The sequence below is a fragment of the Haemorhous mexicanus genome, chromosome Z (assembly GCF_027477595.1).
Source record: "Haemorhous mexicanus isolate bHaeMex1 chromosome Z, bHaeMex1.pri, whole genome shotgun sequence".
Classification (NCBI taxonomy): domain Eukaryota; kingdom Metazoa; phylum Chordata; class Aves; order Passeriformes; family Fringillidae; genus Haemorhous; species Haemorhous mexicanus.
The window spans coordinates 53,153,674-53,442,031 of record NC_082381.1 but is presented as its reverse complement, the minus strand read 5'-3'; positions in this window follow the sequence as shown (position 1 = coordinate 53,442,031).

The following is a 288,358-nucleotide window of genomic DNA, read 5'->3' as shown; positions in this document are numbered from 1 at the left end:
TTTTTTTTTGGCTCTTTTTTTGCCTTTATCTTGTCTTCTGACTACTGCTGTCAGATTGTTTTGCTACACAGAACAGGGCTCTTCCCATAGAACCGTCTGAAATGTCATTCTTCAGCCATTTGGAAAGTCTAGGGACACACAGGTGTTGGTTCAGTCAGCTGAACTTACCTAATGAACCTAGAGCTAACCCATTGCCTTTCACAACATTAAGCCATACATTTTTATGTGATCCGACTTTCAAGTTGAACCTAAAATGTGTTTTTAACACTAAAGGCTATGCTAAGTCCTATAGCCCTGTCTTCCCTGGCCTTTTCTCACTTTTTCTTTTTTTTTCTTGCCCAGAAGAAACCATTTCAGTTAAATGAAGAAAGCTATATCCTGGGATTTAACACCTGGCAGTGGCTCATAAGTGTGCAGGTTTTTTTGGGCTTTTTCCACTCTGCTTCATGTGCTGGCTTTTTTTGTGTTGCCTATCTCTGACAAATATTGCAGTGAATTTTCTGGCCCTTGGGTAGGTTATGGAAGTGCCCAGTCAGAGACAAAGCCTACTAACTTTGTGCCAAGAAACTGACTCAGAATGTCAAAGGATTTTGAGGAAAAGTAGCTGAAGTATTAACTATCTAAATAAAAATTAATCAAACTATGAGGAAACTTTCTTTTGTTAGTAACAAAAAAAAAAAAAAAAGGAAATAATTTTCTTTTAGAGTGATCGTGTTTCCATATGTTGATAAAATTTAAGGGGAGAGAGAAAATCGCTGGGAGACATCTAGACAATAAATTTTATTGATAGTTGGACTTCAGTAACTTGAAGGAGGCTGTTGCTTATTGCATGTGTGATTAGCAAGTCTCCAGTCTAAAACTTTGTTGAGCAAATCTGAACTGAGCAGCAAGTTTATTTAGAAGGCACTCTCTTCCTTTCACTGTCCTGAGCTGACCCCTGCATTTCTAAAGGCTTTTGTATCGTCTGTCCCTCTTTTGCATGAATTTACTGGCATCTGAAAAGAAACTCAATGATAAATAGATAATCAAATTCCTATCTGAGTAATTTTTAGTCTAAAGGCTAATTGAGACACTTAGCTGATCCAGCTATTTCAAGAACCAAAAGGAAGATATAAAAAATAAGAAGGAGAGAAGAAACCCTCTTGAATATCTTGAATAAAGCGTCCAATCATCAGGTGTCATCTCTGCCATGAACATTTAGTAACTGATAATTGCTGCAACCAGTGAGCCTTAAAAATATTATCCAGTAAATTTTAATTAACACTCTGGGGACTGAAGAATAGCAGAACAAGCTCATGGGAGACTTTCCCTGAACCAGTGGCAAAGTGTGCTGAGTAATTTTAGATCTGCCTGCCTGTCAAAGTGGATCAGAATCATCTCACCACTTATGCTGAAGAAAATGCACCTGCTTCTACATGGAAATAAGGTACATTATCTGCCAATTTGTGCTGCTTATTTTCACTGTTGCCTGAGTTTGACAAGTGGAAAATATGAATGCATGGATTATTAATTCATAATCCAAGGGTAAAGGAAAAGGTGAAAGAGGTCTGTGGGTAAAAAAAATTAAGTACTTGGTATTGCAGGACCTACCAGAAGCCTTCTAAATAAACATACCATGGAATTCTACTAAAAATATAGAGAGACAAATATCCTTGCAATGTACTTTTAATATCAAAAGAAAATCTAATCACATAGAAAATTCAGCAGCATAAAATGACATGGCTTAAAACAGCACAGACATTGTTTTAATAGACATAATTTTCTTTAAAGCTCCATGATAATGGGATAGGCATTCCATTTTAGTATTCTGAGTCCAATCCTCTGAATATTCAAGCTACAATAAATATTAATTTGCTAGATATGCTCAATAGATATGACAAAATCTAGCTTTGGCTCTGCTTTCACTGCTACCAAGTAATGCAATGGAAATCAGTGAAATCAGAGTACATGATTATAAATTAATCTCCAGGCAGCAAATAACATCATTAGAGTAAAATCATTAACTTCAGTTAATATCCATAAGTCTGTGAAGGATAAAATCCACACACCATGGTTTCAGGACATACTTGCAGCCACTCCTTTTATTTGGAGTATCACTTATTTTGCTTAGAAACTGTGTTTTATCATTTTAGTGATAATGAAAAAATCTTTTTTTGAAGTACCTTAGTTCAAGAGGCTCTGATATTAGCCAGAGCAATATGTCCACTGTCCTCTAAATGGTTCTTTCGGATAGGTCAGTTAGTGAACTTTAATTATTGTACACATTAAAGGCATTAATTTATTGTCGTTAGGTCTCAGAACAAAATGAACAGTAGAAAAATCTGTGCAGTAAATTGTAAACTAACATTACTTACATAATATCTATACTACAGATAACTAGGAAGATTCTTTCTCAAGTCTCTTAACGTATCACCACTTATAATGAATGCTAGAGCCACAATATGGATAAAGCTACCCAAGCACCAGTAACTTGAATGGTCACTTATCTGAATGTAAGCATCTTTTGAAGCTACTTTATGGCACAAAGGCATTTAAAAATATTTCATTAATTATGAAATATACATGAAAAAGATATAGAACAACACATGGTTAAAATTGCTCGCTAACTTCTATGTCATCATGAATCTTTAGTAGATTTAAAATGTTGTATACCCCCCTTAGAACACTGTTTTCTAATGATTTGGAGGTAACTATAAAAAGGCAATGAGCTGGCATCACTATTCTCTAGGAACAAATCATAATTCCAAATTGATGAGCTTCTCCATACAAATGTACTAGAAATAAAAGCACTGCATACAAAATTAAAGGCATGAGGTTTTTGACATTTTGTCAAACTCTAGCAAAAATAGAATACTAATTCTTCATCCTGCATGATTTTAACAAAAATTTAATAGCAGAATTACGTGATCATGTATAAAAATTGCAAGTCTCAGCTCCATTAAAAGGGAAGTAGGTTTTTAATAAATTGGAAAACTAATTTTTTTTATAATATTTAAGGTATATATTTTTTTAAATCCAGCATATAAGACTTGCTTTTGAATAGGAATATTTCCTGTGGCACACTTTCTTCTTATACATTGTGTAAGCTCAGTTAAAAAAAGAAGCTTTCCAAAAAGGCTGTCTAGGCTGGAACATTAGGACAAGAGCTTACAAATTAACACTTAATTAATTTGTTGATAGATTGTTGTATTTGTGGCTAAACGGCATTGATTTTTCTATTACTTTCTGCGGTGTGGACTTGGGACAAAAGTGAATAAGCAGTTCTTTAAATAATTATAACGTCTTGATGGATAATAACATATCAATTAACTGTCACTTAGAAGTTCAAACATAATTGTTTTACATCTATCTTCTCTCTATCATCAATCATTGTAGTATCTGATCTTAAAGATATTTTCTATGGCTCTTCTTAGGAAATGAGAATAAAATTAATGTTCTTGGAAGTTTAAAGACTGGCCCGAGGCTATGCAGCAACTCAGCAGTAATACAACCACTTTGATTAGCCAGGTATTCTGACTACCTCTCCATTTAGCCATAGCTGTACCTAAACTAGCCCAGTAAAGAAAAACATGGTAGCAATAAGGGGATCTTCAAATTTACTTTATCTGTAGAACAACACCTGTAAAAAGATACAGAAAACATACCACAAGGCAGATATTTGGTGCTGTAGAGAGAGAAATATTCTGCCTTCTTCTCTCTTCCTGATAGATAAAGACACTTGTGTGGAGAGAAATTAACTAAGAAAATTTTCAGCCACTTTCACATCATAATTTTTGAATAACCATCAAACTGCTTGTTATTTGGATACCATCAAGAGGGGAAAAAAACAAACAAACAAGACATCACTCATTTTTGAGTCATAAAGGAACAAGATACTTTTGGAGGGAATCAGCTGGCATGGAGAATTAGAAAATTAGAAGATATATGCCATTATTTAAGACAGCAATTTCTCAGGATTTGGTTTCAAAACATTTAATTTGCTTTTCAACAAACCTTCTCCCTTGTTTGGGATAAAAGTAGAAAATTTATGGATGAGGCCTTGAGGCCTTCTACAGGCAGCTTGAAGCAGCCTCAAAGTCACAGACCCTGGTTCTCGAGGGAAACTTTAACTACCCTGACATCTGCTGCAGAGCCATCACTCTGAAGCACGAACGGCCCAGCAGGTTCCTCAAAAGAACTGATCACAGCTCCCTGTCATGCATAGTGGAGGCTCCCACAAGGAATGTTGTAGTCGTTTGACCTCACACTAACCAGCAGGGAAGGCCTTGTGGGGGATATGAAGGTTGGGGGCAGCCTTGGCTGGGCAGTGATCATGAGATTGTGGAGCTCCATATTGGGTGAGGAATGAACAAGGCAGCAAGATTGCAACCATGGACTTCAGGATAAAGAACTTGAGGGATCCCTTCAGGGAATTTTCTTGAAAGAATCCCCTGGGGACAGGCGCTGCAGGGAAAAGTGTTTCTTCCTTCAGCTTCAAGAACAGCGCAGACTGATGAGAAAAAAGTTGAACCAAAGGGGAAAGAGGCATCTGTGGATTAACTGAGAACTGTCATTCCTCAAGTATAAGCAGAAAACACACAGGAGATGGAAGCAGGGGCAGGCCACTTGACTAAAGGAGCTGGGCCTTTTCAGCCTTGGGAAGAGAAGACAGAGAATGGATCTCATCATTGTATACAAATATCTGAAGGGATGGTGCTGGGGAGGGATCCCGGCTCCTCTCAGCGGCACCAAGCAATAGGACAAAAGACAATTGGCTGAAACTGATGTGTAGGAAGCTCCATCTGAATATGAAGAAGAACATTACTGTGCAGGTGACTGACCACTGAAACTGACCTTCCAGAGAGGAGTCTCCCACACTGGGCATATTCAATAACTTTCTGGATGCAATTCTTGGCCACATGCTCTAGGATGACTCTGTGCTTGAGTAGGGATGTTGGACCAGATGGCCTGCTGTGGTCCCTTCCAACCTTACCTATTCTGTGATACTGTCATTCTGTGACTTTCCCCATGTGAACCCTTGCTGGCTGTGACCAATGAAAGTGTTGTCTCTGAAGTGTTTTCTCAGTAACTCCCAGAAAAACCTTCACCGGGTTTTTTACCAGGCGTTGAAGTGAGACTGACAGGCCTGTAATTCCCAGGGTCTTCCTTCGTTCTCTTCATGGAAACTGAGACATTTACTAGCTTCCAGTTCACTCAAACCTCTCCAGGCTCCTCAGACCAACTGACAAAGGATAAGATCCTGTGAAAATATTTGCCAGATCTTTCAGTACACTAAAACTAATCCCATCTGGACCCAAGATTAATGTCCATCTAGCTGGAGCAAAAAGTTCAGAGTCAGCTGGGAGTTTGTTATGTCTGCAATCAGTCTTCTACACAGGGCTGCAGAGACTGAAGGTGCTAAAGACAGAGTCAAGAAGACATGAAGTGGCTCCGGTCTTTTTATTTCCCATTTTTCAGGTGACCAACCTCCTTGAGTAATGGATCACTGTTAGCTCTGTTCCTCTTTCTTCTTTAACATATTTAACAAACAACTCTTTTCATTGTTCTTCACAGTGCTGGTCAGCTCAAACAGTAGAGCTTTGCCTGGAGAAATTTTCTCCCTACAGCATTGAAGAAGATCTGTTTAGCCTTCCCATGTCACCTGTCCTTGCTCCAGTTTCCTTTTCAGCCTGAGTTCTAGCAAAAGATTTCCACTGAGCTAAGGCAGCCTTCTGCCCCACATGCTTGACTTCCAACACTTTCAGATTGTCTGCTTCTATGCTCTAAAGAGATGGGTTTCAAAAATGACCAGCATTTGTGGGCCCCAATACCTTCAAAACAGATTCCCATGGAACATTAACCTCCTTCAGTTCTCCCCACACCCTGATAAGGATAAGGGCTGAAGTTTGCTGGCAGTTTTTTCCCTACTGCCAATGATTTGATACTCAAATACTTCATGGTCACTGTGACCAAGACACCAGTGACCATTTCACCCACGCTTTATTTTTTTGCTGCTTACAAACAAAATATCTAGCAGGGCATCTTTCCTGCATATCAGGCCAACTACAGAAACTTATACTACCTGTGCCAGAAAAGTTTCTTTACAATAAGCTGTCTCTAATCCCTGTTCTAAAGAGGAAAACCGACTTTACTTATTAGACTAAATATGTTCATACTCAAAAGTGTCTTTTAAATGAAAGATTTGCAGTACATTGCACCAGTCTATTTAAAAGATATTTCAGTGTTAAGAATAGATGCTAGAAATGTCACTGCTTTAAGAAATGGAATTAGTCACTGTTATTACATATGCAGAGATGGATATATTTATTTATTTGAAGGCTTTATTTCTTCCTGAACAATGACATTATCTTTCACAGAGGTAAACAACAATTCCATACCTATTCATTGAATTTTGCAAATTTATAAATGATAGGAGAAATAAAAGGCCTGGCAGTTATCCATCCTCATGAATCTTCAGAGGTCTTAGATCTGTTCTTCACCTGCCCATTCTTTTAAGGCTCATCTTCACAGAAGTAGTAGCTTTGTATGTCACATTAGCATCTTAGCTCAGAACATGAGCATGGTTTTAAAATAGATCTCCTAATCTTTCCACTGATTTTGTTTTAGTCTTGGACTACATGAACATTGTTACTTATCTACAAAGCAAAATCAGAAGCATGTCAAAAAAGGTGCAAGTGCTATAGACTGTTCATCTCACAGAATAAGACTATAGCTAATCTGAAGCAATTCCTTGTAAAACATCTATGGTCTGAATGTTATATCCATGCAGTAGAGATCTGCTCCTTTAATGCTGTATTACTTGCTAGTGTAGATAGAGACTTTGAAATTCTTGAGAATTTCAGAATGTGGATGGGAAGAGAGTCATACCTAGTTAATGTCAGTCAATATTTTTTTGTTGTAGCTGTACCTCTCTCATATTGACAAAGGTCAATTTAAGAAGAAAGTGAAAAATTTTAAGAAGCCTATGTACTTTCAAAATCTCTACTTTTGGACTTAAACAATATGTTAATATCCTCCATCTTTGAAGGGCAACATTGTATCTCTTCCAATGTTTGTGTTTGTTTTAGAGTGAAAGATTCTTACAGCATAATTTCTCTTCCTAATATTTTATGCTTCTGGTTGTACTATAATAAATTTGTCACAACTAATCTTCTGAAGATTAATCTTCAGAGAAATGACAAGTCCATCCTCCAAGAGACTAGAGTGCAACCTGTGTCAGGTAGGGATATGTTTAGCATAGAGGTCTTCATGTATGAAGATTTCTGTACTATCAGTTGAAGTTTTGCCTTCATACTGAGACAGCCTGAGCCCAGACTCAGCTTGTCTAGGCATAAGCAAACTCAGGAGCCAAAATGAAATGTAACTATCTGGAGATGAGTAACTGCGGCTTATGACCAGTTCGGTTGCAATATATGTCAGAGCTTTCAACCAAACTGTATTGGTGAGAAGAGAGAGAAAATTTTGACACTGATTTCTCAATGCAGTGTTACAGTGAGACTTGAATTTGAATGTTCTGTCAAAAAAAAAAAGCTCAAAGGATGGCCAGGACTAACACAGTTGGTAATCTCAGCTGCTTGTCATCCCCCGTACGTTTGGAGAACATACAGTATGGAACTTAGTAGTGACAGAGCCACTGTGATTGACAAGAGAATTGCTCTGTCTTCTGGAAATGTACAACATAGAAGGCTTTTCCAGATGAATTATTCATTCAAAGCTTCCACCAACAAGAAACAAGTTGCCTTTGATTCAGGCAAGATTGTGATGAGTGGGATGATGTTGATAATATTGAATAGAAAGAGGTGTGATGATAAAAAGCTTGAAAGTAGTGTGAGGATTGCATCTGCTAAATAAATTCAAAGCTACTTAAAAAAAAAAAAAAACAACCAAGCAATACAAATAATGGAAAATTGTAAATACATTGAAAGAACAGCATTTTTGAAATTTTTGTTAGTAAGTTTGCAGTATATGTTAAAAGAAAGAATGAAGAACTCTAAAAACATGACTCTAAAATGAAAAAAAAACCCTCTTTAAAAAAATAGCTGTACTAATTTCATTAAGAATTAGAGAACCTTTATTGCCCTACTCCTGAGACATTTAAATGTAAAGAAAATGTCTTTCCTCCCTCAAAAAAAGAAAGGGCATCACTGTTAATGTAATTTCTCCTGTGGTCAGGAGGCTATATAATACTTAGTTTTATAGAAAGGTGGTACATTTTCTTTCCACAGTCGTCGGTACAAGACATACTGCTGTCTATCCCTTTTCAGTAAAGTAATACCAAGCATCAATTTTGACTTCTAATTTTGAGATAGGTTTTCCAGAAAGAGCTTAAACATATCATAATATAGTACTATCACTGTTCTGCATTTCCAAAGGGAACACACTAGTAGGTCCAAAACTACGTTGAATATTTTATTAACTGAGAAGAAAAGAATCCAACTTGCAGCTTGGATAGATGAAAAATCCCAGAATCTAATCAGTGTCACAGAATGAAATGAAACATTCACCTGTCACACAGCACCAGCCAGATAGCTCTGGATAGACTTTGACACCTCCTTTATAGAAAACAAATTTTTCACAGGAAGTCGAAATCAATTTCTTCCAGAGTGTGAACACTCTGGGTTTGTCAGCCTACCTGGCACACTGAGAATTTTAAACTAACTGAAATTTTGTGGCAGAGTCAGAAGATAAGTGGGGTTGTTTTTGTGTGTGTGGTTTTTTCGTGGTTTTTGTTTGTTTGTTTTTTGCTTGTTTTTCATACAGTTATAACAGGATAGAAATACAAAATCCTGCATAAGACATGGTAATATTTGCCACGTATCTTGTATGATTACTTTTTAATGTGTGAGAAGCATGAAAATTTAGGCATCTATCTTAGTTTATAGGATTCTGAAGTGTGTGGCGATGAAGAATAGTATATTTTTGTAGCTATATGTGTTTTTCATACTGTTGAACAAAGAACACTAAATTTCAAAATGAATTGAAAAACTAATTTTTTTTACTATGTGTTAAATGCTCATTTGACTGCCCTTTGGATGGCATTGTTGTCCTCAAGCTACTATTTTATTAGATCATTACTATATCTCTGAAATAGAAAAAGACAAAAAAGAAAAAAAAACCACATTGAATCTACTGAGAGAAAGATAAGGACAACATAACTTATTAATTAAGAAAATAAATTCAAAAATTGTTTCATTGAACACAAGGAAAAAATCCAAAAAGGATGAGAGGATCCAGATTATAACCAATAAATAGTAATTTTATTGATGTAATTCATATCATAGACATATAAAACATAAGACATAAAATTCATTTTTCAGATGTCTAGCTTTAAGTGATCAGTTTATAAAATTTGATGATAGTCAGTTCCTTGAAAAGTAATCCATCCAAGTCTTAGATCCACTTTGACACATGAAGTCTCAATATTTGTAGTACCTCATCTCTGTGAAGTATTACACTTCAAAATTACAGTGTAGGCTACTTTAGCAAAACAGAGAAATCCGAATTGCTCCTAATAAAGAACACTGTGAGTATTTTTGGTAATAATATGAGGTGCCTTGGAGTTAAGAGTTTGAGATCTCCATTTTAATTTCTTCCAAATATTTAGCACAATGAAAAATTTAGAATATATATGTAAAAGTACATTTTGCTGTTGAAGTTGTTATATGGGATTCATGATGGTCTATTTCATCCATTTGTAGACTCAAAATGCAACTTATAACTCTATTTGAATTCTCTGTGTAGATTTCTATACTTTAGAAGTCTGACTTAGATAAGTTTCATAAATGATCACATATGCAGAGAGAACATACACTTTAGAAAATCAGTTTGTACAATCAGTACAGTACAGAGTCCTATGCTATGAAAATTAATTCTCCTTTCTATGGAAAACGGCAATTCATTTGTTTCTACACGAAGAAGTTAAACTGTTCTGAAGAGTGGAAAATCAACACTTCCTTCTCCACTGAATTTCAAGAAGTTTATTTTATTTTAAATTATCTTATCCATTGCTGAGATTTAGAAGATTATATTACTTTTGACCAGCATACTGTGGGGTAGATATTAGTTTTGTCTGTATGCAATTTGCGCACTTGTGTTCTTTAACCATTTACTTTGCTTAATTTTAGAAAAAAATGCAGTAGTATGGAGTGCATGCTTAATTCATTCCTACTTGTATTGGAGATCTGGATAAGCAAAAATAGTGGTTCTTATTCATGTCTATTCTTCTCTATCAACAGATTAGTTCCATTTCATATAGATGAGTGTGGCAAATAATATAATTCACATTGGTCTGGTAGTCACAGAATATGGATTTGACCAGATTTAGAACTACTTCTAACACATAGGCCCAGTCCTACATTTTAGAGAGATTATTCTCCAGAGAATCACTAGGCACATTAGTTAAGAATGTGTTATCAGGTGGCTGAGTAACTGAGATTGCAAATGAATTATGATTTTAATGGGATTAGAAGTGTGTAAACTAAGTTCATTTTTCCTTGACTTTGTTTTAGTAAACTCTATTGCAACGCATGTGTAAAATTTCAGTGCTGCCTTGGCACCAAGAAATGCAAGCAATTGATTTGTTGGCAACATACTGCAGTATTTATAACAATGCTACCTTCCCCCCCACCCTCTCTCTCTCTCTTTTTTTTTTTAAGGGAAAATTATAAATAAGGGATACCATTCATGTTTCTCAATACATCTTTTTAGATGGTTCTGTATAATAACATTGAATAAAAATTAAGAATAGTGAGGCCTCTCTCACTTTAAAAAAGGACATTATACATTACATGTTTTTCACAAATAATATGTTAATTTCTATGTCCCTAATGCTTCTTTACTCTGATTTATTTGGTTTTTGGATTTACAGATGCTTTATGATTTAACTACGCTATCCCTTTTGTTATGTACATTTTAATCCTTAAACCTTCAAAATTACAGGCATTATAAACAACTTTTCTGGAAACCTCTTTTCCAAGACCTATGGATGGATGGTAAAGGCCCATTTCCTTCCATTGTTATTCCTTAATAGGTTTAAATCTCAGTCACGGAGGAAAAAAAGTATGTGTTTTTAACTAATACCATGTCACCTCTTTAATCATGCTGATTCTGAATAATTCACCCACTGTGGAAGTTGCAGGGCGAGAATCTATAGCTCTATCTCTCACTGGGGGTAGTTTATTATTACTGAGTCTGACAGCAGAAAGCCCTGGCAGGTTAATTGCTGCAGCAAGACTAGCTGGGAGTTTGCTGTTGATATATAGTGACTAAAGGGAGTGAAGGAGATTGACTGTGCCTGTTACAGCACAAATATCTTCATGCGCCTCAGGTTCCTCACAAAGATATGAGAAATAAATGCTCGCTCTTCATTTTCTGTCTGCACAATACAAATAGCCTTGGGCTGAACAAGGCAACCACAGCATACAGAATACATATAAAAAAGAGGAAATTTGCAAATTAACATTATTACAAACATTCCTGCCTGAAAGTGCTGAAAATCAATTTCAATATAGTTTGCATTTTAATGAGGTGCCAAAGAGATAAATCAGTTGTGTTTGAGGAACACTTGGCTGGCAATGATGTTTTCTGATCATATCGTGTCTTAACTAATATTAGATTAAGTAAAACCACTGTTAATTGAAGACATGGGAAATGTTACTGCTAGTTAATGAAGTAAACTCTGTCTGGTCATATAGAGCCATTAATCGAACTCAGACAGCCATTTCCCTGGAACAGCTTCTCCCTTCTTCCCTTCTGTAACAGAGCAGTACTTGAAATTATTGTACTCGGCTGTTTGGTTTTTTCCTGAAGAAGAACAAATATCAATTTTTCTACTAAACAGAGTCTGCTGCTAATGTTTTTTGACTTCAACATATCAAGAGAATAAACAATCAATAACCGTCTTTTTCTTCAAACAAATTCCCCTTTACAAAGAAGAAAGTATCTATTTGACACTTCTTTCAGAGGGTCTTTTTGCAGTGTGCTTTCCCTGGAGTCCAGGAAACTGACCTGTTTCCACTTGTTTATAATGCTCTAGAACGACACTTCACTGCCCCACAGATCAACTCTGCTCTTTATTGTGATAATGAAAACCACCAAGGAAATTCCTTTTCTGAAGGTATTTCAATGAGAAATATCAACTCTCAAATGTCAGATCACTATGCAAAACACAAAATATGGCCCAGTTTCTCTTCCATTTCATAGCATTTTTGCACCAGTGTGACTCTACTGAGTTCCACAGAGGTTTTTGTCTCAGTGTAATGTCAGTGTAAAGAAGAGAGTCAAATCCACCCTAAACAAAAAGGTACAATTTCTTATTTCCACAGAAAAGCCGATGACACTGTTCCATGTTTTAGAGCTCCACAGAACAAAACAGAAACTGATTGTCAGAGGTCATTTGAGGGGGTGTAGGGTCAGATGCAGAATGCAAGCTGCAAAGCCTTTTGCAATTTTACATCTATTTAAAAAATATTTGCTTTTAAATACAGTGAAGCCATTGCTAATCATTCTTCTATGCTTTATTAGTTGCCATTTTACCATATAATCCATAGGAAACATGTAAATCAAAGGAAAAAAAATGTTGTGGACACTAGAAATTAGATGTGTGAGAGGAAGTCTGACTTGCAAGGAGTCTGCCTAGGTAAAAAATACTGCAGTTGTGTGAGTACTGAGGAAGTAGTTTAGGAAAAAGTTTAATAACTTTGCTCACTCTTGGTGAACTGTATACATCCATCCAGACCATCCCCTTCAAATACACAATTAATTGCTGCTTTTTGAGTAGAATTTAATACAATTTTACTCTTTAATTAGTGTCTATATTCTCATTTTTTCTCTCGTCCTCAATGCCCTCTCCTTTAGAACCCAAAGACTCTTTCAGGACCTCTCTCATTTCTCATTTCTGTATTGTGATATTGAGGAGAAGGGGAGGGTCGGCGGTCATTTCACTGAGCTGGATTGAGCTCACTTTTTGTTTCACTACTGGTGTGTCAGACCTCCAAAAGAATAAGAAGGTACCACCGGAAAAGTTACACATGAGGCAAAACAGCATCACAAGTTTTAGTGCAATCCACTTTCAGATAATTATGTCCATTTTCTGTTGATGCAAAGTGACAATTTGAAAGATGTTTTTACTGTTCATTTCTGCACTTTTCATCTTTCAAGAACAGAAACAGACTAGGTGTTCCCTTCCTTACAATAAGGAGATGACTTAAATCACTCTTCAAAACATTTTCTTGAACTTGTACTGCTAGAGCCCCTGCAACAATTTGTACACTATCAAAGTGCTCTCTTGCTTCATTAGCATGCTTAATACACTTTTGTTATTCACAAAAGCACTGTACTTCACCTGTGTCTGTACATTGTGAATAATCTAAGCGCATAAGAAGGGGAAGAAGGTATAAACATGGCTTTTGCAAATGGGGAAATCAATCACTTTAAAATATCACTGCCAATTTTAATTGCAATAACACTGTCAATAACAAAACAAAAATAGAATGAAAGCCTTCCACATTAAAACCTGATGTCCTAACTCAACCTATTTTCATACTAAAATTTTACATATTTCAGTCTTGAATAATTTCTGGTTTATGGTCAACTAGTTTTCCTGCATGTAGGAACAGAATAATATTGGGAAAATTGTAATAAATGGTGGCAGAAAGATCCAAAGACATACATGACAGCTGAATTTCTTCTTGTCCCATGACTGATGTAAAGCTCATAGGGCAGATAAACCATCTTTCTTCACTCTTTACTTATCCTTTATATCTTTAGGGCACTCTGGAGGGCAGAGGAATGCTAGTGATCATTATATAACAATTTTATATTTCTTTTCTATTGCCCTGGGCTCTTATAAGGGCATACACCTCTGTGCTCCTTCATGAGTATGAGACCTACCTGCTTTCTAAGTGTTGTGAGCCTTGACTCAGTTCCCCCAGCCTTCTGTGTTGAACATGTGTTTATTTCCCCTATGTAAAATTTCATGCTCTAATTTTTATAACAGAAATTAGGCTTGTACTTCACAATGATGTGGGTATTAATATTTTAAGTAACATATGAAATTATATTAAGGGAATAATTAGAATATTCAAAGTCAAATCAAAGTAATGATATTACACATTTTTGATTTAAAAATTATTTTTGAGAACTTATGTCACATAAAATACCCTGGTAACTTAAAATTTTGATTATTCCATTAGATCAGGATCCTTCAGAATAATGTAAATTTACAGCAGCTAAAAACTGCTAATGGATAGTGGGAAGCAATAAATGTGACTCAACCCCCAAATCATTAACCCATATAATAGCACGTGTAAATTCTCAGGGAAAATGATAATAATCAAAGGTATTTAGATTTAGCAAATCATCTACTGATCATTTTCCTTTTTTTTAAAGCAAAGGCTAAAAAGCAAACAGTAAAAGCACACTATTTTGCTCTTCATAATCTGTACATATCTTCATGAGCACTGTTATTTGTTTATAGTGGGTAAAAAGAAATCCAGATTTCACTAATTTAAATGGGATTAAGATTTGGTTTTGCGTACATAAAATAAAATGGGGCTGAGATTACTCCATATCTAAAATTCTGGATATGTGGCTTCTTTAAACTAGGAGCCTCAATTGCTTCCAGCATGATTTCATAGCAAAAGAATAAAGCAGATGAGGAGGTGATGAGTTCTGTATTAAGAACTAATATACTCAACTACATAATTTCTAGTACTAATTTCTAATGAACACAGACAAATTTCACCATGCAAAAGAGCAACCTGTTTTATTTCAAGAGTTTCCTAATGAAAGCAGAGATTGTATTTAACAACAAAAGAAAGATTAGAAAGCATAGTCTTACTATAGCATGTTAGGCTCATGGTAATAAGATTACAGAATTAAGCCCTTAGGAAATGACTCAGAAAATTAATTAAAATTGCTTATAAATCATGCTGGCTTGATGTCCTAATGGCAATACGCTGTGCAATGACACATCAGAGACATTAGTTTGATGTCTCTGCTCCAGTCTCCCTCACTCCTTGAGGCAGTGAGAACTAGCAGTATTGTGAAAACAGAATATTTAGTTGAAGCAATTGTAGGGACAAGAGAATTAAGTCTTAGGTGACTTAGGAGTGATCCTTGCAATTGATTAAAGAGTGACATTGACCTCTTTCAAGCTGGAACCTTCTGTAGCATGAGACCACTGTGGGAATGTTGTACAAAATAAGTGAAAAAGACCTTCCAGGCTGGGGTTTGTAAGAAAAGGGAGGGTTTGTTTGCTTTTCAGAGAACTGTGATGTAAAAAAAGGATAAAGAATGGATCTCACTGTCTTTTTCTTCTGAAAAAAAAAAGCCTATGTTTTTTTAAGTATACTGAGGATGAGGGATAAATTAGCTAATGTAAATATTCTTTACACTTCTCACAGCAACTGTGTTGCCTTAAAAATAATTTATTTCACAAAAGACAGGGTGGATTGTTCTTACATGGAGAAATTTTCAAATGTTTTTACCATAAAAATAGGTGTAGGTTATTTCTGTTCTCCTGCATATCTAGAAATGCCTGCCAAATACATGCAGATTACCTTCTAGAAGGCTGTTCAAAGCTCTACATAGAGAACCTGTCAGAATTCTGCCTGAAAGATACTTCAGTAGGTCACATCCCCATTTTAGGACAGCTCTACCCTTTCAGAGGTACAATTTCTTCTAAAAGTACTTGAATGTCAGGAGGGGCACGTTAACAACCCCTGTAGCCTATTTAAACCAGTTTAGAACATTTACTTTTGAATTCAGAAGGAAACAACTTTGCCGCTTCCCTGGCAATCAGATTGATGGATGTGTAGATAATCACCTCAATCCCGACGAACTTGAAATGAATTTTCCTGTGACATACAGAGAACTAAGCTCAGGAAATAACTGACAAGATAATTAATATGCTCTACCACTGTTCATTTAGGAACAATCAACATCTTTCCTGTTGCAACTGTACATATTCAATCTTTGACCATAAAGCACATGATTTTTCTCTGTTTTTTCACCTATTGTCATGGATAATCCAAAATGTTATTATATATCCATACCTATATCTGCTATGTCATACGTCAAAAATTGTTAGTTACCTGGAAAGGGGGTCGTGGAGTGGGTTGGCCCTAGGGTTACTTTGTAAGGTCAGGAGCACTCAGACAGAAGCTCTCTTGCTCTTGCCTTTTTGTTCTTGCAGGGAAAACTGACACAGTGCAAGGCAGAAACCTTCTTTTGTTTCCCTTGGGCATCCTCAGGAGGTTGCTTCAGACAGATCTTCAAGTAGCAATAGCAGCATCCAAAGAAGCTGCATTCCGCAATCCAGCTGTGCTCCAGTGAACTTCCCAGTTCACAGAGCTGAGCCAGAGCCAGTTGGGGACAGGCCACCATTCTTTGGTGCTCAGTGAGAATGTTTCATCCTTCCTGCATCGGGCAGCGACCCGAGACAGCCGCGCTGCCCAGGGGAGCCCAGCGGGCAGCAGGAGGGGCGGCACACACCTCACCCACGCACAGCCGCGAGGGACCGGCGAGGCTGCTCGGCAGGGCTGCAGATCCCAGGCCGTGCCAGCACCTTCCTTCTGCCACCAGAATGGCTTCACAAGCTCTTGTGGCGGAAGGCTGAGCTGAATGGGTCTTGTCTGCCATTTTTTTTGCCTTTGCTGCCCAGATCATGAAGCCGTCTGCAGAGGGTGCCTGTGGGTGCTTGTGAGGGTCTCCAGGATGAAGGAAGAGATGAATCTGACTCCATCTGTCAGAAGGCTTATTTATTATTTTATTTTATATATATTATATAAAAGAATGCTATACTAAAACTATACTAAAGAAAGAGAAAGGATATATCAGAAGGTTTAACAAGAATAAATAATAAAAACCCGTGACTGACTCAGAGCGTCTGACACAGCTAACTGTGATTAGTCATTAAGTTACAACAATTCACATGTTTTGGTAAACAATCTCCAGACTACATTCCAGAGCAGCAAAACGTGGAGAAGCTGAGGCTTCTCATCTTCCTAGAAGAAGAAATCCAGGAAAGGGATTTTTCAAAAAATATCATAGTAACAGGTGCCATCTTGGGGAAGGGTTTCTCTGCTGTATTTTTTCTCTTTGTCTGACAGCTCTCTGGAGGTCTGAGAGATTTAGCAAATTTGTAGCTAGTTATTCTCACTATTATTTTTTACAGGAGACATTAACCTCCCTGACATCTGCTGCAAGGGCAATTCATTGGAGCACAAGTAAAAGAGGAGATGAGGGTGTTAGAGAGTTCTGAGAAAAACTGCAGGTTTGCTTTTGAAGCTGGATGAACTGGGAAATGATAGAAGCTGGATGAACTGGGAAATGGTAGAAGCTGGATGAACTGGGAAATGGTAAAAGCTCTACTGGACCCAATACCTACAAAGAAGGAAGAACCAGCTGGGGATGGTACAGTCAAAGTAGCAACCATGGTACTTGGGGAAATATGAAGATGACTTGGGAGACTGGCTTGACTAAAGTGGAACACATAATGTGTGTGGCTTATTGAACTCCATGAGGTTCTCATGGGCCCGCTTTTTGATTTTGTCTGCCCCTTTGAATGGCATCCCACCCTTTTTTTGTGTCAGCCCTGTGTCATTTGCAATCTTGCTGACGTAACACTTGTTCCCTATCTGTGCCATTGATGAAATTCAACCATGGACAGGCAGAGCCCCTGACAGTGACACAAGCTGGAGACCGTTCAGTCAGTGAGAATCTCTACAGAGATGGACTGGATACCGTGGGAGCGTCAAGGTGAGTAGGTGCCAGCTGTGCACCCAGGCAGCAACAAAGGGCCAGCAGTGCATTTTCTGTGTGAAAAGAGGCATGAAGTTGAGGCTTATCTCCATCTTCTCAGCACTTCTTAATGCAGCATCTACATCTAAATGCAGCAACCAATTTGGGGCCACCCAGTACAAGAAAAATGTCCAGAAATTGAAACAAGTTTGGCACAAGGCAACCAGAATGGTCAGTGGCTGGAGTATTTAGCCTGCCAGCAGAAGTTATGGAATTAATGCTTGTTAACCTTGGGGGAGGAACAGACCAAAAAGCAATCTTTCAGCTCTTGCACAGAGATGAAGAAGGAGTTAGGGTAAGAAAAAGAGTCTACAGTTATAGATGAGAACATATTTTTCCCCATGGGACTAATTAAGTGATGGAACTGTGCGCCCAAGCAGACTGAGACATTTCTGTCCTTAGTTTTCAGGACCCAATTGGATAATGCACTGAGAAATCCTTCCTGAATTCAAACACAGATTCTGTTTTTAGCAGGTAGCTGGACTATAGGTCTCCTGAGATCCTTTCCAGCTTGAACGACTCTGAGAATATAGCACTTGTAAAAGAGCATTAAAATTGTATATTGCTAGGAATTACAAACAAAGGATTTATCTTTCCACAGATTGTTGATGCCTCTCCAAATATCTTTAAAAGTATTTTTAACTATTGGGGGGAAAGGTGGGGGGGCTAGAACAGCAGTACAGCTATTTAATGTGAATCAAAATAACCAAACTTGTGTCACAAAAAAATGGCATTCTGATGAATGTGTTATCATATCACATAATCCAGCATTAACATACAGTGACCCAGTGACATGAAAAGTGCAATTTTAGGGCAGCAATTCCTTATTTGACTGTTTGACATTCCCATTTTTTTTTGGAAATAAAAATACAAGGAACAAAACTTTTCTTGAGACTTTGACACCTTACTTTCTTCAGTCACAGCCCGTGATATTTTATAAAAAAATTAAAAAATAAAAAAAGCTTTATTTGTGAAAGATTTATTTTATGTTGTTGAATTTTACAGATTTAATAGTGGTATTGACACTAGTTACTAGTTTCTTTGGTAATTCTGCAGTTGAATGTTCAGTTCTAATTTTCAAATATAATCCTAAAATAACCATAAGGATAGTATTTGATACAATGATTTTAACAACTGTTGACTTAAATGCCAGCATCATTCTAAGACAGATTTAAAAGGTTTTCACAAAATTAGGGAATAATCTCCAAATTTTACTCATGCATTAGAAAAATTGAGGGCTAGTCACAAGACATAAATAGTTTTGAAGCCACTTCAGTACCTTTTGTAACCTTTCGGCGCCTTCAGTAACCTTTACATTGTAAGAATTCAAATTTAAGTGCAATGCTAAAGTAAAAATTCAGATTGGTACCTTCATCATAATTAATTTTTGAACAAAATGCAAAACTTTATGTGAACTTGTTTTGTGCATTTCAGGATGTAAGACTGTAATATTTAAATGGTTTCAGGTCAATGTTAACATATGCGTGAAGTTGGGTATTATTTTCCAGAGCTTTAAAGGTATGGAATATACTTGGCTCAATACAGTTGAATTAAAGTGTGACTTAGGATCTCAGAAGCATTGCATAAATTAGCTGATTTTGTTTGCAGATATTAAAAGCATTGTCAGAAACAAAAATAATTAAAGCATAAGATTAGAGTAATAGTGAAAAAAAGGGATATTAAATAGGAATTATGTGAAAATGAGTATTTTTATTTTTTCATTTACACTTTACTGCTGCCAAGTAATCAATTGAAACAAATTTAAAAAATGAGAGGTAAGTCCTTTGGCATTCTTTACTTGTACTTTAGTCTAGAATTGCTCCTTTCAGTGAGTCTTCATTCAGACAAGGCATTTGCAATATACAGCTTCCTTTCAGAAGACATCTGAACGCACAACCTCATTATCCTCTTTTGAGACACATCTTTCCAGTGTTTTGTGATTGTACTGGTTACCCCTGTATAAACTAAATATGTCTTGAAACATACATCAACTTAGACTAGTAGTCTTTTTCTACAGAATCCTTCAAGTGTGGGTTCATCCCTTTTCTAGTATGTAAATGTTTCTGTCCACACAGTGTATCCACAAGCCACAATCCTCTGAAAAGGATCTTCGGTAAATATTGTAAGAATAAATAATCATTTATTTTACCCCTTGGCCTAAATCCAAGTATAGCCTTGCCTGCTGTATAGATGATCTGCATATACCTGTCTGCTCCAATGCTTTAGATTGTGGTCAGGGCCTACATTAATTGTAATGGCAATAGTGATGGCAAAGAAACTGAGGTCACAGCAGCAAAGCAAACTTGAACAAATCCCTCTGTCACGCTGAAGACAGAAAAGTGAGAACTTTGATAAGAGACATCAAGAGTTGCATGCTGATATCTCACTGCCAAAAGGGGGATATTGTGTCTTTCTTCCTTACAACAAAGTTATCACTTCTTACGAGGAGAAAAAGAATTTGTCTTGGGAACACCTTTGGCATCCCACTCATTTAACATGACAGAGTGCAAACTGTACCTGATGGTTCTGCTTTTCTCCACAAATATCCCTTTCAGATTTTCCTCTGTGGAATAGAGAAGGGTATTGCTATTTCCATCTACTACAGAGGGTTAAGCTTCTCCACTTGTTTTATTTTTCCTTAATGTGTAATGCCTTTGTTTTGAATAGTGGTAACAAAAGAATTTATGTGGGGAGGCTCTCAATGACGGTAATGTAAAATGACCTGGAAACATTACAGAATAAATTTGAACCTAAATATCCATAAACTAGGGAAAATACCAAAAAACATTGCTTCCTTCCAATTATTTTTATGAATCACCATTGAGTAAGAACTATGCCACCTGTTGTGTGCTTAAGATTGTTTTTGCACATGGATCAAAGACAACTTGCAATTTTAAAAATTCAAAGAAATTTCAAAGAAATTGAAATTTAAGAAAGAGTGAATTAACCATATCTAAGAGTTCCAGACTTCTGATACTTAAGGGAGGCTTATCAGAAAGTTGGGGACCAACATTTCAGCAGGTCTTGTGGCAATAGGACAAGGCTCCACTAAAAGAGGGCTGGTTTAGATTAGATGAAAGGAAGAAGTTTTTTGTGATGATTGTCATTAAACATTGTCACAAGTTGCCCAGAGAGATGGAGGATATCCCACCCCTATGAACATTCAAGGTCAGGTTAGACAGGGCCCTGAGCAACCTGACCTAGTTGAAAATGCCCCTCCTCATCCAATTAGATGACCTTTAAAAGTCATTTCTGACCCAAAGTATTTTATGATTCTAGGATAAAAGACATTTTGTAAGAAAGAAAGACTTTGGACTTTTAAGAAGAATATGAACTGAAGACTGCTAATATTTGGTGTAGAAATATTCCTACCTCATTTTCAATAGTCTCACTAATTAATGTCACAATCCTTAAAAGTGGTTGCTACCCCAGTTCCAAAGATGGAAAAGAGATAGATAAAGGCTACAATTGTGTGTTAAAACTTACACTGATCTATCAGAACACACAGGAATGATGTAGTAATGAAACTCTTTACCTCATGGATTCAATTGTCAACATCCTATTGTGTATGAAAATATCACAGAATAGCAATTGTGATAACTTTTGAAATTTGATGCTGCATAACTTCAGTATAAACAGGACAGCTAACAACAATCCCAGCTTATTTCAGTTCTACTAGTAAAGATATTTTATACTCTTAATTTCTTACAGAGAAACGCTATTGAAAGAGAAATGGCTTGTAAGGAAAACTTTAATTATAGTAATTTCATTTTAACGAAAGAGGAAAAAAGGAGGATCACAATTCATTTATATAAAATATTCTTAACTTTATTTTGTGTATAATTGTTGATCTGTTCAACTGAAATAATTATGCACTTCCCACAATCATTGGATTAGAATAATGCGTTAAGTAAGTGCAATCAATGGTGTCCCAGCTATCATGCACTGACGTTAAGAAATAATCATTTTATCCACATGGCCATGTTGTTCACCAAGACTGTTATTTTACTAATCCTTATGATCCAAACAATGCTCTGTTCATGTTCCAGCACACAGAGGGGGGGAGAATGGATTTGTTAAGCTGGATGGGTTTAGCCTTCTTTTATGTGTTCGTTATTGTGTTCATTTACTTATTGTACACATATGGTGATAGAAGCTGCTAAAGCAGTAACTATTATTCTGCAAAGAAAGTAACACAGCGAAACCAATACAAGATTTCCAACATTTGTTTTGGAAGATTTGTTATTAAAAATAAATTTCTTTTTCTATTTGTGAGAATTTACACTATGGATTCCTGTAACTCTTTCACCAGATATTCAAAAATTTGGACCCATAAAAGGAAAAAAAAATGGGGAGAATCAGCACAAAGTTTTACAGACAGAAACTATGGCAATAACATCAAATCTTCTGTAACTTCCAAATGATGCAATTACTTTCCCAAACTACATAAGTGGGAAATATATTTTTCCCATCAGAACAGTACAAATTATATTTTTTATTACTTTTGGAATTATTACATTTCAAAGCTATTTCAGAGGGTATGTTACCTTGATTCTAATGGAGTAAGGATAAAAAACATAATTTTTGGTGAAATTAAGTCCTCAGTCAGAGATGGAGTGTAGGAAAAAAAATATACCTACCATTCAGCTTGCACGTTTCCTTTGGAAGCTTATTTTTGCTTTCAGTCTCTAAATATCATGAATAATTAAGAAAATAACTGATATGATAAGCCTAAGTAGGAAAATGTATATTGCATAAGAATAAACAGAGCATTTTAAAATTTTATCACTGACAAATGTATTTAGTTCTCCAGTAAAAACATTGCAGTTCAAGGTAGTAGGAAAAATATTTCTCCAAAGGTCTTTCTTCTCTTTTATATAGACATTTGACATACAGTGCTGGGTTCACTGAAATGGCCTCTTTTACACATTAAGCCTTTTGAAAGGCTTCCATTTTTTCCTCCTGGAGGCTGTTTGTTTCCTGACAGCATCGTTTACATTCCTCACAAAAATGCAGGCATTTGTCCTTGTGCTAAATGCTGTCATCCTTTGATAAGAAGAAAACTAATTGGGGAAGGAATGGAAGGTCAACATATTCCTTTTTCTCTCAAGTGAATGTAGCAGATAAATACTTTTCAGTGACTTCCTCCTTGTTACAATATAAAGTTTATAGATGAATTAGGATGAACATCTACCTTGCCATTACTCTGAAAAGAGCAGCAAACTTGGGTTGTAAAGGCTCTTCTCCAAACACAGGGCAGGAAGTAAATGTTATGTATTATTGTGCTCACTTTATCTTCTTTGTTGTATCTTCTTCTTCTACCTTGTTCAGCTTAGTTAAAAATTTCCACTCATTTTGGATTACCAAAACAAAAGTCAATTATATTTCAAAGCTACAAATCAGCACAAAGAGAGCACTTCTGAAATTCTGATACATTGTTCTATGCCACATTTTGGTAGAATCTTCAACATGAGCTGGTTGGTGACTTTGGTGTTGGATTGAGTTAAAAAGCCACAAAATTTCACTGCAACTATGGTTTGGTCTTGAAATTATGACAAGAAGGTGGAGGAGCAATGAAGTAATAAAAAGTCCCTAGGAAAAGAATGGAATGAAGAGTTCACAGGAACAAAATACTCATTTCATTGTTAACTAATTTTTCAAATAGACTCAGAGACTGTAATAGAGTGTAAGGTTAAATAATAACTTGGTGATACCTGGTAGAATGAAAATACAATATCAAGTTACCTTAGACAACTATAAACACCCCCCCAGGGAAATTTGTATGTATAAATGATACTATTACAAACAGGACCAAGACCACCAAAAGCACAATGAGAATTTTGTTTTATAGGCCGAGTGAATCACCTTTTTCTGTACAGCTGTTTTTTTGTTATCTTTTTAATATAGAAGACTGTGCTCATTTCCTAAAAGGTGCGCTGACTGTGCTAGATGTCTGATGCCTGACTCTGCAGAATAGTAATTAAATTAAATATCTTGATTCAGTGTGTTGACTGGCTCTTGCACACCAGGTGAAAGAACCTGGGACAACAACTTGACTCCTTCACTCTTCTCATCCCAGAAAATTCATATAAAATTACCATTTTTTAATGTCGGATTAAGAAACATGCAGAAATTGTTAACCTTGTTAACATCTTTGTTTCCCATCCTAGTTGTTTTAAAAATCTGTAACTTTGAATTCTAGAATCCCAAAATTCTGGAATCCCAAAGTACAGTAAGATTAAAAACATAAAAGTAGTATTTTTGAATCACAGCATGCCTTGGCTAGAGAAGGACATGATAACTATCTGTAGTCCATATTTTAAGGAAACTGAATTTCCTGGAAGTAAGAATAATGACAATTCCCTTTATTCCTCCCATTCCCTTCATCCACCAGTCAGATCTAGCAAACCAGGCTATTTTAATTATTAGAAGCATGCTATAAATTCCCTGATAAACTTGGATAATTTCTATCAGAGCTACATAAATTGTTAGAACATTTGTAAATTTAATTACTCTACTGGAGGAGTAATGACTGTTAACAGGCAAAACTAAATGTAAGTTTGTACTCAAAATAACTTTGAAACCAGATTCATGTTTGGTATTCTTAATCAAATCATTATTATATTGTACAACAGCTTTAAAAGGCTTGAATTTTTAATTCATGTTGCTATAACTTTAGACAATAGACTCCCTGGGACATAGGAATACTTTATAACTAATAACTTGTTTACTTGTTTCTGATTAGGATGCTAAAAAAAGTTTACTTATGATCCAAGCAGGACCACTTATGAAGAAGGACCTAAAGCCCACTAATCTGGCTCAAAGTAGGGCTTGAAGTTGATTTTGGGAAAACAAGCATGGTATAAAAGTATATATCAAGTAGTAACCATACAATGGGACACAAAAAATCATTGTAGAGTAGTTTATGGTCAACACTGTTTTAAACAACAAAACCAAACTGACACTTAGCCTTAGGCACAGAGATGATAATATTTTTGAAAGTCATCACTGTCTGGAAGCAAGCAAGACAGGAGTTTTTTGCTCAGAGAGATTCTGCTAACGTATCACAGTGGGAGCTGGAAACTCCCCCCACAGCAGTTCACTGAAAACAAGTGGTATTGAACCACTCTTGGGAGTAGGTACAGAGATCTTCCTCTATGAAAACAGGGGCAACAGCAAGTGATAGAGGAGATCAGAAGATATGAGTTGCTCATAGCTTATGATTCACAGTTTTAAAACTTTGCAATACCTCTGAAAGGTGGCAATACAATTCTTCTTCAGCTGAATAAAATAACCATATAATATAATGAGAAAGAGGTTATTATTTATAGATATAATTGGACAAATTCAAATTTTTTTCAGAGTACAGGGTTCTTATACAGAAATTACATAATGGGCAAAGCTTCCAGTAAATTTCATTGAAGAGAGAGGCAAAATCACTTCAGATAATCAGAAGTGATTAATAATTCAGTGTCTTGTGTTATATTCCAAAAGTGATGACTGCTTAATGGGTGGCTTCATGGGGACAATTTATCTGACTTGTCTTGTTTAGCATATATTTCATCAAACAGAATTTCTTTTGCTTTTGTTGTGAAGAATATCTACCTCATTTACCTCACACTTCTGTTTTCTTCAGTTAATGAGTCAGAAATTTTATATCAAATGAGAATTGCAAATGTATGCTGTGGTCATGTCCTGGTTTAGGGCAAATTTGGGAGAGAATGCCCAAAAAGGGCTTCTCCAGAAAACAAACCCACATGGCCCCTCCCCCCAACCGGTTCGGGAAGAATTCCTCGGAGAGAGGTGGAAAGAACCTGTTTATTTGACAAGCACAGCAACCCCCAACACACAAAATGAACAATACCGAATGACATCGCTCTTTCACCGCTCTGAAAAAGATGACAAATTCAGAAAGTCTCTCCTGGGGTGGTCACTGTTATCAGTCCCTCTGGCGCTGGGGTAACTGCTGCAGCCACAAGATGCAAACTCTCTCTCGGTGTTTCCCGATCCCAGTCCGGAGCAGTCCAAACAGGAGAGGTGAAACAGTCCAGGAAGGAATTTGGACTGTTTAGCTAAATTAACTAATGGGAAGAGGGAAAAGAGCAAGAGCAAGCAAAAGCAAAGCAGAAGCACAGCAGAAGCAAGAGCAAGAGCAAAAAGCAGCGCAAAAAGCAAAGAAAGCAGCGCTATGCACTGGTGCTATCTGTATGTCCCGCCGAATGGCTGATAAGAGGCCCAAAACAAAACTTTCACTCTTCCAGTCTTAAAGGCACAGAACATAATATCCAGCATAAATTACACACACGAATGGGGATAACAGTCACCCTAGGACAGGTCAGTTCATCATATGTTGTCTCTGCTTCTCCTTCCTCCTCAGGGGGAGGACTCCTCTCATTCTTCCTCTATTTCAATGTGTGGTGCTTCCCACAGGGGAAAGTCCTCCACAAACTTCTGAGAAATAACTCTTTCCCACAGGCTAGTTTTCCATTAACTGTTCCAGTGCGGATCCCTTCCAAGGGGGTTCAGTCCTTCAGGAACAGATTAATTCAGCATGGCTCTCCTGTGGGTTCATATGTCATGCCAACAAAAGTGCTCTGCATCATGGGCTCCTGTCTCTATACTGACAAAAGCCTGCACCAATCCCAAATTCCCATGGGTCATAGCTTCATTTGGGCACTTACCTGCTCCAGCATGGGATCCCCCATGGGCTGCAGAGGGTCACTGTGGTCTGCAGCATGGCTTTCAGGAGAAACTCTCTGTTCTAGTGTCTGGAATATGTCCTCCATATTCCTTGGTGTCTGCAGGGCTATTTCTCTCATGCATTCTCACTCCTCTCTCTCTATGTACTACTTCAGAGTAGTTTTTTTCCCTATTCTTAAATTCATAAAAGAAGCACTACTTGTGGCTGATGGCTTTAGCTTTAGACAGTGACACAACAATTCTGGAGCTGGCTGGCACTATCAACCTCTTGCAGAAGCTGCCCAGTAGCTATGCTGGAAGTAGAGAAAGCTACCACAGACATCCATGTAGCCATTCCTGTTTTTGCCCCCCATCGCCATCCCTCCTTCTCCAATACCAAAATTTTGCCACACAAACAGTCCAAGAGGCAAAGAAATGCACTTTGGTTCTATGTAAAATGAACACCATCTCCAGGAAGTCTATTCCACTGTTTCACTACCTTCTTTGTGGTGAAACATAGAAGAATTATTTCCCAATAATAAACCTGAACTTCCCCTTTAAAAGCCTTGAGCCATTCTCATACATTTCATCATTGAATATTAGGAAGTAAAGATCAGCACTTCCCTCTACTCGTTCTCTGCTGAGGAAGCTGTAAAGAGCCATCAGTTTACTCCTCAACCTACTTCTCTTCAAACCTGTCAAACCCAGGGTCTTCAGCTGCTCCTCACAGGACATACCTTCCAGCCCCTTCACCATATTTGTTGCCCTCCTCTGGACTATTTTTCAATTAAAGCGTGGGGCAAAGCGCTGCACACAGGGCTCAGGGTGAGGCCACACCAGGGCTGAATCCAGCAGGATGATCCCAATCACAGCTGGTGATGCTGTGTCTGCTGCACCCCGGGATGGGGTTTGCCCTCCTGGCTGCCCGGGCACACACGGCTGGCTCACCCTGAGCTGCTGCCAGCCAGCACCCCCAGATCCCTTTTGCAGGGCTGCTCTACACACACTCCTCTCCCAGTTTTCCCTCGAGAGAGCCAACAGCACCTCTCATTTTAATACCATCAAACTTGCTAATGTAAGTACTGCATTTAGATAATTGAAAAAAAAGTATTAAACAAAACTGGCCATAGAATTCAACCCTGAGGAATTCTACTGGTGACTGACCACCAGCCAGATGTAACTCCTTTTGTGACAATTGCTTGAACCCTCCTAACAGTTCACACAGAGGGAACTTGCTCATTGCACAGCAAGAGAACATGTCCAGAAGGATATAGTGAAGGAGAATACGAAAAGCCTGAATGAAGTCCAGAAAAGCTGCATCTACTACCTTCCCTACATCCACCTAGAAGGTGAACTTGTGTCCTGATTATGGAGAGGCGGTGGAGCTTAGTGCTGTGCGGGTGTTACCAAGCTGTTATTCAGAAACATCCACATTATCCTTGGGGGTGTAGTTTTGGCAGGGAAACCTGGGGTGCTCTTACCAGGGCATCAATGCCAGTGGACTTGGTCCCTCTGCCCCCCTGCCATTTCCCCTTTCTGTTTGCTTCCAGACTGGGGTTATGGACCTTAGTGCTGAAAGGGACAGCAGCAAAAACAAGTGTCCACTGTAGTGCTGAATCACCAGAGCTGGCGGGGAGGCTGCTCCAGGAAAGCACCAGTGGGGGTGACTCCACAATGCAGCAGAGTGTTAGAAGTAGCACTGGAGGCACCCACAAGAACTGAGCAAAACGGACCCCTACTCAGATGATCTAGTTTCTAGGGGCTTTATTTTGTCACATTTTCCAAAAAATTTCAGATTGGGATGGGGGGAAAATTCACTATGGCAGCTTCCTCACCATCCTGCCCCTGTTCTGATGTGGGCTGTGTGCAAGAAGAGTCATCATATTGTCTTTGTCTGGGAAAGAAGCTGTGCGGATGTGATCTGCAAGGAGTATCCACCATCTTCTTCTGTTGCCAGTGGTGAACACCTTTATGTGGGTAAAACAACTCTGCTGTTGTTACCGTGCATGTTGTATTTCACTGCTTTGTACTTTTAGTAACTTGTTATGTCAACCCATAGATTGCTTTGTTGTCCCTCCCTTAACAGGAGGGGTGGAGGAAGCGCAATGACTTGAGTTTAATTTCCTGCTGCTGTTAAAGTCAGCACACCTTAGCATTGAAGGATATCAGATTAGTTAGGCAAGACTTCCCCTTTGTGAACCCATGTTGATGGTGCCTGATAATTTCATTGTCCTTGACACGTCTTTCAACAGGATCCCAATAGATCTCCATTATTTTTCTAGGTAGGGATTAGAATAATCAGTTTTTTTGGATCTTCTGTCATGCCATTCTTGTAAATGTAATGACATTTGCTAGCTTTTAATCAGCGGAGACCTCTTTAGGGTCCCAAGACCTTTGGTAGATGCTTGAGCTGGTACAGACAACCAAACATAGGGATGTTTTGTCTCAAAGGTTCTGAGGATTGCTACAGGAAGAGAGTCTCATGGAGGTGGAGCAGCACTGCTGTAAGCCAAGTTCATGCTCTCCCTTGAGACTTGTGTTCTGTTCTCCTCTCTGCCCCCACAGCTCTCTCCCTGGAGATGGGTTGGCTGTGCATGCCTGAATAAATAAACACAGAAAATTTTAGTTTATTTGCATAAGGGGTGTGCACCAAGAGTCTACCTCTTAACTGAAAGAGGGAATGGATTGGGCCTCCTTCCTCACGTCCCTCCTCCCTCTACCCCTCTCCCCCCACCTTCGCTATCCTGTTGTCTTTAACTTTTCTTTGTCTTGCAAACCCAGCTCTGGATCATCCAAGCAGCAGGACCAATGCAGAATCTGAGGACTGGTGCTATTCTTTCTTTTCTTCCTTTGCTTTGCTTGAGGAAAGCACAGGTGTCGTAGTCTACTCCATACTCTGTTGTGAGTGAGGACCTTGTAGAAGTGTGTGGTGGCTCATTATCCAGCACCTCTGAATAGTGGTGTTGTGCTTGCAAGCCAGCACTTTTTGAAGAGTTTGTTGTGGGACTTAAAAACTTATTTAAGTATACTGTACAAAATTGCTGTCTTGTTAGCTAACACCTTTTGTGGAAGTATATTGTGAAAATGTAAGGGCTTGTTAATCAACACCTTTTTAGTCTAAAGAGTGTGGTCATTGCTGGAGTTATGGTGACTGTAGAATAAAATCCTGAGAGTTCCCTGACATGTGGTCTGGTGTCTTTGATCTGCCTGATGAGAATTTATAGTGAACATTGTGCCCCATACCCACGGGTCATGACAGAGAGGTCCTGCTGTAGCACCCACTAACTCCTTCAGTGCTCTGGGGTGAACTCTGTCAAGCCTCATGAGCTTATTATGAATATCCAAATGGTACAACTGGCTCCTTAGGATTTTAGGGACCACAAATGAAACATCACTCCTGCAATCATGGTCCTTCTCTTCACAGCAGCATTAGTATTAAACACTGAGGAAAAAAAAAGGCATTAAAAATAGTAACAATTTTGTAAGTCATCCTTGCTTTCTGAGGAGTTTGGAGGTATAGAGCTTAACCAGTGTACAGAAAATTACCTTTTTTTCTGGAGAATCAATACTCCATAAAAATGGCTCTATGCCACCCTCTTATTCATAAATCTTCAACTACGTAGCTGTTGGCTTTAATCAACAGAAATGTTACAAATAGGTACAGATGTTGCCATCAGCTGCACAGTTTCCCATGGTCTGTACTGGATAAGGGCTGTTAAAACATGCATATTGATTTCAGAGATATTGTTCTAGGTTTGGCTAGAATTTTCTTCACAGTAGTTAATATGGGACTAAGTTTTGGATTTGTGCTGAACCCAGTGTTGATAATATGGAGATTGTTTTGCTTTTGCTGAGCAGCATTCGCGTAACATCAAAGCCTTTTCTGTTTTTTCTGCTGCCCTGCCAGTGAGTAGTTTGGGATGTTTGGGTAGGTGAGAGGGACGCAGCTGGGGCAGCTGATCCCAAGTGACTGAAGGAATGTTCCATACTCCCCACGTTAAGCTCAGCAGAGAGAGCTGGGGAAGAAGGAAGAAGGGATGTGTGGAGTGATGGTGTTTTTGTTCCCAAGTCATAATTAGACCTGATGGAGTCCTCCTTTCCTGGGGATGGCTAAACACCTGCCTGCCAGTGGGAAGCAGTGAAATAATTGCTTGTTTTGCTTTGCTTGTGTGTGTGTGTCTTTTGCCTCCCTGTTGTGCTGTTCTTATCTCAACCCATGAGTTTTCTCACTTTTGCTCTTCCAATTCTCTTCCCAGTCCTACTGGTAGGGGTATGAGTGGGTGGAAGCATGGCTCAGTTGTGAACTGGGGTTAAGCCATGACAGGTATAAATTTTGGTTTCGCTTCTTCTTTTTTTGTGTTTAAAATCTGAGAATTTTCAAACCATCATGTAGAACATCACCTGTTTCTGGTGTTGCTGGGACTCAATTTCTATGGAAAATTATTATTTGCTTTTCCAAAAATAAATTGCATTTTTTCACCTCTGATTTGGTGCCACAATTGCTCAGTTTTGTTAGCACATAGAGTAAAAACCAATAATTCTTGTATTCAGCTTGAAAATCGTTTCTCTGAAACTGAGCAAATGGTCATAATTAGAAGTAATGTAATTAGAATGGAAAAATTATTTAACTGAGCCAAAGTCTTGGCATAGATGATTACTGGTTTTTAAAAACAAGATACATAAAGTTTTTTGGAGGTTGAGACATTAGTAAATTCAAGGAGATAGCTTAGGAGATGAAAGATAGAGTCTCTAAGTTGTTAGTAAAAAATTACTTACAGTTTTGCTATATATTGCAGAGATGACAGCAGAATATATGTGATGTATGTGTGCATTACTATGTTTTTGGATATGTATTTTCTCATTTCAGTATGTAAACCAAAAAAAGCAGCTGAAATGTCATAGTCTGCATACTAAATATAGACAGTTTTGTTGATGAGAATAAATTTTTCAGAGCTAAATGGATTTACAGTTTCTATCTAAGGCCTGACCTCTTCATTTTAAAATGTTGCACATGCACATCATGCCTCAGGAATCTAGTTCTATATTAAAAAAAAACAGGCAGTAAAAACTGTAGAAGTAGGTACAAATGTAGTGGGCTATCCATTTGCCACTCTTGCCTGCAAGCACAGTACTATTTAACAGTGAGCACATTTGCTGCAGTTATTCATAGGCTACAGCAGTGATTTCATTAACTAAAACATTAGAACTAAATTACGTCTGTCCCATATGGTGTAGCCAGGGCAGGGAGAGCTTGTACGGGAGGACTACATTTGAAACAGCCTACCTTTGCTAAGGGCAACTTTACTTTGGCTTTCAGCATTCAGATACACCAGCTCTGGAAGCTGATAAATACTGCGTTTTTCTTGTCCATGTTCAACTCTCACTGCAGTATTCAGGTTTATGCAGCTGCATTTCAGTGTCCTGTCTTTAAACCAGCACTGATACATCTGTCTTCCTTCCCTGTCTTCTGCTCTACTATGACACTGATACATAAAATACCCTTTTCTCCAAATTGTGGCTTAGTATGTGGGTTGAAGCAGATAATGTAGCTAATTCTTCACTGAATTTTATTATGTATTTTTAAAATTACTTATTAAACGCTCTCCAACCTCAAAAACTATTTTGTGGATCAGAAAGGAGCAGAGTTAATGAAGGTCAAACATTTTGCTGGATTCCCCAAAATTCTGGCATTTCAAAGTAAATTTCTACAGCTGCTTGTGGAAATTTGAAAACACTTAAAGAACACAGTTTTAAATGTTGTTCAGTGATTTACTTATATTTCAAAGCAAAATTCTACTTTCTCTTTTTGCTTTTTTTCCAGTGGAACTGCTTGCAAGGTTAGGTGTCTACTTCTTTGTCTACTGAAGAAGGACATTGTGTAAATGAAATTTATGATGATAAAATAAAACTAATTATATCTAATTTACCTTTGTTTGATTGATAACTTCTCTTTTTTCTGCGCAAAAATGAAGATTTTTAAGAAGCAAAAAAAATTTTGGGCTTCTAAAAAGTATTTTGTAAGGAACTGAAAAAATACGTAGAAAATGAACAATTAAAAAGATGTATAGAACTGTCAAATTATTTCCTGATGAACATTCATTATCAGTTTTCTGTATAGGTACAGTTGGAAAATTTCCTAAATTTGTTTCGGACACAAAGGCTGCCTGCTTTTCCCTGTGGGCCTGAAGAACTCATATTTCACATCTTTAGTTCATATTTCACACATAAAATCCAGTCACTACACCATTTCATCAGTCATTTGTGCTGCTAAAAAACCTATGTTGCCACTACAACTTGAATTTCATTTTGGATGTATTAAGAATTTCTAGTTGGAAGGCTGGAGAAACCTTATAAATTTTGAAAATTGATTTAAGAGGATCGTACAAAGCCCAGACTTACCTGTTCTTAGAAGGAAGTCTTGACATCACACAATCAAAATGGGAAATAATTTCTCACCTTGTAAAAGTCAAAATCATCCTCTGCTCTTTTATTATTCTGTTACAATCCAAATATTATTTTTCCATTCTCTAACTCTTTCTCATCACTATGTGATCAAACCATTGCCTGGAAAGAAAAGGTTAGATTTATCAATCAAAGTTTGCCAGCAGGGCTCAAAATAATTGAACCCTCAGGAGAAGCAAGCCTTGTGTATTTTATTTTGTTGTTGTTGTTTCAATATCTCCATAAAAAGCCATTTCAATATGTTTGGTTCTCTGGCAGGAGATTTTATGAAGTGTTTATTCTTTTCACAGTTGCAAAAAGCAAAGCTGATAAGTCTATTCCTATATCAGTATCAATACCTATATCTAAGTCTCATCTACATCTATATATCTATAGATTTCTATACATATCTACAGATATGCATTTACTGGTTTTGTGCCAACAAAACTTTTCCACAGAATCTCAAATCTGTTAGCATGCAAACAAAAATTTTTCAGGCTTGGTCAAATTAATCTTCATCTGTGTGTTTTAATGGGATTCTGTCCAGAATCTAATACTGATATCTAAAAAAGAAAAGAAAGTACTTCTGAAAACAAAGTGGTCATCTATGATTTCTCCTTGTGCAATCTTGTGCTAGAGCATGTCCAGTGGTTTTCCAGTGTTGCTGTAGTAATGGCTGTGATTTACCAAACATGCTACAAGACTGCGTATTTTGACATAGATGTTTAAAATTAACTTACTCTGAAAATGTGTTGGAGCAAAAAACCAACCAACTAACCAAAAAACAACAGTAACAACAAACCAAACAAAAAAAGTCACATGAAGGTGTATAATTAGAGCCTTCACAGCTATGTGAATGAGGATACTGCCAATTGTACTGCACGTTTGCCTGAGATTTTTTAAGTCATGGTGGACAACTTTAGTGAGTTTGCTCCATAGAGAAGAAAGCACAGCTACCTGTAATAAATGATTTTTATGCAGTCTTATGCATAAAAATCTCAAGTTCTGAAATCTATCAATAAATTAACAATCTAAGGTTATACTTTCATAAACACTACTGAATTGTACAGATTTCTTGTGGAACACACCTAGTGCAGGTAGCTTGGAGTGCAAGCTGCAGGTTGTGCCCTGGCTGGTGGGAAGCAGCTGCAGCCCCAAACAATGAGCTGTGAAGGGGCACTGACCTTCTGCCTAACAAAGGGCACAGTCCTGCAATGCCAGCCATCACCCAGAGCCTCTGCAGGGCCCTGTGAACAGTGAGAGGAGCCCAGACTAAATAAAACCCCTGGACCAAGAGGCACATGAAAAGGACATGAAGAGTGCACGAAGAAAGTGTGCAATGACTGCAAGGGTCAGGGATTCCTTTATTCAGGGTCCCTCCTGGGGCACCCAGATTGTACTCTTAAAATGTTGCTCCTCCACAATTTATTACTTAGAGGAACCAGAGTTCTCACTCTGCTTTGGGAAGCCAGGGTCAAGCCAGGAACACAAACTTGTCAGACAGTGAGGGTGTGAGTTGTGGAGAGAGTCAAACTGGGCACCATCAGCTCACTGGAGCCACTCACTGCAAAGGGGCTTTGGTCCCAGCAGTAAAAAACCTTGGATGGTGTGACTCCGACTCCCAGAGGGACATCTGAATGATCACACAAGAGAATTTCCTTAATAGAGTGGCAAGAGGAGAAGTGATTATATACTACACTGTATACACCAGGATCCTAAATATTGAGAAGACATTGACTTGTAGAGTGAATGTGTGAACATGATGACAGAGCTGGAATACCTCTTCTGTGAAGAAGGCCTGAGAAGTTGGTGTTCAACTGGGAGAAGAAAAGACTCCAGAATGGCCTCTTGTGGCATTTCAGTTGGGGGGCTTATAAGAAAGATGGAGAAATATTTTTTACCAGTGACATTAGTGAATGGGCAACCGGTAGTGTTCTCCCAGTGAGAGTTTTTGTGTTGACTTCAGTGAACTTGGATATGAACTGTATGCAAGCTGGAAATTATATGACATATCTTTTTCGCCAATCCATCAGAAAGAAAGCTTATTTCTCGGAATATCCCTGTTTAAACACATTCAGCAGATAAGAGACACACACTACTTGTTAGAAAACTACAGGATATACCTTTGGGGGGCACAGCTCCCAGCCAAGGGGTTTGGCCAGCAAGCAAGCCAGACTGCCTTTTAAAAAGGCTGCCAGGGAACAATGTTAAACTTGACTTTGGGCCCCTATAAGAAATTATCCTTTTTGGTTCACAAGAGTCCCAATGTTGAACTTGAAGATTAATAGAGTACTACTCAAATTAAACCTTAAGTTTCTCAGAAACTGGAATTTCTCAGTCTCAGCTCTCACTGTGGACACAGCTCTTACCCAGCATGTGAGTCACTTCCTCCTAAAAGTAATAATCTTATGGCTTAAATGTTTTAATTAGAAGTTTATCTGGTATTGACTTTCACATACAAGGACCACTCGTTCACTTGTATGTTTTCCAGCTGGAATAGTTTCTCATGAAGCCATATGTCAGCTTTTTTTCCACTCAGTGTCACACTCCTTTTGGTTGTCGCAGGGAAGCTTAAAATTGATAAGCCATTTAGCTCCAGTCAGAGGCATCTGCAGCATAACACCCAGTTTGGCTCTGCAGCAAGTCAGTAACATCCACATTGAACTTTGGGAGAAGCAAACACTGATAAGCTCTTGTGTCCAGATATACTTTTTCCAATGGGTTTTAAATCTTTACTTCAGTTCTTTATGTACATTTGAAATTTTTTAAAATATATGCTAATATAAATAAAGGTGCATTACTGGGAAAAGACCATTGTCAGACAAAGGCATAATGTTGCAAATTTTATTTTGCTTCAAACATTCATGAACATTTTTTAATGAAAATAGTATTTTGTTCAATTTTTACATTTCACTTTATAATCTTAAAATTGATTTTTCACGTCACAAGTGCAGTCTGTCCACCAGGGTCACTTTAGCTGTAGAGAAGAAAAGTTGATGAAAGTAACTCCTCCAATCAACAAAAATTCTAAAATAGTATCTGATGAAAAGAATACATAGTCCTGACTCATTTTCTTTCTGATGATACATTCTTTCTTAGCTTGCTTGTTAAAAGAATTTTCAGTGAATGGATAGATACTGGGCCAAAGTATATTGAAAGTCGTCTTTTGCAGTGAATTATATAAAGTTTTCTTTCAAAGTGAGTTATATAAACCTCTATTAAAAATTTCATGAAAATATAAAATTAGATGACTCTTTAAACAGTGATGATGCAGTTTCTGTAACAAAAAAAATATTTTAAAATGTTGGGGATTTTTTTCATATTTAAATGAACCTGAAATACACAGCTGGATTCATTATCAAAACATTAATCTCTCTAATGAAAAAAATTGTTCCTGGTTACCATTAAATCCATTATTGTTGAATGTAGAAGGCAAACTCAGTTCATCTAAGAAGTTATTTTTGCAGTTTATTACAAAATTTGCTGTGAAACTTACACTGGACATGTTAAGTCTTGTAGAGAGGGTTTTTAAAATGCTTTAAATGTGTTTTTGAGGAAATATTGTTCCAAATAAAAACATTGTGACTTTTTTATGACAGGATTTTTTGCCATAAACTTTCCTAATATTTTTTTGATGGACAAAATGCCATAGCCAGCAGTTATTTGTGGTGGGGATTATGCATTCATACAGAGCTGAGACTCTTACAGTGGCCATTCATTACCTAAGTTAGACCAGCATTTTGAAAGTTATATAATATAAAATGATTTATAGAAAATTCACCAGAGATGGAGTTCCTTTTTTTTTTATAGCAGTGATATTCTCTGTATCTGCTGATATTCTGGAAAGAGATTGCTCATCTTTAATATTTGATAAGGTGCAATCCACTGTGTGACAGAAACTAACAGAACGGTCTGTTGCACCACTTCAGCAAACTCCATTTTGAGAACCTGTAGATTTTGTAATGCTGTACAGATTGTTCCACAGGAGAATTTCCATCCATGTCTCAAAAATATCCTTCTTTAATAATCAAAATCTTGCACTATCTTACTATTATGTTGTATCACAGGAGTAGCTTGGGGCACAGGGGAGGAAAACGAAGTCAATTTAAGGATTTTAACTCTTCCTCTCTGTGTGTACTAGTGTGTCTGTACCAGAAATGGGGTGTCTGTTTTCTTTGGAAGGCCTTCACAATGAGTTTCACAGGAAGAAAATAGGGAAGAGTTTTTAAAAATATGCATAGTTTAATGTTTATGTGCCCTCCTTTACCTTCATGCATTTGTTTCTTTGGGCAGATCCCGAAGCATTTGGAAGTTTCTAGATGAATCAAGTTGTAAAAATATTGCAAAAATGTTTACAACACACCTACTCCCTTAAAAAGGCAGGATAAACACATCCCTAATTAGATTTCAATACTTATTTCTAGGAAGCATTAATCCCTGATTTCATAGATGGGAGCAATTGAAGGATTTTGCCTGACTTGACAGTGGTCTTACTGCACTTGCTGCTGTCTGGCACATGGACCAACAGGGAATGAGTCTGTGAAACACCAGCATGCCTTTTCTCTTTGAACAGTGTAAAAATGGATAGTTATACTATTAAAAAAAATACACAAACTCTTGAAAAAGCTGTTTTTATTAACTTGCCTAGACTTTAAAAGCATGTCATTGAATAACTAAGTTAAAGTGTCAAGCTAACTTACACACTTACTGAAAACAACTGCAGGTAATATTCTAATTTGACATAGTCACATAAACACTACAGGAAATCCTTTGTTTTCCTTAGAATTCTCAATACTAAATATGCTGCAGGCTAGAAACGATGAAGTAGACTTAGAATAAATGATGGTATCACTCTGATCTGCTGGAAAATATTAATACGTAACTAGCTCTGTCATACTTTCTAAACTGGTAAACACTTCACATGCCTTATGCAAAGTTGTTACATTTACTGATGAAAAAGGACTGTCCCTTGTTTTTCAGAAACAAGAAAGCCAAAAAAGTGTCAAACTCTCTTAATCTTCAGGCTTAAAAGAACTAGGAGAAGTAGAAATTGGTTTGACTTTATGTGCCATATACCAGCAGCATAATTATGCTCTAATGCTTTTTATTTCTCTCCATAAAATATGGTTGCCCCACAGTTGCCCCATTGCTTTCCATAACATATTTTCCCAGCTTCTGTCTTCTGCATTATTTCTATCATAAATAGTTACTTACAAAGTCAGCACAATTTTGTCTTAGAAATGCCTGATTCTTCTGTACTTAAGAATCTCCCTATAACAATGGAGGGAAAAAGATAGAAAACAAAATACATCCACATTCACCCCAAGAAAAGGAAGGCTGCAAGATGCATTGAAGAGACAGCTGCTTTAGGCTTTCAGTGGCAATTCATAGTGTAATTGAGGTTTAAGCCTGGAGAAATTAATGCAAAAATAGACTCGGGTAAAGGCATGGACTTCCAGAAAAAGAAGTATTATTGAAGTTTGCTAAATTTCACTACTCCTGAGATAGTAAAGAGAGAAAATTACTGAGATTTAAAAGACAATCATAGAATCACAAAACGACCTGGGATTAAGGATCATCTACCTTAAATACAATCTAGCTCCAGCCCCTCTGCCCCAGTTCCACTAGACCAAGTAGCCCAGACCTCTATCCAAACTGACCCTGAACACCTCCAGGGATGGGGTGTCCACAACTTCTCTGGGCAACCTGTGTCATTGCCTCATCACTTTCACAGTAATGAATTTCTTTCTAGTATCCAGTCTAAACCTACTCTATTTTAGCTTGAAGCCATTTGCCCCTTGTCCTCTTTAGATATCTTGTAATAGTCTGTCTATATTTCTTGAAAGAGGGCTTGGGAAGAAGGACCAACTTGCAGCCTCTGGAGATGGTTTCTCTCAAGTGTGAGGACAAGACATCCATTTAATGAAGATCTTGTGAACTCTCCAGGGAAGTGGACTGCTTCAGATCAAGGTATCCAGCACTTGAGAGAATTGGAGGTGTGGGAAATCATCTACAGTGATCCAAAAAGTGACAGGGTCCCTAAAGATCCAGAGAAACACCCTTCCACAATGGCCATGTGGAGAAAAGTGGTTAACAAAATAGCAACTATGTCTCCATCAGCTAAGAAAAAGGAAACATAAGGTTTTTTAGGCCTTCTGGGGCTCTGGAGAATATATTCCAGGCTACAACAAGCTTGTGGGCCCCCCCTCTATCAAGTGACCTGGAAGAAGAATCACTTCAAATGTGGCACTTGAGCATCAAGAGGCCTTTGAGCAGATCAAACAGGAATCATCTTCTTGCAGTAGTTTCTGGCCCTTTCAGACAGGGCCTGACATGAAAAGTATAATCTAGATTTCATGTGGGGAGGGGATCTCACCTGGAGCCCCTGGCAAAGAACTTTAGGAGAAACCTGAGGTAGACCATTAGGGTTTTGGAGCTGGAGTTATTGAGGATCAGAAGCCCACCATATTCCAACTGAGAAAAGATATTAGGAGCCTGTGTCAGGGTTCAAGCCTCAGGAGTTGATGAGACAGAAGTGTGTCTCTTGGTACTATGAGTGCCTGTGCTACACTGGATGTTCAAAGGGAACATCCCCTCAATTCATCATGCAACCAGTGCTACGTGGAATAAATGGGTCACATTGACTACACAATGAACCCAGATGGGATAACCTATTTTCCCAGGAATCCTAGAAGAGATTATGTGTAGGAGCTCAGCACATCACTCCTGATGTCCAGACCTACTGAGAGAACCCTTGGGGGGCTCGAGAGTCTTAGAATGTTGCCAAAAGCACTTAGTAGCTTGATTTTGATCCATCTAGAGGTGTGCCACCGATGCATGAAGAAATAGAACCTGTGAGAATCACTCACAGGTGTGAATGGTGAAGAAAAGATGTCATTATAGAGTGAATCACAAATTTTAGAGTTTTAGTACAGGGGAGTTGTAGAGTCAAGATGGAGGAATCAGGGTGTGCCACCAAACTCTTCTTTCTTCTTCCTGTCTTCCATTTTCTGTTGTGGTTTTGGCATTTGTAGATTAGTCTAGAGTGAAAGTGTACTTAGTGATGAGAGTGATAAGTATTGGAGATAAAAAGTAAATATGATATACGTAGTTTTTGTTATAAAAGATGCGACCGCCTTGGGGGTGGGCAGAGTGCCTTTGGCTGCTGTGCTGGTCAGATCCTTCGGGCAGAGAAAGGATTTTATAGATAAGAAATAATAAACAATTCTGAAGACCGAAAAAACCTAGCATCCAGACTCATCTTTTGAAGCCCAGCGTGCAAGAACCATCCTAAGCATGTGTGGGAGCAGAGACAGACAGCCGAACCCCATAATTATGGACTGGCCAGAAGCCAGAAAGTTTGAGTTATTGCCTGAGAAGGTGGCTTGCAGCAAAGAAGCACTGCCATATAACGAGTTAGCAGAAAACAAGAGTCTATACTCTTTTTACTGATGGATCCTGCTATGTGGTAGGAAATGATCAGAGGTGGAAAGCTTCTGTGTGAAGTGCCACATGACGAGTCCTTGAGGCTGCTGAGGTGAAGGCAACTTTAGCCAATTTGCAGAAGTGAGAGCCATCCAACAAGCCCTAGAGACTGCTGAATGAGAAAAGCAGCCTGTACTCTATATTGACTCCTGGAGAGGGGTAAATGCCCTGGGGGGTGGCTGCAGCAATGGAAGAAGACCAGTTGGCCACACAGGGGCAAAGACATCTGGGCTGCTGCAATGTGTGAAGAAATCACAGCACGAGTAGAGAACATGAGTCTGAACATAAATCATAAAGATGCTCATGTGCCTAAAAGTTGTGCAACTAAACAACAGAACAACAAATAGGTAGATGAGACTGCTAAGAATATAATAGCTCAGATAGTCCTAGACTAGAAGTGAAAGTGTGAGCCACATATAGCTCCAAGGGCCCGTGAAACATCAGGGCACCTATGAAGGGGTGCAACATACAGAAGGGCTTTAATAGAGGGGGAACCTTACCATGGTGGCCATGACACAGGTTATTCACAAATGTGAAACGTGCTGCAATCACACCAGCCACATGAGTAAAATCTCCTTGGAACAGAGGGTGGTGTGGGGGTTTCTGATAAGGTGAGATTTGGCAAACTGGACCACTGCCATGAACACCTTTTTTCTTGTAGACTCCCTTCCGTTACTGGAAGGCTGCAATTAGGTCACCCTAAAGCTTTCTCTTTTCTAAATGATAATACTCTTAGCCTTTCTTAACAGAAGACATGCTCTATCCCTCTAAAAAACTTGGTGTCCCTCTTCTGAACTCACTAACACAGGTCAGTGCTGGAGTCTCAGCAGAGCAGAGCAGAGGGGCAGAATGCCTTCCCTGGCCCTGCTGGTCATATTGTTTTGTATGCAGCCCAGGACACATTTGGCTTTCTGGGCTGGTAGTGCCCATGACTGGGTCATGTCCAGCCTCTCATCCCCCAGCACCCCCAAGTCCTTCTGCCCATCTGATCATCCCCCAGCCTGTGTTCATACTGGGGTTTGTTCTGACTCAGGTGCTACACCTTGCCCTTGGCTTTGTTATACTGCATGAGATTCCCATGGATCCACATCTAGGAATTCTCCAGGTCTCTGGATGGCATCCTGTCCTTCAGATGTGGCAACAGCAACACTCAGCTCAATGTCATCACCAAATTTTCTAAGGGTGCACTTGCTCTTCTTGTCTGTGTCACTGATGACTGTACTAAATAACATTGGTTCCAATGCAGATCCCTAAGGGTCACAATCTGTCACTGATGCCCACTGGACTTTGAGCCATTGAGCACTACCCTCTAGATGTGACCATCCCACCACATATCCATCTAACTATCTACCCATCAAATCCATAACTCTCTACCTTAGCGAGAAAGGTGTTGTTGGAGAAGTCATGCTGAGTTCCTGCATCATCTCTGTTCTCCCTGTGCCTTTGCACAGCTTCTAGGAGGATCTGTTCCAGGATCTTCCCAGGCACAGAGAGGAGGCTGACAGGGTGGTAGTTACCAGGGTCCTCGTTTCTACCCCTTGTAAAGATGGATACAACATTTCCCCTTTTCCAGTCCCCTGGGACCTCACGAATGTCATGACTTTTCAAATATCATGGAGAGTGGCTTGGCAAGTACCTCAGCCAATTCTGTCAGGACTCCAGGATACATCTCATGCAGTCCCTTGACTTATGTACATTGAGAATCCTCAGGTAGTCACAAACATGGTCTCTACTTTAGTGGGAGTGACTTTGCTTTCCCAGTCCCTATCCACTTACTTGAGAGGTATGGAAAGAGAGATTGTTATTGAAGACTGAGGCAGAAAGATAATAACTACTTCAGCCTTCTCCTTGTTACTTTGAGGATAATAAAAGATAAGAACTACTTCAGCCAGTTGTTACCAGTTTTCCAGCACTGTTTGACCTTCCTTTTCTGGTTGACATATCTGTAGAAGGCCTCTTGTTATTCTTTGCATCCATTTGACGGTTCAGTAACAGATTGGTCTTGCCCTTCCTCACCCTATCCCTGCATAACTGAACTTCATCTCTATACCCTCCCCAGGTCACCTGTCCTTGCTTCCAATGTCTGTGCATTTGCTCCTTCCCCTTTTCTTTGACCAGCTATTTCCTGCTCAGCCACACCAATCTCTTGCTTTCCCTTCATGATTTTTAGCTCTTGGGAATTCATAGCTCTTGTCCTGTATTGAAGACTTCCCTAAAGATCTGTCAGCTCTGTTCTGCTCCCTTACGCATGAGGGCAGTCTCCTGGGGGATCCTATTGACTATCTCTCCTGAAGAGCTGGAAGTTTGCTTTCTTAAATTTCTGGGACCTAATTTAATTCCTTACCTGACCCATACAGGGTTAGGAGAGCAAATTTAGCAAATGCAGGATCACTTCAGTCTGGGCTGCCTCCAATCTTGATGTCCCCAGTTAGCTCACTTGTGCTGGTGACCAGCAGATCCAGTAACACATCCCTTCTGGCAGGGCTGTCTATTACCTGGGTGGGGAAGTTATCTGCTATGCATTCCAGCACTCTCCTGGATCTCCTGCAATTGTCTGTGCTATTTTCCCAGCAGATGTCAGGATGGTCAAAGTCCCCCAGCAGGACAGGAGCCAGCGAGAGCAATGCCTCCTGCAGCTGGAGCCATCAGCCTTCACCAAGGGGCTCACCTGATCAGGGGGCTGTAGCAGACACCACCCACAAGGTTCCCTTTGTTGCCTCAGTCTCTGATTCTTGCCCACAGAGCTTTGACCTGCCCATGGCTCTTCTTCAGAGGCAACTCTGCACACTCAATCCACCTACTGATGTAGGGGGAAAACCCTCCACCCCTCCTTCCACTGCCTCTTCTAAACAACCTGCATCCCAGTTATGGGATTCATACCACCAAGTTTCTGTAGTGGCAACAAGGTCATAACTTCCTACATGCATGATGATTTCCAGCCTCTTCTGTTTGTTGCCCATGTTCTATGCTTTGAAATGAAGGCATCCGAGCTGGGCTATAGGCAGTGCTGTCTTTCTGAAGGTATACCCCTTAGTTCCTTTGAAATATTTCCTTCATGGTTACTTGTTATCTCAGGAATTGAGATACTATGAGATCTCAGATACTATGTCATCTCAGGAATTCCTGACTGATCTCTGTAAAACTGAAGGTGTGCTCCAGTGTGGCCAGTACATTTCAAAATCAGTGACTTAGGGGCCTCACCACCCCTTACCCTGTAAGCTTTTCATATCATCCCAAAGCTTACCAAGGACAAGCCTGATTATACAGCTTTCCCACATCACATCTAGTTCAAGTAATCTACACTGTTACACAGGATTTAGTAGTGGCCAGTGTTCAGGAAATCAGTTTCTTGAGACATATGGTGGCAGTCAGAACTAGCAGGCATAGTTCAAATCTAGCCTCCCTGCTAGATAAATGTTTGGGATTGGTCATGGTGTGTGATGAGTATAGTATTGCCAACATTAACCATAGTTCATTCTTTTCCCGTAGTAGTTTCCATATTGAATAGAAAGAAAAATGTGCAATGGTGCTTTCTAAGTCTCTTTTCAACTGTGTGGTTTCTATGCAGCTCAGTCTGTTACAGTCAGTTTTACCCTGTAAACAAGACTCCTTTGCATCCAGGAAATCCACCAGTTCCTGCTCCTCCCCAGGTTACCCTTGTGTTAAACTTTCTCTGGACTAAGCCTATTTATCCATGGTGATATTCTAGCATTTGTTTTGTTGGTTTTTTTGTTTGTCTGTTTTTTTTTTTTTTTTGGTTGTTGTTGTTTTTTGTTTTTTGTTTTATGTCCCGTGGTACAGCTATATATTCATTGTTGCAGGACAGAAAAAGAAGGTGTATTCAAGGCCTAGGCTGCATACCTGATTGATGATTAGTAAGGTCTGATCAAAGTCTTGCACTAAAGTACATTTAAATCTTAAATATTAAAAAGCCTGTTAACTGGTAAACTTTATTATTTTAGAATATTCCTGCTGTTTTCTTCACAGCTCAAAAATACTTCAAAGAGTATTTTCCTTGGTACTAGTGGCCTGGAGTATTTTTCTGCTCTCTGCATAAGCTTGTCTTCAGGTTCTCTTTTCCTGATAAACTGTTATAGTAGGAAAGCAGAGTTAGGTGTGTGATATGGATTTAATGTAAAATTTGAAAGTGGAGAGCACATAATTTAGCACAATTAACTGAAATAAAATTTTTATCTGTATTCTACCTCTTCATTTTGGTGTACAATAGAATACACTTGAATTAAGGTCCCTGTGTATATTTAGTCTGAATATTGAAACATAGTCTATCCTGATAACATTTTTCTTTCTAAAATGATCATATTTCTCAACAAACTTAGGTAATTCTGAAAACTTCTGTTGATTTTCTAAATTTCTGTTGATTTCTAAATTTAATACTTGTTTTAAGCTTCTACTTGCATTTGTACATCCTTCTTGGACAAAAGGTTTGCCACTTGCAACTGTGAATTAGTAATCTGACATTTCATTTAGTAATTATGAAAAAATGAATATTTTTCATGAAATCCAAATTTAAACATCAGCAGTGTTCATTAAAAAGTACCATGTCTTAAGTTAGTAACAAAGTAACTTAATAACTAAAAAAAAAAGGGGGGAAAAAAAAAAGCTAAGAAAAATCCCCAAAATTGTGAATGCTCTGGATCTGTGATGCTTCATAGAGTTTCTGTGCATTTCTGAGGAAGATAAATTTTTCTGGTGACAATGTTTTGCTAGGACATTGTGGGCTATCTCTTCAGATTTAGCCACACTACCGTTTTCATTTGTTGATCTGCATTTTTGTAATGACACAGCAAATCGCTAGATTAACTAACTCTGTGTTTCAGGGCTTTGGAAAAATCACAACCTGTGCAAACTTCATGTAATATTTGCCAAATTGTAATGAAGCTTTTAAAGTAATTTTAGACATTTGAGAATGGCTGTGCAACACAGCAGAAAACTGTCATACTTTACTTATCTGCAGCACAACTTTGAAGAAAGTAATTCCCTCTGTGTAACATGTAGCACTAAACCCTGTGATCCCTCTCCATTTGTTTCTACTCTGATTGAAATTCCTACCCGCACATTCCTTTCTCCCCATCCATTTCTTAATTGTGACAAACAATCTGCTCATTATATATCAGACAACATGTATTAGAATGCAGTGTATGTTGGGGCAGACTTGTATAGACTGAATCATTTCTGCTTAGCAGAAATGCTTAGCACCTCAGATAAAGGTATAATCATGTCATGAACATCTCCAATCTTAGAATTTGCTTGCATTTCTAAGAAAAAAATTGAAAGAAAATGAAGAATTAGATTGTTTCTGATTTCTAGGGTTGCACATTTCATTTAAATGCAGTAAATTAGACTACATAGCTATTTTTCAGGTACAATTTCAGAAAAATTCCATTTTAAAATTTCTAATAGGATTAAAATTATTCCTGGAGTTTAAAATGTAAGAAAAATAATCAGTGTAATACTGTTATTGACAGTAATATCTTCTAAGGTTTCTTTCAGATATTCTTGGACCTTCATTCTGAGAAGTGAACAGCTTTGTAGATATGAATTCTATTACTGCTGTACTGTTTCTAATACATTTTTTAGTAGCTAAATGTCTTTGTGCCACTAAACAATACCTACTTGGAAGTGAAAAGGGAACAAAAGCTCATAAAATTGCAATAAAATATTTATTTCAATTCAGCAATAAGATTAATTTTATCACTCTAGATTTATGACCCTGAAAATTTTTTGCTGGATATTTAATATATCAAAATAGCAGAACAAAGAGTCTGAGTAAGGGAATGCTTTGTGAAACTTATGATTTACTGAAGAGAACAGATTTCAGGGTTTTTTGTAAGACTTAATAAAACAGCAACAAAATTGAATTAGCTTGGCATAAAGTTTAATTGCCTGACAAAAATTTGGTGGTATTATTGTGTTACAGTCTATGTATAACATATATCAGAGTTGTCTTTTTTTCTAGCCTGATTGGAGAGTGGGCTCTGCTTCATAAAAAGGGCAACTTTTATTTGCCTATGGGCTTTTTAAAAGGGAAAATTCGTATGCAATTAGATTTGTATTTAATTTCTCTTGACTGCTTTTCAGACCTGAAGTTAGGGAAAAATCTCATCTATGATAATACAGATAGATTTGAATGAATTTTTTTATGTTGGTAACTTATATGCACTTTAAATTAAAACAATCAAAAAGGTCTTCTCATCAAAAACTATCAGATAAAAGAGGAAAAAATAAAAAGGATTTTGAGATGAGTATGCATTTCCACTTATGTGATAGTTCCACAGAAAAGTGTAAGCATACAATACCATTTTCTGGTGATTTACATGATTATATCTACTTGTATAGTCCGGTTGATACTGTATAAAATATAGACAGGAAAATATCACAATTATCTTTCTCCATTTTTCTGAATGTAATATTTTCAGGTGAAAAGAGCTTTTTGTTTCATTTAATATTGTGGAAAGCACAAGAACTTTTGATTATAAGATTTTTTTTTTCCTCACTATTCCTCAAACAATTTTTTTAATACTAAAATGACGCAGAAGAAGAAAAATATTAAAAGACGCAAATAAATATTACTTTGTTTTGTAGTCATATAAAAACCCCCCACTCATTCTCATTTCTAACTTTGTGTTCAGAGATTGTATTGGTACTGGAAAGCTACACTGTATGGTACAGAGGGTTAAATTCTGGTGCAGACTAAATAAAAGATAAAAGTCTTAGTCACTAAATCACACTGTTTCAGAAAGATACAAACCTCTACTGTAATTTTAGGATGTCAAAACCTTCTCCATAAACAAAAAATTCATAGAAGGAAATTCTAATGCACTCTTTTCTGTCACTTTAATAGGCGGGGTCTGTGCAGATTATTAACTGAGATGCAGATGCAAAATATAAGGAGAGCTCTTTTATAATTGAGTAGAGCTAAATTTTAAGACCATTTTAAACGTTTAAAAGCAAAGGACTGAAAGTTAAAATGGAAAATCATATCTAAGGGATAAAATATGTTTATTGAGTGAAGTAACTCTGTTCTTCCTCAATATTATATTTACTATTATGCATGGACAACTGAGATTTGAGATTTTAAGGTCTCATCACCAGGAAAATGCTGATAATGTTTTAGTCAGTTCTTCCTTTTGATGCTTTTAAGGAAAGATACTGCCTTGTGTATTTTAATAGGATTTAAAGCAAAGGCAGGTGGAGGGTTGCTGAAATGATACATTCTTTATGACATATTTATTGATATAATCCATATAATTGGTAGATTAAAATAAAAGAATTAGAAGCCTACAGCCCAGGGCACTGGATTGTTAGGGACCTTAAAGGCTTTATTTTTTCCTTCTGGAATCGTTGAGAAAGCATATTTAATTTGCATAAAATGCATAACTAGCAATTAAACAAAGTTGAGGTCAACAAATTAACCTTTTTTCAAAAAAATTAAATTTGACTTAATTTTAGAAAGACAACATATTAGTGAAAATAACATGTGATTTAAATAGTGTGTTCTGATATTTTTGGAACAAAACTGCACTCTATCCTGTCTACATCAAGCATAATATTATTAAGTTCACTTAAAAGAATCTAAGCTTATCAGGACTGCAACTTTGTCTTAATTTCTAAACAAACCTAAAGGTATTAAATTCTAAGATCCCGTGCTAAGGAAAAATAATTCTCAAACTGTAAGTGACTCTCCTTGTTGAAAATATTTTTCAGTAAAAAGAAAAATAGATATTTAAGTACTTATTGTGTTTCCTAAGATTGTATCCTGCACATCAATAGCAAGGTTAAGAGTCTATTCTTCTTGACTGTAAGATCTTTGAGTGTCTTTCCCCTGTGTGAAGAAATTTTCTGGAAGGTTAACAGTTAAAAATTGCTGTACCCTTAAAACTCTAAACTGTAAGCTCTTTGGGTGTCTTTCCCCTCTGTGAAGAAATTTTCTGGAAGGTTGACAATTAAAAATTGCTGTACCCTTAAAATTCTAAACTCGTGCTCTGAAATATAATCTCATTTAATGATGTATAGATAAAAGCCCATGATTTGATTATCAGAGACATTAAGTATAATTTACAGTACAGACTTAGCACTTAGGAAATCTCCTTCAATATGTCCTCAGGTGGATGACTGGAAATATGATAAACAAGAGAGAAAGCAAATGACTCTATAGAAATAATCCTTCCACCACAACAGAGATTATTGTGATATGATTGCTTGCAAAGATGTTTCTGACACAGGAAAAGTCAACAGAAGAAACACGTCTTTTGCAGAAGTGTAGACAAATATTAAAAGGGATTAGGTGTCTCTTTTTTCAATAGCTTTTTCCCAGCAGATATTCCAAAGCAGAAGTCATCACAGAAAATTTTATGTGCAGGGCCACCAGTCACAGGTTTAGAATTCCTGGTTCTCAGTGAGCAGAATAGAATCTCAAATGCATGACAAACTTGCCAGGGTCATGAGAACTATTGCCAGTGGTGCTCCAAGTCAAAAGTCCTACCAAAATATGCTTGTATCAGAAGAGCTGTCCCTCAAATTTAACATATTCCTTACCGGTTTTCTCAAGCGTATTTTATCTAGGATTAAGGGAGTATACTTCAGAGTACCACTGTTTCTTCAAATCAAATGCAATTATTTTCTTCCATGTTATCTGGGCAGTTACAGTCTGTCTGAAGTGCAATGACTCACCATTACAGTGGTAGTTCAAGTACTATAGCGTCCACCTTCTTCTCTATAAACTCAACTAATTGTGTGGTCCATGTCACTCATTATAAAACACAGCATTCCCTCTGCCTGAACTGTTGCACTAACACTTCCTCTAGATACTGTAGGCAGTCAAACAGACAATGAAACGGAATCATTCAACATTTTTAAATAGAACCATCATTTTGTGGATACTCCACATTTTCACACCACTCTTGATTTTAAAATACCTACCTGCATTAGTATTTGAATTTCTCATGGGCTGGATATTGCAAAATCAAAGAGAAATGTAGGGTAGAATAACCTAGTGTACTATTAAAGATAATAGGGTAATGTTAAGTAATTGAATATGTAGTGGAAGATATCAGGAATGTTTAGCCATAGCATTTCACTGTGATGGAAAATAAACCTGAATTATCTCAAATGTCTCAAAACATTGGAAAAGTTAAGAAAAATCATTGACAGGATGATAGATTAGATAATTAGAACGTCCTTTTTGCCACTAATTTCTCAGTAGCAGACAATGAGTACAGTCTGTCTGTTAAGAACTTACTACCTTGCCTATTTTTTATGACAGTTCTTATCTCCTCAGATAACAGCACTCCTGTGTATTTAAAAAAATATTTCCAGCAGAAGGCTGACCAGACTTATCAACACAATTAAGAAGCAAAGTATTCATTCTAGGAACTGGAGCATTAGACAATTTTTTTTTTTTAAGTAGAGACAACTAAAATGTTGATATAAAACAACCACTGAAGAATTTTGATTTCTGAAGTCAAAAAACTAATTTTTTAATTGAAATCTCAATTATGAATCTCCAGTTTTAAATTATGTTTGTTACAATGTTACAATGTAACAAATATTTATATATTTTCTGGTTTTATTTCTGTATATGATGACAAACTGTCATCATGATCGTGTTTAAAATATGATAGGAACTGCAAAATAAGCTCTGATGGAGACAATTGGCTCAGCAGTTTGCAAGTCAAAAATACTGCAATTTTAAAGCAGCTAAAGTAAGGAAAAGAGCTTTTTAGCTATTTATAACTTCTTAACTTTTCATCTAAAGCAGCTTTTGTAAAACTACATTTGTGCATGGAAAGCCAAGAAATAATCTAGAATGAAAGAAAAAAAATTTGGTTTTATTTTTTGACTCAGACATTTGTTTGACTTAGCAATGCTTTAAATATATCCTTACAAACTAGAAGCTATTTTTTGTAGTAGTATACAATAGTGTTAAAGAAGACTTACCAGTCCAAAATATTGTGTTGTGTAGCACTCATTAAAAGAATAGCTGTTGCCATTTTTTTATTTTAAATAACAGCAAAAATTATTGAAAAATAGTGTCTAACTTTTCATTCTTGACCATTCTGGCCATTTCTCAGACTACCTGGTCATACAACCTAATATGGTTCATCCTATAGAAATTAATTTTATTTTCATTGTATCTTGAACATCACAAACAGTTCTGAAGTGCCATAATCTACAAGTTTTTCTTTATGAAATTATGATGCAATTTGGCTTCTGCTTTTTCTTTGACTTTTTTGATCTTTAAAAAGCTTTGTGTATGTAGTACTCCAACAACTTGAAACTTATTTGAAATACATTTTTTCAATCATAGTATTCAATTCACATTCATTCATTATGAATATCAAGTTTTCATTTAACATGATATTTTAATCCTTTTATGCAACACTCTGAAACGCATGCACACAGGGAAGGGGGTCTTGTGGGAGTGGCAAAACAAGGACATCATGTCTCTTTTTGAATTTTCCTCTTGAAAGATGATGAATGGCTGTTTGACCAATTAAACTCACTGGATGGTCTGAGGACTACTGACTGTATTTTCTGATGAAATGTAGGCTTCAGAAGTCATCTGGCCCATAGCACATCTGCCTAGTTCCAAGGAAAACTGCATCCATACCAAGCCAGTCTGAAGGTAGGAGTAGCTAGGTTAAATGATTAACAACTTTGGTTTTATAAATTTAATTTATGATAATTGAACCAGATCATAAAATTATTCATATTAACAAAAATAAGATTTATAATTACACAAATTCTCTCACTGAGAAAATGATACAATCAGTAATAATAATTTGAGGACATTTGCTGCCTACTGAACACTAAGTGCATGTTCACAGACACATTCCAAAACCAATTGGAAGGTTTCCAAATAGATTCTTATGGTCTGTCATGTCACTAATTCAGAAATTAAATTACTGCTGAAGAGAAATACGGTATAATTTTTCAGAAGAACTTCAAAGACAGTTACAGCCAATTGTGTCAGTGATTTACACATCAAAGTAGTAATACTAAAAATACTTAGTTATGCACAGCACTTTGATCCTTGGGTCATGATGCAGTTGTCACAGGTGGATAAATATTACTTTTCCCATTTTACTGATGAGGACACTGATTTCCTCAAGGTGCTCAGTATAACAAAGTAAAACTGAAAATTATGTCTGTTTTTAGCACAGCTCACTTGACAAAGCTATGTCAAGAAGTATCCATTGTGTAGAAGCCATATTCCAATTTGTAAAACTGGGGGCCTGGTCCAGGGGAATCTGTAATCAGCAAAAGTCTTCACACAACATTCCTTAGGCTAAAATGCTCTTCCTTGATCTACTGCTTCACTTCATGACCCACTGTCTCATTGTTGTCTTAAATTACTGCATTTCTAGGATTTCAATTGTGTCCTATTGAGCAAGGGAAATGTCACAACTTATCAGTTACCAGGCTGCACCAATTTTTCCTGCCAATAGGTAAAATAACTAAAGAAATAATGCTTTGATAAATTTTGCTGAGCAGGTAGGAGACACTAGGTGATTCCTAGGTAGGTAGGAGACACTAAGGTGATTGACAGTTGGGCATGGAACTGACACCAACAGTTGGGAAGGAGTGGTGGGAAAAGATGCTGCTTGTGGATGACAGAGAATTGTACATAAATGCAGGGGACTTCTTGCTCACAGCCTTGATAGAAAATACAGTTTTAGAGAAGAATAAAAAGGAGTGAATGGAGTGAAACAAGCCTTTAGATAAAAAAGATTTGTACACTCAAGTGTGGCAAAAGAGTGGTTAGGCTGCTCGAAGAATCATTGTCAAGGATATTGGAAGAAAACAGGTTTTAATACAAGTTTATGAATGTGATTCCCTCTGCTCAGCACCCATCAGACCTCATCTGGGCACTGCATCCTGCTGGGATCCCAGGCAGGAAAGAGGAAAAACAAAGAAAAGCTCAGCAGAGTCAAGGAGAGTTTGTGGGGCTGGGGCTGGTTCACTGTGGAGCAGAGGAGATGTTGCTGTGCCAGACAGCACACTACAGTACCTGTGGGGAGGTCACAGAGGGGATGGAGCCAGTCTCTTCCCAGCACTTCCTAATCAGGGAATGAGACAGGAACATCTTTTGAAACTAGAAAGATTCCAGCTGGGGATAGGTAAGAGCAATCAAAATCCCAGGGAGAATCATTAAGCACCGGAGTGGAGTGAGCTGCCCAGAGAGTTTGTGGTTCTCCTGGGTGTGAAGGCTTTCAAGACCCAAGTGACCACCACCCAGAACACAACATTTAGAAGTCTGTGAAGGGATGCTGGCCTAAGTCCCAGAAGAGACTGGAAGTCCCATTGCCACTGGAAACGTAGCAAAGGTTTCTGGAGTGGATGCAACGTCAGAAAAAACACTTTTTGGTTTCATTTGTTTCAGCAGATTTTACATATTTATTTGGAATAAAGTAGACCCAGCTGTAAGCTACCTACAGTGATCATTTAGTTTAACTGCCTGAACATTTCAAGGGCTGACCAATACACAGAATTCTTTGAAGGCCGTTGACCAAAGACTTCCTTTTAAGGTGCTGGCAGGCATGGAGCATTAACAACCTCCCTGATAGGCCTGTTTCAGGGCTTGAGCAACCTCTTGATGAAGAAATTCTACCTAATCCCTGAGTCCCAGTGAGAAACTTGGGATTTCCTCCCTCACTACTTCCCTGCTCAGGAAGCTGTTCAGAGCAGCAGTTCACTCCTCAGCTGCCTTTCAAGGAAGTCAAACTCTTAGTTCTCAGCTGCTCCTCGCAGGATGTGCCTTCCAGCTCTTACACCTGCTTTGTTCCACTCCTCTGGAAGTATTCAGGGACCTTCACATCCTTTTTAATCTCTGGTGCTCAGCACTGCACATAGGACTTGGGGTGAGCCTGCACCACAGCTCAATCCAGCAGGATGATCCCATCTTTTGGCTAGCTGGTGATGCTGTGTGTGGTGCATGCTGAGATGGGGCTTGCCCTCCTGGCTACCTGGGCACACACAGCTGACTTACACTGAGCCTACTCTCCACAAGAAGTCCAAATCCCTTTCACCTGTGCTTTTTTCTCAACTCAAAACTTATTTTCTGCATCCTGGTTATAAATCCTGCTTTTAGGGACAACAGGAGCAATACCTGGGCCACATACCTGCTATACAGTTCAGGATTTGTTTCACCCAGAAAGTGTTTCCTTTTATTCCTCATGATATTGTAATATGATTGATTGTAAGTCTCTCAGGATTTAGTCCAAAAATCCTAGAATCAGAAATCTTGAAAAATACAAGCACTATAAATAGAGCTGATAAATTTTCTCTTCAGAATTCCAAACTATCAATAAATGGATCTCTTTCTTTATATTTACATATACATATTTATCTAAAAGAAAGTTCATGCAGTACAGTGCATCCAGTCCAAAATATTCTCTAACTTAGTGAAGAGGCAGGTGGAAAAACAGCAGATGTCATTAGGTTGTCGTAGTCTAGTGAATTGTTGTAGGTGATCATATGGTGCAGTGGGAATGCAGTACATGGAAGTGCAGTACATTTCCCTATCTGGAAAAATGGGAAATTAATGAATTATCTATCACATTAAAAACCTACATGCTTGGTCCTCGTTGGTCTGCACCAAGAAAGGAGACATTACCACAGAAATTCAACAGTGCCCTAGTACTTCAGCCAGCTGTTTCCCAAAATGCATGGCAAGTTGGGTTTCATACTATTTTAATCTGTTTTGCCACCATTACTGCTTTCTGAATTCAACATAAGATCCTAATACTCTTACTCATTTTAGAACTCCACTCTCTTATAGAGCTTGTCTGAGTTACCAGCTGTAATAAGCCTGGTCCAAGTCTACATAACAACTGGACAGCACAGTTCCCTGGAAGTGCCAGGGCTCTGCAAGGACAGGGTCTCCTGGGGCTGGGGTATAACCTGCTGCCCCTTGCACCTGGTGTCCCTGGTGTTCCTTGCAACACCTTCCTAAGAATCCTTCCTCCTCCCTGGTGGTGCAGTTGCATGGCATCAGTAACAGTGCTACACGCTTGCCCAATGGCCCCACACCTTGCTATTGTCCCATTTCCTTCTAATACAGACTGAAATTTAATTCTCTGTAGCTGACAGTATATTATCAACTGGATAATAACACACATACACACACATACTTTTTTACACCATTATAAGAAAACACTGAATTAAATGCTCTGGAGGACAAGAGCAGCCAGGCCAAACTTCAAACATCCTAGAGTGGACCAATGTGAAAGCATCTGAGTTGTATGAGACAAAGAAGAGGTCTAGAGAGGTAAGGAGGCAAAATATTTGAAAATGTCTTCTTTTGGAAAGGTAAAATAAGCTTTGAAAATAAAATAATATCTTTATCTCTTTCCTCCTGTTTCTTTGCTGGCCAAAACAAAAAAAAAAAAAGAAAAAAAAAGAAAGTCACACTAAAATATTTTTTTTATTACAGTTATAGGGGTCTCCCTAGTTTGGACAGAACCACCCACCTCTTTCCTGCAGGCAAAACAATTGCTAACAATTGTTACCAAATGGTAACAGTGATTACAACTGGTGAATATATATATATATATATATATATATATATATATATATGCACACATATATATATGTGTATATGTATTTACATATATTGTATATAAAAGAGCCTGTCCTGTCATTCTAAACTAATTCCCCAAGGTTCACTATCACAATTTCCTGGTCCCCATTACATAAGGAGCTGCCTTGACATGGCATATGCAATGTGGTAGCATTAATAAGAGATTTTTTTTCCTGTTTCAGAATGCAAGAATGCAAGGATGTTGTGTCTGCTTTAAAAAAATTGTTGGTTAAACACAAAAAAAAAAAAAAAAGGAAAAAATTAGTTCAAGTTTTTTACAGTTACCTACGTATTTTCATAGTGGTCATTAACTAATGTCATTTGGGACTAGCAAAAGTTGAACATATTGGTTGAAATATTCTTAAAAATACAGTACACCATGTTACAGATGGAATTTTACTTGGGGAATTCTTCAAAAATCTTAGGACAAATTTTATCTTAAGATTTTCAATAATGAACTCACCAAACAAAAACGTAATTGCTGGAGAAATTCAATAATGATATTCAGCTGGAAGGAAATGCCCAGGATAGAGGCTGATCCGAATATTGTAAGGGAAGAACTGAATGGTAGTAGGAACTGGAGCAGTAAATTGACAGTGTCAGAGGTGTGGAAAAAGCATTTGTATATTAATTGTTCGTATGTACACTGTCAGCTATGTGGTAGCAGTTTGATCACACCACATGTAATCTTCACAAGCAAAAAGAAATACTAATGGCATTGCACCATGTGTACTACTTCCCTATTTACAGGGCAATTCACAGTAATGGAATGATCAGAGAAATGGTGCAGATATAGAATGGAAAAATAGATAAGAAGAGTCTATGTGTATCCATTACTACTGATGTGTATGGTAAACAGAAGGCATTTTCTGTCTATAAGAGGAATATTTCAGCCTTTCTGTAGAAAATCTTTTTAATTCTAAGAGGTTTTTGAGAGCTCCTAAAATACTCACTGTGTGTCAAATGAGATGACTGGTATCAGTGTTGCAGAAGCCTCCTTTCAAAGGCTGCCCAGGTAACTCTGAATATCCTCTTGGGCTCAGAGGTTTATCAATAAAAGGATGGAAGTACATAGATAATGGAAAGCAAACTTAAACAAAATGTGAAGTTTTTTTCCTTTTGTTTTTCCCTCAAAATCCATAAAATATTTTGCAGGACAAGTTGTGGGTCCACAGAAAACTACTGAGAAGCATGTATGCCATCTTGAACTGATACACAGTCAAAATTATCTAGCCTATGTCTTTTCCACTTTTATTCCATTTTGTTATTCTCTTTCTTCTTGCCACTGCATGAGCTCAGATTGTAAGCACCTTGGGACAGAAGCCATTTTAGTGGGGTTTAGGCACTATTTATCTCACCTGTACCTGAAGCACCCAGGATGTTATTGAACTGTGTAAAATATAATAAAATAAAATTTAAAAATTGAGAAGGAAATATCATAAAAGCAGCCTCACTTGTGAAATCTCTGTGATGTCTATTACTGTTTATGTCCAGGAATACTACAAGAAGAGCTTCTTTCATTTTATCAGCATCTCCTGTTTTATTCACAGACAAAGCAAGTACCGAATAATATATTCAAATATTTTTAAAAACTTGACAAAACCCCAGCCTGAGCACATCCCTATATTTGAGTAAATGTTCAGAGGCTTCTCATCCTTTCTTAGCAAATACACTTCAAAAGCAAGGATTCTTTATAGTAATCTGGATTTCTAAGAATAAAAGGTCTCCGTAGTCAGAAAAAACTTTAAAATAGAAAAATAGCTCACAGTAGTTTCTTGCAATATCTGTGCTTTAAAGCCCCCCATAGCCTTTTTGCTGTGAGTTTTAGGTAAGATACTCTGTTTACTATGGCCATTAAAATTGTGAGCTTTTTTTAAAACAGCAGGTCATGTGGTATCTTTTATGCAAACACCACATCATGGGCTGTTAAAGGGAGTGAGTCTGTGCCTCGATACCAGAGGTAGCAGAGGACATCCTGAGTAGTAGATGAGTTTTTCTTCCACAGCTTTTAAAGTGCCGGGTAGAAAGATACCACACTCCTTCCTTCCTTTTGATGTCTTAAGATCCATAGGGGATGAGAGTTATTTTAATTTCATAAGTAATATGTACCTGAACACTGCTAGCAGTGGATGGAGCTCCAAAATGAACAGTCTATCTCTGTATTTGCAATCCTACCTTCATATCACATGAAATAGCTCTGTCTTAATGTGAATTTTTAAATCTTAATATGTTCCTTATCTTGTACACAGGCCGTGTCGCGGAGCATTTCTCTGTTTTTCCCTCTTATTATTTAATTACCAGCTGGAGGGCTGGTTTTGATTCCAAAACCTCAGTGTCTTCCAGATCCCTCTGTCTGGGTCCTGGTTGTGGAGACAGAAAGCCCTAGCACTGTGGAGGAACCGCATGAACCGTTGCTGTTTTCCTGGGTAATTGAAAGATAGCAAACGAAGGAGAAAAAGAAATTAACCCCGCCATCAAAGGCCACATGGGAGAAAAGGCATGTTACACTGACTCTAACAATTTCCTGTATCTTGAGTAATTATAAATACAAGCTAGTTTTACCTGTAGCTTTTCATAGTGTGGGATCATGCAGTGATTGCTACTCAAAGCTCCTTTAGAATCAGCTCCACTACTGCACGTCTTAGACAAGCAAGTTTTAGATAGATAGATAGATAGCTCTTCATTTGAGTAGGACAGCATTTCTGTGTTAAGACAGACTCAGCGGGGAAAGGTGATAATGTTTATGTTTAAAATTTTGTCTACCAAGTCCTATAACCTACCTACAGCAGATTGCACACAGAGTAAGCCTTAGATGTCTAGCATTCCCTCTTTTACTGGATATAACCAGAGAGAGGAGACAGAACTGGTATTGGACAGTAGGATTCACCTGTTGTTCATAACTGATAACACAAAATGATTTATTTCTAAAAAGATAAAAGCTGGAGACAATACAGCAGGATCTCTCAAACCCTGTTGTGCAACTGCAAACAATGTGTAATGATAAGAATGTCTTTTCTTTTCTGATTCTTCAGAGGTCTGTCCCTATCAGGCTGTATGCATGAAAATACAAGTCACAATTTAAAGGGAAGCCCTGTGACTCATATTGTAAGGTGAGAGAAAACGCAAATATGCATGTTGTGCAAGTGAAAATGTGAATTCTTAACAAGCTGTTGCAAATGTAGTCTCACAAACCTATATACACTAACTCTTACGTGGGTGATTTTCCATTAAGGAATACCCAATATTCCATGAAATTATTGAAGACCATTCTGTTATTTTTATTACAGAGGTTTCCGATATTACTGCCAATTGTCACATTTTGGTTTCCTGTTGTTGATTTTCATGTATGAGAAACACACACCCGCTGCACTGATGCCAGAGCCCATCAATCTCCCTAGACTGCATCGACCTCAGGATATGTAAGAGTAGTGGATAAATTGGAAGATCAATGCCTTGTCCCTCCTGCTGTGCCAGCTGGTATTGAGAAATTAATATGAGGTTCACTATAAATAAAAGATAAAAGATGATATGGCTCACAGTGTAAAATATTAAGGCTGGACACAATGTGCTCCATGAATTTAAAGCCAAAAGCTAAGAAAATTAACCCTATAAGAGCATCCACTGCTTTTGTGGATATATGGAAAAGAGAAGACCAAAAAGCAGAAAACTTATCTTTAATAATTCTTTGAAAAAGCACAAACATTTTCAAAACTGGCCACAACATTACATACTGTGGGAAACTATCTTTAGCTGTGGTTTAATTTATCTGAACACATTATTATGTGTTCAGTAGCATAATTTTGGGAGAGCAGACTGAATAATTCAACAGTCACAGAATTGTTGCAGAATCAAAGAATGGCCTGAATTGTAAGGGACCTTAAATATCATCTGGTTTCAACTCACCTGCCATGGGCAGGGACACTCAGCAGACCAAGTTGCTCAAAGCTCCATACAGCATGGCCTGGGATATTAGGATAGGAAGACTCAAATCTTTAGTGGTTTGAATCTTTTTTTGGAGCTATCAGCAAAATAATTAAAATGCATGTGGAAATCCTTCTCATTACAGACATGCAGAATCAGATGTAGAGACATGTCCCATCAGAGGCTTGCTCTATAAAAAGCACCTTCAAAAACAGGTGATGTTCTTGTTTTGTTGTTATTTGAGTTTCCCTACCGGAGGTATTTGATTTTCCCAGAACAATTACATCTGTCAATTCCCTGAGTAATAAATAACATGTGTTTACTTCACTAAACGGTGAGTGAAATTTTGTAAAAATTGCCTAAAGTTGTTCAGGGACTTAAACTTCACTTTACACAGAATTTCAACTTTGTGTTGTCCATAATGGTGTTCACATAAGGAAATGAGATTTGAATTATGATTTCTGAATAGTCTTTTGACCTTATTTTTATTCCATTTAAACTGCTTAGGTATTACAGCAATTTCCTTTGGAGTAAAATTCTTTTCACATAATCAAGCATAATCCATGCAGAATCTGGTCTGACTTCAATAGAGAATTTTTTAAAAGTTTTTTTGCTTCTGAAGCAAAAATGAACTTTTGTGAACTGTGCTATCATACTTTGATTTCCTGGATAACATGCAATAACCAGGACAGAATTCATATTTTTCTAGAAAGACTGATTCCCTCCAAGTTTGCCTTTCCCACCTTCACACGTACACAGCTGCTCATGACCTAAGACACAGTTGCATGCATCAAGACAAAAAAGAGCAGCTGAATATGTTTCTTAGTGAGTAGGTAGATGATTTTCTTAAAGGCACTTGTACAGTAGAATAGATCATTCATTAGAACCAGATTAATTCTGGTATATGTAGAATGAATGGAAAGTAATAGGGATTGTCTAGACCTCTGCCCTTCACACCACCTGAATGTGGAAGTAACTGAGTAAATTGTGGAGTAGTGAAATTCTTCTTTGTTATCATGTTCACTCAGAAAACCATCCTGAAGCTGGGTGAAGTCCAATGTGGCATGCCACTACACCGACCCCACCCCATGCCAGCAGCTCTGTGCTGCATTCTGAATTATGCATAAAAATTATCATGCCAATTAAGCAGAGAGAAACCTGTCAGCATGAACTCATATAAAGACAGACTTCTTGTCATGAGTTGTCCCGCTCTTACTTCTTTCAAGGTACTGTTGGATTTTTGTTTTTGTTGGTATCCACATTGGAATTCCAGAGGTCACGCAGAAAGACTTATCATTGCTTTCCAGCATTTCAAAGTAATGCCATTTTAGCCATTTGGTTGTGATTAGGCTATTTCCCATAATGTATATGATTTCAATAGATGATTTTCCTAAAATATAAAATAGGAAATCTGAGGATTTCCCAAGACAGCAAAGCAGCATTGAGCAAGCAAGTTGTGTTAATGTTCATGTGTCTGGAGGTTTTCTCCCAAATTTGCCCTAAACCAGAACACATGAATATGTGTCCCGGTTTAGGGTAAATCTGGGAGAAAACCTTCAAAGGGGTTCCTCTAGAAAGCAGATTCAAGCAGCCCCTCCCACACCTGGTTCAAGGGAAGATTTCCTTGGAGGAAAGTGGAAAAAAACCTGTTTATTTAACAGGCAAAGCATTCACCAGCACAAAAAAATGAACAGTATTAAACAGTAAAACCTCTCACTGCTCCAAAGAGACGATGAACTCTGCAAGTCCCCTCCATGGGCTGTGGCTTGGCTCACTCAGTCTGTTATCAGTCCCCCAGGCCCTGGAAATGCCATGGCCCAGTCCTGGCCTGGTGGGCCACAGGTGTGAGCTGCCAGTCTTCAGTCCAGAGCAAGTTCAAACAGTTCCAAGAAAAAGAAAAACCACAGTCCAGCGAACTTCTCTGCCTCGGCTAGCTAAAAGTAACTAAAAGCAAAGGAGAGCTCTGTCCTGCTGTCTGTCCATGCTGCAGACAACGCAGTCCAGGAGAAGGATCTGGAGAGAAAGTGCAGCTTCTGAAAACAAACTCCACTCTTCTTATCTCCCCGCCTCTGCTCTCAGAACCAATCTTAAAGGCGCAAAACTTATTTCTGGGCTAAAGAGATGAATGAGGATACAAGCATCATCAAAGTCACCCCAGGACATGCTGTTAAAAGCTTTTACACAAGCACATGCACACACACTAATCCACACACACAAAACTTAAACAGAAATCAAGCCGAGAAGAAAAGAGCAGTTTGCATTGAAGATTGAAAGAAAATGACACTTTGAGTCTTAATAATATTCTCTACAATTCAAACTTTCCAGAATCTATGTAATCAGTATCTCAGCCTGGAAAAAAAGGAAAAGGAAAATACCCTTGAATACTTTATTTAGGCAATACTTCTTGTTATGTATTGGCAAAATGCAAATTGATTATTTACTGGGAGCATCTCTACATGGAACATAGGCCTTGTTTCACCTCTTCAGCTGGCTACTCTTAAGGAGAATAAAAGAAAAAACAAGAATTCTAACTCTGTAAAGAGTAATCATTTATCTAATAGGTTGATGTGTTAGGGCTGCAGGTGGTTTAATTGGAAGTTTACATAAAGTGTATTGCTATTCATTTTTCTGAACTCATATCTTCCTTTTTCAAGTTTATTCTCCACCCACCTTCTCATATTTAGGGCTCAATTCAAAAGTAGTATACCAGTTATGTTCCACCCAAAAAAGAAATTAGCAAACTTGCTTTTTGTTTAAAGTCACATCTCCCAGTAGATGAAAAGTGTTGTTCTTGTACAACTTCCTGGAAAGAATTCACAAACCATGAATGTGGGGGTTTTTTTTGTTCCCTCATTTTATTTCTCTTTTGCAGTCTGTACTTTTTCTCAAGGTCCAAATGTATGCATTATATAGAGAAAAGAAAAAAAAAATTAAATATCAAGACATTCTTTCACTGTGACTACCTTACTTTATATATAAATGATGTATATAAGAAGATCACCATAAATAACAGATAGAAGATATGGCAATTGAAGCAAAATGTTGAATCACCAGGCACAAAGTGATATAACAAACAAAATCTGAGCAAATTCTGCCATGGGATAAACAGAGACATTTTTATGATTTCTAGGAAAACAGGTAGTGGAGAATTTTGTCTGTGTGTTTTGTGTGTAGGCTTACATGTGTGTATGAATGGGAAGCACAAGGAATTCAAACCTATTTCCTCTATCTGCATATCCATCCCATTCTCTCCCCACTTTCCTACATAAATTTAATGTATATTTGTGTTTGTGACTGCACACACTTTTGTGAATGTTTTCATTATACATATTTTCCATATAGAGTGGCCATGAAAGCTGTAGGAAAGGAAAAAATGAGAAAGGCAAAACTACTTATGTGTCTGCACACCTGAATATAACATATACACAAAAGGTATGGCATGCAAATATATACATATAGACATATAAAAATTTTTACACATTGGCAAGCTACACATTAGCACAGATAGATATCTGGTCTCCATGTACTTGTTTATATCTACATCTTCTAAGTTTATGCATCTGTGTATCAAGGTGTGTTTAAACATACAAAGAAATTCAGGTGGTACACTAACCACGAAAAATTTTTGACAGAACTGTTCTTTGTGTTTCCTGCTTTGTTGGTCTTCTTTAGGACACACCTGCAAGAGATTATAATTTGCCTTCCCCTCTCAGCTGCAGAGGAGAATAATCGTTGCTTATTCTATAAAGAGATGCCAACTATTATCTTGTTGACAGGTGAAGCAGCCAGAAGCTACTTTTTCCACACTTTCAATCACAACAAAATAAACCAAACCAAAACAAAATTTTAAAAAGAGCCAAAAATTAAAAAAAAATTAGAACATATTTTCCTTTAATATTTACATCAGCCATTTTTTTCCAGTTTATCCCCCACTAAATTAATGCTGGTGTAAGGCTGTGCTGGAAATTGCAGGTGTCTTAGGCATTCATTATGTCTTAAGTGTTACTTATGGAATGTACTTAAAAGAGGTATTACTTACTGAATGTACTTAAAATTGTTGAAAGCAAAGACTTTAAAACTGTCATTCCTACAAAACAAGCAGATATTGAGCCTTATAACACAAATAAACTTTTTGACTATTTAGATCTCAACCTTTTTTTAAGAGAAGAGTAACATGAAATAAACAAATAATTCAGGCTGTGACTGTAGCAGACTCTTAATATGAATCATAGTAGAGCTGATTGACTCTTAAAAATTCATTCAGAGACAAACAGGGAGTCTTACTGCAGGAAATATCAGCAGTGGGGCACTCTCTTATGAACCAATATAGTATCAGGTGGCTATTTCCTGGAATTAAGCTAAATTTGAAATTTGTATAAAGTATCATTTATTTGTAGGAGCGGTCAACAGACTACATACTATATTTTAGCAATGTTAAGAAATAAAACTAATGCCTATTGCCTGTCTGTGCATCAAGCTCACATTAAAACATTTGACTGTCTGTGCTATGAATATGCATCATATCATTTGCACTGTTGTGCCATACTGCCCTTTAATGTTATGACAATTGCAGTCACTATTTTTATAGTGGTGAATTTTTTTCTCATGTTATTTTAACTGCCCAAATGCTGAATACAAGATGAGAAGGAACTCTTCACTAACCTGCAGTCTGGCTAGTTTATTGGTTTGTGAATTCAAAACACTTGTACTGTCATTCTAAAACCCTTAGAACAGGCACATTACAAGGGATATTGGTTAGGACATGACAATGGAGGACAGAAATGAACCATAATTCAAGAGATTAATATATTTTATGAACTGTCACTAATTCCAACGCTAATTCTCTTGTATTATTAATAAAATGAAAAAAAATAGAAAGGTGTTTGAAAAATTGTCAGGGTATAACTTTGTCTTTTCTTATGCCAATCAAACATATTTTTTAAGAGGACAGATGAAAACATTTACAGTGCAAGTCAGAATTTAAATTGCTGACTTCCTATTTTATATGAAAAAGTATTTCTGTAAACAGCATTGCGTGCTGTATACAAAGTATAAGGGCCTTAGAATCATTAGCCAAATTTTCATTTTGCCAGTGTCTTCACAGAGTCATCATCACACATCCACTTTCTAGGAGCAGTGGGGAGCAGGGAAAGTAAAAGAAAACAGAGCCATGCATGCCCATTATAATCACAAATTACTTACAGTCCTGGAGATATATGAAAACTCTTTCAGTACTAGAATCTGTAGTGCAGACTTTTGAAAACATCAAATAAAATACTAGGTGGTTGGTAAGAGCTAAGACCACTAACATCACATCTCTAGAGGTACACTGAAGCACTTTAACAACTGGCTTGCAACTAGAATTAATGTACACAGATCTGCATAGCCAACTATACTTTATCAGAACAACACGATCCTTTATTTTCACTGCTTCATTTCAATTTCTGCATATTTTAAGGAAGTGCAAGCAGCATAACAATTCATTTTTCATTTCTTAGTCCCTTCTTTTGTTATTCCTCTGGCAAGAATAAAAAGTTAATGAAGTTAATTGTCTTGGCACATTCATATGGTAGAGCTGCTTGATAAGATGTGACTTGCAATATTAAGGTGTCAACAGTGTTAAAATAAAGAACTTAAAGAGATGGAAGACATGCCAAATAAAACAAAAATCTTCTGGTTTTAGCAATATTATTTGCAACATAAAAAGTGATGCATGACATGATGCTCTTGGTAGCCTACACTGTGATAATTATAATGACATCTAGAATTACCTTACCACAGGTGCTAAATATAAAGATATCTGAATGTCATTATTGAAAAAAAATTTATATATATATATATATATATATATATATATATATATATAATTTTTTACTGCACCATGCACCATATACACATTTTTTTGTTTTTAGATTAAGAAAGGAACCTGCAGTCATCAAAATTATGCAACAAAAAGTTTCTTGCCTTCTCTTGTCTGAGCAGAAGAAATCACCTTCAAGGAGTAGGAAAATGCAGTGTTTCATCTCGAGAGTGAAAGGATACCTTCCAAGAAATAAAGGTAGAAATATTCATCAAATCCAAGGCAAGCAAACAAAGATACTGATTCCACCTATTCCTGAGATAAATGACTATATTACCCATTTAATGTTGATTAGGCAGGAATGTGGCAAAAGCATTTCTGAGAAGGGTTAAGGAGTGTAAGGACTCCTTCAGAATTTCTAGGTATAAAGTCTTATCTGCAGAAGGGAATATTTGGCTTCGGTGGAAGGTAGAATGTAAAAGTGTTTAAATGATTGTGACTACATAGTCAACAGACTTAAAGTTTAGGATAGATTATTCCTTCCCTTTCTTGACAATGTGCTTTTCTCCAGACATATTCTATTTCTTGTACTAACAGCTTTCACGGGAAAAAATGTTGAAAAAGAGCTGAAGATCTCTAGCCTAGGAAGGACTGAAGAGATGAATTGATTATTTGTCTATGCCTGGTCATTTCTACCAATTGCAATGCCAAAAAGAGATTTCATAGCCTCATTTGGTAGTACAAGCTAGAAATAAATGACTGAGAAATCAAGACTCTTCAAGGATAGACTGATGTCAGAAAGAGAAGGGAAAGGTTGTCCTGATACGTTAGACTCAGCAGAAGAGAAGAATGCCTAAAAGTTACACCGGAACTCAGTGAAAGTAAGGACTGTATAGAATTTCTCTAATTATATTTTTAAGTAAGTACAGTAAAGTAATAAGAAGCATATGTACCAAGAGTAAATTTGGAGTAGGACAAGTGCTTACCTGAAGTGAAAAATAAATCTCACTGTTCATAAGACATGATTGTAGTACAGGCCACACAGCATTTGATAAATTATAGAGAACAAGAATTTATGTAGAAAAGATGTGCTGTATATATTTTTCACTTATATTCCAGAAATATATTGTCCTGACATATCCATTATTTTCACACAGAGCCCTGTAAATGGATACAATTATTTTACTAGGTAACATGAATTTAGAACAAACAAACACCAAATAAAAGCAAGAAAAACCCCAAAATAATATTTTAACCATTTCTCCATCCATCACCATTTATCTCATTCATTTTAACAGTATTTTTTAAAATATTTTTTTAAATTTTATTTATTCTTTATATATTATCTTTCTTGTTTAGTACAATTTTTAGCAGGAGTGATGGGATTTTGCCAGCATTCCTTCTCCTTGTTACAATAATATGAACATAGTGGCTACCTACATGGTAATAGCTGATACATTTGAGGCAAAAAAGTCTGTCAGAAAGAGTAATAATTGCTTCCATTTTAGGTGAGAAGTGTCCCAAACACAGTCATGCAGGTATTCTAGACATGAAGAGAGGCAGCACCACTCTTGTGAAATGCAAGTCACTGCCTGGGCCACAGACAAGTTATAAAAGGTTGTTTGCCAATCTGTGTGTTGGTTATTATCCTGAGACACTGTTAGGAAAGCTACTTTGCATGTTTTTTTCCACAATTCAGCAGAATGAACAGTAGAAGTAAACAGCACTGTTCTGGGCACTGAACAGTGGGTATTCAGGTATTCTGTGATTTTGTCTGTGGTTTTCCTTATCACAGGTGCTAAATGTCTGTTTGACATCAGAAGATGAACAAAGAATGTTATGTAAGAAATGAAAGAAAAAGATATTGAATACAAGTTCACATCAACCTAACACCTTTAATTCAGGTCTTTGTATCATGAATACACAGAAATCCACAATTAGCAGCTTTGACTACATTAAGGGTGTTTACTTTTTAATATGACCTAAACAAGTTAAATGATAGAAAATAAAAGTGAATTTCCTGCTCTCAAAGGAATCATAAAAATACGGGCACCAGTGATGCATGTATGATTTTGTATTTTAACTTCAGTATTTTAGAGTCTATATACTTTCTAAACTTTGTCTTGATTAAAAAAGAGAAGTCAGTGAGTCTTGTGTGTTACCATCAAGTAAGCTGAGATAAAAATGGTCATTTATCCCCATACCAGATCATAAAGGCACCCTTTTATTTCCCTTTCAGTAAATATTTTCCAAACAAATAATAAACTACATCTTATTATACAGTATTTTTTAAAACCAAGTAGTATAATACCTTGCCTATTTTTCAATGGTGTGGCTGCATTTTTTCTCCTTGTCTAAAAGAAAAAAATTAAATTCAAGAAAGCAATCTGCTTTTCTGAATTTTTTTGTGTGTTCAGTGATCTCTGGGTTGTTCCAAACCACATTGTACATTTGGCCACTCATTTAAGAATCAATTTCCTACAACTTTTGGCTAAAGATTGACTTGTCTTTTATGAGGTAAATAATCTGTCCAATTGTTTATTCTCCATCAATTTGGTATTTTCTCTCCAGAATCAGGTGCCCAAAATTTGGCTTTAATGTCATGTCCAGCACACAGAAATACAGTGTCTCCTCACACACTGACCAAAAGAGCATGAACTCTGACAGACTCAAATGACCATGTTCACTGTTTGCTGAAGATCCGAAGATCCTAAGAGGCTGAATGACAATATTGACAACCTAATAGCAAGTGCACTGTGTTGCAGGGTCATGCCTCCATAATCCTTTAATAATAGGCACTGATAGGTTCTGGATCCAGAAAAACTAGAATTGATAGGCACAATTTTCCACAATGTGTGACACTGCTCTGCCTGGCAATGGAAATTTAAGTTATTGTTCACTTATGTCACAAAATTCTGACTATTTTTTTTTTTTTGGATACTGAACTATGAACTTGTCATCCATTTTTCTGGGTCAGGAGTGGAGAAATCAGTGGAATTATATCAGTAGCAAAGCAAGCAACGTAGCACAAGAAGAATTAAATAACTGTATCTCTGTATCTTGTCTCTCTATCTCACAGGATGTTTTCCTACTAAGCTCCACACCTTTCTTTCAATGGTTGAAATAAGAAAGGAAACATATTTTTGAATCTTGATAGCAGTTGACTAACTAATTTCTTTAATCAAGTAATCTTCTTTTAATAATGGGATAAAAAATGGAATAGAGGTCAGATCCCTTGATAAATGAAGGAAGAGTAATCAACCTTTTACGTAAATGGAGGGTTCCAGAAAGGCAGAAAACTAGTTATTACTTCTAGACTACTCATTTTCATCTCTCTTTGGACAGTACATTAACTCTTAAGATCAGTAATTTTTAACCACAAGTGAATAAATTAGGCACAACCAGGCAAAAGAAAGTAAGTGCAGCTACAGTAAGTGGTCAGAGTTCAAGATTTAAAATAAGGAAGAGGAAACCTTCATCGCACAAAATCATTGTAAATAAACTTTGTGACTTGTTTTCTAGGAGTTTCAAAAAACTGTAGCTTGAGACATTATGAGGAAGTTCAGGTTCAATGGGCAGATACAAGCTGACAATTTAGGGCAGTTTATAAGCAATTGTTCAGCAAAGAGAGAAAAACACCAGGTGCCATGTGTTCAAAAGAATATCACCCAGATCATGATGCCTACTTCAACATCAGTAGCAATGAAAGTAATAAATATATGTTTTCCCAGTTGAAAAGGTAGAATTCTTCAGATCTTGGGACAGATACTCATCTATTATGGACTTGTTATAGCAAATAGGTTACTTGAGGTATTGAGAAGTGTGCCACAAATTTTTCTATGTCTGTGTGTGATTTGTAACATGTGTAGTGTAATGCTGGACAAAATAAACAATAAATCAAGTTTAAGAAGGATGAAACTCTTTATATCACAGCAAAATATTCTGAAGAAATCTCAGGTCCCGGTTTGTTTTCATATTTGTATTAAGAAGTTTGTCAGAAGAAACGAAAATGTTGCAACAGGTTAAAACTCTTTTCAGTAAAAGAAGTGGTCTTCATAACTTTTCTACTGACTACATACTTAAACTGCTGATTTTTTTTTTCCCTAAGAAGAAGAGCACAGAACAAGAGACCCTCCCAAAGTACAGCTGTGATCTCTGACTTAACATCACCCCATAAAACATGGGGCAGAGAAGTATGAGAAGAGCTGAGATCCTCCTCCAGTTCCAGGTATGGGCAAGGGAGGTGGGAATGGGGAAGTGGGAATGGCGAAGCTGTCAAAACTCAGGAAGGAAAATCATGTTTTTTTCCCATATGGTATCTGTGCTTTCTAAAGGAATCCAATCAAAATTACAGGATTCTGATCTTAAGATTGCATAAAAAGGTCACTATTTCTAGTGTTCAGCCCTTCAGGTGATTGACATGAAATACTTAGTACTTAAGGCATTTTTGACTCAGTAAGAATTGTCTAATGTTTTGACTGTGGAGAAGTAAACATTGTAGCCTGTAGTGCACTGACGACCTAAGAACACATATTTTCCTCATAATTTGGTCAATCAATTTAAATCATATGCTCTCACCTCTTTGGAGTTTTCTTTTCCCTACACTTATCAGATCTGTTTTTGCTGATAGAAGAGCATACCTAAAGTTGGTAACTGTCACGGACAAACAAATACTTCAATATGCATCTTTTTGTTGAACCAGTAACTGCAGTTTTTGCATTAGGGAACATGTTCCTGTTTATACCATGTCTGTCACATAAGAACAATTTAACCTGACCAGTAGTGCATTGTTGACAATAAAGCAATTTTCTAATTTTAATGAAAAGAGTAACATTTGCTATTATCATTCTTTCTGTGGTGAAAACATACACATAATAATAAAAAAACCAAGAACTGGAACTCAGATTACAAATAGCTCACAGCTCGCAGCTTGAAATTATGTTTCCAACATTAATATTTGAAAGGCATAATAAATAATAATAATGAATAAGAATAATTATTATTTTATTTTAAATTCAGCTATCTCATATTTCTGCAATACTTCTCACTAATTAAAGGAAAACACCTTGAGGAATATGTTTTCAGTTATTTTATTAGATTTCATTAATGCTGGCTATTGAAGTCAATATAAATTCATTCTAACCAAATGAGACCTAGAGCATCAACCATTTGCTTTGTTAACAGAAAACTGGATCTTCAAACAGTTACTTGCTCTGCAGTAGACAGAAGGCACAAGAGCACAAAATAACTGCAATCAATCAATATTATTTTTGCTCAGTATCTTTGAGGAGAGATGTTCATCTCAACACAGGAAAGCATCCTTAAAAAAAAAGAAATCTAACAAGCTGACACATTTTCTGTCTCATGTTTTTGAGCTTTTCTACTTCCTCCCTTCTTGACTTCTGATTGTTCATTCATTTTCTGAATGTACTGCTGCTTTGGCATTTTTTAGCTGCCTTTATGTTTTTTACAGTCAATATACAAGTACACTCCTTGATCTCCTCCCTCCTCCCACTCCCTGATCTCCTCCCACCTCAAAGATTAAGTCTAGAGAAATTATTCTGTCAAGATTATTAAATCTATTGAAAAACAATCTGTGGGCTGATTATTTAGGTAATTTGTATAGCATAAAATTATTAAGGTAATGTGTATAGCATAAAATCCAGAAAATTATTCTGATAAAGCCTATGAGAACAGGATTTTCTTGTAGTTCTACATAAACTTCTAAGAGATTGTGCAAAAGAAAGAGTGATATGGCAAAGAATTTGAAGTGTAGATATGCACGTGGCTATTTTAAAGTCTCAAACGAAGTCAGACTGAGTCTGAAGTACTCTATACAGTAAACTTTGGAGTTAAAAGTTATTTTTTTCTTTTATTTTTCACCATACCATTTTCACCTATAGACAGAATATGTACCTATATTTCTTTCAGAAGCAAGGAATTTACTTTTCTAAACATACAGGAGTGGAAGACTACAGCTTTTTCAGTCAGCTTCTATTGATATAACTAGTACTGGTCTAAGAAAATGGAACTAGACATTCATGTGGATTAAGAACATTAACCAAGAGATGTCTAGTAAAGAAGATCTTGACTAAAAGCCTGTGTGAGGACAGAAGGAGGTATGGAATGCTGAAACAAAATCCCATGCACCATCAAATATACTAGAAACCTGTAATAGCCACAAAAATCCCACAGAATACTCCATGAAGATGCCTGCAGGGTGCTGAAGATTGGTCAGCAGAGGCTGATGACCATCCTTGCATGTTTAGAGTCCAATGAGGCTAAATTGTCTAGCTTCAACTGAGCCTGAAAACTGGCATCACTGAAATCAGCAGGAGTGCTGCAACAGCTGTCCCAAAGGCAGGTTAAGTTCAGCGTGAGTACAAGTATTTCAGAGCTTTCACATCTAGTTAAAATACAAGCCTGGTAGTACTGCTGCTGTCATATCACTCCTGAAATCCAGCAGAAGTTTGTTAATATTGATATGGTTAATATACATCAAACAGGATTCCTTTAATTTTTTGACTGGAAAAATTCTCCACAGTGTTGACATTTCTTCACTGAACTCTCAGGATTGTTTGGTTTCAGAGACTGTAGGGCCCAAGACACATTTTGTTTTAAATAATCCTTCATAAAAAATTCAGCTTTCAGTCTAATATGATTGAAACTCAGCTGGAGCATGTTTTATAATGCATTGAACTGGAAAGACTATGAGTGTTGAATTATTCAAAAACATGATAAGGAAAATAGTGATATATATGTGTGCATACAGGGAGAGGTGATCAAAGAAATCAGGGTGACTTGATATGTCTTGTTATCTCATTTTATTTACTTTTCAGAATTCATCCAAATATTAGAGAGGAAAAAAATCAATATCAATTTTCACCTCTGTCACGTTCTACACTTCAATTATTAATGAATGTCAAATTTGACCACATTTCTTCATACCACCTGCTCTGCAATAATATTTCTGAGCCTTTATTAAAAATGTAAAATTGTCATTGAATTTCCAAATATGATTCTCTGGTGACTAATTCAGCTTGTTTTATTAATAAGTGAGTTCTGATGAGTAATACTAATTTAATATGCCTGCATGTAAGATTAAACCATAAATTATTCCTGCTGAAGGTGATGAGATTTGACTGCTGTGTAGTTGTTAGGTAAAAACCTTCTGTATTAACCCTGAGAACACTGAGTACAACAGGTTTCTTTATAGAAATTAAACTGTTAATATTTTCTGTTTATATCAGGGATCTTCTGCCTGGTTTTATTCATACCAATCCCTTCTACTTTATCTTTTATTTAAGATTATGAAAACAATGAACAGTTACCACACAATGAATTACATACATTTGCTACAAATACACTCAATAAGTGCATGTAGACCTAGAAAAATAAACAAACAAAATATAAAATTAGAAATTGCTTAGTTCTTGCTCAGTGAAAAGGCATCTAAAATGAGAATTTTCTTCAAATGGGCTTTGACCTTACTGTCACTCACATTAGAACATTCCATGGTGTTGTTTTCTGTTGTTCCTGTAGTTTAATAATATTCTCTGTTTCCATGGAGTGCCAAAAGCTGGAAAGTAATTTGGCTTTTAACAGAATCCAGATGATGAAAACAGTTTAATTCATGACTTTACATATTTTATTTTGCATTATTTTTGACTGAGACAGGAAAAGTCAAATGGTTTTAAAAATAAGTAAAAATTATTCAATATCATGCCTAACCTGAAGGATGCTAAGATGCACCTTTTAAAGTGTGATTTTAGGATATGTTTCTTTCAATATATTGCATTTAAAATATTCCAGACAGAGCTGATATTTAATTATTGCAACTCATGTAACATTCAACAGCCTTCCTATTTGAAGAGTATTCTCAGGACAAAATACTTTCAAAATTTCCAGAATATAAGATCCAAAGTTATTGCCTTTCAGGTAGTATTGCATTCATTTGCCTTTCAGGCAATATTGCATTCATTTGCCATTTCTAAATAAGACAGCATGATAAGGAACACACGCAGTCACATGTACACATAAAAATTTCATCTTTATCACTGAAGTTCAAGCATCCATTGAATTACGTAATTCACCACATTTATACTAATTTGATTTTTTTTCCTAATATTAAAATAAAAACAGTACATTGAGCATGACCTAATACTGTGATCTGGTAATAAAGAAAGCCAAGAGCATCTTGAGAGTGTATGAAAAGGAACAAATCCGACAGGTTATGAGGAGTGGTAATTTCCTCCCACATAGTGCTCACTAAACCAAATCTAGATACTATGTCCAGCTTGATTGACACAGATTGACACTGATTAACTGGACATAGTTCTGTAGAGGGCAGACAAAATGAACAGGCACTGGAGAAGATGCCCTTCTTCAGGGACATACCGTAGGACCGGGACTTTTTTGGCCTGGAGAAGGGATGGTTTTAGAGGCACTTACCATCAGCACCCCTGAGAAGGATATCAAGGAGCTGCAGTGAGGTGCCTTGCAGCTGTTTAGAGCAGGAGAACAAGAGAGAATGGACATGAACTATGACAGTAGAGGTTTAGACTAGCTATCAGGAGAAATATTTTCCTGACTAGAACAGTCCAGCAGCAGAGCAGAGGTCTAGAGAGATCATGCCATCTTCGCCATGAAGGTCTTCAGATTTCATCTGGACAAAATTCTGAGTGACCTGATCTGATCTTGAGATCAAGGCTTAACTTACTTCTGTCCTGTCAAACCTAAATTTATCAATTATTCTCCAAAGTATACTGAACAAGGGAAAACAAGATATATGTGAAGTTTGAAGAACATTTAAGTCTTTACTATGTTCCCTTCCCTTCCTGAAACCTAACCTAACCTTCCCTTCCCTTCCCTTCCCTTCCCTTCCCTTCCCTTCCCTTCCCTTCCCTTCCCTTCCCTTCCCTTCCCTTCCCTTCCCTTCCCTTCCCTTCCCTTCCCTTCCCTTCCCTTCCCTTCCCTTCCCTTCCCTTCCCTTCCCTTCCCTTCCCTTCCCTTCCCTTCCCTTCCCTTCCCTTCCCTTCCCTTCCCTTCCCTTCCCTTCCCTTCCCTTCCCTTCCCTTCCCTTCCCTTCCCTTCCCTTCCCTTCCCGAAACCTTCCCTTCCCTTCCCTTCCCGAAACCTTCCCTTCCCTTCCCTTCCCTTCCCGAAACCTAACCTTCCCTTCCCGAAACCTAACCTTCCCTTCCCTTCCCTTCCCTTCCCTTCCCTTCCCTTCCCTTCCCTTCCCTTCCCTTCCCTTCCCTTCCCTTCCCTTCCCTTCCCTTCCCTTCCCTTCCCTTCCCTTCCCTTCCCTTCCCTTCCCTTCCCTTCCCTTCCCTTCCCTTCCCTTCCCTTCCCTTCCCTTCCCTTCCCTTCCCTTCCCGAAACCTTCCCGAAACCTTCCCGAAACCTTCCCGAAACCTTCCCGAAACCTTCCCTTCCCTTCCCGAAACCTTCCCGAAACCTTCCCTTCCCTTCCCTTCCCTTCCCTTCCCTTCCCTTCCCTTCCCTTCCCTTCCCTTCCCTTCCCTTCCCTTCCCTTCCCTTCCCTTCCCTTCCCTTCCCTTCCCTTCCCTTCCCTTCCCTTCCCTTCCCTTCCCTTCCCTTCCCTTCCCTTCCCTTCCCTTCCCTTCCCTTCCCTTCCCTTCCCTTCCCTTCCCTTCCCTTCCCTTCCCTTCCCTTCCCTTCCCTTCCCTTCCCTTCCCTTCCCTTCCCTTCCCTTCCCTTCCCTTCCCTTCCCTTCCCTTCCCTTCCCTTCCCTTCCCTTCCCTTCCCTTCCCTCCCCTCCCCTCCCCTCCCCTCCCCTCCCCTCCCCTCCCCTCCCCTCCCCTCCCCTCCCCTCCCCTTCCTTCCCTTCCCCTTCCCTTCCTGAAACCTTCCCAAAACCTTCCCTTCCCAAAACCTTCCTGAAACCTTCCCTTCCTGAAACCTTCCCTTCCCTTCCCAAAACCTCCCCTGCCCTCCCCTCCCCTGCCCTCCCCTCCACTCCCGTCCCCAGAACTTCCCTTCCCAGAAGTTTCCTTCCCAGAAGTTTCCTTCCCCCTTGTAATTTCCTTGGAATTACGCAGCCTGATTAAATCATTTTCAGGTGGGTCTTTCTTTTGATTTTACATTAGAATATAAGGATCATAATCACACATTCATGAAACCTAATTTGAACTTTATTACAGATACACAAATTACTCTCTAACTTCTTTCTTTGTATGATGGCCAGACTGCTTTGTGTACTCATTTAACTACACATATAAATACTCATTTTGTTATAAAAAAGCAACTGGAACATTGCTCAAATCTGAAGCAAGGAAATAAGAGGCCACTAGTTTTAGTTCTGTATTTTGGTCTCTCTGATTTAATTTGTTTTCAGTGAATTTCTCTTTGTGGCACTCCTTTCACTGACTTTGAAACCTAAAAGTCTTTTGACAAGCCAAGAAAGCAAGGTAATGCCCATGAGTTTCTGAATGTTGCAGAAATTTATAACTTATTATGTTCTTTATAAAATTTTATCACTTATCTTTATAAAATATGTCTAGCTCAAAGTTTTGGTCTATATATATTTGGTATGTAGGCTTATTCCTTCCTATAAAGAATTTTTGATTTGGTTTGGTGTTTTGTTTTTTTTTTTTTTTTTGTTCTTGAGGGATTTTGTTTTATTGTTTACTTTTAAATTACACAAAATAATTTTTTCAGTTCAGAGTAATGAAAAAAAAGAGTGGATTCACAATGGGAAGGCAACAAAGAGATGAGATTTCAAATAGCATGCCAATATGATAGTCTGGGTAGAACATCTGGAAGAGCTACACTGAGCAACAGCTGCTAAGCACATCAGTTATCAGTGAACATGCAGCGTTCAGCAGAGAAAAATGTATATCAGATACAGGAGAAATATTAAATCATCCATAAACCTAAGGGAGATTATACTGTTTTATTGCACAGAAATATTTTGCAGAAGAATGTAAGAATCAAAACACTTTGTTTCTTTCTCTGGTACTCTCTGGTGATGGTGCAAAAGTCTTAGACATGATCCATTATTCATCAGAAGATAAAGGAAAACTGTGAAGAGGAGGAAAGTTTTAAGTATTGAAGTTCTAACCCAGAATACATAGATTAAAGCAATATATTATAGCAGATTCTTCAAAGCTTTGAGGGAAAGGGGAGCCACACACATAATTCCAACTTGCTCCAAACAGGGTGAATAATGTAAAGGGAGAGATATTCAAGAAATTAATTTAGAACTGTAGAAAACATATGGAAAGCAAAGGTAGAAATAACTCATAAGTTCATAGTCAAAGAATTTTCTGAACTTTTCCAGAAGGGGACGAGTTAAAATTTAGAATCAGTTTCTTACCTTTTCCTAATCAATTATTTGCTTTTTCAAATGTAGATGCTACAACTTCAAAGTCTCACAAAAAGAAGTTAACTGTTAACACAGGTAGCTCTAGCTGGCCAAATAAATTAACTTAGCCCAAAGAGTCACTGAAATGACATCCTTCCTCACAACATAATACAGTGAAGACGTATCTAGGGTAGATTTTTAATTGCCACTGCATGCAGAAAAACTACTTTTGATGAAGGATTATAGCTATTAAGAGTGAATACATTTGGGAAAAATCATAAACTGATTTCTTGCAGAATGACTGCAGACTGACTCAACGGGCAGGTTTACCTGAGAAATAATCCCTCAGTGCTCTCCAGCCCTTCAACTAACACATCATCTGTTTCGCAACAAAAATTCACAATTTCACAAAGCTTCCAGCACAGCTTCAGTCCAAGATCTGGCCTAGAAACAAAAGATGTGACACAGACAGATTATCTGGTAGGTCACATGGGACACTAGGAAACGGTTCCTCACTGAGAGACTGGTCAGTCTCTGGGGCTCCCCACAGAAGTGGTCATAGCATCATGACTGCCAGAGTTCAAGGATCATCTCAACAACACTCTGAGTCATATGATTCAGGTAGTGCCCTGAAGCTCAGGGTGTTAGGGTCCTTATGGTCTCTCCCAACTTGAGATATTCAATAAATTTGTGATTTCCCAAAATTTAGATACAAAGGTCAATTGTCCAACCTGATCCTGTGACACTCTGGCAAAGTTCAAAATTAGTGAATTCAAAATGTTGAATTAATTGATGAGGAACTTTATAATGGATTCTCATCTTTTTCCAGTGATCAAAAATCCACATTTCTCTCTTCCATGAAAGCAAAACAGAAATAATTTTGTTCTTGGACTTTAAATAAAAATGAAGCCTAAAACATTATGTTTTGGATACAAAAACTGATCTTACATGACTATTTTATCTTCAGTGATTAGGGACGTCAAAGATTGCAGCTAGTTAAAGGGTAAAACATCACACCAACAGAATTAACGGAAATAAACACACCACACCATTTGTTATTGCTTTTCAGCTTGAAAGTTTTGGGGCTCTGAAAATTGTACTCAAATTCATTCCATTTAAAACATACTAATCTTTTACTGAGTTTTATTTGTGAAATTTGTTCATCATAGTCTATATAAGTATATTTACTCCCTCAATTTTCTTATTTATTTCTATTGTTGAAAAGTTACTCTAGGGCATAAAAATATGTCTGTGGTAGAATTTCTCAGGTGCTTTCATTAGGACTAATCTTTTTGTTTTGCAGTTGAAAATATCTGGTCATCAAAAAGTAAAGAGATTTTAATTTAAAAAGTAAATATATTACATGCTTACATGGCTGCCCTGAAGAGATTTATTTCCTCATTGATTAATATTATTAAATTAAAAAGTAAAATTTCAACATGTCTTTTAGATCCTGTTTTTAATTCCTAGGTAAATGCATGTCCTCCACATTGTTTTAGTACATACTACTGTCTTGAAACTAAGCCAGTAGTTACACTATGTGCAGGCCCAGAATTATGCAGTGACATACCTGGGAAATCATCACTTCATCTTCAGTCATTAAATAATAAAAATTCTAGATAATTTCCACTTCATTGGATTGACGTAGAAAGAAATTAACAACATACTTCCCTTACTTTGAAAAAATGACTCATGTTGCCATTATTAACCTCAATAAAATATAGAATCCCACAGGAATATTTTCAAAAATTCTGCCCTGAAAATGGACTTGCAGATTTCAACCTCCATATCAAAGAAGCAGTCAAATTACACACAGTCTTACCAGTCAAATTAAAATAGTAGTGACCAAAAGGTAGTTTTGAGATAACACTTACACTGAAAATGAGATGAAGTTGAGAAGATGGCAGAAGAGGGGAATTATGCGAAAAAGAACAGAAATAGTTACTGTCTCACCAGAAATGTCGAATACTGATATGCACCTCAATTTGCATTTTAAATGCAACATATGCATGGGAGAGATAATGATTACAAAATACTACTAAAGTCAGTGAAAATGTATAGTAATTTAATCTCCTAACTTGGCTTAAAACACGGTCTGTTCAACTGTTTCTTCAAAGATAGTTTTCTTTAGCAAGACAGCAAAGGGCAAAATCCAGAATAATTTTGGTTACATTTTAGTTCAGGTTCAATCTTTTTAGTTTTCGATTTGAATTAACTAAAATCTTGAACTTGGAAAATAGGAAACTTTAGTATCTCTGATTAAATGTCTCATTAATAACATATTACATTGTGTACTTAAGTGACCAGGGCTGGATGGATGTGTTATCTACAGTAATTGAGGAACTGTGATACTCTTGACTGCAATTTATTTTTCCCCTAGCTTCAATCATATATTTAATCTTTAGTGACAAAAAGGGTTTCACTTGTACAAGAGTGAGAACTTGAGCAGTTAGCCCTACCCCCCTGTAACTCCATTATTTCAAAATGCAAGTAATTGGTACTGTTTGAAATGCATTATCCCTCTTAAGAGAAAAATTACAAAAGGAGCGCCACAGCAGTTATGTAAGTTGTTATGTTCCTAAGCATCTTCAGACTGATTTAACCACATTCTTCATTTAAAACTTTGGCAACAGGCTTGTTATATGAACTGGAAATTTATATAAGAACCTATCAAATTCTTTTAAAGCTGATCACAAGTTTGTTGCACACCATTATTAAGAATAATGAAATATCTCACTTGCTTTCACCTAGCTGATCTAACACAGTTGAAGAAAACAGGGAAAAAATGTCAATCTAAAAATGTAATCTAAAAGGAGATTGGCCTGCTTATCCAGCATAAGAAAAGCTGTTTTAGTGTTAAGTGAAGGTACAGTGCTAACAGTGAGAGCATTATGTCACTGGGGAAGTATATTTCAAAAATTGAAAGTTGTATTAACTACAATCCCCAGTATGTTAACATTTTTTGGCACAAAAGCCTATTTGTGAATGCTGGAAGAGAGATTTTTCAGGTTTTGTGTTTGTTTTGAAAACCAGCTTAAAAATTCTAAATTCAATCCCAAACAACAAAATACTCCTTTCTGAGAGTGTCTCCAGAACTGCAAAAATATGAAAATGTTTCAAGATACTGACTTGGGAAAATTGCTTGGGAAGGGCTGATGAAGAAGCAATAAAACCATTTATATTTCATAGAATGAACATTAACTTTCTAACACTCTTTTCTGTATAAAAAAAAAATCTCTATTGTAGATAATTCCATTTATGGCAGAACTGAGAAAACAGGCCAAGAAATAGGCTATCTCTGATTTTATTAATTGCTCCAGAAGTCAACAAGCTTGACTTTTTATCCATGCCTAGCACATCTTTTGACAAGCTTGAAAACCATTTCCAAAGTGTATTAAATGGGATGAACAAATATCAAAGAATGAAAAGGAAGGCATGAAATACAGTGTCTCCATTAAAACAGAAAAAGTGGGGGAGGGAATAAAGAAAAATTGTTTTCAGACTTGGAGCTTAAAATTCTTGTTAGTTTGCCTAGTAATGACTCTAGGATTCTTAGCATGCTGCTAACAGGCAAGCAGCAAAACAATTTACTGGTTTACTGCCTTTGATTTTATGCTACTTGCAGTTGTACCATGTCAAACAAAAATAATTACAAAAATGGCAGTATGCAAATCAGAGTAAAGTTACTTCTAAACACCTATTTCACATGCACATCCTGTTTCAGGCTTCATAGAGTAAATGGATAAAACACTGGGCTTAACTCTCAGGTCAAGGTTGGAGTAGTAACTAAAATATGGATTTGGGTTGTAAAACTGTAAGACATGCTTGGTCACAAATACCACGCAATTTTCCTTCCCCTGAAGAGGTATAAGTACACTAATGGAATTACCCCTCACTCTTCTGAAATACAAATTAGGATTTGGTGATATAGCATAGCTAACTAAGGAAACTTCCTATAACTGAGATACCAGAGATCATATAGCAGGCCCATTTGTATGCACAGCTCAAAGGACAAATGACTCAGATGATTAATGCAGAAGTATAGAGAAAACTAGTGCACTTAAAGTATCTGAAAATTTTTATGAATGTAATTCACTGCACATCATCAACATTCCAAAATTCGAAGTATTTTTTCTGTTACTTTTGAATGGGGAAATTAAACTCCATAAGCAATTTTCTATTAAAAACAGCGACAAACGTATGTTTAAGATGTACAGAACTGTTCATTTAAAGTTGTTTAAGGTTATGATCTTTGCAAACAACAACCTCAGAGCAAAGTTTAGAGTGAAGCAATTTTGAAAAACAAGAAAACAAACAAATATCCCATATTTATAAAGAATATAATTCATTCGTAGTAATTTTGTGAAGTTTTGACAGCACCCACTTTTGCACATTTGAAAATAAAAGGAACTTTTAATATAACTATTAGAGTAGGCATTACATAAGCCTGCTAAACTCTCCAGTCTAATTAAATGCTCTTTTCAGGTGTATAAAACCTTGACAAACTATTGAAGCTGGGATTTTCTATGAAAAATTTAATCTTCAGATATTCATTAATTCTGGGTGATATTTCGCAAGGTTTTCAAAAATCAGGAGAAAAATAGAGTGGCTATTTCAATCAGTTTTATACAAAAATAGCAACGGTGCATCTCCACTGATGGAAAGGGAGAAAGGGAGAAAGAGAGAAAAGGAAAAAAGGGAAAAGGGAAAGGGGGAAAGGGGGAAAAGGGGAAAGGGGGAAAAGGGGAAAGGGGGAAAGGGAAAGGGAAAGGGAAGGGGAAGGGGAAGGGGAAGGGGAAGGGAAAGGGAAAGGGAAAGGGAAAGGGAAAGGGAAAGGGAAAGGGAAAGGGAAAGGGAAAGGGAAAGGGAAAGGGAAAGGGAAAGGGAAAGGGAAAGGGAAAGGGAAAGGGAAAGGGAAAGGGAAAGGGAAAGGGAAAGGGAAAGGGAAAGGGAAAGGGAAGTTCCATGAAGAGAAGTTCTGGGAAGAAAAGGAAAAGGAAAGGGAAAAGGAAAAGGAAAGGGAAAAGGGAAAGGGAAAGGAAAAGAAAAACGAAAAGGAAACAGTGTTTCCCAGAAGAACTGAAATTCTCAAATATGTCTTTAGCCATAAAATAACAGAAAAAAACCAAAATTAAAGAAAATGCTGAATTTTTCTGGAGAAAAACTTGCCCACAGCTTTCAGATGAAGCGAGAAAATGAAATTAAACAAAGAGTACCAAAGGTATGAATTAGATAAAGCATCAAATATCATCACCATCTCTATCAATTATCTTTGATTTCTTCTACTTTTTCTCTGTTTCATTTCCTTTTACCTGAAAGACTGGTAAAAGAGCTACTGAAACTGATACAGAAAAAGTTTATATAAAAAGTTATCCTTATAGGCTTTTCTCTTAGTTTTTTTATATGATTTTTTTTGTTTTAAATTTATCACCTAATTCATATCTCCAAACTTTTAAAATTTTAGTAAATTAGTAACAATACACAAGTTTATGCATCCTTTATGAATCAGAAACACGGTTTAACCTTTCTTAAGAGTCTGAAATTAATATCCTTGAGAACTTGAGGTTCTGATTTGTTCACTGAACATAGAAGGCTTAGTGCAGTCTCTTGTGAGAATCAACTGCAGGCTAACTTTTATCAGTATGAAGAGCACCAGCAGTCCCTCATGATATTCAAGTATTTAATACGCATAATCAATCACATTTACCAAAAAGTGATATTTTTTGTATGCCTTAACTTCATATTGTCATTTTATATTTGCTCACCCCATCTTCCATGCTTTTCAATCAGATTCTGATTTATTAGCTGACTTGCTATCCCTATTGTTGTCTTATCCTTTCCTCTTTCAATCCAGAAAACTGTGAACATGGCCCATTACCATAAGGAAACTTGTCTTGATTTTCAATAAAATTAAAAGATATAGTAGTTTGTGTATAATAGCAGACATAACTCAAACTATTAAATTATGTCTCAAAATATCTAGAACCTTTGAAAAAATCTGTTTGACTAGTACCCAAGTACAAAAAATTCCTTTGTTATAAGTAGATTGAAATTAAATACAGACATCTTGTTTACATTTTGGATAATGACATTTGTATTGTCAATGCATGTTATCTAGTTATATGATGAAAAATTAGCTGGCAAAAGTAATGTATACTCTGGTGTAAACAGCACACCTTCAAAACATGAACACAAAACTGTTGAGACTGTCTCATTCACAGATTTGAATTTTTAGCATTAAGGCCCATTTTTCCAGTTATGAAAACCAAGATTTTTGGAGAAAGATGCTCACAAGAACAAGTTAAAGTATGTGGCTCTAACTTAAGGATTTGCAATTCATTATTTAAACTGAATCTTTCAACCTTGGACTAATTAACTTGTATTCCAAACTGGAGTATTTTCCCTCTCAAATATTTTCAAAAGTCAAACAATTCTTTCTTCCTTATCCTGAGATAACTATTGAAAGTATGAGTCAATGAAATATTTCATAACTTGATGAGAACACCAAAACAATTCAGCAGGGGCACAGCTCTAGGGTTTTGGGTTTTTTCATTTGCAGTCAGATAATGGCAAAATAATATTTTTGTTCTCCATTTGCACTGAAAAATTAGGCATCCCTTTGTTCCAAAGCAAAGCAAGATCTGAACACAAGACACAGCAAGGTTTGCTAGCAACTATCTCTGTCTCTGGGCAAAAAAGTCCTTCCATGAAAGTGGCTGATCCTTAACAGCCTTACCAACCACAAAGCTCAAAAAAGAAGTGGACTTCACATCAGTAATCATGCTTCTCTTGCAGTCAATTAAAAATTTTCAATTAAGGTAGTTTCTGAGTATCATCTGCTGTCTTTCAGTATTCAAAGATGGGCATTGATGCACAGCTCATGGAGTGCTCATTTCCCCAATGTCCAGTGAATGTTCGTACATGCTGCGCAAGTTCTGTGAAGTTCTTAGGGACTAAACACCTTCAAATTTTCTGCCCAGCCCATCACATGACTGATTATTGGCTCAGATACTTACCCATCACACAGCAGCATGGTAAGAAAGCCTCTACTGCTTTGTGTTTCAGTGCCACACAGTCAAAGAAAACATGATGCAAGTCTAGCAGTTTTTCAGAATGTATCCATGAAATAAATAGTACAAGACGGCAAGTCACAAGTTACCCTCATCCATCTAAGAAGCATACCCATGTCTTCTGAATAGGAGGTGTCTTTCCTCCCTCTCTCTTACCTATAGAATTATCATGAACTCCCCTTGCAATTCATAGTATAAATCTTTGCACAAGTCCAGGGTGGAGACCTGTCTATCAAAGCAGGCAAAATCCCTAAAAGCACCCTTGAAACTGAGGTGTCAGAAACAAGTTATGTGCTGATGTGCAAGAGCTGGCTGACTGTAATTCACCGGATTGTATTAGTGTGCTATTTTTCTCAAGCAAAACAAATTTACATTTCACAATTGCATTAACGTGTGTACAGAGTTAATAAGAAATAAAATGTGTGGTTATTTAAGGGATCCCAAGGTCTTTGCTTTAATTTTTCAGGGTTGGTATTTAAAGTGCAACTAAGAGAACAACCAAAATTCATTTTAGAAGTGATTCTTCACTACTTCCCATAGGCAGGCAGGTGTTCAGCCATCCCCAAAAGAACAAGGTCCCGATACATGCAGCAGTCACTTGGGGAAAAAAACTCCATCATTCCAAACATTCCCCTTTCATCCTTCTCCCTCTCAGTTTATGTACTGAGTATGATGTCATATGGTCTGGAATATTGCTTTGGTCACTTGGAGTTACCTGTCCTGGCTGTGTCTCCTCCCGGTTTCCCACGCGCTCGCAGCTGCCTCACCAGAGTGGCAGTATAAAAAGCAGAAAAGGCCTTGTGTCTGTGCAAGCCCTGCTCAGCAATAACAGAGACAACAATATTGTGTTCAGCATAAATCCAAAACACAGCCCTATGCCAGCCACTGGGAAGAAAATAAACCATACCCCAGAAAAAAACAGCCCAAGAAGGCTGGAGGTGGACATTTAACAAGAAAATGCAGTGACAGGACAAGAGCAACTGGCTTTGCACTGAAGGAGTGTAGATTTAGTCAAAATATGAGGAAGAAATTCTTTACTGTGAGGTGGTCAAGCACTGTTACAGGCTGCCCAGAGAAGCTGTGACTGCCCCATCCAGTGTTCAAAGCCAGACTGGAACATTGCTGTTTTTGAGCGTCTCGACAGAGACCAAGGTGTTCCTCCTGTTCATGGCGGAGATGTTGAAACTAAGTAACCTTTGAGATCTCTTCCAATCCAAAGCAATCCATGATTCTCTGAAGCTTGTTTTTCACAGAACAGTATTTCCTGAGTGATCTTTCTATTCTTTTCTTAACCCATGCACCTTTATTTTCAGATTTTTTTTCCCCTTCTCTTTTAAAGAAGCAGATAGACTGGCTTGATAGGCATCTGGCAGCAAAGAAGATGAACCCACCCGCTTGTATTTGAAAATTGTTGCCAACTGTAACTTTGTGTCCGATTTCCACACTTGAATATAGACCAAATTGCTGTGAAATAAATATGTGTGTTATGTGATGCACATGGAACAATTGAATTTTGTCATAAGTAAGGTACCATACATATAACATAAAATCCAGTCAAGGAATCCTTATGATAGACTCAACTAACATGAACAGTTCACCACTGTACAGCCAAGTTAGGGCACATTCGCAGTTCACCCAGAAGAGAAAATTAAACCCATTTGTTCACAAACAGCTCTGACTCGGGTAAACTAAAAAGCAGTTCCCTTTGTTCACTGCACTAAGCATTAGAACTAGATTTTCATTCTTAAAAGCACATTTCTATTATACATTCTTTTCAAAAATACTAAAGCTGTGGATTGTAATGCAGATACAGAAAATTCAATGGAAGGCTGAAACAAGAAGGACAGGGAAAGTTGGCTGCGCATTAGTTAACCTAGGTATGATTGCAACCAAACTACTATACCAATTCTGGTACTGCTCACTGACACTTCTGTAGCCAAGAGGATCACCTCTGATGGAGTTTCCACAATTCCTTAAGCATTCAATATTTTCTGTCAACAGGCAAAAGGTGAACTATTGCTCTGAATTCACGTAAAAATGCCTGTATATCTAACAATCAACTTCATGTAGTATATCAATTCCTCCGTAGCATCTGAGATCTTGTTTCACAACTAAAATATTGGGACATCAGCTGATGTTTCAATTTTTTAGTGATCTGAAAGCCATTTATTTCCTTGATCCTGCCAAATTAATTTCATACCGCCAACATGAGTTTAGGTACTTTATATCAGTGCTGTTGACTGACCGCACCTTTAGAAGCACCTCTGTAATTCTGATGTCTCTGGATGAGATGTGTCCTCTGGATTTGAAAGGAAGCTTTTAATCATATAGAATGAAGCTACTCTGTTTCAAGCCTCTTGGGGTTAGCTTGATAATAGATTTTCTCCCATAGCAGTGCTCATTATCTGTAGTCAAAGCCAACAGTTTGATTATCCCCTTCCTTTCAATTAGTCCTTTGCACTCATGGGGCCCAGGCATGTTGCTGTATTGATATAACTTAACTTTCAAGCTAGTTTTGCAAGGTATCACAAGGATGGGTTGATCAGTAGAGCTTCAGTCTTATCCAGCTGCAGATTCATTCAGTCACTGAGAAGGATCAAAGATAACCACAAAATAACCCTTTAGTCAAGAACTAAGAAACACATGGCAAGATTTGGAGGACAAATCTGTGTCAAAGAGGCAAGGCAAGTTTATATTGATCTGAGACCCTAATGAAAATACTGTAGAACAATGGGAAAGCATTGTACTGAGAATATTTTGTGACTCCTGACATGAAAACTCTATTTTATTATCAATATCTCCAAAAAACTTGTATCAGCACAAAATCTTCCCTGCACCACTTCCAATAAAAATGTTTCCCTTTTTTTCCTTCTAATCTCCTGTTTATGACCTTGTTTAAATAAAGGAGAGAAAAATATCTCTTAGTCTGGCACTTGCATGCAACCTAACTTTTAAATTATTCTTTATCCTCACTACAATAGTAAAACCTGAAATATTTGACATCGCCTTTATGGGATTTGAAAACACTGTACCATGTAGTTCTAAAGTTTACACAGTGAATATCCACATTAAAAAAAAAAAAAAGAAAGAAAAGAAAAGAAAAAATTATTGCTTTAAACCCATGACTTGGTTCAGAAGTAAATATAAAGTTTATTCCATATAAATATATGAAAATGGTATATAACCAGTGTCATTTTGAATCTAAGTATTAACAGTATAATGGTGAAAGTTTGGAATTAGTGAATGAAGCCACTTATCTCTAAATATCTTCTGCTGAAGAGTGCATTTGGGTTGAAAAAATATTCAAGAAAAAAGAAAGCTTGAAAATTGCTAATACTGAGCCTAAAAAAATATATAATCTGAAAAAAATACAGAGCATATTATGTGTAGCAGAAAGTGTGTTGAGAAGATTCATGGAAATAAGAATTTTCAGGTGGAGAAGCAAGAAATATTGCTTCTTGATAGAGGAATACAAATATTTTGAGAGCCTGTGTCAGAGGAACAAAAGACCTGTAAGGGGGGATGAATTTAAGAAATTATTCCAGGTAAAACAGCAGGTTTGCTGGTGGCAGGCACATAATCATAGAATCATAGAGCGGTTTGGGTTGGAAAGAGTTGAAAGAACATCTAGTCCCCACCCTCTGCCTTTCACTAGGGGGACACTTTTCACTAGACCAGATTGCTCAGAACCCTATCCAGCTTGGCATCGAACATTTCCAGGATGGAGTCCCCACAGTTTCTATGGTCACCATAAGGCAGATTCTCACTACTCTCCCAACAAAGAATTTTTCCCTAGTATCCTATTTAAACCTAACCTTTTTCAGTTTGAAGCCATTCCCTCCTTTTCTGTCACTACTCGCCCCTGTAGTAAGCCTTTTCACCCCTCTTGTAGGCTCCATTTGGGCACTGTAAGGCAACAATTGGGTCACCTTGAAGGCTTTTCTTTTCCAATCAGGTATATCTCACAAGTCTTTTTTCACAGAGGAGGACAGCCTGTAAAGAGTTATAACTCTAAGTGTTCTGCACTGGGGACACAGCAGGGATGAGGTGAGGTGAGGTGAGGTGAGGTGAGGTGAGGTGAGGTGAGGTGAGGTGAGGTGAGGTGAGGTGAGGTGAGGTGAGGTGAGAGAGAGCCATCACGAGGGGTCCTTCTGTATCCTAGTAGGAAAGGCTCAACAAAAAATTAATTATTTAATAACTCCTTTAATAAGATTGAATAAGAAGAGGAATAAAAGTAGCAAGTATCAGCTTACAACTCATCAAGTTCTGGGCACTGCACATTCATGCATGGTCAGGCAGAGGTGCTGGTGTATTTTTTCATGGCATGCCATGAAGAGCAGGTCCTGTCCTCCATGCAGAGAAACTCTACCTCTCATTCGTTTGAGGTCATCTATAATTTTCTTACAATAAGTCAACTTTATTCCTAAAGATTTTCTCAGAAGAACTCTTCAGCATATGGTTGACAAAGGCAAGATCATGCTGGAGGAGTTATGGCAGTGACAAGCAAGAGATGCCTGCAGGCTCCTCCAGTGCCAGGTGTGGGCTGCACCTGTCCCATGGACAAGGAATACATGGGACAGAATACAGCACAGCACATATCAGAATGGGGAAGGATGGCACAGCCTGATGGGTGTGTGGCACTTGCCCAGGTTAGCTGTCCTGTGGGTCATTGGCTCTGAAATTCAGTGGGCTTCTAGTTCAAATCAGAGCAGTATACTGACCTCTCTGCCTGATTTCAATCCATATGCCAAAGAAATGAAGGCTTATAAGCCTTTCTCTCTCCTCGCCTTCTGTGATCTCAGTGATCTCAGAAGCATTCCTCTGCTCTTGGATGTGTCTGACTTCACTGCCTTCCCCTAGTCTCTGTCCTAAATGATACAGAAGATGTGACCCTGAACAAGGACAGAAATCCTCTCTTTTCTCTCCACACATGTCAAGGTCAGGGTAAAAGGTGATTGAAATAAGGAAGTACATGCTCATACAAATGACAACTAAGGAAATTACATGAAAGTACACACCTCATCCTGTTAAGGAAGGGAAACTGGATGGAGATAGAGAGTACATTTGGGTAGGGTTAAGATCAGAAAATGAGAGAATTTAATTTTAAAAAGGTAAATTCTTCCTGTGATTACCATCCTACACAGTTAGGAACATAGATTAACAAACCACATGTAAACTTTGCCACATGTACATTCAAAAGGAACTGTATCTTCAATAACTTTATCAGAGGAAATATTAAATCTGCATGGAAAAAATGCCAGTGCCAGTTTGACAAAGTTTAAGACTTTCTTTTTGGATGGATTAAAAAAACCCCAAGAAATGGTTGGAAAGTGCAGATTAAATCTGTATTTATCCATACTAGCATTTGTGAACAGTTGATTTACTACTCAGGAAAAAATATATCAACAGATAGTTTGTTTCATTATGCGTGTAATAAAGAAGCTAATGTTTTTTCCCTCCCTTTTGTAGCTATAGTAAATGCAGATTTGCACTCTGAGTAGGGCTTTCTCCTGTGGAAGCAGCAGAAGCCTAGACCCAATCCCTAAGCCCCAAACCTTGTTAAATGAAGTTTCAGTCCTGGAGACCTAATGTACTGATTGCTTCCCAAGAAGGAGTCTCTTTGCCTGCTCCTTTCAGTCCTAATACTGAAGGCCTAATCACATCTATTATGCTGTTCAGATTCACAGGTCGTTTTTGGGTGGAGGAGGAAGTAAAAAGAAGCAGGGGGGTTCAAGGGGAGGGAGATGGGGGAGGACAAGAAGAAACCAAAGTATATGGCAGGGAAAAAACCCACAGGCTTCACCTACTGAGAAATGAGCTGATGACTGAATTGCTGTGTGAGATTATATCTAAACCACCAAGTGTGTTATTTTAACAAGGCAAAATGGCAATGGTCCCAATTTTGTATTCTTCTCCAAGCAAGAGAGAACCGATCACTCTGTCAAAATCATAGGTACTGGATAGTGAAAGCTTCACAAGGCCTTAGCTGAACCAAACAAATTTTAGTATGAAAAGAAAGAAAGGGGCAGGTGGGAAGTGAAGCATTTTTAAACAATGTTGTTAAGTTTCACTTATATTTTAGGCTGCCAAAAGCCCTTCTCAGACTTCTTTTTCCCAATATAACACAAATCTCACATGCCATACAATGCTTTTGTGTAGCCTAGATTAAGAGTGTTATCAAGGCCTAATAGAGCTCAAAATGAGAGGAGGGGAGGGAAGGGGAAAGAAACTCATTATTTTTAGATGGCTTTGCTTTTCCCATAGGGTTCCTATAGATCCTACTTAGCAGCAACTCATTCCAGCACTGATTAAGTGGGAAATACACAGAATCTCAAAAGGTCAAACCTATAATCAGCTGCCCTAAGGGGTTGACATGGAAAACTTCTCAATACAAGTTCAATTTATGGCAATATTATAACATCTAGTCAGTGATAAGCAATGAGGAAAAGAGGGGAGACTCCTAACACAGCTTCTTAGAATGCCTCAGCTTTACAGTATTTTGTTATGTCCAGGTTTTGGGTGGGATATCTATTATTGTTTTCACTCAGTTTCTGGATGTTGATAATTTTCTTTCCAGCTGCTGAGGAGAATGCATTTATAATAAACTAAATCTGCATGAGACATACGCACTGCTTACTGCTGAGAAAATCATTCCCAAATTTATCAAGAGACCAAGAACAGAAAACAGAGCTCTCTCAGAGACAGGAAAGAAGAGATGGAAAAAGAAAGACAAATTACTTAATAAATCCCTTCTAATTATTTGAGTGAAACCAAGTTTTTAGATACTGATTATTTTAATGTGTGTGTATTATGATATTATGACAATTGAAACACAACCAGTTATTTCCAAATGGTCTCTATGCAGCTGCAATTTCACCTCTTGTGAATCATTAATACACCCCTACAAAGCAGAGCCTGATTCAGCTACTCTGGAGGCATGGGAGACACTCATTCACTTCAACAGGATCTGAAAGCCTCAAATGAACATGCAGCTTAAACCACAGGAAGTCTGGAAGCAGGATTTGGTTTTGTTGTTGTTTTGCTTGATTTACACTATATGCATTACCTTCCAGGACTGACTCTCAGCACAAGCTAAGTGGGCAGTTGTTTACAGCTGAAAAATTCAGGGGGAGGAAAACAGCTATTGCCCTAATACTTACATTTCCTATGCCAGAGCTGTGGAAAAACTGGACTGACTGCTGTCATGAGCAGTGCATCCTCAGCAAAGATGCCATCACAGTCTTTCATATTTCTCTTCCTCCCCAGGAAAAGGCAAAACCTGCTTGCACTGCTCTCCAAAGTTCTTTCTCTCCTTTTCCCTCAGCTCTCTTTTGTTTTCTCACTTCTTTCTATGCCAGAAGCAGCCATTTCTCTTTCCTCTCTCATTGGAATAAGAAAGGTGGTTTCCCTTTTACAGCAAAGGTGCCTTGAGCTAGCCATGCTACACTTACTTTTGCTATGCACAAAGCAGTGCTGAATTGTAGAGTTTCAAGCACTCTCCAGCATAAGTTTCAAAGCTGTGGCACAGCCACATTTTTATTACTATGGGAGTGCTCTGAATACTCCCAGCAAGTACCCTGGATATCAAGAAACATTTCAAAACAGGCCTTTACCAAGTTATAATTGAACCTGACTTACTTTTGTCAGCTGAATTTGTATGGGGATAGAGCCTTCCCAGGTGACAACTCTAAAATACTTCCAAATTCACTATACAGGTATGAGGCTGTTACTTTGTGTAATATACATGTGGTCTGATCATTTCGCTGTGTAATGGAACTGTCAGGCTGGCTCATCTACTCTACAATATGTACTTTAGAAACAGATAAAATTAAGAGCAAAGCCCCAGGAAAAAGTAATCAATACGACCTAGATAGAGAGGACTTTCAGCACAAACACATCTTGTCTTTCAAAATAAGAAACACAGATCAAGGTTCAAAAGGAGAAATCATAAAGCTACCCTTTGGAAAAGACAAGTGCCACATGATTTTGCACAGAAGGTGACGTACCAGAGGGATGTATCTGACACATTACACTTACTGTGTATCCTGTATACGTCAAAGAATTAAAAAAAAAAAAAACTCCCCAAAGTACAAAAAAAAAAAAAAAAAAACAACCCTACCAAAGCTTACTGCTACTTCTCAAAACTACAAAAAAGTCCCCCAAAACAAACCCCAACCAAAAGACCCCAAAGTTTTTAATGTCTTCCTGTTCTCTCAATGAAATTTGTTCTCAAGGCTAGAATCTCAGGAGTTACTTGGAAATAAATCTACTTGCAATCAAGCAATAGGACTTGGAACTTGAATATACATGAAAATAGATACATAAAAGAAATTTCGGATGCACTGATACAGGTTAGAACACACATGTGAAAACAGCTATTTTGGTTATTAAATTTCAAACAGGGTGAAATTATGCTTTTAATTTTTCTTACAGTAAGCAGCACCCTTATGCCCATCTACTCTGTGAAACAAGATAAAGAAAATATTGCAAAGTTTACCACATTAGTGTGTCATAGCCTAAAGTTAGGCTTTAACATGAAAGTATGGCATGACAAACTTTGTACTGCAGTAACATTGTTCCAAAATTCCATTCCAGTACATATCAAGACTCTTTTCAAGCTTTGAAAAGTTAGTAGTGATTTTCAAGATATTTTCTAATGCTCAGGGAAGACTGAGTAGAAGCTGTCAAATGTCATAAAAATACTGTAGCTTTTAGCGGTCACAGAGCACATGTAATCCACCTCACTTACTGTCAGGTCAGGATGATGCACCTTTAGTACAAATGAGAACCAAACTCTCAGAGCTGAAGACTGAAGCAGCCCTCAACTCTTCCTGAAATAAAAACTAATCACGATCAAACTCCTGGCAGATATGTGGGAACAATTACTTCCTCAGTTCAGCTTTTCTTCTTATGAACCCAGCTAGGTATGGCTATGGTCAGGTAGTATGTTCCACACCACTGTGGAAATGCCCCATCTTGTATATCCATTTTGCAATTTCATCTTGCACTGCAAGGAAACTAGAAGTTCAGCAGTATAAACTCCTCCTCTGACATTGCTCAGTCGAGCAAGGGCCAGAGCTACTTAGAAGGCATGGCCATAGAATTTCTGGTGATCAGACAGTTAAATGCTTTGTCCATTTCATCCCCACTACAATAAAGTGCAAACACAAATAAATTCTGAACTTCCATGAGTTCTGATCCATATTTCCTGCTTTAAATTCCACTTACTTAACTTCCAATACATATTTGAAGCTGCTTTTCTAGTCCAATCTCAGTCTTCACACTTTTTTAAAAGGAACTTGACAAACTTAGGGCATATTCCTTTATCCTCTCTTATTGGAATTAAAGTGAACTTTCTTTAATGAGCTCACCCTGATTTATGACTTTCTTCAGAGACATTTACAGTGAAAAGGTGCTAGTGCTCTGTGTGTGTCAGATGAAGTAACTGCAACCTTTTGTGGATATTAGTTTTTGACGTATGAAATGTCTTGGTATTTTCCACTTTTTGGTGTATTTTTCAAAATTCAAGTATTTCAACAAATCACAAATGGCCATCAGCCTTAACAGCTCTCAGAGACTGGTAGCATCACAAAAGCAACCAATTCTAATGGCTTCTATATTGGTGAAAAAGTTGAAAAAAATTTAAAAAATGGAGAAACCACAGAGACGTCAGGTTGTGGTACACCCTGTTCATACTTATCAATCATTCTGTGACTTGGTAAACCTAACCAGTTTAAAACTAACCCAGTAAAAAATAAAAACTAGTTTCAATGTGGATCAATACCCTGAAACAGTGGGCCTCAAGACAGCAAAACTTGGACTCACAGAGATGAGGGAGGGACACGAGAACAGGAGTGAGTAACCATTGACAGGACAGAGGAAAACCTGTTTCCTTTGTGATGATATGGGCTTGAAACAATCAGGAAAATACAAGGCAACACTGTTTAAAGAAAACCAAAACCCTAGGAAAATGCTTTCTGAGAATTTTAAATTTAAACTCAGTCTTTCTGGTCAGCTTTGGAAAAACTCTGAGCTTCTAAGCCTCAGATGACAGGGAATAACTCCTTTTCATAAATGAGTAATTTTTCTACTTACAGGAAATGAGCAAACCCCAATCACTGCATAAGTGGTTGACTTCCAGTGCCAGGAACGAACCGTTCACTGTTCAGTGGATCAGTGTTACGGCTAGGTATCCAGTGCCAAGTATGAATTGCCTTGCTGCTCTGGGATCCAGAACAGATCTCAACTAAAATGAAAACCTTTCACTACAAAATTGCTGAGTCACTGAAATGGAAAAAAAATTAGTTACAACTAATAGCAGTTTTGACCAGAAATAAAATTTCACAAATCTAGATGAAAGTTCCAGGGATACCAATAACTTTGATTATGAAAACCCCAGTAGTTATAGCATTTATTTAAATATCAATTATTCTAGCATATTTTGCTTTGCCTCAATGCTTTAAGCACTTAAATATGAACTGGGAGCAATATTGAGTTCAGCAGATAAAGGCTATTCCATGGTCTTTTTCTCATACACTTTTTTTATTCTTTTTTCTGCCTGCGATTAATCTCCAGTTTTAATTTCCTTAACCTAAACCTCACTGAGAAGTAAACCCAGACAACAGTTGTTAATTTGTTAAAGAAAAGTAAAGTAAGACATTTGTTTCCCTCTCTGACCCACCCAGCACCAAAAAGTCCATTATGATTGACATAAATAATATTGATGGAGAGAACAAGCCATTCTAAGGCTGTGTGACTTGTTCTTCTCCTGTGAATCATTAATTTCCTTGGAATCTAAGGTAAAGAAGAAGATTGAGACTAAGGGGGATTTCATTAACATAACAGAACGGGCTTATTTTTGACATGCTTCTGAAAGATGAAGGCATGTTTGTCTGTTTACTCTCAACAGGGGAAATGTACATGCATTTCCTCCCAAATGTCAAACATACTAAAGTATAGTATAAGTTGGGAACAGGATGGAGAAAGCTAGAAAGCAGATAAAATCCTAGCAATCCTAGCAGACTGGAAAAAAAATGTAAGTTTGGAAAGATTATACAGGTTGCCCACAACACAACGATGTGTGTACTTGTTTCTAAGCCTGCAGATTTTATCATGTAATCCTATGATATGCCACTCATAGTACTTACATCAGGGCAATGGTTGTTTTCTGACTTGGCACCTGACTTTCTCATTTCACAAACCACTTACAATGCAGTCCACATGAGGCTGTCTTATATCAAATTTAAACTCAAGCTACTGCAGTCTACTCGTTTATGAAGTGCTGTTCTGTCCCTGACAGGCATTGACCTATGAGTGACATTGATGGATGATTGAATCCAAATGAAGCTTAAGATTTTTTTTGACCTGTAATACCTTGTTTTGCTCTATTAGAATTCATGCTCCTGGGTATTTTGGAGCAAGGAGTGAAGAAAGTGAAATATGGAGAAGGAGGAGGAGGGGAGGGGGAGGGGAGGGAGAGGGGAGGGGACGGGAGGGGTTACCGAAACTAAACTAAAGTTTTCAAAATTGGGTTTCTGAAGAAACAGAAGGCGTGCATCCATACGTAAAGTGTCTAGGAAGGAAAATCAGGCAAATCCCAGTTTAATCACAGTATTAAATTCTGTTTTGGTCTTTATAGTATATGGGCTGCAGCTATCACTCAGCTTTAAGATTTGCACTGCTGGCTGAATGATCACAGATAGTAAAACATTAACATTTATGAACTGATAAAAGGCAGCGTCCCAGTGCATGAAAATGTAGACATGTGCTGCTTGAGTGATAAGGATGGCTCCTCTAGTCACCCAATACAGCTCAGGCAGAGAGTGAGCTCAGGTGAAGGATTCCATGCTGAATCTGGAGCTGCCCATTTTATGGGAGATTTCAGTCTGCTGAGACAGTGCTGTAAAAACTGACTTCATTGAACTGATTTCAGCTGAAGCTACCACCCCAGTGTAGGATGTAGGTATGTAGGTTACAGAGGGAGATTTAACTCAGTGAGGGTAGGGAAAGGATTTGAAAATAATTCAGGAAATCAAAACAAACAAAGAAAACTCAGAGAGTTCTCCAAATATATATCTGAAACAATTACTATGGGCAAAGGCACAGGCATGTGAGATGACTCTGGAAAAGCAATTGTAAATTCCCTCTGGCCTCAGTATAAATCCCCTTCATTCAGAGGTCAGCATTTACTGTTTGCAGCTAAGGAGCATCTTCCACTAGCTACTCATTGTGTTTCTGTTTCTATGACAGTTTTTATCCTGATGATGAGAGACCCCTGTCAGATGTAGTGTAAGTCACATTTACCTGTAAGTGCCCACACTAGCTTGTGATGCCTAATCTCTTTTATTGAACCTACTATCTGGTTTCTGGAGCCATTGATTTTCCTTGCTGTCAGTTTGTGGCCTTGACTCCTTAATGTTTATTTAGAGTGTTCTCCATAAATTGCTTCTGGTGCTGAGGGCAGGAAAGGAGGCAGGAGGTCAGGGGTGCATGTATACCTGTCCATATATATAAATCACAGCTTTTGTTCTTCACTGTTGTTTGTGAACGTGTTTGCTGAATGAAAAAAGGTAGGTAGTCTACTAAAACATGGAGAAGCCATTAATAATTTCCCTCTGTCTGAAATCTTATTGCAATTTAGGTTTTTAATTTTCTGTATCTTCATAACACCTCTTGTTACCAACTCAAAGAGGTAATTTTTCTTTTTGTTAACAGACACAAAGAGGAAGAGGAATTGTTTGTTTTCCAGCACAGAACTGTAATTTTCAAGTGGGAAACTGCTGCGTATATTTTGGGGATGGGGGGAATTGTTTTGTCTTGCTTCTTTTTCATTTCAGTCTTTGTTGAGAATGGTAGGACTCAGGGGTGCAGCACTTGTACAAACAAGAAAACACTACCTTTTTGCTGTCAGCATCCCAAATCCCAGGCAGTTAAAGAACGATCATAGCCTTCATTGGGCAGGAGTAGCAGTGTTGTTCCAGCAGTAGGACAAGTCTTCTTCTCTGGTAATGTAATGAGAAATGCTTCAGAGAAGGGATCTGTACTCTATGCCAATAATTTGAGAGCACATTCTGAACATTTAAAAGGAAAAACCCTATAGTTTATTTAACAGTGCAGTGCTAGAATGCTATAGCCTTAAATCAATGGAAACTGTTTTGCAACAGTGAAGACTTTTGCCTTCTGCAGCAGTAAACATCATAGTCTGTACAAGATGACAAGTGATTCTCCTGAGGCTAGGAATACAGTAATCAATAGAGGTGCAGAGACTGTTCCCTCTGCTGAGAGAGAAGCATTGTGCACATATGTGATGACGAGTATGAATCAAAAGAAGAAAGAGAAGTTGTTCCAAGAGAGGTAAAGGAATACCTTATTGACTAGAATATCTGACTCAGGGTTTGTTTTTTTTTTCCGTTTGACCTCTCAGTTTGTATGGTTACACAGTATCCTAAATGTAGGCAAGTTCAGTTTATTGTAAAAGGGACTTGTAGCAACACTGGCAGGATAAATATTTGGGCTAGTATTCCACTTGCATCTGTCCTTCCATTTTCCTTTCATACATTCTGTAAAAACAATAAATATATGTTAAAAGTGAACAGCACTTAGAAGGAATTCTCAGATTCAACTCCATGTTCAGGTTGCAATTCCAGTTGTTTTGAACATTGACGGCTGGGATAATTTCTCTGAGAGATTTCTAAGTACCCTGAAATTATCCTTTAACTGAAGCTAATTTATACGCAAGGCCCTAAAGCATACAGCCCAGAAGTCTTCACTATTGTTTGCATAGCTTCAAATATTAAAGCTTTGCATTTCATAATATGTTTTTTATTGGTAGATAATGTTCTCATTCTAGGCAATATAAAGTACTAGATAATGGAAAATGTTTCCATAGCATGCCTCATCATCTCCTGAAAAGAAAGGCAGTCCAACATTAAAATCAGCATCACTGCAAGGCAGCAAAACACTAAGATCAGGGAACATGCATGTGTTTCCATCAAAGGAACATATCAGTAAAGTTTGGAGTCAATAGGGAAGAATGATAAGGAAAACCTGAATAATTCTTATAAAAGATTGGCAAGTTGGCATATTTACTGTAGTTACATATACTAAAGGACACTACAACCATTTAATGTGTAATCAACCAACTCTAAAGAATTATATCTCTATTTAAACAACCAGGATTAGCAAATTGTTGATGAATTGAGTAGTAATTTCTAATAATCATCAATATAGAAACTTTGAAGAAAAAGGACTGTAATTTAACATAGCATAACCAGTATCATTCAGTGTATGCAATTAAGTTGGCAACCATTGAATTATCTGACAAAATTCTTGCTGATTTTATTGTGCCTGTGCTCATAAAAGACTAGAGGCTGGTTCTGGAGAAAAGGTATGTGATTCAAGTGGTCCAAATGTTCCACAAGGATGAATACAGTAAAAGTAACTGTCTGCATAGCTATTTGACCTACAGACTGGAAACAGAACAAGGCTATAAGCTTTTTTTTTTTGTAAGTAAGTAGTGATTAGGTACATTTTCCTTCACCCAAGTGAAGTAAGTAACTTCCTCACTACAGATTTTTCTACTGACACAACATATTTTTATACAGCTGAGTTTAGCAATGCATAATACCTCATTAACATTTAGCAGCATGAAATATGTCTCTGTGAAGGTTTTTGGGTTGAGGTTTTTTTTAATGTTAAATAGGAAGGAAGGTTGTTAAACTTTATTTTTCTCTGGAAAAGCAAAACAGAAAATGTTTTCCCTTCACATTTTTCCATCTGATGTCAGGAGATTACGTTACAGTTTTCCTTACTTTCACTCATGACTGACATTTAAATAAGTTTTGGAGATGGAAAGGAATAATAATTCATTCATGGCTATAAATACCCAAGATATGTTTAGTTAGGAGGAAACAGATGACCTAACAGAAGATTACATCTTGGCAAATTTACTTACATTAACCAAACCCTTCCAATTAAATTTCAGCCAGCTGGTCACCTCTAATCCTCTCTTGTTCAGCATATTTGAATGATTTTTAGTTATTGAGTTGGTTGGGGCTCTCTTTGTTTTGCTTTTTTTTAATGACACTTTCATCCATCACTCACAACACCAAACAAAGCATTTTGTGTGAGAATGAATCAAAGATTAAATGTCAGGGGCCCTACTAAACTGGGGATGAAGCCAAAAGCACTTAGAAAAATATGAGACTTTATCACACATCCATAACTCCAAGCTAGCAACGCATAAGGAATGTAATTGAAGGTAGTCTTCAACTCTCTGCCCTAGTTGTTAACTAGATTGCTGAACATTAGGCTAAGAATCCTTGTTTATTCCACATTAGGGCATTTGTTTTCTATTCAGAGTGTCAGAGAGGAGGGAACTCAAAGAAGAGGATGACAAAAAGTTGGCACTGCTATTCCAGTGCACATCCTGCAGGTCATTAGTACTATCTTTCCTCTGCACCATGCAGCACATTTTTCCAAACTCTGTTCCTGATTTCTCATACAGCCAGAAAGAGCTACGCTGTGTTACCCAAACAGGTAAGTAGTTTTACTTTGCCACAGGTTTTCTGCTTTGATTCTTTAGAGGGAAAAATCCTGGTTAATAACAGGAACAGTGGCTGAGTTCCAGATCCTTATGCACTTCAGGGCAGCCCAAGAATTGGACAGAATATATGACTGAAGACTTCCTGCTCCTTTCCATAGCTGGAAATGGAGGAAGAACAAACAAAGAAACAAAACACACACTGAAAAAAATATATATTTGCCCATCCAATTTCTGTAACTACAGGGGAAGTTGATTTGTCACAGTCTGTTTCCATCAATGAGCCAACACAGGAAAGATGCATGTGTGGTCTTGGAGAAGAAATCCACTTTTCCACACAATTATGTGAAAGGCATAAGGCAGCAAGATTTTAGACTTATTGCTTCTGACAGTTTTGGCATTTTAAATGCATGTAATTACATATACAAAGAAAAGTTGGATGAGAAAGCCTAGCCAAATAAACAAAGCTCTGATATTTTACAGTCTAAAAATGGGACAATTTTCAAGGTGAATAGTTGTTTGAATTAGGCTCCCAGCACTATAATAAATTAATCTGATGCACTAAGCAATAGCCATCATCGTTATTTCTAGTTTTGGCAAAGCACAAGTCTCTAATTTGTTATTGTAACAGTCACATTCCAATGTGCCGGACAAAAAAGAATGCAATGGAAGGATTAATCTTTCCAAATTACCAAATATTTAAATGACAAAACCCAACAAGTTGCATTAAGAGGTAGACAATAAACAGAAAGACCAGTATCTCAGTTTTATTAGTTGCAAAAAAAATGTTTTCCTCTTTCTTAAACTTTAAAAAATTAGAATTGAAAAGCACTCAACAGAGGCAAACTATTAAGAATTTCTCCCAATTTCTTGTTTTAATTCCAATGGTGTATAGCATCATGGGAATTATAGTTTATCCAAAGATTAATAAATCCAATGCAGATCATATATATAACCAGATCCCTGCAGACCCTGGGTAATCTCTACATGCGGCACTAATATCCTCTGCACTGCAATGGTTATTAACCATTCACTAATGGCCAAGTGCTCTGGAAAAGGGTGTTACTTATCACAAAGTGTTACTTTGTGCTCTACAAGTGCTCAGTAGAAAGGGAGGGGAATTGTGGCACAGGAAGGTTAGCAGATCCTTCTTTACTTCCACAGAAACAAGAAGACTGGGATGCAGTTAACCACTGAAATAACTGAATAACTTGATTTCTAGGTTTCCTTAGAGAGCCTAAGAAAGTTAGGAGAATATTTGAAGTCTTTCCTTGAGATCAATATTATTGTTTAGTGCACTGAACTTTACATAAGCGATGCAAAAACTGAGTTAAGCACAGCTTGAGTAATTTGCCTGAGGCCTGAGAAGAAGTTAATGAAAAAAACCTAAAATTCAGATCTGTTGAGTCCTGGCCCCCGTCCCCTGTCATAAGCCGTAAATTATCTTTCTTTGCAATACTGAAACTGTCAGCTCTCACATATTCAGAAACAAACACCAAATCATTCCTTAACCTTCTATCTGCTAAGCTAAATACATCCAATTCCTGTCTTCTACCATAAGGAAGATCATACTGTTCTAAGTATTTGTCTCTGGAACCTCTCCAAATATTCAGCATCCTTCTCCATATGTAGGTACTTTCCATAGACACTGCATTTCACTACTGACATTCCAGTAGTTAATATAAGAACATGACCAGAATCTGTATAGGCTCTGTTTCCTTAATACATGCTGATTTAGACACCACAGACTCACATGAGCTATGGCTACACTGTCAGACCAAGAAAACTCAGCCAAACCTTTTCAAATAATCACAACTGCCTACGATAAAACCTCATATATTTGTGAATATCAGTTTACGGCTTTCCAGGCTGTGTGAATTAGCTCTTGTGTGGATTCATTCAAATAAAAAAAAAAAAATTTAAAAAAGGAGCATCAACAACACTGGGCAAGTAGTCAGAGCAATGTTGGAAAACTACATAAATAGGAGGAGATGAAAATAGTGTTTCCGCTCACAGAACATGTAAGCTAAATGAAAAAAAGGAATCAACTGCCCTCCATAATCAAATATTCCACAGCTCTTAAAAAAAAAGGCAAACCAACAAACCCACAACAAAACAGCAGCAACAAAACAGCAGCAACAAAACAAACCCCAATAAAACCATGGGCAAAACAATCAAACTAAAGAATTAACATGGGAAAAGCCACAGAATTCAAGACATCAAAAGTTTTTCTTTACAGATGCCCTTCTCTTCAGAAAAAAGAAACAGAAGCAGTGTATTGCTTTTATTTCCTTGCATCTCTTTAGATGCAGTAATCATAGTGAATTTAGTTGTGACACATGAATGTCGCAGAGGCTCTCCCTATGAGAAAATATTGCATATTAATAAAAGTGCATTGATGTAAAATTGCCTTATCTTTGTTCTGAGAATATGATTCTAATATCTATGTAAGCAAAGGCATCAGGCATTTGGATCTCTTGCAGAAAACAGCCTTGTGAAATCTTGGTGGTTGCTGTTTATTGATTTATTCATTTAAAATAAAGATCACTGAATACTCTTTATTTATAATTCATTCATAGGAAGCAAACAAACAAATCATCCCATGTTTATATTCGTTCAAGGTTCTATTACTAATGCTTCCTGAATTCTGTGTTACACTGGGAACACCTAGGCAAAGAATGCAATACCCACCTAAATCTCCAAAGCGCTTATTAACATTAGTGTCTTGACAATACATACAAAATTAATAATAATGATAACAGATATTTAAAATAATGTATTATCGTTATCTCTGATGTAATTGCTAATCAAAGAGTATTTCACAGACCATTGTAGAATTATAATTGTCAAATTTATCATGATTAATTTCAGTTTATTTGATTTGGTGAAAATAAATTGAGGTACATTTTCACATGCCTTGAACAAAAAGGGCAGAATCATTAGTGAAATTCATTCCAGATAGAAAAAAAATAAAAATTCAGTCTTGGATTTGCTGAAAAAACTCTAGCTAATGAATTATGCCAAGAGACTCATGGAATCCTCTAATTATACTGATACAGACTTCATCAGCTAATACTTTTCACCTACAACAGTCATCCTCTCCGTATGCTAATCCCTTAAGGGATATTTTAACACTGTGGGTGAATATAATGTTTCTACAGCTGTTCTGCATTCTCTGCCTTCTGCACTGATGTTGATATGTAGCAGGGAAGAAATAGTTTCCTCTTTATCCAGGAAACTACATTCATAGGATTTTCTTGTTCTCTAGTTGTCTGATCCAGACCACAAGGAAGACAAGGCAGGACACTTAATCACTTCTCCTTTCAATATCCCTACATACATACAGTTTCTATTAATAAACATTATCATTATAGGTAAACTGGGAAGAAGTGGCACCAGGCTTTTATTCACTACCCTTATAATCCTCCTGCTTTTATGTGATTATGAAATCATGGACTTACAATTTGTGGATCCTTGGCTCTCCCTCTATTCATTCGAATATGATAACCACTAAACTTAAGCAATCATTTATTCCTGCTTAGGACAGGACCATTGTAGATGCTGCATTCTTCTTGGCCCTTTAATGGAGAGATTTCAAAGCAGATTGTAAGGCCTATAAATTTAAAATGCAGTCACAATTAGGTTTTGCATGTGTACTAATAAATATAATGTTTTTCTACTAGTGGCTTAGGTTTCTATACACTTCTTAGGGAACCCAAAAGCAGACATTTAATTAGACAGACATAAAAAAGGTATATTCAGACAATTTTTTTTTTCCATCACAAGCAGTAATATCTACCATAGAGCCTAAGACAGTAAATAACAAAGAAACCGATGTGAAACCTGGACCCATTCATTCCATGTGTAAAAATGGCTGTAGAACTACTGCATGTGGGATAAATGTTTCACCCTTGCATCTGGTTTTGTGACCTGCCACTGAGGACTACGTCACCCTACTTCTTTCTAAAAAAAGCACTTTCAGAAATTTCAGGTGGGTCTGTCTACTTTGGGAATAAAAATCTGCAGCCCTTTGAAACACCTATTGAACTTAGGGGCTCATGTTTTTATAACCATTTACTCAGGTATGCACAAGAGGGTGTGTTTGGTTTGCTGTTAAACAGTTTATGACAACAAGCACATCTAAGCACCTCGGAGGCACTGCACCTGTACTTGCTGCACCTAAATGACGTTTTCACTCTTTAGAAGAAAGAGCAATATTGTTCCAGTGTGCACAGAACATATGCTAATCAGCTGTACTCTTCAGGCACAAATGAGATAATATGCTCATTGTTTAGACACTGGAATTGTTCATTACAAAATGACACAGTGTTTGCCAATTTTGTCTTCATTATAAATGTAAATATTAACTGGTGATATGCAAAAGAATACAAAAAGTCAACAGCAATTAATTGGCTTCTGCAGTAATTAGCAACTGTAAGGCAAACACTTAGGAGCCGTTGTAATTGTCTGCATTAGGAATACACCTCCTGTACAGATCTAATTAGCAATTTAAATAGTTCAGAAATTATATGCCTCTTGCCTTTACACTCCCTGAAGTACTGTTCATTAATGGGGAAAAAAATTGCTAGTAAATGTCATTTGCATTGTCTCATGTTAAGAGCTCTACATCAAAGCCTCTGTGTTATTGCCTCATACTGAATAATACAGAACTGAGGCTTGTGGACCAATACAGTTGTAATTAGGCTATGATTCCTTTGTAAACAACAGACACAAAAACTGACAGAAGCTTATTTTGCTCTGAGGTACCTACTCTACAATTTCAGCTGTAAATAAGGAAAGCAGAGCTACACAAGGTCTGCAGCTACCAAATAATAACTAATCCAAACTGCATCTAGGATTCATGCAGTTTTATTAATTATTGCTTCAGCAAAATACTTTCTTTGGGGATGGGAAGTATTAGAGTATTCACATAAGGTCTGGGTAGCACTTCCTGTATGTTAAGTCCAAGAGTGATAGAAAGAGACAAGAACAAGCAAAGAGTTACTAGATAATTATGGTGAACACCAAAAGATGTGGGTTTATTTAGCCAAAAAAAAAAAAAAAAAAGTATCTGATTTTAATTTAGAAATACATCTCATGGAGAAATAGGAGGAAATCAATGTATAAAGAAAATATTTGAGTTTTACAAAATATTTGAGGCTAAAGCAAGTGCATTACAGCACAAATACATTTGCATGAAAAAATGATTCAACATTCCTGAATACCAAGAAGATTACATTCCTAAATAACTTCTAAATAAGACCAAACTCAACATGTCCTTTATGGCAGAGCTTAATCTGAACATTTATAACAGGGTATGTCCATAACCTAGAGGGCAGCTGGTACTTTCAGATTGACAAAAAAATTCCCTATGGGCTTGATACTGATACACCTCAGGTAAATGCTGAAAAAGAGGAGCTTTGTTCAGTCACAGTAACAGTGAATTTCAGTGTGTAATTAACCTCAGGCAAGGGTATATAACAGAATAGCTACCATGCCTCTTGCTACTGTGGCTGACATTACCAATAGCTAAGCTGCACTACTTGCAACACAGATGCTGTGCTAAACAAAATCAGACATGGTATCACTCACACCAATGAATGGTGCTAAGACTCTAACAGTGCCTACAAGGAATATAATGATTCTCAGATATCACACTCCAATTTGTTCCCTGCAGAGCCTGATTCTGGCAAACCAAGCTCCAAAGTCTGCTTCTGTGTTCCTGTGAAAACATCTCAAAGCAAAAATGTCGCATCATACATAGCACCAACACTTCACTTTCTGGCTAGTACTGCAGGCACAAAGGAGTAGCTACATGGAGAAAAGGATTGTGAGATTCTGTTCCCATAACACAAACATGCATGTTCAATAGAAACTTTGAAGATCATTTATTTGAGCATTTTACTTCACAAGCTTGAAGAGTCCATGTGAATGCTTGTTCAATATCTGTTTATCAGTAAACGTTTTGGACTGTATGCTCTAAAGAAGTTAATATTTTATTATTTTTTTTCTCACTACTTGTTCTTCAGAAGAACATACCAGAAAAACATATATTTGTACCTTTTATTAGGCAGCCCATTGATGCTCATATTCCCAGTATTTTAAGTCTTTTTGAAGAAAAAATTGTAATTTTTCACAGGCTGTAGAATTAGAATATCTGTGAATTTATATTACATTTGCCTTATTTTCTTGCAATTTTTCATTAATTTCTTCTGCACTCAGACAAGGTCTCTGCACAATTTTGGCCTACAGGAGAGAGAGAGAAAAAGAAAAAAAGGAGTGAGACATAGCACATTGAATTTACATTTTGGCATATAGGATGTACAGCATAAAACTGTGGAAGAGTAGAAATCTCATCCAATTTCCTATAACCTAGGGAATCTATGTACTCAATGATATTCTAAAAAAAGCTATTTTTTCCTTAAGGCTGACACTCACTCACACTTAGTTACTTGAAATTACTATTACAGTAAATTAATATAACTTAAGTATGTATTTGTTTTCCACAATTCAACTCCTGCAATGATGTTTCTCTGAAAGCTGAAGGCTCCTATTTTCAACAGGGTAAAGCACATTGCTTTTCACACATTAATAGACTTATTCTCAACAACTGTGTAAAAGACAGGAATTTACTGTAATACATTTGGAACTACAAAAATTTTGTAAATTCAGATAAAACAAATAATGTTGATTCAGAACAAACCACATTTATTGCACTTTTTTCAGCTTTAATCCTTTTCTTCCTCTTTCCTGAAACTTCCTGCCATCAGGATGCAACAAACAGAAGAAGCCTTTTGGATTCTGAAAATTCTTATGAACAAACCTAACTACTTCCAGTGCAGTAGTGCCTCTTAAAATATTTGGCTACTTACATACTTCCAAAATGAAACTTAAAAAGCAAATTGCTTCTTTAAAGAAAAAACCAACAAAAAACCCCACAACCCAAAAACCAATCCAAACCAAAACAAAAAAACAACCAATCAAAAAGAAAAAAAAAAACAAAACAAAAAAACCCAAAAACCAAAACAACAAAAACCCCAACCTTTTCAAAAATCATTAATCAAACAAACACTCCTCCATCTGATTTTCCCTAAACTTTTGACCCATCTCCTTCTCAAAATCTAGCAACATAGGCCCAGAAATGCTTTTGATGATCCTAACAAGACAACAATTTTGCCTTTCTGCCCTTCCCTATTCACCTGATCCTTCCGTCATGCTGCCGTAAAGGCTGACAAATAATCAACTAAGGCAAATAATCAACTAGACAAGAGAATTAATTCAGACCAGAAATAGTCTTTATTTTTGCTGGGATGATGGCACAGTGTCCGGTCTCCAGGAGAAAGCCTTTCCAGCTGTCTCTCGTTCTCTCCCAGAACCAAGCCACCGAGTAGCGGCTCCCAGCCAGGTCACTGACAGGCACGGGTAGAGGTGCAGCCCAGGGGCTGATCCTGACTGCAAACAGCTGGCTAGTGGCATTGAGGATTGAGATAAAGGAGCTACAGGGGTCTTTTGTATCAGTCTCCAAGACCATTTATTCTCCAAAGGAGGTCAGGAACAAAGATCCACCTTCAGACCTTGCGCAACAACTTATAAAAGGAAGAAGTCTTAGGGGCGCATACAATACATTAACCAATCAAGGGAAGTCAGGGGAGGAGTAAAGGGCAGGGATACATAATCTTGCAACCAATGAGGAGAATGAGGGGAGGGAGGAGAACTTTCCCATAACCAATGGGAACTTAGGGATTACATAAATGACATAGAGCATTCTGGAAGGAGAGGCCAAGTTTACATTAACTGACAGGGAGAGGGGCAGGTTACAATGACAGCCATGGAAATGTTGGGAACAAGGGGCAGGTACTTGGTCTGACTGGGAAAGGGGAAGGTAAGGATCAAACCATTTAAAACATGTTGAATACAACACAGTAACAACTGAAAGAATATTAGAACAAAAGGTGCAGGGAAGGACTGTTTGTTTCACACTTCCAGAACAGAAAAATGAGAGAGGTGAAGTCTAATAGACCTGGAGGTAAAATTCCCACTGGGAAGCCACTGGATTCATGCTCATTTTGAGGGATGTCAAGAACTGATGCAGCTTCTCACAGAGAGTCCCTCAATGGTTGCTCTCTTTTCTCATCTTTCTAATTTTTCTATCTGTAGAAGGTCATGGATACCATGAAAACCCTTACTGCAATCAGGAGATCCATTCTTTCAAAAAAGTATGTTACAGCATTATGGAAGACTATCAGGTTGCTTCAGCATGATTTATTTTTTGATAAATCTATGCTGACTCTTACTCATGAACTTGTACTGCAGTATTGTCATAAAGAAAATATTGCCCTTTATCATTACACAGTGACTGACTTATACAATGATGCTATGAAAGTAACGAGATTAAGGACGACTGTTTCCTGAAGTTTCCATCTATTTGTATTTTGAACTCTCAATATAAAGAATCAAAAGAACATAGAATTAAAAAAAAAAGTGTTCCTGTTTCCCAACATGTACTAAGAATTTTTAATGATTTCCATATAATATAAGTCTAAAAAGACCTCATCCCTGGTAAACAATTAGTGTAAATGTTTTTAGACACAGTTTATTGGTAATCCATTGTCATGTACCTGGGAATTTTTTCAGTCTTCCCCTGAGAGTCATGAAAAATAGACATTTTCACTTAAATAGAGAAGAAGAAAAAAATACACTTTTTTTTTTTTCTTTGCAGGTTTCTGTGTTCAGGAACAAAACCTTTAAGGATATGTAAAATGTTGCAAGAGGCTTGATAACCTTATGAGTATTTGTAAAAACATAGGTACACATTTATGGTTTTTGCTAAACACAAGTCTGGAATGGAGATATGCATTACCAGCAGAGTTCAAAAATCCAACCATCTCATAAAAATAATTGTTTTACATATTTATTATGTACCTGGTCACTACAAACTTGAAAGACTGTAAGATCACAGCACTACTACTCTTATAAGAGAGAACATATGCTTTGCAATTTAAAGATCTGCCAATTGGTATCAAAAGGCAAGACTTCTACAGATTTAAGGACAAAGCTTGGATGTTTTTTGAAACAACATAGCAAACATTACCACTATCTCCATTACCACTTATTTCCCTTTTTTCTGACTTACAGCTGGTTACAAAACTCCTCCTTAAAAGCTCAGTGGTTGAGAAGCAATGTTTCCTTGTGTGTTTACCTAGAATGTCCGTGAAAGGCACAGTGACTTCTTACTAAAAATACTTAGCTGTATAATGTTGCTTGGTCCTTACTATGTCAATTTAAGCACATGTCTCTGAAATTATGCTATTCACTCATCTGGCCATCCCAGGCAGCCAGATAACTAACTATACAAAAGAACATAAATACCAAATGGCAGGAACAAGTTCAATGCAAAATGAGGATGTCACATCATCCTTAATAATATCAAGAAAAAAATTTAAGTGAAAAATTGCTATTAATAAAATAGTGAATACTACTACATTAAAAATGGATAGCTCATAATATGCTGGACCACTGGAGCTCCAAATCTTTCAGGTTTTTAATCCTGACCAAGAAAAAAAAATAGTATTAGTGAGGATGAAGATTTTTCATGTCTCATTTAACTTGTAATTTGACAAGCAGTTCACTTACGAGAAGCTTTAAACATAGTGCTCCTCCAAGGCTTAAATACAAAATCTTTCACTATATGGAAAACGGAGCCAATATAACTAAATACTTGGGAACCTCCACTTACAATTTATTAATATTCCTGATTCTTGTAAAGTCTTTAACTTTCAGAAGTCTGCACTAACAGCATTCAACATTTGATATATTTGGTGTGAAAAAATTCAGTCCTGATATTTTGCTATTTTTATAGAGACATCTGAGGAGAAGTAATTGATACCAATTTCCTTTAACTTGTTTGGGAGCTGTGATAGGAAGAAAAATTCTTTTAGCAAGAAAATACAATAGTCAAGCAATAAATATTCCATCTTAAGAAAAAACTTATGGAGGAAGTCACAAGAGAATATAGAAAGAACCAGGTGCAAGACGAGTGTCTTTGCATGTGTCAGCAGTAACGGACTTATGTCCAGCATGACAGAGAAAAACAGAGAAGTTTACATGACTGAAAAAAACAGAAAATCTGATTTAGAAGAATGGATGACCATGACTCCTAAAGAACACAGAAGTGTATAAGGGAACAGATATTTTTATACTTTGTCTGTAACATGCATTTTTGTTATCTAAATTTAAAGTCAAAAGATTCTAAGGTACGTATCTCTGCTTTTATTATACATCAACAGGTGACTTGTAAAGCATGGCTTTCAAAATGAAATTGCAGACCTAGATTAGCAAAAAATATTGCAGAATACAGTATATACAAAGAACTGGATATCTGCACCACTTTTACCACCTCAGAGAACAATGCCAAGACAAGCAGGCTGGTCTGAATGGAGGTAATAGCTACGTTCTGCATGACGGCAGAAAGATTACAAAGAAAGTAATCAAAAATTTAATACAAAAGAGTTAATCTTGCCATCTTGCTTAAAAAAAAAAATTATTTACTCTCTCAAAGCACAATTACTGTAAATACTGAGCTTTTAAACATGATTACACCTGACTAAAGTGAGTTAAAAGTTCATCTGTGTTTATGGAAGTATGGTTACATTCACAGGGAGTACTTGTGTCACAAGACGTAGACACAGGACAAACTACCATTATGGTCATTTGCTGGAAACAGCAAAAAAATTAAAATTATGTGAATAAATATCTCTAATGAGTCCTGAAATGATTACCAGGAGATTAGGATGATGGGTTCTGAATTTTTTCTTAGACAACACAACCAACCAGTTCCTTTCTGAGATTTGGCCCTTTCATATTTCCAACCCTGTTTGTCAAAAAGAAAACTTTAAACTTTCAGAATCTCAAATTGTTCTGATTTTATGGTTGGTTGTGATTTGCCTTTAGGTAGCTTTTTGGTTTGTTTGGTTTAGGGTTTGTTTTTATTTTTCCCTAGATGGAGAGTTTATACACAGTTCTATCATGAACCAAATGAGGAATGAAACCTGACATCGCCTTTCTTTTAGTCTGGATAGTAATGACACTTTAAAAGGATAATGGGAAATTTCTTGTAGTTATATTATTAGAAAGACTATATCAAATAGTAATTTGTCTCCCATATTGCAGAAATGAATTTTTTCTATGATGAAACAATACACATGTCCTAAGTCTTCATATGTTATATCAACTTAATGGCAAAACAGGAAAATGTATCTAGCTCTTCATTTCAAAATACAGGTGCATTAGGCATCTTTCCTTGTACTATTTTCTACGGAAAAAAAAAAAAATCTAGGAACTACTTTCGAGTTTGATCTATGCTCTCCTTTATTCTTCTTTCTCAGTTTCTTTTTGCTTTTAGCAGGAAAAGTGCTCAAAATTGCTTTTGGAAAGATTTTCTCAATTATAGTTTCCCTTCACTTCCACAGTCATTTTACCAAAGCCTAGGGACCCGATGAAATTCTCATTAGAGCCAGCTGGAAGATTTCAACTGACTTCACTAAGCACTAGAAGGGGCTTTCTGTTTTCCAGATGAAAGTAAGCACCCTTTGCCAAGATGTGCAACAGCTATTGCTTTTGGCCACAATGCATACTGCCTCAACCACACTGGATCCTCCAAACCTGTAGAGTTCCTACCAGTATGCCTTGATGGCCAAAGTATGTAGCTAATTCAAAACTTCAAATAGCTGTTTTCACATTGGCTTTGAAAGAAACATATTTCCCGGTGAAAAGAATCTGTTTCCTTCCTACCTTCCTTCCCCCTACTTCACCTTTCTCAAAGAAAAAAAAAGTACTGTTTTCCTAAATATGCTCATTATAGGGACAGACACTCAAGATGTTTCTTTTTATAAAAAATGAAATGAAAAAGAAAATACTGAAGTACAAAAAAGCCAAAATGTTTTCAGAGCTCATTAAGCACTAACAAGTGTTTTCACTCTTCTTAGATGGCAGGCCTTTTGCTGCAGGAGTTCACTCATTAAAACAAGTTTTACTCCTGCTATTTTTACACTTCCAGATCAGACAGTCTGGGATTGTACACTATGTGCTTGAGAGGTATTCCATATGAAAGTAACCATCGCAGCAGGACCCTGGTGAATAGAATCAAATTACTCACAAATCTGGCTGTATTCTGTGGTTTCTTGAATGGTAAGATATGGGGCATACTGCTGAATAGCGCGTTCCATTGTTGGTTTCTGTATTCTTTTCCAAAAATAAGATAAATATTACACACTTTCCAAGACTTTGCTGCTAGGCCAGAGATTGAAGGTCATCTCCTATTTCAAAATGTGAGGATTGCAGCTGCAGGTGTAACCAGTGAAATATTATGATGGCTGTAAAGCAAAAATAATTTTATATATACAAAGGAAATTACCAAAATGTTTAAAAAACACCTGACCTTTAGAAAAGGCTAGGATTTTGTATGACAAATCACTCATATCTGATTTGATATGGACAAAATTTGTCCATATCTGATAAGATATGGACAAAATAATGTCATATTAGTTAATAACGCCCTAGCTTTTTTTCTAAATTCTGATGCTGTCTGGTATTTTATCCCACACTGTCCACTGGATTATAATACATATTTAAGTTACACTTGCAAGGCTAAGGGATTTAAACATACTAATATCTCATTATTTTTCCTTTAAATAGCTGTGAGTCAAGTAATTTGCTGGAATAACTCCAGTGAGCTAGCAGACTTATGCCACCAAAGCATTTGGCCTAATTACTGTTATTTCTGCCATAGCTGATAGAAAAATGTAATCTGAGGTTTGACTACATCTGGAAGAAGATGTGGGAATACTTTTGGGTTAAGATCCGTAAATATTCTGAAGACAAAAGGTATGGAATGATGTCACAGCTGAAGTAAAAGAAGCTGTTTGCCTAATATGATGAATCTCCAGTACTTTCTGACTCCTACAGTCAGTAAAAATTTCAATTTCAGATGACACTGCTATTCAGTAGATGGGAACACTGTGGAAAATTTATATTGTAGAGACCATGACTGGACTCTTGGTGGTGCAGAATCCAAACAACTGAAAACAAAATAAAAAACCATCTTCTTAAACTTGATCCATCATGGAACAGCAAAAATGTGACTGGAAGTTTTCTGTCAAAAAAACAAAAAAAAACAACCAAACCCACGAAAAAAAAGGGGAAAAAAAGAGTTTAATTTAACTATTTTTTTCCCCAAATTTTTTTTAATAGTTTTATCTAGAACTCCGACTGGCGTCATGTTCTCTTCTGGATGTTTTAGAAAGTAAAACAACACAGGCATATAGATCTGAACATTAACAAACAGTCCTGTCTCAAGGTCAAGGTTTGTTTTCCACTTAGAAAATATTCATAGAAAGAATGCAGTCAGAAAACAAAGCATTATTCCCATATTAAACCTCATTCTACTACTACTAGGAAGAAGCTTAAACAGGGCAATGTTTAGGTGTATGGGATGGAAATTTAGAGATTAAGGAAATATTGTCTATTAAACAACAACAATCAAAAAAAGCCATTTTATACTTTTTCTGATACAAGTAATGGTAATAAACAAAATTTAAATGTATATACATTTCTTACAATATAGCAAAATAGCTGCATGACATCATCTACATCATCAGTTCTTAAATACATCAGTATTTGAAGTTCAGTGACAGGATATTATAAATATATAGGTTTGAGCTTGGCTACTACAATGAAATAAACTTAACCTTAGAGCCCAGTTTAGAATGAAAAAATTTTTTCAAAATTTATTTTAACCCAGATCAAAATCAAATTGATTATTGTGTTTGTGTGTTAGTATCTTTTACAGAATCTGCTTTTTGTGGAATTATTATCTCTCTCTTTTTGATTTCCAATGATGCCTTGAAATAGATGATGAATTACACTTTCCAGAGAGACTCTGGCAAAGATGAAACCATGAAAAACTCGAAATCCCTTTTTAAAAATACTCTTGTGCCTCTGAGAAACTGCCATTTTGTGCTACTGTGTCTTTTGATTTCTGGAAGGAAAAGGAAGATGACTCAAGTAGTACAGATGGTCCAGTTTGGTGTGTTTCTGGCTGTCAAAAATTTCCTTGGTCAGAGTCTGGGTTTTAAAAGTGGTAGGAAACTAGCATTTATTTTACTTTTTTTCTTAGATAAATTTGTGATATTCTGCACAGCCACATTCATATTGGTAGCTTAATAAGGTAAATTTTTTTTTTCCACTGTATATTTTGAGCAAGTAAAAATTTATTAAATTAATTTTTTTAAGAGAATTAATTTTTGTGAGTTTAACAGGCTGAAGAGGCTCACAAATATGTCAAGGAAGCCAGAGCTGTTGATGTCCAAGGTATCAATGGTGATTTGCATGGGGGGAGTCATCCATCTTGTAGGAATCAGAAATCAGCCACTAGTCATTATCCCTAACAAAACCAGTTTTTTTAAAGGAATATGGAACAAACCCATTTACACTTGTCTTATAAAGCACCTCTTCAGACATCGCAGCCATTTAAAAAAAAAAAATATTTCAAGATGAGGAAAAATAATTCTGATTATGAATATACAGTTTAGATCAGTTGATTTTTCTTCCCCTAGGCATGGTAAATAACAGGAACAACCTGTTACATCTCTTAACTGTCTTGTGGATTAATTGAGAGTGAACACTGGAGAAAATCCAATACTTGAACTGCTTTTGAGTCACAAACTCCAACTTTCAAATATCGTCGATTTTAAATTTGGGTCTCAAAAATTACTGAAAGAGAAATTTGCTCTCCCTGATTAGATCAAGAAAATTACCTCTGTCTTCTTTACATTTTTCTTTAATGGTACATTAATGAAATATCTCTTACTACCAAAAACTGAATACAGTCTGTAAAATGGCTGATAGTGTTTTCTCTACTGGTATGGTAGAGTGTAGTAGAGGTATAATTCTATCATGTCTCTGTCTGCTTATGATAACTAGGGAAGATATTAATATATAAACTTCTTTCCTACATCAACATTTTTCATTCATTTACTCATTTAGAAGCTCACAAAAACAGTGCATAAAAAGTAGGAAGAGAAGGGAAAAAATCAAGATAAAATCAAGGCACTTAAGATGTCTTTTTTAAAACATGACAATAAATACACATCACATTTTGCACTGAAGATTTTTATGTGAATAAGGTGGTATTTCTACAGCACTGGAATGAACCTCAGATCTGCATTTTCCCTTGGTCCACTAAGAAACTGAAAACTGCTTTTATATTAAGAGACAATACTAAAAAAGAGAAACTGCAGTCTAAAACATCAATGGCCTGCCTCAGGAAAGATCTCTACACTGGCAAAGATTAATCCTTTCTGCAGAAAAAGATCATGGCTGTTCTGAGACAAGTGACAGGTAAGTAGATCCCAATGTGGGGAAAAAAAAAAAAAAGAGACTACAAAAGAAAATAACTATGTAGATAAGCAAGTCTAAAAGTGTTTAAAGGAGGGAAAGAACTATTTGACAGGCTACTGAGATTCATACCTTGGAATATGTAAGAAAATTCTTCCTTGTTAAGAATGAGTGAGATTTGTTCATTATTTGTTTTTGTTTCCTTCTGTAATTTCCTATCCAAGTTTGCAATCAAGTTTTTCAGACGTTCCTTCATTAGAATAAAACTTGCTTTCACTTCATGAACTGTGGTCATGAAGGTGACTGAAAACAAAAAACTTAAGCTGGAATTACGTATAGTAATATATCATCCTATCTCACAAAGACTTGTTGCCATAAAAATTTTAAGAGTAATTCTGAAGTGTGAAGAAGTAAGCTGTGAGATAAAAACATTCATGTCTGATATTCATGTGTCAATGAAAATTAGGCTCACTTATCTAAATGGTCATCCAAACTCTAAATGCACTACTGCTATACATGAATGATCTTTTTTCCGGCAGCGTGAATTACCACTTCCTCAAAATTAATATATTCTGCCCAAATGAGTATTTATTTTGTACTTTAAAACATGGAACGTCTGTATTTAGTCTGCATGCATTGCAGTTGCTTGAAAAGTATGGAGTTGCTTTTTGACTAATCCTGAGATTTTGAGAAATAATGAAATATTTGAATTCTACAATAAAAATATTAACTTTTTTTAGACAGTTGATTTACTTTTTAAATATCATAAGGCCCTTGTATTTTCATGGGTGGATACAATATTCCTCCACACAGAAGTTGAATATTTTCATTGATTCAAACCTGGCAACTGTTACACAACAAAATGTAATTAATTATTTCTTAACAGCAGTTTTCTGTTACAGACTGAAACTGAATTGTTCCACTGACTTCACTGAGGAGAACAGTACATTTGTAGGACCCAGTTTTACTAGGAAAAGTAGATTGCAGTAGAATTTCTTGCAAGATCGAACTGTTTACAGTTGAAGAGTTTTATTTTCTGGGGTTTGTTTTCATTGCAATGTAAAGAGTAGATATCAATTATATCAAAATTACCAATAATATACCTGTTAAGATATAGCTGAAAAACAGTGTGAATTGAGTCCATTACTCAGTTTCGGTATGGTTCTCAGCTTTGGAGCTAATGAGGAGGAACAGATACCACATAAAGCTCACTAGTATAATACAGTTTTCACTCGTTATCATGGGAAATAGTTAACTGTGACATACACAAAATTTTAATGTGAATTAAATTAAAGCACCATAATAAGTCAAGGAAAATATATATACAAAAAATTTGCCAGAAAAATCTATTGGTTATTAAATTCTCTCTATTGGTCCTGGAGGCTACTGAAAACTCCTTTATTCGTAAGATGATATCTACACTACACATTACTGCTGTAGTGGAGGAAATATTTCTTTTATCCCTTCCCAAAATGCATCAGCACTTTGAGTCATACTGTGGGTCATAATTAATTTCTGACTTCACCTTAAAATCCTGATTGCCAATGTTTTGAATAGTTAATTAAACAAAACAAAACAAATACCCCAAAAACTCCGAAACAAATAGCTGATGGTACAGTGTTGCACCTTGACTGAAGATATTTTTTTTCTCATAACATTATGTCTTTTGACATATTATTTTACAGTCCTGTAGCTCAGATTTGGGATGTAATTGCCTTTATCCACAGATTTCTATTTTTATTTATTTTTAAGTTAACTTGAGACTCTCAGCTTTGAGGTTATTTTCCTGAAGTTCTGCTATACAATCTTTAACAGCTTAGGAACAAAGAAACAGAATAATTTAGAAAGCTTCAAGTTGCTTATTTTTCTTACATACTTGTGTCTTCTGCTTCTTCACAAGTATGTTCACCGTCTGTTTTAGTCACTAAGAATTTGAATTTACTGTAAGAAATCTACAGTGCAAGTAGTGTACAGTATTTTATCCCTGTGTCATGCAGGCGTGCAATGCCAGTCTGAGGCTGTGACTGACTCATGTCTATGATATCTGGAGTTATTGCTCTCCTAGGAAATGCATCTCTGTCCTGAGGTGATGCTTGTATCCCGATTTGTGTATTCTGTTTATGCTGGATATTATGTGCCTTCAAGATTGGCTCTGAAGAGTGAAAGTTTTGTTTTGGTTTCTTATCAGCCTGCTCCTCCACGGCTGGCAGGACACACAGATGGGGCAGTACACAGTGCAGCTTTTGCTTTTTGCTTAGCTTTTTGCTGTGCTCTTTCTCTTGCTTCTGCTTTACTTCTGCTTGCTCTTGCTTTTTGCTTCTGCTCATTAGTTAGTTTAGCTAAGCAGTCCGTTGTAGCCTCTCTCCACGGCCATGGGAGCTGGACGGGCACCGGCTAGCTGCTCCCGGAATATGGCCGAAGATGGCCACACGATGTGCCACTCCCGAGTCCTCCCCAGAACCCCTGGGCAGTGGTTACCGTCTGCAGCGTGGGTGGCACAGGCGGGAGCGTGGCTACGAAGTCCCACGATAAAGGAAGAAGTGGCCACCTGTGTAGGTACCAAGGATCTTTAATTTCCCAGGCGGGGCCAGGGACGGGTATCAGGGAGGAGGTCTTGATAAAGGGAGTGGGTGTGATGGGAGGAGACACAAAGCTAACCAATAACGAGGACCCAGGGAGGAGCGCGGGTTACAGCTAAGCCACTGAGGATCGCACAGGGGAGGGAAGAAACCCCGGGGGCAAATCATACATCGAATAAGGGATGGTTGACATAGAAAATTCTCAAAATAAAGGGGGATGGTTACCATGACAGACGGCGGGGGTAGGCAGAACCAAAAGGGAAGAAATAAGCTTATAAGGGCATAAAAGCAGGTTCTGAGGGACAAGCCATTGGCGGGAAAACAAGGGATAAACAACTTTGGGAGAAACCATTGTGAGAGAAGTACATGGGGGGGGAGCCAAGGACCAAACCATTATAAACTTACAAAAGGAATAACCAACTCATATTAATATTTCTGAAACACACGATGCCACAGTCCAAATCTTTCCCTGAACTGTTTTTCCTTTCCCTTTTTTGGAACTATTCAAACCTGCTCCTGATGGGGACCTGGGAACACTGAAAGTTTGCACCTTGTGGCCTGCAGCAGTTACCCCAGCGCCGGAGGGACTGATAACAGAGCAACCACCCCAGGAGAGACATTCTGAATTTGTCATCTTGTTCAGAGCAGTGAAAGAGTGGTGTCATCTGGTATTGTTCATTTTGTGTGCTGGGGGGTGCTGTGCCTGTTAAGTAAACAGGTTCTTTCTACTTCTCTCCGAACACTGCTTGGAGGGAAGGGCAGCATGGGTTTGCTCTCTGGAGGGGCCCCCTTTTGGAGGTCTTCTCCCAAATTTGCCCTAAATCAGGACAACGTCTGTGCCTCCACAGAGTAAAACTTAATTGTTATAAATTGGGTAAAATTTACGTTGCCTATGTCACTGTGCTATTGGAAATCAGAAAAAAAAGGTCCTTCATGTATTAAAGGCCACCTTCAGCCATATAAGTGAGCAGAGTAAAGGGACCTAAATCCTCTGGAAACTTCTGGTATAAAAGTATTTTGTTAGTATTGAATTAACAATATGGGCTGTGAGTTACCTAATAGGCAAGAGCTCAGGTACCAATATTCAGAGAATTGGTACTAATTTTTGTTTCACATAGGGTGGAACCAAAATTTGTTCATTCTTTAAAGATTTTATGGATAATTTTTGCTTTTAACAATTATTATGGATCACCATGCAGTGCAAATGTGATCCATGTTAACAGATTTACAGATTTAGACAATATTGTGTTGGAAGGGATTAGTAAGGTTTGACCACAGAAGGGAAAACAGAATAGTAGAAGTCATATAACTGGTTTGTCTTTACTGTATTGCTAGACTACCAGCTCAGGATCAAGACAAAATGCAAGGTAATGTGCTCTAGAAAATAACTATTCAAAACAGACATTTTCTACCTATATTTCTGTGAAAGGAATGCAGAGAGCATTCTAGTTGTGTAGAATTTTGTAAGATGCTTATAAAGAATGGTTAATGATATAAAAAAATTGTGCATGGATGCTAGGGTATCATAGGCAATTGATAAGGAAGGTACAGTGAAGAAGTCTGAAAAACTCTGAAGAACATGGGTTGTAATCTTTCATTCTCTTGCCCCACCCGAATGTATTGTTCCATCTTGATGAGGGCACATGAAAAAACCAGGCATCCCTTCCTAAAAAGGTCACACATCGTTTTAAGGCATAGGTGTGATGAAAAGGAAAAAGGGGGGTTACTAATAAGGGTATATTAGTAAGCCACTCTTAAGGCTCAAGACAACCTGTACAATTAGACAGTGATATCTCCCAGGGGAGATTCCCCTGCAGTGCTTCCTCAGTTCCAGAAACATAAATTAGCTCTCAATTAGGTTAACTGAGTAAGTCATTGTTGACAGATGTGTTCAACTGGGTAGCCAGCTAAAACACAGTAGAGTTTGTGAAAAATGTGGATCAAATAAGTTGCCAACTAATTGATTGAAATATTCATCAAGGAATATGATTTAGAAGTGATAGGCTCAAGGAGGATCCTGAGAAAATTTGTTTTGGTCTTTCCATTCATTGGGAACTCCCTGGAGCTAGCATTTCTGCTGATGAATAACATCCATGTTAGGAGCAAAACAAGAAGGCTGTATTATTGGCTAGTTGCTCTCAGTTTGTCTGCACAGGATTTAGGAGAATAAGACTCCTAACTGGTATGAAGGAAATCCATGCAGGAAGGAAATCTACATATAAATCTACAGTCAAATTTACATATACTGTGGATGGTTTTTTTTTTCTTTCACTCGTCCAATGCATTATTTTTTCCCAAAATGGACTTCTGTAATTATAACAGTGGATAAAAGAGAGGCATAAGAAGTGGCTAGTTGAATTCCCATTGAATTGGTTAGAAAAGCTGAATATATTGACTGTATTAGCAGTGAGATAAGGGATTAATGACAGGGACAGGAAAAGATTTAGAAGTGAGTATTTAAATTTAACTAAACAAAATTGAATAGAAATTAGTAAGAAGGATCTAGCAGACTTTCAGCTTTTCCTGCTTCTTTGGGTAGTTGACTAAACTGAGTGGTGACATGGGAATACCTTTAGAATATTTAAATGAGGGGAGTGGATCCCTATCTCTGTGCAGGGTTCACCCACTCAGAACTAGCTGTACTATAAAGTTTGATCCTTTGTTCAACACATCACCTTTTGACAAAAAATAAATTAATTAAGGGAAGAATTTATTGAAACTTTCTGGCAAGTTTTCCCCTGTAAATTGCTTCCCTTCCCACTTTCTGTTCAACTTTCTGTTCTTCAGCTGTGAGACTACATAGTCTCAGGAATATTGCTTTAAAGAAAGATACCCAATGCTAACTCCTGCTGAGCAACCGCTCTCTCTAGTTCAGTTTTGAAAACACATTGAAGGATGGAGATTCCCAACTTTTGGACTGGTTGTAGAATTTTTTTAACCCACCAAAAACTAGGTTACCAACTGTTTTTCTGAGGAAAACAGTTCCTCCTTATGAAAAAGCCTGTCTAAACACTGAGTTTCAGCAGAACAATCTTTATGGAATATGTAATAATGACACATGAATAATTTCTGGTAAACACAAAAAGTCTTCCAGGAGAACTTATGACAAAGGTAGAAATTAGAGATATATGACCTCTTCCCACACACCAGCCTTATAAAATTTTACTTACATGACACTTCATAAATATAATTTTGGAAAAAATACTGATTCTTTTATTCAACAAGGTGCTTTTTCTCCAGTGATATGTACAATAAGCTCAGGCTTGGTGAAAGAAAATTCAGATTTAACAGAAAAAAAATTGCCTGGCCACGTGAATAAGAGACAGTTCTATGTGTAACATAAATAGAATCAGCTTTCAGTATCTGCTTCTTTCTAAGTGCTCTTTGATGATAGCTTATAATAAGGACCAGCCTGTTCTTCAAAATTTGCTCTGTCCCATCTATGAGGAATTTCACACATCAAGAACTAGGGACAGCCAAGTTAAGATATGCAGCATCTCTGTAACACTGAAGAAAGTGTTGAAAACTGAAGCTCAAAAAAATTCAACAAGGAAAGTTTCTGCAACATATATTTTGACAAGTTCTTTTCATTAAACTCCTCTTAGGGGCATTGAAGCATTTTTTTTTTTTCATTTGAAGCATTTTTATTTTTAATTTTTTTAAATAACAAAAGGAAAAGCTGCTTTTGGGGTCAACTCCTACAACAACTAAAACCAATGATTACTACTATTGGACTTGAATGAAATGGATGTGCCTTTTAACTTGCTCCAAACAAATGTACCTAGAGCCACCAACACTTGAGCTTGTAGTGCTGTTAGCCATGCACAAACATACAATATCTCTCTCCTACTCATTTTGAGCCATAGCAAGTTTTATTCATGGAGATATTTATGCATGAATCATATGTACTTTCACTTCAAAAGCACTATGGTTTAAAATGTTTCCCTTTGATTTGCGCACAGCAGGAGTCATAAAATAAAGCTTCTGGGATGACACTTCGCCACTGAAAATTTACTGGAGTTCTGCTCTTGTCCTTAATTTGTGTGCAATCAAGGGGAATTCTAAAATCATAGATGTGTCCTAACTCTGTGCCAGTAAAAGTGCTTTACTTCTGGTTGCTCATTACTTTTCTGCAATTTCCAATTGAAAAATGTAATGTGATTCCTAATCTGCTTTAGAAAATTGATTATTTTGAACCTCTTTCATTGGTGGGTTATTTTTTAAATCTAATTTTACCTTTGAAAGGATTCAAGTGAGCTCACATCAGTGTTTCCATTGATGGAAGGAGCAGAAATTGCAAGCACAAAGGATGGACACAAAACAGAAAATTTATTTAAAAGGTGAATAACTGGCTTTGTCTGAAGAAGATAATAATTTGAGATGGAAGTCGCTGAGTGAACAAAGAAAAGGTTACTTGGAATAAAACAATCCATTATTTATCTTCATCTCCAAGAAAGCCAAGACTGCCTCCCCACCATCTTCTCCAGAGGTATTCCAAGCTAAACTTTTACAGTTCCATCCAACACAACACTCTATCTGTGCCTACAAAGATATTGTAAATTCCGAAAGAACTTGTAAAAGATACAGCTCAAATGACCACTTACATCTCTAAAAATAAAAAAAACATAAGGTGCAACATCAGCCTCACACTGACAATTTATACTGTGGAAGTCTGGAAATCTCAAAATCCAGGTCACAAAATGAATATCCATAATACCAGAATAGACCAGATATTAGTTAAAGGTATTTAAGCACCTAACATCTATTAAGTCTATGCCTAACATACATTTACTGATCTCCCCAAATACAGTTAAAGACCATCTTCTACATTTCTAGAGGATGTATTATTTTCAAATGCATATACGTGCACACACATGCATAAGAAAGAGAAATAAGGAGACATACACATATCTGTCCAGCACAGCAAAACAATCATAACAACATGATAAATTTTTTAACAATATACAGGGGAGTATGAACAGGCACAGAATTAGTTTCTTGCATTATGACTTAATACTTGAAATTTTAAGGATTATATTACAGGCAAAAGTAGTTTGAGAGTACAAGGGTCGCCAGTGAGATTGCCATACTCTTATATTCAAATTCTTCTTCAATTTCTTCTGAAAGGTCATTTTATAACCTTATGCCTTTTTTTCCCCTATCACATAAACCCATGGGATCTAGATTGGCCTCAAATTAATGTCGCATTACCCATGAACTATGCTATCAAGCAGATTGGGTGATACAATCTGCTTGATAATGGTTCTTTAGCAGATTGTATCACCAGTTCTTCCATAATCCTAGTGACTCTTAAGTTTCATTGTTACATTTATTTTTTCCAGAATCAGATAGGCCTTAAAGAAACATAATAAAGGACACACATGCTTGCACATACACATATCCCTTATACTCTGGTTTGTCAAAAGTGGATTGGCCCAAGTTCAAGAGCCTTTCTTGAAGCAGAACCTCTTTCAATCACATTCCATACAGCTGAAGAGCCAATCCAACCATGTAAGTGAATGGTACCAGAGGCTTTTAAACCAGATAAAACTTCTTCAGGAAAAAAAAAAAAAAAAAAAAGAGAAAAACTTGCTGAAATAAAGGGAAAAGTGTACCTCTGAAGTACAAGCTACTCTCATCAGAAGTCACATTTTTTCTTTTATTCAGCTCCATATCCACTACTAAAAATAGTCCCTTACTTTTGACATTGTCAAGGAGGCTTTGAGATGTGAGAATCAGTACTACTGCAGACGAAGCACCTACAACTGTCTGACTTGGTAAAAGATCCTTAACTACTTCATTGATATGTCTGGAGTTTGAGACGACTGAAATGAGAACCAGGAGATAAAACTGGGAGTTTCAGGTTTCCCCAGTGATCAGAAAAGTACCTCCCAGAGAAATCAAAATTTTATAAATTATGGTTTCTTGTCCCTTTTAATAACTAGATATTAAAATACATGGAGAGCTAGGTTTCTTGTCAGTGTAGAAACAGAGACGATAAATTATTTCTTACATTACAACGCAATTCTTTTTTATTCACACACATACAAATAATCCATCCCAAGAAGCAGGCATGAATGCATCTATTAGATATGTTACCCCTCCCTCCTCCTCTCCCTCCCTCCCTCCCTCTCTCTCTCCAAAGAGATTCTTTCAGACTAGTATCACAGCTTCCCTAAAGTGATGCTTGGACATGTTGACCTGATTTAAAAAGCATAGGCTAAAAATCCTGTTATCGCTAAATAAGATGCTAGTTGTTACTTTCTGAACAAAGATTTCTGTAAATTTTGCAGGTAAACCACAAGAAGCCTCAAGAAGAAATGGGAATATTGTCAAAGACCGGGGAAATTTTTAGGAAGTACATATTTTTTGATAGAAATGCACAGATTATTCCCAGAAGCCTCTGAAGCAGTCTCTCTTTGCACTCTGAAACCAAAATACAACTAGAAGGAGACTGCATGTACACTGATGAAAGAGGAGTGATAGCAAGAAGAAAAACAGTGATGTTCACATCATTACTTGCTTATGGAAATGGAAATATAGGATAATAGTACCTTAGGAAAATTGATATAACGATGAAATTTCAGCATCTAAATGACAGCAAATATATTTATAGAGAAAGCTAGTAAAGTTTGTCAGGGAAAAAAAGTAAGAACAGAGATAGCTCAAGTACATTAGATACAAATTTTTATCGGCAACAGAGGAAACACTAGAATATTATGATAGGTAATGTATTAAAAGAGGATATGAGTGAGAAAATAATTTAGGGTAGGAAGTAAAGAGAAAAATAAAAAAGCAAGAAATAGTTGAATGTATATACTACACAGACAGCTAATTAGCTGAAGTCTGAAAGACACGGGGGATGTCCTTATATACTGCATTAGTAAAAATTTAAGTTGCGAAGTAAAGAGGAACTACTGTTTTCCCTGACTTTTTCGCTTCTAAATGTCACCATACAGTTTTCAACTGTCTCTTAAAGCCCCACTAGTGATTATACTAGTGATTATACTTTCTAGTCTCTCACACTTTCTCTGCGTTCGCTCCCTCAAAATTTTTCTCTTTTGCCTCCATAAGTTTCCTCTCTGTGCCATGCTGCAGAGGCCATAGGACAACTATAAATCAGAAAGCAGGAGTTTAATTAGATGCAGAAGGTGAAGGGAAGCCAATATAGAGATTTGAAGTGGAGCCATCATATAAATGTGTGGTAACACTTGTCTGTTTTAAAAGTCAGCCTCCTGCTGTTCACATTTGTATTTAATTTGCAAACAGTAGGCGGAAATTTGGAACTTGTAGAGTTTCAGTTCTTCCTGATGTGCTGCATGTTTTAGCTGAGGAAACACTTATTCAGACTGACAGTCTTCCTTTGCTGAAGGTCAAAAGAAGAGTGCTGAAGGAGATGCCAATGAAAAACACAGATACCTTAGCCAATAGATTGATTCAAAGTGTTCAGCTCCAGCTAGTGTTTCAGCAGCTATTTTAAATATGACTAGACCAACTGTAGCACTTACAAATCTCAAAAGCATGACATTTAGCCTGTACTCAAATACCATTTTGTACATTTTCAAAAATGTTAAAAAAGTTATTATATAAAAGTCATTTTACTATATAAAAGTTGTTATATTGTGGATAATATTTTCATATGAATTTTATTTGAACTACTTTTCTCTTTTTTAAACTTGTTTGTATTTTTCAGCATAGTCAAAAAATAGAGCTTCCATCTTCAGTTTTTCCTTGCAGTTATGTAAGCTCTCCTCCTCCACTAAACACAGTGGAGTATTTTGAAACCATGATTTTGTTTTTTTCCTGCACAGTTATTTATTCTCAGCTAACTTCTAGTGCTGGGGAAGGGATAAACATCACCTGCATGAAGGTGTCTCTCCTCCTAGTTAGCTATCCCAAGACAGTTCCAAAGTTTTCTTACTCAAATCTTTGCATACCATTAATCACTGCGATGATCAGTCTAAGAACAGAATTGAACTCAAGAAGTCTCTATATCTTGATTGCTGGAACTGGGAGGGCAGAGTAGGGGAAGTGTACTGCCTGTGCCCAGTTCTTCTGTTACTCTCTTATGACATACTAATATGCTCTACAGACAAGAAATCATAGGCTAGTGGAGGTTATGGTCTGTCCTGCTATAAATTCCAGAGTATACCATATGTTGTAACCTTATTAGCCTCCACTCTTCTGAGTCTCAAAAGTCAAAAAAGGATCTACTTTTCTAGTAAACAAGAAAAATAATAAAAAACCCCAGTCTTCTAGATCTTTTTTGTAATTATTAAAAACAAACCAACCAAACAATATCTCCCACAAAACCTCAGTTACAACTTTGCTTTCATGTTAGACAACATTTAACAAGAAGTATACATCTAGCCAAGCAGAGTGACTTCTAAACAGAGACATAACTGAGTTCTAGCTACTTATGTGTTGGACTCACAGCCATACAAGAACCCCAGCACAATGGAAATCTGGAATTCATTTATTAACTCTTAAAAAAAAATGTTTTTCTTCTGGACTGAGATTAAGCATTATAAATTTAGCCCAAACATAATTGCTTCACACTGTTTTAAATGGCAGGGGGGAGTGGATGGGGTAGGAGTTGGAGGAAAGGCAGGAAGGACAAGAACAGCTCTGACCATTTTACTTGTAGGGCAGCAGTAACTTAGCTGCTCTGTCCCATTCTTCACTGTGACACTGCTTGAAAAGATTTGTTCTTAACAATACTTCTGAGTACCCTGTAATCAATTGCTGCTATGATGTGTACAATATCATCCAAATACATCCAGAATCTTCTTAGTAGGAAGTTTCAGAGACCTGCAAGTTATGGTCAGTGGTATCAAGTCATTAAGAAGGCAACATCAGGATTTCCCAGGCCATCAGGAACTCAAGCAGCTCTGAGTACTGCAGTGTCACCTAAACACTTTAGAATACCAGTCAAATCATTCTCATCAGATTACTGTATCTGTGCTGAAGGGCAGACCCCAGGAAGCACAGAAGACATGTGGCTTTGCTTATATAGACTGCTGACATTGCCCATACGGTATGGCAATGTCAGGTGCAAGGGAGAACGAACCTACATATTTTCAGTCTTCATTGGCCAAGTGACCATCTTTTCCATCTTGCTTTCCCAGCCCCAAAATGCAGCATCACGTGAACACAGGATTTTTCCTGGATATCTCTTCCAGCTTCCACAATATGAAGATGATTATTCTCTTCACATCTCCCTTTCTTCTTCTCTTATTGCACCTGGCAATAATATATATGAGCGTGGTCCAAACCTTTGAATAGCTTCTTCCAGATATATATTTGGACTAAGTAACTGTCATCAAGTTCCATATTTTTAGCATAATTATAAGCAGAATCTGAACTTCAGTAAAAAACTTCATTCTCTGAGGAGAAAGAAAGAAAGGACTGTGAAGCAAGTTCTCTTTCCACTTGAGGGGTTTTTTTTTGGTCACAAATAAAAGATTAGGCAGAACTGAAATCTTGAATAAATAATGAATTTGTACATACATATATCTGGAACTGATATTTGAAAAAAACAGAAAAATATTATTTCAGCGTGAAGTTTATTTTAAAGATATTTCTAAAGGAAAATATGGGGTTGTAACTTGTAATTAGTCAGAAAGGTTACAGGACAGCAGCCAAATGTCTTTTTGAGTCTTTTTTTTGTCTTTTTGATAGAGGTTTTGCAGAAGATGATGATTTTTTAAAATAAAAGGTTCCTTTAAACCAGACTGAACTATTAGGTAATGTCCTGTATAGCATATTCCATTTGATTTGAAATGACTGTAATATGAATGCTTATATTCTATATTGATGCTTATATTCATAGATATCAAGGTAAGTTACATAAGAGAAATACTTAAATTTCATGGTTGAGAAGCGCTGATGATTCAGTAACTTGCTCAAAATTTGTAAATTGTTGCCAAAATAAAGAGGAGTATTCTTATTCTTAACTCCAAACCAGTGTCCTACATACCAGAATTTTCTACTCATCTTTGGATTTTGAACCCAAAAGAAATTCCTTAAATGTCTGCATCTTTCTCTTACAGTTATTGTTCCATTTTCAGCATCCCAGTACCTGAGCAGATTTACATTATTTAGAAATACAGCAATCCTCCAGAAGATAGGTCTGAGACAATAATCCCATTAGTAGCCTGGGACACAGATTATTTACTTATCAAAGCATCCAGTGTGGAAAATCAATGACAAAGCTGGAACAAACTTTTTTTTCCTGCAGTTCTTTGAAGTTATTCGTCTAACAGCAAACAGCTGCTTTCTGAGATATGTCTGTTTGTTTCTCAGGTTTTATTTTCTCAGTACTGAACAACACTAGGTAAAACCATACACAGGACTGCATCAAAATTAGCAGCATATTTGAAATTACAGCATTATCATAGCTGTGTATAGATTAAACAAAAGCATGATCATCACAGTACATCCTAGATAAATGAATCTGGAACATTTTAGAGCTTTTAAACTATCAATTTATTGAAATAATGTAAAGCATATTACAATGTCAGCAGGGCAGGTCGTGCATCAAGATGTTAAATCCCTCAGAAATACAGAGCAGCACATTTATCAACTACTATATATTTTCACCTTTATGATCTTATCTGCAAGACTTTAGACACAGAATGCGTAAAAAACCTGAGTCATCTTCAGCACAGTCACCAAACTGTCAAAACAAAAACAAATAAAGAAATGAAAGAAAAAAATGTAATTATTAATATGAAAATATTCCTAAAAATGCTGTAGTGCTGATTTAACCTAGTAGGACATCTGGCTATTTTGCAATATTCATCCATAGTAACACTGAATTCAACACTGGAGTGCACTTGGCAGAGCTGGGAAGGAGCTCATACAAAGAAAAGGTAAAATGAGCATATAAAAATATACTCTGGTAATATGTACAGGAATGAAAGTTGTATTCAAGAAATCCATACAATTCTGTCCACAAACTTTGCGAACATCTATTAATCAGGATGATTCAGATGCATCTTCAAAATAAACTCTGTGTTTAGGCATATTTTCGACATTATTTTATGTGAACAGAAGAATAAAACAGGATTAAACTTTTTTTCTAATATGGTCCAGACTATAATGGTTAATAGGTCTTGCATATATTCAGTAAATCATACATATCAAATACTAAAATGTAATAACTTTTTAGAGAGGGAAGTTCTTCTAGCATTTAAAAAAATATAAATCAATTGCATGGTCAGAAGAAAATCAGGAACAAGAAACTATGCGATAAAAATTAGACGCTTTTTATGTAAAATTTTACAAGATCTGCAAACAGGAAGGAGCTATCTTGCCAATTACATAATAATATGTAGACTGAAATATAGAACACACTTAAGTTTGTAAAGCTTTCTGGTGTCAGTCAGCACACATTGCATATTCTAAAATGTACGCCCAAAAGGTGTGCCTACTTTTTATTAGTTTAACACAAAAAGTAATAGTGGATATATGACATGTCTGCAGAGTTAGATGTATGACCTCCACAGATGACTATGTATCACCTATAAAGCTTTTATAACCTTTTCCAGAGAAGAACATCGGTCTTCTGTCAATAAAGTGAAAAAAAAAAAAAAAAAAAAAAAAGAACTTTGGAGTGTTAATTTTCACCAGGAAGTTTAGAGACATTTTTTAACTTATTACACAGTCTGAGATCTGAAATTTGAATTCCAAGATGACCTATGAATTTTTCATGGTTTAAGCAGTTATTATATTCACCAGCAGATCAAGAGGGTTTTAATTAACTTTTACTAATCAGCAACTTTATTAGTCAATGTTGTAAAAACATTTAGGGAAAAAGTTTGGCTTCTATTTGCTTCTAAGGGACTAAGTTTACTTAGCTTCCTTTTGAATTCAGTGATGGTTTTTAAAATAAATTCTGATGTAAAGTAAGGATCCTTCTTTGTCTGGAAGTCAGTGGCAGATATTTATATAATCATATTAAATCAAAGCCTTTCTGTCTTTAGAAATAGCTATACCATAACACCTAAAAGCTCATTGTGGTACATTGCACTACCAGTGTTATTCAAAAGGTTCTTTCATTTGCTGCATATTGGCTTCAAACCATTGAAACAACAGAAATTGCAGTGGTACAGGAATTACAGTGGTGAAAAATTACAAATTTTCTCCAAAGGACTGAGGTAAAAAATCAAGCACATCTCCCAGCTTCTTAGAAATACATTATCATAATAATGCATACCCAGTCAAAAGAAAGCTTCAGATAATGTAAAAGATGAGTTTCACAGAAGATAACCAGCTGGTAAGAAACTTCTCACCTTCTCCCATTTTTGCTCTTTCCACTTAGGATTTTCATTCTCCTTTTCATTTGTATTAATTAAAAGTTGATTACCATGATTGAGAGAAGCAATAGAAAAAGGAATTTTCAGATGACTGGAAATCTGATGCCATTCCATACAAGGAAGACAATTAGCAGACCTGATAATTTCTCCTTTACCTATGACTGTTAAAACTTGTCACCAGGCTCTGGCATTTGTAAAGTCCCATGAGTGAAAATTTATATTTTGAGATTAAACAATGTGGTTTTTGAGTATTAATTAACCGTCAAGTAAAATTGAAATTGAAATTGAAACACTATGAAGTGTTGGTATCTGATTCTACCTTTTCCCAGTATTACAATCAAGGGGATGCTGCAGTTACAGGAAAAAGACATCAGGATTTTTATTACATTTCTCTATACTGATCTCAACAATAGAAGACCATCTTCATGTAGATCTGCCAATTTGCTTTATGAACAGGAACCAAAATAAATATATGTAGGTATCATTTTACTCTCATTTTCTCATTAAATGGTTGAGTTTTCAGTTGGAAAAATCTTTCAGCATGAAGTATAACATACAGCATCCCTTTTAGTATTAGTTTTTCTTCTGTTCTGTTGACTGAATCATACCCTTTTTAAAGTCAAATGAAAAAGCTAGACAAACTCTGACAAAGCTTAGATTTCCTCCAATATTATCTCTCAGGATTAAGCAGAAACTTTTTCATTAGTTATGATCAGATATTAATATCCATTTGAAAGCATCACCCTACCCTAAATGTTTAAAATTTATGGGTTTTTTCATAGAATCACCGAAGCACTTTGTGTTGGAAGTGATTTTAAAGATATTCTAGTTACAACATCCTTCCTGCCATGGGTAGAGACACCTTCCAATAGACCAGGTTGCTCAGAGCCCCATCTAATATGGCCCTGAACACTGCCAGAGATGGGATATCCACAATTTCTCTGGGCAACTCGTTCCAGTTTCTCACCATCCTCAAATTAGAGATTTTCTCCCTAATATTTAACCTAAACCTATCCTCTTTCAGTTTAAAGTTATTACCCCTTGTCTATCACTACAAACTCTCGTGAAAAGCTCTCCTCCAGCTCTCTTGTAGGCTTTTTTCAGGTCATCTGTATTAGATGTTTGAGAATCAGTTCTCAAAAAAATTCCTAAGCAGCATAGTAAGTTCCTCCTAGGAGCCCAAATAGATGAAAAACAAAACAAACAAACAAACAAAAAAAACCCCCAAAAATCCATGGAAAGATATTTTTTATATTCCTTTTTAGGAACAGGTTGCTTAAAATAACAAAAGATTAGTAATCCCTTATTGTTATGACTAAGCAAGAGTTTAAATATTCATTTCCTTAGGACTTCACAGAACTTATGAAACAGCAGTCCATTTTTCCTACCCATTACAGCCAAGTCTGCAGTTTCTCATGGTCACAGGTACAAATATCTGAAATATCTAAGACTACTGAGTCACATTTCCTATCAACAGAATATTATAAACTACTAAGAAATGCAATCTAAATACCATCTCCATTGTACTGTTGCAAAATCTGCATCCTGTACAGCTCATAGTCAATAAAGAAACCCAATATAGCTTCTAAACACTGTATTAACCACAATATTAATGTCCAATGCTCTTCTGACAGCTTTTTACAAGACAGATGGGGGTTAATGAGGCCTGGAGATTCCAAGATAAATCCTGTCTTTTTTAGTACTTCCATTACTGCATTCCTTTCACTTTTCCCTGTGTATTCTTCTTTTCCCTTTTTGAGAAATGTTATTTAGAAGCTGGACATGAGATACTGATGCACTGACAATAAGAGTAAAGTTATTGTAATGTTACAATGAAGGGGCAGTCAAGAGCTGCTTCCTTTGATAATGGATCTGCTGCTTCATTTGAATTTAGCACATGCCTCCAAACTTGTGATCCGGAAATGTTCAGGAGCTCAGAACAATTCTGGTCTAAAGCACCTGAATTGCCCTGAACTGAAAACATTAATGTGAACTCAAGAAACCTTGGAGACACAGTTCTGCATACAAGATCCAGTCTGATAACTATGTAGTAGTCTGTTTTCATTCTTTGTGTTTCATTGTCCAAGGTCATACTGATGCTCAAGGTCATAGTGATGCTCAAAATAGTCTGTAAGGCTATTATATTAAATATTGTGAATAAATAGTATGAGAGGTCACAGAAGACAGATGTAACATCAAAGTCCTTCCTATATACACATGCTTTTGAAGTAGGTATCTCCAGATAAAACTTAGCACTTAAGCATTTACTACAATTACTCCTTACGTGATGTAAATCTCCAGCATTTCCTTCTTCCAAATGCACACTGAAAATTCTTGTGTATTTGGTTAAAGTCTTTACGGCTGATACAACAATATTTCAGGATAGTTGGCAGATGGAAGAATGAAGAAGAAAAACAAAAGCAAGTTAGAAATCAGCAAACACTTGCATCTTTTTAGAGGGTCCTAATGTGTCCGAAAGCCCCATCTCCAGTCTCTGGCTTTGGAAACACCAAGTATTTTTCCCCACCCTGTGTGTCTGATGTACATACTCACTGCTTGTGTTGTGGAAATTATGGACTTAGACATGAGACTTTATGGACTTAGATATGAGGCATATTCATATGAAAAGGAATGTTTTCATGTGCATATCTAGGGGTTGTGACCCATAAGAGTAGGAGATATGTGGATGAAGCTATTTGGATTCTACTCTTCTTTACTTAAAGACGTTTCAAAGTTCATCTTGAATGTATAATTAGTTTTTTGATGTATTACCTCGTCTATCAACTTTACTATGTGCTATTCTAGGGAATGTGGTTTTTCTCATCTGTTTCTGATTTTATTGCACTCTCTGAGATGAAAGCTGAACAGCTAACTCCCTGACTTCCTTTGAATGTTGGCTTGAAAGATTTTTTCACTCCAACTATTTTGTCATTTACTCATATAATTAAACTTTAAAAAATAAAACCAACATATGCTGTACTAATTATTGTTTTTCTTATTCTGTAAAACCCTGATGTTTGCAAAAGGTACTGTAAATCAGTAACAATATTACTTGGCACTTAAATAGTGTTTATTATGTTTAATGTGCTTCACAATCATCCATCCCAATTAATTAATGATAATTACTGAGTCAGTAAGAAAATGTCAATATTTTGTATTGAAGCAGAAGAGAATTTTTCTCACTCTATCAGAAACCACATTTCCAGTAGTGACACCATGTATGGAAAGTTTGTTCAGGAGAAACCCATGGTCCTTCTGTTATCACCTATTACACGGTGAAAGCCTTGATGTTTAACTTGAATATTGCCATCATGACACAGAATGAATACCTGTGTTTTGTATCCCACAATTTGAGTGCTAAAGACATTTGAGAACTATCAAGGATCACTCTGCTATATGTGCTTTAATATGCATTAAAACTACTGCATGATACCCATAGTTCATTATTTGTTTTATATCACTGTACCAGATTTTGCAGATGATTTCTGCTTCTGTTTTCCTCTATTCCAGATGGTTTTGTTTGTACTCTCCATTTATAGTTTTTCTTCCCACCCCCAGGAAAACTCTCCATTACCAGTGGAAATGAATGACTGTAAATACTCCAGGGAAGGAAGCATAATACTCCAGTTAATGTACAGGAGTAGGAGGCAAAGGATCTTGATTCTGTTCCCAGTGCCAGTGCAAATCTTATATAATTTTAACACTTCATCTTCTACTCTTTCTACTTAATTTCCTTGCCAGTAAAAGAAGACAATAATCTCTTCATCCTAAACCCCTCCATGTTTCAATGACACATTTACAAATTTTTGGAGGATTTATTCTAGTTTAGAAATTAATTTCTGGCATAAATTCATAGTCATGAATAGCTATCTATGTTTGCCAAACAAAAGAGAAAACCTGCATTTTGGTATGATGGCAACATAGCAGATTTCTCTGAATAAAATATACCACATTACTGAATGAACTGCATGTGGAAACTGTTCCTATTGGTTAGATTTGTGAGTAGTGAAAATTTTTCAAAATTGTTAATGACTAGTCAACAGTATAAATCAGAACAAACTGAAATATTCTGAGTTTCTCAGAAGAGGAGCTGTTCTTCTGATATGTTGGTTTCAGTATAGTTGCCAATGAATTGTGGCATCCCACAAATTTCTAAACTGATATTTAGAAATTTCTAAGTTTCTAATCCCTACTTGAATGGTGAGGACACTCTTCAGAAAAGAAAGTAAAACCTCTGAGGCAACCATCCTATGCTTGCTTTCCTTGTCTGCTTCAGGAGGCCTTTTTTCTGTTTACTGTGTCTTGTGGTTCTTTGGGTTTGGTTCAGTAGGGTGTGGGGGGGTGGAGGGAGTGCGGTTTATAACTGTTGCAATTCACTTCTTTCTTTTAAGGAAAAAATCTTTATTTATAGGTCTTTTCACACGCCTCTATTTTTATTCTGAAAACTAAGTGCCTTAAACAGTGAGGTACTATTGAGAAAATACTATTCAGTGAGGTACTATTGAGAAAATTCCTGCATTAACCTAGTATGACTGCCTCCATTTCCAGAAAACAAAACAAGAACCAGGCACTCCAAGCACTGGCTAACCAGCTCTTTTGCAGATGATGTTTTAAGTTAGCTTCCAGCGCCTAAGGGACAAGACATGCTGAAAATAAATCTTCAGAAAACAGCTGGCTCCAGGTTTAACATTGTAATACCTCAAAGCAGTGGATGCCTGTTTTGAATGCACACTTACAGCACATTCCAAGCTAGGTTTCAGTCCTGCACTACATTCCTATTTTAAGTATGTCCAGCATGTCAATTCACTAGCTTGCAGGCTTGCTGTGAGTAGTGATAGCGATTAATGCTGTCAAAGGAGCCCTGATCCCTTCACGTCTAGCCAAACAGATGACAGATCTACAGCTAGCCCTGGAGGAAGGAAACTGAAAGCACCACATTTTGTGCATACGTGTGTGTTCTCATAGTGTCCCACCCGCTGAGACAGACAGCATGTATTGAATGATTTGTACAACTTGATCCCTGCTTCAGAAAACCTTTCACACTCCAAAGGAGGCAATGATCACAACAGAAAGCAAATCCTGAATATAAAATATTATCACTATAAATTCCAGAGAGAGAGATTATTAAAATTTCTAGCTGTAGAAATGTAGCTATTAATCATTTCCAAATTAACCTTATGCCAGCTAAATTATTATGAGTTCCCCTCTAAATTAAATAGTTATTAGTTCCACACTCTTGATATAGACATCAGAGTTCTCAAAGAAAAAAGAAAAAAAAAAGGAGAAAAAAAAAGAAAAAAACCACACCACTGGTTTCAATTTACAGAGGAGTTTGCAGGGAAAAAAAAATTCTCTTACTTGATTACAAAAGAAAAGCCACTTCACAGTATAGTATCACAGTAATTGTAGCCATATATCATAACATGTCATAACTCTAGGACAAAGCTAAGCTGCCTTACATCTGCAAAAAGCTAAGAATGCAGGCAGAGGCAGCTAAGTGGTGAGGTCATGGAATCTTTTCCCATATTCCACTAGAGAGCAGTATTCTTTTGTACAAAGCAGGTAGGTTATAATCTGAAAGGCAAGCTGTGGGGAATCTCTCTCACTGAAAGAAGATTCTGTGGTCACTTATAAAAACTTTGCAATAGTTCTGTGGCATCATATGTTCAAAACTAATAGTAGATGAAACATTCACAGCAATGCTTTCTAATCTGTACTGCTTGATGTGGGTAGTTTTCTTGTAAGGCTTTTTTGTTGTGAGTTGATTTTTCAGAAAAAAAAAAGTAAAATATGCAAAAATAGCTATCTAATGGACTCAAGTTTTTAAGAAGAATGAACTCTTGTGTATCTACAATGAATTAAGACTCTAACCATCTGCCTAAAAATAGAGTTGCAAATATGTAAAAATTAAGATGGTTATAGTGCAGAAAAATTGGAACATCTTTAAATTTACCAGATTTAATAGCAAGTAAATATGATGGTAAACTGTTTGGGGGCAATAGATGGAAATGAAAATCCCTGCTGCTACAAAAATCTAAAGAGGTATTTTCATGCTGTACTAAAAATATACCCCTACAGGCAATTTGCTAATACCTACTTTGCAGATGAATTTGCAGTAGAAGACGCAGAAAGAAGTCTCTGATCCAAAAATGCAGAATTTATAAATGGCTTTGTTATGTCAATGTCTTTCTAAACTTATGTCCTGATCACGTGTAAACAGAAACTGGAAAACAGTTTTACAGTCTTAGTTGCTTGATAAGCATAGAACTCCTGAGCAATCTATTTACTTTTCCCCAGAGAAGGAAATTAATATGTCTGACACACAACAGTGTTCAATTCTGTTTTCAGGGCAAAGGTTTGTTTCTAGTGCCAATCAGCAATGGAAATGCTCGTCCTCCGTTAAGGGATCACAGAACCATTTTTATCCAATTATGTTCAGGGGTTCTGCCCCCACCCCTGCATGCAATTACTGCTTTTTGGTTCTACACTGTCTTGAGCTCTAGTCACAAGCAACAAACAAGTTGGGCTGGGGGGAGAGTGGGAGGGGAAAAAAGCTAGTATGATAAGATAACAAAAGCAAATTCACTTTTGAGCAAAGGTAACACTAAAATGTATATGTTTTGTGCATTTTAATGCAAGTCTGTATCATTTTTATCATTTTCTCTCAGGTTTGGGGTATTGATTTCTGTGCTTTGTGATTTGGTAATGGTTGTAGATCATAACAAGCTAATTTCTTTCCACAAATATCTCAAGCTCCCACAGGAAAAACTAACTAAGACAAGACTGAAAGATCAGTAAAAGATTAGTTTTAAATGTATGATAACAGAAAATGTAGGTATTTGAGCAAAGTCAGGAGTGTTGGGGAAGCAAAGCCAGCATCTCCCTCAGTACCTACAAGCTTGACAAATGGTTAGATCAGGGCTCTTGAGTCCCACAGTCACTGAACTGCACTTACTAAAACCACTTTCCATATTTACTAGTTCCCTCCATCATCCATGCAGTCCCCCCAGGTATGAAAATTTTCTCCAGATGTGGACAGCTATTAGCAAGTTCCTAAACTTCTCATAAATTCTCTCCTTAAATGTACTCTGATACCCACCAGGACTATGCAAATAAGCCTGGATTCAAAGTCAATATGGAATTCACAAAGGAGAGGGTTAAAACTTGCGTGAGCATTTGAAGTAATGGATAACAATTAAAAATGTAAATTTATGGGACACAGGTGCCTACAAAAACATATTTACTGAGAATAACACTGGAAAGGAAAAAAATAAAATACGTAAAATTGAATTTGGTCATCAATTTTTTTCCAGTGTTCAGCCTCTATGACTCTAGAATTAGCTTAGGAGTTCTTTATATAAATGCACCAATAAGGAGCCACTTATACGGCAGCTTTATGCCTCTACCTTCCAATGAAAGTTGGACCTTTGTTATTTCACATTGCATACTGCTTAAGTTTTATTTTGGCTCTTATACAAAGGATGAATTAATATTATTTTCCTCTTACTATTTCTGATATTACACTACTTTGCTAGCCTGTGCAGCTCAAGGGTTTGGAGCAAAAGAGATGGGATGGGAAGTGTCTGTCCAAACTTAAACAATGAACTTCCATTGTTTTAAGGACAAGTGGGAACATTTCCTTTTCCATTAGAGCCCCCAGAATCTACCTCTGTTATAGAGGTTTCTGACTTGCAATACCAGTGCTTCACAAAAATGGAGGACTGTAGGCAGCTTACGGAAGTTGAGCCTTGGTTTGTTTTTTTTCATTAAAAATACAAGAGTACCACTTATCCCACTAATAACGATAAATCACTGGTAACTTAAGCTTCTGGTAATTTTATAAAAATGTTGCACTGCTTTAGCCAAGAGTCTGATATGTGAGCCTTTGTATTCATGATGCAAGCCTGAAAACTCACTGGTCTGATTGGATCGAGACCAGCTGTTTGTTTCACAGTTTTGTAAATCATCTTTTAACCAGAAAAAGACAGACAAATAATTTTAATTAGTGCTCGCATCCACCTTGCTCAAGAGGTAAGGAAGAAATGAGACTGCAGCAGAAACTAAGGTGTTTTTTTAGTAAGACTTCTTGCTTAACAAACTAAATTGACTGTACCCTCATGTAAGTTTGCAGTGATGTTGCTTAGGTTAGAGAAAGAATGTCTGGAGCACAGGATCAGCATAGGTCTCTGAGTATTAAAGCTTACTTCATAGGATTCTGTAAGATTCTGTCTCATGTATGTTTTTCTGGGTTGGATTGTCTGCTTAAGAAAATATACTGCTCTCCATGAGTTTTGCTTCCTTAAAACTAGCACTGAAAATAGCTGTTTATATTCTTTATTCCTTAAAATAAATCTGATGTGAAGATACCTGGAAAAAAAATATATGAAACCACAGTAATAGTTCATATCATATATAAAGTTCCTGTAAAATGAACTTTAAGAAATTCATATATTCTAATTCAGTGTTAAACTAAGCTTATAAAAACTTCTACAAACTACAGGCCTGTCAGTCTCACTTCACTGCCTGGAAAAGTTATGGAGAAAATTATTTTGGGGTTATTGAAAAACACCGGAAGGACAACACAGTAATTGGTCAGAACCAACACAGCTTCATGAGAGGAAAACACCGCTTATCAAACCTCATTTCCTCTTATGACAAGGTAACCCACCCAGTTGACCAAGGAAAGCCAGTTGATCTCTTTGGTTTTAGTAAAGCCTTCAACACTCTCACGGATCCTTCTGGACCTAATGTGCAGCCCACAGCTGGATAAACACATCGTGGGATGGGTGAGCAGCTGGGTCACAGGTCAGACACAGAGGGTTACAGTGAATGGGGTGACATCAGACTGGGGACCTGTCATTAATGGGGTTCCATGGGGTTCCACAGGGCCCCATCCTCAGCCCTCTGCTCTTCAACATCTTCATAAATGACTTGGAGGTAGGACTGGAAGAGATACTGAGTTCACAGATGATACTAACTGGGAGGAGGTATTGACTTCCCAGAGGGCAAGGAAGCTGTGAAGAGAGGCCTTGACAAATCAGGGGTCTGGGCCATCGCCAGCCACATGAAGCTGAAAAAGACAAAGCGCTGGATTCTACATCTGGGGTGGGGCAGCCCTGGATGTATGGACAGACTGGGGGATGAAAGAGTAGAAAGCAGTGCCACGGAAAGGGACCTGGGGGTTGATGGCAAGTTGAACATGGGTCAGCAGTGCCCTGGCTGCCAGGAGGGCCAGCCCTGTCCTGGGGTGCATCAGGCACAGCATCGCCAGCTGGGCAAGGGAGGGGATTGTCCTGCTCTGCCCTGCACTGGAGCGGCCACCTCAAGTCCTGTGGGCACTTTTGGGCACTACAATATAAGAAAGGCATTCAACTCTTACAAAGTGTCCAAAGGAGGCTCCAAAGATGGTGAAGGTCTTGGGGAAAGCTGTGTGAGGACTGGCGGAGGCCCCTTAGTCTGTTCAGCCTGGAGGAGACTGAGGACAAACCTCACTGCAATTACAACTTCCCCATGAGAGGAGGGGCAGGCACTGATCTATTCTCTGTGGTGACAGGACCTGAGGGAATGGCCTGAAGTTGTGCCAGTGCAGGTGTAGGTTGGATATTAGGAAGAAGATTCTTCACCAAGAGGGTGTCTGGGCTCCCCAGGAATGTGGTCACATCATCAGCCTGACAGAGTTCAAGAGGAGTTTTGACAATGTTCTTGGGCACATGGATGATTCCTGGGGATGGCATTGTGCAGGACCAGGAGTTGGACTTGATGATCTTTTTCAGTCCCTTCCAACTCAGCATATTCTGTGATCCTGTGTTTTAAAATAATGAATGTATTTTAAAATAGACATGTTTTTAAGTATCCTAATTTTTTACACTCCTGCAATGTGATTTCCCAATAAGCATAATACCTGTTCAAAGAAATGAAAAAAATGCTGGCGCACAGTAGGCAAACCTAACAGCATCAAATGAGACACACATGTCTCATGGCACAAAATGCTTAGACACTTCTATTAGACATGTTTACCTTCAATATGATTAAAATTAATGAGAACTAGCCCTATTAGGAGTAAAGCACAGCTTTAGAATAAGGGCAGAGAAGGATATAATATAAACATCAAAGGGGCAAACATGTCTTACTGATAAAATAACATTTGAAATGCAATAGGATGTGAATGAATTCTGACAGGCAAGAATGTCCAGCTGGAATAAACATGCCCTGACTGGGCCATGACCAGGCTGAACTGAAGTTTTTGGTTACAAACACAGTCAGCTGAAAAGGGAAGCTGGAGACGGAAGCCTGATGAGCAGGCAGCAGAGCACGCCAAAGAGGTGAATAACAAGAGAAGGTGGGGTTTGCTGGTGGGAGCCTTTATCTGTCTATCTGGATAGTACCAGATCAACTCCTGCAATCCCTGTCTATAGAAGCATGCAGAACTTTACAGGATTCTCTGCTAGCTTTTTAATTCTCTATTTGTAGCTTATCATTATGGAACAAGAATTTCGGGGGACGGACTATATAGGAATATTGTTACCTGCTCACACTGATTACCCTGCTCTGCTGAAAGTTAATTCAACTCCAAAGCTTTATTACACATAACTAAGTCAATAGTAAGTAAAAGAAGAAATTTTTTCCACTGCACTAGATAAAAAATGGTGATTCAGTCAATACATTGAATAATTTATTTCATGTGCAGGTGCATCTCTTATTCTCCTTTGTTTTTTAAGGAAAAATCCAGCTTCCTTTGTATTCTTAGGTCATGTGTGTTTATAGCTATCAGGTCAACACAGAAAGAAAAAAAACTTAGTAAGCAGTGTGAGAGAGAATAGAAACTAACTGAATAGTAATACCAAGGGCTTGTTGGAACAGTGTCTTGTCTTGTTTGGTAAGCGGCAAGTCTCCAAAATTTCAGGTTAAGGAAGGCAAAAAGAGCACCAGTATTATTGCTTTTAGGAAATTAAACATTTAATTAAATAAAAAAAAATTAAAATTAACTTATGTTTAATTAATTAAATTTAAATTTCATCATTTAGCAATGAAATTGTCCTTTTCCTGCAGATAGTTTGAGGGCCAAGATTTCAAAGTCATAAAAGTTAGATGAGAAAGGAAGGATGATTGCCAGTCTGACATCAAGTAGTGAAACATTTATCATCCTAAGGACTCCTTTGTTTTCCACAGTTTATTTTAAAACTGGTTCCAGGATCTTCATTCCATACTTCCCAATGATATCTAATTCTGAACCTGTTCAGCTGCAACAGCTAAAGGGCAACAACATGCAGATTACAACTCATTCAAGGTTGGCTAATTTTGCAATTCAGGCCCTTAACCTTGATTCAAACTTTATAGGACCATCACTTTTGTTACCCTTTTAAATACAATTACACAAATGAAGTGACCATGCCTCTTTTCCCTATTAAATTATTTCTTAATGTTTATTTGAGCAAGCCAGCAAAATTAATTTCGAATCTCCCAAAATTTTGTGCAGGAGAGAAATTTATACTGGTAGTGGCAACAGGCAAAGCAGATTTCACAGAAAAATTATTTTCTAAGAAAAGCATAATCTAATTTGAACTTTCATATCTGAGTAAAACTTTGGTTAAAATGCACTTTTGAAATTTAAATACATTTGTGTGAGGACTGTGTTGACCATGCAGCACTGTTATTCCGTTTTGCTATTATTTGCTAATTTACTGTTGAAACATTTGGAAAAAGATACAACTCATAAATCCTGTTTGCTCTCCAGTGTGGGAAAAGTGTAACTAGTTTTATAGCTCTGTGTTTACTGTGCATGTTAAAATACTAAACTTTTAGTAAGCTACCTGTAAGGAAAGAAAGTAAAGGTAAGTCTTGGCTTAGATCAAGAAGCAAAACTCAGAAATATCCTTAGTTAACTGAAACACTGTAGTTTCTGTGAGTATTTACCAAAACACTCTTCAAGAAAATCTCTAACATTTGCTTGTTCATTGGTTCCTCTTCCTCGTTTCTGCACTACAGTTCACCTTATCCTCTTTTATTATCATGTGTACTACAGAAAAATAGAACAATTAGATTAATAAACAAGTAAATTAATAAAAAGTAGAAAGAGGATTGCAAATTTACTAAATTAATCTTGTTTATAATACTTTCACCACCAAAACATTATATTTTTGTATTTAAGAAGCTGATGCAAGTATAGGAGTGGAAAGCTGAGGTAAGAAAACAACTTTAATTGAACGTGGTGTTTCGGAAAAAAGCAAATCCCAAACCTAAATACACACCTCCAAAAAAATAACACAATAACAATAAAAAATTTAATTTCACCCTTTCCCTTCCCTTTTCCTCCACCTCTGATATTACATTTGCATAGAGAGACCTAAAAAAAAAAATAAAACTATTCTTTTCTGGAAAAGAAGTAGAAGATAGTTTGGCAATGCATTAGAATTTTTAGATTGATAGGTGTGCAGCTACCCCATGGATATCAGGAATGGACTTTGTATAGTCAGAAAAAGAATTCTACTCATATATACAGATATAAATCTTATATATGAATCAATGTATTAAACATAGCAAATGATGCTGTATGTTTTAGAAACAATATTTTATCTAATAGAAACTCTTCAGGGCAATTTTTGTTCTAATGTGGATAAATTCTAATTAGAGTTTATTCACACTTCTTCAGTTACCATACAGAACCAATCAAGAAATTATGTCATTGTTAGAAGTCATAGGCAAGTCATGTTCATGATCTTTTTCTGACTTTGAGCTGAACACTATACTCCTAACACAGGTAAACTCAGAGGCAAAACAAATTATGACTTCACATATAAAGTCATGGGTTCTGAACTGACTGTTATCACTCAAATGCAAGAACCTGAGCTTATAAAAAATTACTTAATTCAAGCAGCAGTAGCCTAAAAAAAAAAAAAGTCAGGGAATTACTGGGAAAAAAAGAGAGAAAAAATTATCAAAAAATATCACTAAGTCATCATAGAAGTTTGCATTTCCTTTTGAATCTTACTCATTATTTTGGTCAGTTTTAAATGCATGTGCTACATTGTGCTTAAGAACTTCACTGGGCTGGAGATGAAAGAAGCATTTTAGGAGAAAGAAACATGTAAGCCAGCCATAGTAAAACTACTCCCTACATGAACAGATAGTAGTAGTCACAGCTGGAGTCCAGTCTGTCTTGAACAGGTAAGGCTGGTCTTATCTCCTGAACAAAAGGCATTGCCTACAAAGTAGAGCTGCTGATCAAAATAAGGAACATATGAGAGAAAGAATAAGAAAGGTACATTACAGGAGGATCTCAGAGGGAAACAAAATTTCGCATAAATCTGTGAGCAAAGCAGCAAAATATTGGCAGAACCTGCAAGACTTCTACAAAGCTTTTTTCTGTTATGGCTCTATTATTGCATGATATATTCAGAGACTCATGCAAATAAAATATGTTATTGGATTTTCTGAATGTAGGTCAGAATTATTTTATTAGTTTAGTTTATTTTTTTTAACTGCCCAGAAGCATATTCTGTGATATTTTTGAAAGCCAGAAGTATAGCTTTCTTGTGAGAGTTGAATAAAAACTGGGTGTTATTTGTTGAAAAATACCACATATTTGGTCCTACTGTTCAGTGAATACTGATGATGGAAGAGGACATCTCAAATAGATGAAGCCGCATTAGTGCTTTTAAATTTGTTCCTCAGAATATACTCATCTGGAGCAACTGCAGAAGATGCAAAATCAGATAAATGCCCCATGCAGGACAAAATTACTACTACAAGAGGACAGCTCTGAAAGAAATGCATTTGAAAAGCCTGTAGAATAATTTCAAATAAAACAAATAATGCAGGCTTTTTCTTTTCTTTCTAATTTTTTTTTTCTTTCAGGGAAAGAAATACAGGATTTTTGAAAATACTGTCCATCTCTTACAGTTAAAAACATTTATTTCACTTCTGGCTTCTGTTACTGACAACAGAAAGAGAAACAAAGCATATTCTCTTTACATATAGACCCATACATTCTAAATGCTTATTAGATGTATTTGTTACATAGGGGAATCAGTTCTTTTTCTTTATTAGTATTTTTCAATCTGAATTTAATTTTAATTTTAGAAGGAAAATTCAGGGTCTTTTATAGATATTGTAGCTGTCTTAAAGTAGTTGTCTTAACTCCCTTAAGTGAGGGATATTTTCAGTGAGAAAAATATATTTCTAAAACTAATAATATACACTTAATATTAATTGTCATTAATAAAAAATGTAGGATTTTTAATCTATAATGAATACCTACTTAAGAAAATTACCTTTAAGAATTTTTTTTCTTTTTTAACATCCTTTTTTCTTAACAGTAAACTTACCATTACGTCACGCTCTTCCATACTGTGGAAATTCACTATTAGGTAAATCTACATCAGGGTAAAAAAATAGAAGAATTAAACATATTTCTCTCCTGTTGAATGATGATATCCAGCATGACATAAAGTATTAAAAAAAAATTAAATATAAAAAGATATGCGCCTGAATGGTTCAAGGTGTAAAGGGAATAGAGTGAACATTGCCATGACTGAACTGCAAAAACCCCTTTTATCTCCAGACCTCCCAAAATGCAGCAACCAATTCCTTCGTGGAAAGAATACGTTATTGTCTGGGAATCAACTTTCAAACTTTGGAGAAATACTTGCCCATCTATAAACTGAGATATTTCATTTATTCTGAATAATAAGACCACTGAAAGGATTTACACCAGCAGATTCAAAGAAATTATCTAAAATTTCAGTCATATTGTAGTAAAATTGTGCTGAAGAGCAAGCAGATCTGCCATAACATTGTGGGTTAAACAACTTAATAGGTAAAGAGAAAGCTGTGCACAAAAGCAAAGAAAAAGCAAGGAATGAATTCACCACATCCCATGGGCAGACAGGTATAAGGCCCCAAAAAACTTGCTCAAAGAGGCTTTTAGAAGGGCTTACAGCTGTCCAGATACTCTTATTTAGATGCTCAGGGGAAACAGTGACAAGATATTCTCAAGAGGTGAAAACAACACAGCAAACCTTTACAGGCAACTTTGGAAAATCGAATAACTTAGGCCAACCCGTAGAGCAGCATCCAGTCAACACAAAACACTTCTCAAAACATTAACTTAGCCCATTCAACTTAGCAAACTCTAGGCCATCTGATTTTAAGTTAATTTAAAAAACTGGTCAAAGGGGAATTAGAAAAATAATAAAGGGGAAAAGACAGAAAAGATGTAGAAAAGAACAAATATAGCTACAAGTGCTGGTTCCAATGGCGTTCGGCCAATGGAATCTCCAAGACGAGGTAGGGTCAGACCGTGCGCTTGCCGCAGGCTCTGCTTTAAATACCCTTTGCCCTTCCTGGGCCCTTCCCCCAGGTGGGACCTGCGGCCATTTGGCCACCGCAAGGCCGGCCCGGGGCTCCAGGCTGGGTGCGGGCTCGGCCTGCGGCGGGCCGGGGACGGGCGGGCACGGCGGGGCCGGGCCAGGCGCGGGGCTGGGCTGTGAGGGCAGGGCCTCGCTCGGCAGGGCCGGGCCCGGCCTGCCCGCCCCACACAGCGCGCAGGGCCCGGCCCGTGCTTACAGTCTGTCCCAGCGGGTGTTCAGCCGCCTCCAGGAAAGCAGGTCTCCATCACACCCAATGGTTACTTGGGGAGACAAATGCCATCCCAAACGTAACCTGTCACTCCTTTCAGTTTTACTGCCAAGCAGGATGCCAGACGGCATGGCCAAGGCGAGCCCAAACACTAATAATCTGTCTCAGCTGCAGTCCCTCCCAACTTCTTGTGAACCTCTAGTGCCCATACTGGCATGAGGAGCAGAAAAGGCTGCTCCCTGGCAGCATGAGGAGCAGAAAAGGCCTTGATGCTGGACAAGCTCCTCTCTGCTATGATTAAAGTACGCTTGAGTTAACAGCAAATATAGAACACAGCACCATGTGGTCTGCTCTGAGGAAAGTCAACTGAATCCTACACAAAATAGCACAGCTATGGTTCCTCAAAACAGGTTTCCACAAATATATTTTATTCTTCACCTATGACAGTTATCTTGAATAAAATTATATTTTTCTGTTTTCATCTATAATGTTAGGTGTTTTAATTCAGCACTTCTAGGTACTAAATAATGGAAAAAGAAACTGCATAAAACACAGAGTAAACAAAATTATTATTTTAGTAAAAATCATAATATAACTACATATTTGTGATATTTTCCTTTCTTCTTTGATGCTGCAGAGGGAAATGCTCTGGATTTGGCTGTGTATATAGACCACTGATGAAGTTTTATAAGCCGGGTGTTTGAGATTTTATTTTTTGCTACTAAAAGGATGAAAGTGAAAATGTACACCAGTGCACATACACAAAGTATTTGCCTTTATTTACTTTTCATTATATGCTATTATGCTAAATTTAGTTAGCCAAGCAACATTAGAACTATTTCCAGTTGTGATTAGAACTGAGATAGATTAAAGACACTTGCTTCTAAAAGACTCTTTTACATATGTAGCCCTTCAGTTGAGCTCTTTTCAGGATTTAGACAAAACTATGTGCCGGAAAATTTATTCATCTCATAACATCAATATTAATTCATCTCTTAATATCTATACATTCACAGCCATGCTGATCCTTAAATTGGTCATTTGTATATGAAGTCATTAGAACCAGCAGGACAATTGTTTCCACAGGCAAGTCACTACATAGATCATATTTTTATGCACATATGTACATTATTCCTGGATGCTATTTCAAAGATTATTCAACAAATGATTTTTTTTTTTATACATTGGTGTTTCCAGGACCAGAGAAGGAGTTCACACCATTTAGCAGCATCTTTCTTTAAATATTAGTGCATTTCTATCACTTGCATGTTTCTAATTTGTGAAATGTTTTTCACAATACCATTACTTCCCTAAAACTGCAGCAAACAATGTAAATAATCTTACCAGAACACATTTTTGTATTTATTTAATATACACATACATCCTCTAAAAAGTGTATTTGGTTTGAAAGCTGTCAGCTCATTGTGACTACATAAGATTTTAGAAGCTAGCCAGAAAAGATATAGATACCAGTACTATTTCAGTACTGGTTTGCATTTTCATTCAACTTGACAAACTTATTTCCCATCTAAGATACATAAGAGTGATAAGACATAAAATTTCAATTAGATCCCATGGAGTGTTGTGTTTTATTTTGCGATGTTTTGGTGGGTTCGTTTTGTTGTTTGGTTGGGGTTTTTTTTTTAATTTTATTTGATATGATGCTTTTTGAACAAATTATCACACAAAACTATATTAAAAATATCAAACAAAACAACATATCAAACAGTTTAAATAATCCTCTGAGAACCTCTATAATTTTCAACATCAACTTTACCTTGTAAATTATTACGATTTTTATGTATATCTCTCAATTCCAAGCACAATGGGAGATTCGCCTAGCTCGGCCAACCTAGGATATATGCAATTAGCTAAGACACAGAGTGATACTCGTGCTGAGTAGCCAATTTACTTCTCCTGTTGTGTTAATAATCCTCACATAATTATAAAGTAGTGAGTCATAGTAGTTCTACTTCAATGCATGGAGAATACCAGTTGCCTGCTTAATGTACTATTACCATGAAACAAATTCCAGAGATTTACAACCTTGTTTACTACTTTCCCATCCCACACAATAATTGAAAAGGATTCAATTCTTCAATGAAAATAAAATACACAATAGTAATACAGATTTTATTTGCTACCAAGGTAACAAATATTCCCTTTACAATAACTTCATATATTTTTTTCTTGTACGGAATTTTTATTACAGATTTTAATAAGCATGGCTGTAAATCAGGTACATTTGGCATGATGGCCTCAACATGAACTTTTTAAAGCTAGGGTTTGTAGTAAGGAGCTACACAACTTGTCCATAGTAATGAAATTGTGTCAGAGAACACATAAACAGCAGGAACACTTTTTCTTTCTTTCATATCCTATACCTAATCATTGCCTGTTGAAGTAAGCAGTATTTTTTCTATAAAATGGTGTGGTACTAGGTTCTCACGATTTTCTATGAAACTCTTGAAATATCTGGAATGAGGCATACGAGTGGATCAAATAATCATGGATTTTAAAAATATTAGTATGCTGTGTCTAAATCTGATGAGCAAGTCAGTAGAATTATTAAGATTTAATTATTAAGTTTTTCAGAAACCCTTTATATTTAAGTGAGTAGCCCTTTCCAACAGAACAAAGTGCTATGGTGCAAACAGTTTAATATCTTTCTAATCAGTATTTTAATTTTTATTTATGTAATTATTATAATAACAATTCCAAATCCTAGGAGAAAAATAATTTTAAAAAAGTAAAATGATAACAAAAAAGAGGATTCTAATATTCTGTCTCTAATAGCCTTTATGCCAAGCTCCAATTGGGAAGGATGCTAGCTGAGAGAGCTAGAAATCCAAAACATATATTCCAAAATTTGTCAGTATCCTTTGTTGCTTGGGTGTTTTAAGTCAGTCTCTGGATACAAGTGAAGGATGTGCACCAGCTCCGTGTTTCACTGGACTATAATGTAGCTTTCCCACATCCAGAATAACAAGCAACTTGGAATTTTTTTTTTCCTATGTTATATTTAATCTGTTTTTCTCTGTTGTGTTATTTCATAGAAACAAAATACCTAGGTAATTAGCTCACTCTTCAGCATGTCAAATATATTAATATAATTTTTTCCAGCCATGTCCCTGCTTTAGCAAGAAGCTGGACAAGATGGCTTACAGATGTCCCTTCCAACCTTGACCATTCTGTGTGATTCTGTGAATTTGGCAGAAATTTCAAGAAAAATATATGTAAACAAAACGATTTAGAGAGATACTCTTTTTTAAAGTAATGGATATTACTGCAGAACTAAATTTATTTTAAAGAGTTACCAAATCACTGGTACCTAAACTTAGTATGCTAAGTTTAAATAGTAAGTTTACCAGATACCAAAGTTAAAAGTTTTAAGGAATTCCCCACACCAAAGCAACCTATCAAACAGGTCTATAAACAGAAACCCATTTCAAAAGAGACATGATTTCTAGCAAAATGATGACGTTGTTTGCAGGGATAGTTTATGATTCAAATTAAACATTTCAAAGGAATTCAGAGTGGGCAACCAAGCCCTTAAAGCTATCTAGAGGTAACAATTGAAGATTTCCATTTCAAAGACAGTATGCCTCAGGGTCAGAATGGACCTACAGATTGCAATTTAAAAGTCAGTGAGCAATTTACACAGCTTTTAATCAAAGCTATTCATATAATCCCATAGCCCTAATCCTTTACAATCCTGCACTTTCTCCTGAAAGACTAAAGACCTCCAGATTTTTTAGTGCATACATAGCTTCATAATTAAAACATGTTTAAAAATGTAAAAGAGGTGTCAAAAGCCAAGTATTCAAATTATAACAAATCTTACATTTGTGGTTGCCTATTAAAGCTTAATAGAACATAAATTCTGTAAACAGACTTGGACATGCATGGAATGTATGGCAAAGCGAGATCACAAAGACCTGAGTTAGGCAAGGTTAGTGTTTTCTGACACGAACAGAAGAACAGAAGTGCTGAGCACGTCTGTTACCTAAATGCCAATCACTTACTATAGTTATTTTCCTTTCATTTTCCTCCTTTACAAAAAATGAAAACAAAGGAAAGAATTTACTGTGAGACATCAGGATCTAACAATGTTATGTGGCTATTGTAGAAAATGCTAATTCCCTAGGAGATAGGACAATCTCTTCAGTCTCAGAGGGATACATACTTGCCTCTCACTCTTAGCCAGTCATTCTCTTTACCTGAACAATGAAAGACAATTCTTGCATCTCTAGTGTTGCTAGAGGGTGGTGGAATTTAAATCTGGGATCAAGGTCTTTCTTTGCCCACAGTGTTTCAGTTGCTGTCATGGTCTCCTGAATGCATCGTACCAGGTCTGGCTAGCCTTAAAGTGGTCACATTTGATTAAATTAGATAAAGCTCTGTTCAAGGCAATTTCCTTTGTCTTTTAGAGTTTTTTTCTTTTTCCTCAAGTTTTTTTCATATTTTCTAAATAAGCCTGTATTCAGGATAAAAGACAAAAAAAGTAGGAGCTAAGACAGATGTGTTACAACTGAGATGCAAAGACATAAAGTCAATAAGAACTTGATGTTTCCTTCCTCAAGAGCTTTCCTGATGGTTGCCTGTCCTAAGTTGCACTGCAGACCATCTCAGGATTTGTGTCAACATAGTTGCCATTGTCACCATTGATGAAAACACATATTTACTCCTCCAAAATGAAACATTTGATCATTACCTCTGGGTAAAAACAGGACCTTGGAGCAAGATGTTCTGCATAGGTCATTCTCATTAGGGCAGTTATTTTATCAGGATGAGAAGTCAGTGGTCTCCAAAGATGATAATGATGTCTAGGATATGTATGGTAAATACCCAACATAAAACCACCTACATACAGATACTGTAATGCAATAAAATCCAAAGCTTTTATGTGTATGTGTGTGTCCACTTGGGAACAACTTATTTAGGAAAAGAAACCCAAATAAACTAAAAACCAAACCAAACCAAAAATACACACATAGAAAAGTCAAATGCAACACCAAAAAAAAAAAAAAAAAAAAAAAACCAACCAAAAAAAAACCCCAGAAATATTTAGCAGAAGATAAAACAGAAACAGAGCGAAAGTTTCTTTTTTAGTCCTGTCTTTAAGCAATACATGTTGCACCAAACATTTCAAAGGCCTGATAGGAGGCATATGTCAGATAATTTACAGAAAAGAGATTAGTTTTTGCTTTCATATTTACAGCTACAGACTTTATCTGACTGTTCTTGAACATATAGTTTTCAGTTTTTAAAAGCCTTGTTTGAAAAAGAGACAAAATACAAGGATGACAACAACAATACTTGACTAGAAACTACATCCAGCTAGGCATGTAGCCAATTTAAAACCAGATGCTATTTTCCCTGATTTTCCAAGGAAACTTCTGTTTGTTGTGGATTTTCTTGAGTATTTGGTTTCAAACTGGACTTCAAGCATCCCTTCTGATGGATCATTTAGAAGAATAACTAATAGTAGGGGCCATGGAAAAAGTATACAAACATTACAGAAATTCAGTAGTAGTTTTCTGGTTCTGCATTCTCAGCTTCTAGCTCTTTAGCAAAAACTAAGCAAATAATATCACCAAGAGAGGAGAAAAGGGAACCAAAAAAAAAATTCACTAGATAATACTGTGGTGTTCAAGGATTGATCCAAACAAAATGGCTTTGCATTACTTCAGAGTTCTGATGTAAATTAAGTGTAGAGAAGGAGGTATAGACCTTCATTTGAAAGAGTGATATGCAAAAGACAAAAATATAACTTGGGATAATAATGCAGAAAGTAGTTCAAGAAAGAAGTAGTTGTATCAAATACAAAGGAAAAACAAGGAAAAAAAAGGTGAAGTTATAGATTTCCAGAATTCAGAAAGGGTGATCTCTTGAGATTTAGTAAAAGAAAAGTTTGGTGTGAAAGTAGTGAAAACAAGAGAAAGAAAAGGGCAAAAAAATTGTCCCAATTACCATTGACTAAAGGACTTGAGAAAAGAAAGAAGTATAATTCATCACAAAGGTAGAAAGAAAGAAGAATGCTTATGACTGTTCCGTAGTAAAGTAGACAGACACTTTACAAAATAAATATTTCCAGAAGTATACACCATATATATATACACAGTATGGAGTCTGACCTGCTGGAAAGCAGCTCTGAGGAGGAGGACCTGGGGCTCCTGGCAGACAGCAAGCTGTCCATGAGCCAGCAGTGTGCCCTGGTGGCCAAGAAGGCCAACGGTGTCCTGGGGTGCATTGGGAAGAGCAGTGCCAGCAGGGTGAGCGGGGTGATCCTGCTGGTCTACTCAGATGTAGTGAGGCCATATCTGGAGTGCTGTGCCCACTTCCGGAGTGCTCATTTGTTTCTTTTTCTTTCATTACATCCACAGAATGAGAAAACAGGATTGGAGACTCAGTACATTTAGATATTTATACCTCTCCACATGGGAAAGCATAATTTTTTTTTTTCTTAAGTACTTAAAACAGGACAATTGATTCTATTAACATAGCTATGTCTGAAGAATTTTCAATAAGTGGAATCATATGACACATAAAAATTCATTTACCTTTTTTTTTTTTTTTAATTTGTTTGGTTGGCTGAAATTGTAAGATAATTTTCCTGCAGTAAATATCTACAGTCCCTTCTCCTATTGAGAGAATGTGGTCAAATATTACCTGTAAAATTACCTATCTAATACAAAAATTCTTTTAAGTAAATGGTGGTAAAATAAAATTTTTTGCATTAGATATAAAGAAACATATTAATAAGGATGCTAACAAGAGTATATTCAATATTTTCCCAGCCAGCATATCTGATCTTCTTTGATGGTAAATTCTGAAGTTTCTCCTCACCACTATCATTGTGTAATTTTTGGTTTTCAAGTAAATCAAGCACAGAAGAAAATGGAGTATGTTAGGGCAGTGCTATTCTGCTTTTGAAATCTCTCAGACTGTCAAAAAACACCGAAGATACTCTATTGAATTTTTGGCTCTTGAGGTATATTTGACTCTTAGGATGCACTTCATTTAATGGTTTTTGTTAGTGATATGTTCATTGAGGGCACCAAAACAGAATTTTGAAACAAATCATGCAATTAGACAATATACAGGATTTTCACCTTTTATTTTCTTGTCAGCTTAAACCCAGGGCAAAATTCTTTTTGTCAGACTACTTACAGGAACTAAACTTGCCCTTTCAATTTACTTAAGTTAACTGAAAGTAAACTGTCCTTCATCTATTAGTTCAAACATAATCAATTATATTTTTCATTAATTTCTAATGAATATATGTTCATGGTTCAACACTGCATAGAGAATATAAAGCCAGAGATGTATGTGTAGAAGTATATTTGGGATTAGACGTATTTTGCTGGCTGTATTATCAAGAAACAAACAGCTCACACTGCTCGTTGCCTCAATATGCTGCAATAAATGGTTTTGCTGCCTCCTCTCATTCCTTTACAGGACAACACTATTTATAATCCTTGAAAATTGGGACATTTTTTACAAAAATTACCACACTTTTATGTTTGGTGGGACTTTTTTGGTTTGTTTGGGTTTTTTTTATTTTTCTAATGGTGAAATCAAAATTAAATAAGTTTAGTGAAGGCAGATACTTAGTATCTTTACCAACCCTGTGACCATAATGCAGATTTTTCCAACCTCAGAATTTTCCAAAATCACCAAAAGTCCAAAGAATACAATCCAGAGAGAGGACAGCTAATGTCTATATTTTAAATGCCAGATTGAACCCTTTTTCCCTTTCCCTCACCTCCCAATAAGAATAGGATTACAAAAAGGAAATACTGAAACCTTAACTTCTAAGATAAAAGGAGGGGATCCCTCAACAAACCACATAACAGCTATATATGAACCTTGTTCTTTGTATCACAGTAAAATCAAACCACATTTCAAAACTTGGTTCTTTTGTCTGATTTTATTTAAATGTAAAAAATTCAGAGTCTGGGAAGGATGTCAAAATATATTGCACCTATGATCTCTGATAACAGGAGGTAACCAGAAGAGAATGAATGGCTATCACACTACAGCTGTCAAGCCAATATGTAATTCTATTTTGGATGCTACTGTTTGGCTAAATATTTTGACTTGACATTTTCTCCTGCCACAAGCATCAGGGACTTAGCTGAAAAGCTGGTATGTGTGCAATCTTGATGCTCATTATACAGAGCCTCATAGCTGGCCTATTTGAAAAGCAATGAGCCTTACAAGGGGGAAAAAATCTAGTAACTATGGTCTCTTGGAAGGAAAAATTTTGATTGACTTTCCTGCCATTTTGTTGTACGTTGACGTAAAGTGGCATGACATTATAGTGTTTCTCTTTCTGTGTAGTAATGGGGTGCATTTAGCTGAGACTGAAACACAGACGAAGACTGTGTTGCCATTAACCTCAACAAGCTGTAGAGTTGAGAGAGAGGAACCTGATGAGGTTCAGCAAGTGTGTGTCAGTGTCACGTCCTGCACCTGGGGAGGAACAGCCCCAAGTGCCAGCACAGGCTGGGGCTGACCTCCTACAGAGAAGCTCTGTGGAAAAGGACCTGGGACTCCTGGTGGATCACAAGGTGTCCATGGGCCATCAGTGCCCCCGTGGCCAGGAGGGCCAGTGTCATCCTGGGTTGCATTGGCAGGAGTGTGGCCAGCAGGTCGAGGGAGGTGATCCTCCCCCTCTACTCAGCCCCAGTGAGGCCACTCCTGGAGTGCTGTGTCCAGCTCTGGGCTCCTCAGCACAAAGGAGACAAGGAGCTACTGGAGAGGGTCCAGTGGAGGGCCCCAAGGATGATCAGGGGTCTGGAGCTTCTCTCTCACGAGGAGAGACTCTGGGAGCTGGGACTGTTTGATCTGGAGAAGACTAAGAGGGGATCTCATCAATACACAGAAACATCTCAATGATGGGTGTCAGGAGTATGGTGCCAGTCTTTTCAGTGGTGCCCAGTGACAGGATGAAGAGCAATGGCCATAAAGTAAAATATAAAAATTTTCATCTCTGGAGCCATTCAAAACCCACCTAGACATGTTTGTGTATAACCTGCTCCAGGAGTCCCTGCCTTGGCAGGGAAGGAGGGGTCGGATTGGATGATCTCCAGAGGGCCCTTCCAAAGGGCCCTTCCTACAATTCTGTAGTTCTGTGATTCTTCCTGCTGTTTATTGTTCAGGCAACAGTTACATTATCATTTCTCACCAGAGATTTTCAGACATGGGCAGGTTTGCTCAACCACCATAGAGATCTCAAAAAATATATGGCGTTGTTTTACTGATGAAAAATAACAGGCTTTCTTTACAATCAATAATATAGAGGGTTTGTAAAAATATTTGTCCTATTTTTGAGTAAAAACATTATTTCTGTGCCCCATTTCAACAGTTGACTTTCTGCAAGAAGAAATGGCTAAATATCATCATTTGATTTTGCCATATGTGTTCAGAAGCCTAGGATTTAACTAAGTTCTGATTTATCAAGTAATCAAACAGGTATGTAGGATACAATCAATGGGACCTATGGGAACCACCTGTAAGTTATAGATTTATTAAAGCTAGATACATGTTCAGAAGCCTTGCTGAAGCCTTGCTTTATGCATTATTGAAAATATCTTAAGATAGGAAATGAACTTTTTTGTAGATGAATGAGGGCCGTGGCATCAAAATTTATCAGTCACTAAAATTTAAAATGGAAAACGATATTTAAATATACACATTCAGCAAGAAATCAGAAATCATACTAAGCAACTAAGTTAAATTAGTCTTTACTCTTACTTAAGTAGAATAAGAATATCATTAAGATAAATTGATACATCTATGAAGAATAAAGAGACATTAAACTGCATAAAACTTTAAAATATTAAAAAGTTCTTGGTATAATTTCAAAATTTGTGAGTAAATAGCTGCAGTGTTAACAACCCAATAGTTCATACTTTGGTAATTGTAGCCTTTTCCAGTACATGGAAATAGCTTTGCTTTTTTTTTTTTAATTTGTGGCAACTTCCTATAAAAATATTTTTAGGGCCATGATTACATTGTAAATATTTGAGTGTACTCTTATTGAAGTCATTAGAGCTATTTCTGTATACAGGTAGTGTACAACAACCTTGGAATACAGTGAAAGGCTTGCTTCAACATTTTTATTGCAGGATCCTAATATTTAGTCCTAGATGCTTGATATCACAAAAAAATCCCATAGACAATATCAATAGCGCAAAAAAAAAAAAAAGTAGGGAAATTTCTTGGGACACCTTATTATGGTAGGTTAATTTTCTGTATTACTTTGGATTTTTCTCACTATTTTTATGACTGTCCTTAAAGTTTATCTTCAGAGAAGTTATTAAAGAATTTTGGCTGACATTCTTTACTTGGTTTCCCGAAATAGCTGAGGGTCTAGCAGTGACATAAATAAACAGTCAACTTGAATTCAGGGCTTTGGCTAGTCTTTCTTACCATCTGTACTAATAAATCAATTTGATGGTGTGGATCACCCTGATACATTCCTTCCTCTAATGCTGCTAACTTGGAAGGGCTGTTGTTTTATTGTTGAACTTTCATTTGCAATACTGGCCAGCTGTTCTACAAACCCAGATGTTTGAACAGAAAAGATAAACAGATGACCTAACTGATATAAAGAGTTTACAAAGAGCTTTAGTTTTTCCTCTGCATAGTTGATCTTCAGCATCAAAGCTTCGTACGTCTGAAATTCTATGAAGCTAAAAATATTTCCATTAAATCAGCCCAAAACGGGCGTAAAAGCACATTTACTATAATTTAAATTATTTTCCCAGTACCTTACTTGAGGTCTTAATTGCTACAAAAGAACTTATACTGTGCTTTGTATAGTTGAAAACACATGTTTCTGAAACATGTTTTTCTGCTGTCATGTGTTTTACAATTACTATGGATGACACAGGTACAGGGTCATGTTCTGACCATATTACTATCACATTCATAAAAATTAAAATGAAAATGCTCATGGATAATTGTTTTTTGGAAATGCAAATCTCTGGAATTTTTTTAAGAGGGTACACACACTTACTTTACTATGGTATAGGAAACCTCAAGGACTGCCTTAATATGACAAGGCTCAAAGTTTCTGTGAAATTACCTATCTGGTTGCATATACACAGCCATCTAAAGTGCACACAGTGTAACAGTGTAACAATGATTGCATGCATTAAATCAGGTTTACCTCTGTACGTCATTTTATACAAAATGCAATGTGTGTGGTGCATGACATTCCATCTTTCTCTTTTCCATTTAAGCATCTAAATGGCCACTAACTTTGTAGCATGTGAAAATCTCAGAATGATCAATAGCTTCACCTCCCTAATGGTAAGTATTTGCATTATGTTTTTATAGCTTGGGAACCAAAGATGACTGTGGCAGAAATAATTTGTAGGCCTTATGTAAACCAAAAATGAGCTGCAGCGGATAACTGGCTGCTGATGTTGATATGATTCTTCTGTAGTGACTAGGAAATTTCGTATGATTTATGAAGTAAGGGGGATATAGTTTATTGACTTGTCCCTCAATCAAAACGCTTAGACAAAAGCCAATGCCTTGGTATGAGTTTTGGACTTTAGAGAGCTCATGTTTATGTATGAGATGTATATGCTCCATGGCAATAGAGGAGGAGATGGTGCTCTGCTTCTCCTTTGCACTCTCAGGAAAGAGACTATCAAAAGCCAGTGCAGAGACAAGCTACTCAGGAAGCAATTCAGAATACAGATCTTTTTTGGTTCTCTGGATCACTGTATAAGGAGAGCTTTGTGCCCCAGTCATAGAACTCTAGTGCGTCACAGCTGCTATGCAGGTGTAACATTGAGCCCTGTAGTATCAGGCCAATTTAAGAAGATAACAGTTTGTCTTAGGTTAAATATACCATAGGCTAGCTGTTAATACCTGAAACTATAACAGTAACTCAGCCTCAGCTAAAACACAAGTCTAAATAAAAAATAATCTTGACATTTGTTTACCCAGCAAAGTTCCTGTACAGTGAGCTGGGATAAGAATTTATATTATTATATGTAAAATAAAAATGAAGCCACCGGGGCTAGCTTCTTAGCCGGGCAGCTGATCCCTCGTAGGGTAAGTGCCCCAGTCAAGCAGTCTCAAGGCCGGATACCTCAGCCCTCTGGAGGCTGGGGTGCCCTAGGCTGGACTGCAGCACAGCCGTGGCCCCTAGCAAGCTTAGTGATTGTCAGCTCTTTGTGAAAATCAGCTCTTTTATGATTTCAGCTCTTAGCTTGCTCGTAGGGGCTGTGGCTGGCCGTGGCTTCTGGAAGGCAGAGGAAAGAGAGAGGAGAAGGTGGCCAAGGGTTCCACGATGGTTTATTCTGAGGGTCTCGCGAAGGGTCTTGAAGCTGCTCTTCTAAAGAAATGGGCCAAGACAGCCTCTTTTATAGGGTTAGGGAGGATTGAAAACTGACCAATTGTAAGGGTTAGGGAAAGTAGCCTATGGGGTCACAGAGAGATAAGCAGGCCCGGAGGACCAGAGTGAGGACTCCTGGTTCAATTCCTATGACTCAGCAAATACCTGTCTCTAAACATCCCTCCACGGAGCCGTAGCCGGCCCTGCGCCTGCTACAATTATAGATACTTCATAAAAATTTTCTCTGTGGTCATTTCCATATGATTAATTGCCATGATTACTTTCTCACAGTAAGATTATTTTATTGTGAGACAGCCTATTCCCATAGAAGAGTGGTAAGTTAAAATTTGAAAACATTTGACAGCTATTAGCTATTCCCTGCTCAGTGAACACTAAATACCTAATAAGGAACAGTGTTATGTAAATGGTGAAGAGTTGTTGCAATGATAAGACTAGCTATGTTTACATGCAGATAAGTCTTCTAAATCTCTCTTTAAGTTGGTTGCATTGCCTTTTTTGTTGTTGTTAAAATATGCAATGCTGTAAGTCTTAAGGCTAATTCTTGAGGAAATATCATGTACACTCTTTTCACCGTGAGATATATCCTTTCAGCAACTTTTTTACCCAGCTTTGAATCATCTTCATCTAAAGTTTGGTAAGTAATTTCCCCATGTGTAGGAAAGGTTTTACTGAACTACAAAGAGATCAATAATGTCTTTAAGTGAACCATGAGGAAAGGTTGGCATAAGTTAAGCAGTGGGAAAAAGGGGACTACTGGATGCAGACACATCCTTTAAGAAAGAGAAGCCAGTTCCCAATAAAGAAAAGACAAAAACCTACAGCCTGATAGAAAAAATGTTAAACCACCATCAGAAAAGCTGAAAATTTTTCTGACCACTGGCTTGCTGAAACCATGAAAGCTAAAAAAAAAAAAAAAAAAAAAGAAAAGCAGTATTTTCAAAAACCTGCCACATATACAAGACATATACATGATTAAGAGGTAGATGGAATATTAAAGAGTATTGATACATAGCAGAAATACCAAATCACATTTGTCTGTGTGTTTGTGTGTCTCAGTGTCCACTATAACACCATTTTCAGAAGTTTTCCAACCAATCTGTTCTTCACAGAAGACAAGGGATAAGTTCATTCTGTAATGTCAGTATGACAGAATTTAAAACAAAATTGTAAGAGTAATAAATTGCAATAATGAAATAGTATTTTCCTTTAAGTATTCCAGACGTATTAAAATCCTAAATTGCTATCCTGTGGAACCCACCCGTATCACTAATGTCTGTACCAAAAGAACAGAAAATAATCAAAGTGTAACATCAATCTTTAGCAAAGAATCTGTGAAAATCAAAGAGAATTACATCCCTTTATTTATAACCTCTGCAATGAGCAGAGTACAATTGGTTGGTGTATTAAAGAATTTGATCACTTAGATTATTACACTAGAAGAATGGTGCTTGCAGGAACTTGCAATAGTGTGGTGGATTGACCTTGGCCCCTTTCATCAGCTGAAAGGAGGACAGAAAATATCATGGAAAATAACTTGTAGGTTGAGACAAGGCAGCTAACTAAATCAAAACCAAAAGGTTGCATTTGGACATGCAAAGGGAAAAAAAAACCCCAAATGTTTTATTATTGTATCAGCAAGTGGTATCTGGCCACTTTCTTGGAAGCAGGGCTCCAGCATATATAGTCATTGCTATGGAAAGTAAATGTTGAAAATAGGAAATGCCTCCCTTTACTCCTTCTTTTCTTCGCTTTTATATCTGAAAAAGGTATCTAACACAGAGATAACTGTGTTATCTCTTCAGTTCATTTGGGTCAACTGTCCTTATCTGTGTCCTTCCCTAAGACCTTGCCTACCCCTAGCCTATTGATGGGGGAAAATTTTGGAAGAGACGTGGCTGATGCTGTGCCAGTGTTGCTCAGCAGTAGCCAAAACACTGCTGCATTACCAACACCTTTCTAGGCACCAATGCAAAGGGCTGTGAGGGCTGCTGTGAGCAAATGAACTCTGTCTTGGCTAAATTCATTGTATTCAAAACTAATGCAGGAAAGATCTGTGATAAATTATGAAATTTGCTCATAAATAATATCACCCAACTGAAAATTGACTATGAAGAGTTCCAGAAAGATCTTCCAGTGTTGAATGCATATATTGAAATTACTTGTCAAGATAAAGTCTATGCCAATATGAAGCAATTTACAGAGGGGAAAAAAGCCTTAAAGACACAATAATACATTCCATACTTGCAAGAAAAGAGTAATAGTAAACAGTTTTCTCAATGGTCAATTCAAGATTTAACAACACCTAAAATGCCATACAAATTAATAGGAAGCAGCAGAGAACTGAGACTAAATTAGAAATCACTGTCACTCTGCTACTGTACAAATTCTTATTTAAAATACAATATATGGTTGAGGTAATTTCAACTAAACCAGAAAGCAGCAGAACTATGAAAACACAGAAAATAGTGAAAACAATGTTCAAATGAGAAATAGGCTCCCTACAAAGAAAAATTAAATTGCCAGGAACCTTAATCTTGGAGAAAAGTTAGCAGATAGAAATATTCTGAGGACTGTAAAATCATCAGTATAAAGAGACACTGAGTAGGAAATTATCAATTTTTTTCCTAGTACTGAAACTATGTGACAAGATTTTTGCTAGTGGGGGTGGCTGTAAGAGAACTTCTATAAGAAGACACCGGAAACTGCCCACATCTCACTCAGACAGAGCCAGTTCCGGCCAGCTACAAGCTGGACCCACCACTGGCCAAAGCTGAAACAATCAATGACATCTCTGTGATAAAATATTTAAGAATAAAAAATACAGTGCAGCAGCTCTAAGACAGGCATGAAAACATGACAGAAGCAACCCTGCAGACACCAAGGTCAGGGGACAAGGAGTAGAGGGACGCACTTCAGGTGTTGAATTCTAAGGCCATCATGCAGACTGTGGTGAGACAGCTGTGTCCCTGCAGCCACTGAGGTCCATAGTGATGCAGACATCAATATCAACCTGCAACCTATGGAGAGCCCCATGGTGGACCAGGCAGGTATGCCCTGCAGGAAGCTACAGCCTGTAAAGTGCCCACACTGGAGTAGGCACCCAACAGGACCTGCACACCATGGAGAGAAGTACATACAGGTGCAGGTTTTTCTGGCAGAACCAGTAACAAGGACTGATGTTGAATTTAATGAAAGACTGTATCCCATGGGTGGCACCCTACACCAAAGCAGTGAAAAAGCATGAGGAAAAAGGAAAGGCAGAGATGAAGAGCTTTGAACTGACTGCAACTACAATTTTCCCATCCCCCTGTATGACTTGGGACTAGGGAGAGTTAGGACTGAGAGGAGCATTGGAAGAAGGGAGGGGTGAGGGGAAGACATTTCTAGTTTTGTTCTTATTTTTCACCATGCTTCTCTTTTACAATTGATGTGTAATAAATTCATTTCTCCAAGTGAAACATGTTTTGCCCATGACAATATTAAGTGATCTTCTTGTTGTTATTTTAACACATTATATTTTAATTGAATTTTCTCCCTCGGTCCTTTTGAAGAAGTGGAGTGATAGAGTGGTCTGATGGGAACCTGGTGGCTCAGCGAAGGTCAACCCATCCCATCCCAACATAAACAGTACTGAGTGTGCTTGTTCAATTGTCAGGAAGCAGGTTTAAAACAAAATCAATAGAACATTTTTTGACACAATAGCTATCCTTCAACTAATTCAGAAGCAGTAACATACAACCATTAGCCACATTGTTGCATCACAACAGCCTGGACCTTCATGACAAGAAGCACAAATGCTGTATCAGCACAGGCATGTGGTCCCTGTTTTCAGGGATCAAATTAATTCCCTGGCAGGCTACTACCCAGGAGCTAATTTGCTCCTATATCCTGTGACAGGTAGATATGCTCTTATTCATTCTGTAGTTCCCCAAGTACAAAAAAAGTGGAAGACCTACTTCTTTTGCTTTCAGAAATATAGGAAGGATTAATTTTTCACTCTTTGTACAGTGAGTTTACAAATAGAAAAAAAAAATCCCCATCAAAGTTAATGGAATCTTTGTGGCTAAATCCTGTAAGGCCAAGTTATTTATCCAGACATAAGCTGTTTTCTGTAAAAACTGAACTGTAGTGATTTGCATCTTTTCTCCTAAGTATTGATGAGGGATGGTTTTTTTGGTTGTTTTTGTTTCATTTTTTTCTGACTTTCCTGGAATGGGCTTCCCTTGCTTGATCTCTACTCATGGATTCCAAACTTTTTTATTTGTCTACAATGAAAAAATATATTTATATACTCAAATCAGAAATTTTCCACTTGAATTACTGAAAATTGGTTTGAAATAAAGTGGATGGAGGGGGAGAGGCGGTAAAATAGTAATTTTTCAATAGATACCTAAAAGCAAAATGTACTTTTTCATAAATAGTTAATGTTCCTGGTTTTATAAATATGACATACAGTTTCAATATAAATCGATATAGGTCAAGTGGTTAAATTCATACATTTGAGGATGAATTCTTAACTTTTTATCTTAAATTATAGACATCTGATGAGCAAAAAAAGAAATTAGGGATCACTGATAGTGTAAATCAGGTTAGCAAAAGGAATTTTAGGCAGATGAAGTTCTGTCTTCTGACATATCCATTTTAGCCATTCTGCAAAATTATTAGTCTTTTCTGTATTACCAAAGTTATCAAATGGATCCTTTCAGACATTTAATACTCGGAATATGTACTTCATTACTATTATTCTACACTCTTCTAGAAAATCACTTAAAGTTCACAAGTATTGAGGCCTGAATATAAATAAGGATTGCAAGCCCTAGCATGGAACAACTTATAGTATTTGCATGCATTATGATGAAACTATGAAAATAGAATGATCACACTGATCATTTAGTGATTGTTCAGAAGTGTAGACTATGGCACAAAATAGTAACAAGTAAATGAAGACTGAGTTTTCAGATGCATTGAGAGAATTACAACCTGGTAAATTAAATGAATCAAGAAATGACAAAGAGGAAAAGGGCAGAGGTTGAGAAAGGGAAGGTGAGAGATCATCAGTAAACCTTGAGCTAAGCAGTAAGCACAAAAATCATGAGTAGGCACTGAGCGACTTGAATAGCAAATACTGCTGGCAGAAATGTAGGGATATGTGGCCTGCAGGTGTGTGGATGACATCTATCCCCATCTATTGAGACACTGCACTAGAAACTATGATGAATCCTATCACCTACAAATTTCTGAAACTTCACTACAGATGGCATTTTGTTATTTCATTTTGTGATGACTTGCAATTGCACTCTGTGGCTGTATAACAGATTATATAAACAAAATAATGTGGAATATCAGCAATTTAGAACAAATTTTTTGCTTAAAAGTGCCTTGGATCAAAAAAAACCATTTTGATATGATTACCAGTTTGCATTTAAGTAAGTTTCTTCCTGGAGATGTGTTTATGAAGTTTCATAGAATCGTAGAATGGTTTGGGCTGAAAGGAGCTTCAGAGATAACCTAATTTTAACCTCCCCACCATGGACAGATTCACCTTCTACTGGACCAGACTGTTCAAATCCCCATCCAGCCTGGTCTTGAACACTCCCAGAGGTTTTGCATATGTGTGAATATATATACACACACCAGCTAAAGAGGAAAAAACCTCTTTTCTTAGATGAAACAGATATATATATATTCTCCTTCCAGCTTTGACAGAGACATTCAAGGGTATTTTCATCGTTAATAAATACTAATGAAATCCCTTGAAAAGTAATGTACCTCACAAAATAGTAAATGATAACAACTGATGCATGACCCTTTGTGATTCAAGTCTTACAGATAAGATCAAATCTCTAATATGAATGTACTGTGCTATGTAATACTCTATTAACACACTAAATAACAAGAGATGTAGTTTTTACCTTACTGAATTAAAAAGCATCAGTTTTGCAACTGCAGAATCTTTTCTTTCTTTATTAATTCACTCACATTTATGTGAGGCTTTCACAGGCATTTTAAAGGAATAAATTGGTACCCTGCAAAAAATACTAAGGTCAATGCTAAATCTAAAAGCAGAACATCCATAGCTGTGTGGTTCTGCATCTGAGTTAATTAGCCCTGCTGTTAGAGCTAATGAGCCTGGGCAGCGTGCTGCAGAAATGCAACCTCCCTGGTTTTGCACCATGAAGTGCAAGCATACCCTGATTAGCAGGCCAGGAGATAAATATACTACGTCTGTAAGCCTGCCTTTTTCCAAAGAAATTGAGAATTACAGATTTTATGTGGCAATTTGAAATCATATACTTTAAACACAGTTTGTTGTGGCCATTTTGAGGAAACATTTAAATATATATAATTTGGCAGATTTACCCATCACACATGGTTCAACTTCCCATGTCCTTCCTTACCATGACTTTTTAAAATTTTTAACTGGACAGAGATGTCCCACTCACATCTCAGTAGTGGCTAAAAAATAACTGTACTTTATCAAATAAAAAAATTAATAGGGAAGGCAATTTTGGTAATTAATATGGTTTTCAAACACTGTAAACACTTCTTGAGAGAATTAGTAACCAGCACAAAAAGTCAAATTACTAAGATTTTGCATAATAAGGCTGAAGTAGAGGAAACTTCAAATTAGCTTTAAATACAAGCATTAACAGGAATTCTTCTTTGCAGCATAATTTACTGTATAATTACATTTTCTATGTGTTTATGAGATTTATTTGCTCACAGGGACTCAGGTCCAGCTTTGGTTGAATATTAAAAATTTTCTTGGAGCAATGATTGTTTCAAAGACTAAAGCAAAATATAGAATTCTAAAGCTACTTCCAGGCAATTAATTTTGTCTACCTGAAAACTAAATAAAAAATAGCTTATTTATTAATGTAATGATTATATGCTAAGCAATTAAACAAGGATTTCAGTTATAGTGTCATGCATGCAGAGTAAGTTTGAGTTCTCTTTTGGTAACTGTACAACAATATTGCTTAAGCAGTCTGCTTGTGGAACAGATAGACTGAAATCTGAAAAAGATAACTATATAAAAAGTCTAATTGTGAAAAAAACCCTCTGACAAATCATGATGAACAACACTGCAAAGCTGAATTGATTAAATATGATATTTAACATAAGAAAACAGTTGCAAAATATAAAGTACCATGTGTGTATATTAAATTCTTCTATTTCTGTAAATACTTGACATTTTAAATATTCAACTTAGGAGTGTAGTTTCTAAGGTACTTTTTTTTTTTGTTTGCATGCAAACATTAATTTATGAATTTTATATTGGCTAAAGCAACTTAATTTACTAGCTATGTGATAACAAATGTGAATATTTGGATTTCTCATGTAATTTTTCCTGAATGTAGAAGATACAAAAACATTGATGTGCATGGACACGGTCCTCTATTACAGCCTGAAGATGACCCTTCTTGAGCAAGGTAATCAGACCAGATAATCTCAGAAGTCCTTTTCAAACTCAGCCATTCTGTGATGCTGTGACATTGGACTGTTGAGATGGTCATTTAGCATTTTTCATTGTCTTTCTAGTACACTGATTAAGATCTTTCTAGAATGTCTTCTCCCAAAATTTTCCCATTTAAATTTTCTAGAACACATTTCTGTATGAAACTTAATTATTTAAATATTTATTTTATTTTGCTACAGAACAAATTTCAGAGTATCCCTTTCCAGCAAGAAGACAATTTGATCCAAAATAATACCTCTAACATTAACTACCAGTAAAATATAAAGATTAATTTTTTAAAACTATGAGAAAAACTCGGGTGAGTTGTTCATCACAGATTGGTGGATGCAGAAACAGGGTGGGCAATCCCTCTTTCTGCCTACCCCACATTCCTGTCTGCAAGAGCTGATATTGTAAAACCCAGCTGGAGTGTAGCCGTGTGTGTTTTACACAGTTTTTATTCTTGTTTTATTATAGAAGTTAGATGTTTTATGTTAGTCATAATGTTATGTTCAGTCCATGTACCCCACCCTATCCCCTCATAATGGTTTCTCCCCAGCTTGTTTGCTGCAAAGTTTTCGTGCCATTTGCTTGTCACTCCTCATGTCAATCACCCTGCTCCTCCCCTCCTCCCCTCATAAAGCCCTCTTAGCCCAAGCTGTTCTGCCTCCTACCCTGTCAATCATTGTAATCACTCCCCCTGGGTTCAAGAATGTTCTATGTCAGTTGCTCCCTCCTCGCTAGAGGATTGGTTTGTAAAGTCTTTCCCCTCCCCTGGTTCGTTCTCATTGGACAAGTCCACTTCTGTACTCCTCGCCTATGTTCTCCTTAATGGTCAGGAGTTGTATCCACCCTTCACACCCTCCCCTCTTTAAAAACACTGCTCCCCCTCGCAGTCTTGGCACTCGTCCTTGACCCACCTTAGGAGTATTGTCTCCTTCATAGGAGAGATGTCTCCTTCTTTCCTTTGCCTTGGTTTCTCATGGTGTTCCCCTGCTGCTGCAATCAGCACTGCAATCATCTGCTCAGTCGCCACAGAGGCTCAGGTGCGGCCACTCTTGTGTGTTCCTCTGGCCCTGTTGGGGGCTTGCTAGCCGGCATTCCAGCACTCCACGGCCGCAGAGAGAGCCACACTGGAGCGCTTCTGTCAACACTAGGACTGGAGTGGCTCCTGCAGGGAAGGCTGTTTTATTTGCTGTGGACAGGGCAACTGCTCGAGTTATAGTGCATGTATAAGGTGTAATGTTCTGATCTACTCATTGGGTTTAGGGGAAGGTAGTTTGATTTTGTCTGGGTAGGGTCTGACAGAAACAACAAAATTCTTAGGACGTTCAACGCTTGGAAGCTTTAGAGCATGAGGAATAAGGTACCTAGCAAATTTTAAAAGAACATCCAGACAAAGTGAGACCCTTCTCACATCAAAAGGGGAAATCTCCTAGTCCCTCAGAGCTGGGAGATTTCCTTGGCCCTTAGGATTTAATTTTCTGTCAGGACTTAAGGGAAGCCACAACCCTGGTGCCTGACCAGTCTGTCAGGCTCCAGTTAAGGGGGCTCTTCACTGAGCCATCCTTCTGGACTGGGGGATGTTTTGACTGGCTTAGGGAAATAAAACAGCACAAGCAGGTCTTCCCAGTTTATGACCCCTCATGGCCTTTTTGTCTTTATGTGAGTATGGCTAGTAGTGTTAAAGGACTCACACCAAGTGTTTCTGGAATTACACCTTTTATTAATATAGAATTGTGGCAAGTTAACATTTGACGATTGTCATTGATAGTATCTGACTGCAAAAACATATCCAAAGCAATACACAGACAAGCTCAAAACCCCAGTAAATACTCACCATGCATGGGTATGGTTCTTACCCAACAGGCATCCCTATGGCAAAGAAGATAGGTTCAGCCTGTTGATTGATGCCATCTTTTAAAATGGAGTCTTCCCTAACTTTTTTCCCATTCTTCTTTATGTTTAGGTGGATACTGAGTGACTTTAGTCATAGATGCTTCTGTTACCAATTGGTGTAAAATTCTCACACATTGTTTTTAAAGATACAGTCAAAAAATAGAGAGTGCATGCCTAGTGAGGGGAGATGGTACCTTGGGGGCTGGTAGCTTTAGCATGGAGGAGTGCAAAATACCAGTACTATATTAATATATTACTGTTAGGCTATAATGAACAATTTTCATCCAAGAAGAAAGATTTTGGCACAGTGGGAAACATCTGGGAAATTATAAAGACATTACCTAGCTGCAATCAGTTGAACTTTGTGGGATGAAACACACAACTATGCAACTCATGGCTTATAAGCAGATCAAAACACAGGCGCTCAGAGAAGGGGCAGGGGAAAGAGTTGTCCCATATGTAAAAAATGGTGATTGATTCCACTGAGCTGGAAAACAGTGTGGAACAGCTTGAGAGTTTATGGATGAAAACTAGAGGCTAAGCCCATAACTTAAACCTTGTGGCTTCTTGTTTACCCCAATCAAGGGTGGTCTGTCAGTGAAGTTCAACTACAGGAAGCATCATGCTCAAAGACTGTACCCAGTCTGGGCACTACTCTGCAAACAAAACAGAACAGCAAGCTGTAAACAGCCCCAAAAACCCTTGGGGTGCATTGAAGATAGGGTCATAATGCGGGTGGAAGCCCTATCAGATGCAAACCCTTATTGGATCTGTTGCTTCCCAGCACACATAAATTAGAGAGGTCAAGGTTCTTGTCAGTCTAGGCTGCAGTGGTCATACTAGTTTTTGCTTCAGTTTTCAGTCTTCACACATCCCTGAACATTAAGTCCTTCCTATAATAAAAGAACACCAGATTCATGACGCCCTGAGGACCCTGAATAGGCAGAGGTCTATGGTGAGATGCATCCTGTAGTCCTGAAGGAATTGGCTGATGCAGTTGCCAAGCCACTCACCACCATATTTGAAATGTCGTGGCAGTCAGGTGAAGTTCTTCGTGACTAGAAAAATGGAGACTTGACCCCCTTTTTAAAAAAGAATAATATGTAGGACCCTAGGAACTATCAACTAGGCAGCCTCATCTCAGTGCTCCCGAAGTTATGTCAAAGCATATGAAAGGCAAGGATGTTTTCAGAGATAGTTAATTTGGCTTCACAGAGGCCAAATTAAACACAGCCTTAAGTGAGTCAAATACTGAGCAATAACATGTTTCAAAATAATTTTTATCTTGTCTTGCAATTTGAAATCCTAGCCCTATACTCTCACATGCTGAAATATATCTGAAGTAGATGTTCTTGATAGAGGTTAGATGCTCCTGATAAAAAGTCTTAGTCTTAACCTTTTACTCAGAGGTAAAATTTTGCATTTGATGAAATTTCTAGAAAGGAGAAACAATTCAGTTCATGCTTCTCTGAAACGGTTTTATTTATACTATTTTGTTACTCATTCTTCTTTCCCAGTCTGTGCTGCTTTCCGTGTAGCATCAGAACACAAAATTCAGTCATTCACTGTGCTCTAGCACATGCTTGGGTTAAAACTGGTCACTTGATGAACAGTCTTACAGGAAATATTTTTGACTGGTCTCCTCACTTAATAATGTTTTTTTTCCTTGAAGCAAGTTTGAAATTACTGTTTTCTGAAAGACAGTTCTTCCTTATTCTTTACCTAGCAAAATCTCTCATTTAGTGAATATAAGGCACTACTGAGAATTCTTTTTTATCTCTAAAGAAAATGAAAATTATGCTAATTCTTTCCTCAGCTAATTACTGCCAAGTTCATATGATATGTTTTGAGTGTTGAAAATGTACAGTGAAGCATGAGAGAGCGTAGATTGTAGCATTGGTCTTCTTCACTGGGGTTCATCTTAAAAACAGTATGGTTTGCTCATGTAGCAGTTTGAAGTCCTTCCACTTCTGAAAAGTGCTATAGTATTAGTTAAGGCTTAAGGTTTAAGTATGGTTGAGCATTCTTTTTGTTTTGTTTTTTTTTTTTTTTGGTGTGTTTTTAAATTTTATTTTGCTTTGCTTTATGTAGGCAAATGCTGGAAGAATGTGCAAAAGGACTGAAGTTATCATTATTGAGCTTTTATCCCATAAGATTTCACTGGATATTCTATTATATTACTCAATTTCCCATTGACCTGATTTTGTTCCCCTGACTATAACAGTCAGAGTAATGCTCAGAATGCTCAGGATGGCTTCTGTAATAAAACCAATTAAACCTAAAACCTCCCCCCATACTGTTTAAAGTATAAGTGAGTTTTAAATTGATTGACTAAAACAAAACACCCTCCTCATTCCTCAGAGAATTTTATCAGTTGAACTCAGGTCAGGCTGTGAGTTCTTGCTTGGGTATCCAGGGATTCAGTTTTGAAAATTATGACGAGCGATGAATCTCGGTCATATGAAAACCCTGAGGGATACAAAATTTTATTAGGTGGCAGATGCAAAACACAATGAACCTTCATCCCAGGCATTTTATTCCTAATAAAGGGTCTGTCTGAGTCAAGCTAATTTCCCCCAGTTTTCTGGGAATCTGTGTAAAGATCTATTGCTCACAGAAATTTTGTAAATTTTTTTTTTCCCCACTTGTGCCTCTGACTTCTGTTATGGTCACAAGTTAACGCAGTAAAGTCTGAATGAGATATTTTCTAAAGTCAGGACAGACTTTAAGTTACATTAATTTTGGGCTGTTCCAGTTACCTGCCTTTGAGTAACAGGACATGTACAGTCAATTAGAGCAAACTTACATCTATTGGTCTACAACTAGCACTCTGTTTTCTTACTTCCAGCATATTTTATGCATTTTGAATATTTAGAGCAGTTTAAGTTTACTGATTATTTCATAACTGAAAGACTGGGACTGTCAAATTCTTACTTCCACTATAGGAGGAATTAATTAAATTCGTGCTATCAGGTGATGTTCTTTTTTTCACATACAGAACAATCTTTACATGCATGAAGCCATTTGAAAAAAGAATACTGCTGTGATGATATTCATAGCTGGATAAGAACAAGCATACTTTATAATTACTTGTGTTGCAGATGTATTTTTGGGTTCTTATTTTTTTCATTAATCACCCGAGCAGGAAAAGACCCACACTGAACAACACAGTTTTATTCTGAGATAAAGTTGTATTTGAGGAACCACCGTTTTAATTTCAGGTTTTTCCCTACCACATACAGTATTAACTTCAAAACTGAAAACTTCCCCAAAAATTAACCTTCAAAACTTTCTCTTCAAAAATTGAAAAGTAAAAATTACCATTCATGTAAAAATTGCTAAGTGAAAATTAAAATGTCTTCACTTTGTTGTACATCAGTTAAGACCATGTGACTAACATGAATGGAACTGTTTAGCATGTTGAGGAGTACCCACCAGAAACAGTCAAATATTCCTTAGGTAAATAGTCACACAGACTTGTATACTGTGAAATCACAAACACCCTAAAATTACTGTGAGATGCTACCAAACAAGAGCCATTTACACGTGCCTTGAACCCAAGCTCAGGGATTGCAAAAGCCAAGCTTGATACTTATGGAAATGACAGGTTTCCTACCTGATAGGGTTTTTGTGCTACCACTTGCACAATTGGCAACAGATAAAACTTTATATGTCTTTAATCCAAACTATGACTAATCAAAAACCAAGAGACAAGTCTCATGAGTTACGTTTTTCATAACTTTATATATATATTGTAATTTTTTGCACCACATTCACGTGTTTCTTGATTGTGAAACTTTCTTCATCCAGTAATAATAAGAAAAGGATGATAAGGAAATTTTTTTGTTTCAGCCCAGTTTTTCCAAGAAATATCCTTCTTTTGTTTTGATAAATAGCAATGTCAGTCAGTCACACAACTGAGACATGCCTGGGATCTCTCAAAGGATGCAGGGCAGCTCACTTGACTGAAGTGGTGGACAGACGTAAATCCTTCAGGAGGCACACACATGGAAGGGAAGATAGGAATGGTCTGTGTGCAAATGAACAGTCAGATGTGTGGGACAGATGGCAGGTGGAGGAGAGCCTGTGTGCCAGCGTCAGACTGATGAAGGTAACAATGTGGCAGGAATGAGGTAGAGACCATCCAGTTCAGGTGAGGAAGTGGACAAAGTCTTCTTTAAACTGTTTGAGAAGGTGTCTGTCACAGAGCCATGACACCTCCTAAAAGGACTGTTTGTCAGGACGCAAGTAATCAAAACTTCTGTGGAGTTGTAGAGGAAACTTCCCAGTAAAGAAACTGGATGGGTTTAACAGGAGTGGCACCCAGCTGGATCTACTGTTTGCTAACACGGAGGCACAGGATGTGGCTTGTGGTAATCAATGGTATCCTTAGCTACAGTGACCATGAAGTAATGGTCTTTGAGCTCCTGAAAGGAGTGAGAAAGGAGCACTTCAGAAGAACAGATTTCAGCTTATTCAGAAACTTGATGATGGTATTCCAGTTTCTGAAAACAGTTCTGAATGACAAACCAGAACAGTCTATCCCAATATTCAGAAAATCAAAATTACTTTGGCTAGGGGGAAAACGCCCAGCATAACTCCAAGGGAGAAAAGGCAGCATAAGGGGTGAAATAGGGACCAAAAAAGAATTCAAAAATCTTGTGTGGTAGTGTGTTTTTTGGTTATATTTCTTTGGTTTTATTCAAATTATTTGTAATGGTCCATTCTTGTGATAGAACCCCTTGTTCTCTTCAAAGTGGTTCAGTCCTAAGTTGTGCCTTCCCCTTTCCCTATCAATCAACCCTTATACCTACCCCTTTATCCAGTTCTTTCTATGCCAATCCTTGTAACCCTGCCCCTGATGATACCTGTCCATCAGTGTAGGCACAATCTTCCCTGTTTCTTATGGAATCCTTAACCTCCCATTTGTTTTGTGTATGCTCTTCTCCCCGCATGGTTATGTACTGATATAAGTCCCAGCACATGCTCCACCCTGAAGCTAGCCTATTAGTTGTAAGGCTGTCTCCTCTCCAGAGCCAGCTCCTCTTTGTAAGTAGTTGCTGTCTGTTGCTTGGAGCTCTCTGCTTCTGCCTCCGCCTCTGCCTCCTTCCTTGTGTGCTTCTTTGTAACACCTGTTCTCTCTCCCTCTGGGAGTAGGAATAAAGGCCACTTGGGAACTGCAAGCAAGAGTCCCTCTCTCCTTCCTTCATCACAATCCAGTCCACGACGAGGATTTTACCCTGAGATAAGAGTGTGCTCCACTTGGCCACTCCTGGGAAGGTCCCAGCATGCTGGCAAAACCACTCCCATCTACCTGACAGTGGCATGAGGTGGGGAGTGGCCACGTGTGACACGCGCTAAGAGGAAAGGGGTCAAGCTAGCCATCTAGTCCTTTCTCCCAAGATTGAGGCATGGCGTCAGCTTGGCACCCAGTGTGGGGCAACAGAGAGGCCAGACCCCATGAAGTGGGCCATCTTCTGGACGCACGGACGTGTTGCAGAATCATCAGGTCCACTGCATCGTCAAGCAACCTTCTGGTTGTTGCAGCTCCCAGTGGGTGGGAAGAACAACCTCCTTTGTCACTGTTAGGTACAGGATGTGAGGAGAACCTTCCCCTGGATTGTGGACACTTGCTGGAGTTTCTCTTTTGTAGATCACTGATCCTGTGAGTAACCCACTAACTAAAGAGGCCCAGCTGGGGGGTACTTAGGGATTTAGGTGTATGTTCACTCCCATGTGAAGGAGAGGCATGAAGCTCTGCATTAGTTCCTCACTGCTGGTGATTTTCAGAGTCTTCCTTTCATTTTGTGTTTTACTCCGGGGAGTTGGCTGGGAGATAACCAGGATCAGGTAGTTAGTCTCTGAGGATGGGAGTGAGACTTTCTACCTGGGAGAGGGAGGTTTACCTCCAAGTTGTGAGATCCCTGGGGGGGGGGGGGGGGGGGTGAGGTTTGCCTGTTTTGAAAAGTGAAAAGACTCATCAGGTGGATTTTCTTCCATTTTCCAAATACTACCCCTCAAGAGGCAAAACCAGTTAAGTTCTGGGCAGAAGTATGTGCAAAGCTCACAGAATGTATGTTGAAAGGAGAAAAGTTGGGAGATGAGTTCTTTCATCTCTTCATGAAAATTAGATCTGTCACGGCAGAGATGGAGGGCAAAGTGAAAGAAAATGCACCGTAATCTTCCCTGGTCTTCCTAAGACCCTTGTTATTTATTATTTCCCCTGTTCCAGATCCCAAACCCTCAGAACTGGGTGGATTGGGGAGAGCAAACTGCCTAAAGCAGGCGCAGGGTGGCCTCTGTGTTGCAGAATGTCTCCCTGGTTCCCCACAGTCTCCCCGGTACCCTTTTGACTTTGGCAGTGATGGCCACATTGTCAGAGCTCCTTCCCTAGACCCTAATCTTTTTTCCCCAAATCCCATTGAAAAGTCCATCGTTCGGTTCCAAAATAGCACTTGTTCCTCCTCTGCCTGAAGCCCACAGGATGGTGGGTGCCACGTGGTGTGGCCCCCATTTTATGGTTCTTCATCCTGGTGCCAAAACCCAGGAAGAAAGGAAGGTGCCCGGTGGCTGGGGTGGCGGGTTTGACTCCGGCGGGGTGGGGGGAACGCCCCCAAGGGCCGGCGAAGGGGAAATGGAGTCTTGTGCCAAGGTCATTTTTAAAGTTCTTAGGCAGTCGGGGGTGGACTGCGAGCCAGGAGATTTTAACCTCATTGTTACGAGGCTCCTGCAAATAGGGGTTCTTGGGCAGCTGGGACATATTTTATGCCCAGAGGTGTGGGACAAATGTACTCGTGCCCTAGCCGAGGAAGCGATGTCCTCAGGGTCGGGGCAAAATCTAAAATTATGGGGAAAAGTCATGCAGGCCCTGCAGAAGGTTCAGCCGGAGCGGGAAATGTGGGAGGCTGCGCAGGACAGTCTGTGGGTGGAGCCTCGGCTGGGTACAGATGGGGAATAGTCATGAACTTGCCGAGTGCGGGAATTTACAGCCGCGGGAACATTCTCCCCGGCTCCCCGGCCTGGGTGCAGCGGCAGCGGAGGAGAAGCAGTTGTTTTGGGAAGGGCTATTACAGGAGGTGCGGAGTGCTGCCGTTACTGCTGAGGCGCGGGGTGCAGCTGTTACTGCTGAGGTGCGGAGCGCAGCCATTAGCTCAGGGGCACGGGGTGCTGCTGTTACCTCAAGGCTTGACAGGGCCTCTGCCTTGCACACCGCAGGATGGCGAACCCTGGAGGGGGGGGAGCGCGGGCATGGGCGCGGTCGGCAGGAGCAGAGAGGGGCTGCAGTACAGCGCGGGCACGCGTGAACAAGAGAGAAGGGAAAAGCATGGAGGGGTTACTGAGACTGCTTGGAGCACGCATTTAAAGACTTGCAAGATGCTAGCCTCCTCCAACAGGAGGCGGGGCGAGCCTGGAGGGAGGGGGCGGCCCAATGCCCGGAAGGAGGGGCACGGTCAAAGCCTAATGAGAAGGTCCGGGAGCCTGGAAGTCTCCAGCCAGTCGAGGTCCAGACCTGAGTCGGACTCGAGCTGGGACGAGTGGCTCCACAAATGGTCTGTTGCCTCTCACGCTGCTGACTCTGCTTCCAATTCTGATTCTAATTCTGGCTCTGATGAAGAGGGAGTGAAAGCGCGCGGGGGTAGCCATCACAATCCCCCTGCCTGGGTCAAGGGGAAGCTAGAGAAGGAACAGGCTCCTCTTACTGATGGGAGGAGAATAAAAATTGCATGTGCCGAGTGGTCTCCTTCAGCCAAACTCGCATTTCCTGTCTGGGTGGGGGTCCGGGCAGAAATCAAAGAACTTACACGCTCGTAAACCCAAAGGATATACAGGTAATGGTTAAAGCTATTGCAGGTAGAGGAATTAATTCGGCAATGGTCTCCACCCTTACTGACAGCATTTTCAGAGGGGATGACATGCTCCTATTTGATATTAAACAAACGTGCCAATTAATTATTGATGGGGCAGGAATGATTGTGTTCAAGCAAGAGTGGGAGGATAACTGTACAAGGCAATTGGCCTCGGTGACTGGAGCAGATCATCTACTGCATGGCTCCAGCTTACCGCGCTTGATGGGCACAGACCCGACAATGATTACTCCCCAGGCACAGGCTGTGGGCCTTCGGGCCCACGATGTTGTGGCAACAACCTGAGCTGCCAGAGAGGCCATCCACTCTGCGTCTCAGCTCATTGCCAGACCATTTCTGTGGTCCACTATAAAGCAGAGCAAGAGTGAGAGCTTTATGCGGTTTGTGGACTGCCTCCAGGCAGCAATTGATTCCTCCCCTTTACCATCGGAGGCAAAGGGCCCCATGTTAGTGGAGTGCTTGCGCCAGCAGTGCAACACCATTCCAAAGGACATTCTACGGTCGCTACCACCCAGTTCTACCATTGCGGATATGATCAGGCATGTTGTAAAGGAGGAGCACTTAGCCTCAATTCATGCAGCTGTTCACTCTGCGATAACTGGCGTGATGGCATGCCTCAGGTGTGGCCAGGCAGGTCACATCGTGGTGAACTGCCCTCAGTCGGGACACCCACCAACAGCCATTCCCTCACGCCAGATAAAGTCTAAGGCGCCATGCTGGGCATGTGGAAAGAGGGGGCACATTGCTAGAGATTGCAAGTATCCGGGAAACTGAAGGGGGAGGGGGTACCTGGGCCGCACACAACCCCCTCCCGCCCAGAACATGAAGCAGCCTGGCTGTGCCAACTGCCAGTGGAGCACGGAACTCCTGCACCGACTGCCCCCTCCTGCAGTCAGCTTCACAGCTCAGCCAACGGCCCAGCCAAAACCATCCACGCCCCGGGAATACCAAAAACAGCTCCCTGGGGATGAGGCCCCTAGGTGGCCCTGGCCATGAAGGCGTGGGAGCGAGACCCATGGGTGGCGTTCGCCATGAAGGTAGGCAGACACCCACTGATAGTGGGCAATCTGCCGTCGCTGCAACAACCCTGAAGGCTCTGCTATCTGCCTTCCTTTCTGGGTCAACACGGGATCGGACGTCACCATCATCCCATACGTACACTGGCCTCCGCAGTGGGAGTTAGAAGTGCTCATGGTGGGTGGGGTCGGTGGGCTGACGTGAGCCAGAAAAAGCACCCAACTAATAGCGATAACGCTTTGCACCGAGAGGGGACCGGGGAGAACCATCACCCTTTCCCCGTACGTTATGTCGGAATGTCCACCTTTGTTAGGGAGAGATGCCCTAACCTTGCTGGATGTTAGGATGACAGATTTATTCTAAGGGCCACTGCCGTATACCCACAACTACCCATCAAATTGACATGGAAATCACTAGACCCAGTGTGGGTTGAGCAGTGGCCCTTATCCAAGCCTTGAATGACTGTTCTTGAATTATTTAGTCGGGAGCTGCAGAAAAACCACATTGAACCCTCCACGAGCCCGTGGAACACCCCAATCTTTGTCATACCTAAGCGGTCTGGTGAAGGCTTCCATTTCCTGCATGACCTACGAGAAGTAAACAAGAAAATTCAGCCAATGGGCCCGGTACAAACTTCGCTGCCAATAAATTCAGTGATTCCAAGAGGACAACCCTGTGCGGTACTCGATATCAAGGACTGTTTCTTCTCCATCCCCCTACATGATGAGGACAAGGAGCGATTCACCTTTTCTGTTACCTTCCCAAACAGCCAGAGGCCCAACCTGAGCTTCCAATGGCGAGTTCTTTCTCAGGGAATGGTCAACTCCCCTGCCATCTGCCAAATCACAGTAGGCCGAGCACTAGCACCGTCCGGCAGAATGATCCCACTGCAACCATCATCCAATGCATGGACGACATCCTGATCGCCGCACCATAGGCGAGTCAAGTGGATAGGCTGGTGTCTATGGTCTCAGAAACTTTAAAAGCGCATGGGTTTGAGATTGCCAGTGCAAAAATAAAGAGGGGGCTATGCGTAGGGGTAGGAATCTCAGACTCCTGTATAACCTCTCCCCAAATAAAAATCCGCAGAGACATCAGGAAGCTCCATGACATGCAGCAGCTGGTGGGATCTCTACAGAGGCTCCGTAACATTGTCCTGGTCCCTCCTGAGATCATGGACCCCCTGAACGACCTCCTGAAGGGGAAGAGCCCATGGGAGCAGAAGGCACTGACCCCACCAGCGAGCTCACTCGACTTCATAGAAGAACAGATGTCGACAGGCACGCTTGCCAGATGGGACGCAAACACACCAGTCGATCTGTATGTCCACGTTACGAAGAGAGGGGAAGTAGGAGCGCTACCCCAAGGCCCAACTGATAAAGCCCAGCCAATACAATGGGTGGTCTTGGTGGAACCATCACATGCCTTTTCCCCAGGAATTGAGTGCCTTGGTAGCCTCATTATTAAAGGCAGGAGGCACACCTTGAGGTACCTGGGTGCAGAACCAGTGAAATATATATCTGCCATTCCGCAAGCAACTATCTTCACAGTCACTGGTAATGTCAGAGCACCTGGCTACATCCCTCGCTGGATTTGGGGGAGAAGTTTGTTACGCAGCGAAGCCCCCTTGGACGCAGTTATTTGCAGTGGTAGACGTTCACCTCCCACCTTAGGTAATTGACTGTTCCTGACCCAGGACGCCACGCCTCAAGCAAGAGGCAACATTCATCCCATAATCCCTTCCTTCCCACATCTCTGTCCCAGACCTACTCCTTTCCTGTGTTCAGACCTTCCTGCGATTCCTAGTTCCTCTTCTTCTGTCAACCAAATTGGTTTTGGTCCACCTTTTGCTCCTCCCACTGCTCCTCCCCAAGAGTCATATCATTTAGCCTCTACCCCTTCCAGTGTCCCTTCCTCCTCTCACCTCAGCTCCACCCACTTCCGGTTTCCCACACCTACCTTCTGGTTCCCACAGTGACATGAGGGCTAAGAGTAGTGGGGTGGGAAGCCAGAAGTCAGAAGATAACAGCGCAGTCATCTTTGCCACTCCTGTTACATATGATGGTAGGGGGAGGCATCCAAAATGGATGCCTTTCTCCTACCAGAATATCAAAGAACTATACAGGACCCAGAACAAAGTTAGCAGGACAAGTAAATCTTTTAAAAACCTTTTTCATACCACTCTTTCAGCCAATACCCTAGTCCCAGGATGTGGTAGTTTGGTGTTTTACAGTTGTTTTGATATAAAAGTAGGACTTTCTATGTTAAGTTAGTTACAATGGTTTCTCCTAGGTACCCTCTTCTGTTCCCTCAAATGGTTAAGCCCTAAGTTGTTTACCCCAAAGTTTTCCCGCCACTTGTCTGCCCATCACTGGTCAGTCACCCTGTTCCTTCCCTCATTCTCTTATATGTCTCTGTCAATCCTGGTCACCCTACACCCTGCTCCTGCCGGTCACTGTTACCACTCCCTTTGTGTTCCAGAATGTTTGCTGTCAATTAGCCCTATTTCGATGGTCTATTGGTTTGAAAGGCTTCTTCCCTTCCCTTAGTGCTCCCTATTGGTTAAGTTATGTGATGTAATCCTCCCCTGAGATCCCTCATTGGTTAAGAGTTGTATCCACCCCCTGTACCATCCCCTCTTTAAAAATGCTAGCTGGACCCCTTTTCTTTGTCATTCGCTCCTGACTCCCTTTGGGAAATAAACTTTCCTTGCAGACTCAGGCAAGAGTCCTTTCCCTGCTTCCTTCACTTTGGATTATTCCTTGGGCTGAGCCTCTGCTGTATCGCCCACACCACAGCAATTACTGCCACCCTACATGGTCTCGGCAGAGATCTGGGGGTGGCAATCCTCGTGTGTGCCTTCCAGCCACTAATGGTGTACTAGCCAGCTGCCCACCACCCTGTGGCCACAGTGTGCAGGTCACACTGGGGGATTTAAAAGAAATTTTCGCCAGCCTATTCAGTCCATCAGAGTATAGGCTTTGGCTGAAAGCCTGGAAGGGACAGCTTGCCAACCTTCTTCCTTCTGTTTTGAGACAGTGAAGAGATGGCCACCACCGCAGATGGTAACCCTACCACCATCAACCATCTAGTTGGTGAAAGCGACTGGGAGCTGGCCAGAAAAGAGGCAGAAAAAAATCCCCAAGACCATTCTAGATTCCATCAAAGAGGTGGCAGAAAAGGTTTTTCAGATGCTTCCCACCAAAGACCTTTTACCCAAATGATGTATTTAAAGCAATGCGTAGATGATTTTGTTGACCACGTGACAGCAGTTATGGAGAGGAAAGTACCAAGACCCCAAATGAGAGAAGGTATTCTCCTTAAGATCGTGACTGAAAATGCGAATGAAGATTGTAGATGGATTATTCTCAGCCTAGCATCAACACCATCACTATCAATAGAGATTATCATGGAGGTGTGCGCCCGGAAGACAAAGCTGCAAACACCATCGACACCAAAGAAAGTCCATTTCAAAGAGAAGATGACAGCAGCTGCAGACTCAATACCAACTACTCCACCTAGGACCCCACATCCATTCTTTCACTTTCATTGTAAACATGAGTAACATTTAATTAGGAATTTGATGCAGCAAGAGGACTGGAGAAAAGCTTTGTCCCTCTTGGATGGCCAGCTAGTGTCCAGCACCACTATCAGTGTGGGACACTATCCTGGATTAGATAGCGCCTAATGAAACTGCCCTGTACTATGACAGCAGCAGTTCCTTGTGGATGGACGTGGCTTGCGGCAACGAACAGCAGAAAAAAGAGTGGACTTCAGCTGAGGGTGCAACCGGGTTTATTAGGTCCCAGGGGAACCAACAGCCAAAGACAAGGATTACAGAGTTACATCTACTTATAAAGGGCAAGGGAAACAGGGGAGGAGTCAACCTCTGGGTGAATAGGAGCCCAGAGAGGAGTGGGATACAGAAGAATGATATCGGAAATAAACCAATAGGGATACATTGAGGGAGGGGCCCCGGCCCCTGAGCCAATCACTCGCTGCTCTAGAAAGAAGATTCTGGAGGGAAGGGAGGGAGTGCCAAGTGATGGACAGGGCACCAGGGAGGGATCAGAGGTAGGATACATAGGTTTTCATGTGGATTGAGGAGGAGTAGGGATGACAGACAGCTCAGAGGAGGGTGGAAAAAACTAAGGCTAAACCATTTTAAACTGAGGAGGAGACAGAACAGTCCAACACAACACAACATCTCCCCCTTTTTTTTTTTTTTAAATAAAATTTTAAAAGGAGGTAAACTCAGCTTGATTATTAGAGTTTGTGTAAATGTCTCGAAACCAGGGGTGGCTCATAGGGGCTGAAGCCCATTGATTTTCTTCAGTGGATGGCTCATCTTCTTCAGGGCTCACCACTTAGTTCATACTTGGAGGGCGTATCACCTTGTTTAACAGTCTCTTGACTAGATGCCAAACAATGGAAGAGGCAATCAAGACAACGATGATAACTAAAACAACAAAAAACACAGTCTTCAGAATTGACCTGGCCCATCCTGAAAGGCCCCGTCCCGACAAGATGTCTCTCAGCCAGTCCGATGTTTCTTTTTTGATCTGGTGGACCATGTCTTGTATCTTGCCGATGGTGGTCCTCACGTCCTCAGCCTTGGATGATGGATTGAGGCAGCAGAGGCCCTCGAACTATTCACATTCATGATTGTGGAGGAGGAGAGAAAAATCGAGGGCTGCTCTATTCTACAAAGTCGCCTTCCTTGTGATTTCCTTGTGGGATAGGAGGTCCAATAAAGTGGCTGGACATAAGATTGGCTCGTTTAGCCATCCAACACTCTAGGTGGGCCCGTTCACCTCGAGCTTTGGCTGCAGATACCCAGGGCAAAAACACGGTAATTGCAACCCCTTTAGGCTTGGACCAATAATAATTTTGGAGTCACACTCCAGGTCTAGATTTTTAAGGTCCCTTTTGGGATGGGCCGAATTAAGTGTGACATTCTTTAAAATCCAATTATTAATTTGGGTTTTGTTGGGGGTAAACATCATCAGCTGTCCAAACGTGCAAGGGCCTCCGATCAGGTGAGAGGGAATGCCTGCCCATGCCCGGTCTCCACAAATGAAAACACACCACGGGGTAGGGCCAAAGGTTGGTAATTAAAAGTGGAAGACATATCAATTTGAGCCACTACATCGCACCAGCAATGGGTGGTGTATTCTTTCTTCCACTGGCACACTGATTCGAATGGTTTATCAGGAGGGTTTGGGGTAAACATAAACTGAAAGCAAAGGGAAGTGTTGGCGGAGCCGAGCAATTCAAATTCTAAAGGTTCAGAATCCAGCGGTGCCAGCCTGTGGATTCTGTTTCTCCAACTGATCTTAGGGTCTAATCCAGGGGAGCGGGCCATCTTTTGGGGAAACAGAGGGGCAAAGGAGGTATCAAGGGGAGAGGGAAATTCATTTAGAAGGAGCGGGATCCCCACAAGGCACGACGACATAGGGTCCTCTGCTGATGCGGTGTTCAGGTGTATGTGGTCTTGGCTGAGGACTCGAGTAAGGGTCCGACAGACATTGGCCTTGGGCTGGGGGAATGATCCACTGGTCAGAAGGTGGTACAAAGCACCAGAGCACGGCTGCCAGGATGGCAAAGGCAGTTTGGGATGGAGCCATCAGGTTGGGGTTGCTGAAAAGAAACAGAAATAAATTAAGAGGACAAACTTAAAATGCCTTGGTTCTTACTCCAGGAGGTCTAGGTCTTGACTAAAACACTTGCGCCTCCTCCTCCAGCAAGCTTCCTCTGCCTGCACCACAATTGAGACCACTGGTGCCTTTTTAGGGAGGAAGGGCCTGACCCACTTAGATGGTACCCACTTGAGGTACACACGTACGCGAATCCCCTCCCCGAGGTGACCAGGTCAAAAGGCCCCTTTGTCTTCCAAGTCTCTCTATCCTTAACAAGGACCGGAGGCCTGGCTTTCAGGTGCAGCTGCTCATGGTGACTGAAGTGCCTTACGATTGGGGGTTGAGGTTGTCGAAAGAGCAATTTAAAAAATTGATGGTAAAGAGTGCTTTGGACAGTCAGACATGGGGGGACTCCACCCTCACAGCTGTACGTTGTTGTTCTAAAACTCTTTTTAGGCTCTGGTGGGTCCTCTCCACTACAGCTTGGCCTGTCGGGGAATAGGGGATGCTGGTCTTGTGCTCTATCCCCCATTGCTGCAGGAAGCTCTTGAGTTCCCTGGGTTTCTATGCTGGGCCATTGTCTGTTTTGATGACCCTGGGGAGGCACAGCACAGAGAGACCCTGCATGAGATGTTTTTCAATGTCAGCGGCTTTCTCCCCTGTATGGGCGGAGGCATAAACTGCACTGGAGAAAGTGTCCACAGAGACATGGACGCAACTCAACCTGCCAAAAGATGGAACATGAGTTACGTCCATCTGCCACACTTCACAAGTAGTCAACCCTCTGGGGTTGGCACCGGCACTGATGGAAGGAAGCTGGTGGGACTGATATTGGGGTCATGTTGCCACAATCGCCTTGGCCTGTTCTCAGGTGAGCTGGAATTGGCAAACAAGGCCAGGGGCGTTCTGATAGAACAACTGGTGGCTGATCTTAGCTTGAGCGAACACGTCTGGGAGCGGGGCAATCTGTGCTGGAGTGGCAAGGGCATCAACTCTCCGATTACCCTCTGCAATGAACTCCAGCAGGTCGGTGTGTGATCTGACATGCATCACACAGAAAGGTTGCTCTCGGTGGGAGACTAGCGTGACTAATTTTGAGAGTAAATTAAATAAAGGGACATTGGACACTTCCTGTAAGATGGCATTTTCTGCTCTGGACACTATACTAGCAATGTATGACTAATCTGTAACCAAATTGAACGGTTCAGAGAACCTCTCAAAAGCTCTGACGACTATGTCCTGCTCAGCTACTTGAGGTGATCCTTCCACCTCAGTAACATCAGCCTCCCACTGCTGAGTTTGAGGATCCTTCCAAGTCATCACTGACTTGTGAGATGCTCCAGACGTGTAAACAGTAAACACAGGGCCTTCAGAGGAGTTCGACTCTGAACACTCTTTAATGATAGAGAGAATTGAACATTGTGATTGAAAATTTTGTGGGCCGGCCGATCAAAAGCAGTTTGGCTGGTGTAGCTGTCCAAGGCGAACTGCAACATTTTGTTTTCACGGAGCAGTTTGTCAAAAGTGTCCAATTTAAATTGGTCCGGTTTTAATTGTATAGGAGTGTGGATGCAGGCAAAATAACACCCTGCAAGCTCCCTGGTCCGCAATCTTGCTTTGCGGATCAGTTCTGCCACCAGCTCTTGTGGCTGTGTCATTCTTTTGGACCGATGGTGGCTGAGGAAAACCCAGTCTGTGATCAAGAGGGGATCCCTCGAGCCCTGGTCCTTGTTCTTAACAGAATCATCCCATTGAAAAATCATTCCGTGAAGGTATGGCAGTTTTCCTAAAATGATATACTTGAATCGCAGACCCAGTTGCTATCTGTGGGCTTGCCTGGTGGAAATAGATTTTGAGATTTTCTCCAATGATGCTTGTGCCTCCTGGGTAAGAGACCTAGGAGAACTAAGCTACTCTTCCCCTTTCAACAAATTGAAAAGAGGGGCTAGGTCGTCAGTTGGAATGCCTAGCCAAGGCCTTACCCACTTCAAAGACCCACATAGCTGGTGGACACCTGCCAAGGTCTTGATGTTAGTTCTAATTGCCAGTTTTTGCGGAACAATGGTCCGCTTACTAATCTCCAAACCCAGGTACTTCCAGGGTGGCATCCGCTGAATCTTGTCCTCTTAGAGCTCAAACTCTGCAGCAATCAATGCATGGAGTGTCAGGTCAAGCACATGCGTAAACATGTCGTCTGTCGGAGTACAAACAACAATGTCGTCCATGTAATGAAATATGATAGCATTTTTGGCTGTTGTGCAAACTGGGGACAGCAAGGAAGCTACATACCATTGGTAGATGACTGGACTATTTTTCATTTCTCGCAGAAGATCACGCCAATAGTAGTGCTTCCTTGGGGCTTCACGGTTGATAGTGGGAACTGTGAAGGCACAACGCGGGGCATCATTAGGGTGCAGAGGAATTTGAAAAAAAGCAAACCTTTGTGTCAACAATGGCCAAATTCCAGTTTTGAGGGAGCATTGTCGGGGATGGCATCCCTGGTTGGAGGCGACCCATATCTTTGATGACATTGTTAATTTGGCGGAGGTCGTGGAGGAGCCGCTGCTTGTCTTTATTGGGTTTCTTGATGACAAACACTGGGGAGTTCCACTCTGACATGGTCTCCACCAGGTTGCCTTTGCACAGCTGCTTCTTAACGAGCTCATTGGTTGCCTTTAATTTTTGTTTATTGAGTGGCCACTACTCTCCCCACACTGGTTTGTTGGTCTTCCAATTCAGTTTCTGGGTAGGGTGCTCTTCAGTGACCGCTGCCCGAAATACCTGGGGAGCTGCTGGGAGGTCAATTCTGGCTCCCCATTGGGCAAGAAGGTCCCTCCCCCACAGGGGTTCCGTATAATCTAACACAAAAAGTGACGTATAGACGCCAATTGTCCATCCAGGCCCCTTAATTTGCACGACGCTCTTGGATTGTCTCACCAATTGAATGCCTCCAACACCTTGACCGCGTCTAGCCACATCCCGCAACTCCCAATGCAACAGCCATTCCTGAGGTCACATCTGCCCTGTGTCCAAAAACCCCCACAGAGACTTATGATCCCCACCCCTCGAAAGGCGACAGGTAAGGCACAGTTTTTCCTGCCCTAAAACTTGGGCCCAGGCAGCTGTGAGCGTGATGTTCTGTCAATGTGAAGAAAGCTGCTCTAGACTCCAGGTCAGCTCAGGCACAGGAATGGCCTGAGCCAGAACCTGGCCCTTCAGCAAAAAGGTGAGGGGGTAGGACACAGTACAGCCCTAACAAAAATTTCTCTGGGTCTGATGTTAGAAGACCCAGGACTATGTTAACTTAGACAGGTGTAAATTTTGTGTCTCCGATGACAATATACTTAAAACAGCCAATCTGTCTCCAGTTACCTGGGCACTCTGGGCACACAGTTACTAGGTGGAAGTTGGTGTCCCTTAGATGGAGTGGTTCGGTCAGCTGCAGCCTAAAAGGGACGGGTTTGGAGAAAGTGGTCAGGACGGGTCTGGGCTGGATACAGTCCAGATAAGTCAAGTCTGGTTTTACATGGTCAAGATCAGTTGTGGTCACAGGTGGGCATGGTCTAGAATGGTCTCGTTCCTTCCCCTCCCTGCAAGATGTTACAAATCCCGCCTCATTTTTGTCTTTGCACAGGGGGGGACTGCGCTTGAAAACTAGTTTTTTTGCTGCACATTTTCCTGGGCTCTCTGTCCTTTTCTAAACTCAAGGAATTGGAGCCTCAGGGGGCAGTCAGGCATCCAGTGTCCAAGTTTCCCACAGAGGTGGCAGGGAGCGACTCTTCTTTGGGATGGTCCTGGGGTGCAGGGGTGTGGCTGGAGATCGGCTGGTGGCAGGGCTGAGTCTGCAGCTGATGCATCTGCAGTGTCTGCAGTGGTGACTCTCCGGGGCAGTGGCTTGGCTTTGGGGTCGAGGTCTCCCGGAAAAGCGTGACTTTATGAGCGCAAACTTCCAACATGTGCTGCAGAGTGGGAGGAAAATCCAGGGGCAGACTGAAAATGGCAGCTCTGCAAGCCGGGTTGGCATTCGCAGAGGCCACTTCTGTAAGAATTTCAGTCCTGGCCTCCTCACTCCGCACCTGCAAATCAATTGCCCTGTGAAGACACTCGACAAATGAAACAAACGGCTCATCTGTTCAAGAGACTATTCAACTCTAGTTTCAGTGACTTCAATAAACTATATAATTTATTCCCATTTCGTACTTAAATCACAAATGATGAGATGTCTTTATTCAAAATTTTTGTGAGCCTTCTTCTGTTCTTACCTTTGCTATCATGTATTTAAGATGTTAAAGAAAGAGCGTGGAGAATGAGGTCGTATTCATATGCTAGCAAAAGGCCAAATTCTGTCACTTGATAATCATATGCTAGCCTCATAGCAAAGATCAAAAACATTGTATTATTACTTACTGCTCTAGGGATTCTAGCTTGGGATTTATTTTTTATTCAATGAGAGGAAAACATTTCAAAACATTCTTGTTCAGGCCACCAGAAATCTTTATTGCCCTTCTGGTCTTTCAGATATGTTCTTGCTGTTATTAATGCTTTTTATATAAAGTTTTTTTAAGTTTTAAAAACTTTAGCTCATACTATAGAAACAGAGCCAAGATACTAAGTTCCTAAAAGCTTTAGCTAAGGCTCACCAAATCTTTGTTGCCTGGGTTCATACAAGATACAGAATTATGCAGTTGACTGTAATCTCGGATAATGTGTTTGGGTTTATTCTCATACAGAAATAAAGTTTATTAAAATATTTTCTTTTTAGTCTAATTTTCCACTTTTAAAACAAGAGAAGAGCAAGAGGAAAAAAACCCCAGTGTACTGCATTCCTGTTTATTTAAATTCAATGGTGATTATTAGTTCATAAAAACACAGTTCTGAAAATAATTCATCTAATGTTGTCACAGAAGAAAGTCTGGTAGAATTTTCCAGGTTGTAATAAGAGCTTTATAGCTTTAGTAACTATGTTTGTGAAGTTGGGTTTTTTATTTGGTTGTTAAATGTGACTGCTAAATTGAACACTCTACAACTCTAAGTGCACTGTGACTCTGTAATATTGCATATTAAGATTAAAAAAAAGGCCACTGTTATGTGAGTTTAGGCATGTATTTAAATTCTCAGAGCAGTTACTGTGCAATTCACTGGTCAAGTAAATAAAACAACTGTGAGAAATTCAAATACAACCTAAATTGTTAATTAAGCTGTTCTGGTCAATTTCTAAGAAGCCGTGGAAAGACTCAAATTTAAGGCATTGAAGTATCATAGACTGGCACATCAGTGATCACATAATTACTAAAGAGAAGACACTTCCCAGGTTTCAGTGTAAGGTAACTAAAGGAATGGTTGGTTAGAAGGACAGAAAGATTGTGTTATATAGTATCTGTCAGATGTCACATTTTCATTTAAGTAAAATCTCACAGATCACTAACCTCCAGAAACTAAGTCTTAAAGTCACAAGCACAGGCATTAGAGCTCTCTAATATCTTTAAAATATATTAAAAAAAGAAGTTAATTTCTTTCAGATGCAAACCAGTGCACTTCACCATATAATTTTCTCCTCAAGAAAACCTAAATAACCACTTCATATTTGAAAACACTTATCTGAACAGAACCTTAGGATGTGCAGATCTTAAACTGCTATTCTTTTCACACTTGTGAACATGGAAATTCATAATTTCTTGAAGTGACCCATAAGCAGTTGCCTTCCAGTAGTATATACTGTACAAAACCCCAAGTAGCAACAGAGGTCTGTAGGAAGTTGCACTTTGATAGCAGTCTCTATGTGATAGCAGTCTTAATTTTCAATGTCATTACTTTTCAATATTATTTTATTTTATTGTCAGCAAATTGAACACACCTTGCCACACACTTTTTTCTTCCTCACGGATAAGTGCTTTGCAGTACAGTTATGTCCCATGCAGGCATTAGAATAATAAATAATATACAGAATTTCAGGGATGTTTTGAGTAAGTGTTATGGTAATGGAAATAATTATTCCTAATCTCCTTTTTAATTTTCAGTGAAATTCCTTAGCATCTGCTTTTGCGTCTGAACAGATCATCCCACAAAGCTGTCTATCTGTGGATGGTAAGGAGTGGATTTCAAAAAGGAAACTTTCAATATACTATATGCTTATTGTTATATACATATTTTCTCTTTTAAGGTTTTCAAGAGTCTAAAGAAGTCCACACTTTTAAAAAGTTCTAAGTGTTTGATATTTGCAGTAGTTGCAGTTGATATATGGAAATAAATATTTTGATTTATATAACAAGTTAATCAACAGAACTGAGCATTTTTTTTCATGGTCTCCCTGGTTCTTCTTGTATCTTAACATAAAAGAATGAGATCACATGTTCAGTAGGGGATTTACTATATGCACCAGAGTGACATCTGTATCCATGAAGTCTACCCAGTACAATTTTAGAAAGCTTTGTTCAAAGGAAAAATTAAAAGGAGGGAAAACTGCAATAATTTAGTCCTTTAGGAGATTTAGACTTTGTAATTTAAATTATAAAATAACAATGCTAATGAGGTTTGTGCTGTATTGGACAGGAAATTAGAAACAGAAAGTGAGAGGCAGAGCCCACCAAAAGTGTGGGAGGATAACCAGACTCTTCAGCACCGGGATACTCTTTTATTAAATGAAGAAACAGACAGATGAGGAAAACCTTGCAGTGCCTAACAAAAGTTGAAGGCCAAGAGTTTTATTTGAAGTCAAAATACAACTGTCCAGATCAGTTAAGGAAGTTAAAAAAGCAGCACTAACTTATTTCTTTCCTGTACTCCTTAGTCCATCAATATATGCTACAATTACGAGATATTTTACCCATCTGCTCTTTCAATTTTGACAATATACAAAAGACACATTATTAGCACTTGAAAACAAAGTTCAGCCCTGAGTGAAATCTGAAGTCGTTTTAAAAGGCATTTTGTCCAAATTAATCCCCTCAATTCAGCAGGATTTGGAAATGCTATTTATTTAGGTTTCAGGTCTATCCCTGAAACACTCCCATGGAACTTGGACAAGGCATGACCAACAGACTTTCCCTGGCAACTTACAAATGAGGACATCCTTTCTCTCACTGGACTTGTACTCTTTCAATACTAGTTATGGTCCTATAATTACACACCTTATAGTAATTATAGTTTTAAAATAGTAATTTAAAACTCTAATCAGATTTGCTTTTCCTTATGTTTGCATCTCTTTATTAGGAGTATATTAGTAGGGTGATGTCTTTATATGTCAATTTATATTCTTAAAAATAAATAATTTATCCCTCCTGAATTTCATAAAATAGCAGAGGAGGTCTTAATTCATGCTTCATCACTTATTTATGTTCTTGAGCTGAGAGCTCACAGGACATACACTATTATCTCTCTGTAAACTATGTATCTAAGGCCATAAACATATGAGGTAAAAAGATGAGTTCTTTTCCAAGTGTTCTGTAAAATATATCTTCTTCCTTATGCAGTGCTTACTAATAGTGTTTTCTGACTGTAAGTTTCTTTCAAATAAACCAACTTTTCATTTGTATGTGCTTGACATTACTGTAAAGGTCCTCAAATAGTAAACAGAAATACATTGCCAGCTAACACTTCTAAGCAAGTCTTTTAATATACTTGGGCTAATACTGAAATAATTTCTCAGGAACCCAATTCTTCCTAAAAAATAAATAGCATACTGATACTAGGAGGGCCTTCATTTTTCTTTTTGTTAGTTTTTTATCTCTTTTTCCTGAAACAATCCAAAACATTAATTCTTAGCTTTTCATCTCCATTCTTCTTATCCCATCAGCTGTGACTGATGTACATGCTTAGCTTTAAGACTCCTTTTTTACTTTCAGGATAATGGCATTAGTAATAAAATGTAAAGACACATTTCTGTTCTTTTTTTACACAAAGTCAAGGCCTATCAGTATTGTCAGGAAAAAATCCTTCTTGAATCAATCCTCCTACACTCTTAAATGCTTCTAGAACAAAAAGTTATGAGTACCTGAGTGTATTCTTACATTGTAACATCTTCAGAAAATAAGCAAATAATCCAAATATTATTTGGATCCCATCTATCAGAAATTTAATGTTGCTTATTTACCTCCTCAAAACCATGAAAAATTAAGGGAACAAATCAACAAGAAACACTATCCAAATCTGAGTTTATGCTCAAATAGATTGCTTTTCCTGGCTTACTCTTCCTACAGGTAAATTTTGTGTTTCTTTCAGGCAAAATTTTGAATACTTCATTAGACATTATACATGTGTACCATGATCCAGGTACAGAGAGATTTAAGACAACAAACTCAATTAATCTTCAGAGAAAATCCATTTCTTACTAGTAGAATTCAAACACTGAAAGATGTCATCAAACTACCAGTGTCTTACGGACTATCCTTTAATGGGAAACATTCAATGGATTCCTTCCATCATCAGTCACTATTAATGCATCTCACAAATGCATTACAAACACTGTGTGGAAATAAAAACAGAACTTATTTATTATACCTTCCAATAAACAGGGACTAGACTTTTATCCCAAGGAATCATAAAGGGTATTTAATCTCCCACTGTAGAGCTGGCTATGGTCTTTATTTGAAGAAAGTTCTGTTTTAATAGGAACTAAGCATTTCTTTCAAAAAAACCTGATTGATTGATCAGTTAATCCAAATACATTATCTGGTTCTTAAATATACACAAAGACTCTGAAATATTTGTTACTAAGTGGAAAAAAAACCTGTCTGGAATTAACAGAAATTCTGGTTTTATTTAACATTTTGATGTTGCCTCAGAATATCTTAAACATCATCTTGCTAGAAAAACAAAGAAAACCTATGTAAGAAAGGTTGAGTAATTTTTTCTTGATGTTTCTACAACTGCAAATGTTGAGGTATTAGTAAATACTAACAAACCCCTGCTATATATGCACTTCCCAGTTCAGACGTTTGGAAAAAAACCCAAAATCCTTTGTATTGATGACATTTTTCTTATTAAGTATGAGGTATCACTTGAGGACTTTTTTTTTCTTACTTTCTTCTTCTTTTTCTTTCTCTTCCTTCATTCCTTCCTGTACTACAGACCTTCTAGATCCTATTGCAGATAGTCACAGAATCTTTTTTAAAATGTTTTGCAGCTTAAAGATTCTGATTCCTTTGTTCGTTAGCAAGCTGCAATTTCCAGCGACTTGCCACTAAGATCACTTAACTTTAAACTCAGTACTAAGGGAAAATAAAGCTTTCTCTGCTTTTTGTTATAGATGTGGTTGTACTTTTGTTCCTGTACAAATATAACTTGTATGGTTTTTATTGCTTATCCTTAATTTCTTTGTGTATGACCTAAGCTGAGATGTTCAGAGGCTTAAAAAGTTCTTCACAAATGTACAAAAAAAATGAGTTGACATTCAAGCCAAAAAGTTTACAAACATTTCTCTACAGATATTGTTTGGCAAAATGTTATCTATAATGATGGACTTAATTAAATTATTTGAGATTTTATTTTGTGTAAACTATACAGAAATGGAGTATTAATCTCTTTTAGGTAAATTAGAGACTTAAATAAAGACTTGAGTCTTTAAAGAAGACTCGAGTAACTTTACCAAGTGTCTGCAAATAAAAATACTCTGGGAAGGTTATCAAATCCCAATAGAGTTCCACCAAGAGTTCTATATGCTAATGTGTATCAAGATAAGTAAATTACACTCTGAACTAACATGGCCTTTCCCTTTGTCTTTTTTTTTTTTTTTTGATAGACACTGTGGATTGTAGTTAGCGATTCCTTCTTCTAAGTCTTCTCAAGAAATTATGAAATTTGAGATCACTATTTCAGTGCTCTGAGGTACTGTCTCAAATACTCAGTATATTACTTCCCTGTACTTCAGAGAAAGTGCTTTGAACTTTTTGGGACACTTTCTTAAAATTTGCTTACTTGTAGTAGAATATACCTATTAAAATTTCCTGTCTTTTCACAGAGATGAAAAAATCCGGGTAATACAGGGAGAAATTCTCATTTTACGAGGAGTGAAGAACTCCTGGAAGTTGCTGAAAAAAGAAACAGTCTAAGGTATTTTGCATATTCCATAAAGCATTCAGAAAGTGGTTGGAATATATGCAAAGGAGATAGTCAGCTGGAATGTTTTGAAATGTGAGACAAAAGTGAAGAAAAAATGCCCCCACTTTGATCTCTAATTAGAATAATTATTCATACTGCAGATTGCCACATCTCAGAAGAACCTTACAAGCGCTGGGGTAAACCCATGCTTGAACTAAGGGTGGTTTATCTTTGCTTGTTTCATAGCCGGTAGATATTACTCAACCTGTTTTTAAATCCTTACAGTGACAGGGTGAACACACTAAGATAATTTTTTTTCATTCCAGAAATATTCTAGTTAGAAAATACTCCTTACAAGGACATAGCCCCTTTGTTTATTACTTTTTCCTTGTGTCAGTAGATTTAGATGATCAGTTGATCATCTAAAGTTGATCATCTAAGTTGATCATCCTCTTTAAAACAAAATTTTATGTAATTGAAGATCATGACACTGTTTACACATTTTTTTCGCCTGAGGTAGTAACTCTGAATTTTCTCTTACTTTTGACATACACTGTTGTAAAACCCCTTATATTTGTCTATCTTCTTCTGAGCATAACTCTCCATTAATCTGTGTGGCCTATATTGTGCATACTGTACCAGGTGATAAACATCATGACTGTCAGCACAAGGAGAATAACTACCTCTTTCCATCTTAGCACTTCTGTGATGAAAAATTGATTCCCGGTGGCCTGTCTTTTAACATCATCTTGTTGTCAATCTACATTCAGCCTTTACCACAGTGCAAAAAATGCAAACATCATTTCTGCAACACTACTTTATAAATAGTTACTTTTCAAGTGGAATTTTTTTTCTCCCTAAATCTAAGGCATTATTCTTATCTCTTTTGATTTTTTTTCTATTATTTTAGTTTATATATCAAAATCAATTGCTTTCACTTTTAGTTCTATACTATAAAGGGCCTGCTATCTCACAGTCCTGAATGTTATATGTAAACTTTCACCGATTTATAATTACTCAATCAATCATATGTTTAGCTTAAACAAAAAATAATACTGAGAAAAGTACTAAATAAAATAAAAATCCTTACCCAATCATGTTTGAAACCAAACAACAATCTTTTGAGGTTTTAACCAGCAGTGACTTCTTTTAAAGTAGTAATATCTAAGCCATAATTGCTTAGTTTGGTTATAAAAGACGTGCTGCATTCAAAAATTAAACACAGACAGGCAACAGCATTTCTGCTGACTGTTCCTTAACCACAAAGCCAGTTCACAGAAGGAAAGGAAAATTAAATTGGTTTGATACAGTTTGTTCTTCACAAATTATTGCTGACCATAACTTATCACCTGATTATCCTCCAAGAACTTCTAAATTGATCAATAATTTGTTTCCGTACTTTCAAGTATTAAAACCAGGCTAAACAGTTTACAGCTCCCTAGGTATTCCTTCTCCCTTTTTTTTAATGATCGGCACTGCATTTTACCTTCCCTGCTCTTCTGAGCCCTCAACATCATCCACAGCTTTATAGAGATATTTGGTCATGGTTCACAGATTGCTTCAGCTAGCCATTTAACATTCAGAGGCAAATTTCCCAAAACTCTGTGAATTGCAATATATATAACTCATTTAAATATCATTTAAAGCTTCTATTATTCTTGTGTTTCCATACTCTTGAAATTAGTTGTAATATGCATATGATTTCAATTACATTTTAAAAGACAAAAGATATGTTGTTCTTTTCAACAATAACATTTATTTGTCCAACATAGCAGCTAATAATTAGAGTTATGTTTTACCTTGTATTTCTTTAATTACCTTTAATTCTTTAATTACCTTTAATTTCTTTAAATACCTTTAATTTATTTGCAGCTTTTGAAATAAAAATATCAGTTTGTTTCCATAAGCAGCAGATGGCTGACAGGCATTTATAAGCACTTACCTACTGAAAACTGAGCCAGTAATAAGAATAGAATGCAAAAGTTGCTCAACAGCAAAAAATGAGTATGCTATTAATATTATGAAGTTTCTGTATAAATTTAAAATTACATTTTAAACTGCTTATTTTTTAATATTCTTGTTTCTGTTCAACTTCAATGAGTCTCTACTTCATGCATCCCTTTTGTATAGAAATTTAACAGTATAAGAAAAAATTTTCAATTTCAATATTACACGATTTGTAACTAAAACACTTAATTTTTGTTTTTGAACAGGTACCTCTTCTCATTAATAGAAAAATGGTACTTATTTGTGTGTAATTATGTTGGTTGATAACATTTTGATACTGTTAGGAAAATACTTTGGTTTTGTTTCACATTTTAAGTGTGAGTGCCCCAATATTTAATACAAAAAATTCTGGACTTTATACTTGGAAGAAATATTGAATTGGAGACACTGGCCTTTCATATCTATGAAGCAGAACCTAACATCCTAAAAAAGATTTCTGAGCATTCGCACATGTATTACTGACTCAAGTTTTAAAGTCTGTTGGAAAGTATTTGTCTTAGAAAATAAGAGGCACTCATACAAAGGGAAATTCCATCTGTTGAACCATAGCTTGCACCCCGTGAGACTGTTTATAATGCAGTAAGAACAGCTTTATTGCACTACTTCCTATGAACAATGTTAGATATTCTTGCATAATGTCAGAAAATGCTCACTAGTTAATTACGCACAAATAGACCTATCACACTCTCATGTAATCTCTGCCCAGAGAAGGAGGCCCCCTGAATCCTTTGCATCACTCAAGAAAAGTAAGTGAAACTGGAAGAGGAACAAAGTGGTGTGAAAGGTCCTCAGCTGGCCCAGTATAGTCTGACGAGACAATCCATTGAAGGATCTTGACATATGTTTCATATGTTGAACTAAGTCACTTATGAAGCCAGCATTAAACACTGAAATATCTAAGAAAAAAAATCTTTTCCATAAAAATGACCATTTTTAGGCAAATTGTGATTTATTTTATAATCAGTTATCCACTGCATCATTTTTCCACTTATATTATTGCTTAGGTAGATTGTTTTATTCTGATTACTGCCTTAGAGAAACCTAAAATTACTTTGCATGAACATAAATACTGGCAAAGCATTAATAGATAAGTCCATTTAATTTCTCCACATTTACATTCACATTTGTGAAAGCAATCCTTCTCTTCTCATGTCCAGAAATTTATGATACAAATTGACAGTCCTGGTTGCTATTACCCAGCTACTACCAAAAATCATAGCATCACAGAATTCTTAGGGTTGGAAAGGAGCTCTGGAGATCATCCCGTCCAACCCCCATGCCAAAGCAGGATCACCTGGAGGAGGTTACACAAGAACGTGTCCAGGTGGGTTTTGAATTGCTCCAGACAGGGAGAGTCTACGACCTTCTCCAGCAGCCGGTGCCAGTCCTCTGCCACCCTACATGTAAGGAAATTCTTCCTCAGGTTGAGGTGGAACTCCTTGTGCTTTATTTTATGGTCCTTGTCCTGTCACTGGGCACCCCTGAAAAGAGTCTGGCATCATCCTCCTGACACTCCCTTTGAGATAGTTCTATGTATTGATGAGATCCCCTCTCAGTCTTCTCCAGACCAAACAATCCCAGCTCCCAGAGTCTCTCCTCATGAGAGAGAAGCTCCAGACCCCTGATCATCCTTGTGGCCCTCCATTGGACCCTCTCCAGTAGCTCCTTGTCTCCCTTGTGCTGAGGAGCCCAGAGCTGGACACAGCACTCCAGGAGTGGCCTCACTGGGGCTGAGTAGAGGGGGAGGATCACCTCCCTCGACCTGCTGGCCACACTCCTGCCAATGCACCCCAGGATGACATTGGCCCTCCTGGCCACGGGGACACTGATGGCTCACAGACACCTTGTGATCCACCAGGAGTCCCAGGTCCTTTTCCACAGAGCTGCTCTGTAGGAGGTCAGCCCCAGCCTGTGCTGGCACTTGGGGCTGTTCCTCCCCAGGTGTAGGACCCAGCACCAGTCCTTGCTGAACCTCATCAGGTTTCTCTCTCCTAACTCTACAGCCTTTCAAGGTCCCACTGAATGGCAGCACAACTTTCAGGTGATGTTATGGCTAAAAACATTCTTGTAGTGAAATTCTATACTGTGAGATAAAAGAGGTGTTAATGTATTTTCTCACAAGAGGTGGTCAGACCCTGACGGACTCAGAGCTCTCGTGAAATTCTAGCAGAAATTTTTAGTATATACATTGTCTTCTGACATCAAAAATTGTTTTCTTGTTTTTTAGTTCTTTGCAGCATTACATTTAAAACATCTGTATCTTAAAAGATATTGAAAACTGTTCTAAATGTCTTTTCTGTCATTCTAACAGGGCAATGAAATTCTCTTAAATAAATTTAGAGAAAGTTTACTTACATAAGTGTGAATATTTTTTCAGTGAGTTCTTTAAAAGTAATTTTTAAAGTAATACCTGTATTATTTACTGTAATGATATAAATATCACAGAGCTGAAGAATTTCAAGTTTTGAACTGTTATGCTTTGGTTTGGTCTGGAGAGTGACCTTTTTTTTAAGGGGGCATAAATATTTTTAGGAAAGAACACTGTTCTATTTTCTGAACTTCCTAAGAGTCTGTAGTGAGCTGATCCTGGCTGGATGCCAGGCATCCACCAAAGCCTTTCTATCACTCCCCTCTGCAGCTGTACAGAGGAGAGAAAATGTAATGAAGGATTCATGAGTTAAGATAAGGACCAGATGAGATCAGTCATCAAATACTGTCATGGGCAAGAAAACCCAAGACTTAAAGATATTAATTGAATTTGTTAATAACAAAATCAGAGCAAGAAAATGAGAAGTAAAAATAGACCTTCAAAACACCTGCCTCTCTTCCAGCCCTACCTCCTCTAAGCCAACAGCACAGAGAGACAGGGAATAGGGGTTATGGTCAATTAATCACATGTTATTACTCCCATTGCTCAGGGAGAGGAGCCCATTCCCTTCTCCAGTGTAGGGCCCTTCCCATGGGGCACAGTTCTCCATGAACTTCTCCAGTGTCAGTCTATCCCATGGGCAACAGTGCTGCCCAGACTGCTGCAGAGAGCTACTCTTTCACAGGGTGCAGTCCCTCAAGGATAAGCTGTTGCAGTGAGGACTCCCCTCGCCATATGCCTTCCATGGGGTCAAAGCCTCCTTTTAGGCATCCCCCTGCTCAGAGGTGTGGGTCTCCTCCATGTGCTGCAGGTGGATCTCTGCATCCCCATGGGCTGCAGGGGCACAGCTGCCTTGCCATGGGCTGCACCACAGCCTGCAGGGGAATCTCAGCTCCAGGACCTTCAGCACCTTCTGTCCTGCCTTCTCACTGACCTTGGTGGCTGCAGGGCTGTTTCTCTCACATATTTTCACCTGCTCTTCTCAGGCCTTAATTAAAACTGTGCAGTATTTTGGTTTTTCTTAAATATGTTATCACAGAAACATTATAATTTCTAATTGGCCCGACCTTGACCAATGGCACATCTGTCTATGAGGCTGACAGAGATTTGCTCTGGCAGACATGGAGGAAGCTTCCATCAGCTTCTTAAATAAGCCACCCCTGCAGCCCCTCCTGCTCCCAAAGCTTGACTATACAAATCCCATTTACAGTCAAGTATCTGGATGAAAGCTTTAAAAAAGCCTATAGAAAATTTTCTCTAGAAAAGTTTTTGTGCTTTTTCCTGTTGGTTAGTTGTCCTTCTACTTACTACTAGTGATTCAGTTCCCATACAAAATACCACTCAAAAGTTATAGAGTTAAATGTACTGATTTCATTGACACACACTGTCTCCCTTCTTCTGGTCTTTTCCTTTCCAACATTTTAGCTACAGGAAAACTCATAACTAGCCTTCCTTCCATTCCTTGCTTCCTGCCTTCCTGCCTTTGTGCCTTCCTGCCTGCCTTCCTGCCTTCTTTCCTCTCCAAGTAGCTTTTAAATAGAATATAAGTCTAATTTTACTTTTTAATTTTTTTATAAAGTGCATTATAATATGGGTATAGACTCAATATATCATTACTATCTTAAATAATTCCTCCTATTGCTTTGAGTTAATTAAAGATACAGGAAAAGCTCTGGTTTAGAAGGTTACTTTAATGCAACAGCAGCTCTAAAAGTGAACAAACCCAGAAAACTGAGCCAAGAAGGAAGTGGACAGGGTAGTACATTTAACTGAGACCTGTTCATCAGAGCTCTTATAATCTGGGGGTTGCTCTTGCTGATTTCTGGTCTCTACTTATTACTCCTGTATAAGGAAGACTTTTGAGATAGCTATATCTAAAAAAGATAAAGCAACTTTTATACAAATAACAAAAAAAAGAAAAGAAAAACCAGGAAAAAACAACCTGGGACTAAAAGAACCTAGGAATAAATAAGACCTTAGAAATATATGGTGTAAATGAGATTGTCTGGTAAACTTCAGTTCAACGCTGTAACATTCATTAAATCCCAGGAAAATTAATAATCGTAACATTGGGTTGTGACGTGTGTGCCAGGTCAGCTTCCAGTGAGCCCCTTCCCGGCTCTTGCCTGGACTGGCTGAGGCTGCAGTATAGCAGGGCTGCTATAAACCTGTAGCAGTGAGGCTGCTCCCCAAAGCACCAGGCGTATCTGCGCCCAGGACCGACACGAAGAGCAAGGAGGGGTCTCCTGTGTGGTTTCTCAAGGAGGTCTAACCCAGGAGAAGGGTCAGGGACAGAAAAACAAAATCAAAATGTGTGCACCAACTTAAATACAGGGGAGAGTACAAGGGAAAGTCACAAATTTTGTCCAATTGCAAGGAACCCTGGGGAGGAACATAAGGCAGGGAATAGAATGTTCAAACCCGTAGGGAATAACAGGGGAAGAAAACAGTTTGAATGAACCAATTGGGCCTTGGAGGATACAAGACTGGCATGGAGGGTTCTGGAAGTAAAGGCAGGGTTACAGTGACAGGGGAGGAGGGCAGGGTTACAGCAATAGACATGGAAGGGCCTGGAATAAAGGACAGATCTGTGGGGAGATGGACAAGGGAGGTGGGAGGATACGGCTTGGGGCCAAACCATATTGGCATGGGGGTATCAGAACAATCCATTATGAATTTCCAAACCACCACAGTGTTGTGTACAAGTTTTCTGTAGGTATTTTAGAGCTACCTGTGCTGTCTTCTTCGTAGGAACTAAGGTAGCAAGTCACAGGAACAGTTACGACCAAAGACGCTCATGATCATGTAGCTGCAGCATGTGTGCAAATCAGAAATGGTTTTGTGCCTTCCAGAAATGCCTGTGGAAGAAATTTATACAATTCTGTCAATCAATGAAAAAAAATCATTTGGGATAGTTCATTATCTAGAAAAAATTGCATCTATCTGTCTTGTGAAAGAATAGTAAACAAATATTTAAAACAGGAAGAACTCCAATCATTACTACTATGGGAAATAACAGCTAGTTGTCCTGATTGTAAAAGGACAATTTATATCAGGAATTAACAATATAATAAATATATAGACAGCATCTAAATTGTATATGAGATTCCAAATTTAAATATTCATACTGGAATATACTTGGGTAGAATCTGAGCCAACCCACTCCTCCCAACGGTGGTGCCTGCTCAGCTCTGTTCACAGGCATTTTTTCCTTAATAAATTGTCAAAGCAAGCAACAGAAAAAAATCCGGAAATCAAGATCATGTTTAGAGTAAAATATATTCCATTCACAGACAGTCATAGTAGTCTATATTTTACTGAGTTTGCTTCCTGGTTTTGGCAGCAGGAAGAGACTGCAAGAGATGCTTCTGTGGGAAGACACCGGCAGCTGCCCCCAGGCTACACAGAGCTACTGCCAGCCAGCTCCAAGGCTGTCCCATTGTTGGCCAAAACTGAACCCCTCAGTGAGGTTTGTAGTCCCTCCGTGATAATATATTTGAGAAAGTATAGAAAATCAGCTGTGAAACAGCAGTTGGGAGAAAAGAGTGAAAATAATGTCAGAGAAATGGCCCTCTGAGTACCAAGGTTGGTGGAAAAGGAGGAGAAGGAGGTGCCCTAGGCACCACAATAGAAATTCTCCTGGTGTACATGGAAGTACCTGCTACAGCAGGGTATGTCCTGAAGAAAACTACGGCCTGGGGGAGCCCACACAGGGACAGGTGCCTGACCAGAGCTGCATAGAGGGGAGCACCTCTTGATTCAGGCCTGCTGTCAGGATTAATGGTCTTAGGGGGGATCGATATGGAAGCAGTGTGTTCCTGAAGAACTGCATCCCATTTAAAGAATCCATTCTGAAGCAGTTTTTGAAGAACTGTAGTTTCCTGAGAAGCTCCACCTAGGAAAAGTTTATGAAGAGCTTTCTCCCCTGGGAGGTGCTTGGGGCTGGAGCAGAGAAAGAGAGTGAGAATGAAAAAGAGACAGAGATGAGGGGCTATGAACTGATATCAACCCCAGCTTCCCATCCTTCTGGGATGCTCAAGTAAGGAGCGAAGGGTAGAAGAGTTTGAAGTGAAACTCAGCCTGTGAGAAGGGAGGGGTTGGGGGAGGATGTTTTTACTTTTGTTCTTATTTCTCACCTTCTTCCTCTACTACAGTAAATTTGTGATAAAATAAATTAATTTCCTTTAGCCAAAGCTGTTTGGCTTATGACCCTGAGATTAGCTCAGTTGGTTAGACCATGGTGCTAACATCACCAAAACTGCTGGTTCAACCACCACATAGGCCATTCACTTATGATTTGGTCTTGGTGATCCTCGTTGTGTCCCTTCCAACTTAGAATATTCTGTGATTCCATGTAATCAGGAGGCATCTTCTTTCCTTATCTCTACTCATGATCTCTTAATTGTGTTTTCTCCCACTGTCCTTTGGAAGAGGTGAAGTGACAAGAATGGTTTGTTGGGCCTCTGGTGTCCAGTGAAGATGACCTCCTGCACAGACACAAACCAACTTTCAGGTCTTCTTCAGTGCTTATGACAGACTTGAAGCCTTGTTGTAAGTGCAACACTATGAACTCTGGAAACACAGATTTCAAAATTCACTTGGGATTTGAGCTCTGTACTTATAACTGTGGAACAAACTGTAAAAATTTTATCCCATCTGCTCTCTCTTTCCTTTTCAAGTGATACTCATGTTGGTCAGGCAGAAAGTGTTGTGGTAGGTCCATCTTATTATATTATAAATACTCTCCAGCATTTGTTAAAGGTGTATATTGTACCCAAAATTATCTCTGAAATAAGTGAGAAAGAAAAGGGAGAAGACAGATGGCACAGATTGTAGAAGGAAAGCTGAGAAATGATACATATATTCTACAATTTAGTAGACAACACAATGCAAAATTCTTGCCTGAAATTTGTAGTGAAATAAAATAGTAGAGTATGAGAGAGGGCAAAGACAGCTCGTGGAGTGCAATGCAATAAATCATCATTTGCTGATCCAATAGAAGTACATGGGAGCAATTACACTTTGGCAGCTATTTTATTTTTCCCTTATGGAGTTTCAGACTTATACACTAAGATAGCTTTCATGTGATTAAAATTTGCACCATGTTTAATTTCCTTCAAAAGAACAATCGCTTTAAAAGGGAGAGAGAGGGAGTGAAAGAGACCCACAAGAGAGTGAAATAATGCCGGGGGTGGAAAAGGGGCAGTAATTTTGCCCAGATAATGTTGTCATACTTTGTAAAGCCTTTAATGCTGAAATTTATTTATTAATGATGCATGGGTTATTACCCACCATCTGTCTTGTGTTAGCAGTGGGCTGTTTCAGATTATGGTAATGTGTTTCTGATTTGAGTCGTGTTGAAAGCCAGAACAAGGCATCTCATGTGCAGTCCTCTTTGAGGCCTGCTGTTTTCAATTCCTCTTCACAGAATGGGCTTTTATTTGATTTGTTATGGGGATTTTTTCTTCTGTTGCCAAAACAGCTGCAAGCCTGGAAGGGAATGAGACACAAGGCCACAGCAAACTTGTTAGCTCATAAGAGAAACAGAATGTTCCAGGAACAAAAAGAGGAGCTGAAGGAAAAGGGAGAGAGAAAAAAAGATGAGGGGAAGAGAGATGGTAGGAAGGGACAGAAGAAAAGCGGTAAGTGAAAGGATAAGGAACTCTAATGATTTTTAGTTGGTTTTTCATATCAAGATCACATCAAAAAATGTTTCCTGTTCTAAGTGTCATGCAGCAAACTGTTTCATGTTTAATATCTTGGTTAACACAGAACGTCTTTATTTCTTTTCTTCTCTGTTTTTCAAAGAGTTAACTGCTTTTGTGCTAGTGCAAAGCAGGAAATAAAACATTTACCCCAAATGAGCTTGCATCAAAAAGCTAAAAAATTCCAAAGCTAAAAAAATCCAAAGCTTAAACCCCGCTCTGTTCATGTTTCTGATGTGGCATGCAGTGTGCCCATGGTAAAGAGATGTAAAGACAAGGAGAAAAAACTAGCAGCTTCCTTGCTGAGAATCATGTTTAGCTCTCTGCAAGTTAGAATGTTGAGCTGTATTTTTGAAATTAAGTAAGCAAGTAGACAATTTCTCTCCATAAAAGTTGATTCCTCTTCACAACACCTGGACTATAGATTTCTGATCCCAGGTACATTTGCGGTACATTTTTAATTTAGGGAGCATTTTTGGAAAATAGCATGTGTTGTATAAATAAACATGTTTAAGTTATACCTTATGAAATACTTCACAGAAGTCTGTTGGTAAGGAAAAGTTGAACATTCCACATGCCAAAATTAAGTTCTTTTATGTTACATATTAGAGCAATATGCCATCTCATTTTCGGACCACGACATATGCTTGTTTCACATGCTATCATTCACAGAGTAGCACTTAATTTCTATATAGAAAGTATCTTTGTTTACCGATGGAGAAACACTAGATAAACATTTCTTATTCTTTCCATCAGACTGATGCCCTCACCAGCAGTCTTTTTTCTGTCAATTTTGACCATGCATACTTTCATTAAAATTCAGTAATGGTTTTAATATTTTTCATGTAAATAATAGGAAAAAAACAATTTGGGTCTTGTTGTTGTTTGGTTGAGGCTTTCTTGCTTGCTTACATGGTTCGTTGGTTGGTTGGTTAAATGGGTTTGGGGCAGGGGTTGTTTGTTCTTATGTTTGTTTGGGGATTTTTGCCAGGGGGGCAGGAGGATGGACATGATTGTACACTGTTAAGAACAAAGAGTGTGTAGGAAACTTATATGCAGTAGAATTTCAGACCTAAACACAGTACTCTCATATTTTTTGCAAAGAATGCTGTATTTGTTTAAGTCACGATGCCACTCACAGCCACTTGCTGAACTGTGGCTAAATTACTGCGAATCAATTTCTGGTCTCTACTAGAAGCTTCAGTTCTGTAGTCCAGTTGAAGTGGTAGCTGGGTGTCAAAGTCTGCCACAAGCAGCTCAGAAAGTCTCCAGAAAACTATCTACAAAGCAGGCATTTTGCATTTAATTATTTTCTTTAGAGCTATTCAAAATAAATTGACAATGAAGTGCTTTTTTCTTTTTTTCTTTTTTTCTTTTTTTCTTTTTTTTCTTTTTTTTCTTTTTTTTTCTTTTTTTTCTTTTTTTTTTTTTGAGCAGCTCTCCTTCCCTTGCTTGATTTTTACCAAGCAAGAGCTATGAAATGGTATCTCCAAATGAAATGATCTATGAAATAGTATCTTAAAATGAAAGACCATTTTAAAGCTGATTTTGTGTTGAGTTTCTGTGTCATTTCTTAGTGCAATGAATTAGGTTGAAATACTAGTCTTTGAAAGTCCTTTTAGAATGCATGATGATGTGATTGGACTTCCTTTTTTTGGTAGAGCTGAACAGCTAGGAGCAACTGCTAAGCTCTTGCTGACAATCTTCAGGAGAAACCTCTGTTTCTGAAAACAAACATAATGGTGTCACAGTGACTAAGATTTCCAACTTAAATTGGCTATGAATGATGTAACCTGTTTTATCAGGCCTCTTTTATTTTAGAATAGGAAAATAAATGTATTCTTTGGGGGAAAAAAAGAGTGAATATTTTCTATATTGAGAATACAAAAGAAGGCAAATGTGACTCTAAAGGGAAATTTAAATCTGAAGAGAATATTTGCCTTTTAGACGACTTTTTGTGATAAGAACTTATTTAGAATACCTCAAAAAATCCTCAAACCCTCCTCCTTATTTGTGTGCGAGAAAACAAACATCAAAAAAGCACAGACAATGGTGATAAAGCACATAGAAAGACACAAATTTAATAATCCCAAATTGAAATCTATAAAGAGCATTGAAATCTATAAAGAGCGTTGTAAATTACAATTTCTGTCTACAGCACAAACACTTTTAACTGCATTTGATCACAGCATATATGTATTCTGATAATAGTCTATCCTTTAGAGTGAGATAATCCAATTCAATTTTTCTTGTGCAGTTCAAGTAAATATAAAAAGGAAGCCAAATGTGCCTATGTAAATCTCAATAATTTCATATGTTCCCTCACACTTCTTTAGCGTGTACAATGAATATTACTTATGTGTTTATTTTCATGTGTATTCTTACTACATGGGGCTTCAGAGAAATTGATATATGTGAGTTCTGCTGACAGACAACAGTTATAATCTGTTATGAATTAAAAAAGATTAGAGGACAAATACTTTAAAGCAAACGCCTGTTTTGTCCCAACATTGCTAAACATGGTATTTCACCTGTTACTAATTTTCTTCATAGTATCGAAGGTTTTTGCTTATTTGAACACAAGGGGAAACCAGCTATACCAAGTTGTGTACACAGAGCAAACAAGGGCACAAACAGAGAAGGATGCGCATGTTAATTAGGTATGGGCTTCAGTAAGATAAAAACTCAGTGTGCTCTCTGGATTTTTTTCTCCACTGCCTGTCAAAACTCAGAGAATCCCACTAATGATTTTATATTATTATTTAGTGGATGAACTACATATATGTTCTTTCTGATTTTATTCTCATAATACCATCTTCTTTTCATCATTGTGTTGCTTGCAAACACCCTTAAATAATTGATTGCTTTTTGGAAGTTTCCAATGGGATTACAAATGAAGCACCTATGGTGGTTGCTAACTTAATCAATGCCCCAGGCTTAAGAGCAGCCCTCTGCAATTCATACATGTCTAGCAATATGTAAGATCAAATGCAATCTAATTTGAAAATGGTAGTTCTAACAGTAGCCAAGAGTGTATTTTAAGAAAAGACTTCACGAACAAAAAAAGGATGTCATGAATACTGTCACTGGCTTGTTTTCTGACAGTCTGAACTAATGAACAATCTGAACTAATTCTGAGATAATGGTTATTTAGAAATATTTAGATAAATAGCCTTCATGTGGAAATTTTATTCCATGGCTTACCTGCTCTTTATTTGAATTATTTTTGTTTCTGATCTCTAGGAAATCTTGTGCTCTTCAGTTCCACAGTTCAGTTATATGTGGCATAGAAAATGTACTTAGATTTGAAAACTGATGTTTGTTAATTTTGATAGAGTTTTTTTCTACTTATTTTACAAATAACAATATGCAAGCATTCCCTAGTTATGTTCAGCATACCATACATATACCATACCTTTTCTGTCAAGCTAATCAGCCATTCTTTCACTCTGAGTTCTAATCAAGACAAATTTCATGCACTGAAGATACTGTATGACACAGTGTGTATTTACAAAGAGCTATCTGTGGATCAGACATCCACAATCCAACATTTGATTGGGTCATACTCCTAAACATAATCCAAAACCTCTAAGGGTAAAAAAAAAGGCATCAGATAAGATTCTGCTATGAATAGAAATTAAATCACATTTGTATTCGAAGAATGTAAATGATATTTACATAATCTTTAAGTATTCGATATTAAAGAAACTGTAATAAAAGTCAACAGGAACTTTAGCCTATTATTTTAATAACTCATAAGCCTGCCCTCCTTTTGTTACTGCAAGTTTTTCAGAATCACAGGGCAAGTTAGTTCCTTCGCATTCAGAATAATACAAATATTTATATATAAGTACAATCATAAATTTACTGGAATCAGTAAAAGAAACCCAAAACAACAAGCCACCGAAGAAGCCAATCCAAAAAAATAAACAACAAACCAAGAAAAGAATGAGGAAGTATTTCAAACACATCATGTTTCAAACCTGACCAAAACTCATGGCTATATAAACGCTCCCACTTCTAGTAATCTCCTAGTCACTGGTGAAGAAAACAAGGAGATGTGTGGTCCTAATAATATATACAGGTCTAAATGAAAGGAATAAGAAGACGCAATTGTGGAAGCAACCATCACTGGAAAAAGAAAAAAGGGAAGTCTTGCATAACTTCATGGCTTAAACCTCTTACACTCCACAAACAAAATAAAATGCATGTTCAGCTTTCTAGCATTTGCCATTTTGCTCAAAAATGTGATAAACACTCTATAATTTTTTTATAGCTCAAGTACATGTTTTGTCATGACTAACTTTAGTCATATCTTTTTTTTAGTTCTGTTGCACCCCAATCCGCGGATCAAAATATGATGTAGACTTCTAACTTAATCTTTGTAAGAAGAAATTTTTCTTCTGAACTTTTATTCTTTTCTAAAAGCTTCAGTTGTCCAACATACTGATCTGTACTCAGATCATAAGAGGAGCAGGTAAATGACAAAAATAAACATTTTCTTACACCTATTAAGAAAAAGAGATAAGATCTACAAAAACAGACAACATAATTAATTAGAAATGTGCATGTAAAACGTCTTGGAATTCAGTTACATGATGAGTGAATGACTATATTAGTAGGCTAATTATAACACTTTAATTAAACAAAATTATAAATTTGAATGCCTTCCAAACTCTGGTGTGTGGAATGAGACCAGAAGAGGTAATTATACGCACTACACATGTTTTACAGCTTATTTTGACAGACAGTAAAGCAGGAAATTTTAAAACAATGACTTTACACTCAAATTAATAAGTTTTAATGGATCTGCAGGCCACAATCTTTTTAAAGTAACTTTTCTGTTGCCGAGTATTATGTCAATATATTTGCCATCTTCCTTTCACTTCTAGTGGTATGTACCAGTGCATGCCATAATTTCTCCAAGACTTGTGATGTGGAGATATATTACGCCACTTGTGATATGGTGTCATATGGTTATGTGAAAAGATTCTTAACTATTGGATTGGCATATCTTATCCCTCCTCACCCCAGCCCCAGCATGTGAATGGCAATTTTTTAATATGAAAAAAAATTTTGTGCACATGTGAATCTTTCCTTCTCTTTCGCAAGTTCCACACTGAGTAACAACACAGCCAAAACCTCTGAAATCCGGGTGGAGAAGTTGCACTTTGAAAGACAAACAGAGGCTGCCCTTTATTATTGTTGGAAAGTGCATGATAATATAGAAAACCACAGCAGGACAAATTCTCCCTTCATAGGCATATACAAAACTTTCATTGACGTCAAGAGGTTTTCTAGCATTATATATCTAATGGAAAAAATATGGCCCATTGTGTCAGCTACACTGCACTGAAATTCAGACTGACTTAGTCCTGATGGCACATCCCAATGCAATTTTCACCTTTTTTAATGACTCATTTCTAGGTCCTTAGTAGATATTTTCACCTATGTTTATATTAGATGTAAACCACATGCTATAAAATGAAATTTAAATTTAATAAAAACTAAAAACTACTAATATTATATTTGTGAGTTTCTGTTGTGGTTGAAAAAATGATTCTGTGTACCTGAATTCCTCTAAGCATATAATTGTCCTCCAGATTTCCATTTCATATCAAACTTACTTTTGCAAATGCTATTTTTGAGCATAATTTTGTCCTGATGATGAGCTTAGCATGGTTATAGCATGCTGACTTTCCATCAATATAAAGTCAGATAAAAGTTATCAACTCCCCCAACAAACCTTGACTTTTATCACACTAAAAAATGTTCATATTACAATCCATAGATGCTTGAGCATTCACTAAGTGTTTTTAACCATTCTCCAAAAGGTGCCTGTAGGAAAGCACCATTCACAAGCTATGGAATCTGCTTCTCCACTGAAAGTATATCCGCACAGTGTGAGAGAGATGAATTATCATTGTAAAGTGTCAAAGATACTGTTGCTCTACCCACTCTTTGGATAGGAAAGCTAAACTTTTAACTTTAGGTAGGGATTACATGAACAGCTATACATATCAAATTTCCTTTGTGCATCTACTCAATATCCATGAAATAGGAAAAAATAATTGTTTTTTGGGGGTTGTTGGTTTTGGTTTGGAGGGTTTTTTGATTGTTTTCTTTTGTTTGGCATTTGAAGTTTTCCTTATTTATTTATTTATTAGTATTCTTTATTTAAAGACAAGATATCCATTGTGTAATTTGTGCCATTACGTTCTGTTAGGACATTGGTCAGCTCTCTAAAAAAAATCTCACATAGGAATCAGAGGAAATAAAAGCAGAATATTAAGCAGTCAGGGAACAAGTATGTGGCATCTACCATATTATATTTATTAGGCTCAAGGGTGGGAAAGGACCAATGATTTACTGACTGGTTAGAACACCTCCTCTCGCATTAAAGGCTCACCTCTCACACATTAAAGGCTGTAAAAGCCTTTCACTAAGGCCGAATTGCTAATTACTTGGAGAGCTAGCAGAAACCAGCTATAGACAGACCAGCTGGGATGAAATGCCTGCCAGAACAGCCAGACAGACCTGCTTTTTTTGTCCAACTGGCTCAAAAACTAATGACTGAGTTTGGTAAAATAGACAAAAATCTAAAAACTGACACCAAGTTTAAAATGTCAGTAACCCAAAGATTGATGTCTTGATACTACAGGGTCAGAAATTATGTAACCTACAAAATTTGTAATTCTGCAGGATCTAATAACAAAGCTCTTGACTCAGAGACAGATATCTAACTAGGAATAAGAATAATAGGGTTTTAAAATGTATTTAACTCTTAAAATTACCATATTCAACAGCAACACCTTAGATTTGATTAATGAATACCCTTATGAACTGCTGACTAAATAGTTTATTTTTTAAACCACCTTTAAAGCCACATAATACTTGAGAATTTATACCCCTTTGCCTCCAGAAGACTACTGGTCATTTTAGATTTATAATAATCTAAATTTAATTCTTGACTTAAAAAATAAAACAAAGCAAAAAATAAACCTACTACTTACTGCCAGAAGAAATATGCCATTATATGAGAACTTTAAATTTCAAAGCTGCATGAGAAAATTTATATTAAGAAACAAAACATTTCCTTGTAGCCATAAAACTTCAAGTAATTAAAATCCTCCAATATATCTTTATGTAAATAAAAATAGCCAAAACAAACAAGCAACCCCCCCCTCCCCCCGCCCCCCACACACATATTTTCAGGAGATATGAAAAGCAAAAAAGATTCATCTTTAAAAATTTTATACTAGAGGTCCTAACAATATTGTCCACACAGGTATGAGTTCTGTATTGTTTTAGTTGTCCTCCCTTAAAAACTTCAGTTGGAGTGCAATTATTTCCTAATGGGTCCAGGGTACTAATTATTTGAATTAGTTGTAAAATCAGGGACTAAGCCTGGAAGTGATGATTTGCTGCAGATACAGATGTGGAAGTATTCAAAGAAAGATAAGTAGAATGATTAGATATTCAGATCTTTTCTCCCAGGGATTTTAGAGAAAGTAATAATTGTGGGTTTTTTTACTTTCTCTGTGCATATTGAACTTAGAAGAGTGCTAAATTTGTAATATAATTAATAACAATTTTCTTATAATAGAAATGTAACTTGACAAGGTAATTGAAACATTAGCAAAAAATCACATTAAATTTATGAGAAACTTACTGCAGTTTTCTTAGAAGATGTAACTTTGAAGAATGAGTGAATAGCTCTGTATTTTTGTCCTTTCAGCTTGTTGCACAATTACAAAAGTTTTTCTACACATCTGAAAGTCAGTAGTATCTCCTAAGAAGTTTTCTTGCAACCATTCACTGGGAACCAGACTGAGATCATCAAACTTCAGTCCTAAAGCTGAAGTGAGTGTAAGCATGGTTTTGGCAATAAAAGATGTAGATAGGATTCTAACTGGATGGTAAGAATATCACTTGCTAACTAGTGTATTTTACAGATGAAGAATGAAACAGTTTGTCAGCTTTAGGAAAAAAAAAATTAAAAGCACATAATTTCTTCAGTAGCAGGGAAAGGAAAAGTGGTTATTAAACAAAAGCCAGGAAGCTGTGTATAGATCAATAGGGCCATTCACACAAATTCTGCCACCCCATTTAAGATTATTTGGGTGCTTTATTTGACCCAGAGACCCCACTCATCATATGAATTTGCTCATCTGTTTAAAAAACAGAATGCCTGCTAACCATTTTCCTGTGCTTTGATGTATTTGTTTCCAAAGTATTTCTTTTAAATGGAGTGAGAATCAAGCTTAATGCACACAGTTCCATAACAGCATTCCTTGTAATGAGAGACATCTTTTAATGGAAAGTACTGTCCTATTAAATTAAAAACATACAAAGTATAGCCCACATATATAAGTATGGAAAAAATAGAGCCCTTTCTTTTATTCGTTTCATGAAGCAATGTGAAGATGCATACCAAAATGAAACCCATACACACCAAAGAGGTTATATCCCCACTAGCGTAAAAATGGCTCTTGGAAAAAGGTGAAATACTGAAAAATTTGATCCCAGTTAAAAAGACAAACAAAGAATAATATTCATCTAATATTAATTTGGATCTCTAACAGCAATTATTTCAATCTCCCTTAAACTTACATCCCGTGATTAATTTAATAAAATCACAGAATCAATACAGAATAAAGTTGAGCACTTTGGGGGTTGACATTGCAAAATTTTAAGATTTTTTAATTTGAAGTTTTTCAGTTAGTATTTATGATATTACAAGTGGCAAGTTTGTAATATATGTTTCATCATGTTTCAGTGCTAGCAGAGAAGCTGTATGTATTAGGAGAAAGAAATGAAAACTATTCCCACAACCTCTGAAATATGACTGATTTTCTTTTAAAATGTTGGTCTCTATTCTACACTGCACAAACTGTGATCAATAAATAACAACAGCTTAAAGAGTCACAAAATGTCCAAAACATCTTTAATTTACTTTCTAAGGATATTACACATAAAGATATGGATTATATCAAAATCAGTGTTCAAAAATATATTTTAGTCTCAATTAATGTAAAAGAAAACTGAGGTGATAGATTACAGTATACTTTTAAAATTACAGCATACTTTTAAAATTTTCAACATTGCATAAGATAATGGTTTAAAGGAAAAAAACCTCACAAGCTCTTTTTCTTACTTTTTATTTTTACAGACATCTTGAAACACAAGAAACAGACCACACAATACAAAACACATCAGATCCAGAAAAAAGTGTGCCACGTTTCATTAAGCATAAGCTGTCTAAATTGCATGCTAAGAATAAAGTATTATTGTCAAAGGGAAAGTTCAAAAGGAAAACACATAACCCCAAATTATATAAAGAATGTTTATAACCATAGTGGAAGATCACAGTCACAATAATTAATCTAAAAAACATTGCAGCCTAGCTTATTCCACGCAGTGTTCTTCAAATGCATTACATGTCAAACTTATACTACAGTTCATAAAAGCCATCTGTCAACACTTTCATAATGACATTTTTGCTTTTACTCTGTTCAGAGACACAGGGACTCCAGAAACATGAAATTTCTTGGAAGCTACTGACTGAACACCATGTATTCGGTGACTTTTTTATCCATTGCTAAGTTTCAGATTTTACCTTTTAGTTCATTTGTTCCGTTGAGTTTCTGCTGGCAACCCAATTTTTGTCCTGTAACTTATGCAAAGAAATATTATGTGACTGTCCAAGCTGCTTGTTTCTTGACATTTAGGTAAAAATCTGTCATTTTGTCTGATATGAAATCAAAAAGAAATCACCATTTCTTATTGCTCCTAAGTCCGTGTCTCATAAGATATTTTAAAAATAAAAATAACATTATTCCAAGAACAAAAGGGATACTAAACAAATTTTGCTTAGTCTTCCACGGCAACCCATCTTTCCACACCTCTCAACTCAATGTTATGCAAGACAAGAATTAGGGGAGTAAAATCCCACTGTAAGTAAAGATCAGGTGCATGACTACCTGAGAAAACTCAATATACATAAATCTATGAAATCTGATGGAATTCATCTCAGAGTCCTGAGGAACTTCAGTGATGTAGTTTTCCATGCCATTCTCCATGATACTTGAAAAGTCATGGCAGTCAGGTGAAGACCCAGGGGAGTGGGTAAACATTTTACCCATCTTCAAAAGAACAGAAAGGAGGACTGTGGGAGCTACCACCCTGTCAGCCTCCCCTCTGCCTCAGAAGATCCTTCTAGAAGCTGTGCTAAGGCAGAGGGAGAAGAGGAAGTGATCAGAGATATTCAATGCAGTTCTGCCGAGGGCAAGTCCTGCCTAACCAGCCCAGTGGTCTATAATGGATTGACTATATCTGTCAGTTACTGATGTCATTTAGATGAAAGAGTTACAGATGCTATTTATCTGAACTTCTGCAAATCCTTTGACACAGTCCCAGAACCCAGAACATCCTGTTCTCTAAATTGGAAAGAGATGGATTTGATGGATGGACCATTCAATGAATACATGGCTTATTTTATCCAGAGTTTAGACATCAGTGACTCAGTATCTCAATGGACACTGGTCAAAAAGAGTGTCCCTCAGCAGTCTATACTGGGACCAGTACTATTTGAAGACATCATCATTAACATAATCAAGGGTATCAAGTGCACCCTCAGCAAATTTTCTAATGACACTGAGCTGAGTGGTGCTGTTTACACTCCTGAAGAGCAAGATGCCATCCAGAGGGACTGGGACAAGCTTGAGAACTGAGGCCATGGGAATCTCATAAACCCCTGGTTTCAACACAGGCTGGGGGATGAAGGGATTACAAGAAGTTCTGCCAAGAAGGACTTGGGGTTGCTGGTAGACAAAAAACGTGATGTGACCTGACAATATGCACTTGTAGTCCAGAAAATCAAACACACCTTGGGGTGCATCCAAAGTAGCGTGGCCAGCAGAGAGAGAGAGAGGATTCTCCCCCTCTGCTCTGCTCTGCTGAGACCCCACCTGGAGTGCTGCATCCAGCTCGGGAGCTCCAAACAGAAGGACATCATGGGGCTATAATGAGTCCAGAGGAAGCCATGAGGATGCTCAGAGGGCTTGAGCACATCTCTGATGAAGATAGATTGGGAGAGCTCAAACTGTCCAGCCTAGTGATGAGAAGGGTCCAGGGAGACTTTATAGCAGGATTTCAGTACCTAGAATGGGTCTAAAGAGTGGGAGACTGACTTTTTACAAGAGCATAGAGTGATAGGACAAGGGGGAAAGACTTTACATGAAAGAGACTCAGTTTAAAATAGCTGTAACAAAGAATTTTTTTACAATGTGCTTGGTGAGACAACGAGAAAACTGCCCGGAAAGGTGATGGATGCACCATGGCTGGAAACATTCAATGTGAAGTTGAATGAGGCTCTGAGCAACCTGATCCAGTAGTAGATCTCCCTGCAGATGACCTTTAAAAGGTCCCTTCCAACACAAACTATTCTATGATTCCATGTAATTTAGCCTTTTTTCCTCAAACTTACCTCTATAAATCTCTAAACATGACTCATCAGATTTCAGGTAAACTTCAAAATATTCCACAAAACCAAGCAATCAAAAATTATGGAGGGAGAAGCTTCAGATATGCAGAGGACAACTGTGATTTGGAAAATATTTGCAAGAAATAGGAAATCAGATAAGCAGAACCAACAGTTTATGGGTGTATCTACTTTAGTGTTTTTCTTGGATGAGGAGTATGATCTTGAAACAAATATTCTGCTTGTCTCAATTTATATTTGGTTCATATGATGGAGCACTCTTGGAACATGTGGATGAAAGAAGCCCAGAGGATGCATTCCAATTGCCTGAATTAAAAAGACTATGAAATGCTGCAGGACAAACATCAGGTTCTCAATATGAATGATTCCACTCTAAATTTCTAGGTTCACACTGATTTCAGGACTAAAAATCCCTGGACCAAGAGCAATAAAACAAGATGTTTTCCACAGTTCTTTATAGAAAATTCCTGTTCAAATAAAATAAAAGCTTCAGCCACTTTTTTTAAAAATATTTTTTTATTTCTGGGAATGCTGAGTGACCACAATAAACAGATAAAACATGTAATGCCTTCACAATAACAAAGGTATCACATAACAAAGGTTATATGCATAGCATCCATCATATTTACTTGAAAACTTGTTTAACAGAAAGTTTACCATGACACATCAAATACACTACACACACTTCTTTTTAGGAACTCCTTACAAAATAGGTATATCTAATGAAGAGATTTAATGAAGAGACACTCAGAAAAGTAATGGTTGAATTGTGCGAAGAAACAGTAAAATAACAAAGGAAATCTGATTGCATCACAGTTTTAAAAAATTTAGGATTTCTGAACTTCAGGGATAAAAGACAAAAAAAATGAACTTATAAATGCTTGTTTTCTCGAAAAAAGTTCAATCCTGGTATTGATATTGATAGTGGAAGAAACTGGAAATTAACCGACTTTTTAAAAGAAAAACAAATGGCTAGCAAGCAAATAATTCACAAAAGAAGCACAAATTAAAAACATCCTTTAATTGATAATGTGTATTAGACTTGATGACATTAACTAGCCACAACATGTAAAGAAGAGCAAACTTAAAACATTTATTAGAATTAATATTGCTTTTTAGTGCTCTTTTACAACTTTTTAAATCTTTTTTCTTACATTCTGCTGCAATGTGCAAACCAGTGTGACTATTGCTAGCTAATAAATTACCCAGATGTAAACTATTTGGGAGACATTCTCCATTATCAGATTTACTGAAAAAGACGGTATATTTAAAGATCTAATTCAATGTACCATTTTTCAGATCTTGAAAAAGCTGAGTTCATTATCTACACAAATAGTCATAATGTTTCAATCCCTATGTATCTTCTATGCACTTTAGACTTACCCATATGGTTGTGCTTGCTGCTGTATATGTAAATGTCTGAAAGTGCATACTATTTGATAAGAAGTCATTTGAGAGACTCAAACTGAAAGCTCAGTTTTAGTGTCAGTGTTCTTTAATGGTTTTACAAATTATATGGATGCAGGAGTCAAATACACATTGAGAAAGATTGTAAATGATACAAAGATGGAAGAAACTTTGGACTTCTTTGAGGGTACCAAGGCTTTGCAGAGAGATTTGGGTAGACTGGGGGCTGGGCAATCCTGGACAGTGTGCTTTTTAATAGATGCAGGATTCTCTACCTGGAATGGGGTAATCCTAGTTATAACTGCAAATTGGGAAACAAGAGTCTGGACCACAGCCCCACAGAAAGGTTTTGGGTCAACAGGAAGTTGAATATTAGTCAGCAGTGCCCTGGCAGCCAGGAGGGTCCACCATGTCCTAGGGTGCATCAGGCACAGAATTGCTGGACAGTTGAGGGAGGGGATTGTCCCCCTCTATCCTATGCTGAATCTCCCTTACTGTGAGTTCTATGTGCAGTTTGAGCTCTGCAATATAAGATGCATGTCAAAGAATTAGAATGTCTCCAGAGGATGGTGATGAAGATGCTGAAAGACCTCAAGAGTAGGAATTCTACAGAGGTTACTTGGCTTGTTCAGCTTGGAGTAAAGTCTGTCAGAGTTCAAGGAGCATCTGTGTACTTCTATATGATATAATATTAGTTTGCTCTCTTTAGAGCGGAGCAGAGAGTTGGACTTGATGATACCTTACTGGTCTTTAGGCAATGAAGACCGATACTTCAGCAAAACACTTCCATAACCTAATAGTTAAACTAACAAACAGGAAATTAATTCATTTAGTAACAGGAAATTCTAAAATCAGAAGAGCTTGACCTATTTACTTTTCAAATTGCCTCCCCTTTATGAAGCTCACAAAAGACAGTCAAAGATATTTGGGTAAATGTTTAATTTTTATGTCCAGAATCATTGTGGACCTAAGGCATAGTGTTTCCCTTTTCTTTCTGAGACGGGCAAGTGGCCTATTAAATTTTATGTCAAGAACAAGGAAACACAATCTTTGAAAAGGTTTTGAAGTGAAGCAATGGTAGAGGAAAAAATTAATCCTAGCACTTTGTCTGTATAGAACTGGCAGAATTTTAAAAGTGTAGCAAAATCCATATATTATTTTTATAGCAGAGAGTTGGATACACTTTTGAAAGAAGAATTTTCAGTACTATTACATATTTAGATTGATTTAAAGCTTTGATTTTGACTGCAGTTTTCCAAACAAGATGGTTTGAATTTAAATTCTCATCTGTATTCAGCTTTCACACAGATTTCTAACAACTGTTCACATAAAATAGCTTAGACCTCCTAAATATCTTAACTTAAAAAGATTTTCGAAATTATAAATTTTTAAAGGAGCACAACTATTTATTTTATCTGAAAAAAAATCAACAATTCTGCTACAATTATGAAATTCTACATAAGGTAGCATTACTTCCTTGTTCAAAAACCCCCTCAGATGGTTTTGGGGGTCTTTTGATTATCACTGGTCTATTTTTTTTCTACCCCCAAGTTCTGTATTATAAGTGTTGTACAGTATTTTAACAAAAATACTCCTGTGTGGGATGTGAAACAAGATAAATAGGAAAAGAGAGCTAGCTTCTGGGTATTACTTTCTCCTTTGAGGTTTAAACTGTCTGTTGTCATCTAAAAGTAAGCAAAATGACTAATCATGAGTCTTTGAGCAGGGCATCCCATATATGCTTAACTGAGATGGGAGTTGTGCATCTCCTTTAGTTTACTAGCCCATTCAGGCTAGTGCAGCTCACAGCCCATTCTTCAGTACACTGGAAATGTTATATCCATTGTGATGGCCACTGAAACATCATGTTTAGAAAATTACCCTGTTTCTTTCTAGACACCTCAGGAAATCTTCATGAGCCCTACTAGTACTTATCGATCAGTTGCAACTCTCTCTTAGTTTTTCGTTAGCTTGACAAATACGTCAGTTGCTGAGCTCTTGTCTTACACTTATCTCTCCATCAAAATGCCTCAAAGAGGCATGCTACATTACCCAAGATCCAAGGACTTCACACAGGATACGGGGACTTACAGTTTCTTATAAACTTTTGTCAGTCACCATTCAATCTTGGCCTCTGTTGCATCTGTCAGGAAATCTGGAAAGTAAGCAGTGGGCTTCCTCCTAAGGAATAAAAAATTTCTGAGTTTGCTCATATGCCCTATCTAGCATTAACTAGAGAGAAGTAAATTAAGATAGGTACCATTACTGACTGTCCTTTTGACTGACTCATGAGTGCATAAGTCCATTCCCTGTTAATATAAAGCCCTCAGTCCATCATCTTTCTCTGATCTACATTACAATATGTGCTTAGAAGTCTGAAGGAATAAAGTAAGAAGAAAACATCAACAAATGAACTTTGTCAGATTTCTCAAAATGTGGTTACCTCGTAATGGTGTGCACATTAAAATTTGTGATACATTACCTACTAACCTCTCCCTCAGAACACACATTTTTCACATTTTTATGACTCCTTCTGCTCCCCACTTGGAAATAAAAGTTTAAGAATTATAATAGGGAGGCCTTGAAAGCCAAGCACTTACCTCTGCCACGTGGGAAAACTTACCTTCCAAGGCATTCCTTGACAATGAAATCCAGATCTCAGCATTCTCTAGCAAAAACACAGCCAGGCTCAGAAAGAAAAGAGGTCAGGGGAGGGCAAAATTTGGCAGCATTAGGCTTGCTCAAGTTACTAGAAGGAAACGGTCCCCTACTAAGGAAATGATCAAAACTTCAGCAGTTAAAACTTCTCAGAAATATAATTAAGTTCTACATCAGTAGTGATTTGTAAGAACAAGGAATCCAAATAAATCCATTTCAAAATAAAACATTTGGAAAGTTTTGGGGTTTTTTTGTTCCACATTCCAGCAGAAAATAAAATCTTAGTAATACATCTCACAAACTTAATGGTTTTGCAATGACACATTATGCCACAGAAAATTTAATGATCAGCTATTTGAAGGTAAGCAATAATGCTTATCTGAGTTCTATAAGTGAAAAACTCCAAATTATACTCAGGTGTTACAAACAAAATAACTCTGGGCTTTAACCTTTGTTATGCATTATCCCAGGGAATAGTCTCCTGTAAACCAGAACATGACACAGCTGATAACAAAAAGATCACTGGTGTAAAAAAAAAAAAAAAGTTGGATCTGTGAGAGGTAGTGGCTACAGAATAAAGAGGAATGCCGTGGAGAATCCCCAAGCTCTATCCTTATCTCATCCTCCTTCATTTATTGTACTTTGTTGTACAGAAAGCCTTGCATAGGGCCTAGTTGTAGTTCTGAAACCACACATTCATAATACATACTAGACCAAAGGGCATGTTACTCTATCAATGGAGTCTCTGTAGCCCATCTAGATGCAAAAGTGCTGGGGAAAGATTATTCAATAGGAATAAATTCTTTAACAAAAAAAAAGTCCCCGTTTCTTTGGGTACATAATTTAAGTTGGATGTTAGGAAGAAGGTCTTCACAAGAAGTGCTGCCCAGGGGTGTCGCAAAGTCACTGTCCCTGGAGGTGTTTAAGAAAAGACTGGATGTGGCACTCAGCGCCATGATCTAGTTGACAAGATAGTGTTGAGTCAGAAGTTGGACTCGGTAATCTCAGAGGTCTCTTCCCACTTAATTGATTCTGTGATTCTGTGATAATCCTTCTATCTCAGATTACTAAGTAGTGAAAGATCTGTCAATGGCTGAGGCTGAAGCCCTGGAGTGTAATTGAAACACCTTAGTAATGGTAAATATATCAATTTTTTATAGTAAAGGGTTCTTTTCTCTGGTCATACTATAAGAAAGCAGAGCCTTCTCATATATCAGGCATCTAACAAATAACACACTCCAAATCTTGGCCCACATGCTCGCACACACAACTTTCTGCAAGCCTAGAAAGTCAGCCCCCTAAAACACAAGTTAGAATTTAGCCTTGTTGTTATCAGGCTTGCAGGGAAAGGGGACATCTTATTCTTTCTTCACTGATGTTCAAACTGGCAACACTACCCTAATATTACTGAAAATCAGTACTTTCTCCTTCGGCCCTCCACCACAAAGACTCTGTTTATCTTCTATCCCTATGTTAGTTTCTCAGAGTCACTTCCTCCTTTTTACTTTCTAGCACATTCTTTTTCTTTTTTTTTCTCACAACTTTTTCACTTAAGTCATAACTGTTTCCATAAAGCATCATCAACATTCTTCCCTATACAATTAAAAGAGAATATAAAGTTGACTATAACATAAACAGCAGATATTCTGCCAATATCTTCTGTTGAAGTACTCCAGTAAAACCTGTATTTAGCTTATTTTTTCAAGTCAGAAAAAAAATCAAGATTTCAGGCTCTTGCTTCTTACTACTTAAGAAATGTTTCTTCATGTCTCTGACAGCTTCAAAGTACCATCCAGTTACAGGAAGAAACATAAAGGAAAGACACAAGTGATGTATTAATATACTGCTTGTGGTCTCTTCTCCTCATCTCCTCTAAACAGACCTAATTGTCATCAAATCTTTGATTAGCAACATACCCGCAAAGGGATAAGTTGCCTTTTTAATCTTTCATCAAAACTAAGAGTTAGTTTCTGAACAACTGTGCTTAGAGCCAGGGAGCAGAGACTCCTTTCAGGTCTGCACTGACTATGGCCAGCCCCTTTCTTAATACGGGCTTATAAAAAAATAGATTTCTCTTTGCCTTCCTGCTAAATTTCAGACAAAAAAACTTATCTTAAAATATCTCATGTATTTTGTCCAGTAAGATCCAAGAACAAATGAGTAAGTAGGTCTGAGAGAATAATCTGCAGTTACATGGCATCCAGTTACAGTGACATGGCATAATTTCCTTGCTGAGAGCACAGAATATTGCATTGTCCATTGCTGATGGTTTTCTACAAGCATGCTACCAATCATGAGCTGATGATTGTATCAAAAGTTGACTTTGTTTCAAATTAGACATCACTGGGCCTCCTGGAGTAGGCAAAACCTAACTCCAGACAATGATCTATTCAGAAAGAAATCATAATATTTGTCACAAAAAAAATATTAAAACCTTTAATTTTAAAATCAAAAGATGAAGAACCTTGGGGATAGTCACTTGTTTATTCTACTAGGCTTTACTAAAAAAATCTGCTTCTTACAGTTCATTGTGTGTTTCATTGTTTCTTTATGGTTTTTCTCTTAAAATTGGTATTTTTTGACGTATGCATTTTATGAAAGAACTTCATTCAGAATATGGAACCATTGTTTAGACAAATATTAGCAAGCACAGCTGCTATTGTTAAAATCTCGGGGAAAATAAACATGGGTCGGCATGGTGTAGCATGTAGTGCAGGAGAAAGTGATGCTGAGCTGTCCATGTCCCCTAGAAAGGGGGTGCAGGCACGGAGAGGAGCATACACCTTCAGAAGTGGGGTGTTGTGAGGCGCTCCAAGCGCGGGCCGGGCCCCGCGCGCTGTGTGGGGCGGGCAGGCCGGGCCCGGCCCTGCCGAGCGAGGCCCTGCCCGCACAGCCCAGCCCCGCGCCTGGCCCGGCCCCGCCGTGCCCGCCCGTCCCCGGCCCGCCGCAGGCCGAGCCCGCACCCAACCTGGAGCCCCGGGCCGGCCTTGCGGTGGCCAAATGGCCGCAGGTCCCACCTGGGGGAAGGGCCCAGGAAGGGCAAAGCGTATTTAAAGCAGAGCCTGCGGCAAGCGCACGGTCTGACCCTACCTCCTCTTGGAGATTCCATTGGCCGAACGCCACTGGAACCAGCGCTGGTAGCTATATTTGTTCTTTTCTACATCTTTTCTGTCTTTCTCTCTTTCTCTTTCTGCTTCTTCTTCTAATTCTCTCTTCTTAGAGTTTTCAGTAACTTAAAATCAGATGGGTTTGGAGTGTACTAAGTTAAATAGGCTAAATTAGTGCTTTGTAAAGTGTTCAATGTTGATTGAATGCTGCTCTAAACTTTTGGCAAAGTTCTCGGACTTTCTGAATTGGCCAGCAAAGTATTATGTTGTTTTAGCTTCTTGAGAATCTCTTGTCAGTATTTCTCCCTGGCATCTAACTCAGGATACATAAAAACTGTAAACTTTGCTAATAGTCTCATCAAACGAATTTTTGGGGCCTTACAGATATGACTGTAATCCCCAAAGATTGTGTAACGAGGGAATATGCATGTGAACGTGTCTGTGTCTGCATATGTGACTGTGTGTATCTGCACATTAATGTTATTTTATTTGTCAGGTATTATAGTTCATCTGTTATATTATTGCTATTGATCCTGAATATGTTAGTGCTGATCCATCATACCATTCATAAATTAATGAAGTGCTTTGATCCTATTTTGGCTTTAAAGTCTGTCAACTAAGTAGCATTTTCCTGTTACAAGCTATTCCAGTGAATGTTATTTTCAGCAATTGTCAGCAGCAGATTTGGCCTTATTCTAATGAATCACTGGCATACGTATAATTCTTGAAAGATTATGAAACTTCTGTTCTTGTCTTTCCTAGCCTGCATCCCAACCTTCTGTGTAGTCCTGTTTTTGTGAGAGAAGATGAATTTTGTGAAGTTTGTTTCAAATCTATTTCCTTCAATTTTGTTGTTTGAATCACTGATGTTGGAGATGGATAACTAATCTCTTCAAAAGCTGCATTTTGCCATGAGCTTTATTTCTACCTGGCCATATCTCTTTTGATGGATGTTCGGGATAGTGAGTAGATGGGGTCGACTGATGAGGCAATTAAAAGATGGTTTTTTTGTGGAATCAGTCTTGTGGAAGGGTGAGACCGTAAGGTTGTTACAACCAAAGCCATCACATCAGAAGCTGTACATCAGAAGATTTTATAATTCTAGTTACATTGTCTTATAAATTTCTTATCCAGTCAGCTTCTTCCACAAGCTTGCTAGCATCTTCATTAACCAATTATTAATTGCTATGTTTTACACTATTTGCTGCAATGCATCTCTTTTTTATCCAATCATATAATTCTACAGAAACTTACTGGTGTATCTTCTACTTTTTACCAATTCTATAACAAGTTCTATTATTAGACTTTGTTTTCTACTATATTGCTTAACCTATTTATTTGCTTACATGAGGCATATTTCTACTTGCTTAAAACTTATTTCTGCTTAAATTACAAATCTTTATTCTTATTTCATGTCTGTTTCATTATTCTAAAGTTCCAAGCTTCTATTCTAAAGCTCCAAGCCTTCTCCAAGATATCCATCTCTATCTCTGAGCTTGTATGTTCGAGGCCTTGGGAGCTCTCTGTGCTTGCATTCCCCACAGACAGAGTTGCTTAAAATTGAGGTGAGAGCAGAATAAAGCATAGGCAGGTGAAGGAGAGTAGTTGAGAGAAGTTTCTTGACCAGGCGTGAGAAACAGGTGATAATTGTGGATGATTATAATATTTAGATATTGTGTTGCCAGCATAATATCTAGATATTACCAATGCAGAGTATGATTAACAACTCCATCATCTATTTCTACAGATTGTAATATAATCAGATCTTGATTATGAGAGTGTTTAGTCATGAGCTTCAGTGACACCACCTTGCTTTCTCAGCTTGGAGAAGTCTATGTGTCACTAGGTCTGTTTCATCTCAGATTTGGTCAATGGTCTGTGTCTAAAGAATTGTAAATAGATCAGGCTAGAAATGTACTGGTTTATGGGTTTTTTTGCCTTACAGAATTCATAAATGTGAAGCAATGAAATACTTACGTAGTTACTTTAAGATATTATCTTCATATTTGACTGGATCTTAACTCTTTCACTCGGCCTCCCAAAAAAGTGTTCCCAATCTTCAATAGTGACCTGCAGGCATCCCTGTGTGGATGGGGCAGAGGAAGGGGAGAGGAGGATATGCACCCAGAAGCTGCCTGCAGCCCTGAAAGACCAGTTTGCCCAGTTGGTCCAGTCTCCAAAAGTCTTTTAAATCCTTTCGCAGGCCAATGTGCACCTGCAGTCAGTTGCTAATATCTCTCTTCCCTCATTTCTGGAATTCATTAATTATGCAACCATCCAGACATCTCCTCCTGCAGTACTGACCTGGTGTTCTTTATGTAGGATGACTCATATTGCCCATCTGAGACAGCTGAATTGAGAGAGGGGTGGGTGTTTTGTGGGAGAGAAGAGGAATTGAAGGTCTTGATTCTTTTTCGTCAACATCACCAAAGGGAAGTGGCCCAGAAATTAAAGGGAAGGAGGCAAAAAACATAACATATGTTAAAATCACAAATTTTGGGTGCAAGATTTACAAATCTTCACTCAGAAAACCAATTTTCCTTGATAAAACGGACAAACTCTCCAGACAATATTCACTGCTGAGCATCATCATCACTTCAGGAAGCACATACTCTTTCCCATGCTGGAAGATCATGTCATTGAACCTTTAGAAGAGCAGAATTTTTGTAATACATGTCAGTACAAATAGTCAAAAAATGAAAATTTTGAGTTAAACTCTTTTCATATATAAAGCCTATTTGCAGTCCATCTTCTTAAGCCTACTGAACATAAAGAACACTGACAGCTATTGAATAAGGCACTTAAGGCACACCTATGCTAGCTTTCTTGTTAGCCTTTTAATCCTCCTTTAAACTTTTGATTTCACTGTTTTTTTACAAGTGGGAAGTTAGGCATTTATCTCTCATAAAGAAGCAACATGAAGTATAAGGTTATACAAGGTAGCTTGCTTAAAATAGAAATTGATAGTTCTGTAATATAAATATTCTGGGGCTTGGAGACACAAAAGTTTCTGAGAGATGAAAGAAAAATAATTTTGACTGACAGCATAACATTTTTTTTTCTCTTTAACTAACTAAAATAAAAAGTCCACATCCTAACAATGCCAGATAAATAAAGGAACTAGTCTTGAATTATGGCAGAACTTGAATCACTCCTCACAAAACCAATGTTATGTAAATTTATACATAATGTTCCAATATGACTTTATCACCTTAAGTTATATTAATTTCTCTGTTAAATTTTTTCTCCAAATTCAGACTGCTAAATTCCTCAGGTTAAGTCTTAATCCACTAGTTAATTCTCAAACTTAGAGTGTTATTGCAGAACAGAAAATCTTTACTCCATTTCGGTCTTTTTTTTCTTAGGTAGGCCATCTAATTTGTAACTCATGTTGTGTTTTCTGTTTTAGCAGCTTCCTAAATTGGCAGATCTTGAAGACTGTGCATTCATGTAAAGTTTCCAGTGATACATATGTTTCTAATGTACAGTGCATAATTTAATGACAAGACACTTCAGTTGTTAAAAATGTCTGGAGCGGGATGTCTTTAAATAGTAGGCACTTTCTTGGTACATTAATTTTCTCACACTCAGAAGCAGAAAATGTAATAGTAACTGTCATTTAGTGCGAAGTTCTGTTTACTTTTTAAAGCTATTTACAGCTTAAATGTCTTGTTCAAACTGATTAGCTATAGTAGGATTTAAAACTTTTATACTACCTATTTAATACAGTTAATATGTTTTTCCTCAGACTATAGTTCATGAAATCTGTCCCACTGGCATTAGGATAAGAGTTAAGGTTTTGTTTTGTTTTCTTTTTTTGCTACACCTGATAAATATAAGTCAGTGGGATTTTGAGAACAACTGAAATGAAAAACATAAAACCCTAACCTACAAGTAACGCAGTGGTTGTGGCATTTGCATTTAATCCCTTCCCTTCACATTTACAAACAGAGAGAGCCAGAACAGCTTCCCAACACAATACCTCAACAGACACAAACCCATATCCTCATCTATAATTCATCTTGGCTAATAATATGCTTACTGACTGACACGATATCCAACAAGCCCTTCACAATGTGGAAGATCTAGTTACAGAGGCCATAACATTGTTATTCCACAACTGAAAGATTGTTTGAGAAACATTCCAAACATGCAGAGACATATATAAATAATAATAAAAAAATCCCAGATTTTAATGTAAATGTAGACTAAATCCCTCTTCCAAGACAAAGATGAAAAAGCATTAAAAGATGTAAAAATTCAGTGGAGAGAGGCTTTTTTACTATTCCTGTGGCATACTATACTGATCATTAAAATGGTGTTTCAAATGCCAACCTTGGCGATATTACCTCAGTCTTTTCCTCCTATTTTGTCCTTTTTTTTCATGCAATTCGGGCAAGTTTTTCTGCATCACTAAAAATCCCTGATATCCTTGAAGCTGAGATGACTAATTGATGTGACTAGGAAAAAGGGGAAGATCTAGTTGGGTTTTTTCTATGTCTTTAAATGCATGTTGTCTTTCTGCCAATCAGTTTCTATATTACTGTGAAATCCTGAGATTGCCGAAGAGTTATTTCCTCTTATATACACAAAGTTCTCAATTTCTAGCTGACACTACCTCCTGTATTTCTGTACTGGAAGATCTGTTGATTTACCAGTACTAGAAAGAAAGTACAGGCATCTTTTAATCTAATTTACTGTTGTTAATTGTGTTATGGCTGTCAACAACATTAATGTACCATCCACAAATTTGGTGGATGAGAGCGGGATCGTTTGCACTCTCAGTCATGCCACTGTGTCAGAGGTTTTATGGACCTCTGTCTTCCAGCAGGCAGCACTGAACAAGAGTAGTCCTTTATGCACTGAACTCAGCTGGCACAAGAGTAGACTTCTGTAACTCTTCTCACAATAGGACACCTGGCACACTTCTTACAACCTGTGTCAGGCACATTCAACACCTTTGGCAACCAAAAAGTTTGCCCACCTGCATCTTTGCATGTTTTCTCCATTGATTTTAACAGACTTATCAAAAGCTGTTTTGTGGCACACAGTTTCTCAGACTTGAGCAAGTTTTCTATTTTACTTTTGAGTTATTTTGGAAGTTATATTTTTCATTAAATAAGCAAAAAGCAAAACTTAAAGCACTTATTTTTCTTTCCCTTTATGCGATGTATATCTAGAAGGAAAATGGAGCAATTCCTTTCAGGAACATGGGTCAAATTCAAAATGTTTTAGTCCTATGTAGAACTACTCTTCTTTAGAAATGTAGAATACTCTTCTTTAGTCCTAGAAAAATGACCAAACTTCTTAGGGTACTGAGTGTCAACAGTTAGAGAATCAAAAACTTTCTGTAAGCAAAACTAAAATGATGTAAATCTGAGCCCAGTTTATTGTTTTACTCAGAAAATGATGTTTAGCTATGGATGCCAAAGGATCTGCCAAAACTGTCAGCATACTTAGGCATGGTTTGTTAATAATCTTTAAAGAGCTTTTAGTGGTTGTGGACAGGTTCACTGTCTGTCCACATGTAGGAAAACAGGAAAACTGATTAGCTTTTTGGGTTGAAATGAGGCAATCAAGACAGTGGTTAATGACTTTTGTTGTTTGGGTCAGCAGAAGTGTAATGAAAACACAGTAAAACAACAGGAGCCGGAACAGACATACATGGCAGACTGTAAAGGAAGGGTGCCTTACTCATACCTTAAATAATATCCCATTTCCAATCTGAACAGTAATGTTGGAACTGAAGTTGCTTGAGAGGTAAAAAACGACTTAGGACAAGGACTTAGACTTCAGTGACTCACAGTCTAATGACCACTTGCTACTTTGTATATCCTTACCTTGCATTGGTGCAGTTCTTTAGCTTATTTTATGCTGCAAATAGATTTTAAGTGACACACCACTACACCTACATGTTGGAACTAAAACGCCGTGTTCAGCCAGCCTTCCAGCATATGAGAGGCTATAAATTTTGACCAGCTCCTTCATTCCAGTCAGAGTATTATTTTATTAGTTATTACTGGCCGGTAAGAAACTTGTCAAAATGACACTGGACATGCTCACATAGGAATATTACTTGCTTTAATTTTCAAACACATTGAACGTGAAGCGGAAACTCTGGGTACAGAATGCTTGGACTTGGTTAAGCATTTTCCTAACTTGAACAAAGATTAAGATGCTGTGACAGTTCAGAAAAGTACAGTGTCAGTGCTGATCCACCTGTCTTGACTCATGTTACCAGTTTGATTACACTTATTTTTGTCATACCATAAATGTTACCTTTGATCTAGGGTTATTTTGCATTGGCCTGTGAAAAAAAATTAATTAAAAATAGTGTTTTGTATCTGAGATTTAGCAAGTGTCAGCCCAGTTCTGTGTTTTGTCACTAGACATGAATGGAAATACCATGAGGAAGACTTTAAAATGCCTTTACCTTTCATCTAGAAAAATTAAGGTTTTGGTAAATTTCATTTGAGTTTTTTAATCTAAAGATAAATGTTTTAGTTTAACTTGGGTTTGATTTCAACCAGTGAGTCTACATTTAATTGTTGATTGCCCGAAGTGGTGGTCTTTGATCTCAGGCATCAGTTAGATTATAAATGTGGAACTTCTTAACTTAAGGGAAGGGATGTTCGAATCCTCCCACTAGTCTGGCATTCATTCAGGCACCTGAAAAGAAATTATTCAGATACAAAGAAATTACCATGTGAATAGTGTTTCCACACAGTTTCTGCATATGCTGTCCTGCATTTTTATCAAGACTGCAAACATAAACCAGCGTGAGAAAGCAGGTGTTATTTTCCTCTGTCTTTTGAGCATTAGTCTTTCCCAGCAGTAAGCTCTATGTGCTAATGGCCACAGCAAGGCACTCTAAAACCAGGATTTTTTAATTCCTTTTTTGTTTTTTTTTTAAGGTCTGGGGCTTTTGATCCAGTTTTAATTAAGGGGCAGAACTTTTAAATGAGAAGAGGCAGAAAACAAAAGCAAATGATTCTTAATATTTTTAAGGGCATTTGAGGCAACTGTATTATAGAAGGAAGAATCTAAAAAGTTTCTAAACTATTATGTTTCAGTTTGTCTTCACAATTTTTTTTTGCACAGAATGTAGAAATGAAATGCCTTTGAATTATTCCTGACTTTCAGTAACTCATCCATATTGACGACTTATGTCTGTTTCAAGGTTATTTGTACTATGAGAAACAAAGAAAATAATGTCTTCCTCATGTAAGTCAAAAAGTGTAATATCAACTATTTAATTGTAGTTAATAAAAATTACCATTATTATTAAAACTGCCATGGACTTGAAAATAATCCACTCTCTTGCATGGAATTTCTCAAAAATCATTAAGTTAATGATCTTCTCAAAGATCATTAATTTCTCAAAGATCATAATTAAACCACACAGGGCATAGTATGTCTGTTGCACAAGGCACACACCTAAATATTTACAGGTCATTCAGCTAAAATTAAAAAACAAAGAGGAGACCAAACAAAAAAAAAAAAAAAAAAAAAAAAAAGGAAGAAGGAAGAGAAAGAAAAGGGACGGAAAAAAAATAAAAAAGAGAGAGAGAGAGGGAGAGAAAACCCCATGGAATTTTTTTTAAAAACCTCCACAAACAAAAAACAACTGTAAACTTTTGGGGGGAAAAACTTGTCACATAAGAGGGGAAAAATGAAAAAAGTAAGACTAATACCAAAAGTAAGGGAAAATGAGAAACTACTGGTAAAGTTAAAAAAAGTTAAAAGTTAAAAAGGGAAAGCTAAAATCATTTATTTACACACTGTGATTGAAATAAATGTAAACAAGACAGAAAGAAAAGGCAAAACAAGGATGTCCAGTGGATAGGATTACAAGAACAGTAAGTGTTCCTAATGACTATACATACCAAGATGCTTTGTTGTGCTGCAATCATTATTTAGATTTCATGGATCTGGAAAAAAAGATGTAAAATTCAGCCTGTCAGGCAAATAGCATTTAATCTTTTTTAACCTTACCTGGATTGTCTTTGCTTTCACCCATCACCAGTCATAATCAGTGTCACATCATTAATACAAGAGGCAGTTTTCAGAAGTATTACTCCACTGCAAACGTAAAATATGATTGGAAGTAATGATGCTTATCCTGTTAAAGTGACTTGGGTATTTCTTGCATTCAGATACTGAAAACTCAGAGTTGAACCCAGTTAGATTTGCAGGTGCTTTACAATCAAGTCCTATGCTGGCATCACAGTGCTGAACTAAACAAAAGTCCTAATGAAACAGGATATCACTCAGGTCCTTTCCCAATCATGATGTTTGGCATTGAAAAGAAAAGGTAAAGGTAAATGCAGAAATTAACAATTAGTGAAAAGGTGTAGAAGTAATAAAATAAGCAAAAAAGGGGAAAACGATGCCTCAGGTATAAGCAAGGTTTTGTTGTATAGCATGTCATCAAGGAACCTATAATAGCTGACAGGTGCATACAGTAAGGGAAAGGAATTTCAGTAGAAAGAACACACGTTTTTTCAAATTTTATTTTTGTTAAACCATTGGGGGGAAGAATACTTACAGTGAATGTGGAGCAAAGATCTGTATGCAGAAAAAGGATAACTAAAGAGAATTTGCTCCTTAAACACTGTAGTTTCAAGCTCTTGAAACGGAATCCTCTGTGTTTGAATTGACAGTTCAAGTAATTCAGTTATTGACGACTGCAAATATACATTTCCATTGCATATTACTTTTCAGACAGCAACCTAATTTCAGAATAGATTAAAAAACAGTTTCTTCAGAATAGCTACAAAAACCCAAAAATTAACTGAGCTTAAGAAAATTAATCATCCAAAAGACATTAAAATAATGTTATATTTCCTTAGTGCATACAACCGATCTTATCATATGTCTAGGGTGGTAACATACTAAGGAGAGAAGTTTATGACCACTAAGATTCTTCATGGTTCAAAGAAAAAATAAAATTGTCTCCATTACGCTAACTCCTACTTAAATTAAAAAAAAATCAATTATCACCATAACCTGAAAAACATGGATTAATTTCTTCCAAAATTAAAGGGGAACCCCCACATTTTCCTGTTTTTAAACCAGAAGTGAATTTAAAGGGTACATACTACCTCATCAGATAAGCCAAAAAGGACTATGAAAAGCATGAGAAACTATTAAAGTCTTTAGTGTGTTCACTGAAAAAGGGGGAAACTCATGTTCATGTACCTGCACTATCTTGCACTAAATTCTTGTCACAATGAGGAAGCTGATCTTTGCTTTATTCACCCTCATATAATAAAGGTGACTTGGCTTGAGTGAAAAACTAAGTATCTTTTTTTGAAACTTGAAATATTCCTGCAAAATGTAGTTTTTCATAGATAGAAATCTGTTCATTAGTCATTCTTATGTTGAAAATTCTAATGAGCTCTGCTTGTGTACAGTGATTGCCAGTTACTTTCAATAGCCATAGCACTGTACTTGAAACATTGCTACTCAGTAGGAATATAATTGGTGAAATAAGAAAAAAAAAAAGCTGGTAAGTAAAATCAGTTGTAAAACGTCAAAAAAAGAGGACCTGAGAAAGCTCCACTGAAGCCAGTGATCAGATGGAATCTTTTATCACTTAAATGTGAAATAGCCATTAAACAATTAAGCTCCATTGAGCCTGCCCTGTTCAACAAAACATTCATTCATGTGTTTAATTTTTGTCTCAGAAGAATTGACATATATGTTAAATGTTTCTGGAATTTTATCATAAACAAGAACTAAACACTCTGTTGATGTGGGTCTTATAACATTGCATAATGCCATTATGGCTTTGATATTGAAAATGTGAAATTTGTGGTTTCAGGTTAGGAAAAAAAAAAATAAAACCACCAAAATGTAAAAAGGCGGTATCCAGAACATTGCAGAATTTTCTATGGTGTTTTAATCCAGGCATCTAAATTAGTTCATAGGCTTCATGGATATCATCTATATCCAAGAAATGCTATTTTCAGATTTTCAAAAATCTGTTAGCTTGGGACACAGGTGAGCAAATTTATTTATATGCATTGGCATTTTCTACTCAAAATTGTCATACCTCCTTGACATTTAAACAATTTACATCAACCAAAGATATGACGCAAAATAACCATTCATTTTTCTTAACTGGTGGTGGTGGGGAAAACCACAGTAATTTCTACAGGGCAGCTGAGTTTCTGAAGAATTTCCAAAATCCGCCGAAAGTACCCCCTTCAGTCACTTTTTCTGAATGGCTCCTTGCAAAGGCATGCAAGCTTTGTTGAGCTGTTGAAGAATATTACCAGAAATTATAGTGTCACATATTAAAAAAAAAAAAATAGAAAAAGAGTACATTACTGATTCAGAATTAGAATTTTTTATAAAACCAATGTTAAAACCTCAGAATTTTAGCAATACACTGCTATACACAGTTCTGTAGCTCATTATTTTCTACACAAAGCCACTTTAAAACCTCTCATGTGCTTCTAATATATCACTTAGCATTACGCAATTGCTACTTCCTCTTCAGTTTTAAGACAGTTAAGTCTTTGAACTCTTAAAACAACACTGTTCTGACAATTTTTATAAAACCACAGGGAATGCAAACTATTTTTTGTTTACCAGGTCACAAGCGTTAAAAAAAAAGTGAGCTTGCTACAAAATCTTCGACTTTAAAATCTTTTAAGTTACTGATGGGTCAGGCTTTGTTTTTCAAGTGTTCTTGTCAAAGAAGGTAAAACATAGGAACTTGCATGGCATGCGTATTTGCTACAAGCTCATTTGCTACAAACTCAATACAAAGTTTTGGGAGGAAAGAATAATATACATGGGAGAACAGTAGGCAAGAATTGTGAGGTTATTTTGCTTGTGTTTCGCTCTGTAACAGTATTCAAAACATTGACAAATAGAAATAATATTAGAAATAATAAAGTCTGCAGATATTTACCTATATAAAACATATGTGATGCACAGTGTGCAGTTTTATGTTTCATGTCAATGAAAGTCAACATTTTGAAGTTCCTTTTCTTTCTGTTTCTTGCCAGAGAAATAATAAAGTTCACAAGGAAAAACAAACAAAAAACAAAAGAATGTCCACATTAAAAATTACTTTTGATAACTGTTTACATGAAAAAGGCAAAAAAGACACTAATGATGCTGGTGTTTCATATAACTGTTAAAAAAGGAGTATTAAAGGTCTTGTAAGGGGAAAAGTACATCATCAGTGCAGGTAAAGCACTGGCCAGGCACTAAGAACAACAACTGAGAAAATAACTGCTCAAGCTTTCTGATTACCAAAGCTTTAGTTCATAGACCTTCAGATTAAATTGTAGGACCTGCTGTTCATTAATGATGAATGAAAGAGAATTCAACATTAGCCCTCTACTTTCTTGGTATTTCATCATCCAGAAATGATCACTCACTTTTGCTGAACTTTATCTCATATCCTCTTACATATGACTGAATTTAAATTTGTAACTGCTTTTTGGCTAAATATTGCAAAGTAACAAATTCTTCATTCAGATTTGTTTGATATAATATTTTAAAGTCAAATGAAGTCCAGAAGATGACCTTGGCACAGTCTCTTCAGCGACCATCCAAGGCATGGAAATAGTTTAGGGATCTGCGATAGTACAGAATGAAAAAGGCTGCAGGCATTGCATGGGATGATGACAAGAAAATCAAGACCAAGAGCAGATGATGCATTTCAGATGAAATTTTTTCAAGTAATAGCAAAATACTGGCAAAAGGTTGAAGGATTCCTAAACATAACCATATTACACGCTTTCAGATCAAAGAATATTGTTTCAGTGGTTGCAAAGAATTCAACATTTGCATTAGGGAGCATTTGCAACTTAGGGAAAACCTTGCTGTTTTAATACTTTGGTAATGCCAAAGATTTGCAAGCAATTAAACATGAAAGAAAAACAGTACATTGAATATTTATATAACATTTTTATATTAGAAAGATGTTTCTCAACATAGACATCAAAAGAAAATATCAATAGTTGCATTTAATCATTCTTTCAGGATCTTATTAGTAAAAAGTATTATAGTTACAGTTAATTTCACGTTTTCTTAATACCATTTGTAAAATCTGTCAATTTGAAACAGCATTTAAGCAAGTTATATTCTGTCTACATCAGAGGTGTAAATAGTAAAAAATGATACTACTAATAATTTTAATTTAATGGATCACAAAATGTTTTTATTTGTATATTTTGTTCCTTAGGACATATGATAGTGTCTGTAACTTGGACAAAAAATTGAATATTGAGTAATTTTTTTATATCACTAGTAAGCATTATCTAAATCCTTTTTAAAAACATACCAACTGTCTTGTCAAAATTAGCCATGATTTCCCTTATAATAAGTTTTGAGCAAAGTTCAAGACTAGTCTAGAATGTTTGGGTAGCTTCTTCTAATAACCACTTTTCTTGATGAGAAATATTATGTTCATGATGATAGTAACTAAATGGAGAACTTAAGGATTGGCTTCTGTCTTTGCACTACTTTTACCTGCATTTTACTGAATATTAATAGTGCAGAACATTAGTTTCCACTTGTCAGTTCTTTATTTATCAGTGTCTGATTCAAGACTATCTCCTTTAAGAAGGCTGGTCCAGGGAGACAGGTGAAGTCGAGAGAAACTGTGATTGAATTTTCAAAAAGCACTCTAGTAATAATCACTTTAAAAAAGACCAGCCCAAAATTAACAAAAAGCAAGGCAAAAAACCTCTTTATGCCAAAGAGATTATGAGGTTAGTGTATATACTTTTGGCTTTATGCTCTATTATTGCCTTCCATATTTAAAACATGATAGCAAGCTCCTATAAGCTGGATATGGTTTTCAAAGAAAAAAATGTAGTTAACTTGAGGGAAATACTCTAAGGCAAATGTCTACAGAAAGACTACATGTAAATAAGTAAATATTTACTTGATGAATAGTTAGCATGGAATTAAGTATGATGGTCAAGGGCTACCCACTGAATCAAGGAGAAAGGAAAATGGAAAATATAGATTGATTTCTGATTTAATATAATTTACTCTGTCCATGGCATGCATTACAGAAATAAAGAAAACACACCTTTAAATAATAGAATCATAAAACAGAGTTGAAAGAGTCCACAAGCTTCATTAAGACCGAATTCTCTCCCTGCTGGGACAACCCCAATGAAAGTCCATACTATACAGTATTCAACTCCAAAAGTAGTTGATATCTTAGCTTTTCACCAGCTTAGCTTTAAAAATATGTCTTTTCAGTGTGAGAGACTCAAGTAGTTCACTTTTAGTAATTTGATAAAATGATGTTTCTGCACAAGCTCAGAAGATGACCCTGTGAGTATTCTTTCTTCTCTGCAGAGCGATTTTCAATCCCAGGTCTGCTGCTCTTCTCTCTGTATCCTCACCAGCCAGCATAGAACAGTAAGCAATCTACTGCAAGAATGCCCTGGTAGTAGATATCTCCTCTTTGAAAGAAGGGAGTTTGTCATTTAGTATTGCTATTGGTGGCCAATACTTCTCTGTCTTAGTCTAGTTCAGGACTGGCTCTTGCTTGAGTTAGTTTATCACAACTGAAGACTTAAAACAAGAGTCTGTAATTCAAGAAGACCTTCCAGAGGAAGCCAGCTGAGACAGTGCAGTTAGCCTGTGTGCAGAAGATAATGCTCTAATTGAAACTGTATTACAGCTATATTGTGTGGTTAATTAACTGTGACCCATCTTAATTTTTTCCAATCCACCTGGCAGTAACCAAATGCTGGCTTCTGGAATTCTTTGGCATTTTCATTAAAATATATATGGAAGTTGAAGTACAGATTTCTCTGTGACAAATGTTGTTTATGTTTTATTTTTATGTTGTATATTTGTAAATGTTATATGTCAAAATACATGGTTTCAGTATTCTAAGGTAGTTCCATTTCTGTAATGTCAAAAACCTGTGATCTATTCTAGGGAAAACAATTCCCGTTATTTACTATGACTGTGACTGTACATTAACTTCACTTAATGTATGCTGTCTAGAAATATATGACAGCATTGCTTTGCCTGCTTAAAAGTTCTGCTAAAAGGCTACAGATTCCAAGCTCTCTCGATTGAAAAGGAAAATAGCCAGAGTTCTGCATCTGGCTCATTGTATGACTCTTTAACAAAATGTTGTTTCAAACAATACCACAAGACAATAATTTAATTATTCCAAACAATAAAACTCCCTTTAAAAATAACATTTTCTAAAACTTTAAGAAACCACAGTTTATTTTTAGTTCTGCCTGGTGAATTATGTTTTATCCTTTAATAATTTTATTCATTTAACAGGAGCTCAACCTACATAGTAGCCCTTGGCAGCCCTGCATGACCAGTGAGTTGGACCAGATGACCTTCAGAGGTATCTTCTGACCTCAGCTATTCTGTAATTCTGCAGTACATATGAATGCATTTAAAAGTCATTGAGCCAACATAGGAGCTGTATCATGTTCTTGTCTTACCTTGATTTCTTTGATTTTAACTCTCTACTTTCATTATTAGAATGGTTGTTAGATGAGCCTGTTACTTGTTCTCTCTTCCGCAGCCCCTTTTACTTGCCTCTGTCTGCATTCTGTACTTGATGTGAGGGAGCTCCTTCAGTGTAAGATGTTGTTTGTTGTTTTCCTTTGACAAAATAGTCAGTGGAGAAATGGTTTAGGAATTATATTTTAAAAGTGGAAGTGTTTACCTACCTGCTTACTTTAATGAACAGCTGTGTCTCTGAATACTTTGTGTATCAGTCCTGTTGCAAAGCTTGAAAGAACATACAAAAATGCATAGCATTCATCATTTTAATACAATAAGAGGACTATAATGAGAATAAAAGGCATAGCATTTTTGTTTTCATCAGAAGTGTGTGGGAAAATGACTAGGGGTAAAATCAGACAAAACTAAGTTATACTCACACTCTAACAGAAATTATAACAGTATGAAAATTATAGAGTGGAATGCAATTGCCACCCTCCAGATGGTATATGGTCAGCAAGTCCAACCGCAATGCCACCTGCAGTACATCCAGTCAGCATGGCACACACAATACACCCTAAGGGGGACAAAACAGAGGGTGGAATGGAGTGGAGACACCATGACCAGTCTCTGTCAAAACCCTTGCAGAGGAGGGAATTCAGTGGTACCCTGATAAGGAGCATAGCAGCTGTTCAACCAAAGAAAGATTTCTTGCTCTTGAACCAGCGCCTGTGGCAAGACCACATCATCCTAAAGGTTATCTCAGATGTACTGCTGGTGTTACCCACTTCCAAGGTATGAACTACCCACCACTGAAGATGATGTATGGCTAGATTCACTAAAGTTCCATCTAAATATAAAAATAGTATAAAAATAAGTTAAAAATTGAGAGAAGTTAGAGAAGAATCCATAATAACTCCTGGGATAAGTTAATGGGCTGTACCTGTCTTCTCTCCCAGGGATGGCTGTGGGGTATGAATTGTACTCTATATGTCTTGATTGATTATCCCAAGCCAGTTTTTGTTAGGGATTAGAGTTTTTCCGTATATTGCTTTGGATATGTTTTTTTGCAACCAGATACTATCACTGGCAATCTTAAAACCTTAACCTGTCAGAATTTTCTAAAATATTAATAAGACAGTGTTACGCCATAAAGTGTTAATTGTGAGCCCTTCAAGGTTTTTAACAAGTTGCTGGCGGCAGTAACTTTCCATTTGCCTAGAGAGACCAAGAACGGAGTCTTGCTGTTGGCATGGTTCCCTGAATCCTTCCTTTTGCTGACAGATCAATTTAAGGTGTGGAAACACAAGAGAGGAGCCTTCTGTTTGCACATGGCCATGAACAAGTCAGCTGAACCGCCCTCCAATCCAACAGGACTGCTCAGAGAAGGATCCCCACAAAAGGATGTTGCCTGTTTGGGCACATGAGTCTTAGCATTTCTCTGGCACTGACAGACTAATCAAACATCAATGATTTGAGAAAATCTTCACTTTCACGTGGCAGAGGTGTTAAAAATAAGGACAGACAAGGAAATAATCTCCATCTCTTTCAATTGTCCTCAAGCATAACAACGGTGACTGGAAAAATTCTGGATGAAGGAAGAAACAACAAATGAAAACAGAAACAGAAAGAAAAAAAGGAACCAAAGCAAAAAGCAAGATTCAAAATTGGAATCCCTTTCTGAATCATTAATACTGGAAAATTAGGGGAACAACAATTTATAAAAACTAGTTATTACTTATTGGAAAGGAAATGTTTGGTGCTTTTGAAGGAATCCCACAAAGAAGACATTCTGCTTTCTAGAATACTACACTTAAAATGGTTAGCATTACTAGTTTTGGTTACTAGTTTTTTATAAAAGAACATCGGATAAAAATATTGGCAATACCTCCAAATACAAAGGAGCTCAACATTGATAACAGAACCATGCACATATCAAACAAATCAACGCAGCACAGCAGGTCCCTAACAATGAATGAGCTGGTTTGCTTAGTGTCATATCCCTCTCAGTATCTTATACTGAATATCTGAGGGTTTTATCCTCAAAGTGGCATAACTTAACAATTCATCATCTGGAAAAGGTTTTCCCCAGCTTATAATGAATTCCTTTTTTGCTTTACTGTAATTGTAGCCGTTGGCTTCAGAGATGGAGCACTAAGGGTCTTATTAAACTCGGAAGCAAGAAAATCTTGCTAGCTGTATTAGCTTTAATATTATGAGGTTAATTATTTAACATGGGTGACTTGGAAAATGCCAACATATGTGGCACTTAAAGTTTCTAACTATTCACTTTTCTATATTATAGGCAAGAAACTTTAAAATTTTATTTCAAGTAAATGAATGCCAAACTAAAGAATTTGTGAAAGACTTTTATATAATAAAAAAAATACTAAGTAAGAAAAATTAACAAAATATATTTTCTGTCAGTCATGACAGTACTGAAACCAGATATGCCATTTTTGTAAACATCTTAGTCAAACCTCCACAGTTGCTAATGAAATCATTTCTAACTCAGTTGCCTGACCACATCATTGAGTTATCTGCTGTATTTGCTATTTATACTTAGTGGTCTTTTAGACAGCTGATACAAAAATACCCAAGATGAACAGCAAATAAAGAAGTACAGAACTTTGCAAATAGGAAATACTAAGCAGGCATAAAAAAGCATCAAGAGGCAAAAATTTCTTGCTGTTTGGGAATGGAGGACAGTCTTGTACACTGCAGGAATACTGAGCATTTTCCAAAGTACTAATTGGGCAAAGAGCACAGGTGAATGTCTCCATGATTTAAAAAATCTTTCATGAATGAGTGCAGACAAGGACAAGTCAGCTCAATCTAAGACTTGTGTACATCATGCATCTGAAAGCAGCATTTTGATGGTTTCAAAATTTGCATTTAAGCAAGTTAGACAATGCTATTCCTACTACTGAACAGGGGCTGTAGTATCCAGTTTGGACTAGATCAGGTCACCCTAGGCAAGACCTATCAAGTCAGAAATGGAATAGTCTGAAATATTCCATTAAAAATTCAAGGCTTAATCACAAATATCTGTGAACACATATTGTTTTCTACTTCACATTTTGAATAAACCAAATGGATATCACGAAAAAAAGAAAGATGACACACATAAGACTTACCTAATTAAATTACTTGTCGATATTTTTAAGGACTTTCTCAGTACAATGCAAACATAAACCAAGCCTGAACTATGTTGAATTACTATAATAATAAAAAAAAAACTAAAAACCAAAAATCAGTTTTAAAAAAGAGTCACAAGAAAACCACAAAGAAAAAAGAAGTCACATTCACCACTACAAGAACTTCAAGACTGAGAAAATATTTAAAATTTTCTTTATTTGATGCAAAATCTGCAAGACAATGCCTCTTCCCTGATTTAATGCTGCATGCATGTGAGAGGAAATACTGACATTAATATTGACACTATCTAGATGACTGTAGAATTGTTGTTAGAAAATAAAAAATTTGAAATACTAATATTTTCTTCCCTTTCCCAATATATTTTAAATTAAGTATTGCTTCCCTTCTTTTCCTCCCTTAAACTAACTTCTACTGTTTAGCTATTAGGTGAAAGTCAGTCTTCTGGTTTTGCTTATTAAGACTTCCCAGATTTCTGACTAGATCATCCTTCCTGCCTCTTGGTTGTGCTCCTCACAAATGTACAGTGAGGATAGTGTGTAAAATTCTCCATTCTTGTAAGCACCTTGCATTTCTCTGCTCTGTCTCCCTCTTAACTTCCAACCATAAAGTTTTCCAGAAACCTATGGGTATCCTAAGTGACTCCACCTGAATTGAGGCCTTATAATTTGCAGAATTTTTTCTACATATTTCAAAATTTTTATTTGGTGAAACTTTACCCAGGGTCATATACACCATTAGGCATATCAGTACAAAATTCAGATAAGTCCGTTAAAGTAAATGTTTTTCATTGCAATTTAATCCCTGTGACTTAATAGAAAATATTCAGTAATGTATTTAATTTCTTCTTTTTACACTTATTTCTTGATCTCTTAGCTACTTGCATGTATTCTTTTGTTCCTGAAAACTTGGAAGGTTCTCCCTCAGACACCCTAAATCCCCAATTACTTTAAAAAAATCCATTGCCTATCAAAAGTACTGACCAACTGCACTCCCAAAATTTAATATAGGATACTACAGTCCTGTAAAGTATAATGAATGTCTAATTTTTTCTGATTAATATATTCTTAAGTGAAGAGTTAGGAAAAAAATTTTTAGGAAAAGGAATGGCATGCTTCAGAGCTACTATATTCTAGAAAAGGAGCAAGATACTGCTAAATACCTTCTTCCACTTGTTCTCCTAACTTTCTTTCCATTTTCCTTATCTACATGCTAAAATTAATTCAGAAAGCTGAGACATATTTAAAATTATTAAAAATTTCCTGCTTCACTTTGTTGTATTTTTTCTATGTTTGTTTTTTTCCTCATCATTCAAACTAAACTAAAATATTTAATGTGAAAATATAGTATTTTAAAAAGTGATTTCTTTATTGTATTTATAAGCCCTATTTATCAGAATATGAAATACTTTCCTAAGTGGGCTTGATAGATACTTGCATTGACAAAACTTTCAAAATTTTAAGAAATTTGTTTTGAATGACCACTTCTAAGGGAACTTGTGTATTAAAATATCTTCATGTAGCATCTTGTGAAAATGGAAATTTGGTCAAAACATACATAATATTTCAAAAGCAAATCTGATGTGACACCACATATAACTCTTTTTGTCTTCTTTAAGTGGAAGAGTACATGAGATATGACTGTGGTATTACATGTCAAACCTATGAGTTTTGTTACTTCCCAATAAGCCATTGCATTTAGAGATTCCAATATGTCTTATTATGTGTGAAGCAGAAAGTGGAATATGTAAATTGATTAATAGATTTGAGACAATCTTTGCACGTTGTCTCTAAGCCTTCTGTCAAAATCAGTATTGCAGAGTCTCAAATATAGTGGTGGAATAGCTTTTTCCCTGAATGAAAACATAGGTTTAATTAAGTTGCTAATTCTCTGTGAGCGCATTTTAGATCCAACAATAAAATGTAGGTACAGCTCTTTAAATGTTTTCAAAACTCATCTTGCCAGATCATTCATTTATTCTGTTAAAATCCACACTTCATTGCAAATGGATTTGTCTTTGGGTAAGGTCTACCTATTCAGCTTTTCCACTATTTTCTGAGGAAAATGAACAATTTTCTTTGGGTATACATCAATTTTGGGTTTGTTCAGTAGCAGCTTTCTATATTATGTAAACATACATGTGAATGTATTTCTTTGGAAGAGTTAATGGATAAATTTATTCCCAGTGAGTGACATTTCTTTGTTTTCTGTTTTAAAGAGATGTAGAGTTCACTAAAAGCAGAGTCAAAAATAGAATATGGAAACCTATGTTTATATTAAAAAAATCATATAAAAGTCAAGACAGCTGCAACAAATAAAGACAATTCTTCATAAAACTTCTATTTGAAGAGGGCCGGACAAAGGAGACTTTATTTAAAATTTCTTTACTATATTGTAAATGATGTCTGATGGAGGGTAGTAAAATATTTTCTCACTCATTTAGTCTGTGATATAGAAAGTTGTCTAACCACTGAGCTCTGTCAGAGCCAGGCCTCACTTTCCCTGTGATATGATATAGAAAGTGACATCTTAAGATCTGGACAAAAGAAATCAAGTACAAGCCTGCTAAGCACTTAGGATAATTAAGACTATTTCATAAAGGGTTATCTGTCAAGCATGTCTGAACCTCCAACTCCCATGCAATCTACAGTTTTCAGTGATCCTACGTTTCAGTGGTCCTATATGAAATATGCTACAGCATATTTCATATGCTGTAGCATATTTCCTATGGTTCTCAATGGGTCCAGTGTTTGCAAGAGGCCCCTTGGGAGCTGTGGTCATTGATGAGCAGAATGATCTAATGTAACTTTCTAAATACATTCATAGCCTTAGTGAGAGAAGTTGAGGGTCTTAGCTAAACAGAGGTTCTGGTTGGTTTTAATTCCCTAGAACTCCTGTTATACTCTGAGCCTAGAAATATATTTTCCTTATGAAATGGCATTTTTAAGTGTTTTGGTGCTTTGCACTCTGAAACGTTTACAAATGTGTCTCCTACTAACTCCATTTGTGCACCTCTGCTTCTGTCAACTCCAGTAGAACACTGAAGCAAGAATTAGCAAAATTTCTACATTACCTTACTCTTTTAGCGAGAGAGCATTAACCCATGTAAAAAAACGAAATTCTGCTGTGAAATTCTTCTTTCTGTTTTCTTGGGCTTACTCAGATTCACTCTTGCTGACACAGATCATAAAGTGAAATTCATGGCACACAGATAAACACCATAATTGGATGCTATGCTTTTTATCAAGATATAATATTTTATACTTATTTATTCATTTAATATTTAAAACTACTGAAAAATAAAGTAGAAAAATGCTATTGATGAGGTGGGCAAGACAGTGAAGTTAGTATGGACTCAAACTTTCCATATGGAAATGCATTTCCTGGTTTTATTTCAAAGTCCACAGCATTAACACACTCATGGCTTCTCTTTCATTTCATTTTTGATACACCAACCACTTCATTACTCATCATTTTTTCTACATGAAACATTACAAAACTAAGAGAATTCAACACTTCTGATGAACAAACAAAATCCTGCATTAACTTCCAAACACTGCATAGTCTAGACTGAAAATCTAACAGCATTTCTATAAAGCTATTCCAAATAGATGCTCTTCCTTACAAATATAAGCATGATATGGAGAGGGAGCAAATATAAGCATGATACAGAGAGGTATTTGAAACGCATTAAAAAGCAATATATTTAACGTATCTTTGTTATAAAGTTTCAGTGGGTCACAAGATATGTACCAGTTATAGGCTACCAAGTAGAATAACTAAAGAACTGTAGTAAAGTAAGTCAGAATTTAATAGCTTAAATGATGAGTAAAACCATGCATACTTTTAATGCTGAAAAAAAGGTGAACTTTTCAATAGGACTCTTTCTTCCTTAATAATAGCCTGAATTTTAAATTGAAAATTATCTGAGCAATTAAATCCAATGATTTCTCTATTAGAATTCAGTTCCTAAATAATTTTTGAAAATGGCACCTAGGTCTGTAATTTTAGTGTAAATAAAGATAGTGTAAATAAAGATAGTAATTTTAGTGTAAATAAGCATAAAATGTGACAAATGTGAACAAAAAGAGAAACAAGAGGATTTTATATTTTAATTTCAAAAACAAAGAGAAACTTTTCAGAAATGCCACATTATTTGTTCAGTGCTCAGTGGCTATGTTACTAAAACACTCTGTAAAACTACAGATTAGGAATCATGAATTCAAAACATGTTTTGTATGAGAATATGGAAATTGGGTTTGAGCTACCTGGCATGGATTTTCCAGTTCTTTTACCTTGAACCTACTACAGAAATTGCAAATACACTTTATGAAAGTTTGTCACATCATCATGTATTTCAGTTTTCCTTGAAATAGTTAAAACTACCACAAGTTAGCAATGCTTTTTCTTGTTTCTGTTCACCTTTCTCTGAGCTAAAAGTGACAGCCCATTGTCCTTGAGAAGACTCCAGGCCTGATTCCTGACTAGACTTTGAAGCAAAGATATTTATTTCTGTGCAAGAACTCAAGTATTACCTATACCATGCCCCAGTCTTTAGCTTGTGTTTTCCTGGACAATAAAAGCCATATTACTGGAAATGTACCATATGTCACAGATGTATGAAGTATCAAGCATGATCTGTTAAATCTGAAGAAATGTAAAGCTGTGAGAAACAGACATTGGAAGAAAGGCTTTAAAATGTCTTACCTGACAAAACAATGTTTCAGAGAAAGGTGAAGTAGTGAAATTACATTGAGTTCTCCAGAGAAGCAACAATGATCCATTTACTCTGATTAGAAAAAGCATTATCCAACAAAGATTTTTTTCCTTTCAAATTATCATTATAAAGGAGCTAGATAGGTTTTCAGGCCTCCTCTCTTTTTCTTTTCAAAGTCCAGCTAGGCTTTTTATTCTGCAATGACAATAATTAAATGCAATGTTTCAAAATACTCATGCTGTTGTTAGAATTAACAATTGAAGAAATGTTAAGTGTAATAATCATCATTAATTTAAAATAAAACAAAATGAGGCCTCTAATGAAAAAAATAAGAAAGAGTTTAAATCAAGGACTGAATAAGGGGAAGGAAAAGGCAAAAAATCCCACAAAATATGTTTACATTTTTTATATAAAGACTGATGATAAATTTTAGGCAAATAGTGGTAGCCAGTAAAACTTCATATGGAATGCTAGCCATTTATACTTTGAGCTCGTTAACACAAAAGTTACTGTTGTGGTAGACCATTAAAAAATTAAAGGGACAGCTAGAAAAAGGGAATGGTGTAATCATACACTAGATGAAACATTAGGCACACAGGAAACTAAGAATGATTGTTAGGGAGAATACTATTTTACTTTGTTTTGCAAGTTTCTATTTCTGTTTTCTGAGGCGTGTTTGCAGGCAAGAACTCAAAGAACCCCTAAGCCTTTCCTTCTTCCTCTTACTCAGTCAACCATGTGGCATGTGCTGTTCTGATGAAATATTTGCACTAAACAGAATGTAAGTACAAAGCATGCAGTGATGAATAGCACTGTCTTTCTTGCAATTTCTCTTTTTTACATTAGGAAATTCTAAACACACTTCCCCCTATGCTATCAAATCACAGAATAACTGGATTAATTTGGAGTTGCAGCAATATCAGAGCAGTCACTAATTTTGCACAGAAAATAAATAAATAAATCCCACAAAGGCTTGACACTTTTCCAGCTCCTGAAATAATGTATTATTAAAAACAAATTATGGTGTGTCAAACCGCATCGTATTATGATGTGATATGGATGTAAAGCAGACATAAATCCTAGACTTTGGGAAATAAATTTATGATGTGCTGTGTAGCTTCATGTCATGAAATGAAGTCACAAAATTATTTTTGAGTGTATTACTGGAAGCAGCTTTATTTCCCCCCAGTATCATTTAAATTCTCAGCTGAGCGACACTTATTCAGGAACGGATTCTGATTCAGAATGAGGAAAAATCAGATTTTTTTTTCCCCTGTCCTTATCTTCCAAAGTTCATTGTTTTGTTTTTTGGGGTTTCTTTTCCTTTATCTAGACTTACCAGAGTTTTGAACTTCGCTGGCTTGGCTGAACTTGGCAACAAATGTGACATCAGCTGACTACCTTTCATCAGCTTCAATTGTATTGAATTTGAATCAGTCATGAATATGAGAGAAAAAAATATTTAAACTGTAAAGGGAAGTCTTCTGGCACATTCTGCATTGCAGCTGTTTCCTGGCCTAGTATTGTCGGTACTACAGTAGTGTCAGGAAATCTTTGCAGCCCTGAACAAAGGTTGCTCACTTGAAGATCATTCTGAGGAATAACTCAGACAGACTAGTTAGCCAGCACTGACACTGCTCACTGAGTGTGAGCATCACTCATATCCCTCTATTTTCTCTGACAATTATTTGGGCATTTGATCATTTTCAAGGAAGATAATTCAAAAGAACTTTGGCCAAGTGTGCCCCTAACCTAGATACATAAGTTAATGTTTAAAATGTTTTAATGTTTAAAAGTCTCCCCTAATGACACAGATTTCAGGTTAATGCCTTTGTGTAATCTGTTATTATACTAGAACTGTTTGATCTTTAGAGAAGGAATTGCCTTTTGCATCATATTTGAATATTTTGGCTAGAATATCTGCCCCTGCTCAGACAAAAGGGCCATGCGAAATGTGATTCTGGGAGTGACCAGTATAGAATCCTTAGGTGACAGCTGAGGACAAGTCAGATGAAGCACACAATCATACTTCTCCATGGTTAACCTTATTTAGCCTTTTTATAACAGAGCCATTTCCCATTTTTCTACATGGAGAGTGTCAACAAAGAACAGCTCTCTAAAATTCTCAGGATAGATATGATTGCTACTCGGAAAATACGGTTCCAAACAGTGGACATCAACAAATTACTATGAGCTGACAAAGTTGTATCTCCAATTTAAGGTCTTCCTTACTATCCTTCTAGTGATATGGAATCATGCATTTAAGGCTATTAAGTATATATAGCATATATCATACATAGCATGTTTTAAATATTATTATTATTAGCCAGCTGACAAATTTACAAGAACTACTTTATAGACTTCTTGAATCACAATATATATGTGTCCTGGTTTCAGACAAGGACAGCACTAATTTTCTGCAGTAGCTGTGGAGGGCACAGCCTGGAGTTGTATGGACATAGCCAAGACCCTAATGTTATTCTATGTCATCTTAAATTAGGAGAGTCACAGGCGAGTCAATGGGGAGACAGACTCCCTTACTTCCAAGAAGGCCATTGATTTTCAGGGCAGGAGAAAGTGTGAGTTGGTCAGTCAGTATTTTGTTGTGGTTCTTCTGTGTAAATAGTTTCTTTGTTGATAATATTGTTGCTGTTCTTGTTTGTTTTTCTTATCTCATTGCTGTTTCCCATAAATCATTCTTATCCCAGCCCATGGATCTTTGCCTTGTGTGTCTCTAATGCTCCTCTCCGGCCATCTGTGAGCAGAAGACAGGAGAGGGGAAGCAAGTGAGGTGGGTGTGGCCTTGGAGTCTCAGTGGGGTGGGGTGGGGTGTGTGGGGGGCGGGGGGGAAACAGGAAATTGAGTACCATTCCTAAATTATGAAAGCCTTAACTGGTGCCAAATCTTGAGCATGAAGGTTTGAAATAGCAACAGAGCTGCCCTTATGGGAGTGGAAACAATCTTGGTCTAAGCACTTGTGTGTTAGGTGTGGAGCCCCTCATCACAATGTTCATTGGCTGTTCATGTGAGTGTGGTACCTAACACATACGTTCTTCTATATGCTGCTCACAGCACTCGTTTTCAGTGAGAGAGGGATCAGGATTACTTTGTTACTGTACTATGTGATACCAGTTTATGACATTATGACATAAGGGCAGTAAGGGTCATTTGGGGTGCGTATTCGGTGTCATTCTCATGCCCTGGACTTGGGTGATACATCTGGGAACTCATTAATAATCATACTGTGATTTCAGCTGCCAATCAGTGCCCTGCCTGCTCTGATGCTGGGCTGTCATGTCCCACAGTATGAAACTAGATGGTAGTAAAGCCAAGCAACTGTGACCCCTGTCCCAGGATGTAGGCATTGACAAGGGGATCGCCAAGAGTATAGAAAGTCCCAGCCCCTGCAGGCAACTCCTGTCAAGTGTGTGGGAAAGATGTCCTCTCAAGGATGAGCTAGTAGTGCACCCAAGCAGATAGAACATTATGGAGAAAGGTGTCAGTTACCTGAGAGAATTACCTAAGATGTAGGAAATCTATAGGGATTTACTTAACAAGCAGTGCCCTGTAGTTCCAGATGAGGTCCCTTGTGCACAGTTCATACAGTGGAGTTTGTATGGAGCATGCTATTGTCATGTATTTACTCATTGGCATTGATGTCAATGAAACAAGGAGTAGAAAGACTGCTTCATGTGACCCTCCACTTCTAGCTGCCAGGGTAGTTAACACCTGAGGTTGTACTAATTGAGATGGCCCTGCCCAGTCAAAACCTCTTTGTCCTGTAGAAGGGGATAAAATCTCAGTGCACATGAGAAATAGTCCTGCCTCAAGCAAATGGATGCCCATCTCTGGGATTGTTTTGGCTCAGGGTTCTGGGTGTACTTGGTGAGTAATGCAGAGGGACCAGGAAACCCAATATGCTCCTCGAGGGGATTTGATTTTGGGGTGAGAAGAGTCTATAATGTTGAATTGTCTAATATTTGTTGCTGGATGACACTGCCAGTGTATGCCAGAACTACCATGGACAATAAGTATGGACTGCTCCAGATACACCAGTTGTGAGCTGGTGATGCCGACTGCAACCACCTGACAGCTCACCAGCTCTCTCTCCTGCCCTGGAAGATATCTAAGGCAGATAGAATCCACAGTTGTGGACTAAACGAACTCAGCAGATAACTTGGAGGAACAGCCTTCTGACTATGAAAATTATATTGGTGCTTGTATATATATGTATATGATTGGAAGGTATAGGATATGGGCATGATGTAGATGGCATAGAATAAAGAGCGGATAATGTCCTAGTTTCCAACAACAGGGTTAATTTTTAACAGTACCTGGAAGGCACTGGAGCCTGGAGATGCTTTGACATGGCCAAGCACCTGATTCTTATTTGATGCCATCTTATATCATTGCCAGGGCAGGAGAAAGGGGCTCTCATTCTGAGAAGGGAATCCCTTTCCCAGGTGGGAGAAAGTGTGGTGTGATGGGACAGTCATATTTTATCCTGGGTAAACCATTTCTTTGTCTTACACCTTTTGTTAGTAATATTCTTGCTTTTACTGTTGGTTTTCTTATCTCATTGCTGTTTCCAGTAGTTTATTCTTATCTCAGCCTGTGATAAGAACAATTCTCCTTTGCCTTTGATGTCTCCAATTCTCCTCTCCAGCCACCTGTAGGGGAAGGAGGAGGGCGAGGAGAAGCATATGAGTTGCATGTGGTTTTGGAGTCTCAGTGAGGGGAGCACTAATTTAGGGAGTACCATTCCTAAACCATGATAAATTAGCTGTATATGTACCCTCTTATTTGCATTCATATTCAGCAGTCTGACCTTTGAATTGAAATATGCATTCATATTTTGAAATATCTTGATTTTAGAATATCAAGAATTCCATTAAAATACTAAGGATGAGGGCATCCTCATGCTTTAATTACCATTAGGTTAACCTGCAAAGTAGTGAAATGTCAATTTCCACTGACTACATGAGAGATAAGCTAGACCCTTAGGCAGGAAATATGTGCTGTCCAATAGACTATAAATTAAATAAAAAGGTCAGTTGTATCATTCTGAAGGGATCCAAGTGCACATCAGTAGTGGCATGTTTACTGGCTGCTGACATGTGAGCATTTGGGATAGTGTAAGCCCAGAGTCAAGCAGCAAAGGACTTCAGACTACATATTAACAGAAATATTTAACATGAGACAAGACTAATAAAAAAGAGCCTGTCTCCATTCCACCATTTGTATCAGAAATGCAGTGTGTTGCCCAATCTATTTTCTAAAGCTATAAAAAATATAATAAATTGTTTCTGAAATGCTGTATTAATTTAACATGGAAAGAGCTCCTAGCATGTTTATAATATAATGCACAAGCACCATAACAATAGTACTGTTAAAGGTCTAATTGTCTAATATGACAGTGCACTCCGTTGGTGGCATGCCATGAGGACTGCTTATGAAGTAATTTCCTTCAGTGAACTGTGAAATAAAGCCCTCTGTCTGAGTTACTGTCTCATGTGAATGAAATTGACAGCATAATTCTAGAGTCTATTTTAGCCTCTGTTTGGTCAATTAAAAAAATAATAAAAGGAAAATTAAATATAACCTAGTGGCAGGCTGTCAAGCAATCTACTTCCTCCAAACAGGCAAGAGCAGTGAGTAGACTTCCCCTTGGAAATAATGATATAACAGGGGTTTTTTAAGTCGTCAACACATTGCGCTTTTAAGCTCCAATATAAAGAACAGAAAATAATATTTTAGTTCTTTAGAAATTCTCTGCAAGCATTGTGTAAGGCTTAAAATTAGTCATTTCTTCCTGTGCTGGCTTCCAAAAAATAAAATACATTTAAAGTAGTTGCTCACTGGGAAAGACAAACTATAATTGCTGCTGACCTGATCACAGAGGAAGAAAAGAATGCACACCAAAGATGCACAAGGTATTTTTCCAAAAAAATATTGATGAAGATGTTACATTGTAATGTGCTTGCAAAAGGGACAGATATCTGTTGCCTTCTTCAAAAGAGTTAGGAGTTTGTCATTAGCTTTTGGGTCATAGATCACGCTTGGAGTGCCTAAGCTTAAAGACACACTTCATTGAATTCCATCTAGCAAGCTTCATGCTTATGAAGGTGTTCCTCTTGATTGCTTTTCATCTGGGCTGCGGAGTGATTTGTTTGGAGGGTGGCATTGATTAAGTGGAAGAGAGCCATGGTTTACTGTGACAGCTGCTAGGCCTCTGTCAACAAATCAATGGGCCTTTTTCACTTTCTCTTCTGTGCCTTTTTTTTTCCCCCTGGTATTCTTAGCTCTCCTGTTAGTATCCTGCTGTTACTGGAGATTAAAAACATGTTTATAGTTGTCTTATGATTTAACATTTTCTGATTTGCCAATCATATAAAATGTTTATTGGATCTCAAAAAGCGCCTCAGCTGTTGGATTCTCCAGGATATAGAGAATACATAGGAGTAAAGGGAGTACAATACCACAATAAATGTTCTAAAAAAATGTTGCTCTTTTGTGCAGAGGTTAATGCATGATTATCAAAGGTGTACATGTAAATAGTACCGCATTGTTCTGTTGTACTAAATAGTGATGGTTTTGCACTGTGAAACTTGGCTTTGATGAAGTTATGTGGAGGAAGGCTTTCTACTGTTCTTTTCTAAAACACTTAAAAACCAGCAGTCTGTATTTCTGGTCACAAAGTATAGGTTTTGAAATAAACTTTAAATATCAATTAAGTGACAAATAGCCTTTGTTTTCATTACAGTCACTTCAAAAATTTATATTTTATAATCCATATTTTATAATTTATATATTTATTTCACGTTAAACATCTCATCACAGATTTTCCACAACTATGTAGTTTTATTGGTTTTTCCAATCTTTTCTTTCCAGATTTGTTTTAGAAACAGAGGAAATTTTTCATGTAAGATTCTTACTTTTATTCAAATTTACTTTCAAAAACTAATTAAAGAGTCTATTTCTAGGAAAGCAATTAAAATTTTTTCTTATATATGGCAGATACATAGCAGAAAATGTTACCCACTTGCTGTCCAAGGCCATTTTGGATAAGGCCTTGAGCAGCCTGATCTATGATTCATTCATTTTATGTGCTTAATTTAGTGTCATTAATTGGTTGTTCCATAGTTAAACACATATTTTTATTAAATTAAAATTTAAAAATTTAGAATATTGAAATGAAATGTTGAAGAGATAAATCATTAGTCTGAATTTTTTTCAAATACCTAGTAGGAAAATGCTGTCTAGTAGCCATTAGAGGAACTTTTTTGAATCAAGAAATCTTAACATTAAAAATGCATCCAGAAAAAAAAATACAGTGCAAAGGAAAAAATGTATTGTCAAGTTGAAGTTACGCTGCCAATAATAGAGATAAAAGAACAGCAGCCGATAATTTTAGGGGGTGCTACAAAAATCATAAAACATCATTGCATTGACATTTCCCTTTTAAAATATGAATGTACTGACATAAAATCCTGATGACTCCAGTAGTTTAGATGAGTCATCCAGAGGAGTAAGTTGTTCTAGAGAAGCTTAGGCAGGCAAAATACTTTCACATGTAGATGATATAAAAGCTATCTTTGGAATCCCTCATCTTCCACTTGCAAAAGATAAATTGAAGTGAACACAAAAATGCGCTGTTGCATATAAAAACTGTTCCATTAGAGTTATACTCATAAAATTTTCAAATATATTTATATATACATAAAATTTCCACTTAGTGAAAACACTGAGAATCTGAAATGTCAGGATTTTGTTACACAGAGAAGTGCTCAGAGAGTGTTTGGGGATAAAGAGGAATGCAACTCTTCTTTGCAAAAGATGCCCCAAAAGGCCAAACACACATTTTGGAAATACAACAGAAAAGACAGCAAAACAAATGGGATTTTACAACCAACTTTTGTAAAATTTCCACTGAAATTTCTGGCAGTACCCAGACCTTTTAAGTTATATGTATTGCAGAAAAGCAACTTCAGAATACAGCTTCCCTTTGTCCTGATAGCTTTTACATACTTTCAAGACCGGCAAGGTTGACCATGTTTCAAGCATATGTTATACTATTAAATAATTAAAAGTAAGCAGTGGTGGTGGGAGGGGAGGGCAGGAGAGAGGTTGTGGGGTTTTGTTGGCTTTGGTTTAGTTTGGTTGGTTGCTTTTTGTCTGTTTTTATAAGGTATTCCTCTAGAAACAGTAGCACACAATGTTACATCAGGCTGGTGCCAGCTCCCTGGGTCTCAGTTTTAGGGTCAATGCTCTTCAATCATAGAATCACTGAATAAGCTAAGTTGGAAGGAGCTCACAAGGATCATCGAAGTCCAACTCCCAGCTCTTTACAGGACACAAGTCACACCATGTGCCCAACAGCATTGTTCAAATGCTCTTTAACTCAGGCTGGTGCTTTGACTGTTTTCCTGGGGAACATGCTTTCATAAATGATCTGGACACCAGAATCACATATACATTACTTGACTTTACTGAAGGGACTAAACTGGGAGGAGCTGAGGACTCTCTTGAGGGTGGAGGGGCCTTACAGCGAGATCTGAGTGGACTAAAGAGCTGGACAATCAATCAACAACTCTATGGAATTAGCAAGCAGGGTTCTCTGCTTGGGATGGAGAAATCTTTTTTTACATACAAACTGGGGCATGGAAGACTGGAGACCAGCCCTATGGGGTCTTGGGTTGATGACCAATTGAAAATGAGTGCACTGTCTGTCCTGGCAGCCAGGAGGGCCAACCCTGTCCTGGGAGCATCAGGCACAGCATCACCAGCTGGACAAGGGAGGGGACTGTCCCACCCTACTCTGTGCTGGTGCCGCTCCACCTGTAGTCCTGTGTGTGGTTGTAGGCACCTTAATATAGGAAGGAGAGCAGACTGTTAGGGAGGAGGATGACCAAGGACCCTCAGAGGAGGGTGACCAAGGTGGTGAAAGGCCTCGAGAGCAAGAATTCAGAGGAGTGGCTGAGGAGAAGGAGCTTGGAGAAGGCTGAGGGATGACCTTATGGCAATCTACATTTTCCACAAGGGTTGTAGCCAAAGGGCAGCTGCTGATTTACTCTGTCTCTCTGGTGATCAGCAGTAAGATAAGGAGAAATGGAATGAGGGGAAGTTCAGATTAGAGATTCGGAAAAGTCTCTTTACTGAGAGGTGGGCTGGTCACCATAACTGGCTACCCAGGGAAGTGGTTGAGGCACCAAGCCTGTTGGAATTCAAGGAGTGTCTGGACAATGCTCTAAGTCATACAGTTTGGTTTTAGGCAGTCCTGCAAGGAGCATGGAGTCAGACTTAATCAGTCCCTTCTTACTTGAGATATTTGATGATTCCATGATTCTATGCAAGGAGCTCTATTTGCAGTTTCTCTTTTGTCCTCAGTCAATTAGAAAAGAATTTAATGAAAATAGGTTTTTGAAACCACATCTACATCTCCACATTCTTCTTGCAAAACATTCAGCTTGTACCTGACTGTCTACTGTCTTCTCCTGTCAAATGTAAAAGAATATATACTGGAAAAGAAAGGAATTGTTCGTCACTAAAATTTAAGGGCTTTGGAATTGTATCCACTTCTGAATATTTATCAAAATACAACCACCCATATGCCACAAAAGGTCTTTATCCAATTTCCAGCATTTCAATGTGTTTTAAATTTACAAATTGAGATTCTGTTATTGCAGAGAATTTTTGAAGATATTAAATAAACCTAAATCTTATAAAAATTTGCAGAAATTTCCCAAATTGTTGAAATTCTATGAACAAACAAAAAATTTGAAGTTATCTCAATGAAATTTTACTTCAGATACTTATTCATTGAAATGCTAGCATCAGATTATTTTTTTTTTATCGTACATAAGAAAGGCCAAGAAGGATCACAGATATTGCCTGTACAACATGCTCTGAGAAATTGCTTTTGCTTCTAATTAAGTAAAGTTGCATGTGTGAGGCCTGGGTGAACCTTCAGAGAATTCTCTAGCTATCAAGACCAAAACAAATTGTGGTCACTTTTTAGGATATTTGCACTCAATTGTGTGTAGTATCAATGACAGAAAATTCAAGCTAATAAGAAAATGAACAAATTAACAAACAACAAACAAACCTGGGGGAAAAATACAAACCAAAACAAAACCACCCCAAACCATATAAAAGTCCTTGAAAAACGACAAAAACATGGAAATGTACTTCTCTTTGCACTTTGTCATCTTTGTGTAATGAATGTTAGACTACTCATAGATTCATGTGTAAAGTATTTCCCATTATGAGCCACTTTGGGAGTCCAGTTTGAGTCAAAAATAGAAGGAAACTATATTTACCATGAAAATTGTCTTAAACAATGGTTGCCTCATCATTAGATTTTCATCTGAGATGCAGATAAGGATGACTGGAAGCTAAAATTTGACAACTTTTAAGGAATTTGTGACAATTTTAAAGATGTTTGCTAACTTGTTATGTTTGTACTGCTTATAAGCAAATTTCAGAAGCAGATCAATTTTATGAAGGTATTTAGGTACCAAAAAACTATCAAAAATGCCAAGGCAAAAGATACGATAATTTAATTTCTTTTTTCTTTGAGGTTTCAAAAAGGTTCTCCAGTTAGACCCCATGGAGCCAAGAAGGGACAGGAAAGTAGTTCGTTAGAAATAAAGACAAAGGTTTTGTGCCTTTCATTTGTGGGAGAGTAGGGATCTTTGAGCAAGATGACAGTGCAGTTCAGGAAAGAATAGGAAACAGAAAAGTTATTTTGACTGCCAAGTCTCCTTTTTCAATTTATGATATTCTTTCTACCATTGAAGCTTCCAGTATTCCCAAGCAGGTAAACACTGCAACTTGACATTGATGTTGTGATGACTGAGAATGTACATAGTCTGTAAAACTCTGAGCATGCTGTGCTGCCATTGCAAATTTACCTGAATTTCTCAGAGCTCAGACTAGATAGAGCAAAGCAAAAGCTGTAGTATGCCTGCTGTAGTGTGAGGGTGCTTCCCACTCTGGGAATTGAATTTCCCTTCCCTGCTCTACCTGCACTGTGACACCTTAGAAAATATCATTCCTTGCTTTATTTCTGTCAGGTTACTCCTTATTTTGTTTTCCTTGGCCAGACTTTTTACAGCTACTAATTAAAAAGCTATGTTTAATCCAATAGCTGAGCTGCTCATTCAGAGTAACAAAAACTGTTTTGTTCACAGCTCAGGTGACCACTGGACTAAATAAAATAATGAAGCAGTGCTATGGTTTTCTTGATTTGGGTCTTCTGAGCGACTCCTGAATTCTCTTATGAATATATCTTGAAAAAAATCACTTTAGAATTGTGAACATGTCTTGCCAACAAAAACTTACCTATTTAGGGTATTTTGTCTTTTTTAAAATAGCTATTACTTCACTGAAAATTTCTCTCTGGTGAATAATTGGACGGGAATGTTAGGAAGAATGAATTTTTATAAATAAATTATCATCTAGACCTTCATTTAGTCTAGTTTCACTCTAAGGAGAAACATCTACCTTTTGTAGCCTGAGGATGAGCTGAGAAATATTACAGAGCTCTGCTTTGTTCTACTGTCAGTTTTTAATTTTATGGTTCTTTCGGCAAAGGTGCAGTCAGGAGCAGTCGTATATTTTCATAGATGTTTATATATGTTTGCGTAGATGTGCATATAAACATACAAATATATATGTGTCTTAGAATGTAAAGAATAGTAATGAGAACTTTTCCCTTGGAGCAAAGAAAACAAGCATCAGGTAAACCAATAGCCCAGTGATTTACAAGGACAGGTGAGTGCTTTTATTTTTTACTTGTTTGGACGTAAGATAAAGCTAAATATCATTTTTCTGTCTCAGCTTCTGCATGAAGTGCAGAGCCCAATCAGTCCAGAATGCTTAAACTCCACTTTATACAATTCTCTCTCCTTACTAGTTGAAGTTGCTGCAGTAACAAACATAGCTTTAATACTTGTTAGGGGTTTACCAAATTAAGAGTAATAACAGAACTTCCATCGAATTTCAATGCTATTTCCACGTGCAAAAGATGAAACTTGTGGCTTTCAGACTGTGTTCAATCTTCCTTTCCAGAAAGAAAAGAGTCTTACTTAGAAATGTGAACTGAATAGAGAGTTATAAAAAATTTATTCTAAGGTCTTTGTTTCACCTGAGGCCAGTTACTAAGAAAGGTAATATAGGGAAGAGAAACACTTCTAATCAAATATCTGATACCTTTTTTTTAGTTACAACATAGTTCTGAGAACATCTTCTCAGTTGCCATAAAGATCTTAGTGTTTCATTAAGCCTTTTAACCAAATTCCGCTTCACTTCTCTTTGCTCCTCCAACAGGCCATGAAGGTGACCCTTGAAGGTGAAAATTTTCTGGGCACCTAATACCTTATGTCCACACCAGGTTTGCTTGTAATCACACAAACTTCAAGAATACTTTGGGACAAATACGTACTTTTTATAAAGTTTTGTAGCACCAACACTGTCAGAGTCATGTTTTATGGAGGATGATCTACAAATATGACATCCAGAAAGCAGATACTGATCCTCAATATCAAAAAGAATGTAATTAAATCAATTTAGCCTTTCAGGACCTTTAAATACCAACTGATAAATTAGAAAAGGTTATATAAATTCTGTTTTACTGTGTGATCATAGAAGATACCACTATATATATAGATTATAAAGGACAGGTAATGCATAAAGCAAAGAATTTTGTAGGTTGTAAAATGGTGACTGAAAATTACAGAATCACCAAGTCACAGAATTAACTAGGTTGGAAAACACCTTTAAGATCATCAAGTCCAACCTATGACCGAACACCATTTTATCAAGTAAACCATGGCACCAAGTGTGGAGGGATAGAATGTAAGAAAACAAAGTGCAGAAGGTAATCTCACACCTGAGGAGGTAAAGCTGTACTAATCACCAAAGATTAGGAACAGGCCTGCCCTCAATAGGGCACAGCTGTGTCCAATAAGAAGCGTGCTACAAAAGAGTGGGTTGGCTAGTTAAGAAGAGAGTTGGGGTTTGTTGGCTATGCTGTGAAGAGAGGTGGAGTTGTTGGCTGTGCTGTGAAGGAGTCAGTGCTGTGAGGAGCTGCCCATGAGAAATCACCAAGAAGGAATGGAACTTTTGCAATAAGATGACAACAACAAAGTGCCACATTCAGACTCTTTTTTAAGCACCTCCAGTGAAGTGATTCCACTGCCTCCCTGGGCAGCCCACTCCAGGACCCAATCACTCTTTCAGGGAGGAACTTTTTCCTAAATGTCCAGCCTAAACTTCTCCTGGCACAGCTTAAGCATGCTTCCTCTTGTCCTGTCACTGGTTCCCTGGGAGAAGAGACTGATCCCAACCTGGCTGCAACCTCCTTTCATGCAGTTCTAGAGAGTGATAATGTCTCCCCTGAGCCTCTTCCTCTCCAGGCTAAACAACCCCAGCTCCCTCAGCTGCTCCTCATAGGACTTGTGTTTCAGAGTCATCACTTACCTTGCTGCCCTTCTCTAGGCACTCAAGGTGCTCAATTATATGGATGATATTGAAAATCAGTTAGCTATTCATTCATGATCTGAGATAAAGGCACCAGGTTTTACTACCTAGACTGTTTACTCACTTTCTGATGTCTTTCTCTGTGTTTACTTTCATGCATTCAGCTGGCATGTGTTTCAAAAGAAGTACAATTTCCTTTTCAGGCTATGAGATGTGTAAATACAGAAAACACAGATGCACAAAAGTCCCCAACAAATTCTTATCATATTTCTATATATAATATATTTGTCTATTTTAACTAATGAAAATCGTTAAGATGCAATGATAATGATTATGGAATAAGTATATAGAGATTTTTACTTTTTTTTTTTTTAATTGCTGTTACATAAGAAAGAGTATCCAAGGATCCATTAGTGAGGTTGCATAGAACAGAAGCAGCTGTGTTTTGCACCTGCACAAGTTTTAAGATCTGTGTTTAAAGCAAGTCCAGCAGAAATGTGATTTTTTTTTTTATCTTACCTATAACATACTTGAATTCTAAGAGTGATTTCTTTCTTACAGATTACTGGCTTTATTATAAGAGCTCTGAGACAAGTGTTTCTTTGCTTTTCATGTAATTTAAACAAATTTATCATAGGAGTTTGGTAAAAGTGATATTCCCTATTTTGCATATTTTTATGCATATAATGCTCATACCCAAAAATGCGTATCTCCCACAAATTCATTTTGTGGTCCTCCGAATAAAAAAGTAGTGAGAATTTACTATAGACAAGTTAAAAAATGAGACTGTCACATAGCTAAGAGCTAAAATTAGAGACAATGTTTTGGCCAAAAATTAATTCTGTCTTTGAAATCTAGTTATCATCGGCTTTATCAAATAATAAATCTTAACTGTTACAAAATGCTATACTTCCTCCTGTAATGCTTTGTCATCACTTAAATATGTGAAAAAGATGTATTCCCCACTTCACTTAAATATTTCTGTATGATATTTCTGTATTTACATGTTTGTGTAAAAACTATGTATTTAAATATATGTGACTTGAAAGGTGATTCTGCTTTTATTGAATACTACAATTAGGTACTACAAGGTGATGTACCTGCGTCAGGTGAACAAGGAGTCACAGGCTGGGTGACACAATTATCAGGATCACCCATCATATGGTAGCACTACGGATGTATTTGAGTGTAGCAAATCCATGATCAACTTATCAATAAACTTATATATTAGTAAAAAATTCATAAACTAACAGCCTCTTTAATTTAATTATCAGCACGATGGGTTTCAGTAAATCCATTGGGGACTTTATTATGTATAATTGTATCTTTGAGAGTTTCCTGTAACCCACAACTCTAATGAAGCCAGAGGTTCAAAAAGCAGTCTTGCCCTGAGCACAGATATTTGTTCTGACACTGCATCCCCAAAAGGGAACGGTTGTAATACTCTATGAAGCTATGAATATATCCCATCAGTAATTCCCTGAAAAAAATACAGTGGATAATCTGTATTTTGTACCAAACAATAATGACAAACAAAATGTTTCTCTTACTGCAGGTTTTTTTATATGCTTTTGGGGTTTCTTTTAACACATTTCCAAGGTCAACACTGTTATGGCCAAACTGAAGGGAGAGTTGCTAAAGGCTCAGTAGCAAGCAGCAAGGCAGTAGGGAGAAAATATAAAGTTCTGGAATCACTTGCCAGTTGCAAAATGTAAAAAAGTCAAAGTCCATTTACATTACAATATTGTTGTCCTCATGCTTCATGCACTGAAAGTCAAAAAAATTTGTCAAAGTAGTATTTGTCAGCTATTTCTTCTCTGTTACACAATTAATATGAAAACAAATATGACCTGTCCAAAATGAATGTGACAGCTAGTATTTCCCAAAGCAAAATCAAGAGATAGATATGAAGATTTTTTGTGAACAGGCAGCTTTAGATCATAAAACTTGCAGGAACATAACTGGGACATGAAATGGAAATTGAGCTCAGCAACATTATGACATTATGCTGGATGAACTATTTTTGAAATATTTATAAAATATGTTCAGAACCAATAGGCCTTTTAAAATGTGCTGGTAAACCTCCTATTTCTACTACATTATTTATTAATTTGTTTCTCTGTTTGTTTACTGAAGACCCTAGGTACAAAATAAATTTTAGTTTATGGAAACAGAGCCACTGACATGACTGTTTTCTCAGCCATTTCATTTAATTTCTTCTACCTATGAAAGATATGTTTGTAGAGGTGCATGATACATTTACATGTAAAATATGTAAACTTTTTTCCTGAATGAAATTAGAGGACAATGAGCTCCTTAATCACCTCACTGGGTCCTGACACAGTTTTTTCCTACCATCTTTTTTGGTAACTTTGATCCAGTTTCTGGGAAACTTTGGTCCAGTTTCTGGGAAATAATAGATTCTATTAACAGGCTGAAAAGGAAATACAAAGTTTATCCATATCTTTTTAATATTTTGACTACTTCAATTTCCAGGGGTATTAGCAACCTGTCTTTTATAGAACAGAGATCTAACATTTTCTGTTAACAAATACAGATAGATGGAGGAAAATATATTTTAAAAAGTTTAAAATTATCTCTTTACAATGAAAATCTATCTCCCCAGGGATTTCACTGTTGTCATTTTAATCTTTATAGCCATTTACACCTAAAGACATAGCACATCTAATTATGCCGTTCTTTTTGGGTTTTTTGAGTTTTTTTTGTTGTCTCATTCAGTTGATTAGCTCTTGTGAAAAACTACGTTATGTTCGTGTCTCCATGAGCTACTTTTTCTCTGGAATATGAGATAAGATGATGTGCAAGTTTAGAAATTCTTGCACCATATTTAAGGGAATAATAGCAGTAGTAGATATTTGTAACTTGCATAGAAAATTATAAAAAACAATTATTTATGTTCTGTAAATAAAATTAGAATAAATAATATTAGCAATACTTATAAAACTTTACCTGAGTGAAATTTCAAGATGTCTAACTTATTGAAATAGAGTTATACTTGTAAATTATGCTTAATTGAATATTTTTATCTATTTGAGAGATTAAATTATTAAATTACTTCTGTCTCTGAAAAGCAAATAAAGGAAAGTTTGTCAAAAATAATTCAGAATTTCTGTATCACTCTTTTCAACCCTCAGTTTTCCCTGCAGCAGATGAACCTTGTTTTAAAATTTTCAGTTGTAGACAGTAGTAGACATTACCAATTGCAGACCAGTATCAATACGTCCATTATTTTGAGTTCATGAAAATGTATTACTCAGACCACAACTCTTCCCACTTTTAAATATTGAGATTAATGTGGTTTTCCTCTTTCTTAGGATATTTTAAAATATATAGATAATTTCCTATCAGAAATGAAAAAAAAAGTGGAAAAAAAAAGAAAAAAGCCAGACTGTAATATTTTCCAAAGATGTATAGAACTTGTCTTGAAGAGAAAAAAGAGCAAATGGACAAATGCAGCATGCCCAACAGACGAAGCTGCATGGCCTGACTCCTGCCATAAACAAACCTTCTTGCAGGCTTTGGAGACTTGGGTCAGAACTGTCTTCCAGACAGAAAATTAACCCTTAGATAGAAGCTGCAAATTTTTCCAGTTATCTCTAGACAACTTAAAGTTTGGTGATATGCTCATAGTCAGCAATGCTCTTTATTTATCCCCAGTGGTGAATGCTGCTTTACATTCTGAGTAGAGCTGAACAGTCACTCATCTTCCTTTGAAGTTTTCCACTGGCTGTGGCCTTCCTTTGCCCTCTTTGAATCTTTCCAAAGTGTGACTCTTTCTTATCTGTTCAATCATAAAAGGTTTTGCCATCTGAATGGCATTTTTTACCCTGTGGTAAAAAAAGCGCCTGATGTTTTTTTCTCTTTTGACTATTGAGATTGTAAGCCTTCTTAGCCTCTAATTATATACTCATATGGTACTTGGAATGAGCCCAGAATTGACTAAAATCTTCAACAACCATGTAATACAAGCAAATTAAAGCTATAACCTATAAATATAGTATAAGAAGCATATTTGCCCATAAATTAAACTGCTACATGGCAGTAACAATGAAGGCTGTAAGCTCCAAACAGTATTATCATATTTGTTAGTTCAATTCAAGTAAAAGTAGTTAAATAGCAGTTTGTTTCCACCTCTCCTGCCAATCCTATTTAGAGGACCTTAGCAGACTTTCTTGTTGCATTGTCTGAAGTATAAATCTGCCTTCCATCTTCAAACTTCCCTGAACAGCATTTTAGAAAGTGCTGGTGCAGTGCCTCAGATAATATGGAACCTTAGTGAATCTTAAGAATGCTGCTATAATTCTCAAAAGCTTTTGGCAAAGAAGCTTCAAAACTGAAGGGTTTACCTTTAATAAAAATACAGTTTGAATATTTTTGAATATTTATCTGTTTAATTTGACTTGAAATTTCTTCCTAAACATTTTTATTCTGAGTCTTAATCTACCAAATAAATACCAAATTTAAAACAGCCATGGTGTGTTCAGTATTATATCTGCATGACATCTCCCTGTGTGATTGAGACTTGCATATGTATAGAAAAGTCATATGGAGATTTGCACTTAGACTTTAAAAGTTTTGTGTTAGCTGTCTGAAGTGTATTTTGATGGTATATTACAATATTATTTTATTAAAAATAGTAATGCATAGCACATCTTAACTAGAGTTAAATGAATTAATCATGTTCAATAATAGTGAAGGGTCTATATCAAATCTTTTTGGTAAGTAAGAAATAAATTTTAACACTTTTGACAATATACATCATGACAGAGCCTTTAAGTATTTGTACGAAGTGGTGCATTATATATCACTTAATAAAAGATTTCATAATTATCCTATGCTTCATTAGACATCTCTGAGGTAGGCATAAATATTTTAAATACTGGATATACATACATACATATAAACATATACATATATATATCTGCCTATATTTAAGTGTGAGTGTGTGAACGTGTATTATGTATAAATACATTTATATACAGATACACTTACTCATCTTCTCCCAATGGCTACCCAAGGCTGATCAAGTCCAATTCAATTTCTAATGTTCTGACTATGGTTTATTCATCTTTACTTCTCTTTTAAAAGACAATTAAAAGATATCCCATTCAATATAAAATGTTCTCTTGCTCTTTTCACAGATCATGAGACATCAAGCAACTTCTTATCTTCCTCATCTAAGTGAAACATTAAAACTTCAAATAATTCCTGCTTAAAGTACCATACAGCATATACCCTTCATGGTATGTGTTCCAAGGGTGTTTGCAGATTGTATTTAAGAAACTTAAACTAATATTAACCTTTTGTAAAAATTTTTCTTTAAAGTACAGGGAAATATTTTTGATTGGGAATTCTAGAATTTTTTATTTTTGATTTGGAATTCGAGAATACATTTATCCGAAACTCATTAAATACCGCCTACAAATAGAAATATCTTCAAAAGATACACTGTAATTATTTGTAACATAATTGACTTCTTCGGTCAATCCTTTTACAGCAAATAGAAGCTCACAGTACTGCTTTTACCAGAAGCAGCAATCTAAAGACCTCCTGTGTAAATTATGTTTAGAGCTTACGTCATATTTTTCCACAAATAATTCCCAACAATTTATTTAGAAAATACTAATACTACTAACAGTAATAATAAAACCAACCGAATAAAAACCAAACCAATAAACAGAAAAACACCCACCTGTAAGAATTCTTTGGAATTATTTTTGTGAAGAAGAAACAAGAATTCTTTTCTTTTTGTCTTGCTCTATTCCTCCCTAATGGGTACTATTTCCTCCCTAATGAATGAGTAAATTCAGGCAGAATCCTGTAGGAATCTGTGTCTGCCTGAAGAATAATAATTTGAATTGTATCCACGTATTCAGAGACATGTTGTGCCCTTTTGGTATATAATGGACAATAGGTCAAGTATCTTTTATTTATTTAGTTATCCACTAATAATGTATGAGCAACAGAATGCTAGAATGCTTTTTTCTTCCCCACACCTTTTTTTTTTCTTTAACTTAGACTGGTTCAATATGACAATAATAGGTGGAAAAAGTCCTAAAATCTTCTCTTTTAAAAGGAATTCAGCAAGCTGCTTCTGCTGTATATCCTGCCTTCTCCTTGTGCACTCACTAATGTAGTGGCACTGCCACAAGAACTATCTGCCATATTTCGAGGAGAAGAATGGTGCAACACAGCCACAACACCAGAGGAAATATTGGACACCTGAGGTCAATGGCAAGGGCCTTTGTTCAGGTGTAGTGGCACAGAATGGATGCTGCTTTCAGAGGGGCAGAGACATTCCTGCTGCAGAGTCCTTTCTCTGTCATGGACAGGAATGTGCGTTGACAGCTATCTAATCTGCATTTATTTACAGAGGTTTTTTTCTATTTAGCAGAATTTACTGCAAATTTTGCTAGTTTCAATATGAAAAAATCATCTCTTTAGTATTGTTTGTGATTCCAAAAGATAACATGTTTAGAAACACAATTTCTAAAACATTGGAACTGTTCCACTGACTACTGGGTGTTCTTAGCTGTGTTGTCTAACATTCTCTGTGGGTTTAGAACATTCCACTACATCAGTAGCCCTCCTGATGTATTTTCAAGCTCGTCTTTGTGACTGCACAGGCTGGATCCTCACATAATTGCATGATTCCCAAAGGAAAGACTGCAGAAATAAATCTATATTGTGCACACACAGTTTAGTCCTAACTACTGCAGAAACTCATCATAAAGGGTTATAACAAAATGACTGGTTTGTAATCCTTATTCCATAAAGATACTATAATTTCTGTCTTTCAAAACATGCCACATATATGATAGCTGAGAAAGAAGTAACCAGCTTTTGGTGAGGATCTCTGCCTTTTTTTGCTGTCTATATGGTTCCTCTAGGGACAGAGAGCCAAAATTACTACTCTGCTCAAAAGGGATCTGGCTGAGATGGGAAAAAAATTTCCATGTACAGGAAAAATGACAAAATCACAAAATGAGTAGGAAAATGAGAAAAACACCACCACCACAGAGTAAGGATACAAGCTGCAAGTGCTATCTATGGATCATTTGGAGAGAAGGTAGATCCTACACAGCAATGACACCAGTTTTAGAGAAGTCTGCATTTTATTACTTCGGTGGTGTTTCTAGTATTTTAAAGTAGTTCTAGTCTCTTCTAGAGGAGGATTTGGCAGGGGCACTTCCCCTGACAAAGTGGTAAAAGAATGCGTAAGATAACTGCAGCTATCCCTCCCACTTCACAAAAGTTATGGCCTTGAGTCTTGCTTTTGATCACAATCAAAGTGCATTCAGAAGCAGCTTGATAGGGAAATACTTTTAGGAATCAGAAACTACATCTGCATACTCAGAAAGACATGGTCATTTTGGAGGCATATTGTTACAAGTGACAAGCTGCTGTGTCACTTAGGGAAATTCTTTAATATCCGTTTCTGTAATACCCACAGGGCTGCAACTGTGCTCAAAGGCTTAAGTGGAAGAAAGAGCAGATTCAGCTCCAGAGATGTTTCTTAGTTCCCCCTAGCTTCAGATGAGCTTCATTTGCCTCACCAAGCAGAGCTGTTGCCTCATAAAAATCCCAATTGAGCTCCCAGCTATTACACCACACAAAACACATTCACACAAAGTCCAAGCACCATATGGGGGAACTTTGCTAATTAGAGAAATCTGCTTGTTTTCCAAAGGATAGACACAATAAAAGTCAGAGAAAGAAGTCTGGACATTGTAGCAGTAAAGAAACTACTTTGATTTTAAAGGAAGCATCTGAACTTAGGACAGACATACATTTTTATCCTAAAAACCTTAGAATATTTTTGAAGATCCTGGACTGAGGAAGTATAAATCTGTCTCAATTTTAGACTTCAGTAAATTCGGTAAATTTAAATTAACAGACTAATATGTCTTGGGGTCCATTAAGATGAGGAATTGGTTTTTATGCAGCCTGCAAAGGTATTTTAGGTAATAAGTTTAAGAATGTTTTCTTTGCCCTCCTCTTACAATTAAAATCATTAGAATCTAGACAAAACACAGTAATTAGGATTTTGCAGATTGAAAGGAAGTTACCTTACTTTCAATTGATGAATTCTAACTTTTTCCACTCCTTTTCTAGCTCTCTTATTTTTATGAAAGTTTACCTAGGATGTGGAGAAATCTGAGGCACTCAAGGATTTTTTTTTTTTTGCCCTGCTCTTTACCAGGAAGTTCTCCAGCCCCACTGCCCAAGTTGCAGATAGCAAGTAGCAAAAAGTAGAACTGCCTGCTATAGGAGAAAATCAGGTTCAAAACCATCTAAGGAGCCTGAGGGTGCCTAAGTCCATAGACTTGATAAGATACAGCCTCAGATCCTGAAGGAACTGGCTGAGTAAGTGGCTAAGCCATTATCCATCATACTTAAGTTGTGGCAATTCGATGAAATTACCACTTAGAAAAAGAGAGGGGAAAGGTGAACTGGGAACCTGTAATGCCCATTTTCAAAACAGTAAGGAAACTCTGTAGGACTACAGGCTGGTCATTCTCACCTTGGTGGCTGGCAAGATCATGGAGCACATTCTCTTGGAAACTAAGACACTTTGAAAATCAGAAGGTGATTGATGACAGCCAAGTTGGTTTCATTAAGGGCAAATCCTGCCTGACAAATTTGGGGACCATCTCTGGCAGGGCTGCAGTAATGGATGAGGGAAGAGCAACTGCAGTCAGACACCTGAACTTGTGCAAAACATTTGACGATGTCCCTGCATGACAACCAAGTGCAAGATGCTGTATTTGGGTCAGGGCAAGCTGTGGTCTTGATGCAGAGATGGATGGACGGTGGATTGAGAACAGCCCTGAGGGAAAGGACTTGGGTGTTCTGGTGGATGAAAAACTTGACATGAGCCAGCAATGTGCACTTGCAGCCCAGAAAGCCAATTGTACCCTGGTAACAAAGGAGTGTGGCCAACAGAATGAGGGGGGGAATTCTGCCCCTCTGCTCTGCTCTGCTGAGACCCCACCTGCAGGGCTGCATCCAGCTCTGGGCTCCCCAGCACAGGAAGGACATGGAACTGATGGAGAGAGTCTAGAGGACGCCTCCAAAAAGATTAAAGGGCTGGAACAATTCTCCTTTGAGGACAGAATGACAGAGTGAGATTGTACAGTCAGGGGAAGAGAAGGCTCAGGGAAGATCATACCAAAGCCTTCCACTACCTAAAGGGGGCCTACAGGAAAGTTGGAGAAGGACTTTTGACAAGGCCATGTTGTGATAGAACAAGGGGTAATGATCTTAAATTGAAGCAGTGTAGATTTAGGTTAGATATTTGGAAGAAATTCTGTGAAGGAGGATAGATACTAGAACGGGTTGCTCAGGGAAGCTGTAGATGCTCCTGAAGATGTTCAAGACCAGGTTGGATAGAGCTGTGAGCAAATTGGGCTAATGAAAGGTGTCCTGCCTGTGGTAGGTGATTTTTGAGGTCACTTCCAAGGCAAACCATTCTGTGAATGTATGATTGTATGAAAGGTAAGCACCAGAAACCTACAGCTGAGACTGACTTGCTGGAAAGGCAACATGACTTACAAAGGAAACTTTGTAGGGAGGACAAGCTTTCAGTGCACTCCTCTTAAACACAGGTCTTGAGAAGGTTTTGTTGTCATCTTTATGTAAACTGGGACTGAGGAAAGTATTTGACTGAACAGTACTGTCAAAAACCAAAAGAGTATAAAGAGTTATGTTCTATTTCTTGCCCTTGAGCTCTTGGGTCTTCCTGCACCTGTCAAATATTTTGCCCACTGTATTTTGCAAAAAGATGGCACATTATGCATGAACATTCCAGTAACTTTATAATATCTACCACTGATTTCATTGATGTACAGCACTATCATCACTCACAAATGTGTTTCATTAACCCTGCTTGTTGTGGGGGAAGATTCAAGACCGGAAAATAGAAGTGCAGGAGGAGATGGGGAGGAAGGGAGTTAAATAATATGAAAAAAAATGCACATCTATGTGCTTAGGGGAGCTCCAGGATCTATTTTCAAACTAGCAAATCAACAATTAATATTTAAAGAAGAAGTAAAACCCAGGTTAGCAGAAAATGCAGGTTGGAAGTAATTGAAAAAACAATTTTATTGATGCTTTCATTCTGTTGACTGTTTTTTATGGACCTTTATGGCAGGATATCTTTAGTTACCCACAAAGGCACATAATTTCAAAAACCTTAAAAAAATTCAAAAGCCAATTAATATTTTATCAGTATTTATTAAGACTTAAACAATAATAATGAGACCCATCCAAATCCATGAAGCTTAGAACTGCTGCTGCTGCTGTAAGACAGAAAAATGCCATAGGGGCTTTGTCAGAGCAACAGAACCATTTATTATTATTGCAAACATGTTCAGGAGGAGAAAAAGTTACCATTGTCATAAACAGGAGTACATTGCAACCATCTCACTCCCTTCTATTCATAAGGGTTAGGGAGGTAAAACTACACAGACTTTCACCTACTTTCCCTATCTACAAACAGTCATATTATGAGAAACTGCACCTGGTCCATCATGCTGTACTCTGAGATGTGGCAGCATGATCAGTGCTATCCCTATCCAGTACAATCCAGCCAGCAGAAAGATATAAACCACCTGGGACCACTGGAAACTAATGAAGTTTAGAGAAAATAAACCGTTAAAGAAAGCTTCACCATCAAAACAAAAAAACAACAACAGCAAAAAAAAAAAGAAATACAAGGTGCTTTAAAAACATCTCTATTGCCAGTGTTCAAGAGAAGTGGAAATGGCAATGAACTAATTTCTCCATCATGTGGGGAAAGCCCAGTGCAAAGCCATTTTCCATCATTTGTGTAACTAAAACCAGAATCTGTGAATAAGGTCATAGACCACTTCTACATCTACTCCTGAAAAATATATGTAACATAAAAAACAAACCAAACCAAACCAAAGAAACCCAAAAAACAAACAACAAACCCCTACCCCAAGCAAACAAACAAACAACAACAACAACAAAAACCCAACCAACCAACCAAAAATCCCCCAAAACACACCAAAAAAAAATCCAAGAAATTTCAAGGCATAGTTTATCAATTATTAAATAACAAACACTAGATTTAATGCCAACATGAATTAGACATTTCTGTTAAATCATGACAACTGCTAATAGAAATGGAGATGATATCTTCCCTGCCAAGTCTATTTCCTTCATATTCCTTCACAAACCCCAGTGGTCTCTTGGAGCTCAGCAGGACTTGGTCACACAAGTGTGTAGAAAATCAGATACTGCAGTGTCACTTCCTCCTGAATCTGGCTGTTCTACAAGGCGTTACATGCTTTTATCAACACAACCAACCTCTTGTTGACCATCCTGATGTATATATAGCACCTAAACTGTGTTCAGTCCATTGAGTACCTGCTGTGACAGAGGTCCTAAGGCTTTTCCCACTCCTGCTTGTCCCTACAGCTCCCATTCATACTTAGAGCAGCAGCATACTTGGTCCTACTAGCAGCTAGCTGCTTGGTCACACTTTGACCTCAACAGGCAGAAGTGAGAAACCTCACAGACCAAAGTAAAGATAGATTTCTCACCAGGTCACAAATGACTTGGCTTGGGGAAGCTGATTTATTACCAATAAATACATATACATTTGATTATTAAATTTTGGATGCTGTTAAGAAGAAACAAAGCAAAACAAGAACAAACAAAGCCACTAATGATCAAAGCCACCACACAAACCAAACAGCTGCCCCAAATACTAAAATACTTTGGAAAAACACTTCTTCACCAGGTTCATTTCAATCCTTCACTACACATGTCTCTCCTATCTCCCAATGCTCCATGCTGTGATGCAGGTTACACTCAGTTCTTTAAACAGGAAAGCAAGGGTGGTTGCAGGGGTCTGCCATGGTCAGTACACAGCAGTTTCTCTCTGCTGCCTCTTATTCATCACACCTTTCATCTGGTCCAGAATACCTTTAGTTACCCACACAGGCGCATAATTTCAAAAACCTTAAAAAAAAATTCCTTGACAGGCTTCAGGGCTTTTTTGTCTGCCATGGCATCTTTCTTCCCCTTCTGACCTAAATCTTCTCTCTGCACTTTCTCACCACTTTGCCAACCTGCTTTTCTATGACTGATATTTTTGTTCTTTTAAAAATATGTTTCAACTTACCAACTTTACTGGTTTATTTGGCTGTGTACTACCATGAATCCGTTGTGAAACCAGTGGATTCCATGTCCAGCACAGATGTTGGCTTCTTTGAATGGAGACTGCAACCTCCCACCATACTCAAAACCTGCTCATCTACAGCAAATAACTGCTAACATCTTCCAATTATCTTCACCTTTTGGAAAGTGGGGTCTGCCTCAGTCTCTTCTGTTGATATGTGGTTCCAGAAGGGCACCACAGTGGACAGCATGTTTAACAGGAATATTTGATTCCTTCTCAGAAACATTTCAGATTTTGATTTATAGGCTGTTTTTTTTCTTTGTTGTGATGTTTTAATAATCTTCTATGATAACTTAAAATGAGAAATTTATTGCGGTATGATTTTTTTTTTTTTTTTTTTTTTTTTTTTGCAGAGGCACTGTTGATTTTGTGCATTAGTAATCCTGAATGTAAATTGACACATTTCTCAAAATAAGGTTTGTTTGAAAATGTGACTGTTTATCCTCTCTTTTGAAAACACAAAGCATAAATTGAAAGAGAAGACTGTGATCATTTGTTTGTTGGTACATCAGAGGGCTAGAATTCCAAAGTAAATATTTCTTTTCAGCTTTTCAGTCTCTACAGGTTTCGTACCATTTCTCTGCCTTATATTTAATTTTTCTGTTAATGTTAATTTATTCCACTGTTCATGTAAATTTATTTCACTGAGTAAGATGAAGTCAAGTTATTGAGTGCTCAGTAGACATACAGGCGCAGTAACGTGCTATCCTAGCAACAAGATGAGAAGATGGCAATTTCCTGTTCTGGTTTAAGACTACTGAGCTCTTGCATGGTGATGAATAAGGGATCAAAGTCTGATACATCATTTCATACTGTAGGCTTCTCCTAAAGGTTGTATATTTTCTAACTACTGAACTTCTAAAACACAATTAGTTGAGTTTTTCACTTGAACTTGGAAACAAGCAATTATTTTCAACTGTTCAAAAATTCTATGGCTATAAATCATACAAGAACTTACAAGTCTGGATAGATGGAAAAACAACAAGTCAGATTAACTAACTCCAGTTAGGTCAGTCTGCTCATTCAGCGCCTGAGTCACTGGGGACACAGTGCTCTGATGCACTATTCCTGCATCAGTTCCTCATTTGGTGTAGAGACTGCTGCCAAACTACTGTTTTCATTTTGAATTTTTAATTGGAATGTGTTTTGAAAATTTCTTCTATCATCAGATTCATTCTTGAGACAATCACTTGCATCAAGTACCTTATTCCATTGCCAGGCTGCTGAATGATCCAGCTCCAAGGTCTTGAAAAGAAATTTGAATTTTATGTTACATAAGTGGCAATACCTCTGTGTCCTGACAGTTTACCTACCACATCTCCATCCAAAAAAATCCCCCACTTTCCTCTGGAAGGCTGAATTTGCTTTGTTCTACTAATAAATAAAGATAGAAGAAAATGTTCATCATCCCCCTTTAGAAGTTTATTATATTCATAGTGTTGGGTGCAGGGTTCAGTTTCATGATGAAAACCAGGCACTTTGCATTGTCTCTGATAGTGTGCATCAAAGCGAACAGTTTGACTGGCATGTTATCTGCCTCCCACGTTTTAAGATTACTGGTATTTTGCTTCAGGACATTTATGTTTAAAAAGCTCAGCAAAGCAAGATCAGATAAGAAGGCACACAAAGATTAACTCTGAAGTTCTCATTAAAACCAAATACTGTAATCATAGAAATGAGAAAAATATTTCTCTTCCTTACACATTTAGCTGTGCTTATCTACAATATTGCTATAAAGACATGCTGTATCTAGAAAAAAAATAGTTTGAAAACAATTCTCCTGACAGATCTAGGTTGCAATACAAATAATGTGGGCATCATATCTGTCATAAGTCAACATTTCTTCACTGGTACATGGATTTTCAGCATTAATTTGAAACAAATTACTGGGGGAAGCATGGTGATAAGAAGCACTCATCAGCTATATGGTGAAATGCTGTCTTTAGTTGTGCTGTAGGTCTCCTCACCTTGATCTGCTTTTTCTGCTATTTAGTCTACTGTTTATTCAGAAGACCTTTTAATTTTAATAAAAAGGTACATAATTATTTCCAGTACACTAGCACAACATCAAAATTGTGTCTCTATACAATGTTTCTTTTTCCTAGTGCTCTAGATAATTCAGTGACAATAAATGGCTTGATCAGGATAGCAGAGGATTTTAGTAGAGGAAAAAAAGCTGAATCCAAAATAGTCTTCAGTTTTATAGTCACTATCCAATCCTTCCTTGCCTTTATTATGTTGTTCAGTTGTATCAATCTTTGTAAGCAATAAATAACTAAATGTTTGACTATTGGTCATTTCGATAGTCTATGCAAAACTTGGAGTGCCTTGGAAGGGTTACAGAATATGAGAGGACCTAATGTTTTAACTCTCCTTCCTGAAGTAACATGGGTGAGGCCTTGCAGTCATGGTAGGCAGGTGGGTTTGTTTCCCTTTTATTTTTCCTGGTAACCACTGTTGGGAACCTTCCTATAGAAGCATTTCACCATACTATTTAGAGCTGCTGTCTGATTCATAGAATCATTAAGATTGCAGAAGACCTCTAAGGTCATTGAGTCCAACCATTATCCCAGCACTTCCATACCCACCACTAAACCATGTTCCTCAGTATCACATCTGCACGTCTTCTGAATACCTCCAGGGCTGGTGATTCAACCACCTACATGAGCAGCTTGGTCAGTGCTTGAAAACCTTTACAGTGAAGAAATTGCTTCTCATATCCCATCTAAACCTCTCCTGGGGCATCTAGCGGCTCCTTCTTCTTGTCCTATTTCTTGTTACTTAGAGTAGGAACCAACCCCCACCTCACTACAGCATCCTTTCAGGCAGTTTTAGAGAGTGGTACAGTCTTCCCTCAGCCTCCTTTTCTCCAGGCTAAACAATCCCAGCTCCCTCATTCTCTCCTCATAAGATTTGTGCTGCAAACCCCTCACCAGCTCCATTGCACTTCTCTGGACATGCTCCAGCATCTCAATGTCTTTCTTGTAGTGAGTGGCCCAGAAGTAAACATAGGATTAAAGGTGCAGCCTCTCCAGTGCTGAGTACAGAGAGACAATCACTTCCCTAGTCCTGGTGGCCACACTATTTCTGATCCAGGCCTGCATGCAATTTGCATGTTTTCACACCTGTGAAATAATAATACCATTTGCATATGCAACTATTAGAAAAATATTTTTTAAAATTCCTGTTCAAGAAGATATTTGCTTTGATTTTTCATGTTAAAAATTTTCCATTTGTGAAAGTTGCATTTCAGTTGCCTGCTGAAATAACATAACAAAAGCCTTCTGATTCCATTATTAAAACCTTGCAAATTTTTGTTCATTGGGGGGAATTGGGGAGGAAATATCTGCAGATTTATTTACCTAGATTTATTACAAACAATATGTTTGAACACTGGCAAGGTGCCTTTATTAGAGATGACCTTGGGGAAAATAGTCAAGGTTTACTTTTCCACTTTTCCCTGAGGCTTACTTGCAGGTTGTTGCAAGTGAGAACTAAGACATATCTGATGTGGCAGAAGATTGATAACATGTGTGTCCCCATGTATCCTAGTTGCTGGAAGCAGGTGCTGAGTACACCTTGCTGACACATGTAGTAGGTGAATCTTTCAAAGGGGCATATTTGCATTGTAAATTCATGACCAGGACTTTTGGATCTACAGTCAGCCTGCAGGGCTGTCTTAAATTCAGTCAGGAGCTAGAAAGGATGTCCAAACAAAGAATTGTTGGGGTTGGAAAAGACATCTAAGGTCATCAAGTCCAGCTGTTAGCCTTGTCATGTTCACCACTAAACCGATGCTCCCAAGTGCCACAACCACAGTGCTTTTGAACACTTCCAGGGAATTGATTCCACCACTTCTCTAGGTAGCCTGATCCAAAGCTTGGCCACCCTTTCAGTGAAGGAATTTTTCCTAGTATCCATTCCAAACTTCATCTGGTAGAACTTAGAATTCTAGAGTCAGAGGGGGACCTGTGTTTCAAGGGACCTTGAAGATAACCTAGTTTTAAACTCCCTGCTGTGGACAGGGACACCTCTCACTAGAACAGGTTGATCAGAGTTCATTGAACCTGGCCTTGAGCACTCTCAGGATTGGGACATCCACAATTTCTCTGTGCAATCTCTTTCAGTTACTCCCCACCTCACACTAAAGAATTTCTCCTGATATCTAAACTAAACCTACTCTCTGTCACTTGGAAGTCTCTCCCTTTCATTCTGTCACTACATGCTCTTGCCAATAGCCTGTCTTCATCTTTCTTCATTCAAGTATTAGAAGACCTCTGGAAGACATGTCTAAATGTCACTCCACCTCCTTTCTAGGCAATTTATTCTAATGCCTAATGACTCTTTCAGTGAAATTTTTCTAGTTTGAACTTTCCCTGACGCAAATTAAGGCCATTTCCTCTAACACTTTTGCTTGAGACATGGTAGAACAGACTGACCTGCACTACCGCCTCCTTTCAGGTAATTGTAGAGAGCAATGTGTTCTCCCCAATTCCCTCAGCTGCTCCTGTTCAGACTTGTGCTCTAGACCCCTCACCAGCTCCATTTTCCTTCTCTGGACATGCTCCAGAACCTCAATATCTTTCTTGAAGTGAAGGACCCAAAAGTGAAAGCAGGATTCAAGGTATGGCCTCACCAGTGCCGAGCACAGAGGGACAATCACTGCCCTGGTCCTGCTGGCCACAAAATTGCTGATACAGGCCAGGACACCGCTGGCTTTTTGGCCACCTGAGCATGTGGTGGCTCATGTGCAGCTGCTGTTGACCAGCACCCCCGAGGTACCTTTCTGCTGAGCATCTCACAAGCCACTGTCCCTGACTGATAGTGCTGACTTGTAATGCCCAAGGACAGGACCCATCACCTTCCCTTGTGCAGTTGTCCTCAATCCATCGATCCAGCCTGTCCAGATCCCTCTGCAGAGCCTTCCTGCCCTCCAGCAGAGCAACATTCCCTCCCATCTTGCTGTCATCTGTGGATTTACTGAGGATGAATTTAATCCCCTAGTCCAAATCACCAATAAAGATGTCAAAAAGGACTGGCCCAACACAGAGCCATGGTGAACGCCACTCAAGACTGGCCACCAACCAGATGTAACCCCCTTCACCAGCCATCTCTGGGCCTAGCCCCAGACTGTTTTTTACCCAGCAAAGAATACCCTCCTCCAAGCCTTGACCATCCCATTTCTCCAGTAATGTGTTGTGGGAAAAGGTGTCAAAAACACTTAAGTCAAGTCTAGATAGACAACATCCGTGCCCTAATCATAGAGGGAGATCAGGCAGTTCAAGCAGTGCCTGCCTTTCACAAACGCCTGCTGGCTGGGCTCAGTGCCCTGGTTGTTGGGCACATGCTGCACAGTGGCACTCAGGATGATCTTACCTATGACCTTCCCTTGCACCAAGGTCAGACTGGCAGGCTTGTAGTTCCTTGGGGCACCTTTCTGGCCCTTCTTGAGGCAGATGTTATACTTCATGATTTCCAGTCTAGTGAAACTTCTCCAGTCATTGGGACATCTCTTAAATGATTGAAAGTGGCTAGGTAAACCATTTTGCTGGTTGCCTCATTACTCTCACGTGTGTCCCACCTGGTGCCTAAGACTTGTGGGCACAGGTCTAATTGGTCACTAACCATTTCCTCATGGATTATAAGGGCTTCATTCAGCTCTCCATCACATACTTCCAGCTCTGGAACACTGGTAGCCTGAGGATGACTGGTTCTGGTATTGAGTACTGAGGGAAAGAAGGCATAAAGTGCCCCAGCCATTTCCTCAAGCCACAGCAAAATGCTGCATCCATAACACTGTATCCAGTGTCCCTTTGTTGCCAATGTATTTATAGAAACTTTTTTCATTGTCCTTAACCACAGTTGCTAAATTTGACCCCTACTTGTCTTTGGTCCTTTTACCTTGTAACATCTTGTAGTCCCCACAGTTATCTGCCTCTCCTTACAGAAATGATATACCCTTTTAGCCAGAATTCCAGCCTAGGCTTGTAGTTTAAACAGAGAGCTGGTCGTTTTCCATGGTGGTTTGTCTGACTGGAAAACAGGGACAGCCTGCTCTTGGATCTTTAAGATTTCCTCTTGAAGCAGATCCAACCTTCCTGGAGTCCCATGTCCTTCTGGGCTGACTGCAAGTTACCCTGTTACTCAGTGACCTAAGCAGGCTGAGGTCTTGCCACATTTCCTTTAGGCCTTGCTTTATACACACAAATATTTATATGTAGAACTAAGAGTAACTTAAAAGCATAGATGTAAGACCCTTCTCAGAGTATAAATTCTATGTATTTTCTGTAGACTGATGCCTTGTGGCAATACACAAACAAAGGAAAGCAAGGAAAAATTATACTATTTAAAAGTAATTACAGATTGTTTCTCTCTCATATTTCTTGAAACCTGGCTTCTAGTTAAACCTCAGTCAAGCTTGAGGTTATAAATGAAATCTAATTTTAAAAAGAAGAGTTGTCTTGATACAGTAAAGATTTTTGTCATTAAAGTAAATAGAATGCTTATTAAGACTGGGTGAAATCTTAGAGATGGTAGTGGAGAAGACTAAGTGACAAAATGTTCCTAAACGGAATATCCTCAGTAACGTTCCTGCTATGTGACATAGTGAAACTTCATGGTGATAAATACTGCTCTGATTCTTTAAAAAGTATCAGATCTGATAAATTACCAATAGAAGGACAAAAGGCTAAGGTTTAGTTCGCACCAACTGTTATCACTCCAATAAAAATATTCTGGAGAACAGTGCTTTGACATGAAAAAGGGCTTGACAGTTTAATATCAGTACGGTTATGGTTAGTTGTGTATTATCTTGATTTTATCCATGATCTTTTAAAATCTGCAGAATTGGAAAAATTAATTATATTTCAAATTTACACATAAAATATACGCTTTTAAGCAACCTAGAGATAAGTTGAAAAATACAAATTTTCTACGAGATGCTTTTGCTTGCTAGGAATACTTGTTGGTTTTCTTTTAATTTAAACTCCACCACCGGTGGCACTGAAACTGACAGCATCAGACTGCTGTTACAGCAAGCCATAGCATTTCTGGATCAAGAAAAAAAAATATTTAATTACAAGACCAATTTTTTTATCAGTGTTCACAAATGTAACATTCACAACACAAGAAAAAGTTCAGAGTAGAATGAAATTCTCAGATCAATGTTTTACTTTTGGGTGATGTTTCTACAAATAGGCTTTGCAAAGAGTAACAATTCCATCCAAATCATTATGGGCTTCTAAAGGGCCTCAGTACTGGAAGTTTCCGGGATTTTGTTGTTTTTGTTGTTTTTTGCCAATAGACCATATAACAGCCACTACAAACCAGATGATCCGTGCCAAAAGCTTCCACCACACATCTGTTACAAAAATGATTAGGATGTTGGAATTTCAGAATGGAAAATTGTCTGGAAGAAAACAGAAAACTGTGAAGCACTGAGAGAAGTAATCTTTCATGAAAAAAATCTGCATCAAATTGTTGCAGGAAAGGGAAGCTAGAAAAAGGTATTGAAAGTGTAATACAAGTGATATCATACTCCTTCAAGGAAATCACAGTTTGGAATAGCTTTTCTTAATGAACATTTCTCTTGAAAAATAATGTTGTATTGTATCAATAATCCTTGATATTTATAACGATAACAAAATATCCTCATGTATTTTCCTATGTAATACTGTTTAAATGGCATAATAAATGCTGTCATTCTGTGTACTAACAAAAAAGTGCAATCCTTTGTTCTGTGCATGATTGCATTTACACATTATAGAACTATGAAATATTTACAGAAAGAAGGTTAAATCAATACAGGTTTAAAATTTGCACTTCTGTCTCCTGGGTCTTATATCATCATGATTTAATGAAGTAAAAGGAGAGAGAATGTTGACACACAGAAAAAATATTTCGATTCTCCTTTATTGTACATAGAGAGGGTATTAAAGTAGAATTTGCTGTTGGTTCATACTGTAATTAATTATTACACCTTTATTTTTCAGGCTAGCATTTGAGTTGCCTCATTTGCAAAACATAGAAACTAACTATTAAGCAAAGGAGAAGGAAGATACAATTTCAACAGAAAAGAAAAAAATTATTACTTAAAACATAAAATTGCTTAACCAGTGCTGATTACTAGTGGATTTAAGATACAAAATATTATTTGAGCTAAAAGAAAAAATAATAAATTTACCAGAGTTTTCTGAAGTAAAGGAGAAAAACCCCACAACTCCCCCACCCCTGAACATGTCGACAGAATGTGAAGTTCATAAGTAAAGGAGCACATATTTATAAATATCTGGTCTTATGTGGTTTCTTGGGTAGTTAGACTCATAAATCAAATTAGCATAAATTATTGTCATACACACATTTTTCAGATTAGTTCCATAGCCACATAGGAATAGGCCCATTGCTATTCATTAAAGTCTCAGTTCATCCATGTAAGGATAGCTAGCTTTGTTTTTTAATTTTGAATGCAGACAGACAAGATATTTACAGAATATAATTTATTTGATGAATCTAAAGGCTATAGTTTCATTTACAATATTTTCCTGCAAATAATTAATTTTTCTAAATGCAATTTTTAAATTATCAATAATTGTTTAAGATTATATAGTAACATCTTTCTGATTCATTTGTTCACCAGCTGTTAGTTTTCACCATATATTTTTATTATTTTCTCATTCCTACCAATTATTTATGGAGTATAATAACTTATGCCAGAGTTCTGCCCTTTGGTTTTATTGAATGACATTTTGATAAACTAAAAGAAGGAAGTCAGAGTCATTTTTAAATCCTTTTAAACACTTACTAATTGTTATTTTTTGCACGGTAATTTAGGATCTGTTACTGTGGAGACAAGAAAAACTGTCACTTTTTTTAGTTCCTACTGACAATTCAAATTGATAGTGGATAAAACTAGGAAGAAGGTCCAACTAAAATCCTTGATTTAATGGACTCTGCAGATTCCCATCACAGTACCTGTGGTAAAAGTTTGACAAGGACAAGTGCTAGATTCTGCATCTGGGAAGGATTTCCTGGAAAGCAGCTCCACAGAAAAGGACTTGGGGTCCTGGCAAGTAGAACATGGGTCAGCAGTGCCCTGGCACCCAGGAGGGCCAATCCTGTCCTGGGGTGCACCGGGCATAGCATGGCCAGCTGGGCAAGGGAGGGGATTGTCCTGCTCTGCCCTGAGCTGAGGCAGCCTCACCTCCAGGGCTGGGGGCAGTTCTGGGCACCACAATATCAGGCAATATAAAACTATTAGAGAGCATCCAGAGGAGGCCAGCCAGGATGCTGACAGGCCCTGAGGGGAAGCTGTATGAGAAGTGGCTCAGGTCGCTTGTTCTGTTCAGCCTGGAGGAGACTGAGAGGAAACCTCATTGCAGTCTGCAGCCTCCTTGTGAAGGAAAGCGGAGGGGCAGGCACTGATCTCTCCTCTGTGGTAGCCATTGATGGACTTGAGGGAGTGGTCTGTAGCTAAATCAGGGAAGGTTTGGTTGGATATCAGGAAAGGTTCTTCAGTTAGAGGGTGGTTGGGCACTGGAACATGCTCCCCAGGGAAGGGATCACAGCACTAACCTGACTGAGTTCAAGAAGAATTTAGAAAACAGACGCATAGTGTGATTCCTAAGGTGGTCCTCTGCAAGGCCAGGAGCTCGAATTCAATGATCCTAATGAGTCTCTACCAACTGAGGATATGTTATGATTCTCTGAATCTCTAAGCGTATCCTGTTCTGAAGTTACTAGTTGGATTACTAATTAGATTCAATTTTTTTCTTTTTTTTATTTTTTTTGTTTTTAACAATGAATATGCTTCTCATGGGCTAGAAATTTAGCTGGCGAGACACTTATTTTGGGGGCTGCTTTGAATGAAGAGCACATGCAGCAAGAAAGAATTTATTGAAGGCAATTCAGGGGTGTAATTTCAAAGTCCTGCTTGAGAAGCAAGGTTTTAAGTGTCCGTACATGCCAAGAAACACACTATTGCCCACCAACTATTTACCAGTGTAAGCATTTTCATCTCTGGACCTGTGTTTTAGACATGACAGCAAAGGAAAAGGAAGTAATATTTAAGTGTGTATTTGAGATGCTTCTCAGTACACTTTCTCCTTATGGCACAAAAGAAGGTGAAGGCAATGGCAGGAGGATATTGAAAATCTTGGGATTATTGTGGCACCCCTTTATAGGCCTGTGTAAACTCAGAAACTTGCAAAGATGTGATATTGCAGACTCTCCTGAAGACACAAACCTGGAAGAAAATTCTACTCTTTCAAACAGAAATGTCATTAAGACTTCCACTCACCAGATGCCTATACACAATTGCCTTCAGATCTGATTCAGAGCAGAATCAGGAAGCTGAGAGAAGGCAGTGGAAACCAAACTATGAGCAGTCCCTTGACCTTAGAATAAGTGCAAAAAATTATTGGGTTTGCATGGCAAAGCTTTAGTAGCAGGTGGGGCTACAGGGCTGGCTTCTATGAAAAGCTGCTGGGAGATTCCTTAAAGCGAGTCAGAGCCAATCCCAGTTGGCTCCAAGATAAATGTGGTGCTGATTAAGGCTTGGACAACTAGAAACAGTGGTAACACCTCTGTGATAATATATTTAAGAAGAAGGAAAAAGGAAACCTATTGCACAGTTGTAATTTAGGCCAGAGCAGTGTGGGGTGAGAACATCTGAGAGGGACAACTCTGCAGGCACTGAGGATGATGAAGAAGGAGGTGGAAGAAATGCTTCAGGCACCAGACCTGAGGTACTCCTGCAGCGTGTAGTGCAAACCATGGTGAGGCAGCCCTGTCCCTGCAGCCCATGGAGGTCCATGGGGATGCAGAGATCCACCTGCAGCTGGTGGAGGAGACCCACACTGGAGCACACTGGTGGATGCCTGAGAGGAGGCTGTGACCCTATGGGAGACCCATGGAGAGAGGAGCACACACTGGAGCACCCTGTCCTTGGAGAACTGCAGCCTGTAGAAGAATGACCCACCTGCAGCAGTTTTGGAATAATTTCCTATGGTATGGACTCACATTGCAGCAGTTCACTGAGGGCTGTTGCTTGTGAGATGGATTCATATTGGAGAAGTTCATGGAGAACTGTCTCCCATGGGAGGGACCCCACAGTGCAGCAGGGGAACAGTTCCTCTCCTTGAACAGCAGGACAAATATGTGATGAACTGACCATAACCCCCATTTCCTGTCTCCCTGTGCCACTGGGGGAGGAGGTTGAGTAGGAAAGGGAGGTAGGCAGGGAGAAGATATTGTGAAGATTTATATTATTTCTCATTATCTTGCTCTGATTTTGTTAGTAATAAATTCAATTAATACCTCTAATTCCAGCCTGTTTTGCCTGTGACACTATAAGGTGAGTGATCTCTCCTGGTCCTTATCTGAACTCATGAATCCTCCCCTGTACAGCTGCAGAGGGGAGAGATAGAGAGGCTTTGGGGAGTGCCTGGCATCCAGGCAGGGTCAACACCATACACCAGATCACTTGAGATAGTCTCCTTCTGATCTGATTCAAATCGGAATTGAGAAGCTGAGTGTAAGCAGCGAAAATGAAACTATGAGCATTCCCCCGACCTCAGAAAAAGTGTGAAAAATTGTCAGGGACAATATTGTGAAGTGACAATCAGTATTCATTAACACTAAATTATTTTATTTCTATTAATATTTTGTTTTATTCATTGTAATGCAAAGAATGTTGTTCTGGAAAATTAATAAACTAAGTTTTGAGGCAGTGTATTTGGTTCACAAGTCAAGGGTTTGATAATGGGCAGAGTTACAGGGGTGGCTTCTTTGAGAAGCTGCCAGAAGCTTTTCCCATGCCCAACAAAGCCAGTGTCAGCAAGTTCAACAGCAGACCCTGCAATTGCCATGGCCAGGCCCATCAGTGATGGTGATAATGCCACTGGTATAACATATTTGAGAAGGAAAAGATTATTACACAGAAGCAATTGCAGCCAGAGAAGAGGGAACTGACAATATGTGAAAGAAACAGTTCTACAAGCATTAAGGAGGAGGTGCTCAAGGCACTGGAGCAGAGATTCCCTTGCAGCCCATGGTGAGGAATGTGGTAAGACAGGCAGTCCCCTCACAGAGGTCCAAGGTGGTCAGATACCCACCTGTGGCATTGGAAAATCAATCCCATGCCAGAGCAGGTGGGTGTGACCTGAGGAGACTCTAAGCCTGTGGGTATCCCATGCCAGAGCCTTGCAGGACCTGCAGGCCCATGAAACAAGGATCCTGTGCTGGAGCAGGTTTGCTGGCAGGACTTGTGACCCTTGTGAGGGAAGCATGCTAGTAGGGAAGCTGTCTGTTCCTGAAGGACTAAATCAGCTGTGGAAGGGACCCATGCTGGAGCAATTTGTGAAGAGCTGCAGCCTGTGGGGAGAAGGACACATGTTGGAGATGTTCGTGCAGGATAGTCTCCTGTGAAAGTGACCTCATGCTGGAGCATAAGAAGAGTGTGAAATGTCCTCCACTTAATGAGAAAGAAGCAGAGACAACATGAAGTGAACTGACTGCAACCCTCATTCCCCACCCCCTGTCAGTGTCACTTCTGTCCCCTGTAAGTGCTGGCTGATATAAATTGTGATGATAATTTTACAGCTTAGGCATGCAATCTATGTCATGATTGGGGAAAACCAAACCATTTCACTAGAGGCCATTGAGCAAATCAATAACTGGTTTATAACACTGAAAACAGTTGTTAAGATCTGTATGTCTGACAAAAAGCCCTGTTCTGCATGTAAAAATATTTTCAGTGGGCCCACTAACTGAAGAAAACGTTTACTCTATGTTTTTATGACTTCTCTGGGAAACAAGCTAAAGCACCAAGCACTAATCACAGTTTCAGATAGGAAAATGCAAGTGAAGTCAGGAAATTCAAGTAAATTGACAAATCACTGCTGTATTGATAGTGATAATCATGATGCTTGTGTTGTTGCATTTTATGCCTGCATATATGCAGAACACTTGATGAAACAACACTCTTCATACTCTACATATCCATTCTTATTATTATTGTTAAACTATTTTCTATTATCCTAGATTTCTCATACTGTGACAAACACCAGGATGTGAAAGTGTCATCCAGAATAGATTTAATTTTTAATTTCCCCCATCCAGACTTAATCCTAGGCTAGCAAATGGAGAGGGGTTTTTTTGAAGATAAACAAAAAGTGTCATAGGATTCTTATGTGTCGTAGAGTCAAAGTGACATCTGTATAAGGAACGGATTTTAAAAACATAATATTCAGAAGAATAATACAGGAGAATAAATTCCTGTAGTGCAATAGATTTCAAAAGGCTTGCTACAATGGCAAATAGTATCCTCCTGTAATGTAAACATTGGCAGTGAATTGAGATATTTGTTCTCAGAGCAACCAAGATTGTACCTGTGAAAATGTTCCACTACAACGATTTTGTATTTCATACTGGTAGACTAATGACAATGCAAAATTTTCATGTGAATAGCACTGTGCAATTTTGCTACTCAACATTATGCAATACTAACATTTTTCCTTCGCTGTCATTACAATGGCGTATTGTGATTTTCTTAAAGTAACAGAATATGAGTTGGAGAAAACAGGAGGGCTGGGATTTAGGTTTTGGGGAGTAAATCTCCAATGTTTAAAATCTTTGGCAAACTAAATTCCAGATATATTGTTTTAAAAAGCCCCTAATTTATTTATTATTTATAACAACAGTGGCGACAACAGTGTAGCTTTAACAGAGTTAAGAAAGCTGTGTTTAATAGCATGCTTCCTGATTATGAATTTTCAAGGCCATTTGGTGGATCTTTTGAAAAAATATTTTAAAAAAAAGGAAGAACAAACACTAACTTAATTTGAAAAATTAAGGACCAAACCTTCATCTCTCAAAAGAACAGAACCATTCAATATAATCAAAACCACTGTAAGTTTATCCTCTCTGTGCTATTTACCTGTAGGATCACCTAAAATCACCTAAAACAAGCAGCTGGGAGTGTCACACGGGAATTTATACTTAAACCAGAGGACAGATTTGGGTACACAGCCTGCACCCCTCTGACACCCTGCCCAAACCAAAACCAAGGCACTACCATTCTGTAACCTCATGGCACTGACAAGAAACCACAACCATCAGCCACAGGCCAAAACTTCCAAAATATAAATCTCAGAGTCATTTATTCAGGAAGGTAAGTCAGGCAGGAAGGACAGGAGTATGTATGTTGGCTGATGACCACGCAGATAAAACCCGGTCTCCTAGGCTGCTCAGTAATATTTACCAGAAGGTTGGTAATGCAATAGTGATAGTTCTTCAAATTTAAGGGCAATTTAAGGGCAACTTTCCTATAATCTCCAATGTAGGCAGTACTGTATCCGAAATGTGATGTAGCTGCACACTACATCATTAGAAATAGCTGAGTGGAAAAAAATTAGTCTCTTTTATCTCCTTAGTTTTACCTACTTAGTTTACATCCTTTATTTCAAAAGCCTTCTCTCCCCTCACCTTTTTCTCTTTTCTATGAAATATGAAGTAGAGGCAAAATCGTTTAGGGCTCTGAAATTGCTTTTAATGAAACAAATAAATTGATAAATAACATTGTACTGTGATTATGACTCACAAAAAAATCATGCTATGTTTTTCACTCCTTTACAATGTAAGCTCATCATTCAAAGAAGATAAAAGAAAAAATAATGGAAGCTGATGCTATGTACGTCTTGCAGAACGTCTGAAAGAAAACAATTTAATATTCCTCAAAAGTATTTGTGAGTGACATTATTACTTTGAAATATTTTTGCTTTTTTTTTTAGTTTATATGAGTTTTGCTAGCATTCCTTTTCTTTTTCTTTTAATCTATTTAGCCCAGAAAGAGTAAAAAGCAAAACAAAACCAATCAAAAGCCAAAACAAAAAACCGCAAAACAAAAAAAAGCAAAACAAAACAAAATGAAACAAATTAAAAAACAAGCAAACAAAAACCCAAACAAAAAACCAAAAAAGAAACAACAAAAGAATTTAAAAACATAGTTAGGAAAAAAAAGCATATTTTTAGACAATAAGTGTTAAAACATCAAATTTAGCCCAAACCCTAATTAATTTCTCTAAAATAAAGCATGCTTTTGTCCTGACCACAGGACACACATTCCACAAGTTACCTGACATCTGGTCTGTTGCCATGAATAAGAAAATAGAAAGGTATTGATAGAAAAGACCTTTTTTATTAAAAAGATATAAGGAAGATTTGTTTGAACCTGTAAACTTGTTCCTACACCAAATACATCTGGCAAGGATCAGCTGAAGAAATAGACTTGGAGACTGCTGCTGACTGGGAATACAATGGATTCCATTACTTCAAAGACTATTGAAATACAAACAGCGTTTTCCTTCCAAAAAAGAATTCATTGACCAATTCAAGTACGAAAAAGTCTTAACAATTTATCTCAGTGGATCTTCAGGAAGAGCTTTTTATGAGGAAAGATAGGTGATATACAATACAGAAACACAAGCCAGATAACCACAAGATATATATCTGTGTGATTGTACTTAGAAAGAGAAACAACAGAGCACCTTGCAGAAAGCCATGCAGAGGCATAGACAAAATTGATGATTTTCTAAAGCTCTCTCCTGAATGGATGAGCCTTTGGTCTCAAGACAGCTGGTGATACTTATTCTGCTCCTATGTGCACAAAGCACCCTTGAGCAGCAGCAGATAAAAGATTATGTTTAAATTAGATATTAATTTCTGAAACTTTAATTTGGATAACCATAAAAGTTACCCTGATCAGGAGTAACATTTAAGGAAGATGTTACAGAGTAAGGCCACAAATGTCTGAAACCTTCCCTGCCTTCTCCTGCAATAACTTATTTTTCTTTTAATATGGATGCAATCTCTGGTAGTCTGAATAGGTCTGTATGAAGCGAATTTGTGAGTGAGGTGAAACAATGAACCATCACAACCATGTGTGAAGGGCAGCCATGACTTTGTACTTCCTCCACCTGTAAATTTCAAGAAGAGTGGTTATACCTTTAAGAGAAAATAGCCATTCTCTTGCTAACAGAGCACTCTTGTGTGCAAGTCTGTTGTCCATAGCTTGTTTTTCAAGGTGATTTAAATCCCTGCAGAGCTCACCACAGAGGAACAACCCTGATACTTCTCATGGGCATATTGCTGAGTCAGCCTGTGAATTGTGCTCATGCTATACATCACTTTGGCTCCATTAAAGAATTATAGGACATCACATGGTCTTGCAGAAATTAATCACTGCTTAACAGTCTTTGCTCATGTGTTTATGAAGTCATTTGAAATATCTGCATGTAGCCATTAGTACTCTGAGGAGAGTGTGTATGCAGTTAATGAACCACAGCACTATGTTACAGCTGAGATAGGTAGTTTTCAAATTGATAATTAATATTTTGGATGATTGCTTTATGCTATCTACCACGCATTGCAAAGATATTTCCAATCATACCTAAATACTGAGAGTGGCAGTTGTGTTCTCACAGGAATACACAAGTACTTGCTAAACCAGAATTATTAAAGCAGATATATCTAAATATAAAAATTGTGTGCCAAATTCTCTTCAACTGCACCAAAAAATGTATTTAAATAATAATGACCTAGAAATCAGAGTGCTTCTGCAGTATTTTATTAATAAGGCTAGAATAAGTTTCACACATTTCCAGTCTATATTTTTTTCAAATTAACATTTTGAACACACCGCTCTAGAACATCATGACGTGTACAGAAGATGTTCTGTTTCAGAAGCACGGAACTACACAGACCTCCTTTAATGTTAATGGTAAATGCATGTGTTCAGTGAGGTACATTTGTGCTCAATTCAGACCACATTTAATGGATCTGGATTTGGGGGAGGAAATCCAACTCCAAACTTCTTTTTTTGAAGAACAAAGCCAGCAGGTTCTTTATTAGACTTCTCAAAAAATAGTCCCCCACAAAGTGTTCACCTTTTTTATACAATTCAACTTTTATAATTGGACATCAATTAACCTTCTCAGTAAAATAAAAGACATGAGAAAGTGGAGATTCTAAGAAGTTCTTTGCACTAATCTATTCTTCTATCAAGTTTTCAATCAATATTATACTTTATTCTTAAAGTGGAAAAGAGTGAAAGTGGCTTGGTGAGTTTTTTAATTGAAACAATTGAATTTTGATATAAGAAGTGCCTTAGAATGAGTTTGCAAGTTTCTCTAAATTTCAGGGACATGAGATATTTAGTATGCTTAAATATAATTATAATATAATATAATTATAATAAATTACACCTAACCCTGAAATTTTGTCACTAATTTAAATCAATTGTACAAGCTTAAGGGTATGATAGACATTGAACAACATATTCCAGAATTTAGACAAAAGGATAAGCAAGTGCTTTGAAAAATATTGTTGATCTCACTGACCTGCCACATGTACATTTATTTGAAATCCATTGAATATATAAGCTTGTTTCTATGAAGAAAATTTCATACTGTTTGCTTACTGACAGTCATGTTTTAAAAAGTTCTAAAAGTTAGTGAAGAAATTTGGTTTTAACCAGAGTTAAAATTTTTGTCTAATAGCTGCCATTGGAAAATGAGATTGAGAGAGTAATCATGTAAATAACTACATTTCCCTAAAACCAGAGGTACAGGAGAAATTTCTGCTTACATCTTCAGGAAAACTTCCCCTAACTCCCAGTGTTCCACCTCTGCCTTTCTGCAGGGCTATATGGCTGTCATGTGGCTCTTTATTCCTGTTTTTGCTTCCAAAGCCCATTCTAACAATAACCTTGCTCTTGCATTTGTTCTTACACTGGTTAGTGAAACCATCTAATATCCACAAATTAGATCTAAGGCTTTGCAGCTCTTTTGTTTTGGTTGTTAATATCACATGAAGTGCCAGAATATGGCTGTATACACACTTGTATCTAGATAACTCTCTTTTTTTTAATATAATAATCCTTGAACTAGAAAAAAAGCAAATTTTTCATTTTATTTTCCTCTTTGAAGAAATTTAGTACTTTTAAATTGTTTTAAATAAAATTATATTCTATGCAAGAAGAAATACTGGGTGCTTAATCTAACCCTAAGGTTTCAAATTATACATAATGGCAAAATTCCACTGAGGAATACTGAAGGTTTTCAAGTGAACTCCAGTGTGCTGCTCAGATGGTGCGGGCACCCAACTTCCTTCTCTCTGGCAGGACCTGTATGGACAGATTTGGGGGCAGGTTTAGTGAGAAGCAACTGGAGGTGCCAATACTGCACATCTACCCAGCATCTCATTCAGGAGTGCTGCTGTCCTGGTTCACCAAGTCTCCTCTTCTCCCCTATTTCCAGAGGAACAGGTCCTGCTTGGAAGCCAGAGGATTTGTTTCAAGACCTCAGTCTTTCACCATGATGGAATCCCAGGCAGTTCTTGAGTTCTTGAGCAACTTGATGAACCCACACTTTCAACAAGCTGTGTCAGGCTCAATGAATGAATAATTTTTTTTTTTACTGATACAACTTTTGGGCTTTAAACTGTGCAATGAATTAAGTATACCACTCAGCAATTTCAGGTTTTATAAAAGCACAACATACAATATGCTATCAACCCTGACATTTTATTTTCATACAACCTAATCCTAGGCAGATGCCTAGTCTAGTATTCATACTTAAGTCTGCTGCAAGACTTTCATTACATATAAAAGAAAATCTTCTGAGCTTTCTTCGAAGCCCAATGAAATTTAATTGCAGCTGTCTTAAACAATACGTAAAGCAGTTTTGAAAACAGCCTTTTTGTTGTGTAGGCATGATATATTAAAACTAAATTGTAAAAGTTATTAGAGCAAAGGTTTAATTGCAGCTATTTACGGTCTTGTATCAGACATCCAGAGATGGACGTGGACCTCAAGGCTACCTCTGGCATTGAACTATTGCATTATAGGCTTTTAGCTTTTCAATAGAGTATTAAACAAAATGTATCTCAGTTTCCAGAATCAGCCATGTCTAATTTATTAAGTAATTTGGATGACTAGGAGCAATCATAATGTCAAAGCAGTTGATGTCGAGGGCACTGTGTCTGTTGAAAGTTGTTCCAGGAATTATTCTCGAAAAAATTTGGTGTATTACTCTGTACTGGATATCCTCACAAAACACACAGCTGGGGACTGTCTCAGGAAGAAGTGATAGCTTGGGCTTTATATCCACATTAGGTGAGCCCATGGAGCTGAGCTATCAATTTCGCTTTCCCTTGTAAGAAGCTTAGATTGTGTGGTAGCAACTGGGGCAACAGCTTCAAAATAATATTTCTGATCTGAAATAGAATGCTTAAATTAATTTCGAATTAATTTTGGAATTCATTGTGTTCTGGTTTTAGCTGAATTTTAATTACCAGAAATAAAACCACAGCTTCTTGTATGGACTTTATTATTTCAGCTTTGTGCCCTGGCTTCAGTCAGAAACCACAAATTTCTATGAGGATTTCACAAGTTTATGTGTGATTTTAAAAGCTCACTGTGAAAGAAGGAACAAACCAAACCTATAAAAAATCTACTTAACTGGTTTTGGGTAAAGATTAGAGCCACATAAATGTTTACTTGATTTTGATATAAGAAGCTAACAACAATTTCATAAACTGTATTTCATCAGAAATCTTATTTCCAGGACCAATTATGCCTAATTGGGAGAAAGGAGGTTTTATTGTTAAACTGTATGTTTTCCAATTAAAAGCTTTTAAAAAAGCCAAACAATGCAGTGTATTAGCTAATCTTTTACTGTAGTATCTTTGTTTGGTTTAATTTCTAAAGATATTATGAATGAGAGTAGTTTCAACAAACAAGCCACGTTTGTGCAAGCAGATCCCCAACTCAGGGACATCTCAACAATTCACATTCATGTACTCATGTACATGCACTCTTCTGAAACAGAACTTAGAGTCTCACTGCTTCACTGTGAAGATATGCTTTGTAAAGATTTGCTTTCCTAAGGCTTTCTCTTTCCTATTACCTGTCAAACCACATGTAGTGAAGATTGAAACACTCCACATAAACCAAAACACTTAAGCAAGTAATTTTGATGATGTAACAATTTTTTTCCCAAATTTTCTTTGAATCTTGTCCACTCTGTTTCCTAAATCCCAAATATTAAAAAAAAAAAAAAAGTTGGGAAAGTTTAAAGACAACCCTAGAACTCAACCAAAATATATATAGCTTGCTTTGCTGACACAAACACTAGGACATCCCACAGTGAAGAGCTGTGAAAAACTGATAATATCAGACATATAGGATGCACAAAGAACTGTAGTGGATGTGAAAGAGAAGTCAGCCTGTGTTTTTATTTTCTTGGACCTCCAAGGGGCCTTTACAGAATCAAAGAATTGTAGAATGTTAAGGGGCTGGAATGGACTTTAAAGATCACCTAGCCTCAGCTTCCCCTACTGTGGTCTGGGACACCTTCCACTAGACCAGGTTACTGAAGGCATTACCCAACCTGGCCTTGGACATGGCCAGGGCTGGGACATCCACAACCTCCCTGGACACTGTGTCTCATCTCCCTCACAGTAAAGAATTTTTTCCTAATATCTAACCTAAATTTCCCCTTTCAGTTTGTACCCATTACTCCTTGTCTTGTCTCTACAGCTCCTGATGAGATGTCCCTCTCTGGCTTCCCTGCAGGCCCCCTCCAGGTAGTGCAAAATATTACAGCACAGTTAAATAAAAATCTTTTTTTTTTAGTCTTATACTTTCAAAATCGGATTCCAC